Consider the following 247,500-nt stretch of genomic DNA (forward strand, 5'->3'; position numbering starts at 1 on the left):
TGACACACTGACTGACTGACACACTGACACACTGACACACTGACTGACTGACACACTGACTGACTGACTGACACACTGACACACTGACACACTGACTGACTGACACACTGACTGACTGACACACTGACTGACTGACACACTGACTGACTGACACACTGACACACTGACACACTGACACACTGACACACTGACACACTGACTGACTGACACACTGACACACTGACTGACACACTGACACACTGACTGACTGACTGACACACTGACTGACTGACACACTGACTGACACACTGACACACTGACTGACTGACACACTGACACACTGACACACTGACTGACTGACACACTGACTGACTGACACACTGACTGACACACTGACACACTGACACACTGACACACTGACTGACTGACACACTGACTGACACACTGACTGACACACTGACTGACTGACACACTGACTCACACTGACTGACACACTGACACACTGACACACACTGACACACTGACACACTGACTGACTGACACACTGACACACTGACACACTGACTGACACACTGACTGACTGACACACTGACACACTGACACACTGACACACTGACTGACTGACACACTGACACACTGACACACTGACACACACTGACACACTGACACACTGACTGACACACTGACACACTGACACACTGACTGACACTGACACACTGACACACTGACTGACACACTGACTGACTGACACACTGACACACTGACTGACACACTGACTGACACACTGACTGACTGACACTGACTGACTGACACACTGACACACTGACTGACTGACACACTGACACACTGACACACTGACACACTGACTGACTGACACACTGACACACTGACACACTGACACACTGACACACTGACTGACTGACACACTGACACACTGACACACTGACACACTGACTGACACACTGACTGACACACTCACTGACACACTGACTGACTGACACACTGACTGACTGACACACTGACTGACTGACACACTGACTGACTGACACACTGACTGACTGACACACTGACTGACTGACACACTGACTGACTGTGACTCGCGACGGGTTTCAACAATTGAGTAAATACGGCCAAATGCCCTCAATCTAACAGTGGATTGTCCCGTAGACCTATTTGCATTGGTTGATTACTGTTTCTGCAGATTGCCTGTCTGTCTTTGCGTTATTACTTCAATGCCTGCAGGGAAAGAGAAGACATCTTTAATTGTTAATGAAAAACCTAAGACACTAACCTTTAATGTCCATTCACTGACTAGAGACACACTGACTGACTGACACACTGACTATTCAGTCAGGTTGACTGACCACACTGACCTGACACACTTAATCATTTAACACTTATCATTTAATTAAATTAATTATTTCTCAAACCCTTTTCTGGTTATTATGACCCATGTGAACTTGAATGTAAATGCGAGTGGCTCAGGTCATGATCAGATCGAGATCTTCATTCCATTTCTTTCTTATTTTCCTTCAAAATAATATGAATCCATCATCCTCCTCAAATATTAAGTCACCAGCCGCCACTGATGGAGTCTTCACCCCCTCGCCCACTATATCTATTCACCCCTGGTCTTGTAATTCCAGTTGCTCTCTAATATCAATATCTTTAATGATTAAAGAATTGAATACCTTGTGCTGATAGCCTTTAATTTGACCCATAATTAGGTAGTTAGCCTCGCCTGTATATAGCCTCTCTATCGTTATTTTACTGCTTTCCCTTTAATTATTTGTTACTTTTATTTCTTATTTTTTAGGTATTTTTCTTAACTCAATTGTTGGTTATGGGCTTGTACAGTAAGTAAGCATTTTACTGTAAGGTCTACACCTGTTGTATTCGGTGCATGTGACAAATACGATTTGATTTGATTTGCTGTGGAATTGTTAGATTACTTGTCAGATTTGACTGCACTGTTGGAACTAGAACCACAAGCATTTCGCTACACTCGCAATAGCATCTGCTAACCATGTGTATGTGACCAATAAAATTAGATTTGATTTGATAATGCTTCACCAACAGATAATGGCTAACATGTCAACCATTAGCTAAACATAGCCAACCAGCAGCAATCTCAATATGTAGCGGAATCGGATATTCAGTCGATTCATTTTTTATCAGCACATACCAGTATGATCTTGTTAAGTAGACAAAGATGCACAACAAAGCAAATTGTGGGAAGGGAGTTTTGCTGACTGGAGGGGAAGCTAATTTTCTCAAATCGAAACCTTCACTGGCATCCGACTGAGGCTGAGGCTGAAAGAGATGTTATATTGCTTTTCTCCTCAAATGATATTTTCCTCAGAGATGGAAACCAAGTACTATTGAAAGAATTATGACTCTACATGACATGGGCCTATCAACGTGAGCTTGTACAATGTGTGTTTACTTCTGAATTAGCAATGATGGTTAACATATATGTAGATTAACACAGACTACATTACAGTAGCCTAACCATCTGGAAGGGACAAAATAAAGTATTGCAAAGTGTCTATTGAGAACAACCTTGTGAACAAGTTTCAGTTCAGGGGGATAGCATGGAGACACACAGCTGCACAACATTCCACGAGTATCCCCCTTCTGATGTTAAGCGTTTGCTTCTGCAACCAAACGTGCTAGCTAGATTGTAGTTTGATTGTGCAAAACATTTTCTCCCATGTCTGTCCCACAACAACACATATTAAGGAAATGCAGGCAACGTCCTCTGTATTCGGTTCCCAGTGTTCATCTGTTGTTATTTCTTTCCCACAGGATTCCCACAGAGGCAGTGTGAAAGACTTTGTCAACTTCAATGCCAAGCAGGATGCTGAGCTCCTGCACAAGGCCATGAAAGGCATAGGTGAGTTAGATGCACTTAATGTTATAAATATAACAATACGTGCAATTTAGCAGACCCCTTTTTAAAGTGATTTTACAGTATAGTGAGGGCATACATTTTAGTATGTGGCCTCAGTGGCAATTGAACTCAATAAACCTGCCGTTTCTAGCGCCACACTCGTACCAACTGAGCCACATATGACCAGATGTAAACTCTACCAGAGAAACTGCAAAATATGTAATTACACTGTAATGAACTAGTAACAAGCAGAATTTACGGAGTTTTTACTTCTTAATTCCGTTTTTTTTTTTTTTTGGGGGGGGTTAGAAAAACTGCATTAGCTTGGTGTGCAGGCATGTACTATATCTACCTGTACTTAAATATCTCATGCAAGACTTTATTCCCCTGCAATTCTCCGGGATAATGCCACTGTAATGGCATGTTTTTATGGAACTTCTTCCTCTATTCATCTTAAGCGAGGGTTGCTAATCTATATTCTAGAGCTTCAAAGGCAGTGTTCACCTCCAACATGATACGGGAGAGAAAAAACAAATATATATTTCGGATTCCTTTTGCCTATTTGACCTTTGAACTTCGTTTCTCTCTGTAATGACCTGGAATTCATCACAGCAGTACATAAACCAACTGTTCCAGTGTTGTGGTGCATTTGATGGCCTTAAGCCAAAAGACACATCGTTCTACAGAGGAAGTAAAGGGGAAGACGATCATAAAATGGAGACATATATCTTAGAATTATAGGTTGATTTATCATTGAATCTAATAATCAATCTGAACTCTGTGCTTTGAACCAGATTACATTATAAACTGGGACCTGCTTTATGGCATAGTTAAGTACGGATAACGAATCTATTTCAACGTTGCCCAAGAAATGCTGTGGCTTTGTCTAAGCCCTGGCATTAATTGTTTTGCTGTACTTCAATGTTTTACCGCAGAGGTATTGATGCCTTTTAAAGGTATTGGTATTGATTGTTTGTGCATTAGTCCATTTAACTCGTTATTTCCCTGGTGAGAATAGGTGTATATGTTGATCTACTGCTTATTAAAGGGGAGTTCATCCTCCAGATGCGATTACACGGTGCCAATCTAATTGAGATCTGTAGATTTTCTTGAATTCATATAACGTGGTCCGAGCCACATTGAGTTTGACCAAGTTTGACACAGAACACCATGTTGCTGCCATTTAAACCACACTCTATTTATAGAATACGGACTCAGCTCGACATTAGACCACTTTTGGGGCATGGAAATAACTGACAAACGTACATTTTTGGGTGAATCATCCCTTTATCGTTGAAAACACAGACTTCATTTCCTTACTTGGTGCGCTACACCAATATAATGGACAATGTGGTAACTTACAAGAGATATTCCATACTGTTAAGGGTGGCCTTGTTTTAATGAGTTCTGCAATTAATTATCAAGACACGTTCTCATGTCACTGATTTAAGATCAATTACTGTATGTTTGCCATCATGTTTGACAGGCACTGATGAGGGCACCATTCTCATGCTCCTGACATCGCGCAGCAACAATCAACGGCAGGAAATCAAGGCGGCGTACAAGAAGGCCCACGGAAAGGTGAGACAGGAAGCCGATGACAGGCGACACGTATCGTCTGATTGATGCCTACAGATCATGTCACCAACACTGTTGTGACGTTGTCACCAACCTCACCATTAATCAGCCAAGACAAGCTGGTCTACTCGGGGGTTACCTAATGGGAAAACAATTAGATGTGCTCATATTACACCCTTACAACAAAAAACACATGTCAAATTTGCATTTTCACATATGAAATCACATTTCCACATGTGAAATAGTTGTTTTCACATATGGAGCTTAAATATTTTCACATGTATTACATTTGCAGTTAACATCACTGCCAAATTTGCAGTTGTGCATGTTTAAAAACGTTCACATGTGAAAACACATTTGCTGTTTCACATGTAAAAAAATAAATAAAATAAAAAATTTTTTTTTTTTTTTTTTTTTTTTGGGGGGGGTTAATGGATCACGTTCAAATGGCGACACAGTTCTGCTGTCTGAAGGTCACTGCCTGATTAAAGGGGAAGTCCTTAGTTGCTCCATCCATTTTTGGACTTCTAAATGAATTATATGAACCCATTGATTCTTGAAGAATATAACGTATAAATGCCTCATAAGCTTAGTTCAACTGTCGTACCGTCTCAGAACCCAAAATATAAGCTTGTTTTGCTCCAATGTTTGTAAACAAAGCCTAAAAACATGGCTAAAACTATAATTTTGATGTCATGGATGGCCAGTCCTTACACCCATAGCGTGGTCTGGATTTGAGAGTAATTGCATTTCTCCAGCCCCATCCCTCAGCTTTTTTACTGAAACTGTGGTGGTGATTAATAGTGTAATATAGTAATAGTTTTGTTATATGATCCAATCCTCTCAGTGTGTTATTTTTTGCCATTAATATCATTTTCGTTGTATTTTAAACAAAAATAACGGTATCGAAAGCAAAACATGAACCCACAAATATTGATAGCAAAACAAAATATTGCAAGGAAATCATTTTGAAATGCAAGGAAAAAATGTATTGTAAAATGGATGCTAAAAAAAATTTTGAAAGTAAAAAATATACATGATAACGTGATTAAATAAAACACCTCCCTCTTTCCTGCAATTTTTTCTATCTTTGGTTACCATGGCCTTTGCTTTCGCTGCTAGTTGCAAGTTTTAGCACAATTTTTTTCCAGCAACATAGCACCCTGTATCCCACTGCTGGTTTGCCTCTGAAGCTTAGCAGGGCCGGTCCTGGTCGGTCACTGAATGGAAGACCAGATGTAGCTGGAAATGGTGAGACATAAACGTGAAAAAACACACAAGTGAAACTTCAAACGTTTCCTGAGAACCACACCCAGTGCCTTCGGAAAGTATTCAGACCCCTTGACTTTGTCCACATTTTACTAGATTACAGCCTTAATCTAAAATTGATTTAAAAAATGTTTTTCCCTCATCAATCTACACACAATACCCCATAATGACAAAGCAAAAATTGGTTTGGTGATTTTTTTTGGTGTGTAAATGTATCAATAAAAAAAACGAAATTATCACATTTACATACCAGTCAAAAGTTTAGACACAAAAGTTTGGACACTTTTCTTTATTTAGACTATTTTCTACATTGTAGAATAATAGTGAAGACATCAAAACTATCAAAGAATACACATGAAATCATGTAGTAACCAAAAAGGTGTTAAACAAATCATAATATACTTTAATATTTGAGATTCTTCAAAGTAGCTACCCGTTGCCTTGATGACAGCTTTGTGCACTCTTGGCATTCTCTCAACCAGCTTTGCAACATTTGTTTTTTTTAATTGTACGTGACATTTTTTCACATGTTTTGTGTTGACACGTATCTGAAAACCACATTTTAAAGTGTTTTTTTTTTCACATTATTTTTTTCATGTTTTTTTTGTAAGGACAGTTACAGTACACTATATGTTCTAATGTTACTAAAAAGGAGTAGAGTATTCCATCCACACACTGCCAAAATTCTTTACTGTTACTGTCAGATTTGGGTTTTTATTAGTATAGGCAGGTTGGCGTGACTGTATAGCAATTGCAGCTAGCAACCCCTGGCAGCTAGCAGCCCAGGGGCTCCAAGAGGTTTTTGACTTATCTGTGACGAATATCATCTGTCCAATGCCTACAATATACAGTTGGCCCTCATGAGGGTTCTGAAGTATTATACACCCACGCATGCCATAAGTTTCTCTACCTGCTACCCACCCACCACTCACAATCTCTCTTTCCCCACACCTCCATCCTCCCCCTCTTCTTTTTCCTTTCCAATCTCCCTTTCATGTTGTTCTTCATTCATTTCATCTCTCTCTCTCTCTCTCGCTCTCTCTCTCTCCTTCTCTCTCTTTCCCTCTCTCTCTCCTTCTCTCTCTTTCCCTCTCTCTCTCCTTCTCTCTCTTTCCCTCTCTCTCTCCTTCTCTCTTTCCCTCTTTCTCTCTCTTTCCCTCTCTCTCTCTCCTTCTCTCCCTCTCTCTCTCGCTCTCTCTCTCTCTTCTCTCTCTTTCCCTCTCTCTCCTTCTCTCTCTTTCCCTCTCTCTCTCCTTCTCTCTCTTTCCCTCTCTCTCTCTCCTTCTCTCTCTTTCCCTCTCTCTCTCTCCTTCTCTCCCTCCCTCTCTCCCTCCCCCCTGCCTGTTCAGATCATTACAAAAAGAAAATATGCCAAAATCTATGATAAACAGCTAATAAAAATAAATTCCCGACATACACTTCTGTGAGTAATGTGTTGAAGTGGCCGATGCCTTATCATAAGAGGAAAGCCAATAATATATTTAGTTAACAGGGTCCCTGATAACTCTCTCTCTCTCTTAGGGTTGACTCAACTGATGTATTTTAGAGTCAACACTAATAACTTGAGCTCTCTCTCATAAGCCACACGTTAGCTTACAATTCTGTGGGCACAAGTTCTCAAAACATCTGTTAATCATTCAAATGTATTGATTGACTTAAGGACTTCTGCTCTTTTATTCAAATACTTTCCTATTACTTAAAGAAAATCCAAAGCAAACGCTTCCTTCATTGTCAAAGTTATCAGAATAGTTAATTATTTAAATGTATTGATCGAGATAATGATTTTTTCTCCTTTGTTCAAAGTGCATTTTTTCCCTCAGGATCTTGTGAATAATTCAAATGTACCGATTGAGTAAGCAATTGTGGCTCTATTTGTTCGGATATTTCTAAATAAAAAGAGAAGTCTAACGGAAAACCCTTCTGTTGTCTAAGTTATCTTAATATTGTCTTCATTTTTCTACAGGACCTTGTGAGTGCTTTAAAGTCGGAGCTTGGAGGCTTGTTCGAGACACTCGTTGTGGCGTTGATGACGCCTCCCATTTCCTATGACGCCTCTCAACTCCACAAAGCACTCAAGGTAAAGTACAGCAATGTATAGTCTATGTTTGGTTATGGATCCAAGAATAAGTCATATATTGTGTAGTCAAACATGCAATATACAGTTGAAGTCGGAAGTTTACATACACTTATGTTGGAGTCATTAAAACTCGTTTTCAACCACTCCACAAATTTCTTGTTAACAATCTATAGTTTTGGCAAGTCGGTTAGGTAGGACGTCTACTTTGTCCATGACACAAGTCATTTTTCCAACAATTGTTTACAGACAGATTATTTCACTTATAATTCACTGTATCACAATTCCAGTGGGTCAGAGGTTTACATACACTAAGTTGACTGTGCCTTTAAACAGCTTGAAAAATTCCCAAAAATTATGTCATGGCTTTAGAAGCTTCTGATAGACTAATTTACATCATTTGAGTCAATTGGAGGTGCACCTGTGAATGTATTTCAAAGCCTACCTTCAAACTCAGTGCCTCTGCTTGACATCATGGGAAAATCAAAAGAAATTAGCCAAGACCTCAGAAAGAAAATTGTAGACCTCCACAAGTCTGGTTCATTCTTGGGAGCAATTTCCAAACATATAAAGGTACCATGTTCATCAGTACAAACAATAGAACGCAAGTTTAAACACCATGGGACGACGCAGCCGTCACACCGCTCAGGAAGAAGACACGTTCTGTCTCCTGGAGTTGAACGTATTTTGGTGCGAAAAGTGCAAATCAATACCAGAACAACAGCACAGTAAAACGACCTTGTGAAGATGCTGGAGGAAACAGGTACAAAAGTATCTATATCCACAGTAAAACGAGTCCTATATCGACATAATCTGAAAGGCATCTCAGCAAATAAGATGCCACTGCTCCAAAACCGCCATAAAGAAAAACAGAAACTACCTGCCCTCCAGGACACCTACACCACCCGATGTTACAGGAAGGCCATAAAGATCATCAAGGACAACAACCACCCGAGCCACTGCCTGTTCACCCCGCTATCATCCAGAAGGCGAGGTCAGTACAGGTGCATCAAAGCTGGGACCGAGAGACTGAAAAACAGCTTCTATCTCAAGGCCATCAGACTGTTAAACAGCCACCACTAACATTGAGTGGCTGCTGCCAACACACTGACACTGACTCAACTCCAGCCACTTTAATAATGGGAATTGATGGGAAATGATGTAAATATATCACTAGCCACGTTAAACAATGCTACCTTATATAATGTTACTTACCCTACATTATTCATCTCATATGCACACGTATATACTGTACTCTATATCATCGACTGCATCCTTATGTAATACATGTATCACTAGCCACTTTAACTATGCCACTTTGTTTACATACTCATCTCATATGTATATACTGTACTCGATACCATCTACTGTATCTTGCCTATGCTGCTCTGTACCATCACTCATTCATATATCCTTATGTACATATTCCTTATCCCCTTACACTGTGTATAAGACAGTAGTTTTGGAATTGTTAGTTAGATTACTTGTTGGTTATTACTGCACTGTCGGAACTAGAAGCACAAGCATTTTGCTACACTCGCATTAACATCTGCTAACCATGTGTATGTGACAAATAAAATTTGATTTGATATGAGGTAAGGGAAAAACACAGAAATGAATGATTCATGTATCATGTATGTTTGTGGTCCTCTCGCAGCTACATAGGGGCTGGTTTTGTAAGGTCACTATCCTTCTTTGTTCATTCTGGCTCACATATTCTATGATGATATTACCCTCCTGTTGCTTGCCTTACACGTTCCTGGTTAACTCACTGTTTCTCATATTAGTGGTGGCTGTGATGGCTCAGTTGATTGGAGCATGGCCAATCAGAGATGTGGGTTTGAATCTTGCATGGAGACTGTGTAGGTGATACGGAAATCACAAAATTTCCCCACTGGTGCTGGGTCAGAAAATACTGATTGCTTTAAAAAACAAAACAGACACACAGACACACACACACACACACACACACACACACACACACACACACACACACACACACACACACCACTGAACATAAATGTGAACGCAACGTGCAACAATTTCAAAGATTTTACCGAGTTGCCATTCATATATGGAATCAGTCAGTTGAAATGAATTCATTAGGCCCTAATCTATGGATTTCACACGACTGAGAATAAAGATGTGAGTATTTTGGTCACAGATACCTTAAAAAACAGGTCGGCACGTGGATCAGAAAACCAGTCAGTATCTGATGTGACCACCATTTGCCTCATGCAGCGTGACACACCTCCTTCGCATAGAGTTGATCAGGCTGTTGATTTTGGCCTGTGGGAATGTTGTCCCACTCCTCTTCAATGGTCGTGTGAAGTTGCTGGATATTGGCGGGAAATGAAACACACTGTCGTACACGTCGGTCTGGAGCGTCCTGAACTATGAGTATCTGAGTATGCAGGCCATGGAAGATCTGGGACATTTTCAGCATCCAGGAATTGTGTACAGATACTTGCAACATGGTGCCATGCGTTATCATGCTGAAATATGAGGTGACGGTAGCAGATGAATGGCACGACAGTGGGGCTCAGTATCTCTGTGCATTCAAATTGACATAGAAAAGAATATCAGCAAACCGCTCACCCACACGATGTCATCAGGGATGTTTTTCAGTGGCAGGGACTGGGAGACTAGTCAGGAGCAAAGTACAGAGAGATCCTTGATGAAAACCTGTCCCGCCCGGAGTGCTCAGGACCTCAGACTGGGGCGAAGGTACACCTTCCAACAGGACAACGACCCTAAGCACACAGCCAAAATAATGCAGGAGTGACTTCGGGACAAGTCTCTTGAGCGGCCCAGCCAGAGCCTGGACTTGAACCCAATCGAACATCTCTGGAGAGACCTGAAAGTAGCTGTGCAGCAATGCTCCCCATCCAACCTGACTGAGATTGAGAGGAACTGCAGAGTATAATGTAAGAAAGTCCCCAAATACAGATGTACCAAGCTTGTAGCATCATACCCAAGAAGACTCAAGGCTGTAATTGCTACCAAAGGTGCTTCAACAAAGTACTGAGTAAAGGGTTTGAATACTTATGTAAAAATTTTAAATTCTAATAAATCTGCTTTTGCTTTGTCATAATGGGGTAGATTGATGAGGAGAAAACAAACGATTTAATACATTTTAGAATAAAGCTGTAACGTAACAAAATGTGAAAAAAGTCAAGGAGTCTGAATAATTTACATATGCACTGTACATACTTTGCCTTCAGAAAGTATTCACACCCCTTGACTTATTCCACATTTTGTTGTGTTACAGCCTGAATTCAAAATGGATTAAATAAAGAATTTTCCTCACCCATCTACCCATGGTACCCAATGATGACACATTGAAAACATGTTTTTAGACTCTCTTTTTTTCTCCAAATGTATTTATTGAAAATGAAATACAGAAGTATCTCATTTACATAAGTATTCACACCCTTGAGTCAGTACTTTGTAGTGGAATCTTTGGCAACGATTACAGCTTTTGAGTCTGGATTAGTCTCTAAGAGCTTTCCATACCTTGATTGTGCAAAAAAATGTAATCGTGCACTTAAAAAAAAAAAAAACATGTCCACATGTACTGAATTCAATAAAAGCGCTTGCTAGCTGGTTGTTACATAATGGTCAGCCAGTTATTGAGGTTTGAGTGACATTTTCTGACGGCCTCTGACTGCTCTTCCCCAGGGAGCGGGGACTGATGACGACGTGCTAATTGAGATCCTAGCGTCCAGGACCTGCGCCCAGATCAAAGACGTCGTCAAAGTCTACAAGAAAGGTGAGCGGTTGAATGTCTCATGACACATTCATAACATATTTCATTCTTCACCTGCTAGAGACAGGTGAGAGGCTCCACAAGGAAAACAGGTAGCACTTAAGCGGATGGTATAAATAGGCGCTCAATAAATCGCCTTTATGAGTGTCGCGGTATCATCCATAAAAACATCCGTAACCATGTTTAGTCAACAGTGGAGAGAAGTTGGGTCGAACACAATCCACGTGATGTTTTCACGGTCCAACAAATAAAGTGACACATTCCACATTTTACAACCATCTGCATAACCTTGATACCGTAATGTTTCTGCTTTCAAATGCTGGATCTGTGCTTTTCCAAAAATGGGAAAAATTGGCTAAAGCTAAAGCAGAGACAGATTGTCTCCCAGAATGCAATACCGGCCACTGGTCGTCCACATATTGTGGAACCTTGCTTTCAATCTGAATGTCCGTCTCTTCCAATCATTCTTATTCTAGAATTTGTTTATGACTAGCTTTTCATGTTTACAACTGTGCACTCTCCTCAAACAATAGCATGGTATTCTTTCACTGTAATAGCTACTGTAAATTGGACAGTGCAGTTCGATTCACAAGAATTTAAACTTTCTGCCCATATCAGATATGTCTATGTTCTAGGAAATGTTCTTGATACTTACAACCTCATGCTAATCGCATTAGCCTACGTTAGCTCAACCGTCCCGCAGGGGACCCACCAATCCTGAAGAGGTTTTAAACGGTACTAGCTAATTTACCAACATTTCTGAAAATGGATATATAATGTTTTGGAATGAAACTCTTTACATTAATTGTAAATGGATGCAAAATAATTGTTTTCAGTAAAACATCATTTATGATATTGCAATTCAATAAAATTCCTCCTCCCTCTTTCCTTCAATTTTCCCTCTCTTGGGTTACCCTGGCATTTTGTTTTCACTGTCTTTTTCCCAGTTGCAAGTTTTGGCAGGTTCATTCCAGCAACATTGCACCCTGCATCCCACTGCTGGTTTGCCTTTTTCCTCACGTGATTTTGTTCATGTTATTTTTTTCGTAAGGGTGCTGCCTTGCCAACTCCTATGGTTATTATCACACCATTGTCACAGCACAAACTGTTCTGGAACCAAGCTACTGGCACAATAGGCCAAGGAAAAGAGCCACACTGGCCATCTAAGTTGAACACTGGAGAAGCCTGATCCATATGTTACCCTTCTAATCAAATCCCCCTGGCGGAGACCTTTGGCTAAACAGAGCACGACCAACCGGAGTCGATTTCTGCCATTGGCGACTATTGTCAGAGATAAGTGTAAGCAATCTTCTGCCCTTCCCTTCTCTCTCTTCTCATCTATCTCAGAGTGCGGTGGCAAACTGGAGAAAGATATCACTGGTGACACCTCGGGCCACTTCCAAAAGCTTCTAGTGATCCTTCTGCAGGTAAACAAAGGGGGGAAGGAGGGATGACACAAAGGGAGGAGAGAGATATTTCCTTCTAATAATGAGAGTGCTTTGGTGATGCCATTATAAAGTCATGAGTGGTTAAATTGAGGTGGGCATAGAGTGAGGAAGGAGGAGGGAGTGACGCATACTGTATCTCATTGTCTGGTAACCTAACCCATCAGGTCGCCAGGTTGGGCGACACTCAGCGAAATTAGGTGACGAAAGGGTAGACATGGCTCTTCTCCCATGATGCACTGACCTTCTGCCTTTGTTCTTTCTTCCCCTTCGCTCCTCTGTTTTTCCCCCGTTGTTGTAGGGGAGCAGAGACGAAGGGGTGGATGAAGACAGGATTGAGAACGACGCGAAGGTAACGTAACCCTATGGGTGGGTGGGTGCTCGCTAAGTGATATGCTATAGCGCAAGACATAATGACATTTTGTCTTCAGCGCTCAAATGTTAACATGCTTAGGATATGCCTTCAAACTACTACCATAGGCCTAAAGGACAAAGCAAGCTTCAAGGCAGTATCACAGTGCTCTCGGATAAATGATCGACATGAAACATGTATTTAGGACATTTGCTAACTGGAAAGGACATTTCTGTCCTCAAAGCTATTATTGTTTTTGTAGGTTTTGAGTTTCCATACTTGGATCAGTATTGTAGGCTACGGTACATTTAGTAATTACACATGCATGTATAATATAGGTCCCCTGAAGGTTATTTTGGCCTTTTGTCATCCACTCCATTGACCATGGCCTTATAATATTCAGTGACATCCAGTGACCAGTATATGTTTCAGGAACTGTTTGCTGCTGGCGAGGGGAAGGTTGGCACAGATGTGGAGAAATTCATCAACATCCTGGGCAACAGGAGCCATGAACACCTTCGCCTAGGTGTGTTTGTGTGTGTGTGTGTGTGTGTGTGTGTGTGTGTGTGTGTGTGTGTGTGTGTTTAAAATGCCTCCCAAGTGCAAGCTTTAACTTTTAGTGCTTGCTCTTTAATCAGCTCTGGGATTCTGGATGTTTTATTTCCACGGTGTAAATTAGTGATTACGGCCATTTTGTTCAATCATAAAAACAGAATAGCATTCTGCACTTTTATTGTAACATCAAATAACATCACATTCTCATTTGTATTTTTGTATTTTTGATTGTAAGTGTTTGACGCCTACAAGAAGCTGGCTGGCAGTGATATCGAGGACAGCATTGAGGGTGAGACTACTGGAAACCTGGAGAACTTAATGCTGGCTGTTGGTAAGACTTTACAATGATGATAAGCAAGACACAGTAAGGTAATTTTTTTTTTTAAATAAAAGAAGATAAATATACAAAAGTGAAATATAACACACTTAAAGAATGGGATTTCTCTATTGCATTTTGATAAATCAAACCTAAAAAAAACAGTCACTTACGTACTCTACATATTGCATGCATGCATTATAATGAAACATTAATAAAACATTTGGGAATGCCATCTTCCTTTTCCATAGTGAAGTGTGCTAAGAGTGTCCCAGCCTACTTTGCGGAGTCTCTCAATGGGTCTATGAGGGTATGCTCTTTTGTGTTTGTTATCAATCATTCCGTGGACGATTTGCGAGAAAGTTTGAATTGACATCGCATATCTCCAAAAGTAATTCAGTAGTTTAGGTTTAGGCATTTGTAATTGTGATTGTCTATTGTTTATTGTTAGCGTGCTGGCACTGATGACCAGACTCTGATGAGAATCATGGTGTCCAGGAGTGAGACAGACATGCTGGACATCAGAGCCTGCTTTAAGAAGATGTATGGGGCCTCGCTCTACAACACCATTCAGGTACAGGGGCAAATCTCTCCTCTATCCATTCTGGTACAAAAGGCTAGTCTCGCATTTATTTATTCAGGTACAATGGGCTATTCTCTCCTCTAACCATTCTGGTACAAAAGGCTAGTCTCCCTTATAACTATTCAGGTCCAATGAGCTAACCATTCCAGTACGGTGGACTAGTCTCTCCTCTAACCAGGTACAATGCACTAGTCTCACCTTCATCCCAGAGGACTAACCCTAACATTCTACCTCTATACCCAGCTACCACCTCTCCAGTGCCACTAGATTCATGAGATACATTTTTGCCACACACCAATACACTGTGATGTCACCTGAGTAACAGGTCCCGTTATTCCATCTGCCCCGGCCACAGGATCCCAATATAATGTTGGCTACTGTGACAAACTGTTGCTCTCGTGCGTATCCTCCTAGGTCTTTAGCTCATCCGGATCTGGATAGGAAGAATACAGCCCCTGGTTTCAGCCCCATTCACATGGGAGATGTCAGGCACCACAGAGGGCGTACTAGACTGGTGTAATTCCAAATGGATAGGACCAGTACCAGCCACCTCCTGTCATGTGTCCTTAATTCCAAACTCGCAATCTACAGCCTACATCATCCATTTATGACACTGTCAACTCTGTCAGTATTCTCAACACATGACTCAAAGTGACATGCTCTCTGGCCTTGGTAATGATGAGCAGCCTTCCTTGCTCTGACCTGCGTCAGGTTGACAAAGTGCATAATGACAGTCCCCTCATTTGTTCAACTGATGTACAACCCATTTGACGCAACATCCAACGGATGTTGTTTCCACAACCGATGTGAAGATGCTGCACAATGGTTTTGCAGACTAACTCTCTGTTGTATGACAAAGCTGTCTGTCGAATGTGTTGTACATGAGTTGCACTAACTGAGTATTCGTGCCTATGTAAAACCCATAGGCTGCTCGTCTGTCTGATAGTACTGAATGTACCTTAAATGCCAGTTTGTGTTTATTTGTTTACTCATTCACAGGACGACACCGCTGGGGACTACGGAAAGGCCCTGCTCTACCTTTGTGGAGGAAATGACTGAGGCGCTTTTTGATGATGTGCAACGATGTTGCTCTATGATGATGCGTTATGGAGCGGCAACGGGCTACACTTGATACTCTCTGCCAATTACAATTAATTAACACTTGACTTTATTGGCTTCTGTTCGACGATTGGCTTGAGATACCACTTCACTGTATTGGCTATGTGTCTTGATTGCCCACATTCAACACATATTGAACTCAACAGTGTGTGCCCTGTTTTTTCTTATATTGTTCAAATAATCAGCCCATTCTTTGACACTAAGGCTGCGTTTACACAGGCAGCCCAATTCTGATCTTTTTACAATAATTGGTATTTTGATCCAATCAGATCAGATGTTTTGTGAATAATTGGGCAAAAGATCAGAATTGTGATGCCTATGTAAACACAGCCTAATTGTCATGTCAACCAAACTATGCTTTGTTTTGTCGAACAATTTCAGGGAATAATGAGAATAATATTGCTATAACTTTGAAGTTCTCTTCTTTATTGTTACTTAAATCAACATGCTATCTTACTCTATAGTATGTTTCTATGGGAGTTATATATACAGATGTAGGATCTTAATTTGATCACTCTTTTGTTGCCGAGAATTTTCCTGCACGGCAGGAAATACAAACTTGCCGGGTATTCGAGGTTTCAAAAGGTTTCTAAACTTTGTAATTTCCATTTTAAAATGTCAACCTTGATTTGTCCTATCAAAAAACATGTATCAACCCCTACATTAATTATAATACACACATGAATGAACATTTCTGTTGCTGCAGGATTATTTTCTTGCTGTAGCAAACTGACTCAAATTAAGATCCTACATCTGTACAACGCTGCTGTTCAATTATTAAAAGGATAATGTCTACTATGATGTTTCACTCATGAATTACATATGAAGTGGTGAATTGCAACAGGAGTGTCAATAAGTAATGATATGCAATTGTCTATGCATGAACACTTGGGCAGATATGCAAGATATCAATCGCCTCTAAAGCCTTGTTCACGCTGCAGGCCTTAATGTTTAAATCAGTTTTGTTTCTCAAATCCGTTTTGGAATACTGACTGTCCAAACAGCAAGTTACCAGTGACCAAATCTGATTTATGTGTGTTCAGACAGAAGTCATTTGCTAAAATGGCTACCCTAGATGTCATAATAATGACTGGTGTGTGCACTGTGGTGTAGGCTGATTGGTGGTGGTGCTCTGGTTCCTATCACTCAGAAGTTATGTAGCAAGCTAAGGCCACAACAATGCCCGCCATGGACGTTTCCCAGTTGCTTTGAATGTTCAAAATCATAGTGTAAGAACACTTTTAAAGCCTCAAAGGGCAAGACGATCCAACTTTCAAAACAACTACTGTGGCGAGCCAAATATGACTGAACTAGCTAGCTAGGAAGCTGTTAGTTTTCTAGCACATTCACTCATTTATTTGTAAACAATTAACAAGCTAGTTAGCTCCCTCATGTTCTTGTCAAAACTGTCAACATAGCTAGCAAGCAACAAAATAAGCCAATAACAGTCTAAAAAGCACTTGAGGGCAAATAAACCAGATTTGACCGCTCAGACGCAGGGCCATGAATCAGATTTATTGTACCAGTACCAGTTTAACATTTTCTACATTGTAGAATAAAAGTGAAGACATCAAAACTAACACGTATTGAATCATGTAGTAAACAAATAAGTGTTAAACAGAATCTTCAAATAGCCACCCTTTGCCTTGATGACAGCTTTGCACACTCTTGGCATTCACTCAACCAGCTTCACCTGGAATGCTTTTCCAACAGTCTTGAAGGAATTCCCACAAATGCTGAGCACTTGTTGGCTGCTTTTCCTTCATTCTGCTGTCCGACTCATCCCAAACCATCTCATTTTGTTTGAGGTCGGGGATTATGGACGCCAGGTCATCTGATGCAGCACTCCATCACTCTTGGTAAAATAGCCATTACACAGCCTGTAGGTGTGTAAGGGGCATTGTCCTGTTGAAAACCAAATGATAGTCCCACTAAGCACAAACCAGATGGAATGGCGTATCGCTGCAAAATGCTGTGGTAGCCATTCTGGTTAAGTGTGCCTTGAATTCTAAATAAATCACAGACAGTGTCACCAGTAAAGCACCCCCACACCATAACACCTCCTCCTCCATGCTCTACGGTGGGAAATACACATGCAGAGATCCTCCCACATCATGTCTCACAATGACACAGCAGTTGACAATGACACAATGACACAGCAAAAATCTCCAATTTGGACTCGAGACCAAAGGACAAATTTCCACCGGTCTAATGTCCATGGCTCGTGTTTCTTGGCGCAAGCAAGTCTCTTCTTCTCATTGGTGTCCTTTAGTAGTGGTTTCTTTGCAGCAATTTAACCATGAAGGCCTGATTCACGCAGTCTCCTCTGAACAGTTGATGTTGAGATGTGTCTGTTACTTGAACTCTGTGAAGCATTTATTTGAGCTGCTATCTGAGGTGTAGTTAACTCTAATGAACTTATCCTCTGCAGCTGAGGTAACTCTGGGTCTTTCCTTTCCTGTGGCAGTCCTCATGAGAGCCAGTTTCATCATAGCGCTTGATGGTTTTTGCGACTGCACTTGAAGAAACTTTCAAAGTTCTTGGTCTTTACCAAATATGGCTATCTTCTGTATACCCCGCCTACCTTGTCACAACACAACTGATTGGCTAAAACACGTTAAGAAGGAAAGAAATTCCACAAATGAACTTTTAAGAAGGCACACCTGTTAATTGAAATGCATTCCCGGTGACTACCTCATGAAGCTGGTTGAGAGAATGCCAAGAGTGTGCAAAGCTGTCATCAAGGCAAAGGGTTACTATTTGAAAAATCTCAAATCTCAAATATATTTTGATTTGTTGAGCACTTTTTTGGTTACTACATGATTCCATTGTTTTTTCATAGTTTTGATGTCCCCACTATTATTCTACAATGTAGAAAATAGTAACAATATTTCAATGAGTAACGCTTCAGCGATACAGATTGAATAGAGTCCTAAAATGAACACTGTATATCTCCATGACATGGTAACACATAACGTCATCTGATAGACTGACGAGTCCTTAGTTCACAAGTCGTGAAAATGTTTGAGTCTTTGGTGATATCAACATTCTGCCACTAGATGGCAGAAACGCACAAAGCTTACTGTAGCTCCTTATTTTTTTACCATAGTAGTTGTGTTGTAACATGTCGCCTTCTCTAGATAGGTCCTCTATAGGCTAAAAACGATATTATTCTATGCATGTGCAGGTTGTTCTCAGATACTAACCAAACAGATAGACACACACCCAAAACCTAGAATGAGTAGCAAAAGAAAGACTCGTGTTTTGAGGATTTGGTTGTCATTAAACACGGGTGTGAATTCATGGTGGGTGAATTCAAAAACAAGGGACTTTAGTTTTTAGTGCACTTCAAAAGGAATGATGAGCAGGTGAATGTTTGGACCATAATGACACAGTAATAGCCCCAGGTCTAGCCTAGAGAATCAACTATTACATAACAAATGGTTGCCAGACACTTTCATATTATGACACTAAATCATTCACTGGTTCAAGCTGTGAAAATCTTTTCATGTTTTGGCAGGCTTTTACTGCAAGGTTCCCATCTCGCGGATAGTTTTGAGTAATTGTTGTCGTAGCCTCTGCAACTGATTTGTGACTGACTGGCCAATCGAGATTGGGTGATCGCTGTCCCCTTTTCTTACACTGTTATTACGTAGAAGAGTGATTAGGGTCAGTGGTCCTAGCAGTGGCTCTCTTTAGGGGAATTCGATGACAGGTAAAGTGTCAGAATGGGGAAAGGTTGGCCTGATTTGAGAAGTCTACAAGTGTGGACTATGACCATGGTGGATGGATTATGACCACTGAGGAATTCATGGGCAATCACAGGGGTGGTCAATCCTGGTCCTGGGCGGCCACGTGGTGTGCATGTTTTTGTTCCAGACATGCATTAATACATTTGATTATTTAAAAAAAACACATTATTAACGGATCACAAATGGAGCGTTCAAGACGTCACCACATACCCTGCAACTGATAGCTTCTCTAACACATTGGATTGTACTCTACCCTACCTTCACGTAAACACATTGGATTGTACTCTACCCTACCTTCACGTAAACACATTGGATTGTACTCTACCCTACCTTCACGTAAACACATTGGATTGTACTCTACCCTACCTTCACGTAAACACATTGAGGAAATGTGCAGTCTCACTTTACACCTCACACACAAACAATGAATTGTTTGTAGACTGTAAAACATTCCTGGCCCCAGCCCTAAACCTCTTTATTAACCAATCAGCCCCACCTGGCTTTGTAGACTGTAACCTGGCCCACCCTAAACACTTTACAATCAGCCCCCTGGCTGACACACACACACACACACACACACACACACACACACACACACACACACACACACACACACACACACACACACACACACACACACACACACACACACACACACACACACACACACACACACACACACACACACACACACACACACACACACACACACACACACACACACACACACACACACACACACACACACACGCCATGCTTCAAATCTCCTGCTTGGGTGTGTTTTCTTTACGTGTGAGGATGATCAAGGCTTTGTTTTTTTAGCCAATCAGGGGCCAGGGGAAATCAGGCCACCTCTGTCCACACACAGGAACAGTACAACTGGGCTCCACCCACCAACCGGCACAGCAGGAAGTGGACATGTCCTGGCGAGGTGGACATCACGTGAAATTTTGGCAGGCGTGTGGGCAGTGTTCCCAAATTCCAAGGTGTGGGTATTGGGAAAGGGAGGGAAAGAAAGCCTTTCTTAATCTCATGCTGGTAAAAGGTCATGTGGCAGTGGTTCAATGTTTCTGTGGTAGTTCTATATGAAACAAACTGTATGGAAATATGAACTGTGTATGCAGTATAATACTCTTTGAGGATATTCCAGACGCTATTTGGGTATAATCAATTCATCTTAAAGGGAAAGAGTAGTCCGACACGAACACCGAGGGGTGTAGAAGAATGGAGTGGCTGTGAAAGTGTCTGTTGTGCAATGGCGGCATGCATTGACAAGCGAATAATATCGGCCTTTTCATGTTATCAGTTACGAGAGGAATGTTGGTATCTTATCTTCCCATGAATACAGTAGCAAGCGTTGGCCGTTCCTCCCAACAGAACACACCGATGTGGACCCACCTGTAAAGCTTTACCTGTAGAGATGTATCTCTACGACTGAATCTCTAATCCGTGCTTTTAGAACAGCCTGTCAAGACATCGTTTCGATGACCATCACCTACAGCACAATGCACAGAATCAAAGTGGTGCCCGACCGAGACAGCAGACACTGTCAACATTAACTGGGACAAGAGTTGGGTGGGGCAGCCATATATAGAGATGTATTGTATGTATTTATGTATAGCCTATGGCTCTGGTGGTCAGAGCAGGCATGTGAGGTTCTTACTGTAGATCAAAGGCATGAGTAATGATTCATATACAGTACATATCTATAGAGGTGAAAGGGATGTTAATGAATGATTAGGTTAAGCCATGAATGAAGTTAATGTCTACTTAACTTGTGTACTGTGAAACAGGTGGCATAGAGACACTGTACGGGAGGGGAGGTACGATATTTTGCGGTCCCACCATGTCTCAACGACGTTCTGTTCCTTTCGGAAGAGAACATCGTTGTTCACTGGCCGCTATTGACTTTCTCGATGCATTATGGGGCTGTGCAAGAATGACAAAAACGCTAACGTTGACTCCTAATGAACGTAATTGTTCGGGACTGTCATAAATGCGAGGTGAAATAGAATTGAAATAAATAAGTAAAGTAAATAGAGCCAAAAAATAAGGTGAACAGCACTGTGCTTCCACAGAGTTTGCGTTTATCCAATGAAGACTTATTTAGGAGTCCAGTGCTGGTTTGATTGATTGATACACAATGTTTACATTTGAGTAATTTAGCAGACGCTCTTATCCAAAGAGATTTACAGTAGTAGAGTGCATACATTTTAACGTGTTTAAAACCTCTTGTCTGGAGGGTTGTTGGAATATACCCTATGTGCTGCCTACTGCCATTGTGCCCTTGAGCAAGGCACTTTAACCCTCAAACTGTTCCAGGGGCCACTGCTCTGCAGGTGACCCTGTGTTGCTCCCAAACTGTTATGTGTTTGTGTGTGTGGGGGGGTGTTGGGTTTTGGGCACAGAGACATCAGAGGGAAGGATTTCCGTGCAAATGTCAAACGGATAAAGATCTATTCAATTACTATCTGTATTCATAGTGAGGGCGTATCCTCAAGGATCTGACTTACATTAGATGTGCCAGCTGTGACTAAACTACTAAGGGAACGTGCTTCCTGTGTCCTGTCATGCCTCCTAGTCACTTGTTAGTGAAAGCATCACAGCACAATGCAATCCTGCATATAAAATCCAATTCACTTCAACATCCTCCTCCATCTCTCTATAAAGCATTGAAAGGTCAAACAAACTTTACAAGACCAGACGATGTTCAAAGGCACTTCGGTGCCTGGGTGATATTCAACTACATTCCTGGGATATCTTATTTTTCTTATCTGATTTCAGCTGTCATGATAAAAATATATATTTATATAATCCTGAAAAGGAAACCTTGTCTCATCGTAAAACAACTTCATTTGTTTTGGTTAAACGCTATTAACCTAAAGGTGGTTTCAAAGGAAATACTAACACTTATTTCATTTACTATCAAGATGTACGAATCATATTGCAAATTGTACAGTGATAAAGGAATCACACCTGAAGAATCTCTTTGAAGTGAAATATAGACTTGGGTATATTTTATTATAAAAAATTCCTTTCAATAGGTATTTTCCTTGTGTTTGAAAACATGTGGCACCCACCTTCTGCTATTAAACAAAATTCTAATCGAATCAAATGTTAATTGTCACATGTGCAACAGGTGTAGACCTTACAGTGAAATGCTTACTTACAAGCCCTTAAACAACAATGCAGTTAACAAAAAATAAAAAAAATAACAATGTATAAGAAATAAAAGTAACAAATAATTAAAGAGCAACAGTAAAATAACAATAGCGAGACTATATACAGGGGGTACCAGAACAGAGTCAATGTGCGGGGGCATCGGTTATTCGAGGTAATTGAGGTAATATGTACATGTAGGTAGAGTTATTAAAGTGACTATGCATAGATAATAACAGAGAGTAGCAGCAGTGTGAAAGAGGGGGGCGGGGGGGGAGTGCAAATTGTATGGGTAGCCATTTGATTAGATTTTCAGGAGTCTTATGGCTTGGTGGTAGAAGCTGTTTAGAAGCCTCTTGGACCTAGACTTGGCGATCTGGTACCATTTGCCGTGCGGTAGCAGAGAGAACAGTCTATGACTAGGGTGGCTGGAGTCTTTGACAATTTTTAGGGCCTTCCTCTGACACTGCCTGGTATAGAGGTCCTGGATGGCAGGAAGCTTGGCACCAGTGATGTACTCGGCCGTATGCACTACCCTCTGTTGTGCCTTGTGGTCGGAGCCCGAGCAGTTGCCATACCAGGCAGGGATTCAACCAGCCTTTCAAAGCACTTCATGGCTAAAGATGTGAGTGGGGCGGCAGGGTAGCCTAGTGGTTAGAGAGTTGGACTAGTAACCGGAAGGTTGCAAGTTCAAATCCCAGAGCTGACAAGGTACACATCTGTTGTTCTGCCCCTGAACAGGTAATTAACCCAGTAGTCCGTCATCGAAAATAAGAATTTGTTCTTAACTGACTTGCCTGGTTAAATAAAAGGTAAAATCTTAAAGTGCTATGGGTTGGTGGTCATTTAGGCAGGTTACCTTAATGTTCTTGGGAACAGGACTACTATGGTGGTGTGCTTGAAACATGTTGGTATTACAGACTCAGACAGTGAGAGGTTTAAAATGTCAGTGAAGACACTTGGTCACCGCATTCTCTGAGTACACATCCTAGTAATCTGTCAGACCTTGTGAATGTTGACCTGTTTAAAGGTCTTATTCACATCGGCTGCGGAGAGCGTGATCATACAGTCGTTCGGAACAGCTGATGTTCTCATGCATGTTTCAGTGTTACTTGTCTTGAAACAAGCATAGAAGTGATTTAGCTTGTCTGGTAGGCTCGTGTCACTGGGCAGCTTTCGGATGTGCTTCTCTTTGTAGTCTGTAATAGTTTGCAAGCCCTACCACATCTGACGAGCGTCGGAGCCGGTGTAGTACGATTCAATCTTAGTCCTGTATTGACGCTTTGCCTATTTGATGGTTCGTCGGAGGGCACAGAGGGATTGTCCTTGAAAGCGGCAGCTCTACCCTTTAGCTCAGTGCGGCTGTTGCCTGTAATCCATGGCTTCTGGTTGGGGTATGTACGTACAGTCACTGTAGGGACGATGTCATCGATGCACTTATTGATGAAGCCTGTGACTGATGTTGTGTACTTCTAAATGCCATCGGAAGAATCCCAGAACATATTCCAGTCTGTGCTAGCAAAACAGTCCTGTAGCTTAGCATCTGCTTCATCTGACCACTTTGTTATTGACCGTGTCACTGGTGCTTCCTGCTTTAGTTTTTGCTTGTAAGCAGGAATCAGGAGGATATAATTATTGTCAGATTTGCCAAATGGAGGGTGAGGGAGAGATTTGTATGCATCTCTGTGTGGAGTAAAGGTGTTATCAAGTTTTTTCCCTCTGGTTGCACATTTAACATGCTGGTAGAAATTTGGTTCAAATTGATTTAAGTTTCCCTGCATTAAAGTCCCCGGCCACTAGGAGCACCACTTTTGGATGAGCATTTTCCTGTTTGCTTATACATCTCATTGAGTTAGTGCCAGAATTGGTCTGTGGTGGTATGTAGATAGCTACGAAAAATACTGACAACTCTCTAGGTAGATGGTGTGGTCTACAGCTTATCATGAGATACTCTACCTCAGGCGAACAAAACCTCGAGACTTCGTTAGATATCGTGCACCAGCTGTGGTTTACAAATATACATAGACCAGAGGTTGCTGTTCTATCCTGCCGATACAGTGTATAACCCGCCAGCTCCATGTTATTCATGTCGTTGTTCAGCCATGACTCGGTAAAACATAAGATATTAGCATTTTTAATGTCCCTTTGGTTGTTTAATCTTGCTCGTAAGTCATCAACAGATGGCAGTGGGGGTTTACTCGCTCGCCCACGAAGTCTCAGAAGGCAGCCCGACCTCCGCCCCCCTATTCTCTGTCTTCTCTTCACGCAAGTGACCGGGATCTGGTGATAAATGGTAGGTATTGGTGTTTATTTTAACAAGTAATTAGGTCATGGTGTTTATTTGATTTCTAGGTAAATACCAGATTATAGATAACTGTAAAACAACAAATAACACAGCTGTGTCCTTGACTGGCCTGTATGATGAAGTAATAAGGCCCAAGGGGGTATGGTACAGTGCATTTGGAAAGTATTTAGACCCCTTCCCTTTTTCCACTTTTTTGTTATGTTACAGCCTTGTTCTAAAATGTCTTAAGTAAAACATTTTCCCCATCAATATACGCACAATACCCCATAATGACATCACAATACCCCATAATGACATCACAATACCCCATAATGACATCACAATACCCCATAATGACATCACAATACCCCATAATGACATCACAATACCCCATAATGACAAAGTGAAAACAGGTTTTGAAATGTTTTTGCAAAAACCTGAAATACCTTAATTACAAAAGTATTCAGACCCTTTGCTATGAGACTTGAAATTGAGCTCAGGTGCATCCTGTTTCCATTGATCATCCTTGAGATGTTTCTACAACTTGATTTGAGTCCACATGTGGTAAATTCAATTGATTGGACATGATTTGGAAAGGCACACACCTGTCTATACACACACCAGTTAACAGTGCATGTCGGAGCAAAAACCAATCCATGAGGTCTTAGGAATTGTCCGTAGAGCTCCGAGACAGGATTGTGGCGAGGCACAGATCAGGGGAATGGTACCAGAAAATGTCTGCAGCGTTGAAAGTCCCCAAGAACACAGTGTCCTCCATCATTCTTAAATGGAAGAAGTTTGGAACCACCAAGACTCTTCCTAGAGCTAGCCACCCGGCCAAACTGAGCAGTCAGAGGAGAAGGGCCTTGGTCAGGGAGGTGACCCGAGTACCCGATGGTCACTCTGATAGAGCTACAGAGTTCCTCTGTGGAGACGCGAGAACCTTCCAGAAGGACAACCCTTTCTGCAGCACTCCACCAATCAGGCCTTTATGGTAGAGTAGCTAGACAGAAGCCACTCCTCAGTAAAAGGCACATGACAGCCCGCTTGGAATTTGCCAAAGGCACCTAAATGACTCTCAGACCATGAAAAACAAGATTCTTTGGTCTGATGAAACCAAGATTGAACCTGGCCTGAATGCCAAGCGTCACCTCTGGAGGAAACCTGGCACCATCCCTACGGTGAAGCATGGTGGTGGCAGCATCATGCTGTGAGGATGTTTTTCAGCGGCATGGACTGGGAGACTTGGCCGGATCGAGGGAAAGATGAATGAAGGGTTCTGAATACTTTCCGAATGCACTGTGTATGGCTAATATACTATGGCTAAGGGCTGTTTTTAAGCACGATGCAATGCAGAGTGCCTGGATACAACATACAGTATGACGGCCATATGATGGCCATATACCACAAACCCCCGAGATGCCTTATTGCTATTATATACTGGTTACCAACATAATTAGCATTCGTGTAAAGTACTTAAGTAAAAATACTTTAAAATACTACTTAAGTAGTTTTTGGGGTATCTATACATTACTATTTATATTTTTTATTACTTTTACTTTTACTTCACTACATTCTCCCTTACACCCAACAGTACTCGTTACATTTTCAATGCTTAGCAGGAGAGGAAAATTGTCTAATTCACACACGTCCCTGGTCATCCCTACTCCCTCTGATCTGACGGACTCACTAAACACATGCTTCGTTTGTAAATTATGTCTGGGTGTTGGAGCATGCCCCTGGCTATCCGTACATTTTTTTTTAAACCACAAAAAGGTGCCATCTGGTTTGCTTAAAATAAGGAATTTGAAAGGATTTATGCTTTTACTTTTTTTTATACTTAAGTATATTTAAAACTAAATACTTTTACACTTTTACTCAAGTAGGATTTTACTGGGTGACTTTAACTTTTACTTGAGTCATTTTTTATTAAGGTATCTTTACTTTTACTGTAGTATGACAATTGGATACTTTTTCCACTACTGGTAATTAGAGCAGTAAAAATAAATACTTTGTCATACCTGTGGTTTTCAGCCAATCAGCATTTAGGGCTCGAACCACCCAGTTTATAATTAGCCTTATCCTCCTCGTGCTCCTACACTTACAGTATCCTTACTTTTTAAATCCTCTTCAGATTGCATTGCAGTACATTTTAGGCATGATCACAAGAACAAATACCCCCAACCTATTCCATATTTGACACATGTCACATGTTGTCATATGATCTCATCCTATAATTCATTGTTTTGCCCCCAATGACGTTATTCCAAGAAACCTGTTTGAACCAAATCTAGACTAGTTTAAAAAAAAAGTGGGACCAATTTCCACTGAACATGACATTTTTCCCAGTGGCAAGTATGAAACATTCAGTTCTGATAGTTCAGTCGGCACGTTGAGTCATGATGCCACAGTTACTCGGAATAAAGACAGCCTAAAGACAACCAGAAGGGCCACTCTCCACCGTCTGGTCTGATGCATGTTGAGAATTAGCTGTACGTCCTGATTGAGTTCTGTTTATTGCTCCTTCAGGTGCTGTATAGTAGTATCACCTGGAGTGACTGGTGTGTTGCTAGATAGATAAAGGCTTGGCGTTTTCCTATCTTCATGTTTCCAGGTGTCCCTCTAACATTCTTTAAAAAAAAGTTTTGGGTGGGTCAAACATGAATAATCTACGTTGGTAATCGTTGACGGGGCACTACATTCTGAAATCACATCATTCACATCCAAAATGTATTATTTGAATGCAGGAATCAGCAATTTCCTAAAGAAGGTACACTTGTTCTGAAGTACAGTTCAAGCTCAGGTCAGCCTTTAAGTTAAGTGAATAAACAACCATCTATAAGGACTATTACAAGAGTAGCGAAATAGATAATAACTAACTTATTATAAGTATGTATGGCCTAAGGCCTATGTCCTACATGGCTTTGACAAGTTGCAATAGTTAACATAGAGCTGCACCAGTAAAGAACACCTTGTGTTGAGGGGGACAGGGGTGGAAATTCAATCCAACAAGCTATCTACAATCCAACAAGCTATCTACAATCCAACAAGGTCAAAGCAATGTACAACAATGCATGTTAATGTACAACCGAAACAAACCTTTCGGGGGTTATTCAAGCGGAAGATATCCAACTCCAATCAGGGGTGCACTAAAACATTTTTAGTATGACAGATTCATTTAACTACTGGATGTGAAATACATATGGAGCTTCCTTCAACGCGATATAGAGCTATAGAGCTGTATAAACGTGTTTTATTGCAGTGGCATCAGAACTGTAGTACAGTATGCCCATAAACTAATTGGTGGGCATACTGTTTTAGAGGATGGCCACACTGTCAGCAATGACTGAGAGCATGTACTATAAAAGCATTGTAGAGCTTTCAGACCAAGCCACATTAAAGGTCAGTTAACGTTGATAATCAGGCATATTTCTATACGACATGACTTAGATCTTGGAGCCAAGTATAATATTCCCAGTTATCAGCCTTGGCAACAGTTACCCATGTGGCAACACCATGCCCTAAACCACTGCAAGAAATACCAATATCTATAACAATGCGAATAAATCAAGTGATACTAGTCTTTTATTCAGAGCTCATTCCAGAGACGAACTACTGTATTAGAATGTTCTACAATGGGCTTCTGGTCCTACTATTGGTAAAGTTGACCACGTTTCTGTCCTCTTACTGTCCTTATTTATTATCTGGATGTTGCTTTTTCTGGCTTATCCATGGTTTTTCTTTCCACACACGGACACCATTTACACCGACTCTTTTGGGGATCAAATCAACACCAATTTCACTCTGCGTACATCTGCATACATTTGCTGGATCATTTCCATGTTTGCACAATAGTGTACCATTCCTCTCCCATCTAATGAGCCCAACATGCTGGGAGAGGAAATGTGCTCAAATCTCTGAATCACTGATTGTCTACTCAAGCCTCCTGTCCCAGACATGCCCATTAAAAGTTGGTTGAAGATTGACAAAAGTTTTACAGTATGTTTAAATAAAAAATTGATTTCACCTTTATTTAACCAGATGGGCCATTTGAGAACATATTCTTGTTTACAACTGCGACCTGGCCAAGATGAAGCAAAGCAGTGCGACACAGACAACAACACAGAGTTACACATGGGATTAACAAACGTACAGTCAATAACACAATAGAAAACTCTACATACAGTGTGTGCAAATGAGGTAAGATAAGGGGGGTAATTACAGTACTAAGGCACCATCTGTAAGATGACGTGCTGTCACCGGTCATTTAAACAAGGTATGTTTATTATGTCGACCTCGCAGACCTTGCATCCATAGCATCATCTAGGAATTTGAGAGTGGCTATATTTCCCCTGTTTCCATTCCTCAGCTTACCATCATCTGGAGGGCTAATTTGAACCAAATAAAAAAGATAAGTATTCGATACACACGTATTGTATTTTTCTTAACCTTTATTTAACTAGGCAAGTCAGTTAAGAACAAATTCTTATTTACAATGACGGCCTACCCCGGCCAAACCCGGATGACGCTGGGTCAAATGTGCGCCGACTCCCAATCATGTGATACAGCCATATACACATGTATTATATACTCATGTATTATATACTCATGTATTATATACTAATGTAATATATACTCATGTAATATATACTCATGTAATATATACTCATGTATTATATACTCATGTAATATATACTCATGTATTATATACTCATGTATGATATACTCATGTATGATATACTCATGTATTATATACTCATGTATTATATACTCATGTATTATATACTCATGTATTATATACTCATGTATTATATACTCATGTATGATATACTCATGTATTATATACTCATGTATTATATACTCATGTATTATATACTCATGTATTATATACTCATGTAATATATACTCATGTATTATATACTCATGTATTATATACTCATGTATTATATACTCATGTATGATATACTCATGTATTATATACTCATGTATTATATACTCATGTATTATATACTCATGTATTATATACTCATGTAATATATACTCATGTATGATATACTCATGTATGATATACTCATGTATTATATACTCATGTATTATATACTCATGTATTATATACTCATGTAATATATACTCATGTATGATATACTCATGTATTATATACTCATGTATTATATACTCATGTATTATATACTCATGTATTATATACTCATGTAATATATACTCATGTATTATATACTCATGTATTATATACTCATGTATGATATACTCATGTATTATATACTCATGTATTATATACTCATGTATTATATACTCATGTATTATATACTCATGTATTATATACTCATGTATTATATACACATGTATTATATACACATGTATTATATACACATGTATTATATACTCATGCATTATATACAGTTGAAGTCGGAAGTTTATATACACCTCAGCCAAATACATTTAAAATCCGTTTTTCACAAATCCTGACATTTAATCGTAGTAAGAATTCCCTGTCTTAGCTCAGCTAGGATCACCACTTTATTATAAGAATGTGAAATGTCAGAAAAACAGTAGAGAGAATGATTTATTTCAGTTTTTATTTCTTTCATTACATTCCCAGTGGGTCAGAAGTTTACGTACACTCAATTAGTATTTGGTAGCATTGCCTTTAAATTGTTTAATTTGGGTCAAACGTTTCGGGTAGCCTTCCACAAACTTCCCACAATAAATTGGGTGAATTTTGGCTCATTCCTCCTGACAGAGCTGGTGTAACTGAGTCAGGTTTGTAAGCCTCCTTGCTCGCACAAGCTTTTTCAGTCTTTCATGTTCTATAGGATTGAGGTCAGGGCTTTGTGATGGCCACTCCAATACCTTGACTTTGTTGTCCTTAAGTCATTTTGCCACAACTTTGAAAGTATGCTTGGGGTCATTGTCCATTTGGAAGACCCATTTGCAACCAAGCTTTCACTTCCTGACTGATATCTTGAGATGTTGCGTCAATATGTCCACATAATTTTCCTTCCTAATGTTGCCATCTATTTTGTGAGGTGCACTAGTCCCATCTGCAGCAAAGCACCCCCACAACATGATGCTGTCACCCCCGTGCTTCACGGTTGGGATGGTGTTCTTCGACTTGCAAGTCTCCCCCTTTTTCCTCCAAACATAACGATGGTCATTATGGCCAAACAGTTCTATTTTTGTTTCATCAGACCAGAGGACATTTCTCCAAAAAGAACGATATTTGTCCCCATGTGCAGTTGCAAACCGTAGTCTGGCTTTTTTAAGGCGGTTTTGGAGCAGTGGCTTCTTCCTTGCTGAGTGGCCTTTCAGGTAATGTCGATATAGGACTCGTTTTACTGTGGATATAGATACAGTGAGGGGAAAAATTATTTGATCCCTGCTGATTTTGTACGTTTGCCCACTGACAAAGAAATGATCAGTCTATAATTTTAATGGTAGGCTTATTTGAACAGGGACAGAATAACAACAAAAAAATCCAGAAAAACGCATGTCAAAAATGTTATTAATTGATTTGCATTTAATGAGGGAAATAAGTCTTTGACCCCTCTGCAAAACATGACTTAGTACTTGGTGGCAAAACCCTTGTTGGCAATCACAGAGGTCAGACGTTTCTTGTAGTTGGCCACCAGGTTTGCCCACATCTCAGGAGGGATTTTGTCCCACTCCTCTTTGCAGATCTTCTCCAAGTCATTAAGGTTTCGAGGCTGACGTTTGGCAACTTGAACCTTCAGCTCCCTCCACATATTTTCTATGGGATTAAGATCTGGAGACTGGCTAGGCCACTCCAGGATCTTAATATTTTTCTTCTTGAGCCACTCCTTTGTTGACTTGGCCATGTGTTTTGGGTCATTGTCATGCTGGAATACCCATCCACGAACCATTTTCAATGACCTGGCTGAGTGAAGGAGGTTCTCACCCAAGATTTTACGGTACATGGCCCCGTCCATCGTCCCTTTGATGCGGTGAAGTTGTCCTGTCCCCTAAGCAGAAAAACACCCCCAAAGCATAATGTTTCCACCTCCATGTTTGACAGTGGGGATGGTGTTCTTGGGTTCATAGGCAGCATTCCTCCTCCTCCAAACACGGCGAGTTGAGTTGATGCCAAAGAGCTCCATTTTGGCCGTATCTGACCACAACACTTTCACCAAGTTGTCCTCTGAATCATTCAGATGTTCATTGGCAAACTTCAGACAGGCATGTATATGTGCTTTCTTGAGCAGGGGGACCTTGCGGGCGCTGCAGGATTTCAGTCCTTCACGGCGTAGTGTGTTACCAATTGTTTTCTTGGTGACTATGGTCCCATATGCCTTGAGATCATTGACAAGATCCTCCTATGTAGTTCTGGGCTGATTCCTCACCGTTCTCATGATCATTGCAACTCCATGAGGTGAGATCTTACATGGAGCCCCAGGCCGAGGGAGATTGACAGTTCTTTTGTGTTTCTTCCATTTGCGAATAATCGCAGCAACTGTTGTCACCTTCTCACCAAGCTGCATGGCGATGGTCTTGTAGCTCATTCCAGCCTTGTGTAGCTCTACAATCGTCTCCCTGACATCCTTGGAGAGCGCTTTGGTCTTGTCCATGGTGGAGAGTTTGGAATCTGATTGATTGCTTCTGAGGACAGGTGTCTTTTATACAGGTAACAACCTGAGATTAGGAACACTCCCTTTAAGAGTGTGCTCCTAATCTCAGCTCGTTACCTGTATAAAAGACACCTGGGAGCCAGAAATCTTTCTGATTGAGAGGGGTCAAATACTTCATTTGGCAAATCAATTTATAACATTTTTGACATGCGTTTTTCTGGATTTTTTTGTTGTTATTCTGTCTCTCACTGTTCAAATAAACCCACCATTAAAATTATAGACGATCATTTCTATGTCAGTGGGCAAACGTACAAAATCAGCAGGGGATCAAATACTTTCCCCCTCACTGTACTTTTGTACCTGTTTCCTCCAGCATCTTCACAAGGTCATTTGCTGTTGTTCTGGGATTGGCTTGTGCTTTTTGTACCAAATTACGTTCATCTCTAGGAGACAGAACGTGTCTCCTTCCTGAGCGATATGACGGCTGTGTGGTCCCATGGTGTTTATACTTGCGTACTATTGTTTGTACAGATGAACGTGGTGCCTTCAGGCGTTTGGAAATTGATCTCAAGGATGAACCAGACTTGTGGGAGTCAACTTCTTTTTCTGAGGTCTTGGCTGATTTCTTTTGATTTTCCCATGATGTCAAGCAAAGAGGCACTGAGTTCGAAGGTAGGCCTTGAAATACATCCACAGGTACACCTCCAATTGACTCAAATTATACCAATTAGCCTATCAGAAGCTTCTAAAGCCATTACATCATTTTCTGGAATTTTCCATGCTGTTTAAGTCAATTTAGTGTATGTAAACTTCTGACCCACTGGAATTGTGATTTACAGTGAATTATAAGTGAAATAATCTGTCTGTAAACAATTTTTGGAAAAATTACTTGTGTCATGGACAAAGTAGATGTCCTGACCGACTTGCCAAAACTATAGTTTGTTAACAAGAAATTTGTGGAGTGATTGAAAAACGAGTTTTAATGACTCCAACCTAAGTGTATGTAAACTTCTGACTTCAACATGAAGTACTCTGTATTCTGTTTATTTTTCCTAGATTCACATTGACGCCTTTTCTATGTTCCTCTTTTCACTTTGCCACCTTTTCTATGTTCCTCTTTTCACTTTGCCACCATTCTATGTTCCTCTTTTCACTTTGCCACCTTTTCTATATTCCTTGATTCACTTTGGCGCCTTTTCTATGTTCTTAGATTCACTTTGGCGCCTTTTCTATATTCCTTGATTCACTTTGGCGCCTTTTCTATGTTCTTAGATTCACTTTGGCGCCTTTTCTATGTTCTTAGATTCACTTTGGCGCCTTTTCTATGTTCTTAGATTCACTTTGGCGCCTTTTCTATATTCCTTGATTCACTTTGGCGTTCTTAGATTCACTTTTCTTTCTATGTTCTTAGATTCACTTTGGCGCCATTTCTATGTTCTTAGATTCCCTTTGGCGCCATTTCTATGTTCTTAGATTCACTTTGGCGCCATTTCTATGTTCTTAGATTCCCTTTGGCGCCTTTTCTATGTTCTTAGATTCCCTTTGGCGCCTTTTCTATGTTCTTAGATTCACTTTGGTGCCTTTTCTATGCTCCTGGATTCACTTTGGTGCATTTTCTAAGTATTTCCAGGGAGCATGATGATGGATTGTCAAGTGCTGGTGTTGGTCGTGTAGGTGCTTGTCTGAAGTGGGTGGTGGTGTGTGGGAGCACCTGTAGTGAAAGAAAAGTCTTAGAGAGAGGGGAAAGAGTGCAACACAGGCTTTTTAATCATTACATAAGTGACATCACCTTTGTGTGAAGTTGAGGAACACATGTTCTACAGTATGATGACTCCTAAAGATATCTCTGCTTCACTAGTATGTTTTGACAAACATTTCAAAACAATTAAGTTCATCAGTAAACTATTTTAAATGAACCACCCACATATTTTTATCACGTCTTTTCTTGTTTGGAAACCTCAGTATTTGGGTGACCATTATGACAAGCAGGGTCAGCTGTCAATGTCTTATTAATACAGGTGACATTTTACATATGATTTCTTGCTTATATAAAAGTCAAGTTCCAAAGATATCCAAAACCATATTGCAAGTGTGGTGCATTTGCCCTCTAGCCCCATAAAACACAAATACGGTAATTTGCATACCCAAAACATTGGTCATACCATTACTTTTTGGGTCACCATGGGTGGAAACCCGGCTTTGAAATCATATTAATACTTTGAGTGTTTTCTTTAGTCTGCCTGGAGTGCTAGGTGGGTGAGGTTTGCACTTTTGGGACTTTTCTATTGCTTCCATTGCAGCTGGCAAACTCAATCAAGCATAGCAAAATTATAAGATATTATTGTCTTGTTTTGCACACCTTGTACAAAATAATAACATGCAGTACTACAGGATATTTCTTAATGTAGCTCTTTATTAGCTAGCTATAACTGGCATGTTCACGTATCGCCAACCAGGATCAAACTGCCCATGACCTAACCATTTGGGTGGTCTTAACCAATCATAGCCCAGTATGATATGGCGGTAAAATGCATCCAATTACAATTCAGTATGTTTACACATGAATATTACAATTATTTCAAATAGTATTTTAACCCTAGTCAAGGTGGGTGATGCCTTGTCAGAAGTTTATCACGTGGCAGTGACCCTTTGACCTCCAATCCATAGATCAGTCAAAAATAACAGCTGGCCAGTAACAAGAAGGCAGGAAAAGCCCAGTAGCTGAAAAATTACTAGCCCAAAGGCCGGCAGATGGCGATATTGAGTCGTTTTATCTTACCATCCAAGCGAATTGTATGCGGCTGGCAAAACACTCGTACCTAAAACATTCTCCATTCAGGCTGCAAAGGCTTCAAATGATTCCCTAACTTTAATGGCGAGATGGCACATTTTGGGGGGGAAAATATGCGTGCTTGCTTTACGCAACACCATTTTCCACTATCATGCTAGAGTGGCTAAATGCTAATCTGAGATGTTGCATATTGCGTTCAGCCAATCAGGTTGCAGCAGTCTGTTGTTCACCCCTGGCTAAAAGGGGGCGCAACATCAGGAGGTAGCATTCCTAGGCAATAGCCACTCTGGTGTGGTAGTGGAAAATGGTGTTTCATAAAGAAAGTATGCATATTCCCCCCCTTTTTTCCTCCTTCTCACCATTAAATACATTTAAGGAGGTAATGGAAGCCTCTGCAGCCTGAATGGAGAATGTTTTATGCACAAACCGGTCCACGGGGGATACGAATGTATTACTGGCTGCGTGCAAAAGCATTTGGACGGTAAAATGAAACGACTCAATCTGCTGGCATTTGGGCTAGAAAATGACATGTTTGTAACTGGCTTTGTCAATAGACCTACTTCGTTAATTTAGGGCTCTGTTTGAACAGATCTGCTTAAGCAAACATCCGCATAGTGGTTGTTTTGGCAGTGTTGGAGTGGAACTGCATTAGAGAGCTGTCAAATCCACAAGCGGTTCCAGGCATTATATCTAAAGCGGAGATTGCAATCGGCATGAAGAAAAATCCCATGCAGCCTTGTTCACAAGTTTGACCACTGGAATGTGAGATGTAATCTACACCTCCATTAGTCGTATAGAAATCCTAAACGTCATTATTATAGTCTTATAGAAATTTGAGCATAGACTACACTTTTGTCGTTTTGAACATCTAATGACAATGATCAAGGGTAGATGCTCACGGATTCGATAGCTCCAACGCAGATACACCTCCAACACTCTAACACCGGCGATCACCGGTTAACGCTTGATCTGATTCAATCTAGGCCTTAATGCACCTATGGGTCTCTGAAAATATCTGAAAATCCTAGGAATGCAAGAACCTCACTGTGTAACGCGAATAAAAATACCCAGAATGATGATCCATGAAAAGCTTTTGGACCAAGACTAAAGAACCACCATAGAGTCAATTATCTCATCAATGAAGAGGGTTGGGGTTAATTTAATTCAAATTGCCCTGAGTGCAAAAGAAGGATTGAAATCCAATTATTGGAGGGAAAAATGTATCAAAAGTATATTCCCTTGATTGCCTGATAGCAATAGTTTTATAGTTATAGCAAAAATATCCATTAGCTATCAAGCAGTCAGGTCATTTTACAGACATCGTGATTGTGTATTGTTGTAGTGATCTACATGAAAGGCGTAGCTAAACGTCACAGACGAGTGTTCTAAACGTCACAGACGAGTGTTCTAAACGTCACAGACGAGTGTTCTAAACGTCACAGACGAGTGTTTAGAACATATGAATTGCATTTCGCCTTGGAAGAAGCCAATGAAAAGTCAGTCGTCAGTGCCAAGGAATGCAGCATCAATCTTCTAAATGATCCCTAAAACTGACTTGGTATAATTACAGTGTGTAATTACCCAACATGCTCAAACTCCTAATATTTTGGCAAATGCAGTGGAGTACGCCCAGGAGGGTCGTGTGTGTGCGCGCATGCATGTATTCTCGTGCGTGCATGAGTGAGTCCATGCAAGGTGGTACGGAATAACACTCTTGACTGCCAAGTAGTAGTAAATCATACAATCATTTTTAGTCATTAGAAAATAATGAGGAATGGGTATAAAGCTAACACATCATTGACAAGTATAATATATAAGTATACAAGTATAATAGCCTAACTTCAATCCACCCTCCCAGGTTACAGAGCTGCAGAAATGCTTCAACTACAAGGGCATATGAAGAGAAGAGTTGAGTACATAGAAAACATATTTATTAAGTACTGTGGCTTTACAATGAATACAACACATGGTAAAAAAGGAAAATTGGTATGGGTGGTATGAGACAATCAATCTTGAAACTCAATCAGTCTTGATATTTTAAATAAAATGATCCATCACAATCCATCAAAATGCACACATCTCCGAGGAGTAACACGTGTCAATTTTGTTTATGACTAAATCAATGGGGAGAGAGGAAATTTAAATACATTTATACTCTCAGCAATCATCATTCTGGACCATGGAAAAAAAGAAAGTACACAAACTCGACCAGGAAGCCGCGCAATATTCTTCCGCCAGTCTCTTTTGATCAACTGCGCAAGATTTGGCACCGAATGAAGAGGCAGAGAGAGAGGAACGCGGCTGAATTGTAGTCATCGGAAGTGTAACAACATCTCTGGGTGTGTAGTTAAGTTTGAAATGCGCGTCCTTGGGAGCTTTTCTGCACATACCTGCTTTAATCAAAGCCGTTGAGTCAAAGCATAAATTCTTATTTTTCTTTAGAGCGCGCGCAATCTGTTTCCAATAGGCTTTGGTGTTGGACACGTACCCAGGGCAAGTGGCTGGTTTGGCCACATATTCGCAGTCGAAACTTGTTTGCCCTTTTTTACAGTTCACGCTAAGCACAAAGGCATCGTCACCTGTCGCAACCCAAGTGCATTGCGTCTTGTTTTTGGCGGAGAATTTGCCCTTGAACACATTTCCTTTGGGGCTGCTGTTTTTCTTATCTGGAGATTGGACGGGTGGCTTTGGTTGCTCTCCGTCCTTTGGTCCCTGGTTTTCTTTCTTCTTCATCCCCCTTTTTTTGGATCCTTGACAGTTAGTCACCATAAACTGCTGAGATATGCAGGCAATAACCAGCATGACGGTTAGGTTGGTAAGAAGTGTCATATCCCGCTAAAATATCTGCAAAATGATGGCATAGTTGTGTATGTTAGTACAGTACAATTACCTCCCATTCAAAATAATTGCTACTGTAGCCTATCACAACACAGCAGCATGCAGATGAGATTTATGGAGGTCAATGGCGCATCATATTTAACAACATAAGTGGTTATTTTATTCAGCTCACCTGTGGATTTGGGGAAATGGAAATGGTTCAATCCCGTTGTGACACCTCCGGAACGAGCACGTGGCATTTATAGAGCACGGACACACCCACCACCACTCCCTTATTCCACCAACGTGGAACATAGGCTAAAGCGCACTGTTTGAGTTCATCTGGTGGTATCTGGGTTTATCTGTTGGTGTCTTGTCAGAAGTCGTTGTCCTTAATTTGGACTACACAGTCTATTGTCACTTATAACAAGTGAAAGCGTGCATACTGAAAATACACAATTGATTACCCCTAAAAAAACATTCAGGGACTTTTCTCTACACATGTTATAGTGTGCGTACTCCGGCCTAGTAAAAGTGCAATGAGTAACGCATTGACCGCAGCAGTCATTGAAAAAATAATATTTGAAAGAAGATACAACAGCGTCACTTACTGGGGAAAAGTGACACTGCATCTCAAAAAGGGTATTATTGAACACAAATGTAAACATGAATGTTTCCAATATTGTTCATTTGGACTTTTCCCTGCTGGTATTTAAAAAAATGGGGAGAGACAGGCTTTAAACCTAAAGCAAGCCAGTAAGGAACACAGACACACCAACAAGAATTAAGAACACACTTTATTCATTATATACAGACATTCATACATTGATTATGACATTTCTGTACAATGAAACAGTGGGAGAGTTTGCAGAATATGCCACTACTATGTGAATGACACAAAAACCTTGTCATGTCTTTCCCCAACACAGCATATTCAATATGTGGTTTATGGTAATACAAACATACACATAAACAAACATACAAAAAATGGCAAAACCAACGGTGTATCTGCCTTAGGAGAGTACATTATAGGGTACCATAGGTTTGTCGAAATGTGTAGAGTGCTTTCTGACACAAAAACCATGGTACTCATTTTTGACAAAATGAGTACCGTGTGAAAGACGATGGATTTAATGATCTGTCCATACCCGATCCACACATTCAGGTATGGATGCGTTCAGTTGTTATTGTGACCCTTGGAATTACAATTTCACCAAACATTTTGGATTGGTATTGGTCTCAATGGAACATTCACAACTCATGGTAAAATGGCTGGCAGGAAAGATGTTTGATTGACAGAAATGTCAGCACGATCATTCCCATGGAGAGGGTGTTCAAACTCTCTTCTGTGACATTTATTAGCAAAGTCCTCATTTGGAAAACCACTCTGAGCACCTCTTTAGTCAGACCTTTGAAATCATCTTCACGGGGGAATCTAAATCTGGGAAACAGAAAGCAAAGTGAACACAGTGAATAGGTTGACATTTTCTACTCAGTAAAACACGGACTAGACTTTGAGCTGAACATGAAATCATATTGGTCGTATTTTTATAGAACTTAAAGTCAAATGACTTGAAGAGACATACAACTGCTCAAGTTGTCGTCATGATATATTACACAATGGCTACAATTCAGAAAATATCAGCAGCCAACTTATTTCAACTGACCTTCATTATTAGTTCTGAAACCAACCAATGACATAGGAACAGATGCCTTGAAGTGACTGCCAACAATACTCTTGTGCAATCTTTTTGGCATTGCCCTTGACAGTGGGCTTGGTTGGTTTTGGAGTGGTTGGTTTGGGTGTCAGAAGCTTCTTCAGTACTGCTGTCTTGTTCACTGCTGGTTTTGCTCCTGCTGGTTTTGCTCCTGCTGGTTTTGCAGCTGCTGGTCTTGCCTGCTCTGGTTTTGCCTGCACAGGTCTGGATTGCACTGGCTTTGTAGGCGCTGGTCTTGCTTCTGGTTTTGCTGGCTCAGGTCTTACCTGCTCTGGTCTTGGCTGCTCAGGCTTGGTTGCGGCTGGCTTGGCCTGCTTGACGATCGGTGCCTTGGGAGTCTCTGGTTTCGCCTGGGTTGGCTCCTGGGCTTTCTCCGGCTTTTGGGGGGTGGCTGCTGATGCTGCCTCTGGCGTGGAGGAAGCGGAGTACAACATCTGGGCGTCTTCCGGCGCCCTCTTGCACATCTGAGGCTTGATAGCCTTGGGTGCCTGGCAGGCGTTCTGGAGTTTCCTCAGGTCCCACATGATCTGGGTGAAATAATGGCGAGGGTTGTTGTTGTAGGCACGGCACATCTGGGGCTTGCCCGTGTACTCGCACCAGTAGGTTCTCTCGGCACCCTGGCACGATATCCTCAGCTTGGTGACATCTCCCTGGCCGGTTACGCTCATGGTGCACAAGTCCTTTGCCTTGTTGTTGAACTGGATGGGGTCCTCCCAGACACCCTTCCTGTTCTCTGCAGTAGCAGTGGCGGCAGCACCACCACCATTGCCTGCCCTCGTGTTGCCATTGCCGTTCTCGTTCTGACCCTCCACTGCCCAGAGGCAGCAGGCGAGGAGCAGCAGTGCGCTAGCCCAAGTCCACATGGTTATGCCAGATGATTAAGTGTGAGAGAGAGAGTGAAAGTGGGACTGAAGAAGCTGAGGGTCCCCCCTGCTATTTATGGGCTCAGCATACAAAGAGGGCATTCAGGTGAAAAAATCCTGGGTTACAAGAGCCATCCTGAAGAGGGGAGGAGTGTAGTGCAATGTGACTATAATTTATGGCTATCTGGAGACTGTCAATGAAAGCCAGGACCACATGCGAAACCAATTGGGAGGGAGGCGAAGGGAATAGTCAAAGAACATTGATGCCCTCAAGTTTAACCAGGTGTTATATAATCGCCCATACTAGTATAGTATATCAGTGTTTCATTGACAAATATGTCAAGCACAACTTTGTGGATTTTATCGCTTTAAAAAATTCCAGACTGCCATTCATTTTGAGAAGCTTGGCACACGGATGCCAACATAAGATTTCTGTAATGGTTCACCATGTCACTTACATTTTCTTCTCAGTTTTACACACCGTTGGTATGTGTGGTAAGTACATTTCAACTCAATACCACAAAGTGTCTTAAAATGCTATTCTATAAGGACATGTTGAACAGTTCAAGGTTCACGGCTGTTTTAAAGTTAGATGTTTACAACCATACAGCACAGCCTATAATTTCCTTCCAAACATAAACACAATCAAATCTGAAACAGAAGTGTGGAGAAACCTGAGGATAGAAATCAGAGAAGAACAAGAATAACCCATAATAGAGTTGCTGACTCGAGACAAAGGCATGTAATAGTATGTAACAGCGAGTGTGTGTGTGTCTGTGCGATAGAAAGGGGGGTAGCAGCACATGCCTCTTGCAACTTTATTTTCCTAGCAATCAATCATAACGGGGGAGAAAGGGCTCCTTGTGAGTGACGCAGGATCTGTAATGTAAACTTCCGGAGCAGGTTCGCTTCGCTTTGTAGAATCAGGAATTGCACTCCGTGGCCGCAAGCCAAACGAAGGGCCGGGCATTTCTTCCCCTCTCTCTCTCCCGGTGCATGTTAGTGGCTACACAGAGTTTGCAGGGAGTACAAAGAGCTGCAAAGGTGGTGAACCAAAATATATCACTGCAGACAGCCTGAGGAACGATGAGCTTAGGTTAAGAATCAAAATACAATTACCTAGGATTTGAAATAAAATCAGCTTCACTCTCTCTGAAGTTTAAACTCATTACTCAATCTTCTTCTTTAGCCAGTTGTACATTTAGGGTGAGGGAGAAGTGGTCACGTGCAGGTCAGAAAATGTCTCTGGGCTGCACAGATGTGGGTGTGAGTGCCAAATGACTGTGGAAACCTCAAGTCCTAGCCCATAGCAAAATATAATAATCTCGTATCCAAAACAGCGGGTACAAAATGGGGTACGGCATGTTCTATGTCCGACAACGGCAACGGCAACATTATATAAGACTATGTGGCTTTGAGGTAATAGCTAACACATGTGTAAGCCCACTGTCTCATGTCAAATGTTCCTGGTCATGTGCCGATAATAACTGACACAAAACAAGGGACCTGGTGTCCAAAATAGCGACCCCCCCTTGCCCTTGAAAACTTGGGTAACGATTGGTTTCTCCACTGGTTTCTCCACTGGTTTCTCTACTGGTTTCTCCACTGGTTTCTCCATTGGTTTCTCCACTGGTTTCTCCAGCGGTCACTGAGACACACCTCTTAACGGGAACATCAATCAAAAAGCTTTGTGTACAAGAATGCAACTGAAAGTTGATTCACATTTCTACACTTTCAAAACAAACCCCCCCATTACAAGGACACACATTTCCAATGATCACCGTCAGTGCTCCCCCCCCCCACACTATCCAGTGCCACCATTACAGTTCTACCCTGAAAACAACCAGGAAACATTGCACCCACTATCTAACCAGATGGTGCATATAAAACGTCTGTCATTAGATCTCAGTAAAATAGCGTGTTATGTGATTAATCATACGCTTGTTAAGGTAAGCAGTCGGCAGGCATGTACTTAAGTAGTAATGGTTGATTGGGAAGTGGCGTTTCTTTCCGAGACTCAACGGGCAAGATCAGTTATACCAATAAGATGTCCTCGCGCCACTCGTCAACAAGCCTCTATTGGATTGGATTCATGCTATTTGATTGACAGCACATGGTAGTTAAGCAGGCTAATGTCCCCATCTTTGTGAGGCAGACAGTAGGGAAGAAGGAATGTGTAAACAAGTGAGAACAGATGGGCTATGTTATTGGGGGGGGGGGTGGCACATTTTTACAGTATGTTAACGTTGTTCAGCATAGTCCACACGGGTGTCATAAATCACTTTAAGCAATACATCTCTTATATACAAATGACTATTCAATACATTCCCCCTTCCATAGTTCCATAGGTACCAAAAGCTACTGTGGGATTAACAACAACAAAAAAGACTGAAACAATATATTATGCATAACTGTTATACAACTAAAGACCTGAGACCTACAGTAAAAATAGGATTTGGCTTCAAATAGCAGTTCTCCAATTTAAAGTTTGACCACTACAATAGCCCCGGGAAAATATCTTTATTAACGCACCGTGTTAGTATACGCAACAGGATACTTTGCATTTACTGTTAATCAATTAATCAACTAAGGAATGTTTTAGTCTCTTGACATTTCTGTCCAGGTTCATGTGATATTCTACCTGTTATACACTGATATGAGATACAGTATTTCCTCATATCCAACAAGATGGTGGACACCAGTCAAAATGCTGTGGTAAAACAGGTCTAAAAGGCAACCGTCTGGAGTTGGCCTCAATCCTGTTTGTTTCACGTGATACGTCTCAAACGGCTCTCCTCATCAGTTAGTAAAACATCATCGCAAAGACCCCTCAAATATGAGCAGTAATGGCAATGCTCTAGTAGCAGCTCTACATGACATTTCAAAGGATCTTTTCATTCACTGTTTAGACAACGCGAAAGAAGTACAAAAGATTTGAGAGTACACAGCCATGTAATTGTCGTTGTGTCCTCAATTTGAACTCAGCCTCGGCTCTGATATTGTGGCCAGACTAATGTAAACACACTAGACAGCTGTGTGAGAGGTGAAGGATGAAGGTCGACCGACACTGGCTCAGATGTATGGCTTCCTTATAGTCCCCCCCGGGGAAGATCAAAGAAAGGGTTGATGACAGCACCTTCTGTAGTGTCCGAGGGGGGGGGGGGTCCTATTGGACAGCGGATATCCAGAACAGGCTATGACTGGTCATTAGGATCTTGTCAGTAAAAAGATCCGTGCAGACAGAGGAAGAGAGGACCGGCTGAACACACACAAAATACATCAGGTAAGGACCTCTTTTTGAAGCTTTGTCTTGTCCAAGGGGTGGGAAATGGATGGTGTCCTAAACATAGATGAAATGCAATTTAACACCGCATTCAACATCTGAGTAATAATGCATTGATGTAAAATAGTCTAAGTGGAAAGCCAACAGATAGCATATGAAGTGGTATATTTCTATGCTAAAAATGTATCATAGAAAATAGGAATAGTATCTACAAATATAGTGGAAACTTACAATCTAGTGTTTCAGTTCCAGTTTCCGATGGCACTGTAGAAAAGAAGACACTGCGTCAGAGAACATTGACATTTAATTGCATCAGATTTGATTAGACATTTCAGAAGCTTATTGCTTTTTCCATTGTGAGACTCAGGGGGGAAATGAAAGCAATGAAATGTGAGTTTTGAAACGAGAGAAGGAAGACTTTCATCTTAAACTGTATAAGTCATTAGGAATGGCAAACACGCACAGCGGGCCTCGTCTATTGCACATTTATAGAGCAGTTACACGTGGTTAGACACAGATACCATCGAGCCATTTACGGTTTATTAGTGATTCCAAAAACAGCAATCCTCCCCGTTGAAGACTTTCTGCAAAGCCAGTGAAGCAGACATGCGAGTGCTAAAAACAAGCTGTTGAAAAAGGGTGAATTGGGGGGGATACATTAGGAAATATGGTGTCAAGCAAAGGAGGAGACGAGAGAGAAAAGACTGTCGAACATCTGGAGGCTTTTCAGTGTGGCAACGGCATGCAGACAAACAGCAGGAGAAGATGGCATGGAAATTGCATGAGGAGAGAACAAAGGGGGGGGGGGGAGACGACGCTGATGAGGCGGCGGGAGAGATGTCGTCCGCGTATTCAGTGGTTCTCAGTACCTTTCTGGAGTCGGTCAAAAAGCCTGGGCCTCTCTCACCAGTCAATATGCCTGGGGGGAGCGGAAGCCCGTGGGAACCTAGTCATAGTGTCATAGGCAAGGATGCTAGTGGCACAGGGGTACAGGAAAGGGGGACAACATCAATGCCAGGAAAAGGGAACATTCGAGGGTCAACCATTTTGTTAGTCCTGTCTCTTGCTTTCAGATCTTGCACTTGAAGGGAGCAGCAGGCTTTCCCCAAAACACAGAGAGCAGAACCACTCCATCGACACTCGCTGAGGGCTTGAGGCCAACAAGGGATGGTATGATGCCAGGGTGAATGTATGCAGTAAATTTGCCTGTGTGTAATCATACACGTGTTGCATATGCACTGAACTGAGGGAATAATATCCACTCTATCCAAACTGATTTTATATTGACTTTTAGAGGGAAGTAGAGAGTGAAACCATGGTCATGGTGAATTGATGATGATACTGGGTAGATTGTAATAAAAGACAAGCCATAGGTGATAGTCTCCGCATGTGTTTTATTGTCACGTTCCCCTGTCTGTCATTCTGCGGTGATGCTCTCTGTGTTTGGTTCACATTGCTTGGCCGTCCAAATGTACATTTCAATGAAAAACATGCAGTTAGAGGTCGTTAGAAGTTCGTCACATGAGCAGTTGTCTCAGTAGCACCACACCAAAGCAGACATGCTTGCCTCTCTTTTTGCCTCTCTCGGAGCAAAAGGATCACGTGTACATTCACAGCAGTTTGCCCAATTCTAAAGAAGAGGAGACATGCAAGGAGTTTCATTTCACTTGATCAAGTCATTGTGCACAGAGCATGCAGTGGGTTAGTAATGCTCCAAAGATCTTATGTAACCCAAAACCAAAACACACAAGCAGTAAACAGTGGACTAGCTGGCTTGTTTGCGACCTCCCAATGCTGGAGCAGCAACCAGTGTAGCATCCAGTGGAAAGATCAGCTGACCTCCAGACGTGTCTGAGGAGCTAGCCAGCCCCTTGGGCATGCACTGTGTCCCAGCCACCTTATTTAACCACCCCACTGAGTGACTGACTGCCCCCTAGCCAACATGCCGCCCCTGCCCCAATCCCTCCCTGAAACAGGCCATGCAAATAGATTTTTTTCGCCCGTCGGGCTGCTTTATATTTTGTTTACCTTGTCATTACAGGGTTTTTGGATACCTTTGTAAATGCTCAATATGATAACCATTATTACCAATTTCCATACTGAAACAAAACATTGCATACCAAAAAAACATGATGAAAAGATATGACGTGAGAGACAGGGCATGCTATCAACCCTCGGCAATAAAAGTTTCTCTCTAAGTAGGAAAACTTGGGGAAATGCTAAGCGTCTATTCTAAACGTAAACAAACGTATGGTTCTATATAGAAAGTCTAGAATGCATAAACCACAGTACTTTATCTTACACCTTAACTTACAAAGACAAAAGGTGGGCTTGTAAGAATCAAATCAAAGTGTATTAGTCGCATACACAGTTTAGCAGATGTTATAGCATCGTCCGGGTTTGGTCGGGGTAGGCCATCACTGTAAATAACAATTTGTTCTTAACTGACTAGTTAGGTTAAATACTTGTTTTTTTGTGTGTTTTTTTTTTTAAATAGCGGGTGCAGTGAAATGCTTGGGTTACTAACTCCTAACGGTGCAGTAAAACAAGTACACAAATAATCAAATACTAAAAACAAGAAATCAGAGCCCTTAATGATCAACAAGGGGCACTTTTTCAAGATTGCACGCAAAGGAAAGCCAAAACGATACACCGACGGATGCATTTCAAAGCTAAAAATGTTAAACACCAAGAACCAGCACCAAGAAATCAGCAATTCAATCTATGTACAAAATCCACAGAAAAGCGCAGATGTACGGATGAGTTCTACTGGAAAGGAGAAAGGAAAAGGTAAAATGGGTCAAATGTATCTTACGTTTTCATGGGAATTGTCTCAATGCTACAAAGATAGAAAAAAGAACAACAACAAAAATTTATGAAACGCTCGGCAATAGAAATGCACCAAAAGGTTTTTGGGCACTGATCAGATTACGTCGATACACGTCTTTGATCAAGACACTTGGTGACTTGTCTATCGCATTCATTCACTACTGTAAGTGCATGGGAGAGGTGAGGGCTACTGAAGGATGCATAAAACAATATGAATAGTACTTAATACGCCGCTTTTTTCAATTTTCTTCATAAAGTGCAAAGTGCTTGACGGAGGGAAATGAAATGAAAAGTAAGGATGGAAGAAGATGGAAATAGTAGGAATGGTTATCACAAAGTAAAATGCCAAGTCCCAGAAACAGAGGAACTGAAAAGAGAGAGAGAAAGAGAATTAAGTAGAAAGAGTTAAGATACTGTTGCTTACAACTAGTTACTACTGCAAATGAACTGCAATAGACAGAGGGGAAGGCAGAGATAGGGGAAGGAAAGTAAGGCAAGACAGAATAAGGGGCTGGACCAGAGACAGGAACGAGGCAATTCTATGACCTCCTACTGAACTTGTCTGTTGTGGATTGAGTCAAATTGTGTTAATTACCACTTTGTAATCCTGGCACATGAGAACTAATCAGACTCAGACCCAATTTCAGTCTTGTTAATGCATATCATAGGTTCTAATAAGGAAGTGTTCCCCAAGATGACTTTCCAGTCTCAAATCAATTTAACCAAATAGGCATGGGGAAAGAGCTAGGTGGGGTGGACCAATTGTAGGGGAAACTCTGTAAGAGGGATCACCATACATCAAACTAATCACTGGGTTGCACTACCAATTCACAGTAGGGGGCGTCCAAACCTCAGCTATAGTTCACTTAAGAGGATGATCAAAGGGTTCTTCCCGATATGTGACCGACTGGTTCAATTCGGTCTTATGTAGCAACATTTGCAATGTTTTTAAATTATTTTTTTATTACAATGGATAAAAGTAGAGTCTCAGAGCTAGAAAATGGTATATCATACACTACAATTGAGGAACACTGGGAAAGTAATTCTGCTTTGAAAGTTGATAAATTTGTAACCACACTTTTGAGAAAATGGCCAGTTGGTAAACCAACTGGAGAGCTCTTCTTTGTCTACACCCATTCAGCATCCTTCGCACCCTCTTAAGCCTTAGCTCCACCCATCTCCTTAAGGATTCAAATGTAAGGTCATGTGCTAAACAGAGTGAGTACGACGGTACTGTACTAAACAACCAAAGACATCAAGACTAAAGGCTGGTTTATACTACGTCTAGCGACATGTCTGTAGACAGTTGTTGCAGTGACATCATGAACATGCTATTGTCGTCTGACATCAAACTTGTTGTCGTTATGAAAAAGTATAAACACTAAAACAGGCTGCATGACATCAGCAACTTGGTGGTCCAAAATAGCATAATTGGTGTATTTTAACACCAATAAACCCACCCGTTTAAAAAGGAATTTAGTTTATGTCAATCGAGCAAACCAGGTAACTAAAAGCTACTTTCTAAACAATGTTTTGGCTCGTTTCTAGCTTGTTAGCTAGCTAGCTAATGTTAAGTTAGCTGGCTAACGAGTTCAAATAATGACAATATCATATAGCTGACAACGTCTTAATTTGAGCTAATTTGTATTCATTACTACAGAAAAATAAACTCACAACAAGATCATTATTTACAAGTTAATGGCCAGCTAATTACAGAAAATAACTTACGGTTGTGAGTGTGACGAAATAAAAGCAGGCCATTCTACCGGAGAATTTAAGAACTTACACACTGTCTCGTTGGCCTAACGTTATATCCTAATTTGACTTTGGTGCAGGTCATTTCGTCCTTCACATTACCGTCTCTGGTAAACACAAACTAGATCAAATATAATCAAAGTTTATTTGTCACATTTACAGAAGGTGTAAAAGGTACAGTGAAATGGTTACTTGCATAGTGGAGCCTTATGTTTAGACATTTAGCTAGCTAGCTAAACAGTTAACCATAATCCTAACTTATAACATTATTACCCTGCATGAATCTGCAGGTAGCTAAAGCTAACCAACTAATTTTGACGTTCACTAACTAGACAGGTGTTTCTCATTGCAATCAAACGCCAGAATTTTCTCCATCGCCTTAGATGCTTCCACCGGACATTCCACTGACTTCAAAACTCGGTCCTCCAGAAAGTGGAGAGCATTAGCAACACTTTTGCAGTTCTTCGTGATATCTTTCATAATAGCCGTGTTAGAAAGGATTACCTACACATACTGAGCAGCTCATGTTATAGACAGACGCTTGTTACATGGCAGACCAATCCAAACTCATTTCTCGGCATGTCCTGCCCAACCATTATGTCAGCCAATCATGGCTAGCTGGAAGGTTCCTGCCTTTTTCCGTGGCTAAACAAACTAGGCACGTAATTCAACAATTTTATTCGTATTTACAGATGCACACACGTTTGTTATTAAGGCACATGAAAGTTCACATGTTCCAGAAGGCATTTCTGCCAAAAAAATGCATTTAGATTTTTAAAAATCTGTTTACGTTCAAATGCCTCTCCTGTGAAGTAGTGACATGCGACATACTGTATGTGACGACATAGTATTTAAAGTAACTGTTCAGTGTTCATAGATTTCTATGAAAGATGACCTATAATTAATTCCAATATGAGTTAAATAGTTTTCCTTCCAAAAAATGGTAATTAAGTATGTTAAAAAGCATATATGGGCACACACCAACATCAGAATGGTGTGGGCATATACGTCATTAAAATACTCATGCGAGTAGACTGCTGATTGGCCAGCTCAGCCAATGAGCCAACATGACATCATGCTCTATGAGGAAATAACAAGCATTTTTTAAAGATATAAGATATGTTTAAGATATAAGTTTGAGGTGGGTTTTTTATTGTGTTTTTTTCCCCTACAATTTATGCTTTGGCCACAAATAATAGTATAGGACGAGTCAACAACATCTGGGTATGAGTTAACAGAATATGGACTTTTAAAAGTGAGATTTTCACTGGACAGTTTAAGATTAGAGATACTCACTCATCGTAAACATCCTCTGTGTCCATTCTACGGTAGAACTTTGCCAGTTTTACTGACAGGATGATGCTAGGAAGGAGGAATAGGGCACAGCAGCCTAGGCCAAACCAGAATGTGTTCTGAGAGACAGGGAAAACGGAGAGAATGCAGTATCAGTCAAAAGCAGTCTTTGGTATACTTTCTCTTGATCATCATTTTTTAAATACATGATATATATGTATATATAAAAAACATTTTTTACATGATAAATATATTTATGGTTTTATGACAGATAGCCATGGAACATAATATATCATTTAATATCTCATTACTGGGAAGACTATCAACACTGGAGCCTGAGGTATAGCACCATAAACTGGCTACGCTTCTCTGCACTGTCAACTGTGTATATTTATCTTTCATAGAGGACTTTCCATCAAGTTGGACACAAAGTTCCGCACAGTATGTGTACCTGTTTGTGACTGTGCATGTTTTTGCAGAGGGGCCAGCACAGTTTACCCAACTCTAAAGGTGGAAAACACTGAGTCATAAAGTCTACATGAAGCAGAGTATGTGAGCGGAGCGGAACTGGAGCTTTGACTGGAGAGTGGAGCGAAATTCCCAAATGCCTTATCGCCTGCTCCATTTTCGCTCCAGTAGCATTCCAGTAGCACTGACTTCACGAGCTCAGGGCGTGCCCGGCCCAGCATGCATTTGTCGTCTACTTGTGTGCTGCTCTAGCCCCTTGCTTTAGCTACTGTCATGGAGTTCGCTAACTATTTTCATGAAAAAATTTAGAAACACACAGGTGCTAAATCAAGGTGACTTATAAAGATGAGGACCAAGAGAGGGAGCGTGGCGATCCAGTGTCCACAACTAAAGAACAATTGTGGAATCTGAAACGACACGTAATCCCATAAGCCTACTACATGCACATGCTAAAAGAAAGGAATGAGGTGGGTAGATAACTAAATGTGTCATTGTAGCAAAGTACTTATAAACCAAAAATCTGATCTCCTAAACGTTTAGTTCATTTTCATTATATTATCTATTTTATTTATTTTTATTTCACCTTTATTTAACCAGGTAGGCAAGTTGAGAACAAGTTCTCATTTACAATTGCGACCTGTCCAAGATAAAGCAAAGCAGTTCGACACATACAACGACACAGAGTTACACATGGAGTAAAACAAACATACAGTCAATAATACAGTATAAACAAGTCTATATACGATGTGAGCAAATGAGGTGAGATAAGATCTAGACAATAGACAAATAAGCCTGGCATAATCACACGTTCAGCTTTCAGTTTTGACTGGGTTATTTTGCCTAAAAAACCTTTAGGCTTACTGTACCCATGTAAAAAAAAGAAAAAGAAACATCTCTGCCCAGCCTGGCAAGAGTGGCCAAAAGTGTGTTTAGCATCCCCAGTGGCTCTGCAAGTGTGGCGAGGATATTTTTCACTGCTGGCCGGCTCTCCAGGCACCATCGCATGAGCCTTAAGCCACAGACTGACCAAACTCGTGTTTCTAAAAATGGATTCAAAGGCATTTTTTTGTCTAATTTGCATTTAATTATAAGTAAGTCACAGCCTATATGCGCAATTTACAGACTATAACCAACTGTCACGGATCCCTCCGGAACTTTCATTACGCACACCTGTCCACTATTCCCACTGATTAGTACTTGTATAAGTGTGCCCTTTGGTTTCTATTGGACTGTCCATTATTGTTACAATGTCTGTTGGTGCGTGTGAGTACCTGTGCTGTGTGTTTTGGGCTTTCGTCCCGTAGTGATAATCATTGTGCGGCATGTGTTATTTATTCAAGGTACTCCTTGCTCTTTTTTGGGGGGTTTCTACCCTGTGCTTGGTATAGTGTTTGTTTTGTCTTCGTCCCCGTGCCTTTACACGGCACGCCATATTTTGGGTACAATTTTGTAAAAACTATTACGCATTCCTGTGTCTGTCTCCCGAATCATTTATACCAGCGTGACACCAGCCTACTCTGTCACACTCGCAAATGCTTCACAATGTATTTCTTTGTAGGCTGTATAAAATACTCTAAATAATTCATTTTCATCCCTTCTTAGGCTTCCTGTCTGGCTCCTGACCTATTAAGAGTGTGTATATGCTGTTTAATATGACATGTAGTCTACTTGAAATTATGTTTGCTTCTTTACATTCACCTTAAATACTTTTCATTAAAATACTTATGGTTTGGTTTCAATACTTAAAAAACAATTGGTAGGTCCAGGTAGTAAAAAAATAAATAGATAGGTGTTGGTTAAATTGTTTGATTTTAATGAACGGAGCGAATTTTGAGCGGCTGTTTTCTTCCCTGTGAGCACCGGGCAGTTTTTAGCAGAGCGTTAGGAAAGCACATGGAGGGATGAGTGCGATTTCTAACCACTCAACTCTGCTCAAATGATCTGAGATGAAGTCATCATAGCCATGACATAACAGCCCCACGGTCCGTTTAAAAGAATGAACACTGTCATGATTTCATTTGGCTCTGCTCCAATCACACTGATAGTCAAAGTGTCACAGCTTTTCTCTTGTCACCATGTTAGGTAAGTAGTTCCATTCCTCCATCCCTGCCAGACACACTGTGCTGTTGACCTTTCTCTACTGTATCAACTTTTAGTGTGGAAACCCTGTTGTGTGTAGCTACTGTACAGAGGAAAGACTAGAGGCGCTATTGGAGCACTTACAGGCTCTTTCCTGTGTTGCTGTACCTTTGCTCTGTTGCTCCGGGACACTAGTAAAATGACCCATTGAGCTTTAACAAGCGCTTTGGTCCGTACGGTGAGTCCAGAAACATCCTGTTGGCAGCTGGAACCTATGTGGACTCTAAGTGGTGGTGGAGGGGGGGCTATTTGTTCAATTTCATAGAGATGCTTCCTGCTATTGGGACCGTGTTGGTAACAAAGCCCCATGCAGACTGGACACATGGGCAGATGTCGAGATTACGTAAGGCTGGCTGTCATTTCCTTCTAGTCTCTTCGTCTCTCTCTCTCTCTCATTCTCGACTGTTCGTCTTTGCAGCACTCTGTAGGGTTCCTCACTGTGCACTGCCAGGTCTAACTGCCTCTCACTGATCATGTGCTGGATTCCAGGGCCTGACTTGTACAGTGGGGCAAAAAAGTATTTAGTCAGCCACCAATTGTGCAAGTCCTCCCACTTAAAAAGATGAGAGAGGCCTGTAATTTTCATCATAGGTACACTTCAACTATGACAGACAAAATGAGATATTTTTTTCTCTAGAAAATCACATTGTAGAATTTTTTATGAATTTATTTGCAAATTATGGTGGAAAATAAGTATTTGGTCACCTACAAACAAGCAAGATTTCTGGCTCTCACAGACCTGTAACTTCTTCTTTAAGAGGCTCCTCTGTCCTCCACTCGTTACCTGTATTAATGGCACCTGTTTGAACTTGTTATCAGTATAAAAGACACCTGTCCACAACCTCAAACAGTCACACTCCAAATTCCACTATGGCCAAGACCAAAGAGCTGTCAAAGGACACCAGATACAAAATTGCGGACCTGCACCAGGCTGGGAAGACTGAATCTGCAATAGGTAAGCAGCTTGGTTTGAAGAAATCAACTATGGGAGCAATTAGTAGGAAATGGAAGACATACAAGACCACTGATAATCTCCCTCGATCTGGGGCTCCACGCAAGATCTCACCCCGTGGGGTCAAAATGATCACAAGAACGGTGAGCAAAAATCCCAGAACCACACGGGGGGATCTAGTGAATGACCTGCAGAGAGCTGGGACCAAAGTAACAAAGCCTACCATCAGTAACACACTACGCCGCCAGGGACTCAAATCCTACAGTGCCAGACGTGTCCCCCTGCTTAAGCCAGTACATGTCCAGGCCCGTCTGAAGTTAGCTAGAGAGCATTTGGATGATCCAGAAGAAGATTGGGAGAATGTCATATGGTCAGATGAAACCAAAATAGAACTTTTTGGTAAAAACTCAACTCGTCGTGTTTGGAGGACAAAGAATGCTGAGTTGCATCCAAAGAACACCATACCTACTGTAAAGCATGGGGGTGGAGACATCATGCTTTGGGGCTGTTTTTCTGCAAAGGGACCAGGACGACTGATCCGTGTAAAGGAAAGAATGAATGGGGCCATGTATCGTGAGATTTTGAGTGAAAACCTCCTTCCATCAGCAAAGGCATTGAAGATGAAACGTGGCTGGGTCTTTCAGCATGACAATGATCCCAAACACACCACCCGGGCAACAAAGGAGTGGCTTCGTAAGAAGCATTTCAAGGTCCTGGAGTGGCCTAGCCTGTCTCCAGATCTCAACCCCATAGAAAATCTTTGGAGGGAGTTGAAAGTCCGTGTTGCCCAGCAACCGCCCCAAAACATCACTGCTCTAGAGGAGATCTGCATGGAGGAATGGGCCAAAATACCAGCAACAGTGTGTGAAAACCTTGAAGACTTACAGAAATGTTTGACCTCTGTCATTGCCAACAAAGGGTATATAACAAAGTATTGAGATACACTTTTGTTATTGACCAAATACTTATTTTCCACCATAATTTGCAAATAAATTCATAAAAAAATCCTACAATGTGATTTTCTGGATTTTTTTTCTAATTTTGTCTGTCATAGTTGAAGTGTACCCATGATGAAAATTACAGGCCTCTCTCATCTTTTTAAGTGGGAGAACTTTCACAATTGGTGGCTGACTAAATACTTTTTTGCCCCACTGTATGTTCTAAATCAGGCGAGGTTGGGGGTGATTATGTGTGATTGGGTGGGATTGATGGGGTGATTGGGGGGGGTGAGAGGGCCTCATTTGTCTGATGGAGCTCTGTTGAGGGTCACGGAACCCCCCTTACCTCCCAAACCCCTAAACTCCCTACCCCCACCCATCTCCACTACAGACCATTCACCTTACACACACATAGTCCCCTGTATCTCGCCTGAGCCTTCATTATATCATGCCATTAGCGTCTGCTAAAACCTGGGGCCCTCAGAAAGAACCCGCCTTGTCTTCTGGGCCTGGCGGGCTAAGGGGTTTTGGAGGAGAACACTGAGGGAGCTGTGTGGACCCATGCCAGTAGAATGTACCGTGTGTGTGCCCCTACACATCACATATTTTAGCAGAGCGCAGCACATGGCTGTGTGAACATACTGTACCGGTACAAAGACAATGTGAACCCTCTCAAGAGACCAACCTCCAACCCCCTCACCCCTTTCAAGTTAGGCCCTGCATGCCTTCCTGTCTGCACCCCAACGGCCCAACAGACGTTTCAGGCATGTTTTAAAAGGATCCCTTATATTGCGTTTTTAGTTACCAATGAGTCAACCAAGAAGCTGCAGGCTACGATCTCCACTGTGTCCACGATGTTGCTGAAGGGTTTGCAAGCCGCTACCTCCATGGTCAGCTGGGTAAACCATGCAAACAAAGAGCATATGTTAGAGTTATACCATTGGCAAACAATTATGAAAGTTGCCAGTTGGAATGTCTGGAAAATGAAGGGACGTTATAGCTTTACACTTGGACAATTCACGATTGATGACCAAGTTGATTGAAAACAAGTCAGCAGCACTGTCACTATTGGCACAATTCAATTAAGTTGTGAGAAGCATTCTGTTCAAACAGTAAGACTGTAATTTACGACAAGAGATTTCTGCTTTATCTAATTTCCTTCTTATGCTACAGGGGGGAAAACCAAGGCATTAACAAACTGTTGGAACACAAATACTTACAGAAGTCCTGACCCACTCTATGTATTGCCTGAAATAACCAACAATGGTTTGCTTGTACTTTTCCGTTTCCTAATGGAGAGAGGAATAACATGTTAGCTACTGAGTTTTACTGTAGCATCGAAATGTAAACAATTACTGGGAAGCCATAGTAATCACCTGGTTGACGACTTGTGTGGCATTCTGGGAGATGAGATACTGCGCTGCTTCGATGGTCGCCAGTACATCGGCGACTTTGTTCTGGACAGAACAGAGGGAAAATAATGCTCAAGAAGCTTTCATAAGAGTCTATGGAGCTGCTCCGGAGTCTTTGTTCCGCGTTTATGGATGTACTACGAATGCTTGATGTTGATTGAGTCAGCGTGACCTGTTGGGGTACATGGTTCGTAGGAGGCCCACTTACCGGCAGGTCTGAGGCCGTCCTCTCCAGTAGTCTGATGCTCTGGTTCAGCATACTCTTTAAAAGGGGAAATGCACAACACATGTTAACACCCCAGAGGTTTAAAGGTCAGGGTTTAGAGACATACTCCAACAACGCCATTTCATGTGGATTTTGGTCTTGAGAAATATGCTGCAAAATATGTCAAAACCCCAATTAAAGTGCTTTCGCATGAATTCGTAATACATTTTCTTCAATACTATTTGAACACGTGAAGACCACTCGTGATGACTGATACTGTACGTGCAACACGTAAAAAAAGTGACAAACTCCATGCTGGTCCCAGTATACAGTACATACATGGTCATTAGTCAGCACATGCACCAGACTACTGACGAATAATTACAGGATTAACAATTACACAGACTAATCTACATATCATGAATGATTTATTTTTTACAAGGCATGTAACGGACCCAATCTTGCTCATGCAAAATCAATCATGTCATACAAGTCTGAATCAGCATGCTGTACTAAATATCCTGACCTGAAAGAGAATGAAAGTTCATGGTAATGGTCAGGGCATGCCATGGAAAAGCCCCTTGGATTCGAGGTACAAGGAGCATGGACAACTCACACTAGTGGTGGGCACCAATATCAATTATTCGACATGACATCAATAATTTGATAGGATATCGATATGAGCAAGGCATGTCATCACCCTGAACAGTACAAGACGAACACAGGTCCGTTGTGGAGACACATGCTTACCCTCGCTCTAACATATTTCTTGGAAGCCATTAGTTGAAGTAAAAAGAGTTCAAAGGGAAATATTCAAATAAAAAGATAAGACAGACCTCTAAAACTCAGCCTTTCTTGGCAACAAGATTGCAGTTCGTGGAATTACTTTGAAGTACACTGACTATTAATGGGTATATTACCATATTCGGGGAAAAGCACATTATATGTGGCCTACAGTGATGTCGTGTAAGTATATGTTGTTGGGTCCTTTTAACATATGCCTTTGAACTTATTAAAGAGTAAAATACTTGTGTGAGGTGGAGCAAAATATATGATTGATTTGCCCATGTGAATGTAACAGTCAACTACTTCAATATTCTAGCGTTGAGTGTCTTTCAGGGTTCTCATGTCCTGACTGCACAAACATTGATACCTGGGTCAAATACATATGTCAGATGTGCTGCACTTGGTTTGGCTTGCCCGGTACAATGCAAACAATGGAATAGTCCCAAAAGAGCAAACCATTTAATACGTACTCCCAAAAGCGTACAAATAAATCGAGCGCACCGCGCACATTTTCAACTATTTGAAAGTATCTGACCTACTGGTTTGATCTGGGTCTGATTCTTTTTTCCTAAAAGGGTAGATAGAGCATGACTACGGGCCATGGCCATTTCTGCCAGTTTATTGAAGCCGAGCACTGATGGGCCCAGACATGGATGTTAATCTAAAAAAAATAATGATTGAAGATAGATTGTTGATTACCATGGCCTGCTCCATAGGGACGACCTGCTGACTGTGGATCTGCCGGAGACTGTTGGCGTGGCCCTTTAGAGAGGTCTGGAGGGGCCCCTTGGGCTGTGGACACACATACAGACAGAGGTTCAGAGTAGACACACATAAACACATACAAAGAGGTAATAATAATAGTATCCAAAAGGTCACCATTGTTCAGCACCCCTGGACATTGTGCCTTGCTCAATGGCACAGCAACAGATTTTTCACCTTGTTGGCTCCAGGATTTGAGCCAGTGACTTTTCGGATACTATCCCAATGCTCTAACCTCGAGGCTACCACACACACACAGTTTGGACACACCTACTCTTTCAAGGGTTTTTCTTTATTTTTATTAGACATCAAATAACACATATGGAATCATGAAGTAACCAAAAAAAGTGTTAAATAAATCAAAATATATTTTATATATTTGAGATTCTTCAAAGTAGCCACCCCTTGTCTTGATGACAGCTTTACTCACTCTTGGCATTCTCACATCTCAACATCAACTTATCAGAGGAGACTGTGTGAATCAGGCCTTCATGGTCGAATTGCTACAAATAAACCACTACTAAAGGACACCAATAATAAGAAGAGACTTGCTTGGGCCAAGAAACACAAGCAATGGACATTAGACCGGTGGAAATCAGTCTTTTGGTCAGATGAGTCCAAATAGTTTTTGACATTTTCATAAAAAAAAAAAACATACAACATACTTGCAGTGAAGCCGCTCAACAACGACATCACACTAGTCATCTAACAGACTCCCATCCAGAGCGACACACAGAAGTAACCAGGGTCAACGCCCTGCTCAAGAGCACGTCGACAGATCTCTCACAAGGTCAAAAACAGGGACCCGAACCAGCGATCCACCAGCCACCGGCCCAAGCTTCCAATCACCAGGCCACCAGCCCTCCAAGACCCCCCCCCCCACAGTTCCCCAAGAGCTGCCCCTCAACCATCCGAAACCCCCATAGAAAATAAACAATAGTAATCCCGCCCCAGACACCCCCCTCCATGCACCAAAATGAACAAAAGAGAAAAAATATAAAGACAAGGGAAAACAGAAAACGACAACGACAAAAGCCACGAAGGACAACAAAAATCCTAACAGCAAGGCCAACTGAATATGTTAGAGTGCGTGTATGGCACTATTTACGGCTGTGTCCGTGTATGTGCACATGTGTGCATTTGAATGAGAGTGTGTGTATATGCATGTGTACAAACACTTGCACGGCATCAACCTCAGGCAAACAGGCATTAACTGTAACAACACTGCCCCTCAGTGTCATTCAACGTTTTATTTTGACTCCACTCCCACTTGTCTCCAATTCCACATCCCAACCCTCAGTTTCCCTCAGCCCATCCCACCAACCTCAACCCTCTTCGGATTTCTACGCACCACATATCTTTCAACTATGCCGTGATGTTTAACATACAATTTGTATCTATCTAATCGAATAGAATCCACAGATTGCAAGTTGAAGATAAATACTTTTACTAAGAGTATTAGGATATTAGTAATTGACTGACCCGGGTCTCATTTTCAGCTAATCCTGAACCTGAGACCAGAAACAAGCTACCTGAGGGCAATACCAAAATAAATGGTCTATTGATTCTGTATCATCACAACAACATCTGCAGAGATTTGATGATTGTATGCCCCAAATATTCAACATTTTGTTGGCGGTAAGAATTCAATGTAATAATTTTCGCTGACAAGCACAAAGTCTTGAATCTTTTTTACCCCTTTTTCATGGTATCCAATTGGTAGTTACAGTCTTGTCTCATCGCTACAACTCCCGTACGGACTCGGGAGAGGCAAAGGTCGAGAGCTGTGTGTCCTCAAACACAACATAGCCACACTGCTTCTTGACACAATGCCCTCTTAACCCAGAAGCCAGCCGCACCAATGTGTTGGAGGAAACACTGTACACCTGGCAGGCGTGTCAGCGTGCACTGCGCCTGGCCCGCCACAGGAGTCGCTAGTGCGCAATGGGACAAGGCCATCCCTGCCAGCCAAACCCTCCTCTAACCCGGACGACATTGGGCCAATTGTGCGCCGCCCAGTGGGTCTGCCGGTCTCCTCCGGTTGAGACAGAGCCTGGACTCTAACCCAGAATCTCTAGTGGCATTGCTAGCACTGCGATGCAGTTCCTTAGACCACTGCGCCACCCGGGAGGCCCTGAAGTCTTGAGTCTTGCATCGTTTTATATATCAACTCATACACCCTGTGTCATGGAATCGGTTCATCAAAAAAACTATTTTGCAATCTGTATGGCACCGCTGTCAACATCCTGGTCCTCAAATGAAACTGGTATACTTTCCTATTTATGCTATTTTTATTCCCCCACCAGTTCTGATCCTTTATATTGGGCAGACAGATCAGTTGCCTACCTCCTCCCTCTTCGACCCACCTCCTCCATTTTTGGGGTATTGCTGTATTCAATTGTTTAGTATTCTTGGATTGAGCAGACCTTCCCATATGAATCTGATAACTCCATGAAATACATAACTCTACCATTCTAATTTACAATATAATTGAAAAACAAAATGCCCTTTTCAAACATCTTTCCCATAACTACAGGTGTTTTATCCACCAGCACATTTGAGTTCAGCCATAATATTTGTTCTATCTTTTCAGGGGGATGAAATTGTAGCCAGATCTGCAATGCTTGTTTGAAAAAGAGAGATACTTTGAAAATAGTGTCATTTTCGATTAATTGAAAATGAGACATGGCAATCTACACAAAAGCAAAAAGGCAATTTTTAAACAATAGATGAGCTTTTCTTAGTAATCTACTTGAGAACCATTTAGGGTTCAAGTAAAACTTGAATAAGTGAAGCTTTTAGAGATATGACTAGGGCAATTTTTCCATAAATAGACAGGTATTTACCTCTCTGTGGTTGCAGGATCTTGTCTATTTTTACAAGTTTTCTATTGAAATTCATTGTGGAGAGCTCATTTATATATTTTGTGATATAAATACCAAGAATGTCTACTTCACCGTCAGCCCATTTTACAGGTAAACTACAAGATAATGTTAAAGTTCTATTTTTTAAAGATCCAATATGCAATATTGTACACTTATCATAAATAGGTTTTAGTCCAGAGAGTCCAGAAAAGTTTAGATCTTCAATGAGACATTGCAGGGATCTAGCTTGCAGACTTAATATAAAACTTGAGACATCGGCGTACATTGACACCTTTGTTTTTAAGCTTAAACCTTGGATTTTTAATCCACTAATGTTGTTACTTGATCTGAATTTAATAGCTAGCATTTCAATGGCCATAACGAATAGATATGGTGACATCGGACACCCTGTTTACCTCCTCTTGCTAATTCAAAACTCTCTGAGAAGTAGCTGCTATGTACTGTTTTACACTGGGGTTGCTACACATTACTTTTACCCATTTTATAAGATAATCACCGAAATTGAAAACAAATCTAGGCATTTATGAATAAAATCCAGTCTTACTTATTCAAAGGCCTTTCAAAAATCCGCTATAAATACCAGGCCTGGCTTCTTAAGTGTTTCATGATCCATTATTACTAGTAGTTGTCGTATATTATCTCCAATGTATCGTCCATGTAAAAAACCTGTCTGATCAGGATGAACAATACCTGGTAAAACCTTTTTAATTATGAGTGCTATGCATTTCGCTTGTATTTTTACATCAAAACATTGAAGTGAAAGAGGCCTCCAGTTTTTAAGATAGACTAGATCTTTATATTTACCATCTGGGTCTTGTTTTAATAATAGTGAAATCAGACCATCCTGCTGAGTACCTGACAGACTATAATTTCTATAGGAGTAGTTCAAACAAGCTAACAATGGAGCTTTGAGTATATCAAAAAAGGCTTGATATACCTCTACCAGGTAAGCCATCAAGCCCTGGGGGCTTTCCAGTTTGGAGGATTTAATTGCCTCAAAAAGTTATTCCTCTGTAATTTGTACTTTGCACTGAGCTTTCTATACATTTGTTAATTTTCATTTTTCATTTTTTTTTGAAAGAATTCCTAACAGTAATTGTCATTCAGTGGGTGAGGATAAGACGGAAAAGACAGGTAAGACGGAAAAACATCTGTTTAAAATATTTAGCTTCCTCTTTTAAAATGTGTTCCTGTGTTGGAGATTCTGGAAGAATTTGATGCATTGATCTCCATATTCCATCTAGTTTGCTTAATTTTTGTAATAGATTACATTAGATCATTCTTGAATAAGTTCCTCCAGTTCTTTTTGTTTTCCACTAACTTATTTTGTATCTAACTGTATTAGTTTATGCATTTCCCTTGTTAGTCTTGTTTCATTAGTCAGAAACTGCTTAGAAACAGAGTAGGTGAACGGATGATCTCAACATGTGTGGTTCCCACCGTGAAGCATGGAGGAGGAGGTGAGATGGTGTGGGGGTGATTTGCTGGTGTCACTGTCAGTGATTTATTTCAAATTCAAGGCACACTTAACCAGCAAGGCAACAACAGCATTCTGCAGCGATACGCCATTCCATCTGGTTTGCGCTTAGGGGGACTATAATTTTTTTTTCAACAGGACAATGACCCAACACACCTCCAGGCTGTGTAAAGGCTATTTTACCAAGAAGAAGAGTGATGGAGTGCTGCATCAGATTACCTGGCCTCCACAATCACCTGACCTCAACCCAATTGAGACGGTTTGGGATGAGTTTGACTGCAGAGTGAAGGAAAAGCAGCCAAGAAGTGCTCAGCATATGTGGTAACTCCTTCAAGACTGTTGGAAAAGCATTCCAGGTGAAGCTGGTTGAGAGAATTCCAAGAGTGTGCAAAGCTGTCATCAAGGGAAAGGGTGGCTACTTTGAAGAATCTAAAATCTAAAATATATTTTGATTTAACACTTTTTTTGGTTAGTACATGATTCCATGTGTGTTATTTCAGTTTTGATGTCTAATAAAAATAAAGAAAAACCCTTGAATGAGTAGGTGTGTCCAAACCTTTGACTGGTACTGTATATAAACTCACAGGTTCCGATGAACAAACACATACGCACACACACGCTCACACACAGATGTTGTCATTCAAATACCCTTTTGTAAACTAGTCCTACATACATACATACATACATACATACATTCATGTACATATAGATTTATAAATATTTAGAGCAATCTGCGCAAAACTCTACGATACACAGACCTACTTAGTATAAGAGACTGCCTTAAATCAATGAATGTAATGCGGCATAAAAACGACATAGTGAACCCACAGAATTACATACAGAATCAAATAATTTATAGGATCTCTATGGGTGAACCAGTCTCAGTGTCCAGCGAGTGTGTGTCTTTTATGCCAACAGGAAAAACGAGTACCAGAATAGATGGGCACCAAATGAATACTAGGGGGCACAGGCATAAGCACATACCACCCCACAGAACACCACTTTAAACTAGCTCCATTGCCACATGGCAGGCGTAGGAGGACCCAGAGTTGGACTCAGCAACATTTTGGGCCATGAATGGGGAGCTTGTGTGAGCCTCAAACCCCCGCCCCCCAAAGGCAAGGCAGAACATTAAAAAGTGCTTCCACAGACTGCTTCAGTGTGCGTGTGTGTTTGTCGACAGCAAACCGCCGGCGAGGCTGTGCAGTTGATAAAGACACATAGAGCTTTCACAGTTTTAGATCTGAACTTCCATTCCATTTGATCCCGGTCTTGGATCGTGGTGTAAAATGCAACTGTAAAATGCAAGTGCCTTGCAACTGGTACACTGAGAAAACATTGTGTGGATGGTTGGAGCCGTGTTGATTTGGGGGGTTGTTGTATGTTCCTCTCACCATAAGGTCTGTCTGTGCCTCGAGCTCATTGGCGTACGACAGCAAGTCCACCTGAGTCACCCCTTTGTTAACCTGCAAATGAACAGACATAGGATAATAATGCAGTATGACGCTGTTATTTTGCATTATAACACTTGCCATAAACATGTATGACCCCCCTTAAAATGTATTCTCATCTTACAATTGCATAATATAGAGTCAGTTGTGCAACATAGAGATGCATAACATGTTACAAGCCTTATAACAACACACTATAAAGGCTCATTCACGCTTATAACAAGTCATAAAGCATTATAGCTGTCGGTTTTAAGTAAAGAGTTACACATGCTGCAGTAGGAGGCCATAAAACGACCGTGTTTCTCCTGAATTCAACAGATTATTCAACAGATTCTGATAGAGAAGACATATACTGAACAAAAATAGAAATGCAAAGTGTTGGTCCCATGTTTCATAAAAGGCCACTCTAAAATGTACAGTTTTTGTCACGTAACACATTGCCACAGATGTGTCAAGTTTTGAGGGAGCATGCAGACTGCAGGAATGTCCACCAGAGCTGTTGTCAGGGAATTTGGTTTATTCCTTTACCATAAGCTGCCTCCAACATAATTTTAGAAAATTTTGCAGTACGTCCAACCAGCTTCACAACCACAGAATACGTGTATGGTGTCGTGTGGGCGAGCGGTTTGCTGATGTCAATATTGTAAACAGAGTGCCCCAAGGTGGCGGTGGGGTTATGGTATAGGCAGGCAGAAGCTACAGACAGCGAACACAATTATATTTTATCGATAGCAATTTTAATGCACAGAGATACCGTGACGAGATCCTGAGGCACATTGTCGTGCCATTCATCCACTGCCATCACCTCATGTTTCAGAATGATAATGCACGGCCCAATGTCACAAGGATCTGAACACAATTCCTAGAAGCTGAAAATGTCCCAGTTCATCCATGGCATAGATACTCACTAGTCATGTCACCCATCAAGTATGTTTGGGATGCACTGGATGGACGTGTACGACTGCGTGTTCCAGTTCCCGCCAATATCCAGCAACTTTGCACAGCCATTGAAGAGGAGTGGGACAACATTCCACGGGCCACAATCAACAGCCTGATCAACTCTATGCAAAGGAGACGTGTCGCACTGCAAGAGGTAAATGGTGGTCACACCAGACACTGACTGGTTTTCTGATCCACACCCTTACCTTTTTTTATCTATGTCCCACAGATGCACATCTGTATTCCCAGTCATGTGAAATTCATAGATTAGGGCCAAATAAATGTATTTCAATCAACTGATTTCCTTACATGAACTGTAACTCAGTAAAATTGTTGAAAATGTTGCATTGTTGCATTTATATTTTTGTTCGGTATAAATAGTCTGAGGTATAAGGGTGGAAAACTGCCAAGTCTATAGTTTATGGAACACTGATTTTGGCAAGAGTAGCTATAAACTATGCAATCTCTAGAGATACATCAGTAATTCCACAATATTCATTTAGCAGTGGAGCACAGCCGCTGTGAAATCGTTGCCTTCACCGCAAAATAAATGCAAGAATGATTACCTAGCTTGTAATTCTGGAAATGTAGCCAACTCTATTAACAGATGTCAAGCTGTATGCCCAAGCAAGACCCCAGGAAGACCTCAGGAAGACCCCAGCTGCTGCCCGCTCCCTGGTAAAAGATCCTACATCTGTACGCGCATATGTAATGTCTTGGCCCTCATTCGGTACTGTACAGCCAGGAAGGGATGTCTGTAGTATGTTACATGAAGTCAATGGAGCAGTTACACATTCTAAACACAGAGGCAGATAGTAAGCGAGTACATCAGACTTTTTAACCATCTTGCTGGTCGATCCTCGCAATTCAATCACACTCTTTGCATGTGTGTTACTTAAACCTGTTAGATATCACCGTAATCAAAGTCAGGGGTGTACTACAGAACAAAATCCTGTCATTCTCATCTTATCTCAAAAGTAAAAGACGGGATAAATCCTGGGTTTTTCCATTACAGAAGCAAAATCCTACATCCCATTCTGTTATCCCGTCATAAATGTACGTCCTAAAATGAGATAAGACGTGATTTGACAGTTATGGATGTTTCTGGAACACCTACCGCGGTTACTAGTTAATAAATTCCAATAAAGTTCTTCGCCAAGATAAGTCACTACTGTAGGATGCGTTTAAGCAGGTTAGCATCTGAAATGATACCTGTCTTTTTGTTGAGTTGTGTTTTGTACGAGTACGCTAGTGTGCCCCTTGAAGGTACAGTGCCCTCAAAGTATTCAGACCACTTGACTTTTTCCACATTTTGTTACATTACAGCCTTATCCTAAAATGGATGAAGTACAAAAAAAATCTTCAGCAATCTACCCCATAATGAAGAAGTGAAAACAGGTTTTTAGAAATACCTTATTTACATAGGTATTCAGACCTTTTGCTATGAGACTTGAAAATGAGCTCATGTGCATCTGTTTCCATTGATCATCCTTGAGATGTTTCTACAACTTGATTGGAGTCCACCTGTGGTAAATTCAATTGATTGAACATGATTTAGAGGCACACACCTGTTTATATAAGGTCCCACATTTGACAGTGCATGTCAGAGCAGCGGCCTCCATCATTCTTAAATGGAAGAAGTTTGTAACCACCAAGACTCTTCCTAGAGCTGGCCGCCTGGTCAAACTGAGCAAATGGGCGAGAGGGGCCTTGGTCAGGGAGGTGACCAAGAACCTGATGGTCACTCTGACAGAGCTATAGAGTTCCTCTGTGGAGATAGGAGAATGTTCCAGAAGGACAACCATCTCTGCAGCACTCCCAACAATCAGGCCTTTATGGTAGAGTGGCCAAACAGAAGCCACTCCTCAGTAAAAGGGACATGACAGCCCACTTGGAGTTTGCCAAAAGGCACCTGAAGACTCTCAGACCATGAGAAACAAGATTATCTGGTCTGATGAAACCAAGATTAAACTCTTTGGCCTGAATGCCTACGGTGAAGCATGGTGGTGGTAGCATCATGCTGCAGGGATGTTTTTCAGCAGCAGGGACTGGGAGACTAGTCAGTATCAAGGGAAAGATGAATGGAGGAAAGTACAGAGAGATCCTTGATGAAAACCTGCTCCAGAGCACTCAGGACCTCAGACTGGGGGCGAAGATTCAACTTCCAACAGGACAACAACCCTAAGCACACAGCCAAGACAACACAGGTGTGGCTTCGGGACAGGTCTCTGAATGTCCTTGAGTGGCCCAGCCAGAGGCCGGACCTGAACCCGATCTAACATCTCTGGAGAGACCTAAAAATAGCTGTGCAGCAACGCTCCCCATCCAACCTGACAGAGCTTGAGAGGATCTGCAGAATGTGCCAAGCTTGTAGCGTCATTTCCCAAGAAGACTCGAGACTTCAACAAAGTACTGAGTAAAGGGTCTGAATACATATGTAAATGTGATATTTACATTTTTTAGGAGAGGAAGCCAAAGTAGACTATTATTTATTTATCCTTATTTTACCAGGTACGTTGACTGAGAACATAATATATTTTACAGCAACGACCTGGGGAAGAGTAACAGGAGGAGGAGAGGGGTGAGCCAATTAGAAGCTGGGGATGATTAGGTGGCCATGATGGTATGAAGGCCAGATTAGGAATTTAGCCAGGACACGATAAGTGCCATGGGATCTTTAGTGACCACAGAGAGAGTTAGGACACCCATTTAACGTCCCATCCCGAAAGACGGCACCTTACACAGGGCAACGTCCCCTTCACTGCCCTGGGGCATTGGGATGTCCTTAGACCAGAGGGAAGAGTGCCCCCTCCTTGGCCCTCCAACACCACTCACTATTAAGGCGAAAGAAAGGACACCATACTTTTGACATAAAGGAGAGAAGAAAAGTGGAGGAAGCCACATTAAACTATAGAAATGAATGCTAGGAGACCAGGGGAGAAAGTCATTTTGGATTGAGATGCCCCCTCAATGCCAGTATAATACCTCCTCTAGATAGGCTGCGTAGTTGATCCTGTCGACGCCCGTCTCAGAGAAGCCAATGAGGTTCTGCTTCCCCTCAGACTCCAGCAGAACGATAACTCTCAGGTCAATCTTCACATCGTTAAACATCTTCCCCACCTCCTTGGTGTACTGGAAACAGGGAGGGAGAACAGTCCGTTTACAAAAAGGATAAAAAATAGCTATGAATGCAGTATGTATTGGCTGTTATGAAGCAGGAGCAAGTCGGTTTGTTTACGCCATAGAAATAGACCATAGAAATAGACCATAGAAATGGAATAGAAATAGACTTCAATGGTCAAGACCACTATTTCAGAGACAAGCCTAGAACAAACTTGTTTACACGTTAGACCAGCCAGTGTTACACAAACCCCTTTGTTTTTGATTTGTGTGTGTTGGGGGAAAGGACTCTGTTACCCTGGCAACATAAACTTTACATTAAGCCCCATTCAAATTCTTAATTCGCAGAGGGTCCTCCTATGCAACCCCATTCATTGATACAGAGTACAGATTAGGACGGCCTGTTTTCGTTTCATTTTGTATCATTGGACCAAAAAATACAGTGAGGAGTTTTTTTTAAGCCTCAAGCGACACAAATCTTCAGCAGCAAAGTACCTCATTAAAAACCAGAGGCTGTAGCATTCAAATAGAAAATATGACAATACATTATCATTATATTTGAATGTGCTCCATGTAAAAATTGGCAGGTGAAATCAGTATAAAAAAAATACAGGAAAATGAACATAGGAAGAACTGTAAATACAGCCAATTTGTGTAATGTACTGTAACTTAGGCTACACTAGCCAGCTCAGCTCTATTGCTAGTCCGTACAATAACAGAAGCAAGATGATCTTGCCAGCTGGCTGACTAATACAGAATGGTCCGGTTGGTTGACACTAGATAGGACTGGCATCACGTCAAGGAAGTCCCAATGATACAAGCTGAGGTAATGGTGAAGGAATCCTAACGCTACAGATCACTAGCCTGCTCTTTGTTTTGGCAAGGATAACACCATTTAGCTAATGTTAATGAATCACCATTAGAAAATAGAGAGTGTTAGCCTGTTTGTAATCGCCTGGGTCTGCTGCACACCGCAAGACTGTGTTTGCCTGCTGAGCTAAAACCTAGGCATTGGATTCACTCAACGAGCTGACATGACTCTTCAGGCCTCAGTGTTTTCAGTTGGACTATTACGTTGGTTACATTGTACCCGGCAAGCTAAAACAAGCGCAAGTATTAGAAAGTACTCGGTATGTAAGCCCAGGTCGGACTAGGTGTGAGTTTGACTTTCATGCACAGGTATGCAGAATGCAGTACAGTGAGTGCACACTGCATGTGAATACTGACCAGGCTAGAGTTTAGGAAGGGTGTGACATTGAAGACTTTGTCCAGGCGCATGGCAGAGTAAATACCTCTGTTCTCCTTGCAATTACTGAGAGAGGAGAACAAGAGAGGGAGAAAAGAGAGAGAGAGAATTCATCATCGTCACATGTCCATTCATACATTTTTTTTTGGTTAGCTTGCACTCTCGGCCGCCATCCGGTGAATACATTTGGAACCTCATACACTCTCCTTAACTCCGTATTGCTGCCTTCCAGTCATTTTACAAGCAGTGTACTCACAAGTCACTCATAGAGAGCTTTTCCAAAGCAATAAAATCAAGTCAGCATGGCCAACGTTTCCCATTTGTACACATTCAAGGGTGCAAGGGTAAAGTAAGAGTAAAGGAATTCCTATGGTCACTGTCTGTACACACTGTCTCATGGGTCACTTTTTGACTGGGCAGGAGTAGCTGAGGCAACTAAACTATATTTAAGCAAATATAGTATAGTAGTATATAGTATAGAACAAGGCAGTTAACCCACTGTTCCTAATCCGTCATTGAAAATAAGAATTAGTTCTTAACTGACTTGCCTCAAATAAATATTATCCCATGGCTTTCAGCCAATCAGCAACTAGGGCTCGAACAACCCTGTTTCTAATAGGGAATACAACGTGATGGTCTTACAACACAGATTTGCTGCCTGTTCTAATCGAGAGATGATGAAAGTTGATGAAATCTAGGCCGGAAAGAAACCTCAAGCATTAAATCCCTCTCCCTAGTTTCAATCTTTTAAATAATTTACTAAGCAATGTCAGAGAGAATGTGAGGAGACTCCTGTGACATTTATTTGAGTCAAAAAATACCACAAAACAGAAATAGCTAGTGTTATCATCTAGTTCTATTCATAAGTAATCAATATACAGTGCCTTGCAAAAGTATTCGGCCCCCTTGAACTTTGCGACCTTTTGACACATTTCAGGCTTCAAACATAAAGATATAAAACTGTATTTTTTTGTGAAGAATCAACAACAAGTGGGACACAATCATGAAGTGGAACGACATTTATTGGATATTTCAAACTTTTTTAACAAATCAAAAACTGAAAAATTGGGCGTGCAAAATTATTCAGCCCCTTTACTTTCAGTGCAGCAAACTCTCTCCAGAAGTTCAGTGAGGATCTCTGAATGATCCAATGTTGACCTAAATGACTAATGATGATAAATACAATCCACCCGTGTGTAATCAAGTCTCCGTATAAATGCACCTGCACTGTGATAGTCTCAGAGGTCCGTTAAAAGCGCAGAGAGCATCATGAAGAACAAGGAACACACCAGGCAGGTCCGAGATACTGTTGTGAAGAAGTTTAAAGCCGGATTTGGATACAAAAAGATTTCCCAAGCTTTAAACATCCCAAGGAGCACTGTGCAAGCGATAATATTGAAATGGAAGGAGTATCAGACCACTGCAAATCTACCAAGACCTGGCCGTCCCTCTAAACTTTCAGCTCATACAAGGAGAAGACTGATCAGAGATGCAGCCAAGAGGCCCATGATCACTCTGGATGAACTGCAGAGCTCTACAGCTGAGGTGGGAGACTCTGTCCATAGGACAACAATCAGTCGTATATTGCACAAATCTGGCCTTTATGGAAGAGTGGCAAGAAGAAAGCCATTTCTTAAAGATATCCATAAAAAGTGTTGTTTAAAGTTTGCCACAAGCCACCTGGGAGACACACCAAACATGTTGAAGAAGGTGCTCTGGTCAGATGAAACCAAAATTGAACTTTTTGGCAACAATGCAAAACGTTATGTTTGGCGTAAAAGCAACACAGCTCATCACCCTGAACACACCATCCCCACTGTCAAACATGGTGGTGGCAGCATCATGGTTTGGGCCTGCTTTTCTTCAGCAGGCACAGGGAAGATGGTTAAAATTGATGGGAAGATGGATGGAGCCAAATACAGGACCATTCTGGAAGAAAACCTGATGGAGGCTGCAAAAGACCTGAGACTGGGACGGAGATTTGTCTTCCAACAAGACAATGATCCAAAACATAAAGCAAAATCTACAATGGAATAGTTCAAAAATAAACATATCCAGGTGTTAGAATGGCCAAGTCAAAGTCCAGACCTGAATCCAATCGAGAATCTGTGGAAAGAACTGAAAACTGCTGTTCACAAATGCTCTCCATCCAACCTCACTGAGCTCGAGCTGTTTTGCAAGGAGGAATGGGAAAAAATTTCAGTCTCTCGATGTGCAAAACTGATAGAGACATACCCCAAGCGACTTACAGCTGTAATCGCAGCAAAAGGTGGCGCTACAAAGTATTAACTTAAGGGGGCTGAATAATTTTGCACGCCCAATTTTTCAGTTTTTGATTTGTTAAAAAAGTTTGAAATATCCAATAAATGTCGTTCCACTTCATGATTGTGTCCCACTTGTTGTTGATTCTTCACAAAAAAATACAGTTTTATATCTTTATGTTTGAAGCCTGAAATGTGGCAAAAGGTCGCAAAGTTCAAGGGGCCGAATACTTTCGCAAGGCACTGTAGTTCTCCAGCAGGTCTATGTAAAACATAAACCATCACTAGAACACACACAGATGAATCCCCAGCAGGAAGTGGTACATACATACATCCTGTAAAGTATTACCTGTAGAGACTCTCCACTGTGAGATCCAGGTCTGAGTCGTTGTACATGTACCCTGGGATGAAGTTCCTCCACTCAGGATTCACCAGGTGAGGAGTGTCCAAAACCTGGGACACAAATGACTAGTAAGACCATCATTCAGTTTCTCGACCATTATTATACAGCAAGACCATTTACAATACCTAGACAGTCTCACATTAAGAGTTACCACATCATAACTTGCCTTGAAGAGCTGCTTGGTGTGGAAGGGCTCGCAGACCAGCTTCTCCAAGTTGCCCCCGACCAGAAAGGTGGCGGTCACCACTCCCATCAGTATCCAGGAGAAGAGGAAGCTGAAGCCCACACCGCTGTGGAGAGACACGCATAGACAGATAGACAGACAGATGCCCAGCCAACCAGTCAGTCACCCAGAGAGACAGCCTGTCAGCTGGCCAGAATTTGTCATACATTTTTTATTTTACCAGGTAAGTTGACTGAGAACACATTCTCATTTACAGCAACGACCTGGGGAATAGTTACAGGGGAGAGGAGGGGGGGGGGTGGATGAATGAGCCAATTGTACAGCCTGCCAGCCTACTACTCACGCCATAAGCAGGGTGCCGCCGGTGTTGGAGACACAGCCCCGTGTGGTGGGGGAGGCGTGCTTGTCATAGCCTATGGTGCCACACAGTATGGCCAGGAAGTTGAAAGCAAGGATGAGAACCACCATGCAGCACAGGCCAATACAGCAAATCCACCTGTAGAGGAACCCTGGAGTCAGTACACCATGACGAGTAACGATGGATAATAACGATGGAGCTACAGACTACGTTCGCCGGGTAGAGGTCTGGGTAGAGGTCTGCACGGGACTGATTCCTTCATCCCGCTCCAGAAGCTTTTCACATGGCTCCCTCAGCTCTTCATACCGCACCTGCCGGCTCCCGCTAACTTCTTGTCCGACTCCCATCTGCTCCCACAAGAACTGGTCCCGAGCCTGACCGTAGTCCCGCAATGTTATTGTGGGTGTATGAGATGCTGCTAGCTTTGCAGCCCCCGGTCTCAGCAATTTTGCCACCTTAAGCCAGATCAAAATGCAAAAATAGCCTAATAAATAGGTTAAATTACCAGAGATTCACACCAGGCCAATTATATTACACTATTGGTATTATTGGGTATATCAGCCAATAGGCTAGACCTACAGTAGTTTGAAAGAAAGCAGAGTTGGGGTTGAAATTAGAATAGGAGCGCACTAGACTTAAGCTAAGTTTTGCATAACTTTTAGGAGCGGCACGATCTGCAGACAGAATAAAATAAATGTGTTATCAATGTTGATTTCCAGTCAATGTCGGAGCATAAACTATAGCCTATCCTATTTAGGAAGGTGATTCCCTTGGAACGACAACTGTCCCGTGGTCCGTATTTCTCCGCCCATGCAGCCTACAGGCTATTTACTGAGGCCACACGTTGGGTATACACGCAGTTGATCTCGCACACACAACAAAAGAGAGGAGGGGTAGGCTATTGAACTTGAAGCAACAAAAATGTAGCTATTCATTTGTGAATATTTTGCGACAAATAGTTGCTCTTAATAGGCTACAATAGATACAGATTTGCAGGCATAGACAAATAAATGTGTTATCAACAGGGTATTTACTTCCAGTCAATGTCGGAGCTGGAGCCTACCACTGGGAAGTACATTTCTCCGCACACGCAGCCAACTTCATCGATACCACACATAAGGCACATTTGATCTCGCACGCCCAACAAAAGAGAGGCGAGGTAGGCTGAACTTGAAGCAGCAACAAAAATGCTCTCCATCCCAAGTAGTCTGTCTGACCGTCTGCTCCCGTCCGCGGCATGAAAAATGCATGGCGGCATCACAACGCTTTCTGTCGCGGCCTGTAGGTTCCATGGGCACCCAGCGGCAACGAAGCCCCCCATCTCAGGGCTCAATCAAATGTAATGGGTGTAATAAGCACAGCTGGTCAAAGAGGGCAACATCAGGAGGCCATGTATGCGTGGGCACGTCCAGGGTATACTTAAAAGATAACTGACTGAACAAACTCCTGATTCATTATTACATTATGTCACAGTGACCTCTGCTGCTTGGAATGATGAAATAACTCCCGACGATGTTCAGTTAAAAACAGAAATGTATTTGTTCTAAAACTCTGAGCACATCGTGGGCCCCGGTCAAAAGTAGTACACTGTACGTTTGGGACGCCCGGTTTGTGAAGCGAGGCCCAGTTCCCGATTGTACCTGTAGAAGTCGATCTGGTCGATCTCGGGGTAGGAGTCTTCTATCTTGGAGTGTGTGTGACTAATGAAGTTGGTGAAGTTGGCCATAGTGCTGTGTACAGGGAACACCTTGGAGAAGCTGCTGATGTTGGTGCCGATGATGTCCAACATGCCCCGGGCTCCTGGGAGAGAGGGAGGGAGAGGCATTGGTGAATTAATGGAGTAATACAACCTTATATTTTGGGGTACTGGGGTAAGACAATAGGTCTTATTGGGCTTTACCTCCAATGAGTATTCATACCATACATGATTTGACTGATTTGTTAATGCAAAGTTGAACACTCAAAATGATATAACCCTTCATATAGTTTCTTCTGAAACTTTGTTTAGGAGCATTTACATGAGGTTAAAGAGAGATGCCACTCACCCTCGAATACGTTCCTCATCTGGTCACTCACCATGCCTGGAGTGTCATTGAATGAGGAGTAGCCCTGTTTGGAGGAGAAAGTACAGGTGTGGGATCTTAATTTGATGACCCTGTTGTTGCAAGAAAAATGCAAACTTGTAGTGTATTTGAGGTTTAAAAGGGGTTTCTAAAGTTTGTAATTTCCACTTTAAAATGTTAGACTTGACTCGCACTAACTAAAAATGTATCAACCCCCAACAAAAATGTAAATTCATTATAATCCACACAATACTTCACATTTCCTGTTGCTGCAGGATTCTTTTCCTGCTGTGAGAAACTGGTCATTAAGATTCCACATCCATAGAAAGGCACGTCTGCGACAGTATCACAAATATACATTTTTCAAATGTCACAACTTCCAATTTTAACCTAAAGCTTTTGCAACATTTCTAGACTCACCTTTTGAATGATATTGCCGAGGTCCGTTTTCATCAATTGATTCACACTTTCCAGCTGATTGTTCATATCAGGTAACTGCAGCACATCACACACAACACACACTTACAACGTGATTTTCCTCAGGCAGCGCAGCACACACAATGCGCAAAAACACATTTTAAATAGACCAGATGGCAAATAGTATATTGCTATATAAATCAAAATATTACTGTATGACTATTATTATCATCTTCAATAAAGCGGGCCAGCATACCCGGGTGAAGTTGGCGCTGACGTGGAGCTGTGCCAGGGAGCTACGGATGGAGAGGCAGAGCTGGGCGGTGGTGGCGTCCGAGTCCTCGTCATTGCAGCCCGGGTCGTTGAGGGTTCTATTGAGGCTGAAGCGCACCAGGCTCAGGTTGAAGTGGAGCTTCCCTGTCGCCTCCTGGAGAACCTCCAGAGACATACTCACGTTCTCCAGGGCGTCTTTGGTCTCCCGCATGGCTTGGGATGGGGACGGGGTAGGATGGAGAGGTGGTAAGTGTGTGTGAGAGTGCATTATAGAGACACACACAAATGTACAAGGCATAGTCACAAAAACACTCAATGTATGCACACGCAAGTACATACACACAAACCAAATACACACACACATGCACAGTCATACCCTAGCCGTGATAATACACACACACAAAAACACACACATTCACACAGGGGCAGCAATTAGAATTGAACAGCTGAACAATAGTTGCAGGTTCAATCCACTGTTGGAGCAAGATTGGAACTTGGAAGGCCATAAACTTAATATATTCATATCGAGTCATAATTAAGATGGCACGCAAGGTAAGTTTGTACAGTTCCAAATACAGTGGAAAGAAAAAGTGTGTGACCCCTTTGGAAATACCTGGATTTCTGCATAAATTGGTCATAACATTTGATCTGATCTTCATCTAAGTCACAACAATAGACAAACACAGTCTTATTAAACTAATAATACACAAACAATTATAGGTTTTCATGTCTTTATTGAACACACCATGTAAACATTCACAGTGCAGGGTGGGAAAAGTATGTGAACCATTGGATTTAATAACTGGTTGATCCTCCTTTGGCAGAAATAACCTCAAACCAAACGTTTTCTGTAGTTGCAGATCAGACCTGCACAACGGTCAGGAGGAATTTTGGACCTTTACAAAATTGTTTCAGCTTGGCAATATTCTTGGGATGTCTGGTTTGAACCGCTCTCTTGAGATCATGCCACAGCATCTCAATCGGGTTGAGGTCAGGACTCTGACTGGCCCCTCCAGAAGGCGTCTTTTCTTCTGTTGAAGCCATTCTGTTGTTGATTTACTTCTGTGTTTTGGGTCGTTGTCCTGTTTGCATCACTCAACTTCTGTTGAGCTTCAATTGGCGGACAGATAGCCTTACATTCTCCTGCAAAATGTCTTGAAAAACTTGGGAATTCATTTTTCCGTCGATGATAGCAAGCTGTCCAGGCCTTGAGGCAGCAAAGCAGCCCTAAACCATGATGCTCCCTCCACCATACTTTACAGTGTGGGTGAGGTTTTGATGTTGGTGTACTGTGCCTTCATTTCTCCACACATAGTGTTGTGTGATCCTTCCAAACAACTCAACTGTAGTTTCATCTGTCCACAGAATAGTTTGCCAGTAGCGCTGTGGAACATCCAGGTGCACTTTTGCAAACTTCAGACGTGCAGCAATGGTTTTTTTGGACAGCAGTGGCTTCTTCCATGGTGTCCTCCCATGAACACAATTCTTGTTTAGTGTTTTACGTGTCGTAAATTCATCAATAGAGATGTCAGCATGTTCCAGAGATTGCTGTAAATCTTTAGCTGACACTAGGATTTTTCTTAACCTCATTGAGCGTTCTACACTGTGCTCTTGCAGTCATCTTTGCAGGATGGCCACTCCTAGGGAGAGTAGCAACAGTGCTGAACTTTCTCCATTTGTAGACAATTTGTCTTACCGTGGACTGATGAACATCAAGGCTTTTAGAGATACTTTTGTAACCCTTTCCAGTTTTATGCAAGTCTACATTTCTTCTGAGATATCTTTTGTTCAAGGCATGGTTCACATCAGGCAATGCTTCTTGTGAATAGCAAACTCACATTTTGTGAGTGTTTTTTATAGGGCTCTAAACAACATCTCCAATCTCGTCTCATTGATTGGACTCCAGGATAGCTGACTCCTGACTCCAATTAGCTTTTGGAGAAGTCATTAGCCAATGGGTTCACATACTTTTCCCAACTTACACTGTGAATGTTTAAATTGATATATATTCAATAAGAAAAATACAATAATGTGTGTGTTATTAGTTTAAGCACACTATGTTTGTCTATTGTTCTGACTTAGATGAAGATCAGATCAAATTTGATGACCAATTTATGCAGAAATCCAGGTAATTCCACACTTTTTCTTGGCACTGTATATTGTAGACACACAAGGATGCCTCGTGATTTAGCCTGGTCCCAGATCTGTTTGTGCTGTCTTGCCATCTCCTATGGCCATTGTCATACCAATGGTACAAACTGATCTTGGACCAGGCTACAATTGGCTCAAGAGCCAGGAATACCACAAGGGGACCAATCACAAGAGTGACACCAGGGTGAAGTCTCAAGGTTACAAGGTCAGGGTTTATTTACTGTTACCTTTAATGGCCCTCTCCACTTTGACTTTATGACAAAAAAGTAAAAAGGAAAGAAAAGGATGTCTACTTAAGCGATTAAAGTCGTAGTACGCCATGTTACGAGCTAAGTAACAAGATCTTTCTATAAGAACTACAATACTACTCTATATTGTTTATATACAGTGCATTCGGAAAGTATTCAGACCCCTTGATTTTTTCTTTTACAGCCTTATTCTAAAATGGATTTTTAAAAATCTCCTCATCAATCTAAACACAATACCCCGTCAAGATGAAACGAAAACAGGTTTTCAGAAACTTTTGCAAATGTATTAAAAATAAAAACCAGAAATACCTTATTTTACACAAGTATTCAGACCCTTTGCTATGAGACTCGAAATTGAACTCAGGTGCATCCTGTTTCCATTGATCATCTTTGAGATGTTTCTACAACTTGAATGGAGTCCACCTGTGGTAAATTCAATTGATTGCACATGATTTGGAAAGGCACACACCTGTTTATATAAGGTCCCACAGTTGACAGTGCATGGCAGAGCAAAAACCACAGATCTGGGGAAGGGTACCAAAACATTTAAGCAGCATTGAAGGTCCCCAAGAACACAGTGTCCTCCATCATTCTTAAATGGAAGAAGTCTGGGTCTGAATACTTATGTAAATGTGATAATTCCATTTTTTAAAATTTGTAATACATTTAAAAATTAAAACGCTGTTTTTGCTTTGTCATTATTGTTTGTCATATTGTGTGTAGATTGATGAGGGGGAAAAAACAAATGAATCCATTTTAGAATAGGGCTGTGACATAACAAAATGTGGAAAACGTCAAGGGGTCTGCATACAAACCGAATGAACTGTATACATACACTGAGTGTACAAAACCTTAGGAACACCTTTCTAAAATTGAGTTGCACCCCCTTTTGCCCTCAGAACAGCCTCAGTTCGTCAGGGCATTGTACTCTAAAATGTGTCGAAAGCGTTCCACAGGGATGCTGGATTTCTTGATAATAACAGCTTCATCTCAATTCTAGTCAGGTTTTAGAGCCAAGCATAGTACAATAACTGTGGTAACTAAACTAAACACTGTTGACCATGCCCTGCTGTTGTATAAACTTAAAGAAGGTTGGTTTAAATGTTGAAGCATTGGATTGGTACTGACAGAACACAGTGTGTAGCACAGCCAGGTTATGAAATCGGAGTTTCGAAAGGATTACGAAATGAGTTGCCCAGGGCTCAATTTTTGGTCCGATCCTTTTTACGGTGTATATAAATTATATAGGGAAGACTGTTGACTGCATTGATAACTTGACCAAGAAACGGAAGTTGAAATTAGATTTTTATTTTAGGAACAAATCTTGCTCTTCAATGTCAGGCAGAAAGGATCTTGTTCAAAGCATTTTCATATTGGTGCTGGATTATGGTGATATTGTCTCTATGCAGGCCTCAGCAAGTACCTTAAAAACTCTGGACACTGTGTATCATGGTGCTTTAAAATGTATCACAAATGCTAGATCACTCACCCATCACTGTGAATTGCATGCTATGGTGCAATGGACCATTCTCTCCACCAGGAGGCTAAAGCCCTGGTATACCTTCGTACACAAAGCATTGATGGGACAACTCCCTTTGTATCTCTGTTCCTTACTGACCAGATCAGTCACTCGATACAGTCTTTGTACACAGTCGCTGCTGTTCTTGTCTGTTCCTAAGGCTAGAACTGAGATGAGGAAGCCTTATTTTTCCCATAATGCCCCTTCATCCTGGCGCATGCTTCAAAAGATATTCAAGTTAAGGAGTTAGTGTCCTTGCCTGTTTTAAGACTCTGATCGACGCAACTTGTTTTTGATAGTTGCAGTTATTTTGAATCTTCTACCGTATCTGCAACTTGTGACACTTTGTCTTCTGTGTGTATTTGTATTTTTTTGTAATATTTTATGTACATGCTGCTATTTCCCTGTTTGGCTTTCTTGCATGTCTCCCTCGCAAAATATATATTTTTAACCTCATTGGTTCTTACCTGGTTAAATAAAGGTTAAGTAATAAATAAATAAAATCATGTTTTGTACACTCAGGGTATTCTTAAAAGATCCTCATAACTTACTTGTGTCCAATTTGAGGACAGCATTGTCAGTGTGGTAGAGAATAAAAACAATGACAGCATCGGTCTGAAAGAGGAAATTATATCATAAGTACAGGACATACCACCAGCCATACGGAGCGCTCCGTCCATTGCAGGACAGACCTCTTTCCCCAATTCCTCATGAATCTTCCCTCCAAGCAGAGGACCCACATCTGAGGATGGGGAAATAGCATCATTATGTATTCGGGCTAGGGTCAATTCCATTTGAATTCAGGACGTAAATAGATGTTAAAATTCCAATTTCTCTCACAGAAAAGCAATGGAGAAGAATTGGAATTGCAGTTGACATCCTCAATCGACAGAATTGAAATGAAATTGGACCACAACTGTTATGTATCTGCTTAACGTTCAATATGCTGTTAACTTGATATGGCCATAAGATTAAAGAGTTTTGTGCAGTAGACTGAACAGAGACAATATGGAGACGTGGCCTCAGGCGCTGTACTTACTATCCAAGTCAGAAATGACTTTGTTCTTGGCAGTGGCGTATTGTGCTATTAGATAATCAACTTGCTGTGAAAAGAAGAGCAGAATAAAGTCACAGAAATTGAGACACGTGAGTCTGTTTTTTTGTTGTCTGAGATTGTGTTACTCTGTCAGTTTCTCTCTATCTCACACATCCCCACGCACCTATTACTGTATGTACGCACGCACCCCTTTGAGAAGCATACCATATACATTTAATCTAACCATCTCTTACATTCTCGACTTAGCCTTGTGTGTGTGCACACCTACAGAAATACTGTCATTGCAGCTATGGTAAAAAAAAAGCTGTACCGTTGGCGTCTCGTTGGTAAAACTCTGCAGGTCCCTCAGGTTGCTACTGACCAATCTCCTCATGCCTTTGAGCTGTGAGCTCAGGTTCTGGTTAGCTGCATACGCACACAGTACTCCAGCCCTGCGGACAAAACAAGAAATACAACCACAGAGAACATTAAAAGAGATATAGGCTAGCACACACCAAAATATGAGCATTTTAAATATTGTAATCAAGATATTCTAAGCTTTATGGCTGCAATTACATCTAGAATCGGCTTCCTATTTCGCAACAAAGCCTCCTTCATTCATGCTGCCAAACATACCCTCGTAAAACTGACTATCCTACCGATCCTTGACTTCGGCGATGTCACTTACAAAATAGCCTCCAACACTCTACTCAGTAAACTGGATGTAGTCTATCACAGTGCCATCTGTTTTGTCACCAAAGCCCCATGTACTACCCACCACTGTGACCTGTATGCCCTCGTTGGCTGGCCTCGCTACATATTCGTCGCCAAACCCACTGGCTCCAGGTCATCTATAAGTCTATGCTAGGTAATGCCCCGCCTTATCTCAGCTCACTGGTCACCACAGCAACACCCACCTGTAGCACGTGCTCCAGCGGGTATATTTCACTGGTCACCCCCAAAGCCAACACTTACTTTGGCCGCCTTTCCTTCCAGTTCTCTGCTGCCAATGACAGGAACGAATTGCAAAAATCATTGAAGCTGGAGTTACATCTCCCTCACTAACTTTAAGCATCAGCTGTCAGAGCAGCTTACCGATCACTGTACCCGTACACAGCCAATCTGTAAATAGCCCACCCAACTACCTCATCCCCATATTGTTATTTATCCTCTTGTTCTTTTTGCACCCCAGTATCTCTACTTGCACATCATCATCTGCACTCCAGTGTTAATGCTAAATTGTAATTTTTTCGCCTATCTATGGCCTATTCGCCTATCCTATTTATTTCCTTACCTCCCTACTCTTCTACATTTGCACACACTGTACATAGATATTTATATTGTGTTATTGACAGTACGTTTGTTTATGTGTAACTCTGTGTTGTTGTTTTTGTCATACTGCTTTGCTTTATCTTGGCCAGGTTGCAGTTGTAAAAGAGAACTTGTTCTCAACTGGCCTACCTGGTTAAATAAAGGTTAAATATATATATATATTTTAAAAAAATTACACAGGCAGCCCAATTCTGTTATTTCCCACTAATTGGTCTTATGACCCAACAGATCAGCTCTTTTTCCAAAAATTGGGCAAAAGATCAGAATTGGGTTGCCAGTGTAAATGCAGTCTTTATATGCTTATGATTTTGTTGAAAGGCAATTCATGTCAAACTTTTGTTCACTCCTTCTGTCTATACAGTTATGAATCCTGTACAGACCTCTAATCAGTTTACAAATACCACAAATAATCATTGGAGTTGAAACATACTTTGAACTAGGGCATGGAGCCAGCTAACGACTGTACATGATGTCCTGTCATCTATTGCCTTTATTGCTTCACATTATTTTGATTGTTTGTACGTGTTGTATTGTATGCACCACTCCACACAGAAGTTTGGGGGTGGGGGGCAATTAAGTTGTTTGAATTTGAATGTCCATCTCTCCTTGGCCACATAGCCAACCATTATGACATCACCTGCTTCAGAAAGCTTTGTTCGCCGTGGAAACCATCAATAACATTCTAAAATCCACAACATTCTAGAAACAGAATCAACATTCCCCCCATAAACACTTTCACCTTCTGAGAAGACAGGTCGTTTTGAGACAATCTGTGTACCTTTTTATTGCTAAAATGTCGCTGCATCTGTATAATGATGGCTACGAGTCTGACTCCAACTATCAGCCTGACCAGGGCTACGATTCAGGCTTTGAATCTGAATTGGAGTCAGAAGACCCATTAGAAGAGTCCAGAGAAGTGGGCCTCTTCATCGAGCCCACACCCTCCTCATCCTCAGATCAAGATCAGGTCCCTGAAGTCCCAGTGGCCAGGACCCATGCCCAGAGGGCTGAGGTGGACCAGGCAGTGGCCCTGGCCACGGCCCCTGTGGACCCGGAGGTCATGGTGGGCGAGCACAATGAGATTCTCCAGAGCTCAGGCCCTGAGATCACCAGAGCACCTATCTGTCTCATACTTGCCCCTCAGGTGGTTCCATCGTGGGTCACCTGGTTTAGAAGCAGAGAGGCAGAACCAGAAAGCACTCACTCAGACAGTTCTTTGAGCAACGGCGAGTAGAAAATTCCAAATTTATTAGTAAAACATCATCACATAGAACGTTTTTGAAGACAAATGCTGTCTTTTAAGTGTGACCGATTGTGTGTATTGTCTTTCATTCCATAGATTATAATGGTTTAGACGTGAAGCGCCAAGAGTCTCCCGTAAGAGATCCGGAGGACCAGAGGGTCCCGCTCACCAAGAGAATGAGAGGATCAGAGGACTCTGACAGTTTCCTGATCCCTAGGTTGCCACCATGGGTCACCTTCAAGAGGACCAGGGAGTCCGGCCCTTCTAGCAGCCCAGGCTGTTTCCAACTAGAAGGCTCATCATGGAAGAAATGGAAGAGGTAGTCTATCTTTTGATCTCTTTATTGTTTTATCTTGTGTTTTTTAAATTTTTTATATAGACAGTACCAGTCAGATGTTTGGACACACATACTCATTCAAGGGTTTTTCTTCATTGTTCTATATGTTCTACATTGTAGAATAATATTGAAGACATCGAAACTATGAAATGACACATGGAATCATGTAGTAACCAAGAAAGTGTTCAACAAATGAAAATATATTTCTCATTTTAGATTCTTCAAAGTAGCCACACTTTGCCTTGGTGACAGCTTTGCACAAGAAACCCTCGAATGAGTAGGTGTGTCCACTTTTGACTGGTACTGTATATATATATTTTTTTGTGTCTTAGGGAGACTTGAAAGGCACTTAAAATCAAATGTATTATTAGGTCAGTTGAGGAGAGTGACATTGCCATTGTCCCAAATGTGACAAGGCCCAAGTATAGGAGAACATGGGAATCAAACCTTTGTCCAGGACGTTCTGAGTCCGTGGGAACCAATCGGAAGAGACAGAGGGTCTGATGAGGACACTGACTCAACTCAACTGATGTCAACCAATCTCAACTGACCTTTAATTGCATTTTGTATCAGTTATAAAATAAATGTACTGTCTTTTTTTCTATATTAATAGAAAATAGTTTTAGATCTGCGATCTGATTTGTCCTTATCGGTCTTATGATTACTTAAGATTTGAAAACATATATAAACACCATGTAAAGTGTCAGTCCCATGTTTCAAGACCTGAAATAAAAAATCCCAGAAATGTTCCATATGCAGAAAACGCTTATTTTTCTTCAATTCTGTGCAAAAATGTGTTTACATCCCTGTTAGGGAGCATTTCTCCTTTGCCAAGATTATCCATCCACCTGACAGGTGTGGCATATCAAGAAGCTGATTAAACAACATGATCGTAACACAGGTACACCTTGTGCTGGGGACAATAAAAGGCCACTCTAAAATGTGCAGTTTTTTCACAGCCATTGAAGAGGAGTGGGCCAACATTCCACAGACCACAATCAACAGCCTGATAACGTCGATGCGAAGGAGATGTGTCGCGCTGCATGAGGCAAATGGTGGTCACACCAGATAGATACTGACTGGTTTTCTGATCCACACCCCAACCTTTTCTTTTAAGGTATCTGTGACCAACAGATTCCCAGACATTTGTATTCCCAGTCATATGACATCCATAGATTAGGGCCTAATACATTTATTTAAATTGACTTATTTCCTTATATGAACTCAGTAAAATCTTTGAAATTGTTGCATGTTGCGTTTATATTTCTGTACAGTGTGAATAACACCAAATTGTACCTAATACAATTCTCTTCATATTTTAGCTGTTCTCGCCATAATATGGAATGCGTTCCAGGTGACGACAATCTGCCCATCTCTGCCCATTCACGAAAATGGTTCGCTCCTACAGACAAATCATATTCAAACCAGATCAAGCTTTATTTATACGGCACATTTCAGACTTGGAATGCAAGGCAATGTGCTTTACAGAAAAAAAAACAAAAAAAACAATGAAAATAAAAGCTGAAATATTTACTACACAACAAACACAAAATCAAAAAACTAAAGAATGACAAAACGGAACAACTAAAAAGCACTCTAAGGAAAAGCAAAGCTAAAAATGTGTTTTAAGATGAACATTTTAAATATGTCCAGTTTCAGCTGGGGGCATAATAACTAAAGGCTGCCTCTCCATGCCTCTTGGTCCTAGGCTTTGGGACAGTTAAAAGGCCAGTGCCAGAGGACCTGAGTGAGTCACCTGGCCGTGGCTTGCTATATAAAGCAGGCAGACAAGCATCAAGGCATTCAGTTACTGTTTGATTCAATGTTAGAATGGGCAAAACCAGTGACCTAAACGACTTTGAATGTGGTATGATCGTCGGTGCCAGGTGCACCGGTTCCAGTATCTCAGAAACGGCCGTCCTCATGGTCTTTTCACACATGACATTCTCATTGTTTACCGAGAATGGTGCGACAAACAAAAAACATAGTCAGCGGCAGTCCTGTGGGCAAAAACAGCTCGTTGACAAGAGGTCGAATAAGAATGGTAACAGGCAAATAACGGCAACAGTGGTATGCAGAACGGCATCTCGGAACGCACAACTCGTCGGTCCTTGTCACGGATGGTCTATTGCAACTCCTATCAGCCAAAACAAGAAGAAGCGGCCCCAGTGGGCACGCGATCACCAACACTGGACAATTGAGGAGTGGAAAAACATTGCCTGGTGCAACGAATCTCGGGTCCTGTTGCGTCCTGCTGACGGCAGAGTCAGGATTTGGCGAAAGCAAAACAGGCAAAAGCAAAACAGGCAAACTGCCTGGTGGTGGTGGTGTAATGGTGTAGGGAATGTTTTCCTGGCACAAGTTAGGTCCCTTGATATCAATTGAGCAACATTTCCATGACCTGAAGAATTCAGGCTGTTCTGGAGGAACTAGATGGGTGTACCTAATAAATAAACATTTTCAGATAATTGACAAAAATACTTAATGGAATCATTGTATAAGCACAGCAATAACATATAAATGCCAGCAGGTGGCAGTACAAGTCCTTACAGCAAAACCACGACCTGTTCCACCATCATTATAGGAATAGTGTACAGGGCCTAAAATTGAATACAGACTAACTGACCAACATAATCTGTTTATAATCCCCCCTCCTCTGGGAAAGTTAACTAATTTAAAATGAAAAATACACACTGAAATGGTTGAAGGTGATATGCTGTGGCTCACTCAACTGAAATGATTTGAGATCTAGGCTTTACACTCTGTCATGTAACCTTTCAGGCAGTAAACATACTGTAAAGTACATGCTAAACACGTTACTGCATGTTGTGAATAGCTTATACATCTAAAAGAGTCACTTCCGTACTTAAAATAGTCCATACTGTGGCTCTGTGTGTTGTGCTTCTAGTGTTAATTAGCTCCAGGAACATCAACGGGAACCTTGTCCATATATTAAGTCCTAATTTCCATGATTCCTTCTATCCCTCCTGAATACTAACCCTAGTTTCTAAAATGGTCAGAGTTTGATGAATACTAACCCTAGTTTCTAATATGGTCCGAGTTGCTAAATAATAACCTTATTTTCTAAAAACAGTCCGAGTTGCTAGGTCAGGGGTTCCCAAACTTTTTTGGCCCACGACCCCATTATGATATTAGAAAATGATTGCGACGTGAAAAAAAAGACCATTTTAATTTCCCAAAAATGTTTTACCCCTTTTTTTGATCATGTCTCATCGCTGCAACTCCCAACGGGCTCGGGAGGCGAAGGTCTAGTCATGCGTCCTCTGTTAAACATGACCGCCTTACTGCAAATTATTCTGACATAATGTCTCTTCTCTCACCACCACTAATGAGATAGGTGTGCTTGATGCATGGCGTGTCAGAGCTTCCCAAAGTCATGGGGTGTGGTTGACAGTGCGCACCTCATCTCTACTGTCACATCCAACCTGGGTCGATATTTGGTTTTAATGCCGATGAGAGCACTGAATCCAGCATCCTACAGATAGGAGCTGGCAAAGGGTAGCCTACCATGAGTTTTATGGTGCTTTCACGGAAACGGAAACATGGCTTACTCGAGACACACTATCGGAATCGGTACAGCCAGCTGGTTTCTTCACGATTCGCGCAGACAGAAACAAGCATCTTTCTGGTAAAGAAGAAGGGCGGGGGTGTAAGCCTTATGATTAACGAGACGTGGTGTGATCATAACAACATACAGGAACTCTATAGAAGTCCTTCTGTTCACCTGACTTAGAATTCCTCACAATCAAATGCCGACCGCATTATCTACCTAGAGAAATCTCTTCGATTATAATCCCAGCCGCATATATCCCCCCCAAGCAGACACATCGATGGACCTGAACGAACTTCATTTGACTCTATGTAAACTGGAAACCACATATCCTGAGGCTGCATTCATTGTAGCTGGGGATTTTAACAAGGCTAATCTGAAAACAAGGCTCCCTAAAGTCTATCAGCATATCGATTGCGCAACCAGGGCTGGCAAAAACCCTAGATCATTGTTATTCTAACTTCCGCGACGCATATAAGGCCCTCCCCAACCCTCCTTTCAGAAAAGCTGACCACGACTCCATTTTGTTGCTTCCAGCCTATAGACAGAAACTAAAACAGGAAGCTCCCGCGCTCAGGTCTGTTCAACGCTGGTCTGACCAATCGGATTCCACGCTTCAAGATTGCTTCGATCACGTGGACTGGGAGATGTTCCGCATTGCGGCAAACAACAACATTGATGAATACGCTGATTAGGTGAGTGGGTTTCTTAGCAAGTGCATCGTTGATGTTGTACCCACAGCGTCTATTAAAACATTCCCAAACCAGAAACCGTGGATTGATGGCAGCATTCGCGCAAAACTGAAAGCGCGAACCACTGCTTTTAATCAGGGCAAGATGACCGGAAACATGACCGAATACAAACAGTGTAGCTATTCCCTCTGCAAGGCAATCAAACAAGCTAAGCGTCAGTATAGAGACAAAGTAGAGTCACAATTCAACAGCTCAGACACGAGAGGTATGTGGCAGGGTCTACAGTCAATCACGGACTATAAAAGGAAAACCAGCCCCGTCGCGGACCAGGATGTCTTGCTCCCAGACAGACTAAACAACTTCTTTGCCCGCTTTGAGGACAATACAGTGCCATGACACGGCCTGCTACCAAAACCTGTGGGCTCTCCTTCGCTGCAGCCGATGTGAGCAAAACATTTAAATGTGTCAACCCTCGCAAGGCTGCAGGCCCAGGCGACATCCCCAGCCGCGTCCTCAGAGCATGCGCAGACCAGCTGGCTGGTGTGTTTACGGACATATTCAATCAATCCTTATCCCAGTCTGCTGCCCCCACATGCTTCAAGAGCGCCACCATGGTTCCTGTTCCCAAGACAGCTAAGGTAACTGAGCTAAATGACTACCGCCCCGTAGCACTCACTTCCGTCATCATGAAGTGCTTTGAGAGACAAGTCAAGGACCATATCACTTCCACCCTACCTGACACCCTAGACCCACTATAATTTGCTTAGGTCCACAGACGACACAATCACAATCACACTGCACACTGCCCTAACCTATCTGTACAAGAGGAATACCTATGTGAGAATGCTGTTCATCGAGTACAACTCAGCATTTAACACCATAGTACCCTCCAAACTCGTCATCAAGCTCGAGACCCTGGGTTTCAACCCCGCCCTGTGCAACTGGGTCCTGGACTTCCTGACGGGCCGCCCCCAGGTGGTGAGGGTAGGTAACAACATCTCCACCCCGCTGATTGCTCCACACTGGGGCTCCACACTGGGGCCCCACAAGGGTGTGTTCTCAGTCCTCTCCTATACTCCCTGTTCACCCATGACTGCGTGGCTGTGCACGCCTCCAACTCAATCATCAAGTTTGCAGACGACACTACAGTAGTAGGCTTGATTACCAACAACGACGAGACGGCCTACAGGGAGGAGGTGAGGGCCCTCGGAGTGTGGTGTCAGGAAAATAACCTCACACTCAACATCAACAAAACTAAGGAGATGATCGTGGACTTCAGGAAACAGCAGAGGGAGCACCCCTCTATCCACATCGATGGGACAGTAGTGGAGAGGGTAGTAAGTTTTAAGTTCCTCGGCGTACACATCATGGACAAACTGAAATGGTCCAACCACACAGACAGCGTTGTGAAGAAGGTGCAGCAGTGCTTCTTCAACCTCAGGAGGCTGAAGAAATTCGACTTGCCACCAAAAACACTCACAAACGTTTACAGATGCACAATCGAGAGCATCCAGTCGGGCTGTATCACCGCCAGGTACGGCAACTGCTCCGCACACAACCGCAAGGCTCTCCAGAGGGTAGTGAGGTCTGCACAACGCATCACTGGGGGCAAACTACCTGCCCTCCAGGACACCTACACCACCCGATGTCACAGGAAGGCCAAAAAGATCATTAAGGACAACAACCACCTGAGCCACTGCCTGTTCACCCCGCTATCATCCAGAAGGCGAGGTCAGTACAGGTGCATCAAAGCAGGGACCGAGAGACTGAAACACAGCTTCTATCTCAAGGCCATCAGACTGTTTAACGGCCCTCACTAACATACTGACTCAACTCCAGCCATTTTAATAATGGAAAAATTGATGTAATAAATGTATCACTAGCCACTTTAAACAATGCCACTTTTATATGTTTACATACCCTACATTACTCATCTCATATGTATATACTGTACTCTATACCATCTACTGCATCTTGCCTATGCCGTTCTATACCATCACTCATTCATATATATTTATATGTGCATATTCTTATTCATTCCTTTACACTTGTGTGTATATAAGGTAATTGTTGTGAAATAGTTAGGTTAGATTACTCGTTGGATATTACTGTATTGCGGAACTAGAAGCACAAGCATTTCGCTACACTCGCATTAACACCTGCTAACCATGTGTATATGACAAATACAATTGGATTTGATTTGATTTCAAGACAACTGGGAACTCTGAAAAATATGAGGTCAAATCATGACATCAAGCCTCCCGGATGGCGCAGTGGTCTAAGGCACTGCATCGCAGCGCTAGCTGTGCTACCAGAGACTCTGGGTTCGAGCCCAGGCTCTGTCGCAGCTGGCCGTGACCGGGAGGTCCATGGGACGACGCACAATTGGCCCAGCGTTGTCTGGGTTAGGGAGGGTTTGGCCGGTAGGGAAATCCTTGTCTCATCGCGCACTAGCGACACCTGTCGTGGGCCGGGCGCAGTGCATGCTGACCAGGTTGCTAGGTGTACGGTGTTTCCTCCGACACATTGGTGCGGCTGGCTTCCAAGTTGGATGCTTGCTGTGTTAAGAAGCAGTGCGGCTTGGTTGTGTTGTGTTTCAGAGGATGCATGGCTCTCGACCTTCATCTCTCCCGAGTCCATATGGGAGTTGTAGCAATGAGACAAGACAGTAACTACTAACAATTGGATACCATGAAGTTGGGGGTAAAAATATATATATATTTTTAATTCATGACGTCAGTGATCTTCAGGTTGGAATGTCAGAGCTCTAGAAAGAGGCCAGTTCCTGAGTTTGAATTCCGAGTTTAACGACCATTCAAAACAATTTTTCTCAGTTGGAGCTTGTTTCGCGAGTTTCCAGTTGTCTTGAACACACTTAAGTCAGGAGTCAGAGATTTCCGAGTTCCCATTTAGGAGTTCCCAGTTGTTTTGAACGCAACATTAATGCTCAGAGGGCGACGGCAGGGTATTCCCTTTGAGTCAGTGTTACGGATGTGAAACGGCTAGCTTAGTTAGCGGTGGTGCACGCTAAATAGCGTTTCAATCGGGGACGTCACTTGCTCTGAGACCTTGAAGTAGTGGTTCCCCTTGCTCTGCAAGGGCCACGGCTTTTGTGGAGTGATGGGTAACGATGCTTCGAGGGTGACTGTTGTTGATGTGTGCAGAGGGTCCCTGGTTCGCGCCCGGGTATGGGCGAGGGGACGGTCTAAAGTTATACTGTTACATTGATGCTGTTGACCCGGATCACTGGTTGCTGTGGAAAAGGAGGAGGTCAAAAGGGGGGTGAGTGTAACGGATGTGAAACGGCTAGCTAGTTAGCGGTGGTGCGCGCTAAATAGCGTTTCAATCGGTGACGTCACTTGCTCTGAGACCTTGAAGTAGTGGTTCCCCTTGCTCTGCAAGGGCCACGGCTTTTGTGGAGCGATGGGTAACGATGCTTCGAGGGTGACTGTTGTTGATGTGTGCAGAGGGTCCCTGGTTCGCGCCCGGGTATGGGCGAGTGGACGGTCTGAAGTTATACTGTTACATCAGGAACCAAAACCCCTCCATAGTGACCCCCCTCCATAGTGAATGTGTTGTCTGTAGCATTAGGTCACATGACAGCTCGATCAGCTGTTCGATTTCACTTACCGGCATGTCATCTGAGTCAGGATCACAGTCAAACGGATTGGGAAGTAGGTCCCAACGTGCTCTTCCAAGCATTGGAGGTGAGCAGTCATCACTCGTGTGGGACACTTACTGATGCTGTTCTGTTTTTTTTTTTTTTACATCCATAGTGAATGACAACAGTTCCTCTCTCAATGCGAAAAATCTTTCCAACACTCCCCCTCGATAACCACCAAGCCTTGGTGTGAAATAGAACAATGTGATGATCAGATCTCATTTCTCCACATAGTTTAGTGAACAGGTGTGCGCAGTGGATGTGGTTTGATGTAGTTTACAATCAAAGTTACCTGCTGCAGTGTATCTCCGAGTTCTGTGCTCAGCTCTTTTCCTGCCATTTGCTCTCGGCGGAAACAATGCCTCTATATGGCAGAGGGAGACACATTCATAACTAGAGTGAAGAGGCTTTGCCCGGCATCCCACCAACGACGGAGCCTCATCTGTGCAAAAGCCCACCATTCAATCCCATACGGAATCTGTTTTTCGCCAATATAGCCCCGCTGCACACTGAACATCCCTAAGACGTTTCATGCTTGGGAATCATGAGACAGAACAACGTGGCAACACGAATAGCATCTCCTGACATCTATAGTGAACAACAGTCAATGCATGGGGCATCTCAGCCCTCACAGCTAACGTCCATTTGGAGAGTTTTCTGAGTCGATCAGTCAGAGTTCCCTCTTGAGGCTAGCAATAGCATAAATTCTTTGTTTAACAGTGTTACCTGACAAAGATATTGATGTGAGTTCCTGTGCCTCTGCCTCCCCACACACTGTATTCATCATGTCAGTTTGAGGCCGGTAATATCAACGTCTCTGCAATAGTGTGTGGTTTTATAGAGTAGCGAGCCTACCCATTCACTGTGTGAATGTTTCACGTGCAACTGAGACAGAATTTCTATATTTATTTTCAGGATTTTGGAAATTATCCCGTGACCCCATTTTCATATCAGGCGACCCCACGGGGGGTCGCAACCCCTAGTTTGGGAACCCCCCTGCTTGGTACGGTAGTGAGAGAGGGGCTTATAAGTAAAGGATTTGAGAAAAGACTGTGGAAGTGTCTATGGAGGTTGAGGTACGCAACCAGCAGCATGTGCTTTTGGGCAAAATGTTAACATTGGTTATGTCCCAAATGGCACTCTATTCCCTATATACTGTAGTGCAAAGTACTGCACTGTATAGAGAATAGGGTGCATTTGGGATGCCTGGTCAAAGTGCAGCACACAAACAATATTGTACTGCATATGTCATCTATAGAAATATGAAATGTTTTTAAATAATTAGCAAGCAGCTAAATAAAGAGATAGGATGACTCACTGTAAGAATGAGTCAGAATGTCTGTTTTCCTATGGGTTTTGAATGTTTTGATCAGTTGAGATGGAGTGTGTGCATTTGCAGTGTGTGCTTTATGTCTGTGTTAGGAAAATGAGGTAAATTATTATTAGCATGCATTCCGATCTATTTTGAGTCACTCATGAGTCATTCATCCCAGATGTGTGTGTCTGTGTGTGCGGGGAGAGTGGGGGAGTACTATGTACTGTACAGTGTGTTTGTGTGTGTGTGCATGTTTCTTCTGTGTGTGTGTGTGTGTGTGTGTGTGTGTGTGTGTGTATGAACAGTGTCAGCCTCGCAGGGGCATCATGGAGGTAAAGGAGAGACATGACCTGGGTAGGTGAATATAATGAGCGTTGTCATTCATGCTCACTCCATCACTCTTCCGCTTATGCTAACGGAATGTTAGCCCTAATGCTTGAGTGTTTACCACCGCTGAGAGATACCCAGCTGTCTCTCTGCTCGGTCTCTCTCAGGCTGCTGTTCATTCACACCGCATCCCTGGGACTGGAGCTGGTCTCACAGTGTGTGAGAATGCTCTGTGTGTGTGTGTGCTCAGTGTGTGCTCATCATGCATTGAAATGATGAATCATCATGTGTATGTCATTGGCAGCTGTATCAGAAAGTGTGCAGCCCTAACTGAGAGAGATTGCCCGTTTGCGTGTGGTATGTGTGCCAAGTCCTGAGGTTTTTGTTGCTGATGCTCATATAGATACAAGCTCTTGGGAGAGCAAAATGGAAATCATTATGGTGGCTATTGGCTAACATGTAGGTTGCATGGACATGATGCTACTAAAGCTAGGCAGTAGGCATTGAGGCAGGCGGATCAAGGGAGATTCAAAATGGCTGCCAGACGACAAAGGCCTTTTGTGCAGCTGACTCCCTCTCCCTCATTCTCTCACTTTAATGTCCCTTCTCCCATCATTTTCTCTCTCTCTTTCGGTCCCTAACCCATTCATTCTTTCATTCTAATTATCATTCTCTCTCTCCCTCTGTGTCAGCATTGTCCAGCAAGGTCAGCGGAATCTCCACCGAACAAAGGGGCTTGGAAGATGGCAGGAACTGTGGAAGAGAAGGGACCCTGATCTAGTGACTACATTCTGACCTGAAACCGTAGCTCTCACCAGAGCAGGGAGACTGTCAACAGACTACAGCGTGTGCGACCCAATTCAACGAATCAACAAAACAAAATGTTTCAGTCGGGAGGAGAAAAACAGCGACTCGTCTTGCGATAGTTAGCTGTATAGCAACTTGACGAAATACCACCGTATGAAATGAATGCCTACAAGAGCAACAAAGTCAACGAGACGTGATAACATAACTCGATAACAAGTCATCATAACTGTGAACACAGTGTAGCGCAAACTGTTGGCCTGTAGCAAATCATATAGGCCAGTACGGCAGTGTAGCATTACACGGTCTAGTGGCTCCATGGCTTTGCTTGGGCTAACAATGGCCTGTATTCAGCTGTGTTGTGCTAGGACAGGACAGTGCTTTCCCAGTCCTCCTCTCTTTCACTCTCTCCAGTCTCTAGAGAGCCCCGTTTCTGTTTTCTATGAATGACAGGGGTGGTCAACACTCTATTCAGGGCATGCAGGACTATAACAGCCCTGCTCCAACACACATGATTCAGCCAAACAAGACACGAAAGATACTCACACGAGTGGCTGATCAACAGAATCAGGTGTGTTGGAGCAGAGCTGGAGCAAAAGAAAAGCCTACCCAGGAGCTTTTACAGAAGGAGCGTTGGCCATTGCTACTCTAGATGTACAACTTCCTAACAGGAACTGACGCACAGTCTCACAATCCGGTCTGCAAGATGCAGCATGGAGTAAGATGTTGCCTTTCGCATTTTGCTCAAAGGTAGAGTGCCCACTAATTATCGGCCTTTAAATAACAGCTGGGTAACACAACACAAGCTAGATTGAAATCAACAGGACTTGGTTATGTTGATGAAGTGATGCCTGGTGTTTTGAAGCCGGAGCACACGTATAATAAATGGACACTGAAGTACTTTTACGTCACATTCACTGATATGATCTTTAGTCCAAAAGGGTCAAGCAAAAGCAAAAGGGGTTTAGCACCATGCTTTGTGTGAAGACTGAACAATGCCATGAGTGTATGGTCTAAAATTAGGTGTAAAATGTAAGGTAAATGGATGCTTCTGGTTAAGATACACGTGAAGCCTACATACCACAGAACTGTGCTTAGCACTTAGGCTCAGGAAGGAAAATGACTGCCGTCGTCTTTCAAACCATTTAACATATAGGATTGTTTTCATCTGGCGTTAAGGCGGAGCTTTTGTCAAACTCATTTCAACTTGCAAAAGCTCTGCTATTTTCCAACTCTGGCGCCAGGATTGGTCCTTTACCTGTCTTATATTAGCTCACTTGCGCTGAGGAGAGGGGTGGAAATATTGGAGGTGTGTACTGTGTCCCTAAGACTCACCAAATGAGGGCCTTAGCGGTAACGCAATAGATTATGGCATTGATTTGGCCAGCGGAGGCACACAGTAGCCTAATCAGTAGCCTATAACCAATGCTTGATTAAAATAACAGGAGCAGCAAAGCAGTCAAAATAAACTCAGCAAAAAAAGAAACATCCCTTTTTCAGGACCCTGTCATTCAAAGATAATTCGTAAAAATCCAAAAACTTCACAGATCTTCATGTTAAAGGGTTTAAACACCGTTTCCCATGCTTGTTCAATGCACCATGAACAATTCATGAACACGCAACTGTGGAACGGTCGTAAAGACACTAACAGCTTACAGACGGTAGGCAACTAAGGTCACAGTTATGAAAACTTAGGACATTAAAGAGGCCTTTCTGCGTCTGTCTCCCGATCCTTCATGCCAACGTGACACCCCCCGAACCTATAACGCTACCGCCAACGCTAAGATTTACCATCGCGTTAGGTTTGTTAAAATAGAGCCCATAATCTCATTATTCATGATCTTTTCAAGAAAAGACAGCGTACACCATACAATACCACTTAAAAAGTGGAACTATACTTCAAGAGCGCAGCAAACCTTGTGAATGACACAGTATGTCACTACTCTTACTAAAGACAACTATTTAGGCAGCAACCACACACACGCACACACGCACACACACACACACACACACACACACACACAATAAAAACTATATAAAAAAACATTTACAAAACATTCATCCATTTATTCTCAGGATATAACTTAGGAAGGATTCTTCCATTTTTCAAATCACAGATGGTCACACTCAAAATCTGAATTTAGCTCAGCAACATCTCCCATGAAGAATGAACCAGTGAATACATAATTCAGTGTTACGCTGACTAAAAGGGCTTTGGCATTGCGAGACACTAACACACGACTTAGCCCCCCAGGGTCCTGTCATGTAAGGACACAGTGTCAGTTCCGAGCACCTAACACAAAGTACACAGTAACATAGCCCTTCCCCTCCGAGTTAGCTGTACGTTGGAGGACAACAGGTCTTTTTGTGTTTGTGTATGTGGGTGTGTGTGTGCAGCGCACCTGCAGGAAACGGCACAGTCCTTCCCCTCCAAGCACCCTGGGTAGTCATACTGTATGTATGTAGACAACAGGCGTTTCAGACCTTGATTTGTTGCCTTAGACTGCAAGACTGACAACAATGCTAGCGTCATTGACTCCAAGCCAAGTAACCATGGTGGTTGGCTGCTCAGGGTTGTATAAACTACTCAGGGTTTGCCATATCAACTCCAGTCCTAATTAAGAACCCAATATTGCATATTGGCACCATCATAACCATACCTTGATAGATTTGTCATAAGCACCTATGGTCCCCTTGTAATGTCTTACTCTCATAGTGAAAAAGGACGTTACATGGAACCCAAACAGGCAATTTAGCTAGCTAGCTTGCACTTGCTCTTAGTGAAAATGTGTTTGGAGTCACCTTTTGTGTAGCTAATAGGATACGTTAAGAGTTAATGTGGTGAGGTCAAAATAATGAAACAAAACCCAAATCTATTAACTTAAAAATGTTGCTTACTTCTCCTTGCCATTATCATTCACCTGATGATAAGACAACATACTGTACATTTGTTTATTTCTATATGCTATGGTATGATGGGGTCCTTAGCCATCTAACCAACGCTCAAGACTATTCTATTGCTGTGATTTCAGGGTCCCTTAGATTCTCTCTCTCCAGTGAGAAGTCCCTCCAAGCTGCCACTGGACACAAATATCCCCAGTCAAGCGGAGGACTGGCATCACTGTGATGTTGCCTATGGTCATTCACTGGGCCAGCCAGTGCCCAGTATAGCTGCACGCAACTACACACACACACACACACACACACACACACACACACACACACACACACACACACACACAGGCAGGCATGCAGGTTTGTAAACATAATACATTAAAGTCAGGAAATTCCTAACACGTGTTTGTGTGTGCATGCATGCATATGTGTGTGTGTGTGTGTGTGTATGTATGTGTGTGTGTGGTGTGGTGTCTTGTCTGTGTGCAATAATGTGTGTGTAACACATTCATGTCAGGGAATTCCTGCCACATGTTTGTTTGTGCATTTGCATGAATGTGTCCATTCACATGTGTGAGTGTGTGTGCCGGTGGCTGTGTGTGCGTGACATAGCTTTTCTCTTTCCTAACCAGAAAGATAACGCTGTTCCCCCTGGCCACATAAAGGGCTGAACAGGACCACTGTATGCTCCAAACTGTAACATGTAGGGGACAGAAGCAGAGCTGCTATCCGTCCACAAAGATAAGTTACATAAAGGAATGAAAGACGTCTTTATCTACCACACAAATGCTTCTATTTCAACCTAGGAGATCCACCAAGAGCTCATGTCACAGTCTTGGTTGCAAAACAAACAGGAAACAAATCCGTATTTTCTAAATAATATCGCAATATCACTTTCATCTAGGACCATCCCCGATTTAAAAAAATCTTGGTCGACAGAGAGTCTTCCTGTTTAAACTTAATTTTCCACATGTGCTTTAAGCACACTGTTTGAAGAAATAATTAAGACACACAAATAACTCAAGAATGAGCCCAATAATCACACTGTGTTAAAAATAAATGACAGCGAGTACCTGTGTGACTGGCGCACATTGTCTCGCTCTCCTCCCTACTGCAGCGAAAAGGCCCCACAGCACAGCAAGTGTTTATTGCGTATGTCCGTGCTGAAGCTTGCAACATAATTTCAGCCATTAAGTTTCTTACTTGTTTCGGAAAAACATTTCCTAATCCATTGACCCTTGCTCTCTTTACGTGAAACATGTAAGCATTGCATGCACTTGACCAGTAGGGCCTGACCTATCACAGGGCCTATCATAATCACGTTAATAAATTGGGGGAGGGGTGGTAGGGTTGGAGGGTAATAAAGGAAATATATATATTTTTTAAATTAATAAATAAATAAAACATTTGTTTATAACAAATTCCAAACACAGTAATGTCGACAGTAAAACAGATGCGGAGGATATGAAAGATAAACTCGAAACGGGCGAATATTTACTGGTTGCTCAGGAGGGAAAGTGGAAGTCAGATTTGTGGAAGACCTTTGACTTAGTTGTGGAAACTACTGGAGATCCAGAAAACGGAGGGTATAGGAGCAAGCGTTGCGTGAATATTGTGTGCCAAACAGTTGCTGTTAGATTACAATATTTTTTCTGACCATTTGGAACAGTGTAAACACCACTAAATAAATAAGTGTAACAGAGTGTGTTTTATATAAAGCCTTTATTACAGAAGACTAAAAACAGTTGAATGCATTCGTGAATTGCGGTTTATTTATTGTTTAGGCTAATTATTCAAAGCTCCATTTGTTATTTAATTAAAAGTAAAATGCGTGATTGCATTTCAAAGCAGGAATGTATCATGTGCTGTGTGATGGCATGAACAAATGAATGATTGATACAGTAGCCTAAATATAGGCCTTAGTGAATTACGGTAGACTAAACAGGACACGCTCTTACGCCAAAGCTTAATGGTGGTTATACAAGATTACTATACAAAGCCTACAAATGATATTGACATGACGTATTATTATAATGATGATCATAACAATAACTCTAATAATAACAATAGGAAGGAGATCTAGAAAAATGCAGCAAGAGCTCCGTGTATATTATATGTATATAATGTCATACTGTATAATGTCATACATATATGTGACAAACAGGTGCTGTTAGATTACAATATGATTTTTCTGCCTGTATACAGTCAACAACAATAAATAAATCAGAAGTAATACCCCTCTGTTTGAACAAAAAACCAAACAATCGTAAAGCCTTTATTACAGCATGGCAAAGATGAAAAACAGCCAAATCTGTGAAATTGTTTCATCCGACATTTGCCCATCGCATGAGGCTTGGTGGTCACAGAATGAGCAGGCTATTAAACAAACACTCAAACAGGCAACAGAAGCAAGATCTGTCTTATTTCTGTAGACATATGTGGATGGTTTACAAAGCCAGGCACATTTAACAGTTAGGCTATTGATTATAGACCTAATTAAGTTTCAGTTTGCCCCATCAATTTTCAAAGACAATTAGGCTAAGCCCTATTTGCACAGGACTAGAATTACTAGAGAACGTTGGTTATGTAATTATGACCCCAGAACGTCCGTTATTCCAGAGGACGATTCGGACGATCCAACCTTCCCCCTGTAATTCTTTTTTTTTTCTTCAAATAAATTTACAGAAATAACAGATAATACTTATTTTCCACCATAATTTGCAAATAAATTCATTAAAAATCATACAATGTGATTTTCTGGATTATTTTGCACATTTTGTCTGTCATAGTTGAAGTGTACCTATGATGAAAATGACAGGCCTCTCTCATCTTTTTAAGTGGGAGAACTTGCACAATTGGTGGCTGACTAAATGCTTTTTTGCCCCACTGTATTCCAGTTTTTAATTTGTAATACATTTGCAAAAATGTATAAAAACCTGTTTTGCTTTGTCATTATGGGGTATTGTGTGTAGATTGATGAAGAAAACATGTATTTAATCCATTTCAGAATAAGGCTGTAACGTACCAAAATGTGGAAAAGTCAAGGGGTCTGAATACTTTCTGAATGCTCTGTATGTAGACCCTTCATATTTAGGTTATGAGCAGCACTTCGTTACATTTTTCTCTAATCAGTTATTCCACGAGACTAGCATTATCAGAGGACGTTGGAGTTTGCCAAAAAAACATCATTCTGGCTGGAATTCTTACTCTCCTGCCATGTTCAAATGACTGACATGGCAGATTCAGACTGGACAAAAATTACAGATGTGCTGTTTTGTGCTTGTGCACATAATTACATTACCTGACCACCCAGTAAAAAGTAATCCTGTCCGAATAGGGCTTAAGGCAAGGGCTGTTTCCTCATCTTTGCTGCTGCTGCCTCCGCTGCATTGTTCTCAATCCCAATATGCCGGTTCATTTTGCTTTTATGCACACAGCAACATAGGGAAAGGCACCAATTCTACGGCGCACCGAAGATTATGTTTCAGAACCGCGGACAGCGACCGTATCCAACTCGGGAGAAAGCACATTTGTTATAAAATTATATTTGATTTATTAGTGTTGCACCATTATTTTTTACATAATATAACCATATACAATTTCAGTAACACATGTCTCAGAGTGATGGACTGTGCCCTCGGCAATGGATCAGTCCACTGAGACGAATCAGACAGGTGTCTTGTGTGCCATGAAAAAATAATGATTGCGACTGCTCGGCAAAATAAATCTCAGTCAACCAAACAATCAGTCGACTAAATGGAGTCAGCCCTACTATCATCTATAATGTTCAGCCCTTTTTCTCCATTCCCTCAACTTAAGATTGTAGACGAGTGAACATTAAGCAACGGCGCTTTTTAAAAACCCGAAAAATTGGTCAGGGCGTGACTGCCTCATTACTGAATTTACCCTGAGAAAGTTCAATAGTTCAACAGCTAATGATGCTACAGTAATCATTATTTACACCATAATACGCTTTCATGAACAGGGGTAATAATATCTCTCCTCAGTCACCTGTGATGACCTGTCTGGGGCTCATCTTTTCGGGGGGCCTGATATTATTAGCTTGGGCTTTGATGACTCAGAATCTGCACTAAGATGTAAGATGGGCCCTCCCCTGTCTGTCTGTGGGACGGTCGATCTGTCTCCCCCGTCAGTCAGTCGGTCTGTGTTGTCTGTCTGTGTGGTCTGTCTGTCTGTGTGCTCGCTTGCCAGTTTGTACTGTCCGTCCGTCAGTCCATCTGCCGTCCGTCTGTCCGTCCCTCCGCCTGTCTCTGTCGTGCCTATCTGTATCTTGTTAAAGCAGATGCTTTGCTCGCAGAGCTACAGTACAGCGGTGGCACCCTTTCATATCGCTCTCAAATGACAACAAGGCACAACGGCAGGAGTTTAGTGCCTTGGCAACAGCTTATGGGGAGCTCACTGTTGGCTGAGAGAGGTGGCTGTGGAGGGATATAATCATCTGACAATAATGATGTGCAGGGAGAGGTAGTGTGTGTAAGAGCCATACAGTACTCATATACAGGTTAAGGACTGTATGGCTCTATACTGTAGTGTGTGCTTATGTTAAGAAGCAAAAACAATCCATCTCATATGTTTTATAACTGAAAATGTATCAAATATGTGAGTGGGCAATACATCACATTATATTAAGGTCAGCTCAGCCAAAATGCCATAAATTGTATATTCCTTGTGAACAAGAGAGTGTGGAAGACAAGTACCAGCAGGTGAGGTGATAATAATGTAATACCTGGAAGATTAAAAGGTTGATTTGAAGGTTTCATCTGATACAGTAACACATGTAGAGTATACAAAGTAGAAGCCAAAACAATACAGCCCCCAAGTCTACTGATTGAAGAATACCATGGATATTCCTTTAAATCCTACAACTCTCTGAAGTCATTTCTGATTCCTTTGTGACAGATTTAACTTAATACTCAACCCAATATCAAAAGAATCTACTAAAAATAGCCATGCGCAAGATGAGTCCCTGTGGTGTGTGTGTGTGTTGAGGTGTGTGAGAGAGTGTGAAAGTGTGTGTGTCTATGTGTTTGTATGTAGGCATGTGCCCGAGTTTGTGTGCGTGCAAATGTGTTATGCGTGTCTATGTGTGAGTCTGCGCCTGTGAGTGCGCCTATGAGTGCGTCTGTGTGTTCAGCTCACCATGGCGTGTAACACCACACTGACAGTGTTCTGTGCACCCGGAGAAAGCAGGGCAGTGATGAGAATTTGTTTCAACACATTAATTGGGTCACGTCGTTAATTATTAATCAAGCACATCTTACGTTGTTAAAGACATAAGGCAGAACGGGGCCCCCAATACATCATACAGTGCCTTCAGAAAGCACTCATACCCCTAGACTTTTCCCATATTTTGATGTTACAAACTGGGATTCAAATGTAGTTCATTGTCATTTTTTGATCAACGATCAACATAAAATACTCTGTAATGTCAAAGTGGAAGAAAAAAAATAAAAAATAAAAATAATATATATATATATACATATATATATATATATATATATATATATATATCTTGATTACATAAGTATTCAACCCCTGAGTCAATACATATTAGAATCGCATTTGGCAGGGATTACAGTTTTGAGTCTTTCAGGGTAAGTCTCTAAGAGCTTTGCACACGTGGATTGTACAATATTTGCACATTATTCTTTTTTAAATTCTTCAAACTGTGAAGTTGGTTGTTGATCATTGCTAGACAGCCATTTTCATGTCTTGCCATAGATTTTCAAACCGATTTAAGTCAAAGCTGTAACTAGGCCACTCAGGAACATTCAATAGGCGCTTTCACACTGCGCCGTAGCCCTGGGCTAAGGGAGATTTTAGCCTGGGGCTAAGCGACTGTTCACACTTGCACGTTGTAAAGTGGGCTCGCACCAACTTTAGCCCAGGGCTAGCTGGCCCTGCTCCGGAGCTTTGCAGGGTTAGCCCCAGAAACACGGTGCCAAAATAGCCCGTGTGAAACGGATTCAAGAACAACGCCTAGAATGCTTACTGTCCAATCACAAGAGTGGCACTTTCATGCTCGTGATGCCTGTAATGCGTTCTGCACGTTATTTTGACAAGTACATTTATACTATTTAAGCCAAAAAATACTTTAATCCATGCTAAAACATTGGTTGCTATGCCTAAAAAATGGTTGCTATGCAGGCTGGCTAACCTCCTCTCACTTAGCCAACTAAAGCTACAAACTCTACAGCTGGAAGGGCAGCACATGCTACATTTCCCTCTGTTTTCAATGCTTTTCTATTGACAGGTAATTGCATATATCCATGCTAATAATATTGCTGCGTGATTTCCCCGGGATCTGAAAAGTAGATGTATCGATCGTTTGCATGCATTTGCAGTACAGGGGTGAGATCGAATTTCAAAAGTTAAACACTGTTCCTGATTGTCGGAACAGGCAGACACAGCAAGGTTTACACAAACCATCAACCACTGTGTTGGAAATCAAATGCTGGGCTAGAAGCAAGAGGAAATAATGTGTTAATAAATGTTGTATTGCTTCGAACATTGGTCGTGTGTCAGCGGTAGAATGTTGGTCGCATGTTGTGTTTGTCCGCGTTATCCAAGGAATTTGGAATACAAGAATCTCTAGCCCAGGGCTAAAGCACAGACCAGGGTTAACACATGCTTGTATGAACACAGGCTAAGCTAGCACAGGGACAGTCTATCTAGCCTGGAGCTAAGATAGCCCAGGACAAAAACGATGCCAGTGTGAAAAGGCCTAATGTAGTCTTGGTAAGCAACTCCAGTGTATATTTGGCCTTGTGTTATTAGGTTATTGTCCTGCAGTAATGGGAATTTGTCTCCCAGTGTCTGTTGGAAAGCAGACTGAACCAGGTTTTCCGCTAGGATTTTGCCTGTGCTTAGAACTATTCTGTTTCTTTCAATTCCACCAAAAAACATATTCATAACATGATGCAGCCACCACCGTGCTTGAAAATATATTGAGTGGTACTCAGTGATGTGTTGGATTTGCCCCAAACAGAACACTTTGTAGTCAGGACATGAAGTTCATTTATTTGCCCCATTCTTTGCCTGTTTTACTTTAGTGCCTTAACGCAAACAGGATGCACGTTTTGGAATATTTCCATTCTGCACAGGCTTCCTTCTTTTCACTCTGTCATTTAGGTTAGTATTGTGGATTAACTGCAATGTTGTTGATCCATTCTAAATGTTCTCCTATCACAGCCATTAAACTCTGTATCTGTTTTAAGGTCACCATTGGCCTCAAGGTGAAATCCCTGAGCGGTTTCCTTCCTCTCTGGCAAATGAGTAAGGAAGGACACCTGTATCTTTGGTAGTGACTTTGTGTATTGAAACACTGTCCAAAGTGTAATTAATAACATCACCATGCTCAAAGGGATATTCAATGTCTGTTTTTTGTGTTTTTTTTTTACCCATCTACCAATCGGTGCCCTTCTTTGCGAGGCATTGGAAAATCTCCCTGGTCTTTGTGGTTGAACCTGTGTTTGAAATTCACTGCTCGACAGAGGGACCTTACAGATCACTGTATGTGTGGGGGTACAGAGATGAGGTAGTCATTCACACAGAGTTTATGTAACTTCTGTGACATGTTAAGCACAGTTTTACGCGTTAACTTATTTAGGCTTGGCATAACATTAGGGGTAGAATACGTATTGACTCGAGACATTTCAGCGTTCCATTTTTAATTCATTTGTAAGTATTCCGAAAAATATAATTCCACTTCGACATTATGGGATATTGTGTGTAACACAACAAAAATGTGGAAAAAGTCAAGGGGTGTGAATACTTTCTGAAGGCACTGTATATTTGTACACCTTTTCTGTATCTCATGTTAATATTTCTAGACAGGGACAGAAATAACATACTTGGGACCACTACATTGGCAAATACTAGTTTGCAACTTGGTTCAGTAGTACTGGGCAAACTAAATGGTCTAGAAATAGACTGGTCTGGAAATTGACCCCAGTGGATCACATCATGGGGCCCATTACGAGACAAGGGAACCTCTACTTACTTGTCGACAGCAAATCATCATTATCATCATCAACCATACAGGTCTAGTATGTCGTGCTACTGATTATTCTCCTGTGGTCCAAACATAATCGGTAGTCTCCATCCATTTCTTTTGAAGAACTGTACTTATTTGTTTTTTAGTCTCTTGCATCATTCGGAGAATAAATGCATTCATTCAAAAACATTAGGAAAGTCACGTGGTGGCGGGGACTGACATTGGAAGCGACACGATTCCAACATTTACAAAGCGATTAAGAATGTATGGTGACTGTGCTGCTCTATTTCAAGCCTGAGCTAAATGTGAAATGGATGGGAGAGTACACAGAGGACAAGCTGTCTCATCTTCCCTATCCTCTAGCATCTTTACCTCGACTGCAGTCAGTGCACCTGTCTGTCTGGTCGGATGTGTGACCTTAGACGAGACATTCAGCTCACTGTCCCTTCAAATGGTTTATATCTAAACGTGTTTGTTTTTCCGAGGGGTTCTGAACCAGTCGAACCTCGTACCAGTAACACAACTAAAGTCAAATAGGACCTACCTTACAAAACACGATTTCATACTACACCAGCTTTTCTAAGACGTCTTTGGCATACCAACCTACACTAAGTGTAGAAAACATTAAGAACACATTCCGCGTTGCCCTCAGAACACCCTCAATTTGTCAGGGGCACGGACTCCACAAGGAGTCGAAGTCGAAAGCGTTCCACAGGGATGCTGGCCCATGTTGACTCCAATGCTTCCCATAGTTGTGTCAAATTGGCTGGATGTCCTTCGGGTGGTGGACCATTCTTAATACACATGGGAAACTGTTGAGAGTGAAAAACCCAGCAGTGTTGCAGTTCTTGACCCAAACCGGTGCGCCTGGCACCTACTACCATACCCCGTTCAAAGGCACTTAAAGCTTTTGTCTTGCCCATTCACCCTCTGAATCATGGCGCCGGAGAAAGGTGGCTGAAGTAATACGTGCTCCTAACTAGGGCTGGGCGATATGGCCTAAAAGTCATATCTAAATATTTTTCAGTGGTTTGGATGATTCACAAAATATATCTCGATTTCTTGTTTTTCGTCTAAACAAATTAAAAAAGGCCAAGACATAATTCAAAGATTTAAAAAAATATACCTCAAGGCCTATTTGTGCAAAACAAATGAGCAACACACACCTACACGTCTATTCTATTGTTTGGGAATGTTTGACCACTAGCTGTTTGAATATGTAATTCATGTAATCATTTTGATTGAAAATGTATTAATTGAGTTAATTTGTTGTTATAATTAAAACAGCCTGTGGTTATTTGCTATTGGATTGGCAGAATGACAACTACTAACACATTAGCCTACAGCTGGCCTGAACACAACCTTTTTGAATGCACTTTAATTATCCAATGTCACATTTACCGATGGCGAGGTCAAGCCTGTGCCCAAAGCACTGCAGGCAGGTCCAGTTGTTCAAGCGCAATGCTTGTATCATGCTGCTCCTGCTGTCAGTTGTCATGCACACCTGTCGGTCTTCGATCATCTTCCACGATGCCAGAGAGTCTGAGACCCTGGGCTATTTCTTCACCCGTATGATCATTGGAGAAGTAAGATGTCTGGAGGCAGACATTTAGCAATTTCCAGTTTTCAGTAATGTAGTGGACTGTCAAACTTTGGTATGGCTCTGGTATGGCTGTGGTGGAAAAATAAGAAATAAGTGTTTTTTGTTCGTTTTTTTGCATTGTTTGTAACTTTAAAAAATATATATTTTGTACATAATGTTGCTGCTACTGTCTCTTATGACCAAAAATAACTTATAGACATCAGAACAGCGATTACTCAACACAAACTGGCAGAAGCTTTTTTCTCCTTTAACGAATCCGACGAGCCCGGCGTGAAGGGCATACTGCTTCCCCGGGACAAGGCCCAAATCCCTATCATTTGCGTGAAAAGAAGAGAAGATGGAGAAAAATAATAGGAAATCGAATAAACCCCCACTGTATTCATTGGAAAATAAAATCCATGACCTACGAGAAAGATTAAACTTCCAACGGGTCATTAAAAACTATAAAATCTTATGCTTCATGGAGTTGTGGCTGAACGACGACATTATCAACATACAGCTGGCTGGTTATATGCTGTATCGGCAGGATAGAACAGCGGCGTCTGGTAAGACAAGGGGCGGCGGACTATGTATATTTGTAAACAACAGCTGGTGCACGATATCTAAGGAAGTCTCAAGGTTTTGCTTGCCTGAGGTAGAGTATCTCATGATAAGCTGTACACCACACTACCTACCTAGAGGTAGGTTTTCATCTGTATTTTTCATAGCTGTCTACATACCACCACAGACAGATTGCTAACACTAAGAAAACACTCAATGAGCTGTATTCCGCCATAAGCAAACAGGAAAACGCTCATCCAGATGCAGCGCTCCTAGAGGCCAGGGACAAACGTCAATACAGGACTAAGATTGAATGGTACTACACCGGCTCCGAAGCTCATCGGATGTGGCAGGGCTTGCAAACCTACAAAGGGAAGCACAGCTGAAAGCTGCTCAGTGACATGAGCCACCAGACGAGCTAAACTACATCTATGCTCGCTTTGAGGCAAATAACACTGAAACATGCAGGAGAGCACCAGCTGTTCTGGACGACTGTGTGATCACGCTCTCCGCAGCCGATGTGAGTAAGACCTTTTAAACATGTCAACATTTACCAGGCCGCAGGGCCAGACGGATTACCAGGACGTGTCAAGCGTGCATGCGTTGACCAATTGGCAAGTGTCTTCACTGATATTATCAACCTCTCCCTGTCCAATTCTGTAATAGCAACATGTTTTAAGCAGACCACCATAGTCCCTGTGCCCAAGAACACCAAGGTAACTTGCCTAAATAACTTCTGAGCTGTAGCACTCACGTCTGTAGCCATGAAGTTCTTTGAAAGGCTGGTCATGGCTCACATCAACATCATCATCCCAGAAACCCTAGACCCAGTCCAATTTGCATACCGTCGTAACAGATCCACAGATGATTCAACCTCTATTGCACTCCACACTGCCCTTTCCCACCTGGACAAAAGGAACACCTATGTGAGAATGCTATTCATTGACTACAGCTCAGCGTTCAACACCATAGTGTCCTCAAAGCTCATCAATAAGCGAAGGACCCTGGGACTAAACACCTCCCTCTGCAACAGCATCCTGGACTTCCTGACGGGCCACCCCCAGGTGGTAAGGGTAGGTAACAACACATCCGCCATGCTGATCCTCAACACAGGAGCCCCTCAGGGGTGTGTGCTCAGTCCCCTCCTGTACTCCCTGTTCACTCAAGACTGTATGGCCAGGCACGACTCCAACACCATCATTAAGTTTTCCGATGACACAACAGTGGTAGGCCTGATCACCGACAACGACAAGACAGCCTATAGGGAGGAGGTCAGAGACCTGGTCGTGTGGTGCCAGGACAACAACCTCTCCCTCAACGTGACCAAGACAAAGGAGATGATTGTGGACTACAGGAAAAGGACGACCGAGCACGCCAACATTCTCATCGACGGGGCTGTAGTGGAGCAGGTTGAGAGCTTCAAGTTCCTTGGTGTCCACATCCCCAAGAAAAAAACATGGGGACATTAAAGACAGTCGTGAAGAGGGCACAACAAAACCTATTCTCCCTCAGGAAACTGAAAAGTTTTGGCATGGGGCCTCAGATCCTCAAAAGGTTCTACAACAGCACCATCGAGAGCATCATGACAGGTTGCATCACTGCCTGGTATGGCAACTGCTCGGCTTCCGACAGACGGTAGTGCGTACGGCCTAGTACATCACTGGGGCCAAGCTTCCTGCCATTCAGGACCTCTATACCAGGCGGTGTCAGAGGAAGGCCCTAAAAATTGTCAAAGACTCCAGCCACCCAAGTCATAGACTGTTCTCTCTGCTCCCGCATGGCAAGAGGTACCGGAGCACCACGTCTAGGTCCAAGAGGCTTCTAAACAGCTACTACCCCCAAGCCATAACACTCCTGAACATCTAATCAAATAGCTATCCCACCCCCACCCCCCAACACACACACACATACACACACACACTCTTTTATGCCGCTGCTACGCCGCTGCTACGCCGCTCCTACTCTCTGTTATTATCTATGCATAGTCACTTTAATAACTCTACCTACATATTACATATTACCTCAATTACCTCTGTACCAGTACCCCCCTGTATATAGCCTCTCTATTGTTATTTTACTGCTGCTCTTTAACTATTTGTTACTTTTATTTCTTATTCTTATTCATATTTTTTAAACTGCATTGTTGGTTAGGGTCTTGTAAGTAAGCATTTCCCTTTAAGGTCTACCTACACCTGTTGTATTCGGCCCATGTGACTAATACAATTCGATTTGATTTGATTTGAACTGCACACATACACAACCTTTGTCTCATTTGTCTCAAGGCTTAAAAATCCTTCTTTAACCTGTCTCCTCCCCTTCATCTACAGTGATTGAAGTGGATTTAACAAGTGACATCAATAAGGGATCACAGCTCTCACTGGGATTCACCTGTTCAGTCACTGTCATGGAAGGAGCAGGTGTTCTTAATGTTTTGTACGCCACACCTGAAAGCCTTAAAGGCCTACACCGTCAAATAAGCATTCACATTCAATCAAACAGTTCTTGGAAATAATGTAAAATACACCACCCCTGTCCTTTTTATGCCTCATCCTCTCTCTCCCTTTCTAGTAATATTCCTGCAAGCCTTACTTACACAAATCAAAACTCTTCTTGGAAATACCAACCCCTGTCCTCACTGTAAAACATCCCTCAGCTCGAGAGGCAGTCTCCTCCTTCCTGTGCCCAGTGTAATCGCTTCATTAGAATCGGTGAGGAGTCTTTGTCTGGAGGCCGGGGAGATTAAATAAGGGCTCTAGGTGGTTTTTCTCTCTCAGACACTTGTCTCTGGGCAGCTAGGATTCCACTCTGGAATTTCTAATAATGCCGCACTCTCTCTCTCCAATAAAGCCGTAAAGTCAAGAACATCAAACAGAGAAATGAAGCCTGGTGAATCCTCTCTCCTCCACCGTAGAGCCAGAGGCAAGCCACAGATACTGTCTGTATTGTTTCCATATTTGGCTATTTCTACTGCCTAGGCAATAATGTGCTGTAAGTACATTTGGCCATTTGTTTCTCACAATCACCACTGGATATCTAATGTTCTGAGGTTTTTAAGGTGATGCCAGCCACTAGGTGATGTGCTATGTTCGTAAAAGCTTGTGAGGGAGAACACTGAAGCAGGAACAGCAAAAATGAAGTCAAAAGACTGTTGAGAATGAGTAAAAATGTATAATATATATCTCCATGTAAAATGTCAAACTCTACCTTGCCTATAAATGTAATAGTGGGCCTTTTGAGGAAGATTTCCAGGTGGCCTCTTGATGTAAACTGAGATTGTAAGCCATGATTAATATAAGCCATGATTCATGTGTGGTATTATAGTGTTACATTTACAGCACTGAGGTAGACCAGGTGGCCTCAAACCTTCTAGAGCAGCCTTCAAAGTTACCCAGTGTTTACCCTAGATTATAATCCAGACGAGGCACAAAAGACCCCCTAAAACAACACCCAGGGCCTGTTGAAATAACATTTTCAATTTAAACCCATTGAAGTCAAATACTTTTAAAGCAGAATAGAACTAAGTGAACCCTCCTCGACCTATAAAAAGGCAGGGGAAACACTTTTGAGTTGACCGCCACCAGTGGCGCATGGAATGAAGATATCAACGCATATGGACTCACGTGATGACGAGCGAGGTGGCGAAGAGCAGTGTGGTGAGCAGGCCCCGTTGGCAGTCTGCGTTCTTCCGCTGGCGCTGGTGCATCTCGCCACCACAGTTGTCGCAGCAGCGGCACAGGCAGAAGAAGAGGCCGACCAGGGGCAGCAGGACCATGAAGAGCAGGCCGAGCACAGCACACACCACGAAACCTGTCTCATAGTAGATGGCCTGGAGAAAAAAGGAGGAGTGGAGGGGGAGAGAGGGGGATGCGGGGAGAGGGGGAAGGAGAGAGAGGGAGTGAGGAGAGGGGTAGAAGTAGAGAGGGAGGAGTAGATGAGTCTAGAATGATGATGAGAGGCCACAGTTGGCATTGACAACACTTTACATGAATGCTAAGAGGAATTTTAAAAAAAAATCTATGTTATTAAACACAGTACATAGTACTCTATAGCCATGTTTGACAGTTTTTGCAATTTGGCCACAAAGCTGGACAACAGCGCCGGCTGTGGAGATGTTATCCTCAAAATCAATCCCAAATGTGTGACGTGTCAAGCCAGTGGACACAGCACAGTGATGCCATTTGACATCATTTCTGCGTCAGTGTGATTTTTATTCTATTACATTCTATGCAGCAAACATGCAAATGATAGCAGGAATAATGCCATACACAATGTCAAATCAACAGAAACATAAATTGAATTACATTTAGCATCAAAACAGCTTTAAATAAGGGCAGATCAACACAAAGGACACACTTTGAATCAAAAATAAAATGGAGACAGAAATCTTTAGTTCAATAGGTACAATTTGTCTAAGGAATTTGGGACAAATTCTAGTGAAGGGGGAAGTAAGAATTAGTGCTATTAATGATACTTCAGAAGTAGAAATGCTTCTTCAGTTAGCTTGGGGTGGGGTAGCTAGGTGAGATGGGGTAGGGGTAATGACCATATGTGACCTGATTCATGAAACTAGGCTTATGTCGCAAGTCACGATTTCACAGGAGAGCCGTTTGAACAGAAAACATATTTTTTTATTAAAATGCGTTTTTTGGGGGCAGAAATGCCTTCTAGAACATGTGAACTTTCATGTGCCTTAATAACAAACTTGTATGCCATCTGTAAATATGAATAAAATGGTTAAATTACGAGCCTTGTTGGTTAAGTCAGAGAAAAAGGGGGGGGCCTTCCTACTAGCCATGATTGGCTGAGATAATGAGTGGGCTGGAGTTCGGATTGGTCTGCCATATTGAAGGCTTCTGTCTATTTGTGCTCGTCAGTCTGTGTTGGTAATCCTGTCAAACGCGGCTTCTTTAAAATTGTATTGTGTAGTGGAGCTGCATAAGTGTTGCTCTCCACTTTCTGGAGGATCAAGTTTTGAAATCAGTGGAATTGGAGTATGATAGCTAAAGAGACGGAGAAAATACCTGTCTCCGGATTACATCTTCAAACTAAGGGCAACTGTGGTATGGCATTCCTGACATGGAGACGCGTCCATCATGCATGATGATATATACAGTTAAGATAGTCTAGCGTTAGCTAGCTACATTTTCCGATATTTCACGTCTAATTTTGACAGAAAGTGGTTTCATTTCAAGCTAAAGTGTATTGTTAGCTAGCTAGCTAACATTAGCTGGCTGGCTCCCTAGCTGACATTACTATTTGTTTCCCAAGGTCGTTTGTTTTTCTAGTTAGAGCCTAATGTTAGCTAGCTAACATTGGACCTGGTTGGTTAGCTCCCAGCACTGTGGTATTGTTGGCACTTTGTTCATTGTTGTTTAACTAGCTAACGTTAGCTGGCTGGCTCATTAGCTAACGTTACATGATGTGTGGGATCTTAAACATTGTTTACCTAGCTAGGTTCATTGTTTACCTAGCCAGCTAGCTATATGTCTTAAGATAAAGTGTACTGTCAGCTGACTGGCTACCTAGCGGACATTATTATTCCTTTCCCAGAGCTGGTTGCTTTTCTAGTTAGAGCCTAATGTTAGGCATTGTTGACACTTTTTTCATTGTTGTTTAACTAGCTAACGTTAGCTGGCTGGTTCGTTAGCTAAAGTTACATGACGTGTGTACAACATCCGTTGAATATGGCCGGTGTCAGTAAACGTCTGCAAAAAAGCGTAATGAAATTGTTGCCAGCAGAGCTGGTTAGGCTGTTTTCATGTTATCCATAGGTAAACAAATCATTGGCCAGAGCATCAAGTGTGCACTCCGAGAGCGAAAAGAGATGGGTGGGGCTAAAGCTTAAGAGGGTGTGAACGATGCTGAATGGGTGTAGACAAAGAAGAGTTCTTCACTAGATACCAAAACATTCAAAGGCGATTTTCTCAAAAGTGAGTTTACAATTTGATCAACTGTCATAGCATAATTATTTGCCCATTGTTCCTCAAATGCAGTGTATGATATACAATGTTGTAGCCCTGAGTCTCTACTTTTATCCAATGTAAAAAACACCATTTCATGTTTTGCTACATGAGACCGGTGGGGAGTCACACATAGGCTTGAACACATGGGGCCGAACTTGAGAGCACTCAAATGATCCTGTTGGTTATCGTGAACACTGTCTCCCATCTCCCCTTGTTATGTAAGGCTGCCGTCCCACTGATCTCCTCCTATGTCAACTGAAGTAAGTGAGGGCTTTGAAAATTGGAAAAATCAATAGGGATCTGTAATTCTTGCACCGTATGTAACTTGTCACAATGATGTTCAATGGGCTGCTTCGTTATGAAAGGATCAAAGGGGTCGCTATCAAAACGTCTGAATGACTTGGGCTCTTCTCGTGGCTTTCCCTACTGATTCTCTCTAATCTTCATATTTTTAAAGGGCAACTGCACTTCCTGATTTGGCCTCGTTTTAGATTTGGTTTATTACGAAATGCTAGCGGCCGACACTGAAATCAAACGCGAGTTGGTCTTGGGGTGTGGTTTGCTGTGGGTGTCTCTTGTGTGTGTTCGCGGGTGGGAAGTGTTAGCCAGATTATTCTGCCAATTAGCTTCAACTAGGCGACTGTGGCAAAGTTGGTTTGACTTTGGATAGCCTATCTCCCTCCGGGGCTTGTTAGGGACAATCAATAAATGACACAATGTAAATTAGACAATATTTTCATGTAGCACAACTTTTAGTTTTCTCATTAAACGCTTTCAATATTTGTTCCCGTATACGGGTTGAAAATGGCAAATTTGGACACTAATAAGCATCTAAATTGGAACATAGTGGCTGTACAGTAACATGCTAAACATGACATTAGAGCTCTGGCTATGCGCTTCTCAGTGCTGTATGGGTTTTGACTGACAGACGTTCAGAACCTGAGCACTGTGCGCGACAAGAAGTCCCCCCCCATCCCTCCCGATAATTTGTGCAATTTAAGCAAATGTTTTGTTGTCTGAGTGAGGGAAATCCTGTAAATGAAGATGACTCAATGGACTGTACTTTGAAAGATGAGAAGCTGAGGATTATAATAAATACCACTTTGATGTCATACAAGTATGCCAAACACTTCATATGACCAAATCATAAAACTCACGTCATATACAGTGTCAACGTTTATGATCATTATGTTGAATGCACAGTTACAAGATGACATGGTGTCATACCCTGGGTTGTTCTGAACAGAATGAGCCTGTTCGTTTATTGTGAAGAAAGTTTGCCGTGGCACACACACCTGAATGCACAAATATTAATTTCCACAAAGTTTGCTGCTTCAGTGTCTTTAGATATGTTTGTCAGATGTTACTATGGAATACTGAAGTATAATTACGAGCATTTCATAAGTGTCAAAGGCTTTTATTGACAATTACATGAAGTTGATGCAAAGAGTCAATATTTGCAGTGTTGACCCTTCTTTTTCAAGACCTCTGCAATCCGCCCTGGTATGCTGTCAATTAACTTCTGGGCCAAATCCTGACTGATGGCAGCCCATTCTTGCATAATCAATGCTTGGAGTTTCTGGGGTTTTGTTTGTCCACCTGCCTCTTGAGGTTTGACCACAAGTTCTCAATGGGATTAAGTTCTGGGGAGTTTCCTGGACATGGACCCAAAATATCAATGTTTTGTTACCCAAGCCACTTAGTTACCACTTTTGCCTTATGGCAAGGTGCTCCATCATGCTGGAAAAGGCATTGTTCGTCACCAAACTGTTTCTGGATGGTTGGGAGAAGTTGCTCTCGGAGGATGTGTTGGTCCCAATCTTTATTCATGGCTGTGTTCTTAGGCAAAATTGTGAGTGAGCCCACTCCCTTGGCTGAGAAGCAACCCCACACATGAATGGTCTCAGGATGCTTTACTGTTGGCATGCCACAGGACTGATGATAGCGCTCACCTTGTCTTCTCCGGACAAGCTTTTTTCTGGATGCCCCAAACAATCGGAAAGACTTTACCCCAGCCCTCAGCAGTCCAATCCCTGTACCTTTTGCAGAATATCAGTCTGTCCCTGATGTTTTTCCTAGAGAGAAGTGGCTTCTTTGCTGCCCTTCTTGACACCAGGCCATCCTCCAAAAGTATTTGCCTCACTGTGCGTGCAGATGCACTCACACCTGCCTGCTGCCATTCCTGAGCAAGCTCTGTACTGGTGGTGCCGCGATCCCGCAGCTGAATCAAGTTTAGGAGATGGTCCTGGCGCTTGCTGGACTTTCTTGGGCACCCTGAAGCCTTCTTCACAACAATTGAACTGCTCTCCTTGACGTTCTTGATGATCCGATAAATGGTTGATTTAGGTGCAATCTTATCCTTGCCTGTGAAGCCCTTTTTGTGCAAAGCAATGATGACGGCACGTGTTTCCTTGCAGATAACCCCATGGATGGCAGAGGAAGAACAATGATTCCAAGCACCACCCTCCTTTTGAAGCTTCCAGTCTGTTATTCGAAACTCAATCAGCATGACAGACTGATCTCCAGCCTTGTCCTCGTCAACACTCACACCTGTGTTAACGAGAGAATCACTGACATTATGTCAGCTGGTCCTTTTGTGACAGAGCTGAAATGCAGTGGAAATGTTTTTTGGGGGGATTCAGTTCATTTGCATGGCAAAGAGGGACTTTGCAATTAATTGCAATTCATCTGATCACTCTTCATAACATTCTAGAGTATATGCAAATTGCCATCATACAAACTGAGGCAGCAGACTTTGTGAAAATTAATATTTGTGTCATTCTCAAATCTTTTGGCCACGACTGTACTCACCTTCGGTCTAATCATTTTCCCATGATCTCCAAACTGTTCCATTTCAATTGCTACCATGTTTATGCATATTTTTTTGATATTTCTTCTGCAAATTCGCCACGTGGTTTTACACCGGATTTGAAAATGGAGTTACGAGAAAAAAAATAAGCAATTGCACTTGTTTCATAGAACCGGTGTTGCATCAGTAACCTCCATTAGCCACTAGATGCGGTTATAATGAACAGATTGGTTTCTGTTTTCTCCCTACAAATGTGTGTCTATTCTTTGAACGGTTTAAGCAACAAAGAAATATTACGACCCCGTCACTGAAAGATAATCTCAGCAACACGCGTGTGTCTTCTGTTTCCCTCGAGCCGAACAGGACTCATTAGAACAGAGTGGACAAGACCAGGCACGAAATCAGACTGGTGGGAAAAGAACACTCAATTATGATGTTTTTATCTACACAGAATATAATAACAAATTATTGCCTGACGATCTTTTGACATTCCCAATACCTTTCTGATGCTTTTCAGTCACTTCAAACCAGACTTCCTTCAGATTGAAATTCTGTCAAAAGTACTGTCAGACTGATTTGTAATAGACTGTCATAGCCCCAATTTTAAAAAAGTAAACATTCGGCTTTGATTACATCCTTCTTTTTTTTTTACATGGTGGATCGCAAATTTGAAAAAAAATCTAAATGGGTCGCTGATCCGAAAAGGTCGGGGTGCCCCTGGGTGAACATATTGTCCCATGTACATTGTGTAATTTACCGATGGACTCTAACTAGCCTCATAGGGATATCCAAAGTCAACCCAAATTGACCACGAGCATTACGATTGGGTCGCGTGTAACTGCACCCTGAATTGATAATGACTTGTGTGCTGCCATATGTGGGCATGTGGTCAGGGTTAAAACAAACACAACCTTCATTTACACTGTGATACAGTAACGGCCACAAGTTTCACAAAATTCCAAAATGATCCTAATTGCACTTTGTCGTCAATTTTGACAGTAGAATAAATGTTTTTCTGACTCATATCGAATGCCACACGGGCTCAAATCTAGTTGGAATTTTTCCACCTCCTCTCCTTTCCTCTCCTGCTAATTTGGGGACCGTTTCTAAATCTCCAGCTGCTCAGTTAATCCAACTTTCAAAGCCACTATTTGGCTGAGTAAGGCTCATTGGGTGTCAGTCAGGTAGATCCTGGAGGCTATGGATAAAGAAAAACCCTGTCTTACCTAAAGCCCCCTTCGCCTTGGCTTCTTTTTCTCCACATTATCAGACGTGGTAAATCTCAGAGCTGGAGGGAATGTGTGACTTTCACTATAATGAACGAAGTCTGACCAGCCCTGACGGTTTGGCCTCATTATTTGCCCATGGACGGTTTCGTTTGTCTTTGTTGAGGGTTCTGCACATCCACTACAGTCGCGTTTAGATGGATCTTTCTGTCAAATGCTTCCCACAGCTGTTTGAACTGGGTGGCAACTGGCAAGGGCACTTTGTGTAACTCAACGCTATGTGATCTGATTCATTCTCAAGGTTAAGATCCCAGGTGGGCCGTCCGCTACTCGCTTGCTACTGGCATTTGTCCAATTAGAGATGAAAACACACACACACACAGCCATTCTCTCAGTGCATAACGAGAGAAAAAGGGACTTTGACAAATGTTCTCACCAGAATAACTGTCCGATTGCGAGAGAGTGTATCACAGGATGGTAATGGTAGCAGTAAACTGTCATCTCTGTCCAATCCTCACCAACAACCCTTTACATGGTTAAAACGGCGCTCTAAAGACTGCCCTTGACATAATGGTAAGAGATATGATGATAAGCATCACCTAACCTCTCCAGTCTCCAGCAGGTACGCCTACCGCATGGGAATGTGATATATGAGGGTCTTTATGGACTAGTACTGTACGGAATATGGGGTGGGGGGGGCTCCAGTGTCTTAGGAATTAACTGGAGTTCTGGCCACATCAGCACATGTATGGCTCAAGTGAGGCTCGGCATGGCAATGGTTTGACTGGCTGTCTTGGAGAGAAGAGGGGAAAACACACTGCAGAGGATTCAGGAAACTACACGGCCTGACTGAATGGTTGCCATCGAAATCCCTGGTCCGAAACAAATCTGACCCTTTAGGAAATTGCTCATACACAGATATGAATTGTGCCTGTTATTGTACGACTGGCATGATCATATTAATATGGTATAGTACAAACCCATATGAACCCATTGGGTATACAGTGACTGTCATATAACTTTGAATGGATTTCCAATGATGACCATAACCACAAGTAGTTTCCAAGACCCCCAGCCCAGCTGGCAAAATGTGCCATGGGAAGTGCCAAGTAATGACATCATTTTCTCATTGAAATCGTTTTTTTTTTTGTGGGGGGGGTTCGGGTTGAAGAGATGCCAGATAAACACAGCACAATCAGTGAAAGAGGTATTTTTCCCAGTATGCTAAAAAGACGGGGAAACAAAATGTCATTTTGCCACGAGTGTACAACCTGACGTTATCATTGCGAAGTCTGACATCATTGCAAGCAGTTTTGCCCGCTGGGTCAGTTCAACAGATGTGATGGCAGGGAGAGCTACAGGGATGCTAGATGGGTGAGGGGTAGGGTGGTGATGGACATGGACCAGACAGGTGAATGAAGGTAAAGGAAGCTAGGTGGTGTGCAGACTTTACCTGGAGCGTCAGAACAATGTTCTCTGGCTGAGGGTTGCCAAGTCAGATGAAGAAGGCATGCAGAAGACAAAGCCAACGCAGAGTCAAAGAAAGAGCAAAGCCATACAAACCAAATAATTAAGCAGAAAATCAAACTTAAAATTGACATGCATATCCAGACATTTTCACACAGACAGAGAGCATCTATAGGCTCTAATAAATTGAACACTCCATCTTTGAAGTCGTTTCAACGTTTTGGCATGCCATTGACTGGGGGCTTCAAAACAGTTTAATCCCGATTAATTAATAAATCATTGAAGTTCTGTCTGGAAACTTTCTAACACTTTTCTTCTGAAGATTCGGGAGAAACCTAGATCTTCAAAGAAATGAGTTGTTAATTAAAGCTATTTATTAGACAAAAACACAACTAATTTCTCCCTCTGTTTGTTTTCATACACAGTGCCAGAGGCAATTACTGTTTTTCCAGTGTACTAACACAAAGGACGGCCATACCTTGGCTTCCACAAGCAATTAACACATTGCTTTAGAACAGAAAGGGCGGTGCCAATTTCGCAACATCTGAAATATGCGTCATTTCCGTATCATCAGAAAAACTGTGACACTAATAAGAATGTGAAATCATAAAAACGTGTGAACAACCACAGGCAACCATCAAACATAGAGTGTGTGCACAAACACACACTTACCTTCTGATACTCCGACTGAATGGCTCCAAATTTATCCTTGGCGACTTTGATGACGAGATCTGAAACAACATGGAGGAAACAGACACAGCGTGAAGCCCCCTTGTCACAGCTCAGCAAAGTCATAGTTGGTTGCGCCACATCATGTTCCCCCAATAAGTACAGTACAGAAACGTTTACAACACAACCCCTCGAGGACCACCTTTACCCTTTAAATTGTACAGTAGTAAATCATATACCATATCCATAGTGGTTCAGTCAAAGAGATACAAAATAATAGTGTTCTATTTAATTATGTGTGTTCAGCAAAGCTATCCACTGATCTAGAAAACAAAAGGCTATTGCATCTTCACTAGCCGTGGATGAAACCTTATAGTAACTGCAGAACTGTAGACATCCACTTTTACTATGGACATGTTGAAGTAAAAATGTATTGTGCAGGTCAAATCTAAACACATAACAAAGCTATAAAGAAACATTTTTAAAACATACGAAAGCTGTTCAGATTTTGAAGCAAAAAAATCCAAAAGAACCCTTCAGTTCAATGTGAGGACAACATAGCCACTGATGTTATTTTGTTAGGAGTCAAACTGACATGAGGCCGAAAGCAAAGTCATGAAGTGAAAGGGTCAAGCACCACGCTTTCGTGAGGTGAAAGGGTCAAGCACCACACGTTCATGAAGTGAAAGGGTCAAGCACCACGCTTTCATGAAGTGAAAGGGTCAAGCACCTCGCTTTCATGAAGTGAAAGGGTCAAGCACCACGCTTTCATGAAGTGAAAGGGTCAAGCACCTTTCATGAAGTGAAAGGGTCAAGCACCTCGCTTTCATGAAGTGAAAGGGTCAAGCACCTCGCTTTCGTGAAGTGAAAGGGTCAAGCACCACGCTTTCATGAAGTGAAAGGGTCAAGCACCACGCTTTCATGAAGTGAAAGGGTCAAGCACCACGCTTTCATGAAGTGAAAGGGTCAAGCACCGTTTGCGCGGACGTCATATTACTGAGACACACTGCTGAGGACAAAAATACTGCGACAACATTCTCCAAGATTGCCTCTCCTCCAACCCACTCGATGCCCTCTCTATGTGGCATATTGGGGGCATGAGCTTGATAGAGCATGGAGTGGGGTACTCTTCCCACAGCTATTTGACCTGCAGCGGGGTTGTTCATTTCTCACAAATGATGACAGCGTAGAGCAATGCTTCTCAGAGGCTTAAAGCACCCTGGAATGAGATGGGAAAAGAAAGACAAGGGGCTTTCCTTTGCTGCAATGCAGGTTTTTTTTTATCACAGGCAGAAATAGACAAAAAATGCTAATAAAGACACGCTAAGGAGGGAGGGAATCGTTGACAGGCACTTTTTTTTTTTTTGCAAAGATGGGCCATCTATTATTCAAAGGATGGGCTGTGTTTTAAGAGGAGGAGGTCGCTTCGGGCTTCTCTTTCACCCAATTATTCTTGCTTTTATGAAGATCTGAGTGGCAAACTAACACGGGTTCCATGGAAAACCTACTTATTTTAAGTAGGTATTTTAACCTGCGTGTCATGAATGTGTCTGGTGGGATAGACAGAGCCGGTTTGGTCAGCCTGTTACAGATACCTTCTGTGCAATCACATTAGCTAGCTACCTACAGTACATATCAGGGTAGAGGGGCTGACCTGCATAGCAAGCAGCAGCAGCTTAAAAGTAGTAATCATATGGGGGGGGAAATTATGTAAAGTCTTTAGAAGCTTCTGAGAGGCTAATTGACTTTGAGTCAATTGGAGGTGTACCTGTGGATGTATTTCAAGGCCTACCATCAAACTCAGTGCCTCTTTGCTTGACATCATAGGAACATCAAAAGAAATCAGCCAAGGCCTCAGAAGAAAAATTGAAGACCTCCACAAGTCTGGTCCATCCTTGGGAGCAATTTCCAAACACCTGAAGGTAGCACGTTCATCTGAACAAACAATAGTACACAAGTATAAACACCATGGGACCACACAGCTGTCATACCGCTCAGGAAGGAGACGCGTTCTGTCTCCTAGAGATGAATGTACTTTGGTGCAAATCAATCCCAGAACAACAGACAAGGACCTTGTGAAGATGCTGGAGGAAACAGGGACAAAGGTATCTATATCCACAGTAAAACGAGTCTTATGTCGACGTAACCTGAAAGGCCGCTCAGCAAGGAAGAAGCCACTGCCCCAAAACCGCCATAAAAAAGCCAGACTACGGTTTGCAACTGCACATGGGGACAAAGATCGTTCTTTTTGGAGAAATGTCCTCTGGTCTGATGAAACAAAAATAAAACTGTTTGGCCTTAATGACCATCGTTATGTTTGGAGGAAAAAGGGGGAGACTTGCAAGCCGAGGAACACCATCCCAACCGTAAGGCATGGGGGTGTCAGCATCATGTTGTGGGGGTGCTTTGCTGCAGGAGGGACTGGTGCACTTCACAAAATAAATGGCATCATGAGGCAGGACAATTATGTGGATATATTGAAGCAACATCTCAAGACATCAGTCAGGAAGTTCAAGCTTGGTCGCAAATGGGTCTTCCAAATGGACAATGACCCCAAGCATACTTCCAAAATTGTGGCAAAATGGCTTAAGGACAACAAAGTCAAGGTATTGGAGTGGCCATCACAAAGCCCTGACCTAAATTCTATAGAAAATTTGTGGGCAGAACTGAAAAAGCGTGTGCGAGCAAGGAGGCCTACAAACCTCACTCAGTTACACCAGCTCTGTCAGGAGGAATGGGCCAAAATTCACCCAACTTATTGTGGGAAGCTTGTGGAAGGTTACCCTAAATGTTTGACCCAAGTTAAACAATTTAAAGGCAATGCTACCAAATACTAATTGTGTGTATGTAAACTTCTGACCCACTGGGAATGTGATGAAAGAAATAAAAGATGAAATAAATCATTCTCTCTACTATTATTCAGACATTTCACATTCTTAAAATAAAGTGGTGATCCTAACTGACCTAAAACGGGGAATTCTTACTCGGACTAAATGTCAGGAATTGTGAAAAACTGAGTTTAAATTAATTTGGCTAAAGTGTATGTAAACTTCAGACTTCAACTGTACATGATGAGATTATTATGGATAAGGGCAAGATTATTTGTATTTTTCAAATGGCAGCCGAATATTGATCATCATGTCACCAGAATAAGACCCTCAATATTTATTGTAAAGGAACATCAAGCCAATCACAGTGCACTTTCACCACCTTGTGCTTTCCTGAGTCATTGAGTGACTCCAAGTTTACTTCGATATAACGGTTATTATATAAATATTTGCGCGTAAAGGTGTTTCCACTGCCTTATCTGGCATAATTAATTTTACAGACAAAAATATCCCACCATGTCGAACGGACAAATTGTCTGTCAGCATTTATTAATTTATAATGGCATTTCATGTTTCCATCAGCCCGGTCATGCATCAGGTAATTCATCTGCATTAAATGGTTGGATGGTTAACCTGGGTATTGATCAATACGTAAAGGGCCATTTAAGGGCCGCCCGAGTAGCGCAGTGGTCTAAGACACTCGATCCCAAGCTGAGTCGCAGCGACCGGTTGACCCATGAGGCGGCGCACAATTGGCCCAGCGTCGGGATGGATGGTCGGGATGTCCTTGTCACATCGTAAGCTAGCGACTCCTTGTGGCGGGCCTGGCGCATGCATGCTGACTTGGGTAGCCAGTTGTACGGCGTTTCCTCCGACACATTGGTGCGGCAGGCGTTAACTGTCATAACAGTTAACGCCTGTCAATCCAAATGAACGCTGCCATTATCTGCCACACGGGTTGCTACTAGCTTACCTACAGTCGACATGATTTGACTGAAAATCTGAGTCAGGTGTTACTATTATCCCTGTGCTTCACTGAACCTCATGCTGTGTGGAGAAGAGGAGGCAAGCAATGAACAAAGGTGAGATTACTATTATGTTCACCCAATTAATTCCAATTAGCATGTGTACACCCATGTCAGCTGCCGTGCTGCTAGCTGATATGCTAATGGGATTAGCCCGAGGAGACTCTCTCACGCTAATGGGGAGAAACTGGCCTGCGCCCTTTACCTCACTAACAGTGTTGTTAAGCGAATGAGACACAGGGCCATCTGTCCCAACTATGTGACAGTTCCTAATTTATTTCCTGTTTCACTTTGTGTGATGGACAATAGCCTCTTTTGGCAATCCACACAGAGACAGGCAGTTATTGGAGGGCCTTGTTTGAGATTCTCTTGTCTTAATTTTGAGCTAATAACATTGTACTGGTCTGCTCTGTACTTAATACTGAGTTGGAGTTCAATTTTAGGATGTAAACTCTTGTGTAACAATAGTTGTTTATCTGGTCAGTCAAAGATGGCGGGTGGGTGAGAGTGAGAGAGAGACTTCACTTCAAAGCCGGAAAGCCTCACGACATAGGTAACACAATCTGCAGCTAGTGTTGACATTGGTAGTGACAACCTCAAACTGACCACTCAGAAGTGATACAGTCTGCCCTGACCTCCCACTGAACCCAAAAAGAGTTAGACGTTTTGTAAACACAAAAATGTAAGCTCACAACACATAGTACCACAGCTGTTTGAAAAGCTTACATTTACATTGGAATTGTTATGTCTGGTTAAATATCCCAAAGCAACATCGTTATTTAAAAAAAAAAATACAATAATTAGGCATAATCAGGTTTTATTTTATTCATGCTTATAATAAACCAAAGCAAAAATTATAGTTGAAATATAGGACAGCAATATGTTCAGCAAATGTTAGTGTCAGTTTTCCAAAGTTAGAGATCTAGGAGATAACTCACTACCTACCTGAACTCTATAATATGTCATCAAGCATTACAATAAACATGCATAGATGCACTGATGAGGTATGCAGTAGCCTGTGCAGTAAAAGTATGCTGTTTCGAGCTTGTCGGCAAGCTAGTTTACTGACCTAAAATGCTGCTCATGTGTCAGTACCTGCACTCACCATAATCTGACTCATGACGACATCAAATTGTGCCCAACTTATTGTGACAACAATTATCAAGACTGAAATGTAGACGCCATGCAGTCCTAACATTCAGGGTAAAGCATAGACAGGAGGGGAGGAGATCCAGTGGGTTTTGGGGTCAGGGGGATATAGTGATATTAGGGCTTTAGAAACAGACACTCAATGGAGGTCAGGCGTTTGCTGTGCTATCACCCTCCTATTCTGCCAGCCCTAAACCCAGCTGACATGGTATGAATATGGTGCATGAATTCCCATTCCTCGGGCGGATGTAAACAGTCCCTTAGGCCCAGTGGTAAACAAAAGAGCTGTGTCTCTTACTGTGTGACTCCAAGAGGTAGTAGAGCAAGGGGAGGGGGGTTCAATTACATAGTTGCATAATAAGACCGGTAGAACTCCATGCCAGTGGGAGACTAGATACTGTAACAGTACGGTAGGGTTCCCCATCCGCTACTTCTGTACTAGCCTGGGCAGCCACTAGTGGGCTTTATGGATGGATCTCCACTATAGTCTGGGCTTGATCCACACAAGTCCCCCGGCGAACGGTTCGTACATAAAACATTCTCCATTCAGGCTGGATTTCATGGCAAGAAGGCACCAACAAAAAAACAAGGAAAATATGGCTACTTTCATTGTGAAACACCATTTTCCAACACCATGCTAGTGTGGCTAATGCCTAGGAATGTTAGCCTTCTTGCCATTAAATCTAGTTAGGGAGAAAATCGAAGCCTTTTCCAGCCTGAGTGGAGAATGTTTTATGTAAGACCCGGGTCACCAGGGGACACGAGTGTATTACCGGCTGTGCACATCAAGCCCAGACGACAGTGGAGATCCATAAAGCGGCTGCCCAGGCTACTTCTCTGCCGGCTAAACTCGGAACTCCATGTACTTCTGATTCATCTGATGGCTGACACCTACTCTGGGTCTGATATCACCTGACTCGAGACAGGGGTTGCTCCTTTTGATTTCAAAAGATCTGAAGGAATATAATAAATCAGTGATGGGAAAACACAGCAATGCAGGTCTCTTTTGAGAGTGAGATGATACCCGACCCTATGGTATTAACTTAATTGTGTAAGCCCAAGCAATGTTTTTTACACAAACAAATGTTCTGAAATCTCATCCGAACACTCAGGCGTGTTTCACAGTTTGTTCCACGTACTGGAAAACTTCCTTTGCTGTCTCCCAGAGGACTTAAGACTCCTTTGATGTGACAAGGCGGAGGAGGTATTTGGACAACCTGTTGTGTCTTTGAGATGGATGGGATCCCCTGTGGGTATCGACCTCACTATTTTCAGAGGCGAAGGAAAATGTTTTATGGAGGCATAGATTAGAAGCACTTGTACAAAGGAAAACATTCCAGTGAATTACTCGCCTGATGACTAACCTTTCCTTCGACCTGAGGACTAGGCATCTAGGAGAGGTTTATGAACGTGTAGGTCTGATAAGTGAATGAGTGAGTGTATGTGAGTGCGCTTGTGTATCGGGAGGCACTAATGACGAGCAGCTCTGGAAGGAGAGTGAGAGAGAGAGATGGACGTGGATGGGATCCAAGCTCGGGCTCAGTGAATAGAATCGTCTAATCCTCCTCCATCAATGGCAGCGCAGCTCACATTTGCCTTCTGATTAGGTTTCCCACCCACGCCACTTCTCTCCGTCGCCGTAACTCTATCTGTGGTAGCGTGGGGGAGCCAGCTAGCATCTCACCACCTCCGAGCCTGAGTGGTGGATTTTACCGCAGCAGCATCTATATTCTCTATATCAGCCTTTGAGTGGAGATAAAGAAGAAAGAAGAAAAACCTTGCTTGATAAATATTTCATTGGAGTTTTCCCAGAGGTAGCCCATTTTGCTTAGGACGGGTGTGCAGCATCAACTGATTAGATAGATACCCACTGGGCACAGAAGTCAGTTCAAAGTCTAGTTTTGATTTACATTTGGTTGTCAACTAACGTGAATTCAACATAAAATAAATAAACAAATTCGCCATGTCATTGGACTTAGGTTAAAAGTAAATGCCTTTACTTTGATGGCTTTTTGCAATTCCAATTAGTTTCCACGTTGATTCAACGTCACTACATAGATTTTGGGGTTTAAATGACATGGAAACAATGTTGATTCAACCAGTTTTGCCCAGTAGGTAGGCTCTAACGAACAAAGAGCTCCTATAGGCTTCTACTGCATCCATATCTTTGCCTGTATTAAACAGGATATCCTGCCTGCAGCACACCCTGCAAGAATGTAGCAAGTGGGCAACTTCAGGGGTTGAGTTAACTGGGCTAATTCAAGTTCAGGTTTATTACTTTTCCTAAGAGGAAAAGAGGAAACAGAACTGATGTATGGGTGAGATTTTCATACACTGCCCATCATTGACAGATTTATATGGAAGTACTTCCATATATACTTTGATAACAGGCTACCTTCAGACGAGTCTTGTGAGGCATGTGGGCGTCCTAGTGCAAAACAACCGACATGTAGGCCTATGTGTTTGTGAGAGTCTCACCTTTCGATGGTGGGTGAAATTAGTGTGTAGCCCAAACTGTTTGGACAGATTGGAGGTTGTCAGATTGGCGGTTCCGACTTCAGACAAGTACCATGGCACTTGTGGGGATCGTAGAGCAAAACGGAAAACACAATCTTGTCCGTAACAGTCTCATCTTTCCATAAAGGGGTTATATTAGTTTGTAGTTGGATGCTACAGACATTTTCTTGGGATGTCTCCTTGTCTGACAAACACCGCTGTAGCTCTGCCACCTTCTACCACAGATGAGGAAGGTCAACATTGGCAGATTTTTTTATTTTAAATGTAACCTTCATTGAACAAGACAAGAACAAATTCTTATTTACAATGACGGGCTACCCCTGCCAAACCGGGACGACGCTGGGCCAATTGTGCGCCACCCTATGGGACCCTATGGGATCCCAATCACAGCCGGATGTGATGCAGCCTGGACTCGAGCCAGGTACTGCAGTGACGACTCTTGCGCTGAGATGCAGTGCCTTAGACCACTGCACCACTCTCGGGAGCCCGATGGATGCAGGGGATTGAGACGCAGCCCATCCCAAAATGGTATCGTTTGCTTAAACAGAAATATTTGTATATTATGCTAATTAGATGTCCATGGGGGCACGAACATTGAATCTAGGGATTAACGAGATACTGTCCTATGCAGGGGTGGGTAACTCCAGTCCTCCAGAGCCTGATTGGTCTCACACTTTTCTCCATCCCTAGCAAACACAGCTGATTAATCAAATTGCATTCTAAACTGAAGATCCTGATTAGGTGATTATTGGAGTCAGGTGTGTTAGCTGGGGTTGGGGCAAAAGGATTGGAATTGCCCACCCCTGGTCTAATGGTACCAATAGAGGATGACGACGCCATCTAAACTATAATCATAACTTTAAAAAAATATATATACATACCAGATAGGTGCAGTGAAATGCATTGTTTTACAGGGTCAGCTATAGTACTACGGCACCCCTGGAGCAAATTAGGGTTAAGTGCCTTTCTCAAGGACAGATTTTTCAACTTGACGGCTCGGTTAATCAAACCAGCAACCTTTCGATTTCTTGCCCAATGCTCCAACCACTACGCAACCTCCCACCCTACATCTCTCCAAACACCCACAGTGTGATGCTAATCCTCAGTCTTAGCCTCCTGGGTGTCCATGTAAAACAGTCTTAGCCCCCTGGGTGTCCATGTAAAACAGTCTTAGCCCCCTGGGTGTCCATGTAAAACAGTATAAGCCCCATGGGTGTCCATGTAAAACAGTCTTAGCCCCCTGGGTGTCCATGCAAAACATTCTTAGCCCCCTGGGTGTCCATGCACAGCACTTTAATTTATTTGAGTGAACGTCTAAGCCCACGCACTGGGACACACAATACATGTACCCAGTTCAGTGGCGCATCTCTGAAGATGATCTGAATCTGAGCCTGGGTTGGTGATGCACAAAGAATGACCTAAACGCTCATTCATAATCAGTCTTTCTCATTTAAATGAACTGCAATAACCATGGGGAGTGTCCACAAAATGGACTCTGAATATCACCCAACTGTGAACCATAAGGTGAGTGAACCTTGTAATTATGCACTTTGGGATGCAAGGCACTGGATCGACACAGTATTATCTTTATCATCATGATGACTGCTGTAGGACATTTTGAGGGATTTACCTATAGCAGTAGTTTTTATGACATTGAAATCCTTGGGCGGGCCATTGTATGTTTGTTTTTTTTCGGGATGGAAAAGCGCTTTCAATGTACACTTAAACGACTAAAACCAGATATAGAGTATGTACAAAAGATAATGAACCTTTATCTTTTTTAATAACATGATCTTTGAGAACTAACATTCACCGAAATAAAAGCTAGGCAAGGCAGTCAGGGAGAATTGAAAATTCCAAAAACAATGAATTTAGATTTTGCTATTATGTTTGAGCAAAATAACACAGCATTAGCCATGGCAAAATGCAAAGAATTGCAGGAAATGTGCTTTAAAACTGCAACATTTCTCTCAGCTGCATGGGGAAATGTGTATAATTGCAGGGAATTGGGGGCCAAGATGGGGGCCTCTAAAATATTATCTTAAATTCAACCAAGCTGACGGGCAGACCGCACCCCCATCACACCCCTTCCATGCCCCCTGCCACACCTACCACCTAAGCCCCTTTAAGATCCAGAAGAAACCCTGTATAGTCTAAATTATAACGAGGAGAGTAGCAAAAATGAAAGTGAAACACATGGTAGTCTGTGGTAGTATCTGCAGTCCAGAATGTTATACGATTCCTATTCAACCTAGTATTAGTGCAGCATGCCATATTTTTTTTTTTTTACAACTATGCAACCATTTCGGGTTTTGGCCACCGAAATGAGGAGATAATCCAAAATCTGTTATTCTGTAGCCGCTCAACTGAGCAGAGTATAACGGAAGAGGCAGGAGGCAGACACAGATATAAAGAAAATGCATCGCTTCATCAATGTCTCAGAGAAGCGTACCCAGGTAAAGTGTGAGAGAGAGGGAGAGAAAGAGAGAGAGACATATTGTGTGTCTGTTTGGAAGAGAGAGGCAGGGAGAGAAAGAGAGCGAGAGGAAGAGCGAGAGAGAAAGAGACAGTCTGTTAAGTCAAGCCCCATGCACTCATTCTTCCATCACTCACATTTACCCATGAAGGCACTGTGACTGATGAGACCTTGGGTTGGAATGAAAAAATACTAATCAATGGGCAAAAAAAAAAAAGCCAGTCGCACCGTCAAAATACGAATATTACCCCAGCTTAAACCTTCTTGCCCGTATAGGGGGACATCCATATAACAGGCTTACTGGTGGAAACGGTATAAAACGGCATATCTTTGAGATACATTTCCAAGGTATTGTTCAACTCACTCGACCCCTCCCTGCTTGTAAGGCAGAGTAGAATGCAATGTGATTTTCTGGGTCAGGGATGGCATTGACAAACTTCTGCGTTTTCCCGAACAAAGCTACTGTGTCTGTGGAAAAGCAGAGCCTAGTTCAGGGAAGTAAGCACAACCTGACGAATGTTGAATGGGGAACATCTTGGCAGGGACTGTCACAAAATGGGATTTTATTTGAAGTCTGGTGTGACGATGTCACTTCATCTTCCTCTGAGGAAATGGAGATATAGCCGGTGAAATTAAGTATTATTGACATAGCGAAATGTGGTAACTAATAGATGGGTTAGCGAAAAACTTCGCAAAAACAGTGAACAAGCTTCAAAGGTGCAGAAGGCCATGTGTTGTTGTGATTCTGGAATGCTATATAGCTAGCAACAATGGCAAGAAGCTGCCATGTTGGGAATCATGGGTGGCTCGTTCGAGCTAATTTGATCTTGTTCTTGATACCATGCCTTGTTTTGAGTTGTTTTGACTGACATCTATGATAATATGACAAAAAATTCACTAGCTTCCTAACCAACAACTGAAACAATGCATTTCAGAGACGGTGCTCATTTGGCAAATGTATTTATGTTTTCAATAAACATTGGAGAAGAATGTTGTCACCAATCTTAGCCAATTGCCCTAATGTTGAGCACTTGTCCATTTTGTTGCTTAACAACAAACCCCATCTATTAGGCATTAATGAAATAATACATAAAAGGCTATATACAGTATTACATGTTTTTAATTAGCCTACAACATAAACATTTATAAACGCATAGGTTATCCTGCAGTAGTAAATACTGATTGTTTATGCGGTGGTTATGAACTATGAATTCCATTCGTTTTTCCAACAGGACAATGATCCAAAAGACACCTCCAGGATGTACAAGGGCTATTCGACCACAAAGGAGAGTGATGGAGTGCTGCATCAGATGACCTGACTTCCAAATGATAGTCTCACTAAGCGCAAACCAGATGGGATGGCGTATCGCTGCAGAATGCTGTGGAAGCCATGCTGGTTAAGTGTGCATTGAATTCTAAAGAAATCACTGACAGTGTCACCAGCAACGCACCCCCACACCATCACACCTCCTCCTCCATGCTTCACGGTGGGAACCACAGATGCAGAGATCATCTGTTCACCTACTCTGCGTCTAACAAAGACACAGCGGTTGAACCAAAAATCTCAAATTTGGACTAATCAGACCAAAGGACAGATTTCCATTGGTCTAATGTCCATGGCTTGTGTTTCTTGGCCCAAACAAGTCTCTTCTTCTTATTGGTGTCCTTTAGTAGTGTTTTCTATGCAGCAATTCGACCATGATGGCCTGATTCACGCAGTCTCCTCCGAACAGTTGATGTTGAGATGTGTCCGTTACTTGAACTCTGTGAAGCACTTATTTGGGCTGCAATTTCTGAGGCTGGTAACTTTAATGAACTTATCCTCTGCAGCAGAGGTAACTCTGGGTCTTCCTTTCCTGTGGTGGTCCTTATGAGAGCCAGTTTCATCATAGCACCTGAAGAAACTTTCAAAGCTCTTGACATTGTCTGGATTGACTGACATTCATGTCTTTGTATTATTATTATTTTTTTGTGGGTAGATCAGCTTTAATATTGCAGATAGATTGTAGCTTCCATCAATGTAATTGTCTGCATAATTTCCAATCCCCCATATATTTTTGGTGTATTTATATATATTTATATATACTGTATATACATACCCTTAATATATATACAGTGCCTTGCGAAAGTATTCGGCCCACTTGAACTTTGCGACCTTTTGCCACATTTCAGGCTTCAAACATAAAGATATAAAACTGTATTTTTTTGTGAAGAATCAACAACAAGTGGGACACAATCATGAAGTGGAACGACATTTATTGGATATTTCAAAGTTTTTTAACAAATCAAAAACTGAAAAATTGGGCGTGCAAAATTATTGTATATATATATATATACACACACACACACACACATCTTTAAAATATATTTTCCTTTATCATTCCCCGCAAACCCTACCACCCCTCCCCTAATTGGAGTAAACAAATAAACAATAACACTTAGGCTTTTACTTCTAGCTTATCAAATCAAATCAATTGTTTTTAGTCACATGCGTCGGATCTTACAGTGAAATGCTTACTTACTTGCAAGACCCTAACCAACAATGCAGTTTAAAAAATATGAATAAGAATAAGAAATAAAAGGAACAAGTAGTTAAAGAGCAGCAGTAAAATAACAATAGCGAGACTACATACAGGGGGTACCAGTACAGAGTCAATGCGCGGGGGCACCGGTTAGTCGAGGTAATGGAGGTAATATGTACATGTAGGTAGAGTTATTAAAGTGACTATGTATAGATAATAACAATGAGTAGCAGCGGCGTAAAAGAGGGGTTGGGGGTGTGGGCAATGCAAATAGTCTGGGAAGCCATTTGATTAGATGTTCAGGAGTCTTATGGCTTGGGGGTAGAAGCTGTTTAGAAGCCTCTTGGACCCAGACTTGGCGCTCCGGTACCGCTTGCCATGTGGTAGCAGAGAGAACAGTCTATGACTAGGGTGGCTGGAGTCCTTGACAATTTTTAGGTCATTCCTCTGACACCGCCTGGTATAGAGATCCTGGATGGCAGGAAGCTTGGCCCCAGTGATGTACTGGGCCGTGCGCACTACCCTCTGTAAGTGCCTTGCAGTCAGAGGCCGAGCAGTTGCCATGCCAGGTAGTGTTGCAACCAGTCAGGATGCTCTAGATGGTGCTGCTGTAGAAACTTTTGAGGATCTGAGGACCCATGCTACATTTTTTCAGTCTCCTGAGGGGGAATAGGTTTTGTCGTGCCCTCTTCACGACTGTCTTGGTGTGCTTGGACCATGTTAGTTTGTTGGTGATGTGGACACCAAGGAACTTGAAGCTCTCAACCTGCTTCACTACAGCCCAGTCGATGAGAATGGGGGCGTGCTCAGCCTACATTTCCTGAAGACCACAATCATCTCCTTTGTCTTGATCATGTTGAGGAAAAGGTTGTTGTCCTGGCACCACACCATTTTTCTAGGCGCACTGGTGCTCCTAAATTTAAATTCCCAGTCGCAGCTAAATATTTAGGCGCATATGCGAACAAAATGGTCACACTGTAAAGCCCTCATAGATCCAGTCGCTAGGGAGAACAGAATTCATCTTGACAAACAGAGCCAACGGGTCTGTCTGAGGAAGAGAGCGAGATGGAGAGAAAGTCTTGTCTTTCAGGACGTGCATCACAGGAGGTTGGCGGCACCTTAATTGGGGAGGACGGACCTGTGGTAATGGCTGGAGTGAAGTAAGTGGAATCAAATATTTGATGCCATTCTATTTGCTCTGTTCCAGCCATTATTGTGAGGCGTCCTTCCCTCAGCAGATTCCAAGATGGCATAGCAGTTCAGACGTCTTTTGTCCTCGTCTTGTCGTGTCCCGTATATATATATATTTACAACTTTTTTCACATACCTTTTTATATATATTTTTTAATTTTCCAGAAACTCATCTTCAAAACACTCTCCTGCAACCCGCCTCACCAATTTATATTTATTTAAAAAAGTATTATTTACCTCAAATCTGTAATCCTCCAAGAAGCTAGCCAGAAACTAGCCAGAAGCTAGCCAGGAGCTAGCCAGAAGCTAGCCAGAAGCTAATCCAGAAGCTAATCAGAAGCTAATCAGAAGCTAGCTTCAGAAGTTAGCTTCTTTACTGGCTAATCGTTAGTATTCAGCTAACCACGGATTGTGGTCATCAGCTATCCTTTAGCTTGAAAATCTATTGCCAGTTTTGTACGGCGCAGCGCGGCTCGGAACGGAATATACCGAACCAATTTTTCTCTCCATGTCCCTGGATTTCAACCGCTAACTCTGGACATTCATACCTGGATCTCACAGCTAGCTAGCTGCTATCCGTGTGACTATCGGCTTTCGTCGATTCCGGAGCAAACATCAATTATTCCGGAGCTAGCCAGCTGAAGAGTTCCATCAATCACTCCTGGGCTACAATCACCTATCCGGACCCATTTTACTGCCTACGCGGAGCCCCACCGGGCCTTCACAACTGGACTGCCGACGTTATCTACCCGAAGGAGTTATCCGGCTGGATCCTCCGTCGCGACGTTACCTGAACGCCCATCTACGGCCCGCTAACCGTTAGCTGTCTTATCGGCTGCTATCTGAATAGACAATCTGACAATTTATTTATTTATTTTTATTATTATTATATATTTTTTTTCTTCTTCTTCTTCTTGGGCCTCTATAACTATATCTATTGTTTTTTTGTTGTACAGTGTGATTTGGATTAATCCCCTCTACTACACGGAACCCCACTAATCTACTGACGGAATGCAAGAGGTGGCTAATAACAGACCTCCATCCTATGCTAGCTTGCTACCGATGGCCTGGCTAGCTGTCTAAATCGCCGTGAGCCCCTACCAACCTCTCTACTCACTTGATCCTTTTGATCACTCGACTAAGCATGCCTCTCCTTAATGTCAATATGCCTTGTCCATTGCTGTTCTGGTTAGTGTTTATTGGCTTATTTCACTGTAGAGCCTCTAGTCCTGCTCACTATACCTTATCCAATCTATTAGTTCCACCACCCACACATGCAATGACATCTCCTGGTTTCAATGATGTTTCTAGAGATAATATCTCTCTCTTCATCACTCAATACCTAGGTTTACCTCCACTGTATTCACATCCTACCATACCTTTGTCTGTACATTATACCTTGATGCTATTTTATCGCCCCCAGAAACCTCCTTTTACTCTCTGTTCCAGACGTTCTAGACGACCAATTCTTATTGCTTTTAGCCGTACCCTTATTCTACTCCTCCTCTGTTCCTCTGGCGATATAAAGGTGAATCCAGGCCCTGCAGTGCCTAGCTCCACTCCTATTCCCCAGGCACTCTCTTTTGACGACTTCTGTAACCATAATAGCCTTGGTTTCATGCATGTTAACATTAGAAGCCTCCTCCCTAAGTTTGTTCTATTCACTGCTTTAGCACACTCTGCCAACCCGGATGTTCTAGCTGTGTCTGAATCCTGGCTTAGGAAGACCACCAAAAATTCTGAAATTTTAATCCCAAACTACAACATTTTCAGACAAGATAGAACTGCCAAAGGGGGCGGTGTTGCAATCTACTGCAAAGATAGCCTGCAGAGTTCTGTCCTACTATCCAGGTCTGTCCCCAAACAATTTGAACTTCTACTTTTAAAAATCAACCTCTCTAAAAACAAGTCTCTCACTGTTGCCGCCTGCTATAGACCACCCTCTGCCCCCAGCTGTGCTCTGGACACCATATGTGAACTGATTGCCCCCCATCTATCTTCAGAGCTCGTGCTGCTAGGCGACCTAAACTGGAACATGCTTAACACCCCAGCCTTCCTACAATCTAAACTTGATGCCCTCAATCTCACACAAATTATCAATGAACCTACCAGGTACCTCCCCAAAGCCTTAAACACGGGCACCCTCATAGATATCATCCTAACCAACTTGCCCTCTAAATACACCTCTGCTGTCTTCAACCAAGATCTCAGCGATCACGGTCTCATTGCCTGCATCCGTAATGGGTCAGCGGTCAAACGACCTACACTCATCACTGTCAAACGCTCTCTGAAACACTTCAGCGAGCAGGCCTTTCTAATCGACCTGGCCGGGGTATCCTGAAAGGATATTGATCTCATCCCATCAGTAGAGGTTGCCTGGATATTTTTTTTAATGCCTTCCTAACCATCTTAAATAAACATGCCCCATTCAAGAAATTTAGAACCAGGAACAGATATAGCCCTTGGTTCTCCCCAGACCTGACTGCCCTTAAAACCAACACAAAAACATCCTATGGTGCTCTGTATTAGCATCGAACAGCCCCCGTGATATGCAGCTGTTCAGGGAAGCTAGAAACCATTATACACAGGCAGTTAGAAAAGCCAAGGCTAGCTTTTTCAAGCAGAAATTTGCTTCCTGCAACACTAACTCAAAAAGGTTCTGGGACACTGTAAAGTCCATGGAGAATAAGAACACCTCCTCCCAGCTGCCCACTGCACTGAAGATAGGAAACACTGTCACCACTGATAAATCCACCATAATTGAGAATTTCAATAAGCATTTTTCTACGGCTGGCCATGCTTTCCACCTGGCTACTCCTACCCCGGTCAACAGCACTGCACCCCCCACAGCAACTCGCCCAAGCCTTCCCCATTTCTCCTTCTCCCAAATCCGTTCAGCTGATGTTCTGAAAGAGCTGCAAAATCTGGACCCCTACAAATCAGCCGGGCTAGACAATCTGGACCCTTTCTTTCAAAAATTATCTGCCGAAATTGTTACCACCCCTATTACTAGCCTGTTCAACCTCTCTTTCGTGTCGTCTGAGATTCCCAAAGATTGGAAAGCAGCTGCGGTCATCCCCCTCTTCAAAGGGGGGGACACTCTTGACTCAAACTGCTACAGACCTATATCTATCCTACCATGCCTTTCTAAGGTCTTCGAAAGCCAAGTCAACAAACAGATTACCGACCATTTCGAATCTCACCATACCTTCTCTGCTATGCAATCTGGTTTCAGAGCTGGTCATGGGTGCACATCAGCCACGCTCAAGGTCCGAAACGATATCTTAACCGCCATCGAAACATTACCGAACAAGAAACATTACTGTGCAGCCGTATTCATTGATCTGGCCATGGCTTTCGACTCTGTCAATCACCACATCCTCATCGGCAGACTCGACAGCCTTGGTTTCTCAAATGATTGCCTCGCCTGGTTCACCAACTACTTCTCTGATAGAGTTCAGTGTGTCAAATCGGAGGGTCTGCTGTCCGGACCTCTGGCAGTCTCTATGGGGGTGCCACAGGGTTCAATTCTTGGACCGACTCTCTTCTCTGTATACATCAATGAGGTCGCTCTTGCTGCTGGTGAGTCTCTGATCCACCTCTACGCAGACGACACCATTCTGTATACTTCCGGCCCTTCTTTGGACACTGTGTTAACAACCCTCCAGGCAAGCTTCAATGCCATACAACTCTCCTTCCGTGGCCTCCAATTGCTCTTAAATACAAGTAAAACTAAATGCATGCTCTTCAACCGATCGCTACCTGCACCTGCCCGCCTGTCCAACATCACTACTCTGGACGGCTCTGACTTAGAATACGTGGACAATTACAAATACTTAGGTGTCTGGTTAGACTGTAAACTCTCCTTCCAGACCCATATCAAACATCTCCAATCCAAAGTTAAATCTAGAATTGGCTTCCTATTTCGCAACAAAGCATCCTTTACTCATGCTGACAAACATACCCTTGTAAAACTGACCATCATACCAATCCTCGACTTTGGCGATGTCATTTACAAAATAGCCTCCAATACCCTACTCAACAAATTGGATGCAGTCTATCACAGTGCAATCCGTTTTGTCACCAAAGCCCCATATACTACCCACCATTGCGACCTGTACGCTCTCGTTGGCTGGCCCTCGCTTCATTCTCGTCGCCAAACCCACTGGCTCCATGTCATCTACAAGACTCTGCTAGGTAAAGTCCCCCCTTATCTCAGCTCGCTGGTCACCATAGCATCTCCCACCTGTAGCACACGCTCCAGCAGGTATATCTCTCTAGTCACCCCCAAAACCAATTCTTTCTTTGGCCGCCTCTCCTTCCAGTTCTCTGCTGCCAATGACTGGAACGAACTACAAAAATCTCTGAAACTGGAAACACTTATCTCCCTCACTAGCTTTAAGCACCAACTGTCAGAGCAGCTCACAGATTACTGCACCTGTACATAGCCCACCTATAATTTAGCCCAAACAACTACCTCTTTCCCTTCTGTATTTTATTTATTTATTTATTTTGCTCCTTTGCACCCCATTATTTTTATTTCTACTTTGCACATTCTTCCATTGCAAATCTACCATTCCAGGGTTTTACTTGCTATATTGTACTTACTTTTTTTGCCTTTACCTCCCTTATCTCACCTCATTTGCTCACATCGTATATAGACTTGTTTATACTGTATTATTGACTGTATGTTTGTTTTACTCCATGTGTAACTCTGTGTCGTTGTATGTGTCGAACTGCTTTGCTTTATCTTGGCCAGGTCGCAATTGTAAATGAGAACTTGTTCTCAACTTGCCTACCTGGTTAAATAAAGGTGAAATTTAAAAAATTAAAAATAAAAGCAGCCTTCACTGACGTGCATCCATAGTGGAGTGCTAATAAAAAGGGTATTAAGTGGTTTATAAGGTAATAACCGACTGGAAGAAACTTACGCACATATTTCAATTAGAAAGCTGGGAGACAAGGCAAATTAGTTTAAGATGAAGCTATATTTCAATTGCTGTTTTTATTAGACGGATACAAGTGTGGGATCTTAATTTGAGCCCGTTTTCTACAGCAGAAAAATGATCCTGCAGCAACGGGAAATGTGCATTATTATGTGGATTATGTGGGTTTATACATTTTTCGTTAGTGCAAATCAAGTCTGAGTTTCCAAAGTGGACAAACTTTAGAAGCCTTTTTAAAACTCAAATACACTCCACGTTTGCATTTCCTGTTGTAACAGTGGATCAGGAGCGCATATGTGAAGCTGCAAGCAAACAGAGATGTTAGCGAGGCAGTTGAGGCTCTTGTGTGAAGCTGAAGGCAAACAGAGGTCTTGTCAAGGCAGCTGAGGCTCTTGTGTGAAGCTGCAAGCAAACCGAGGTCATATCGAGGCAGCTGCAGGCAAACAGAGGTCTTACCGAGGCAGCTGAGGCTCTTGTGTGAAGCTGCAGGCAAACAGAGGTCTTATTGTGGCAGCTGAGGTTTTTGTGTGAAGCTGCAGGCAAACAGAGGTCTTATTGTGGCAGCTGAGGATCTTGTGTGAAGCTGCAAGCAAACAGAGGTCTTATCGAGGCAGCTGAGGCTCTTGTGTGAAGCTGCAGGCAAACAGAGGTCTTATCGAGGCAGCTGAGGCTCTTGTGTGAAGCTGCAGGCAAACAGAGGTCTTATCGAGGCAGCTGAGGCTCTTGTGTGAAGCTGCAAGCAAACAGAGGTCTTATCGAGGCAGCTGAGGCTCTTGTGTGAAGCTGCAGGCAAACAGAGGTCTTATCGAGGCAGCTGAGGCTCTTTTGTGAAGCTGCAGGCAAACAGAGGTCTTATCGAGGCAGCTGAGGTTTTTGTGTGAAGCTGCAGGCAAACAGAGGTCTTATTGTGGCAGCTGAGGATCTTGTGTGAAGCTGCAAGCAAACAGAGGTCTTAGAGGCAGCTGAGGCTCTTGTGTGAAGCTGCAGGCAAACAGAGGTCTTAGCTGAGGCTCTTGTGTGAAGCTGCAGGCAAACAGAGGTCTTATCGAGGCAGCTGAGGCTCTTGTGTGAAGCTGCAAGCAAACAGAGGTCTTATCGAGGCAGCTGAGGCTCTTGTGTGAAGCTGCAGGCAAACAGAGGTCTTATCGAGGCAGCTGAGGCTCTTTTGTGAAGCTGCAGGCAAACAGAGGTGTTATAGAGGCAGCTGAAGCTCTTGGCTGCATCTGCCAAGTCCACACTAATACTGTCTCAACTAATGCTGTCCATGTGCCAACACAGAGTATTACTCAGGCATACAAACACAAACACGTAGGCATGGTTAAGCATACACACGTACAGTGCGTACAGTATGAAAGCACATCAGAGAGAACTCAAAGAGATAGGAAACATGGACGAGTTGAGAAAAACACACAAATACAGACAAATACAGACAAACAGACAGACAGGCAAGCACGTATACACTGTAAGATGTTAGAATGAATGCAGAGGCCATAAAGTTACTAGTTGGCAAGACTGAAAGCAAGGCACATACACATTTTTTTCACCATGCAGATGCATTCATGCATACGGTATCTAAAGCAGGGGTTCTCAAACGTTTTGGGGCTGAGGACGCCTTTTGTGATAGCAAATTCAGTAGGGACCCCCTCATAATCAGAACAGAACTTGAGTGAGATAAAAAAAAAAATATAGCATACAAGGAGTTTTACTATGACTTCGGCAGGGCATGGACAGGGGAACCAAGTCCCGGGCCCTGGGAAGGAACATTTTAAAAGGCCTGTCTCTTGTCATCGGAGAGAAAATGAGGCCGTTTCCAGCTAATTTCCTGTCATTCAAAAAAGAAATCCATGACACAGAGAGAAAAATGTGCAGTTTTAAAGCTTAAGTTAGAGTGCATTTATTTATTTTAAATATCGAAATTAAAAAATGATAATTGGTGGACTAAGAGCCATGTTTAGTTTAACCTGTTGTTGTTAGTCATTTTCCTTAAATACATTTTTCTTAAACACAAGAGGGACATATTTCTTCCACATAGCTCATCAAATGGCTCGTCTTGTTGGGGCTTTGGCGATAAAGACAATGTTTTCCTTCGTGTTTTTCTCCTCGTTGATTTGAGTCTTTTCCCCCCGAGGCAGCATCATAGACATCATTTCCACTTGTTTACATCCTTATTAAGAATAATCATTATTATTCCCTGTGGCGGGCGGAAAGAAGAGTAACAGGCCACATAGAACAGAGCTCGGAAAAGGGGAATGGTTTCAGTCTCGTTTTCGTTTTGGGGTTATGGCCTCCTGATTGATGCCTCTTTGTTTGCTGCATGATTCACTCAAAGCACTTAAGTAAAAACCCAAGGGAGAGAAATTGTCATGGAGAACTGGATGAAATGACCATAAAATGTGTCAAACTAGCATGAGCTCATTGTTACACTACATGACCACACGTTGTTCTGTAGAGATTGGAACCACATCCAAGTGTTAGGCACAGTACAGTACAATGGTTTAGGCCTAGGTCTACTGCAAGGTGTGGAGCAATCACACATTCCAAGTTTAGCCGAGTTTTCAGGATTTTCACACATTCTTCTTAATCCCCCCCAGGACAAAAACTGTTGTATCTTACACATTTCACAAATAGGGATTTGGGAAGGTGGGAAACCTTCACTCCCAGTGGCTAACTGGTAGTTTATATAAAACACACTTGAGAACTGTGGTTAGCCCAACTGCAAATTGGCTCACACAAAAGAGTTAAAGTGGAAAGGTCATCTGAATCAGTATCCCACTAATTATATATATAATAATATATTATTTTTTTCTGGGGGGGATCTCCATTAGCTCTTGCGAAAGCAGCAGCTACACTTCCTGGGGCCCACACAAAACATGAATTATGACATAATGCAGAACATTAATAGACAAGAACAGCTCAAGGACAGCTAGGCTAACGGTTGTAAAGCAGTGGGTGGCTGAGGATTGGCTATGCACGTCAGAGGTGCAGGTAGACACAATCCCTGATTAACATCAGTTTGCAGGAGCTAAACCAGTGTCACGGCGACAATGAAGGACAGACAACTCTAACTACAGAGGGTGGGTGCCTATTGATCAGAGAAGGAAACCTAAATCCACCCCACATACTGTCAATAAAACAGATGGAGCTGTGTCATCATGTGTTGTTCGCTATCGGGAGCACGGGTCTTAAACATGCGGCACATGGGCAATTTTCAGTCCGCCAGCTGATTTAAAGTGGACCCTACTTGTGGTCCCCTCAGTAGGCTAACCTTTTTGATTATTTGACATTCTATGTTGGGGAATAACTACTCACATGCAAAGAGGCACTGCACTCAGTGTCTGTGTGAAAATGTAATTGAAGGATAATTAGGGTGCGCCCTAAACCAATTAGCATTAGCATTGGTTTTCGAGAGATAATTGATATATCCCTGACACCAACCAATCCCAGTCCTCAAGAGCTAAATTACACACTCTTAACCTCACTTCTTCATTGTGACACAGACCATCAGTGGTACATTTAACTGAGGGCCCCCTGTCTCTTAAACGTAGTAAGGCTAAAAGGATACTCTGAAGTAGCACTGAAGCTGATGCCACGCAGAGTGGGTCGTCCGAGTAGTCATCTCAGGCGTTGGCAGGTTGACCCTTACTGCAGCACATCTGCAATTACAACTCACCATGTCCCCAGTGCCAGCTCCCAGAGGGCACGGCTGCGCCCGCCAATGAAGCTGAACTAAAGGATAGAGAGGATGCATGACTTGCCGTCCATTCACCAGGACAGTGGCTTGCTCGCCTGCTCAGCTTCCCAGGGCTGACCCATATATGACGTGCCCGAGCGAGACATGGCCGCAACCGCCGCTTCATGATGTGGCAGCGCTCTCTCTATTTGTCTCTCCCACGCGCTCTCTCTTTTTCATTCTTTCTCCCTCTCCGTTTCTTCGCTGCTTCTCTTGATCTTTATATTGTTCTCCCTCTTTTCTCTCTAATGGACGCCATGTTTGTCTTCCTGTTTGGATCTTTGACTGTTTCGTTTCCTATCGCTATGTGGATTTCCTGCTTTTCACCCTCTGTTTTCTCTGTGGTTCTCTCTCTGTCTTTTCATCACAGTCCCTTCTTTCTTTGGCAGATTGAACCTATGCCGATTGAAGCGACGTTGGTGGCATTGTGCGAATAGCATTACCTGAAAGATTCAAAGTCCCAGGACATCTTAATGCCATATGTCGTATCATATGTTCCATCCTCGCTCTGCCAATACGCCAGCCTAGTGTTTGGTAAGGCGAGCTTCAATTAATGAGACACAGCGCTTGCCTCTTGGATCAGAATTACCGGTAATACCTTATGTCCTTTAATCAATTTGTGGCACCCCGTTGAAGAGCACATACAGATTTGCCGGCATACTTAACGATCATTCACTTTACAGAGGGAAAAAAACGGGCAATTAGGAGTCTTTCAGCACTCTGAACTTTCAGAATTCTTTGTCTTGCGGCTCGGGTGAAATCCCATCCAAAGCTATGTGAAGGAAAGTAGCTCCACTAAAATTAAGCATTTCATTCAGCAGTAGTGATTTGGCTGCCATCCCCGTGGCGGAATCAAGTTCCTGCAGGGTTCTTTATTACTGCACTGACGTGGAACACCATGCAAAGGTATTTTTCTGGGGGGGGGGGTTTGCAAATGCAACCATCACAAAAGGGGGGGCATGAGCTCATATGACAGAATTAATCTTGGATTCTCTAGCGTCGGCTTAAAGTCGAGGAGAAATTCATGTGTAGGCCTAGTTAGTTATAAACTGCACGGAAGAGAAGAGCTCTGACTTCAAACTGATTTGAAAAGAGCCGTCTCAACAAGTTGTGTCTGCAAAAAGGAGTGGATTTTGTTTCCAGCGTTATTTCGGAACGTGAGGAGGAAATTCACTCAACCTTCATCTGTAATCTTTAAGAGCGTTATTTCATTTGAATGGGAGGAGTGACGGAGAGTTGATTTCAGGCAATATTGTAGCTCATGCATATCAAATGTTGGCAGACTGTGCACATGAATCTATTCTATATTGCTGCTGGCCTCAAGACAGTGCGACATAGTTAAGCTATAAAACATTGTGGTGAGAGAAACGACAGCCTGGCAGAACAGGATTAACGGTTATAGGTTAGCCTACATCCTCAATTCTTCATCGGATAATGCTTTATCCCAACGGACACAAATGACACAATATCATTACATAAAATGGCATAAATGGTACACTCGTATAAATTAACAGAAAGGAATCACTTGCTTCAAATAATCAAAACAGTACTGTGGTAGCTATGGTGATGGGGAAACCAAAGATAAGAGCAAAGGTAGGGGTTTTGGCATTTGCTTTGTGTAGTAGGAACAAAATATGGTATATTCAGAAAGTATTCAGACCCCTTCACTTTTTCCACATTTTGTTATGTTACAGCCTTATTCTAAAATAGATTAAATACAAATATGTACTCATCAATCTACACACATTACCTCTTAATGACAATACGAAATTTTTGCAAATGTATAAAAAAACAAAACAGAAATAGCTTACTTACATAAGTATTCAGACCCTTTGCAATGAGACTTGAAATTGAGCTCAGGTGCATCCTGTGTCCATTGATCATCCTTGAGATGTTTCTACAAGCTTGATTGGAGTCCATCTGTGGTCAATTAAATTGATTGGACATGATTTGGAAAGGCCCACACATATCTATATAAGGTCCCACAGTTGACAGTACATGTCAGTGCAAAAACGAATTGTCGGTAGAGCTCAGAGACAAGATTGTGTCGAGGCACAGATCTTGGGAAGGGTTCCAAAACATTTCTGCAGCATTGAAGGTCCCCAAGAACACAGTGGCCTACATCATTCTTAAATGGAAGAAGTTTGGAACCACCAAGACTCTTCCTACAGCTGACTTCCCGGCCAAACTAAGCAATCGGGGAAGAAGGGCCTTGGTCAGGGAGGTGAGCAAGAACCCGATGGTCACTCTGACAGAACTCCATAGTTTCTCTGTGGAGATAGGAAAACCTTCCAGAAGGACAACCATCTCTGCAGCACTCCACCAATCAGGCCTTATAGTAGAGTGGCCAGACGGAATCCACTCCTCAGTAAAAGGCACAAGATAGCCTGCTTGGAGTTTGCCAAAAGGCACCTAAAGACTCTCAGACCATGAGAAACAAGATTCTCTGGTCTGATGAAACCAAGATTCAACTCTTTGGTCTGAATGCCAACCGTCACATCTGGAGGAAACCTGGCACACTCCATACAGTGAAGCATAGTGGTGGCAGCATCATACTTCGGGGATGTTTTTCATTGGCAGGGACTGGAGACTAGTCAGGATTGAGGGAAAGATGAACGAAGCAAAGTACAGAGCGATCCTTGATTAAAAAAAACCTGCTGCAGAGTGCTCAGGACCTCGGACAGTGTCGAAGGACCTGATAACGGCGGCGACGAATAGGGCTGCCGTGCTTCGAGCGCTTAGGACATTTTTTGTGTTACATACAGCCGGGAAGAACTTTTGGATACCAGAGTGGCGGTAACTAGAAGCATTTCGCTACACCTGCAATAACATCTGCTAAGCACATGTACGTATGTGACAAATACAATGTCATTTAATTTAATTTGAGGTTCACCATCCAACAGGACAACAATCCTAAGCACACAGCCAAGACAACACAGGAGTGGCTTCGGGACGAGTCTCTGAATGTCTTTGAGTGGCCCAGCCAGAGCCTGGACTTGAACCTAATCGAGCATCACTGGAGAGATCTGAAAATAGCTGTGCAGCAACACTCCCCATCCAACCTGACAGAGCTTGAGAGGATATGCAGAGAAGGATGGGAGAAACTCCCAAATACAGGTGTGTCAAGCTTGTAGCATCATACCAAAGAAGACTCGAGGCTGTAATCGCTGCCAAAGCTGCTTCAACAAAGTACTGAGTAAAAGGTCTGAATACTTATGTAAATGTAATATTTACGTTGTTTTTTTTATACATTTGAAAAAATTATGAAAAACATTTTTTTGCTTTGTCATTGTGGGGTATTGTGTGTAGATGGATGAGGGGGGGTTGGTGAAATACATTTTAGAATAAGGCTGTAACATAACAAAATGTGGATAAGTCAAGGATACTTTCCAAATGCATTGTGGGTCCTGCTTGGCTATTATTGATGGTCTGCGACCCCATTTGCAATGTCCAATGCATCATTACAAATAAATGCCATCTGTGCTGTAACACACATAAAGCAAGTAGCTCATGAAAACAAAATGATCACTAATACCTCAATAAAAGTAGAATGAATGTAACGGGCCACCATTTAGGATAGCTCTTCTGTTTGTGCTATATCCAGAGCCCCCTTAGTATTGAGTTGCCCTTAAATATATCACACAAAGCAGTATGGTCCAGACAAGGTAGTCACAAATCAACTTCATAAGATTTTTTTCCTAGGCCACCCGAAAGGAAACAAATAACTCCAAGCACCTGTCCCAGCCATTGTTGGTGTGTGAGTGACTAATTTCCATGCCTCACACTAGTCTATTTTATATCATTTTGTTATCATTACATTCTTGAGGTTATTTCATCTTTTGGTTTGGCAGTAGGTTATATCAGGATTGCGGTAAAAACTGTGTTATTTTGATATCAACCATGAACAGAGTGAGTGGGCCATAGTTAGCCTAGTCACAACTGTTGCTACACAATGGAGTAGCAAACACTAAACAACCCATAATGATAGGCTCTGAACGACAGAATAATGTTGATGTATTTGTGCTCACTGCTTATATTACATGGTATGCCATTTGAGCCCAATGTACACAATGTCCAGCTAGCTACTCTTTGTCGTACTCTTTGTCAGTCCATTTCAAGACGTTAGCCTATAGCCTACCTCATATGGGCTAAAAGTACATTAAGTCTATAAACAAAGCCTAAATAATTGAAAACATACGAAGGAAATGACTCAATATGGTGCAGGCGAATGCATAGGCCGACTTAGCTATGTGACAGAGTGGCACTTTGCCACAGGCGTTCAGCTGGCATTATGTTAGGCAAGTAAGACCATGCCCATGGCTGTCTTGGAGCATTACCACACTACGGGCACCGCAGTCACTACAGTGACATGACTGTGTGTGACAGGCGCTGATACACACCAGGGAAACTGTGTCATACATCCAGCCCACTCACATTTTCACGTCCTGTTACAGTAACAGTGCGGCTGAGCTCTAGACACAGATATGCTTACATGTCATCGGGTTGATAAGCAAGTGATAGGTGTTCTGATTGCATCCCACTCACAAGGAGTGACCAACCAATTGAAATGGACAGGATGTCATGCTCATTTCACTGTGCACAACAGCGGGAATTTGATGTGCAGTACTCAGGGAGTATATCGCAATTTCAGACCCACAATGCAATGCAACTGGAATAGGGTCTGTGTTCAGTCAGGGAACAAACCGTGATAGACAATGACACATACTCGTATGTATGGATGAGTCATAGGCTCATATTTATAGCTTACTGTATACCTTTTTTATTAAACAGTGTGTTATAAAAAACTGTTTGTACACTTTTAGTTTAGAGTACATAGCAGGGGCATTCAGACACAGCCATGTCGTCCTGAGAGGACCCAGCAGAGCTAAGGAGGGAGACCATTGTGATTAGAAGTGACCCCAGATTAATGCCCACTGCTGATGCCATCTGCGACAAGCTGACCAATCCCTGCCCCATCATCCCACTGCCTTTCACATCCACAAAAACATAGGCATAAACATAATTCATATCATGATGGACATTTCAGACACAGCACATAACTGACATTTCAGACACAGCACATAACTGACATTTCAGACACAGTGCCACTGCAGAAACATGACATAGGCCTTCTATAGTGTGGCGTATCATGGCTAGGGTCTACTAAAATGTAACACGTTCTCCCTTCATGTGTTAATCAAAGAATCCATCGTGTCCATGAAAACAATGTATTTTAGTACTAGATACACTCAATACTGGGATTGAAAGGAGCTGCGTCTCTCAGCGAAGCACCTGCGGCACAGTGGAAATATGAGTTGCTAAAACCGCAAAAACGCTGCAGTTGCCTCCAAAACTCTGTCTCAGTTCACCCTTTATTTCAAATGAGCGCATGCAGACATACAATGCCTTCAGAAAGTATTCACACCCCTCTAAAAACACAATTTGACATTATGGGTTATTGTGTGTAGATCGGTGACACAAAATCTCAATTGAATCCATTTTAAATTCAGGCTGTAACACAACAACATGTGGGGAAAGTCAAGGGGTGTGAATACTTTCTGAATTGACTGTATGAATTGACTGTATGCAAAATTAGGGAAATTAAAATACATTGCCTGCCGGTGTGTGTGTGTGTGTGTGTGTCTCCCTGGCAACTGTTACCTAGCCTTAACTAATTCCTGTTCCCTCGCCGAATTGCTGTGTCCAGTCCACGGAGTCAATATTACACCTGTCATAGCTACGTCTGGGAGAGGGGATATCGAACATACTTTTCGAATTGTGCCGTTAATGAGAAAACCTTCTATTTGAAACCGAGCACTTTCCGACCAGGATTCGCATGGCTTCAGGTAGCATAATCCCCCTAGTCTCATACCAACAGACTCGGAATGACAGTAGAAACGGCATAAGAAGACCTCATTCACATCTTGTCTTAAGTTTTAGAGTGACTTATGTTACAGAACAGTTCTACTAAAATAGGTCAAACGGTTTGAAATGACAGCAAACGGAGGCACCTATAAGGATGACAGAAACTTGACAACATGAATGAGACATTTGCTGTACAGGTTCTGTTGCTGTGTGATTATGTGTGGGTGATGTGCACGGGTATGGCCATATGTGTCAGATAGCACTATGGTTGCATGAGTGGGTGGAAGTGACAGACAAGTTGACAAATGTTGCTAGATTGCTAATAACAGCTCTTACGGGTTGGTGGGTAGTGGAGGAAAGGTGTTATTAACAACAGAATGGTGACATATCGCAGTTCAGCTGTGTGATGTAGGCTACTCCTGTAAATCATAACGAAATGATGGATGTTATGGACATAAGCATTATTGTCCATTACAGTGCTCACGGCACCGGTTTGTGATGATGTAACCAAGAGGAAACACTGTGCCATAGACATGATGGTTTAATCTAATGTGCTGGGGACGAGAACACCCTCTAACCACCTCTGCCAGTGTAAGAAGTGTCATTACTTAGGTGTGGTGAGCTCCATCCCAACCACTGTGTAGAATGGCCAGTTTCCGAGTGCGTACATGTAAGTCGGAATATCTTTAAGGATAAGAAGCAGTATTGAGAAGACAGAATATAAACAGAGCTTGACCAGTCTTGATTTGCCGGCTCTGGGAGGTCAAAGATCTTTACACACGCTAATAGCCTCCAACACAGTGTCTATTGTCCTCGGGTGTGTTCGTGCATTCAATCTGGAATGCCAGAGTGCATTCAGAGCATTTTGCTCTCGGAGAGTTCAGAGCACACACAAGATGCTCTGGCCGAGGAGTAGGGTTGATCCTAGCGTTCTGACCTAACAACAGTAGTCCGAAGCTAGCAGGCTAATGTTGGCTAGCTTGCTAGCTATTTCAGACACAAATGAGAGAACAACTCACTCTGACCATTTTACTCGCCCTAGCAGAGCTAGTTAGGTTGTTTTTATGTTATCCAGAGCGTTGGTGAACATAACTGTGCATCTGGCAACAATTTAATTACGATTTTCTTTTGCCAACGTTTACTGACACCGGCCACATTCAATGGGTTTTGAGCGTTCGTAAATCCGTCAGTTATTCTGCACTGTGGCACACTCAGACGCTAGTGCTCTGGAATCGGAGTAGATAGCCAGACCAAATGTACCAGCTACGTCTATCGACAGTTGTCGCAGTGACATCATGAACATTATATTGAAATAGTTACTTGCATAGTGGAGTCTTTTGTTAAGAAATGTAGCTAGCTAGCTAAACAATGAACCATAATCCCAACTCATAACGTTACTACCCTGCATGAATCTGCAGGTAGCTAAACAACAAGGTTCAATGTTAGCTAGCTAGATAACATTAGGCTATAACTAGCAATGCAAATGGCTCTGAGATACAAATAATATTACTACACAGATCCTACACATAACGTTAGCTAGCGAGCCAGCCAACTAATGTTAGCTAGATAGCTAACAGTACACTTTAACTTGAAATGAAAACGACTTTCTGACTAAATTAGAAATGTGTTATATCTGAAAATGAAGCTAGCTTGACTATATTACCCGTATACATGGATGGACGCTTCTCCCTCTCTGTCACGGATGCCATGGTTGCCCTTAGTTTGAAGATGTAATCCAGAGACAGGTGTTTTATACAATAGCCTTCTGTGTGTTCTCTTTTCGACACCCTCTGCATATTTGCAATCAAGCGGCAGAATTTTCTACATCTCCTTAGGTATCGTGCTCTAACTCCACTGGGCATTCAACTGATTTCAAAACTCTGTCCTCCAGAAAGTGGAGAGCAACACCTTTTCTGCTCTACTACGTGATATCTTTCAAAAAAGTTGCGTTAGAAAGGATTACCTACATGTTATAGACAGAAGCGTGCTACAAGGCAGACCAATCCGAACTCATCTCTTGGCATTGCTTGCCCATTATCTCAGCCTGGGAAGGTCCCCAACTAGTTTCAAACCAACTAGGCTCGTAATTTAACAATGTTATTCGTATTGCAGATGGCATACAAGTTGGTTATTATTAAGGCACATGAAAGTTCACATGTTCCAGAAGGCATTTCTGCCAAAAAAATGCATTTTGATAAAAATAAAAGTGTATGTCCAAATGGCTCTCCTGTGAAGTAGAGACGTGCGCCTGGTTTCACCTAGATCTTGAAGGTGAGTGGTCTCATAAAGACATGGACTGGCTGTAACATAATTCTATATCTTACAATTTTCTCATGGATTTTGATGCATGTAACCACTGCTAATACACCACACACTGACGCCTCAGGTGCAGCTGCAAACCGGTATTGGACTGAAAGAGCGGCATAAGTCGTCAGACACCCCGGACAGAGCAAAGGACATCTAAAAGCAAAAGGCAGCATCGCCAGAGACAAGTTAGTTTATAAATGTAAACCAATCCATACATTTTGAAGTGCAGTACTGAATTTTGAAAAGTTGAGACTTGTTCCACAGCTTTTAGTGTGTGTACTTTTTTGGCTTTTAATTTTTTAAATATTATCATTCCAGAGTTGGAGACCATTTGTTAATTAGGCAGAATAACTTATTGTCGCCTGTAATTTCACAGGCTCCGGCCAGTCGGTCAAAATAACTCTCTGCTGAAGAGAAGCAGTGATTTGCAGGTGCAACTGGAGACATGATGTCTGATGTGGAGACAGACCCAGGGGAACCCAACACATTTTTAATAACCTCCCCTGAGTTTGAGGACCTGATTGTGTCAGCAGACCGGAAAAGGGCCAAGCATGCTTATGGGGAGAAAAGGCGCCGTCAGAACTAAAAACCGGAGCCAGCATGCACATCCAGCGCAGACCTACCCAGAACAAATGATTGTGCAATCCACCACAGACAGCCTGAACAATACCTTGGTGTACACATCCCTAAGGAATTAACATGGTCCACACACCCACACAGTTGTGAAGAGGGCACGACAGCACCTCTTCCCCCGCAGGAAGCTGAAAAGATTTGGCATGGGTCAGAAATTGTCAGACTCCAGACACCCAAGCCATAAACTGCTCTCTCTACTACTGCAAGGCAAGCGGTGCCAGTGCACCAAGTCTGGAACCAACAGGACCCTGAACAGCTTCTACCACCAAGCCATAATACTACTAAACAAGACTGCTAAATAGCTAATCAAATGGCTACACGGACAACCTGCATTGACCCTTTTTTGCTCTAACTCTCTTGTACTGACTCTATGCACACACACAGGACACAACACACCTTCACTCACCACATATGCTGCTGCTACTGTCTATTCTCTATCCTCAGTCATTTTGCCCCTATATGTACATAGCTACCTCAATTACCTCGTAACCCTGCACATCGACTTGGTACTGGTACTCCCTGTATACAGCCATGTTATTTTGGACTTGTTATTGTTCGTTATTCACTGTGTATTTACTCCTTATGTCACTTACATTTTATAACTCTGCATTGTTGTAAAAGGACCTGTATGTAAACATGTCACTGTTAGTCTACACCTGTTTGTGCATCATCTCCCACACATCTATAGTTTGGAAGGGGATCAGCAAGTATGTATTTTTTTTTCCACTGTGAGCTTGGATTATTTTCAGACCAATTTGTGTAAATAGCCCTTGGTAAATGTTGGGTCTTTTAAGAAGGACTGGCCTCACCTGTCTTCCCTGACTATTTAAGTCTTAGTGCATCATATATAGTTTGGAAAGGGATCAACTCTTACAAGAGCAACAAGTACATTTTTGGATTCAATAAGTAGCTGTTGGTATTGTCTTGCTAGGGCAATTGAATTTAAGTGCTGTCTTTTACCTAGTAGTCTATAAGATGTCTGATTGCTCAGTACGTGTGACTGCAGTTGTGGACTTGGATAAGTTATAGGCCTACTTGTGTAACAGTCTTGCTCATTTGTAGGCGTGTTGTATTGTAGGGAGTGTTTTCTTCAGCTCTGCCAGGCAATCAGCATTCAGTGCTGGGAGGTGTGTCTTCACCTCTACTAGGCATTTAGTGCTAGTACTAACAGCGTCTGTATTGTTAATTTTTCGGTGTTGTTGCCGAAACAAAGACAATCTGCCGAGTTGTTCGAGGAAGGCTCCCACCACACTCTCACTTGAGTATCTTACCTAGTTCTTTTCTGATGATCTCATTTTGCTCTTTTGCAAGTTTGTGTGTTTCATCTCAGTTTGCTCCTGGCTGTAACCCTTCCTAATTTAGTGTACCCTGCGCGCACAACCCGTGTGGAATTCCTAGTCTCTGGTAGCATTTGGAACTCATCTGAGCCTTTTGAGTTCATCTCAGCCCATGTTGCTCTTCAGTCCCTTGACTTCTTGGCCGTGGCGGCAACATGGTTTTCCCCAGAGAACACTGCTGCTCCAGCTGCTCTCTCGTCATCTGACTATGTGTTCTCTCATAGTCCGAGAGCATCTGGTGGTCGGGATGGTGGCACAGGGCTAGGGCTGGGTGATATGGCCAAAATTTTATATCACAGTATTTTTTATTTTTTTTAATGGACGGTAATGATGGTATTTGACATTATTTTTTGTTTTTGAATACTAAAAGTTCTACATTGGCTTTATGAGTAGTGAGTGATCCTAGGGTGGCAACACATACATTCTAAGTGATTTCAATGAGTCTTTCTCCAATCTGATTGTTTTATTTGTTTTATACTGTTCAATTCAACTAATTTTAGCACTTTTATAATTTCTGCATTTCCTGCACTCAATCGAAGTGGTGGAAAAAGTACCCAATTGTCATACTTGAGTAAAAGTAAAGATATGTTAATAGAAAATGACTCAAGTAAAAGTGACAGTCACCCAGTAAAATACTACTTGAGTAAAAGTCTAAAAGTCTCATTCCAGATTAAATCCTGCAGCTAGTGATGCCCAGCCACCCAACAACCTGCCCACTCGATCCCATCCCCTCCTCCAGACCACTCTCCCCTTGTGTCACAGAGACTCTATGCTCTACCAAAGCTGGACTCTCTCCTCTGTTCTCATTGACACTCAATTACTCTTCTCCTTCCCCCTCCTGGCACTGAGGTGGCGACAAGCATCTCTGCGTGACTGGCAGACATCTCAGCTCGGATGTCGGCCCACCACCTCAAGCTCCACCTCGCACCATCTACATCCCAACCAGAGCACTTCGTTCCACCACCTCTGGTCTCTTGGCCCGCCGACCCCTGCGGGAAGGCAGCTCCCACTCAGCCCAGTCAAAACTCTTCTCTGTCCAGGCTGGGCGATATGGCCAAAATATCATATCACAGTATTTTTCAAAAATGTGACTTATGACGTATCTTATGTTTTTTTAATAATAAAAGTTCTAAATGTGCTTTGAGTAGTGCGTGACCCTACGGTGGCAACACATGCATTTCAATGGGTCTTGGGTCAATGGGTCTTTCTCCATTCTGATTGTTTTTATGTTCGATGAAACTTCAAACTAAAATAATTTCCCGCATTTCCATCAATTTCTGCATTTCCTGCACTCATTTGAGATCATTTACACACTGCCATGTAGGGCTGCACGATTTGAACAAAAAACATGGCCCTATTTTTTTAACAAATGTTGCAATTGCAATTTGACTTGTGATTTAGATCAATACACTTGGGTGAACTGTTGGAATCATGGAAATCTAGTATTTATTCATAGTTCGAATATAAATAATAGTGGGCACTTTGAATACAGTGTTTGACATGACAACGAATTAAAATTCCAGGGAGTTATTGTGACAGGGTACGAACCAAAGTCATGGCCAGTTTTTCCTAGGGGACCCTATAATCTTTGGCTACATTAAATGTTTCTTCATGTAGCAAACATATTCATGCTTTGCTAATTCCTCTTTGATTTAGCAGATACTGTTGAACGATCAACATGCTGATTTAGGCTTACACCTGCACTGATATCAGGCTATATTAGCTAGCTACATTTGCTCTGACTCAGTACATGTATTAGCTAGCTAGCTAGCCAGCTAACTAGCGATTAGCATTAACGGGTAACACGATTTAGCTAAAACATGCTAAGAAAAGACAAACTAGCTGATTTCAGATGTAAGATACAAACTAATAGTGTAATTATAGAATGCTAGTGTATTTATATTAAGAAGTGGAAACAACATCGTCATCAACATCGTTGCATGCGCTGCATTGACCATGCAGACTGAACGCAAGTGTCTTGTGGTCAAGCAACAACAAATGCGCTCCTTGAGTGACAGGGGATGGGGCTAGGTCTGTGTGAAAAGCAGCATGGAGAGAGGAAAGGGGGATACCTAGTCAGTTGTATATCTGAAATGTATCTTCCTCATTTAACCCAACCCCTCTGAATCAGAGAGCTGCTTTAAATCGGGATGACTCAAGTAGCGGTGTAAACTATAAAAATCGACGTTACAACACGGCATATCACATTTAACAAACCAACCATTCAAATAAAACCCAAACCGGTCCATACATCAATACCATGACTCTTCCGCCCCCCGTCCCCGTCACTGACTTTGCTGATAAATAATTTGTTGGGGGGAAATGTACATGATACGATTGTGATGTGTTGTTGTCTCGCCTAGCTATTTTAAGATGAATGCACTAATTGTAAGTCGCTCTGCATGAGAGCGTCTTTGAAATTACAATAATATTAAAATGTATAAGACGCGAAGTATTTGACCAAATACTTTTCACAGCTGCTTCTCAACTTTTTTTGCAACTCCAACTCACCCATCGTTACATACTGTGTACACACACACAGAACAATACCATGTTGTTTTCACAATGCTTTATAACTTTTAAAATATATATAAATGTCTTGATATTGTGTATTTTATACTATGAATGTGTGTTGATTGCACTGTTAGAGCTGGCCATTTTTTTGTTTTGTTATTTCATTACTTCTTTTTTGGCAGGGGGTTTGGGAATATTGTTTTGTTTATTTATGCATAATGTTGTACACTTTACATATTTTTTTACTTCATTAGATGTTGTATTTTATAATTTGCTTGACTTTTGAACACGTGTTCTTTTTGGGGTTGGGGGGCAATGCAGTGCAAATGTATATGAATAGTTTATTTATTTAACTGATTTCATGACTTATTTTTTGGGCAATGGTGAGGTGTGAGTGACAGGATAACTTAATGGCATGTATCAGGCTGGACACATTGGCAGTCAGGATCTCTAGTATCCACCGAGTGCTGTTAACATCCCATGGTTCCTCTTATCCCACTGTCGGTGGAAAAACTAGCTTTTGTGTGTTCAGAGATAAAACACTTACGTTCTTCCGACTGGCATGGAAGTGGCTAGATTACTCAGAGGTGTAAGGATAATTAGAAGTCTGAATTAGGGATTTTGGTGCAGTGCACCTACCTGTAGTTCTGTTGCCTCCCACCTGAACTAATTATTTGGCCTCTATTGGTTTCAAATGGGATATTTTGGGAGTTTACAGCCCTGATTGTTGGTTTGGGGGCCGTGGTGCACCAATAAATGAATCTAGGGGAACAGGTATATCATACATTTTATATGAATGCATTAAGAAATCAGAAATCAAGATGAATTTTTCTTTGAAAATTGTCCACTGCCACACTATGCATGATGATTTACGGTACTCACAACAGTGTTATGGGGAAGCATTAGGGGCTGGTACAGCCTGTCCCTTCCAATCAAAATAGGCCTGACAGATCACTGGATTATCATGCTAAATCTCCATGTGTGCATTTTTATGTCCCAGTTAATTGGCAGACATGTGACTGTACAGCTGAGGCTATCTGGTTTCAATTAAGCATAGGATTAATTTGAAATAATAATGAAACCCCCTACAGTAATATGGATGGATGTCTAAAATATATTGCCTAATAGTAATAATAATTGTCTAATAATGGTCATATAATTAATTTCGGTGTTCATTTTTTATTTTTTTTGCATTCATGGAACATTTTTAAGACACTGTCCAGAAGAATTCCTATAGACAGTTCATACAATACAAACCCCACTACCTCTAACATGGGATTTCAACTTTACCTATAGATGTGTAATAGAACCCAACAATGATATCCAATGAACAAATTGAACATCCATTGTGTAAGTGAGTTTGAGCCATATATCAACGAATGCCTCTGACAACCCTTGAAACTAAAAGCACAGCAACATATGGCATTCCAGATTATGGGATTACCTAGTTAAATCTGTGACACAGGGAGACACTCCTAATCTCCAGATTTACTAAATGATTATGAACACTGAGATGGGGTAGTATTGTCTACCAACCCCCTCAATTCAAGTGACCACACAATACTTACTTTAAAGACACCTTATTTGAGTTATATGGAAAGTTAGGCCTAATTGCATTAAATTGGACCAACGGTCCACCGTCCAACCCATTCCATCCCCATTGGGTCTTGGCATTTTTTCGTGAATTGTGTGCCCAGACTATTTAGTGACCAGTGACCACATGATGCAAAGTCAGTAAGGGTCGGTTTAATTGTAATTCTGTTGACACCGGCAGGCAGCACACTGTAGGCAAAATAACTCTTAAAGCACAACAAGAATGTAGAACTATGATGCAAATAAACACAATTTTACGCATTGGATGGGCATGTTTTGCGTAAACCTGTGTGACATATTCACAGCTGCCAAATAAAAGATAAAGCCCTTCCTGCGCTGATTTGAACATATCTGCACGCATGTGTCATAGCAAATAACGTATCTTGCCATAGGCAAACTTTGTAAACGACAATGACGGCGCTGACGCTAAACGAGGACGAAGTGCCTCACTGTGCGGCACTTATAATGAGTTGAAGCTAGATGGCTTTTTACCTACGGTGTATTCTTATGGAATGTTATTGGACAGCATCAATGGGCATCAAAACAACATTGCACTTACCTTCCGGGAACGGGTTGGGCTGCACGACGTATAGGAAAGCGTGCACCATGTGGAACAGTAACCCTATTACTCCAGGTTCGTAATAGGCGAGGGTTTGGTAAACTCCCTGAGGCACATAGCCAAAATCCAACTTTCCCGACGGTGGCAGACTTCGGCGCTCTGGTTCCGTTTCTTCTTGCTGGAGTTCACCAGACGTTAATAGTCCCCAAAAGAGGAGAAGAAGACCGGTTTTCCACATCGTCCCAAGACACTGTCAAGCTCAATGTACAGGGGTTAAAATAGGCTACAACGAGGGAGATGGTACAAAAATGTCGCTACGTCCGTATCTCTACTAAAATGTGGAAATAAAAGGGAAGGGTTGAGCAGTGGGACTGCAGGTTTTAAGTCCTGCTGTCCGGGGAAGGATTCGTGATTATCATCGTTCCCACGGTCAGTGGCTCCTCATATGGACGCAAACCGGGTGTTTCTTTTCTCCGGTCCTCCAACCGCTCAGTTCCTCAGAGATGATATCAGACCGACTGTCAAATTGGCTGGAGCATCTGTGCAGTGTGCTAGAGGAACGGGAAGGTTTGGATGGCTGCGCGAGAGAATGCGTGCGCATTCACTCTACTGGCTGTGGGAGGCTCGGGCAGGGGCGGACTGGGACAATAATTCGGCCTTGGCATTTCATCCACACTAGCCCATATCATTGCGCATGCCGCCAAACCCAGTGACTGGCGAGTGATGCTCCTTCTCATCTTTTTTAACCAATTCATGTTTAAAACAAATACAATATGTAAAAACACCACTGGGTTGTTCCACCTCAAAAAGCACAAGAAAGAGGATTTTGACACCCACCATCTCAGATTGTTCTGAAATCGTTTATGTTGTTAGTAGCAGATACAATTAGCATTCCTGAAACATTATTTTGTTGAAATATAATTTTATCTCTAAGAAATGAAACTAGTTGATTGCACAAAAATTGGCAGTTTTAGTTGATATGATTGAGATAATATTCAATAAATATAGTACCCATCACCCACGTAGGCTTGGGCGGTATCAAGATGTTTATATTGTTGTGAAAGGGCCTAGTCAATATTTCTTGTTGACCTCCCCAGTCCCCAGACAAGACTCCGGTAACACTGAAACAAGAAAAGATAAGAAGAAGTGGAAGAAGAGGCCTCAACCACAAGCATCTGCGGCAGGACCAAGTCAAAGGAAGAGAAGAAATGACGGGTGTGGGTGGACCGTATGCAGATGTTCCTCTGCCGGAGGGCGGAGGTTCATCGTATATGGCGACACCCCTGTCAGAGTTGGTAGAGTTGCTTGATCGCACGTGGGCCATTAAGCAGATGAAACCACAGATTGTTGTCACCTTCGAAGGAACCAATGTGTTACCAATGGCAAAATTGAATATTCATACATGTAAAATCACTAATAAAAAAAACACTCTTCCGTGTTTTCTATCAGGAATTTGAGCATTACATTAAGACCATTCTACATTCTTCTAAAAAAGAAAGCTGTGAAAACAATTAATACCTGAGAACCTCTTAAGGATCTATGGGATTGGGGTCCCTATACCGGAACAGTTGTTACTAATGTGCGCTATTGTGACTAGAATGACATTGTAAGTAACAGCAAACTTCCCAGGACATAGACATGTTTTATATGGGCAGAAATTCTTGTTAATCTAACTGCACTGTCCAATTTACAGTAGCTATTACAGTGAAAAAACACCATGCTATTTGAGAAGAGTACACAACAACAAAAACTTTTATCACGGCAACTAAAATGATACATTCACCTCTGAAAGGAAAATAATATACTTACATTCAGTAATCTCTATATATATTGCTACCTGTCCCAGACCTGCTGTTTTCAACTCTCTAGAGACAGCAGGAGCGGTAGAGATACTCTTAATGATCGGCTATGAAAAGCCAACTGACATTTTCTCCTGAGGTGCTGACTTGCTGCACCCTCGACAACTACTGTGATTATTATTATTTGACCATGCTGGTAATTTATGAACTTTTGAACATCTTGGCCATGTTCTGTTATAATCTCCACCCGGCACAGCCAGAAGAGGACTGGCCACCCCTCATAGCCTGGTTCCTCTCTAGATTTCTTCCTAGGTTTTGGCCTTTCTAGGGAGTTTTTCCTAGCCACCGTGCTTCTACACCTGCATTGCTTGCTGTTTGGGGTTTTAGGCTGGGTTTCTGTACAGCACTTTGAGATATCAGCTAATGTACGAAGGGCTATATAAATACATTTGATTTGATATGAAGTCGGAAGTTTACATACACCTTAGCCAAACTAATTTAAACTCAGTATTTCACAATTCCTGACATTTAATCCTTGTAAAAAGTCCCTGTCTTAGGTCAGTTAGGATCACCACTTTATTTTAAGAACGTGAAATGTCAGAATAATAGTAGAGAGTAGGATTTATTTCAACTTTCATTTCTTTTATCACATTCCCAGTGGGTCAGAAGTTTACATACACTCAATTAGGATTTGGTAGCATTGCCTTTAAATTGTTTAACTTGGGTGAAACGTTTCGGGTAGCCTTCCACAAGCTCCCCACAATGAGATGGGTAAATTTTGTCCCATTCCTCCTGACAGAGCTGGTGTAACTGAGTCAAGTCTGTAGGCCTCGTGCTCGCTCATGCTTATTCAGTTCTGCCCACAAATTTTCAATAGGATTGGGGTCAAGGCTTTGTGATGGTCACTCCAATACCTTGACTTTGTTGTCCTTAAGCCATTTTGCCACAACTTTGGAAGTATGCTTGGGGTCATTGTCCATTTGGAAGACCCATTTGCGACCAAGCTTTAACTTCCTGACTGGTGTCTTGAGATGTTGCTTCAATAAATCCACATAATTGTACCTCCTCATGATGCCATCTATTTTGTGAATTGCACCAGTCCCTCCTTCAGCAAAGCACCCCCACAACATGATGCTGCCACCATGGTGTTCTTCGGCTTGCAAGCATCCCCCTTTTTCCTCCAAACAAAACGATCGTCATTATGGCCAAACAGTTCTACTTTTGTTTCATCAGACCAGAGGACATTTCTCCAAAAAGTATGATCTTTGTCCCCATGTGCAGTTGCAAACCGTAGTCTAGTTTTTTTATGGCGGTTTTGGAGCAATTGCTTCTCCTTGCTGACCGGACTTTAAGGTGATGTCGATATAGGACTCGTTTTACTGCGGATATAGATCCTTTTGTACTCGTTTCCTCCAGCATCTTCACAAGGTCCTTGTCTGTTGTTCTGGGATTGATTTGCACTTTTCGCACCAAAGTACGTTCATGTCTAGGAGAGCAGAACGTGTCTCCTTCCTGAGCGGTATGACGGCTGTGTGGTCTCATGGTGTTTATACTTGCGTGCTATTGTTTGTACAGATGAACGTGGTAACTTCATGCGTTTGGAAATTGCTCCCAGGGATGAACCAGACTTGTGGAGGTCTACAATTTGTTTTCTGAAGTCTTGGCTGGTTTCTTTGGATTTTCCCGTGATGTCAAGCAAAGAGGCACTGAGTTTGAAGGTAGGCCTCGAAATACATCCACAGGTACACCTCCAATTGACTCAAATTATGTCAATTAGCCTATCAGAAGCTTCTAAAGCCATAACATAATTTTCTGGAATTTTCCAAACTGTTTAAAGGCACAGTCAACTTTGTGTATGTAAACTTCTGACCCACTTGAATTGTGATACAGGGAAATAATCTTTGTGTAAGTGTAACGGATGTAAAACGGCTAGCTAGTCAGCGGTGGTGCGTGCTAAATAGCGTTTCAATCGGTGACGTCACTTGCTCTGAGACCTTGAAGTAGTGGTTCCCCTTGCTCTGCAAGGGCCACGACTTTTGTGGAGCGATGGGTAATGATGCTTCGTGGGTGACTGTTGTTGATGTGTGCAGAGGGTCCCTGTTTTGCGCCCGTGTATGGGCGAGGGGACGGTCTAAAGTTATACTGTTACATAAACAATTGTTGGAAAAATGACTTGTGTCATGCACAAAGTAGAGGTCCTAACCGACTTGCAAAAATTATAGTTTGTTAACATGAAATTTTTTGAGTGGTTGAAAAACAAGTTTTAATGACTCCAACATGTGTATGTAAACTTCCGACTTCAACTGTATATATATATATATAATAAAATAATAAAAATAGAACCGATGTGCTACCTGACTCTGTCTGAACATCACATGTAAAGGAGACAATGTGTTACCTGACTCTGTCTGAACATCACATGTAAAGGAGGCAATGTGTTACCTGACTGTCTAAACATCACATGTAAAGGAGGCAATGTGTTACCTGGCTGTCTGAACATCACATGTAAATGAGACAATGTGTTACCTGACTCTGTCTGAACATCACATGTAAAGGAGGCAATGTGTTACCTGACTGTCTGAACATCACATGTAAAGGAGACAATGTGTTACCTGACTCTGTCTAAACATCACATGTAAAGGAGGCAATGTGTTACCTGACTCTGTCTAAACATCACATGTAAAGGAGACAATGTGCTATGGAACAATGTGTTTGCTGAAATGTCATGTATAAAGGGGAGGATTTCTTGTGTGTCTGTAGTCAAAGGAGGCATTGGCTTGGGCAGTTAAGGGGTATTAAAACCCCATGTAAAAGATAGGGAAAGCGGAGCGGAGATTCTGGGCGAAGACAGATCAGGAGCTGAATGATGTATTAGAAGTTAAAAGACTTGGGGTAAGAACAGAACTTGATTGTTATTGTTAGAAGTTTTTACATTATAATTGCTATATTTAAAAAACAATAAATCCATCAGTTGTGAAACCGTGGAACCAGAAGAGAAGTGTTACTTGTTTTCATTAACTTGTTCAATTATTTGTTGAATAAAGTGCTGAAGAAGAAGAGAAGCATTGTAACAACTACAAGCTTGGTAGGTTCACTCTTAGGTGTCCGCGGCCAGACTATATTGTGGGCTCGAACCACAGGGGAGCTCAAGGGTAGTTGTGTAAAAGACACACAAAAGGAGCACTGGGTATTTATAGTTTGACTTTACCCAGACGAAGTGTTCGAACCCCTGATTTCAACTAAGAATTCCTTTCAAGATATTAGTCTTAGCTGAAACCCTATACCCGGGACTTAGCGAGTGTGAGTCACCCGTGAGGGTGTTGTCCTGTCAACTAGAAAGGGAGGACCAGCCGCTAGCAGGAGTATCTGAGACTATGCCGCTCTTATAAAAACAGTATAACCCCGTGGTTGAACATATCCTGCATGAAAGGTGAGATACACTACACTGCCAAAAGCATGTGGACACCTGCTCATTGAACATCTCATTCCAAAATCATGAGCATTAATATGGAGTTGGTCCCCCCTTTGCTGCTATAACAGCCTCCACTCTTCTGGGGAGGCTTTCCACTAGATGTTGGAACACTGCTGCGGGGACTTATTTCCATTCAGCTACAAGAGCATTAGTGAGATCAGAAACTGATGTTGGACGATTAGGCCTGGCTCACAGTCGGCATTCAATTCATCCCAAAGGTGTTCGATGGGGTTGAGGTCAGGGCTCTGTGCAGGCCAGTCAAGTTCTTCCACACCAATATCGACAAACCATTTCTGTATGGAACTCGCTTTGTGCACAGGGGTATTGTCATGCTACAACAGGAAAGGACCTTCCCCAAACTGTTGCAACAAAGTTGGAAGCACAGAATCGTCTAGAATGTCATTGTAGGCTGTAGCGTTCAGATTTCCCTTCACCCAAACCATTATTCCTCTTCCATCAAACTTTACAGTTGGCACAATGTATTCGGACAGGTAGCGTTCTCCTGGCACCCGCCAAACCCCGATTTGTCTGTCGGACTGCCAGATGGTGAAGCGTGATTCATCACTCCAGAGAACGCGTTTCCATTACTCCAGAGTCCAATGGCGATGGGCTTTACACCACTCCAGCCGACACTTGGCATTGCTCATGGTGATCTTAGGCTTGTGTGCGGCAGCTCGACCTTGGAAACCCATTACATGAAGCTTCCAACAAACAGTTATTGTGCTGACATTGCTTTCAGAGGCAGTTTGGAACTCGAGTGTTGCAACCGAGGACAGACGATTTTTACACGGTACGCGCTTCAGCACTTGGCGGTCCAGTTCTATGAGCTTGTCTGGTCTACTACTTCGTGGCTGAGCCATTGCTGCTCCTAGACGTTTCCACATTTCCACTTCACAATAACAGCACAGTTGACCGCGGCAGCTCTAGCAGGGCAGAAATTTGAGGTACTGACTTGTTGGAAAGGTGGCATCTTATGACGGTGCCACATTGAAAGTCAATGAGCTTTTCTGTAAGGCCCTTCAACTGCCAATGTTTGTCTATGGAGATTGCATCTTGTCAGCAACAGGTGTGACTGAAATAGCTGAATCCACTTATTTGAAGGGGAGTCCACATACTGTTGGCCATGTAGTGTAACACGTAGTAAGAGCTGACCCACGTTAAAATAGTGCAGAGCTGACTATAAATAAATATTGGATTGCTCATTGGTGTTGTACACAAAAATAGCCCCGCTGACGCGTAGCATACTGCATCACAAATGACCTGTGAAGTGTTAACAGTAGGAAGGAGTGAGCTAACCTCTGTGGCAAGCAAGAGATGGACCAAGAGGGGAGCCTGGGGTCAAAAGACAGGGAGGCCCCCTCACCAGCAAAGAGGCTCATACCGCGGGATAATCCAGGCCTACCGGCGCACGGTGGTAGTTGACCCACACTGTGTGGTCAAGAGAAGATCCACAGGTAAGAATACCTGGGCAGTAGTGAAGGCGGCCATACTTGTCACTTCGACATTCTTGATGCCCAAGGTGGGGCCCTAAATAGTTAAAAATCTATAGAGGAACCTAAAGTAACTGGTTAACAGATTTAAAGGCAAAGCGCTACACTAGAAGGGGCCCTGTGAAAAACAGTAAAACTCTGATAAGGGTCTTAACTAATTAAATCCAATTAGGGACAACTGGTCTATAACCCTAGATTGGTAAATGGTTACGTTTTATGACCTAAAGTAACTGTGCAGGATAGCCATGGTGGATACACCCGGTAGCAGATAAAGCAACTTAAAGTAACTAGTGAAGAAAAGGCCTTTTAATTTTGGATAAGATATAAGTCAAAGGAATCCAAATGGTTCAAACGAAGGCTCAGCAATACCAGTGACCCTAATACCTGTCCTAGACGTGTGGGATCATTTGCCAGAAAAAGAAAGAGGGATGTTAATGAGGGGAGAAATTAACTGTAAAAAATGGGTTACGGTAATGGTAGAGCTGAAAGGAGGACAATTCTACTGGAATCAGTTTATAAGGCAGCATAGACTGATACTGACCAGAGCCCCTCTCTCCGGTGTAGTGGCAGAAGCAACACTGGAGAATTGGGTGGCCTGGCAAAAAAAAATGTAAGAAGAAAGGAGGGAAATTTAGGGAAAATGGACAGATGGCTGGTGGCGTTTGGTAAGTATGACCCCACCTTGATTGTACGGACATGTGAGTATGTGGATCCAGAGAACGTCATGAACATCACACCCCCAATAGTAACACAAGCAGTCCATAAATTCAGCTTACACTATGAGAAGGGAGTGCCTAGCGCAGTGTGTGGGTATAGTAACTTAAGAAGGTAGAAATGGTGAATGAGGGGCCCTGGGGAAGCGACGGGGGGAGAGGGGCAAGCAGTAATGCAGTGTCCCCTATAACGTCAACACCTATGGTGTCCTCAGAAACGGAATGGCACGCTATTTACAGCTGCTTGAGAAGTGGGATAGACAGGACCAGTTACCTGAAGGGAGAGGTTCAGGGCCATAGTACCTAGACCTGGCACCACAGGTGCACCACACCCAGTGTGTCACATAGGCCCACCCACTGTGGATCAGGCCCAGCCAATCAGTTTTTCCCCACTAAAGGGCTTTATTACAGACAGAAATACTCTTCAGTTTCACCAGCTGTCCGGGTGGAGGTCATGGGCTGGCGTGGTTACACGTGGTCTGTGGTTTTCAGTCCGTACTGCCAAATTCACCAAAACAACGTGGGTGGCAGCTTATGGCAGAGAAATGAATATTCAATTCTCTGGCAACAACTCTGGTGGAGATTGCACGCTCCCTCAAAACTTGAGACATGTGGCATTGTGTTGTGTCACAAAATTGCACATTTTAGAGTGGACTTTTATTGTCCCTAGCACAAGGTGCACCTGTGTAATGATAAGGCTGTTTAATCATCTTCTTGATATGCCACACCTGTTAGGTGGATGGATTATCTTGGCAAAGGATAAATTCTCACTAACAGGGATGTGAACAAATTTGTGTACAACATTTGAAAAAAATAAGCTTTTTGTGCATATAGAACATTTCTGGGATCTTTTATTTCAGCTCATGAAACATGCTGCGTTTATATTTTTGCTAAGTATATGTTCTTAGGACAGAACAGCTCATTGTTACCCCTCCTAGATCATGGGTGGATAAGATGGATGAGGGAACACGTGAGACACAGTTCACTTATGGGGATTATGGAAATTTTGCCAACCAGCCCTCCACTAAGCGCTTAATATTAGCTCAGGGCCTCATTCTCCCTCTCAAAACGTCTTTAATGGAAGTAGCGCATGATGTCATGTTGCAGCAATGTAGGAGAAAGATAAAAAATAATGAAAGTTGAAACTAGAAACTGAAAAGAAGAGTTAGAAGAATCAGATGGAGATGACTCTAGCTCTGAGATGTTAAACAGCAACAGCACCTGGGCTCCCAGTGCTTCCTCAAGAGGAAGTGCTGGCAGTTTTGATCTGAACTCTAACAGATTGCTAAAGGAAGCTGGGTTATGCAAACACAGGCGGTACCCATGACAGCCTTGCTTCAGTCTGATGAACAAATAATATATAGACAGTGTTGCCTAAAAGAGAGACGACATATAGACTTCTTGGCTAGAGATAAACATTTACTAGACACTTATGGCTTTTGTGGGTAACTTCAGACAGCTGAAGTATCAGCAATACTGGAAGGACTATTGAAAGCTAAAGACAAACACATACAAAACGTGAGGATAATAACTGATAGTGACTATTGCCATAGAGCCCTAAAAGAAGACTTAGGGATATGGGAACAAAATTGCTATGAAGGAGCCAAGAGAAAGCAGTTTGCGAACCAGGTGTATAGGCTAAGATAGCTGAGTTGCTAATGGACCTGCAACATTAAATAATACACCAGAAAGATCATGTGAAGTAAGGAAAGTACTGGCAAGGAAATGAGGAAGTGGACGCTATTGCTCAGATGAGGAGTATATTAGCGGTAGGGGTAGCGTGGGGCCGGGAAAATACTTCTGATGGGCAAATGGTTACTGAGGAAGCCACTGTTGAGCTGATATCTGGTGTCCCTGTGGGTTTAAGACACCAAGGGATCAAATGAACTAAGGAAAAGCTGAAAGCAATGGGATATACAGTGAAAAGTAAAACATTGGCTAATACAGTGAAAGACCGTGCAATATGTCAAAAGTATAACCTTGGTAAAACAGGAAAACAGCAACCTGGTCTTACCATAAAAAGGGTATGATGGGACCGTTGCCAGTGAAAGGCCAGAAGGTAGAGGATTATGCATGTGCTCTTGCTGACTCCTGTACATGCAATCGTGAGGCCAATAAGAAAAGCTACTGGCAGGGAAACAAGCATTGGCCACCTTACAATTATGGTGCCAACATTTAGGAATAACTAGGGAATTAAGAACGACAATGGTTCCCGTTTTAAAAAGAAATTGAGGAATTTGGGATAGTAGGACTTCTCTCCCCAGTAAACAATCGAACGGCCTAGTAGAGAGGTCTATTACACTTGTAAAAAATTGGAATAGCGAAAAATCTGAATGATGACCACGGGAGTAACAAAATTAGGATAGTTTATAAACAATGGGAACCAAGATAATAGAAATACGCCTGCATACTAACTAAATGGGTGGCTATTTGAGACTCCAGAAATAGGCAGGAAAGGTACCGTTGGGGATACCACACTGTCCTCTCTCCATAGGGCAAGAAGTGTAGATTAAGACATAGGAAAGGGACACAGGTGGCAGACCTATTCAATGAAAATACGACCAAAAGGATAAGGTAATACAAGTCCTAGACGCTAACACGGAATACAGTGCGTAGATCAATTAAAAAACCCATTGTGATTAGCTAATAACCTAGTATCGGAAAAGTGGGCTAAATCAGCACTCCAAGGCAGACCCTATGACCGAACCTAGAGCTCAAGTAGCATTTCCTCTGTTGGTGGAGGTAACGAATGTGAAGGGCCTAGTGCTTATAAGAAGGGGACACACCCACATATGGCTCAGAAGACCCTTAGCGCTACTAGAGCTTGCGAAGGACGGCATGACTAGCAAGGTGTCTGAAGGTCTGAAGTGGCTGTAGACTGCAAGTGTGCCACCTACCCCGGGACGCCATTGCCAGTAGTCTGGAAGGGTCCAGGGAAGGAAAGGCCAGGAAGGATACCGGACGGAAACTATGCCCTGATAAGATGGATAGTAGTTAACCTACTCCCTAGACTGAAAATAGCAGAGGAGTCGGAAAATAAGGGTAATAAAGTAATGATGCCCACTGACTGTACCTGTAAGTGGGATGGTGCCCAGTTGTTTAATAAGTGTGAAAAATGCAGAGAGGGTGACCATTAGAGCTAGGAGGGGGACTAACGCAATTCAGGGTCACTTGATGATCTCAGGGACCCGGAAGCACCTCCTGGAGGGAGCAGCCGGACAATTGTTTGAAATAACTATTAAGGTGTGGTGCCACGCAAAGGTGTTTTTTTTCATTCTTTATGCAGGTAGCACCAGGATTTACAGAGCCAGAAAGACCCGAAAATGAAACCACCTAAAGTAAGCGGTAAGAAGGGCAAACAAAGGGTCCCAAAGTAGGAGGCCAGAGATACTGCGAAAAGGGTGAGTATGGACGATGGAGAAGGAGGAAGAGCTGGGCGTGGTGGGGAGTCTTCCAGGAAGCGTTCGTTCTTCTTTAGACTCCCTAACATTCTCAGACGATGAACCTCTCCTTCAGCAGGGCCGTCCGACAAAGTGTAAATACTGTCACCATGGGAGTATGGGCATGCTGTTTCTAGTACTGATGGAGGTGACTCTGTACTTGATTGGGGAGCCAGGCTGGGAACGAATGCATGATAGAGTAGGGATAAAGACAACAGAAAGATTAAACCAGACTGACTACATTCCACTGTTTGAGACCCATGCCCTCCCGATGATATGTGAAAGGGGGGCTGGGAATGAACTCCATTAAAAGGGGTTCGCTATTCAGGAACTGGAATTTCAGCAGAAATGGGAAAATATTTTGAGGGAAGTAGGGAAAGAGTTGGACAGTGGACAGTTGACGGTTGACTGTCACCTAAATGATGAGGTTGGTTACTGGGTTTTGGATTTGAACTGAGACTGTGAATACTTATACTGGGTCACAGTGCACTGGGCTAGAAGATAAAGCCGTACAAGTGAACTGGACTAAAAAGGAGGGAGAACAACCAAGGCTGTACTCAGATTGGTGTGCTCAGTATTTCAAAGGGGACCCGGACACTCCTTTATGGGAAAGGGAGTGTGTAGAAAACAGTGAATCAAGGGCTGGAGGAGTGTAAGGCTAACATACCCTGTGGTAGCTCAAATCTGACATACCTCAGAACAGAGAAGTTGGTTAATGCAAAAGGGACCCAGAGCGAACCTCTTGAAGGAAAATCACGAGGCCGTAGACAGACTAAGGTAGACCCAGTCCTTTATCCGTACCGAAGAAAGGACCGTAGGTGGATGGACAACCTTGCCCCTCATGGGGGGGTGGCCCCAATAACTGTAACCATTTATCCTATGGGTGGGGGGTAATTGGCCAGGCTGTCACAGTATAATGAGGGTAGGGATAGAGAGTGAGATTAATAAGACTCTACCCTGGGTGTGGAAAATACCTGTTACCTTATACCTACTCCCCCATAGAAGAATGTGAGAAAGTGAAAGAGGAGACGTGGGTTCCTAGCCAGCCTAGTCCTGGGGACTTGAAAGGGGGTTAACAAAACACATTTTAGGGAGCTGGATATGCGTGTGAGTAAGACAATTGCAGAGGTGCTGGAGGGAAGGGACTTCCCCGTAGATTCATTTAGAAGGAATTCATCAGGAACTCCTAGATGCCCAATATGTGAAACAAGACCAATGGAAGAGGGATACTGGTTCTATAATTTCACAGGGCTTCAGCGGTCAGGTACTGTTAAAAAAGTGATTTAAGGTCTTACACACAGGTCTTCACTACGGATAGGGGTAGAGTAGGGTGGGGATTACAAACTACAGAAGTGTTGAAATAATTATGTGAAACCATGTTTGGATCATTTAGACAGGTGAAAAAATGACTGGACTAGCTACCAATACCTCGCTACGGGCCCGTTTCCATGGTTAACATCTAAGACATTATAAGAGGTGGTTATAGAACGGGCCAGAGGGAGCCTGGATCGTTTTGGGTTAAGCAAAGACTAGATGGGAGCAATTGAAAGATAAGAAATGAGTTAGAATAGTAACTGGGCAGGTGTCTTGTAGGAGTTATGTAAGTGGGGGAATTATGGGACATGCTTTTTCCTCAGGAATGGTCGTTTGAATGGCTTAATAATGTTTATTGGGTAATTAGGGAAACAAATAGGAAATTAAACATCCAGCCATGCACGTAGAGAATCCGCTCTGGTGCGGATATAGAGTTCATGAATGGCGGAGAGATTTGTGCAATGGAAAAGTGCAGAAAGGATTAGATTGGGTTGGGAGTAACAATATGTACTGTATACCAACACTACGTGTAGGAAGCAGTGCAGGAATGGCTCCAGTCTGGGGATCCTGACTGTACTATCCCAGAGTTATGGGAGCAATCAGCAGTGGAGGGAGATAGAGAGGTAGTGGAGACGGTTGTGGGAGGAGTAACAGTACGTTGGGACTCGTTGAAGGATATGCTGTGGGAATGGGCTGGAGTGTTTTTAACAATAGTGGGTGCACTGGCTGGAAGGCTACTATTGTTGATGATAGGAAAGTGCTGTGTGAGTGCAGCAATAAACAGGATGTGCGCCCGGAAATAAGATTAAGTGAAGCTGCTTAGAGAGGTTAAAAAAGTAGCAGAGAATGAAGAGGGAGAAGGCGTATACTGATTGCCATTCTTTTGCATTCAAAACAACCATCTTTTATATAAGGAGTAGGAGAAATTGTGTGTAGAAATTGTGCACCTTTAAATAAAGGGGGGTGATGAGTTGTTTAGAACGCGAAGAGGGTAATTTATAGATCAGGGTGATATAATCATAGAACTTCCAAACCCACTTTAATACGAACATGGATGATGTTCTATGGAACTGTGTTCTCAGAAGCCCGCCGGATGGCAAGAAAACCTTGGTGTCCTACCCAGACAGACTGAATCCATCCCATTGTCACCAATGCCCAAAATAGGTAGAGGGGGGTTAGGATTGCAGTGATCCTGGGAGGAATTGTGGCTGCGTGCTGGCAATGTTATGAAGGGAAACGTGACTACAGAGCACTAGGCAGAGCAAGTACTCCAGGATGCATGGTAAAAAGGGCCTAAAGCTGACAGTGACTGGAATAAACGGGGAAGACATGTTTTAAGGGCAAATATTGAATGGTGGTGTGAGGATATAAAATGGTGGGAGGATATAAAACGAAGACCACACAGGTTGCAGAAAAGAAAAAGCCGACACCAATGCAGAAAGGGTGTGGGGAAATTGGTGGAAGGCACTGATTATTCAAACTACATGGGGAAAGTACGGAATATACAATGCATTCGTAAAGTATTCAGACCCCTTAACTTTTTCCACATTTTTGATCCGTTACAGCCTTATTCTAAAACTGATTAAATGTTTTTTTCCCCCTCATGAATATACACACAGTACCCCATAATGACGAAGCAAAAACAGATTTTTCGAAATTGTAGAAAATGTATATTATACATAACTATTCAGACCCTTTACTCAGTACTTTGTTGAAGCACCTTTGGCAGAGATTACAGCCTTGAATGTTCGTGGTTATGACGCTACAAGCTTTGCACACCTGTATTTGGGGAGTTTCTCCAATTCTTCTGTGCTGATCCTCTCAAGCTCTGTCAGTTTGGATGGGGAGCATCGCTGCACAGCTATTTTCAGGTCTCTCCAGAGATGTTTGATCGGGTTCAAGTCTGGGCTCTGTCTGGGCCACTCAAGGACATTCAGAGACTTGTCCCGAAGCCACTCCTGTGCTGTCTTGGCTGTGTGCTTAGGGTCATTGTCCTATTTTAAGGTGAACCTTTGCCCCCCCGTCTCTGAGGTCCTAAGCACTCTGGAACAGGTTTTCATCAAGGATCTCTCTGTACTATGCTCCCGTTCATCTTTCCCTTGATCCTGATTAGTCTCCCAGTCCCTTTCTCTGAAAAACATCCCAAATCAAATCAAATTTTATTGGTCACATACACGTGTTTAGCAGATGTTATTGCGGGTGTAGCGAAATGCTTGTGCTTCTAGTTCCGACAGTGCAGCAAGGGTAGCCTAATGGTTAGCAAGGTTAGCAAGGGTAGCCTAGTGGTTAGAGCGTTGGACTAGTAAACCAAAAGGTTGCAAGTTAAAATCCCTGAGCTGACAAGGTACAAATCTGTCATTCTGCCCCTGAACAGGCAATTAACCCACTGTTCCTAGGCCATCATTGAAAATAAGAATTTGTTCTTAACTGACTTGCCTAGTTAAATAAAGGTAAAATGTAACAAAAATCTAACAATTTCACAACAAATACCTAATACACATTCTTCACCAGAACGCTAGAATGGACGGCTGTGTACACAATGTGACTGTTTTTTCTTTTGTAGTTCGTGATTGTCTGTAGACCCTTCCACATACGTCTTGTGTCTGAGCCGTTGATTTGCGACTCCACTTTGTCTCTATACTGACAGTTTTCCTGTTTGATTGCCTTGTGGAGGGAATGACTACTCTGTTTGTATTCTTCCATATTACCAGTCACCTTTCCATGGTTAAATGCGGTGGTTCGCCCTTTCAATATTGTGCGACTGCTGCCATCTATTCTCGGTTTCTGGTTAGGGTAGATTTTAATAGTCACAGTGGGTACAACATCTCCTATACACTTCTTGAAAACTCAGTAACCGTTACAGTATATACATCGATATTATTCTCTGAAGCTAACCAGAACATATTTCCAGTCTGCGTGATCAAAACAATCTTGAAGCGTGGATTCCGATTGGTCAGACCAGCATTGAATAGTCCTTAGCACGGGTACGTCCTGTTTGAGGTTCTGCCTATTGGAAGGGAGGAGCAAAATGGAGTTGCCGTCAGATTTGCCGAAAGGAGGGCAGCGAAGGGCATTGTATGCATCCCGGAAGTTGGAATAACAATGGTTGAGTGTTTTTCCAGCGTGAGTACTACAGTCAATATGCTGATGATAGAATTTAGGTAGCCTTTTCCTCAAATTTGCCTTGTTAAAGTCCCCAGCTACAATAAATGCAGCCTCAGGATATATGGTTTCCAGTTTGCATAAAGTCCAGTGAAGTTCCTTGAGGGCAGTCGTGGTATCGGCTTGAGGGGGGATATACACAGCTGTGACAATAACCGAAGATACTTATTTTGGGAGATAATATGGTCGGCATTTGATTGTGAGGTGTTTTAGGTCGGTTGAACAAAAGGTCTTCAGTGCCTGTATGTTATTACAGTTACACCATGAGAATCCAGATGGCTGGACCGACTCCGACAGTATATCCCGAGTGAGCCATGTTTCCGTGAAACGGAGTATGTTACAATCCCTAATGTCTCTTTGGAAAGAAACCATTGCCCTTGATCTCATCAACTTTGTTATCCAGGGATTGAACATTAGCAAGTAATATACTCGGAAGAGGTATGTGGTGTGCGCACCTCCTACGTCTGACCAGAAGACCACTTCGAATCCCTCTTCTCCGCCAGCGTTGTTTTGGGTCGGCCTCTGTAATCAGTTCAGTTGCCCTGGGTGGTGTGAACAAAGGATCCGCTTTGGGAAAGTTGTATTCCTGGTCGTATTGCTGGTAGTGCTGGTGAGTTTCCGCCATTCTGTTATCCAATAGTTCTGGCCGGCTGTATGTGATAACACAATCAATTTTATGGTCTAACAATATAAGAAATAATACATAAAAAAACAAAATACTGCAAAGTTTCCTAAGAACTAGAAGCGAGGCAGCCCTCTCTGTCAGCTCCATTTTGTAGAGTGTCAGTGTAATGCTGCCACCAACATGCTTCACCGTAGTGTTGATTCCAGGTTTCCTCCAGACGTGGCCCTTGGCATTTAGGCCAAAGAGTTCAATCTTGGTTTCGTCAGACCAGAGAATCTTGTTTCTCATGGTCAGAGTCCTTTAGGTTCCTTTTAGCAAACTCCAAGCGGGCTATCATGTGCCTTTTACTTAGGAGTGGCTTCTATCTGGCCACTCTACCATAAAGACCTGATTGGTGGAGTGCTGCAGAGATGATTGTCCTTCTGGAAGGTTCTACCATTTCCACAGAGAAACTCTGGAGCACTATCAGAGTGACCATCGGGTTCTTGGTCACCTCCCTGACAAGGCCCTTCTCCCCCGATTGCTCAAATTGGCCCTCTTTCTGGGACTCCCCAGATTAGATAAGATGAGAGCACCCCAAAACAAGACCAAGCCTGGCCTGCTGAGGAGTGACGGACTTCATCCTAGCTGGAGGGGTGCTCTCAACTTACCTATGAACATAGACAGGGCTGTAACTCTTCTAGCTCCACAATGAGATAGGGTGCAGGCCAGGCAGCCACTAGCACAGTCAGTGTAGTCGGCTCAGCTATCCCCATTGAGACCGTGTTTGTCCCTCGATCTAGGTTGAGCAAAACAAAACATGGCAGTGTTTGCCTTAGCAATCTCACTGGAATAAAGATCTCCCCCATTCCTGTCATTATTGAAAGAGATTGTGATATCTCACATCTCAAAATAGGGCTACTTAATGTTAGATCCCTCACTTCCAAGGCAGTTATAGTCAATGAACTAATCACTGATCATAATCAGTCTAAGCTTGATGACCTCAATCTCACACAAATTATCAATGAACCTACCAGGTACAACCCCAAATCTGTAAACATGGGCACCCTCATAGATATCATCCTAACCAACCTGCCCTCCAAATATACCTTCAACCAGGATCTCAGCAATCACTGCCTCATTGCCTGCGTCCGTAATGGGTCTGCGGTCAAACGACCACTCCTCATCATTGTCAAACGCTCCCTAAAACACTTCAGCGAGCAGGCTTTTCTAATCACCTGGCCCGGGTATCCTGGAAGGATTTTGACCTCATCCCGTCAGTAGAAGATGCCTGGTTATTCTTTAAAAGTGCGTTCCTCACCATCTTAAATAAGCATGCCCCATTCAAAAAATGTAGAACCAGGAACAGATATAGCCCTTGGTTCACTCCAGACCTGACTGCCCTTGACCAGCACAAAAACATCCTGTGGCGTACTGCAATCAAATGAGCATTGAATAGCCCCCACGATATGCAACTTTTCAGGGAAGTTAGGAACCAATATACACAGGCAGTTAGGAAAGCAAAGGCTAGCTTTTTCAAACAGAAATTTGCATCCTGTAGCACAAACTCCAAAAAGTTCTGGAACACAAGTTCATGGAGAATAAGTGCACCCCCTCCCAGCTGCCCACTGCACTGAGGCTAGGAAACACTGTCACCACCGATAAATCCACTATAATTGAGAATTTCAATAAGCATTTTTCTATGGCTTGCCATGTTTTCCACCTGGCTACCCCTACCCCGGTCAACAGCCCTGCACCCCCCCCACAGCAACTTGCCCAAGCCTCCCCATTTTTCCTTCACCCAAATCCAGATAGCTGATGTTCTGAAAGAACCGCAAAATCTGGACCCCTACAAATCAGCCGGTCTAGACAATCTGGACCCTCTCTTTCTAAAATGATCCACCAAAATTGTTTAAACCCCTACTACTGGCTTGTTCAACCTTTATTTTGTATCGTCTGAGATTTCAAAGATTGGAAAGCTGCCGCGGTCATCCCCCTCTTCAAAGGGAGAGACACTTTAAACCCAAACTGCTACAGACCTATATCTATCCTACCCTGCCTTTCTAAGGTCTTCGAAAGCCAAGTTAACAAACAGATTACCGAACATTTCGAATTCCACTGTACCTTCTCCACTATGCAATCTGTTTTTTGAGCTGGTCATGGGTGCACCTCAGCCAAGCTCAAGGTCCTAAACGATATCATAACCACCATCGATAAGAGACAATACTGTGCAGCTGTATTCATCGACCTTTCAACTCTGTCAATCACCACATTCTTATCGGCAGACCCAACAGCCTTGGTTTCTTAAATGACTGCCTCGCCTGGTTCACCAACTACTTCTCAGACAGAGTTCAGTGTGTCAAATCGGAGGGCCTGTTGTCCGGACCTCTGGCTGTCTCTATGGGGGTGCTGCAGGATTCAATCCTCGGGCCGACTCTCTTCTCTGTATACATCAAGGATGTCATTCTTGCTGCTGGTGATTCTCTGATCCACCTTTACGCAGACAACACCATTCTGTATACTTCTGGACCTTCACACTGTGTTAACTTCTTGGATATAGGGGGCGCTCTTTTAATTTATGGATAAAAAAACGTGCCCGTTTTAGGCGCAATATTTTGTCACGAAAAGATGCTCGACTATGCATATAATTGGCATCTTTGGAAAGAAAACACTCTAATGTTTCCAAAACGGCAAAGATATTATCTGTGAGTGCCACAGAACTCATGCTACAGGCGAAACCAAGATGAAACTTCAACCAGGAAATGGGCAGAATTTTTGAGGCTCTGTTTTCCATTGTCTCCTTATATGGCTGTGAATGCGCCGGGAATGAGCCTGCCCTTTCTATCGTTTCTCCAAGGTGTCTGCAGCATTGTGACATATTTGTAGGCATATCATTGGAAGATTGGCCATAAGAGACTACATTTACCAGGGGTCCGCCCGGTGTCCTTTGTCTAAATTGGTGCGTAATCTACAAGCTGCACGCAGTCATCCAGTGATTGAGAGGAGAGAGGAGGCTTTCAACGAACGATATATCATGAAGAGATATGTGAAAAACACCTTGAGGATTGATTCTAAACAACGTTTACCATGTTTCAGTCAATATTTTGGAGTTAATTTGGAAAAAAGTTCGGCGTTTTGATGACTGATTTTTCGGGTTTTTTGGTAGCCAAACGTGACGCACCAAACGGAGCGATTTCTCCTAAACAAATAATCTTTCAGGAAAAACTGAGCATTTGCTATCTAACTGAGAGTCTCCTCATTGAAAACATCTGAAGTTCTTCAAAGGTAAATTATTTTATTTGAATGATTTTCTGGTTTTTGTGAAAATGTTGCCTGCTGATGCTAACGCTAAATGCTACGCTAGCTGCGCTAGCTGTTACACAAATGCTTGTTTTGCTATGGTTGAGAAGCATATTTTGAAAATCTGAGATGACAGTGTTGTTAACAAAAGGCTAAGCTTGAGAGCTAGCATATTAATTTCATTTCATTTGCGATTTTCATGAATAGTTAACGTTGCGTTATGGTAATGAGCTTGAGGCTGTATTCACGATCCCGGATCCGGGATAGCTAGAATTAAGAGGTCTAACCTCCAGACGAGCTTCAATGCCATACAACTCTCCTTCCGTGGCCTCCAACTGCTCCTAAATGCAAGTAAAACTAAATGCGTGCTCTTCAACTGATCGCTGCCCACATCCGCCCTCCTGTCCAGCATCACTACTCTGGACGGTTCTGACTTAGAATATGTGGACAACTACAAATACCTAGGTATCTGGTTAGACTGTAAACTCTCCTTCCAGACTCACATCTCCAATAACAAAATTAAATCTAGAATTGGCTTCCTATTTCGTAACAAAGCATCCTTCACTCATGCTGCCAAACATACCCTCATAAAACTGACTATCCTATTGATTCTCGACTTCGGCAATGTCATTTACAAAATAGCCCTCAACACTCTACTCAGAAAATTGGATGCAGTTTCACAGTGTCATCCGTTATGTCACCAAAGCCCCATATACTACCCACCACTGCGACCTGTATGCTCTCGTTGGCTGGCCCTCGCTTCATATTCGTCGCCAAACCCACTGGCTCCAGGTCATCTATAAGTCTTTGCTAGGTAAAGCCCTGCCTTATGTCAGCTCACTGGTCACCATAGCAGGGCCCACCCATAGCATGCGCTCCAGCAGGTATATTTCACTGGTCACCCCCAAAGCCAGTTCCTCGTTCGGCCACCTTTCCTTCCAGTTCTCTGCTGCCAAATACTGGAACGAACTGCAAATATCACTGAAGCTGGAGACTCATGTCTCCCTCACTAGCTTTAAGCACCAGCTGTCAGAACAGCTCACAGATCACTGCACATAGCTTATCTGTAAATAGCCCATCCAACTACCTCATCCCCATACTATTTATTTTATTTTGCTCCTTTGCACCCCAGTATCTCTACTTGCACACACATCTTCTTCACATCTATCCCTCCAGTGTATAATTGTTATATTTGCAATGTATTCGCCACTATGGCCTATTTATTGCCTTATCCTACCTCAACTGAGGAACTAAATCTTACTTTGCGTAATACCCTAGATGCAATTGCACCACTAATAACAAAAAACGTTCTTAAGAAATTAGCTCCCTGGTATACAGAAAATACCCGAGCCCTGAATCAAGCTTCCAGAAAATTGGAACGAAATGGCGCCCCACCATACTGGAAGGCTTCCAACTAGCTTGGAAAGACAATGCCGCGCAAGACCCCTCACTGCTGCTCGATCATCCTATTTTTCTAACTTATTTGAGGAGAATAAGAACAATCCAAAATGTATTTTTGATACTGTCAAAAAGCTAACTAAAAAGCAGCATTCCCCAACAGAGGATGGCTTTCACTTCAGCAGTGATAAGTTCATAAACCTCTGACGAAAAGATATTGATCATTAGAGAGCAAATTTGAATCTGCATATTTCTCCAAAGCTCAGTTGTACTGAGTCTGCACAACACTGCCAGGACCTAGGATCAAGGGAGACACTCAAGTTTTTTAATCCTATATCTCTTGACACATTGATGAAAATAGTCATGGCCTCTAAACCTTCAAGCTGCATACCGGACCCTATTCCAACTAAACTACTGAAAGTGCTGCTTTCTGTGCTTGGCCCTCCTATGTTGAACACAATAAATAGCTCCCTATCCACCGGATGTGTACCAAACTCACTAAAAGTGGCAGTAATGAAGCCTGTCTTGAAAAAGCCAAACCTTGACCCAGAAATATAAAAATCTATCAGCCTTTATCGAATCTCCCCTTCCTCTGAAAACATTTTGAAAAAGCTGTAGCACAGCAACTCACTGCCTTTCTAAAGACAAACAATGTATAATACATGCTCCATTCTGGTTTTAGACACCATCATAGCACTGAGACTGCACTCGTGAAGGTGGTCAATAATGGCATCAGACCAAGGCTCTGCATCTGTCCTCGTGCTCCTAGACATTAGTGCTGCTATTGACATCATCAACGACCACATTCTTTTGGAGGAATTGGAAACCCAAATTGGTCTACACGGACAAGTTCTGGCCTGGTTTAGATCTTATCTGTCGGAAAGATATCAGTTTGTCTCTGTGGTTGGTTTGTCCTCTGACAAATCAATTGTAAGTTTCAGTCTTCCTCAAGGTTCCATTTTAGGACCCCTATTGTTTTCACTATACATTTTACCTCTTAGTGATGTCATTCGGAAACATAATGTTAACTTTCACTGCTATGCAGACGACACACAGCTGTACATTTCGATGAAACACGGTGAAGCCCCAAAATTACCCTCCCTGGAAGCCTGTGTTTCAGACATAAGGAAGTGGATGGCGGCACATTTTCTACTTTTAAACTCGGACAAAACAGAGATGCTAGTTCTAGGTCCCAAGAAACAAAGAGATCTTCTGTTGGATCTGACAATTAATCTTCATGGTTGTACAGTCGTCTCAAATAAATCTGTGAAAGACCTCGGCGTTACTATGGACCCTGAACTCTCTTTTGACGAACTTATCAAGAATATTTAAAGGAGAGCTTTTTTCCATCATCGTAACATTGCAAAAATAAGAAACTTTCTGTCCAATAACGATGCAGAAAAATTAATCCATGCTTTGTCACTTCTAGATTAGACTACTGCAATGCTCTACTTTCCGGCTACCCGGATAAAGCACTAAATAAACTTCAGTTATTGCTAAACACGGCTGCTAGAATCTTCACTAGAACCAAACAATTTGATCATATTACTCCAGTGCTAGCCTCTCTACACTGGCTTCCTGTTAAGGCTAGGGCTGATTTCAAGGTTTTACTGCAAAGCATTACATGGGCATGCTCCTACCTATCTCTCCCATTTGGTCCTGCTGTACATACCTACACGTACGCTACGGTCACAAGACGCAGGCCTCCTTATTGTCCCTAGAATTTCTAAGCAAACAGCTGGAGGCAGGGCTTTCTCCTACATAGCTCCATTGTTATGGAATGGTCTGCCTATCCATGTGAGAGATGCAGATTCAGTCTCAACCTTGAAGTCTTTATTGAAGACTCATCTCTTCAGTAGGTCAGTAGGGTGTAGTCTGGCCCAGGGGGGTGAAGGTGAATGGAAAGGCACTGGAGCAACAAACCGCCCTTGCTGCCTGGCCGGTTCCCCTTTCTTCACTGGGATTCCCTTTTACGGGGGCTGAGTCACTGGCTTACCGGTGCGTCAATTGAGTGGGTTGAGTCACTGACGTGATCTTTCTGTCTGGGTTGGTGCCCCAGACAGGGGGGATCTTCATGGGCTCTACTCAGCCTTGTCTCAGGGTAGTAAGCTGGTGGTTTGAAGATATCCCTCTAGTGGAGTGGAGGCTGTGCTTTGGCAAAGTGGGTGGGGTTATTTCCTGCCTGGTTGGCCCTGTCCTGGGGTATCGTCGGGCCCCCCGACACAATTCCAATGGGAAGCAGTCCTCATGAGGTTAGGAGGAAGGAGGATACACTGGAAGATTATCATTGAAAAGATGGAACATGAAAATAGGCAGAGATGTCATGCCCATAGGGGGAACAGGGACAGGTTCCCCCTGAGATTTCTCCTGTTTACATACAAAGTAGTGAAGTCATCAAAACTACAAAATAACACATATGGAATCATGTGGTAACCAAACAACTGTAAAACAAATCAAAATCTAGCCACCCTTTGCACACAAGTTTGCACACTCTTCACTATTATTCTACAGTTTAGAAAATAGTCAAAATAAAGAAAAACCCTTGAATGAGTAGCTGTGTCCAAACTTTTGACTGGTACTGTATATATTAAATATTTTTGTTGTTCTTTCTCTGTAATACTACTAGCCACCTAGCAATTTGAAGTTGCCCAAACTCCCAACCGCATAACTACCAAGTAGCCATTTCAGGCTATCAATGAAGTTAGAGTGGCTAGCTTGTTTTACCATCTTAGATGGCATGCCTGCTGGCAAGGTTGGTAGACTTGAGAAAAGTAAGCAATTACTAAATTTACTGAATAAGACTCACATTCCTTTCAATCTTTTACCCATATTTTTTGCAGAGATGCAGATTTAGCGTCTTAAAAATGTAGTGTCTTAAAAAAAAGAATAACTACCAGTCAGATACAGACAACTCAAGAGGTACGCTTAGATATGCAGAAAAGTAAACATATCTTTTTTTACATAGATTTAATCATAACAATTATGGCTCTAGATTGCAGTAAAAAAAGCTGTTTCAGGTATATGAAAAATTATCCAATTTACGGATAGGGAGCCTATCCCCCCTCAGGACCACCCTCCAGCCATTCTCATGTTACATACTTTGTGCCCCCTCAGATTTTTGGGGTGCATGATTTTCCTGAATATAGGCCTATAATTAGTTTTGAGATGTACAGTAGCCTGCCATACTGCTGTGGCACACTAAAATGAGCTCTCTCCCGTTCCTTTAGTCAGTTACCCTTCTCAGAACAGTTTATTGCACCAATAAAATGACTACATTAAGATAAAACTGAATCGAGTATGCTTTTTTGACTGTGCAGCCTACTAAGGTGTCCACTTTCAGATAAACAGATGCCAAACTGTCTTGAACCCCCCCAACACAGGTGTTCAATGTCCTCCCGAACTCTGACCCTGCCCCCCACCTCCAGAGGGTAGACACAAGATACTTTGGGACCACAACCTCTGCTGATCTCGAAGCACCCAGCATTGCCATGCACAATACGGTCCTTGTTGATTTCCAAGAATGTGGCGGGCCAGGGCCCCTCTGGACAGGTTTCATGTGGGAAGGCCTTTCATCAGGGCTACAGAACGCCTTCCTTCAGCGCATTCACAACACATTAGATCCGCACTGAGGGAGGCAAACCAGATCAGGTGAATGGAAAAACCCTTTGAATAGGGATATGAGTTCTATTTTAAATGTGGTCCCAGAGTAGCCAAACACCAAGGGGTCAATGTTGAGCAACTACAGTGAATGTTTTCGCTTCACTGGTTCACATCAGGTAAATGTGGAGATTTTGTCAGCGCTTTCCTTTGCTGCATTATGATCTGTCGATGGAAAAAAAGAAAAATGCACAAAATGCCATGCTTATTAAATGGGATTATGTACAGTAGCTGGTTTCCTCCTAGGTGTTTGAGGGAGACCCTGCCAGAAGACTCCCATTGGGATGAGAAACAGTTCAGCCTTTGATCAGATACATGTACGTTCATCCTTTCAAGTTGTTTTAGACAACATTTCCATGCATCTTTATTCACCACGACTTAGCCTATGTTTCTTCACAATTATGCCTCATAAAGACATCAACACATAGTTCTACATTCAATCAAAAACCACAAGGTGTGCTAGAGGTCTTCACGGTTCCACCTGACCCGGAATACACCCAATATTTTCCCTGGGGTCCTGCATAGCCTATCGCCTATTTATTTTACGCTAATAAGGTGAATTTATTGACTTATAGAAGACATAGGTCTTTGTATGTTGGCTATTAGTTAACCAGGAGAGCAACTTGGCTGATAAACCACATTTTTTTGTCACTCGGGTCTGGTCTAGATCCTGACCCACTAGGGTATGGGTCAGGTCTAGTTGTCGTTGCGTCCATTTGAGTTTGGGTCTGATTGTTCTCGGTTCTGGATCAAACTTTTTGGACACAAAAATACTGTGTGTGTGTGAACAAAAACGTAAGGAATATGTTATGTTAATTTACATATACTGAACAAAAATATAAACACAACATGTAAAGTGTTGGTCCCATGTTTCATAAGCTGAAATAAAAGATCCCAGAAATGTACCATTTGCACAAAAATCTTATTTCTCTCAAATGTTTGGTACAAATTTGTTTACATCCCTGTTAGTGAGCATTTCTCCTTTGTCAAGATAATTCATCCACCTGACAGGTGTGGCATGTGAAGAAACTGATTAAACAGCATGATCATTACTCAGGTGCACCTTGTGCTGTGGACAATAAAAGGCCAATCTAAAATGTGCAGTTTTGTCAAAACACAATGCCACAGATGTTTCACGTTTTGAGGGAGCGTGCAATTGGCATGCTGACTGCAGGAATGTCAACCAGAGCAGTTGGCAGAGAATTACATGTTCATTTCTCTACCATAACCTGCCTCCTACGCTGTTTTACAGAATTTGGCAGTATACTAACTGGCCTCACAACTGCAGATCACGTGTAACCACAACAACCCATGACCTCCACATCCAGCTTCTTCACCATCCAGCCTGTCCGTAATGAAGCCCTTTTGTGGGGAAAACTAATTCTGATTGGCTGGGCCTGGCTCCCATGTGGGTGGGTATGCCCTCCCAGGCGGCCCACCCGTAGCTGCGCCCCTGCCAAATCATGTCAAATCCATAGATTAGGGCCTAATGAATTTATTTAAAACAGACTTATTTCCTTATATGAACTGTATATGAACTGTAACTTGTTGAAATTGTTAATATATGGTTAGGGTAGGAGTTAAGTGAACATTAGTTGTTAAAACACAACCCGTAGAGTGAGCCTGTACATTTAATGCTTCGTGTCACTGGACAGGCTCCAGCCAGAATACTTCTAACAGGGAACGGCTTCATGGAAGCCTGAGAGAGGAGAGAGCTAGGGCCGGCTCAGCCTGCGAGGTAAGACGCTTAGCCCTCTAAGACGTGCTTGGCTGGGGGTGGATTTTACACGACCTGAGTCATCGCCCCATCTGTAGAAGGTGAGGTCAACCATGGTGCGAGTGTGACCGTCAGATTACCTCAACTGTAAAATAACATCAACTCTACAAGGGTCTCCCCATGTTCATTCATCAATGGTAAGATCATTATTCCAATGGTGAGGGCGGGGGAAGGGGTGGGCTGGCTGGTGACAGAGAAGGGGGGAAGGGGTGGGCTGGCTGGTGACAGAGAAGGGGGGAGGGGGCTGGCTGGTGACAGAGAAGGGGGACGGAACGGGCTGGCTGGTGACAGAGAAGGGGGGAAGGGGTGGGCTGGCTGGTGAGAGAGAAGGGGGGCTGGCTGGTGACAGAGAAGGGGGAAGGGGTGGGCTGGCTGGTGACAGAGAAGGGGGGACGGGGTGGGCTGGCTGGTGACAGAGAAGGGGGGACGGGGTGGGCTGGCTGGTGACAGAGAAGGGGGGACGGGGTGGGCTGGCTGGTGAGAGAGAAGGGGGAAGGGGTGGGCTGGCTGGTGAGAGAGAAGGGGGGAAGGGGTGGGCTGGCTGGTGAGAGAGAAGGGGGGGGAAGGGGTGGGCTGGCTGGTGATAGAGAAGGGGGACGGGGTGGGCTGGCTGGTGAGAGAGAAGGGGGAAGGGGTGGGCTGGCTGGCTGGTGACAGAGCAGGGGGAAGGGGTGGGCTGGCTGGTGACAGAGAAGGGGGAAGATAGCTGGCTGGTGACAGAGAAGGGGGAAGGGGTGGGCTGGCTGGTGAGAGAGAAGGGGTGGGCTGGCTGGTGACAGAGAAGTGGGGGGAAGGGGTGGGCTGGCTGGTGACAGAGAAGTGGGGGAAGGGGTGGGCTGGCTGGTGACAGAGAAGGGGGAAGGGGTGGGCTGGCTGGTGACAGAGAAGGGGGAACGGGGTGGGCTGGCTGGTGAGAGAGAAGGGGGGAAGGGGTGGGCTGGCTGGTGACAGAGAAGGGGGAAGGGGTGGGCTGGCTGGTGACAGAGAAGGGGGGAAGGGGTGGGCTGGCTGGTGACAGAGAAGGGGGGGAAGGGGTGTGCTGGCTGGTGAGAGAGAAGGGGGGAAGGGGTGTGCTGGCTGGTGAGAGAGAGGGGAAGGGATGGGCTGGCTGGTGAGAGAGAAGGGGGGAAGGGGTGGGCTGGCTGGTGATAGAGAAGGGGGGACGGGGTGGGCTGGCCGGTGACAGAGAAGGGGGGAAGGGGTGGGCTGGCTGGTGAGAGAGAAGGGGGGAAGGGGTGGGCTGGCTGGTGGCAGAGAAGGGGGGAAGGGGGGCTGGCTGGTGACAGAGAAGGGGGGAAGGGGTGGGCTGGCTGGTGACAGAAGGGGATGGAGGTGCAGGAGGGAGTGGAGGGGCTTCGCTCGGACCAGGGAGCACCTGAGGAGACAAATGACCGAGAGATTCCCCTCTCACTCGGTTCTTGTTGGATATTGACACCACAATTGCAAAATAACTTTCATTTATTTGTCATCATTATCATCATCCCAAAAAGAGGGCCATTTCATATCACGGTGAAGTTATGAACCAAACAGATGAGATTAAGTGGACAGCTTTCCATCAAGGCTTGCATAAGAACACTACAAAAAGTGACCCTTGGAGAGAGTTCAGTGGAAGTTCCATGCGCAAAAATACTATAAAATATTACAACTGGCAGCTCCAAAAATAGATCCTTATTACAATAGTAATTAAAACATTGCATGAGCGTCAAATGAAGAGAAATAGCTCCAAACCCTGTCATCTGTAGCATATTTCATTAAGACAATACGATAACGTTTCATCAGCGTAAACTAGGGATTCTTGCCATCATAAAATGCTAGTATGAACTTTTCCCAAAGGCAATATGTATTATGAGTAATACATGCGGTAATGGCAAACAAATAACCATCAAATATTATTTTAAGTCAAACTGAATGAGATTAAAAAATCTGTAAAAGAAAGCCCTCTAAAAACAAATCTCACTTCTGTGGAGATGTTCTTTACACTACCAAATGGAGCTCATACCAGTAGTGATATTTTATACCGCAAAATTCCAATAAACTGGGTAAAGCTTTTTGATGAGCAAATAGCTAATCAGTCGTTTTTATCCAATATGTCCAAATAAAACGGTAGAACATTGACAGATAACTTTGTTCCTCTTTTGCTGTGTATCTGAGAAGAGGCACCAATGTCTCGTGTTCACACACACACACACACACACACACACACACACACACACACACACGTGTATCTAGCATCCTGGATGACTGACATGGGGTGCTGTAACTGAAGCCATCGTGCAGCCATCTTGGTACTCCTCCTCCATTGTAAAATAGATTTTAGAAGCTATAGAAATGTATTAATGTCTACATTCGGGTTTTTTTAACACATTTATTCTATTAGACATCTTAACGCATACTTGTATTATACTATTAAAACATTGATTTTTACTACTAAATGTAATTGTCCCCACTATAACAACAAAACACTTATATACATGTTATTTTGTCCTTGAAACATTTCATTGTAATACTGGGGAGTGCCAATATGGCCGACCGGTGGCTTCAAAGCTTCTCAATGGCCAATACATAGCATCAGCAATCCAGGGTTTATATACATCATTGGTACAGACAACTAGGTTGCCATGAAAACAACAATTCCTCTGGCAGTCTTCGGTTGCTCAACCAACTGTAGTTCACTTTGTCGAGCCCCAAACCCAGCAGGCGAAAAACAGCAAGTCAACCTAAATTAAACAGCCTGTCCCAGAGTCCACAATAACTTACTGTATGTCTAACTTAATAAATATACTCTGCTTCCGCTGGATTTTGCTAAGAGAGCAGAAGTGCTGAGGTGAGTCTTGCTCACCGCCTCACCGGGGGTTGGGGGGGGTCAAAGGTCAATGGAAGGGCTCAGAGGGGTCAATCAATGCGGTTCCCGCATATCGTGAAGCGGTCTACGTCCAGCAGGTCCTTTTTAGGGGTCCTGTGCTTGAGCTCTGTGCCCTCCGTCCCATCCCCCTCCTTCTGCTCGGGAGTGGCAGGGGGCGAGGGGGTGAGGGTGTCAGGGTCCGGTTCTGGGCTGGTGGAGGGTCTGGTTGGGGTGGTGGTGAGGGAAGTGGCGGGAGGGGCCACAGTCTCTGCCTGTGGGGTGGGGACGACAGTGGGGGTAGGCTGGGTGGTGACAGAGGAGGAGGGGGGGATGGAGGTGCAGGAAGGAGTGGATGGAGACCGCTCAGACCACGGATCCCCTGACAGATCACCTGATGAGGCAAATGAGACAGAGAGAGAAGTAGATTTAACCCAAACAAACAATACTAATTTGAGAAAAGTTAGCAACACTAACGGTAAGTAACACTCACACATAGATGGTAAGCAACGAATCATCATAAACTTCCTTTTTGATTAGATTTGACTTCAGAGTGACCAAGTAAACTGGAAAACCAACATTGACTTCTAGGAATAAAAACGTACCTACTGTATATCGAAGGGTCAAAAAGACAAATCTACAGTAATACAAGTTGACTCCTCAAGTCCACCCATCATGGCCTTAAAATGCCAGTATGCAGTATAAATGGCGTTACATTACACAAGTTAGATCAGGCAAATAGAATAATTCATACCCTTCGATATATATCCTCCAAACACCAGCTTCTCAGGCATTACCACTTTTATACAACGGGTTACCAACATATTCAAATAATGATCGACATATTTTCATTAAAAACGTTGATTCATTTATTTATACTATTTCATCCTTCCACAAGATATAGTCCCGACACAAATCTAGGGTTGCAAGAGACGCGACCCAGTCGTTCAGTCTTTTTGTTCTATATCTATGGACGCAACCCAGTCGTTCAGTCTTTTTGTATCTATTGCATCTACCAGTCGTTCAGTCTTTTTGTATCTACTGCATCTACCAGTCGCGACCCAGTCGTTCAGTCTTTTTGTTCTGTATCTATGGATGCGACCCAGTCGTTCAGTCTTTTTGTTCTGTATCCAGTGGACGCGACCCAGTCGTTCAGTCTTTTTCTGTTCTGTATCTTTTTGTATCTATTGGATCTACCCAGTCGTTCAGTCTTTTTGTTCTGTATCTATGGACGCGACCCAGTCGTTCAGTCTTTTTGTTCTGTATCTATGGACGCGACCCAGTCGTTCAGTCTTTTGTTCTGTATCTATGGACGCGACCCAGTCGTTCAGTCTTTTTGTTCTGTATCTATGGACGCGACCCCGTCGTTCAGTCTTTTTGTTCTGTATCTATGGACGCGACCCCGTCAGTTCTGTATCTATGTCTTTTCTTTTTGTTCTGTATCTATGGACGCGACCCAGTCGTTCAGTCTTTTTGTTCTGTATCTATGGACGCGACCCCGTCGTTCAGTCTTTTTGTTCTGTATCTATGGACGCGACCCAGTCGTTCAGTCTTTTTGTTCTGTATCTATGGACGCGACCCAGTCGTTCAGTCTTTTTGTTCTGTATCTATGGACGCGACCCCGTCGTTCAGTCTTTTTGTTCTGTATCTATGGACGCGACCCAGTCGTTCAGTCTTTTTGTTCTGTATCTATGGACGCGACCCAGTCGTTCAGTCTTTTTGTTCTGTATCTATGGACGCGACCCCGTCGTTCAGTCTTTTTGTTCTGTATCTATGGACGCGACCCAGTCGTTCAGTCTTTTTGTTCTGTATCTATGGACGCGACCCAGTCGTTCAGTCTTTTTGTTCTGTATCTATGGACGCGACCCCGTCGTTCAGTCTTTTTGTTCTGTATCTATGGACGCGACCCAGTCGTTCAGTCTTTTTGTTCTGTATCTATGGACGCGACCCCGTCGTTCAGTCTTTTTGTTCTGTATCTATGGACGCGACCCAGTCGTTCAGTCTTTTTGTTCTGTATCTATGGACGCGACCCAGTCGTTCAGTCTTTTTGTTCTGTATCTATGGACGCGACCCCGTCGTTCAGTCTTTTTGTTCTGTATCTATGGACGCGACCCAGTCGTTCAGTCTTTTTGTATCTACTGCATCTACCAGTCGCGACCCAGTCTACTGTATGGACGCGACCCAGTCGTTCAGTCTTTTTGTATCTACTGCATCTACCAGTCGCGACCCAGTCTACTGTATGGACGCGACCCAGTCGTTCAGTCTTTTTGTATCTACTGCATCTACCAGTCGCGACCCCGTCTACTGTATGGACGCGACCCAGTCGTTCGTTCTAAATGTTCCATTGCCATACTGACTGGAAACATTCAGATCCCTTGCATGCTAGCTAGCCAACTACAGCTAATTTACAGTCAAGTGTAAAAGTGCCAAAAAGTGCCGAATTTGCATTTGTTTAAGCTCTTTTCTAGTGACATTTATTTGGATACATCCATAACAATGATCTAATGAGGCGCCATTTCGCCTGGCATAGAAAATGTGTTCTCGTCAGGACACTGTTGTTCAGAGGAGCTAACCAACAACACAGCAAACACAATCCCTTCAAACTGAAGCTGGAAAGACAGCGTTGCAAAAGTCAGAGAGACAGACAGTAAAGGTTTATACAAATCTCCACTGTTGAAAACAAAACGCTAGTCTAAAAGAAACGGGAGATAATGTCTAGATGCTTTTTATAGTGGAGATCACGTTGAGAACTTCCCTGCCTGGGCTGATGAGACAGTGGATTGCGCGGTCAGATGGAACATAGTAAATAGATTTAGCCGGTGGTAACTTGTGGAATAGACAACCAGCTGGAATGCGCTTTTAACCAAATCAGCATTCAGGATTAGACCCACCCGTTGTGTAAACTCAAATAAAGTTGAGTGAAGTAGAAGAGGCATATCAGCACATGGGTTACTACTCTATGGAGAAAGCCATTTGCCTAAGGCGCCGACATGCTTCACTTGCATATAAAAAGAGTGTGTTGCAAATTAGACTTTACCAGGCGAGCAGCAAATCGTGTGTGTATTCCCCAGACTGCATGAAATAAATGTGTGTTCCTCTAAAGGCAACAACACATGAGCATGGGATACAGCAGGCCTACTTTAGAAAATGCATTGTGGTACTGAACCAGTGGTATAACCATGTAATTAGACCATGAGAAACAAGATTCTCTGGTCTGATGAAACCAGGACTCAACTCTTTGGCCTGAATGCCAACCGTCACATCTGGAGAAAACCTGGCACCATCCCTGACGCATGGTTGTGGCAGCATCCTGCTGTGGGGGTGTTTTTCAGCGGCAGGGACTAGAAGACTAGTTAGGATCGAGGCAAAGATGAACGGAGCAAAGTACAGAGAGATCCTTGATGAAAACCTGCTTCAGAACACTCAGGACCTCAGACAGGGGCAAAGGTTCACCTTCCAACAGGACAAGTCTCTGAATGTCCTTGAGAGGCCCAGCCAGATCCCAGACTTGAACCTGATCAAACATCTCTAGAGAGCTGTAGCAACGCTCCCCATCCAACCTGACAGAGCTCGAGAGGATCTGCAGAGAGAATGGGAGAAACTCCCCAAATACAGGTGTGCCAAGCTTGTAGCGTCATACCCAAGAAGACTCAAGGATGTAATCGCTGCCAAACGCGATTCAACAAAGTACTGAGTAAAAGGTCTGAATACTTTTGTAAATGTGATTTCTGTTTTTTTATTTGAAATAAAATAGCAAACATTTCCAAACCTATTTTTGCTTTGTCATTATGGGGTATTGTGTGTGTAGACTGATGATGGGAGAAAAAAAAAAAAATCAAATTTTAGAATAAGGCTGGCTGTAACTTTATAAAATGTGGAAAAAGTCAAGGGGTCTGAAAACTTTCCATAGGCACTTTAAACATATGGCACCTCCAATTAGAACCAAATCGTTATGAAGAACGAGGCAAAGTAGTCTTAATATAGTAAGGAATCCATTGGAATCAGGGGGCTAAAATTTCGCAAGGGAGGTATTCAATAGGCACCAAACAGAATGAAACAGACTAAAACAGGGTGTGACTACCTGAACTCGTCCAATAAGAGAAGCTCATATTCATTTTCCGAGGCAAAACGGTTTGCTACGGCGTGCACTAATGAATGCAGCCCAGAAGAGACAGCTGGGTTGGGTCCAGTACAGTTTCAGATGGGCTAATGAAGAATAGCAACGCAAGCATTCCGTGACTTTCTGACCCCACATGATATGCATTGGCACTTCAACATACTATGCTACTGATTATTTTGCCTGAAAACTGTGGTGCTGTAAAAATACAGGAGTGAGAACAGCTTTGACGTGACGTCACTTGTCGCGCTAATGCTCTCAGCGGGCTCGTCTGCCATGCTGGAGAAAAAACACTGAAGCTCTACACACACACACACACGACTGACAATTTATCTCGGTCATGCGCATCCTAGCAGCAGTTTCAGTTTTGAATTTCAGTGGCCGTTTCGATGTGGATGAAGGAGAGGTGCGTGCGCGTGTGGCGATGCGGGAGGTCAATTACCCGAGTGGGAAATACACATCTGCTTGCTTGAGGCTGGGTTTGGCAAGCTGGGATTGCTAAGAAGAATGAGTAATTGAGTGTCTTATTGAGGCTGGGTAGGCTGTATGTGACTGACTGGGTTCTAATCTGGGTCCTCTTCATGCCTTAAGATTGCGTTAGCCCGCTGAGCGAAAGGCTCAGGGAGGTAACACAAGTCTTCATGGTTTCATGCAAGGTTTTTACCTGTTCCCTAGTCATTATTATAAATGAGAAGATGTTCCCTCACCTGGTAAAATGAAGGTAAATGAATATAAATACTAGGGTATTGTCTGTCACTGGGTACCTGAGGGGGCAGTACACCTGGATGTCTTGCTGGTTTGACTGGGCGTCATCCCGGGGACGGCTGTGGGGGGCTTCTCAAACAGCTTGTCCTCCATGTTGGCTCTCTTCACGTACACACACGACTTCCCCAGCAGCACAATACTGTTAAGCACTTTCAGGGTCACCATTCTACACAGGGAAAATACAAGTAATGATATCCAAGGTGAAAGTGAGAAGAGAAGCAGACTACAGTATAGTCATGTGTCGTTCAGTTCATGGACAGAAAACAGCTCCAGGAACGCAATAGAGCTTCTGCATATCTAAAGCTTATGATGCATTTGAAATACGATCGAGAGAGACAGCCACATCTAGGTCTGTGGACCAAATGCCTCCCCGTCCCCCTCCCCCGAGGGCTTTTGGAAGCCGGACTGTGGTCTTTTCACAGATACCAGGGTCTGTTGTGAATACAGCTATTAAAAAATGATAAAAAGGGGGTGGGTGGGGGGGGGTCACTGGAGATGACAACGTTGTATTCCACCTCAGGCTAACTGCTCAGTGGTTTATACCCACAGGGTGTAAAAAAAGAAGAAGAAAAGATGGAGGAGGGTGAAGAGAAAAAAAAAGCCCCAACTAAGCCTAAGCAGAGGGCTAACGTGAAGACCCATGCTAAAGTAACTCAGTGGGAACAGACCGGCATGGACATCAGAGGCGCTCCATTTAAATACGCATAGGATATCGCGTGAATGCTATGCTCGCAAACAACGCTAGCCGTATTGCGGGACTGACGCATTCGGATTTGTCTCTGAAACTCGTGGAAGGGGTGCTATGTAATTGCAAATCATCGAACATGACAAAGAATAAGAACTGGATTGGAGTCTTACCCCATGTAAAAGAGGAACACACAGGAGTAGGACAGGGCTCCCTGTACATTCACTGAACTCATCACCACTCGGATTAGCTGTCAATTACAAAATCGAAAAAGCTTCAGCAGAAACACTGTCGCACGTTACAGTTCATCAGAAATAAAAATCAAGACAACAAAATGTAGTTATGTCAACTACATGGTCGTGCAACTAATAAACAACGTTATACAAGACGGAACTGTTTAGTTGATTGACGTCAATAAAAAAACGCAATCAAAAGCATATAATTAGTGCCCACTTAAAACACACTGCCCATCTACATATCATGGAAGGGGAACCACTGCATTGGACTGGTGTACAAGGCTGATCTTACCAGGACTGCAAGAGGAAGAGGAATGAAGCCCATTCTCCTGGCTACGGAATCGCTGTAGTCTGTGCAGGCCTGCCCATTGACAAAAACAAGCCTCAACCACACATCAACTACAGCAGCGAGAAAAAAAACCCCAACATTGATTGAAACTGTAGGGACAGTGGAGCTGGATGCCTAATCACTGTGTTCGAGAGATGCTACGTACGTTTTTCTGCCGACAGCTGACGAGATCGAAGGCCAGGCTGGCTCTGTATTCACTGTATACCTGCGGATACAAAAACAGCCATGTTATCATCACAGAGACGAACAGAACACCTAGTTCATTATTATAATGTATCACTACGGTTGTTTGATATGAAGCTTGTAAACCATCTGCCATGGCTCTGCAGAAAACCACAGATACCATAAAGACTGGACCACAAGTGAGTATGACCGACTGGATTTGAAGACCGTGTTAGCCGGCTGAGCTAAAGCCTAGGCAGTTTTCAGGTCTCAGCGAAGGTTACTTGTCAAGTGAGAGAGAGAACGGTTCACCAAACCTACCGCCATTACACTCCTCCCCCCTATGACCAACCGCTCCTCACGGAATAAACAGCACCAATGTATCCCGACTGAATTCAAACCCACATCTCCTATGCGCCACAAGACTGTGTGAGCCCTTCGATCTAAAGCCTTCAGGTCTTAGGCAAGGTTTCTCGCCACACAAGAGCTGGGAATGGGTCATGACTGACGGTGGGATAGCTAGTTGTTGTGGCTGAGGATGACGACGTTGCTAGCCCAGTAGCCCAGTTGGGGCATAATGTGATGTGTTGTGATTTTAGAAAGAGGGCAGAGGGGAGCGGAGGGACTCGTGGGACGCTACAGTGTGGGAGGCAATGTGGGAGGCAGTGTGGGAGGCAACTCAAACAAAAGTGCCACACTGTACATAAAAACAGGGCCAACCATGGTGTAATCCTTCAAACATGAACGAAGCAGACCCTCTCCAGTGAACATACATTTCACAGTCACACACCCAGAGGGAAATGTGTTGTTTTCTTAATCAATTTATTCAGTAGATGAATTGAAATTCTTATTCAAGACTTTAAAAAGCGCAATGTATTCCTAATGGGGATTGTTTTATTTGCGAACTGTGAACTTCAATTAATTCCTTGAAGTGGGTGAATTCAAAATGGGATTGACCTCAAAATACACCGCTCCCTCTTGGTGTGTGACTGTGTGCGAAATGAAAGGTTCTCAGTTCATTTATCGGCAACTCATCAAATCACTAGTTATCATCCGTGTGATCCTTACATCTGCCGTGATCTCGTTGAACTTGGTGATGAAGGCGTGTTTGATGACGTCCACTGCGATCTCGGAGGCGATCACCATGAAGACATCAGGTAACAACACCCAGAGATGATCTGGAGACAAGACAACTGACTTGTGAAGTGAATTTCTAAAATCTACCCCATTCCTTCTTTACCTAACCGAATGTCTGGTCTTTCTTTTTAATTGACTCCAATTGTACATTTAATGATTTCTTGGTTTAATCATATATTGTTTTAGGCTTAGTACAATAAGTTAAACAGTGGTGGATTCGACTCGAACACAAGATAAAATACAATCTTCATATCCATGCGGTGCAAGTCTGCCCAAAATGGTTTCGGATGAGGTCTAAGTTATGCCATAAGGCTCAGACCCGGTCAGAGTACGACATTAGCATCATCACCATTACTGACATTCCAAATCTGTCAGGGCCAGCTGACTGTATTAAGAGAGCTGTCATATAGGACAGAGGTGATGAGAGTAAGGCTGCGCTATCATCACCACAATGTCTTATCCACTAGGGGTTGAATGGAACAGCTTTAAAAAAGGTCACCAAGGATCAGGGTGATTACTTTTTCAAAAGGCAGCAGTAGCAGCAAACTGTGGGCCTCCTGAGAAGCACAGCGGTCTAAGGCACTGCATCGCAGTGCTAGAGGCGTCACTACAGACCCGGGTTCGCTCACGGGCTGTATCACGACCGGCTGTGATCGGGGGTTCCCATAGGGAGGCTGACACAATTAGCCCAGTGTAATCCGGGTTAGGGAAGGGTTTGGCCGGTGGGGGGCTTTAATTGGTTCATCGCGCTCTAGCGGCTCCTTGTGGCAGGTCGGGTGCCTGCAGGCTTTAGTCAGGCGAACAGTGTTTCCTCCAACACGTCGACCTTCGCCTCCTAAGACCGTTGGGGAGTTGCAGCGATGAGACAAGATCAAAATTGGGGAGAAAACCACCCCCCCCACAACTAAATCACCCGTCACCCTGTGAACACAATAAAATGGATCCAAGAACTCCCTTTGCATGTTGGTTACCTGGGCTCCATGAGAACTGCTCCATGTTCCTGAGGCAGACGATGAGAAGGAGTACGTAACTGGTGAACCGTTCCTTGATATCTAAAATGCAAATAAACATATTCGTAACCAGCTAATACTTAGAATCATGTACCAACATAACTACGTAATATCGACAAAAAAGGGCAGTCATTTGTTCCATGTACTTTCAAAGCTACATACATCATTTGGCATAAATATCCTATTCGTCGGAATCCTGTGTGGTTTGGAAGTAAGTGTAACTTTGCTAAACAGACTGGATCTTCAAAGACGCAAGCAAATTGCAGGAGGGGGGAAATAGGAAGTGATTAAAGCTTATTTTCGGGTCCTTGCATTCCTGCAGAATGACAGCAACAAAGATGAAAACATGCAGCCTGCAGGCACAAAGAGGAAGAGTTCAGAATGCATTTAAATCTATGGCGCATTTCTTTCGTGTTATCAAAGCTGAATAAACAGCTCCGATTGCCCCTTCAAAAAGGACGAGAGAGAGAGAGAGAGAAGGCTTAACCCATCGCATAGAAAATGACTGTCTAACATGTAGAGCGTTTTGAATCAGAGAAATGGTGTTAAAAATAAATGTCCATATCACAATTTAAAATGTACAGTGTTAATGCCTATGGCAGTAACTTACCACTGTTGGACATCTGAAAGAGGTTGTTCTTCTCAAACTTCTTGAACACACTTCCTTTGATCTCCACAAACTGTACATGCAGGAAATACAGGAAAATATATTTGAGTGTCCTCTACATTTTACGATTACGTGTGTGTGTGTGTGTGTGTGTGTGTGTGTGTGTGTGTGAGTGTGTGCACACTCACGTTGTTGGACATCATGATGGTGAGCAGGGACTTATTGTGGGAGTTGAAAGCCACGTTGAGCGTTGACGCCTGGACCATGATGAGGATGGCATGCAGGACTGGAGACAGAGGCTCAGGGAAAAACACTGAACATGGAGACAACAGCATCCGCTGCAGTAAAGGGCTGGGTGTTTGAGTGAGAGCGTGTGTGGACTCACATTACTGACACATCATCAAAAAAACAACAACACGAACAACACAAAGTGACGCCTGTAAGGTGATGGAAGTTGAGGTGTCACAAATTCCTACAGTAGAGTTCTTCCTGTGTGCATTTCCTAGTTCTCCATGAAGGATACAGACGTAGAATACAGCCATGAGGAAGTGGGGGATGACCCCTATGCTGTCTCTCTTCCTCTCTTTGGGCTCTGTGGCCGTCCAGTAGAGAGCGTCAAGGATGTCCTGGCCAAACGACGAGAACAGCCGGTCGGCTACCTAAACAGGGACGGTAAGTAGTTCAAGTCAAGTTCAGCATGGGTTAATGATGTGACCTGCGACCTCGTAAGTGATACAACGGGTGGTAGACTATGACAGATTACCAGCGCTTGACTGTGTGTCACTACTCAAATCAAATTTTATGTCACATGTGTCGAATGCAACCGGTGTTGTGGGACATCTTGAAGGGACTGATAAATGGTGAAATGCTTACTTACATGCCCTCAACCAACAGTGCAGTTCAAGAAATAAGTTAAGAAACAAGTTAAGAAAATAATTGACTAAATAAAATAAAAGTAAAAATAAACACATAATTAAATAACAATAACGAGAATGTATGAAGGGGGTACCGGTACTGAGTAAATGTGCGGGGTACAGGTTAGTCAAGGTAATTTGTACATGTAGGTAGGGGTAAAGTGACTATGCATAGATGATAAAGAGTGAGTAGCAGCAGTGTAAAAACAAAGGGGGGGGGTCAATGTAAATAGTCATTCTGTCAAGGAGCATTTTGGACCTAGACTTGGCGCTCCAGTTCCGCTTGCCGTGCGGTAGCAGAGAGAACAGTCTTGACTAACGTGACTTGAGTCTATGACAACAAAAAAATTGTATGGTTTATATCGGCACACCCTTAGTGGAGTTACCAACAACCGGATATATCCGATTCAGGGATACAGCTAATTCAACCTAGCGTCCTCTCCCGCTGAAAGCAGGAACTCCACTCAGGCGTCTTTTTACGCCAGCTACAACTCATTTTCCCCCTAATAACATATCACCTGCTCCATTTCAGATAAAACAGGGTATCCCGAGGCCCTAATCAAATACTTCATCCAACAACAATAGATTTTCATTGACATAGGCCTTCCCCGCTGACCTAACGCGACTGGATCAGTGGAAGCTATATAGAGGGGAACCTTTAGATCACATTCCTACAACAGCTCTGAATCCAACCCATTGTACCTCCAGCATGTTGTAGATGATGTAGAGTTTGATGACGGACTGTCCCCGGATCAGGTGGTACATCATGCTGTAGTCCACGTAGTGCATCATGGAGTAGCACAGCACCATTATCAGTCCCTTCAAGATGTCACACACCTGGGCCGGCTGCAGCAGGCGCGAGCCACTGGCAGAACACACACACACACACGTTACAAATAGAACCTTGACATACATCTGCATGTACACACACACAGCCAAGTCATACATCTGCATGTACTGTATGCATGTACACTACCGGTCAAACGTTTTAGAACACCTACTCATTCAAGGGTTTTTCTTTATTTTTTTACTATTTTCTACATTGTAGAATAATAGTGAAGACATCGAAACGATGAAATAACACATATGGAATCATGTAGTAACCAAAAACAAGTGTTACATCATAATACATGTTATATTTGAGATTCTTCAAATAGCCACCCGTTGCCTTGATGACAGCTTTACACACTCTGGGCATTCTCTCAACTAGCTTCACCTGGAATGATTTACCAGCAGTCGTGAAGGCGCTCCCACAAATTCTCAGCACTTGTTGGCTGCTTTTCCTTAAGTCTGTGGGACGACTCAACCCAAACAATCCCAATTGGGTTGAGGTCGGGTGACTGTGGAGGCCAGATCATCTGATGCAGCACTCCATCGCTCTCCTTCTTGGTCAAATAGCCCTTACACAGCCTGGAGGTGTGTTGGGTCATCGTTCTGTTGAAAAACAAATGATCGTCCCACTAAGAGTAAACCAGATGGGATGGTGTATCACTGCAGAATGCTGTGGATGCCATGCTGGTTAAAATAAATTAAATCAGACCGTGTCACCAGCAGAGCACCCCCACACCATCTCCTCCATGCTTTCCGATGGGAAATACACATGCGGAGATCATCCGTTCACCCACACCACGTCTCACAAAAGACACAGTGGATGGAGCTACATATCTCCATTTTGGACTCCAGAGCAAAAGGACATATTTCCACCGGTCTAATGTTCATTGCTCGTGTTTCTTTGCCCAAGCAATTTTCTTCACACAAAATAAATTGTAGACCTCCACAAGTCTGGGAGCAATTTCCAAATGCCTGAAGGCACCACGTTCATCTGTACAAACAATAGTACGCAAGTATAAACACCATGGGACCACGCAGCGGTCATACCGCTCAGGAAGGAGACCTATTCCGTCCCCTAGAGATGAATGTACTTTGGTACAAAAAGTGCAAATCAATCCCAGAACAACAGCAAAGGACCTTGTGAAGATTCTGGAGGAAACAGGTACAAAAGTATCCATATCCACACTAAAACGAGTCCTATATCGACATAATCTGAAAGGCCGCTCAGAAAGGAAGAAGCCACTGCTCCAAAACCGCCATAAAAAAGCCAGACTACGGTTTGCAACTGCACATGGGGACAAAGATCATACTTTTTGGGGAAATGTCCTCTGGTCTGATGAAACAAAAATAGAACTGTTTGGCCATAATGACCATCATCATGTTTGGAGGAAAAAAGGGGAGGCTTGCAAGCCAAAGAACACCATCCCAACCGTGAAGCACGGGGGTGGCAACATCATGTTGTGGGGGTGCTTTGCTGCAGGAGGAACTGGTGAACTTCACAAAATAGATGGCATCATGTGGTAGGAAAATTATGTGGATATATTGAAGCAACATCTCAAGACATCAGTCAGGAAAATGGCTTAAGGACAATGCCAAGAGTGTGCAATGCTGCATGAAGGCAAAGGGTAGCTATTTGAAGAATCTCAAATCTAAACATTTTGATTTGCTAAAAACTTTTTTGGTTACTGCATGATTCTGTATGTGTTATTTCATAGTTATGTCTTCACTATTATTCTACAATGCAGAAAATAGTACAAATAAAGAAAATCCTGGAATGAGTAGATGTTCTAAAACTTTTGACCGCTAATGTACACACACACACGCCATACATGCACACAGCCTAGTCATACATTTGCATGTACACACACACCCTAGGCACATATCTGCATGTACACACACACACACACAGCCTAGTCATACATTTGCATGTACACACACACACACACACACACACAGCCTAGTCACATATCTGCATGTACACATACACAGCCTAGTCACATATCTGCATGTACACACACACACACACACACACACACACAGCCTAGTCACATATCTGCATGTACACACACACACACACACACACACACACAGCCTAGTCACATATCTGCATGTACACATACACACACACACAGCCTAGTCACATATCTGCATGTACACATACACACACACACAGCCTAGTCACATATCTGCATGTACACACACACACACACACACACACACACAGCCTAGTCACATATCTGCATGTACACACACAGCCTAGTCACATATCTGCATGTACACACACACACACACACACACACAGCCTAGTCACATATCTGCATGTACACACACACAGCCCAGTCACACATCTGCATGTACACACACACACAGCCTAGTCACACATCTGCATGTACACACACACACACAGCCTGTCACACATCTGCATGTACACACACACACAGCCTAGTCATACATTTGCATGTACACACACACACACACACACACACACACACACACACACACACACACACACACACAGCCTAGTCACATATCTGCATGTACACATACACAGCCTAGTCACATATCTGCATGTACACACACACAGCCTAGTCACATATCTGCATGTACACACACACACACAGCCTAGTCACATATCTGCATGTACACACACACACACAGCCTAGTCACATATCTGCATGTACACATACACACACACACAGCCTAGTCACATATCTGCATGTACACACACACACACACACACACACACACAGCCTAGTCACATATCTGCATGTACACACACACAGCCCAGTCACACATCTGCATGTACACACACACACAGCCTAGTCACACATCTGCATGTACACACACACACAGCCTAGTCACACATCTGCATGTACACACACACACACACACACAGCCTAGTCACATATCTGCATGTACACACACACAGCCCAGTCACACATCTGCATGTACACACACACACAGCCTAGTCACACATCTGCATGTACACACACACACACAGCCTAGTCACACATCTGCATGTACACACACACACAGCCTAGTCATACATTTGCATGTACACACACACACACACACACACACACACACACACACAGCCTAGTCACATATCTGCATGTACACATACACAGCCTAGTCACATATCTGCATGTACACACACACAGCCTAGTCACATATCTGCATGTACACACACACAGCCTAGTCACATATCTGCATGTACACACACACACACAGCCTAGTCACATATCTGCATGTACACATACACACACACACAGCCTAGTCACATATCTGCATGTACACACACACACACACACACACACACACAGCCTAGTCACATATCTGCATGTACACACACACAGCCCAGTCACACATCTGCATGTACACACACACACAGCCTAGTCACACATCTGCATGTACACACACACACAGCCTAGTCACACATCTGCATGTACACACACACATATCTGCATGTACACACACACACACACACACACACACACACACACACACACACACACACAGCCTAGTCACATATCTGCATGTACACATACACAGCCTAGTCACATATCTGCATGTACACACACACAGCCTAGTCACATATCTGCATGTACACACACACAGCCTAGTCACATATCTGCATGTACACACACACACACAGCCTAGTCACATATCTGCATGTACACATACACACACACACAGCCTAGTCACATATCTGCATGTACACACACACACACACACACACACACACACACACACAGCCTAGTCACATATCTGCATGTACACACACAGCCTAGTCACATATCTGCATGTACACACACACACAGCCTAGTCACATATCTGCATGTACACACACGCAGCCTAGTCACATATCTGCATGTACACACACACACACACACACACAGCCTAGTCACACATCTGCATGTACACACACACAGCCTAGTCACACATCTGCATGTACACACACACACACACACACGGCCTAGTCACACATCTGCATGTACACACACACACACACACACAGCCTAGTCACACATCTGCATGTACACACACACACACAGCCTAGTCACACATCTGCATGTAAACACACAGCCTAGACACACAGCCTAGTCACACATCTGCATGTACACAGCCTAGTCACACATCTGCATGTACACACACAGCCTAGACACACAGCCTAGTCACACATCTGCATGTACACACACAGCCTAGTCACACATCTGCATGTACACACACAGCCTAGACACACAGCCTAGTCACACATCTGCATGTACACACACACACACACACACACACACAGCCTAGTCACACATCTGCATGTACACACACACACAGCCTAGTCACACATCTGCATGTACACACACACACAGCCTAGTCACACATCTGCATGTACACACACACACACACACACAGCCTAGTCACACATCTGCATGTACACACACACACACACACACAGCCTAGTCACACATCTGCATGTACACACACACACACACACAGCCTAGTCACACATCTGCATGTACACACACACACACAGCCTAGTCACACATCTGCATGTACACACACACACACACACAGCCTAGTCACACATCTGCATGTACACACACACACACACACAGCCTAGTCACACATCTGCATGTACACACACACACACACACACACACAGCCTAGTCACACATCTGCATGTACACACACACACACAGCCTAGTCACACATCTGCATGTACACACACACACACACACACAGCCTAGTCACACATCTGCATGTACACACACACACACACACACACACACACAGCCTAGTCACACATCTGCATGTACACACACACACACAGCCTAGTCACACATCTGCATGTACACACACACACACACACACAGCCTAGTCACACATCTGCATGTACACACACACACACACAGCCTAGTCACACATCTGCATGTACACACACACACACACACAGCCTAGGCACACATCTGCATGTACACACACACACACAGCCTAGTCACACATCTGCATGTACACACACACACACAGCCTAGTCACACATCTGCATGTACACACACACACAGCCTAGTCACACATCTGCATGTACACACACACACAGCCTAGTCACACATCTGCATGTACACACACACAGCCTAGTCACACATCTGCATGTACACACACACACAGCCTAGTCACACATCTGCATGTACACACACACACAGCCTAGTCACACATCTGCATGTACACACACACACAGCCTAGTCACACATCTGCATGTACACACACACACAGCCTAGTCACACATCTGCATGTACACACACACACAGCCTAGTCACACATCTGCATGTACACACACACACAGCCTAGTCACACATCTGCATGTACACACACACACAGCCTAGTCACACATCTGCATGTACACACACACACAACCTAGTCACACATCTGCATGTACACACACACACACAGCCTAGTCACACATCTGCATGTACACACACACACAGCCTAGTCACACATCTGCATGTACACACACACACACACACACACACACAGCCTAGTCACACATCTGCATGTACACACACACACACAGCCTAGTCACACATCTGCATGTACACACTGTGACGGCCCTGAATTATTCTGAACCGTCTCAGTGCAGCTCCTTCCAATAGGGCGCTTTCCCTTTAATTCCCAATTAAATAGCCAGCATCAGCTGCGCAAAAGTGGGGTTGTGATGGAGACGTGAATGAGGACGTGTTCAACCCTCAGTGCCGATGCTTCTCTATTCCGTTTGTTTTGTTGCCGTTAAACGTGTGTTTTGTAGCCTAAGAGAGTTTACCCAGGATCGGATCCACTCTTTGCGTCCGTGGACTACACCTCTCCGTTCTTCGTGGCCTTTCTCCGCTGGAGATCTATTGGCGGATTGGATTGTCTGACTGACCGACTGACTACCACCTTTTTGTATACGGTATTTCATTTGTTTTGATGTGATGTATACTGTGATTTATGTAGTTAGTTGTAGTTGAGGACTTAGTAAGAGTCGATACGCTTTAAAGTTCTGTGGTAAAATAATTGTTATATTGATTGTATGTTTAATACTGGGTTTACGCTACACGGAATGAACGGACAAACATTGCATGACAAAAGTCACTTGAGTTCACTGAACTCCTTTACCGGGCTGGACTCTTTTTAGGCCCGAGGTACAGGACATTTCTGGAGGAACCAGAAATCATTGTGATATTGTTTTATGTGTGTAATCATTGTTGTTGCTAATACAACCCACGCAAAAGAATATAGTTGTTTTTGAAGTTCTTTCCAATGTTTTAAGGGTTTATTTCCATCCTGACTTTTACATAAGTCCTTTGTATTGGTATAGACTTGACGGACCAGATGGGACTCATTCCCACCCAAACTAAAAGGAGAAACCAATGTTTTCTCTGGTAGGCACAACCTACCTGGCACCCCTATAAATAATAACCTCAAGTCAAAACCGTTACAACACACACACACACACACAGCCTAGTCACACATCTGCATGTACACACACAGCCTAGTCACACATCTGCATGCACACACACACACAGCCTAGTCACACATCTGCATGTACACACACACACACACACACACACACACACACACACACAGCCTAGTCACACATCTGCATGTACACACACACACACACACACAGCCTAGTCACACATCTGCATGTACACACACAGCCTAGTCACACATCTGCATGTACACACACACAGCCTAGTCACATATCTGCATGTACACACACACACAGCCTAGTCACATATCTGCATGTACACACACACACAGCCTAGTCACATATCTGCATGTACACACACACACAGCCTACAGCATGTACACACACACACAGCCTAGTCACATATCTGCATGTACACGCACACACAGCCTAGTCATACATCTGCATGTACACACACACAGCCTAGTCATACATCTGCATGTACACACACACAGCCTAGTCATACATCTGTACAACACACACAGAGCCTACTGTACGCATGTACACGTACACAGAGCCTAGTCATACATATGTACGCATGTACACACACACACACAGAGCCTAGTCATACATATGTACGCATGTACACACACACACAGAGCCTAGTCATACATATGTACGCATGTACACACACACACACAATCCAATCACATTAGTGTGCCACAATTTAGTAGGCCTAGTGCTTTTGATAACACTGTTATACGACACAGTGAACACAGTGAACATTGGGATCTTGGTTGGCTGTAAGCTTCATGCACTATTAGGCTATAAGGTCAATGTCAGGACAGGAGTCATGTGTGCCGTGTCGAAGTGGTTTAATACCCACAGTGGTTGTCAAGGCACCAGTAGAATGACTGTCCAGGTCTTTTGAGCATCCGGGATTATTTGCTATTGGCTGATGTTAATGCAGCTCGTAATAAACATTATAAATATAAACTTTTGTGAACTCTGGTTGATCGGGGTTGGTTGGAGCATCGAACACATTCAACCGATGATGATTTTTTTTTTTGGGGGGGTGAATTAGCTAACCAAATCTGTTACATTTACACATATGTAATGTTAGCCACACGGGGCGGCCTAGTGGTTAGAGAGTTGGGCTAGTAATCGAAAAGTTGAAAGTTCGAATCCCCGAGCTGACAAGGTACAAATCTGTCGTTCTGCCCCTGAACAAGGCAGTTAACCCACTGTTCCTAGGCCGTCATTGAAAATAAGAATTTGTTCTGAACTGACTTGCCTAGTTAAATAAAAAAGGTAAAATAAATAAATACACCAATAGGAGAATTGAAAGTTAAAAATGGCACGCCAGCATGAGAGCATGCTAGGGGAAGACTGACAAATCCATAGGGCTATTGAGTCTCTGTTGGGGAGTAGAAGGTCAAGACATGGAGTTATTATGTGAAAGGCTACTAAATAGGCTGATCTACCGTACATCTAAGCCAGTATAACTACTGCATACTAGTACCTTAATCCTTTGCATGCCCACCACTTCACTACGTATTACTCAAACTAAGGCCAGATTTCAAATCGATTGCAGACGGTGGATTTCTGGATAGTGCGTGTTTGATTCGTACAGCAGCCTGTCCCGAATGGATGGAGCTGACTTTGCGATATTCAAGAATCCACTATCAACAATAGATTGAATAACGACATAAAACCCCACAAATAAGACTATCCATCAACACCCTCACCTTAGTGAACTTAAAGAAGAAGTTGCCAAAAAAGCTTCCTAAAAGAGAGAGGGAAATATATATATATATATATATAAAAATATATATTTTAAAATCACCTTTTAAGATTTCTCAATGCCTGCGGTAAGACTCAGAATAACCATTCACAAGGTGATTGGCAGAGGAGGTGCCAAACATCTCAATAGCTCAGTCGGTCTGTCGGGAGGTTATTTTGGGAAGGTGGCAGTGACGCTGGGGTGCGAGAGAGGGGCTTGAATTCAGAAAGTGCAAATTAGAATGCTTAATCTGGTGTCTCATCTACTTCCCAAATTGTGTGCAGTGAGCATTGAAGTATGAAGGGAAGCAAACAACATCAGCGTCATAATCTTCATTATCATAAAAGTTATGGCAAGATGGACTTAGGGTCACTGTTGATTTTTGATAAATACTGGGGGCCTGGAAGATCTTTCTTTCACTTATTCAATCATTTAGAGATCCGTGATAACCTCAAAGAGAGGAAGAAGGAAGCATATGCTATATTATATGCCAATTCATACTGGGGCAAAAACAAGAAGAATTCACTGCTGGTGCTCTAGCACCCTCTACTGGCCGCACTCAGACACAGCACTTTGGCACATTCTAGTGGACCTTTGCAGAGGAGTGACCAGTGAATGACCCATAACATGACACTGCTTAGGCTATTAAAGTCAAATGCACGATGAGAGAGAGTGTACTCTCTGTCCTGCCCGTGTATGTTAGTGAATGCCAGGCCCTGTGTAACCCTGTTCCCCTGGCACCAGCAATCACCATGAATCTGATAGCCCCCTAGCTGACTAACTGCAGCTCAGGCCAACAACAGAGGTGTGTGTGTGTGTGTGTATAAAGGTCAGTCATGCTTCGCTGCCATGCAGACAGACACAAAAAGGGCATGCTGCATCATCAAACGGCTCACAAAGGCCACAGCAATCAGCGCTGAGCTGTGCTGTGTGAGAGGAACAGTTTTTCAGGACAAAGTACTGGGATACGCGTTATCAGCGGAGGTGTGGAGTTTTTGCTAAGCCTCTCCTGGGGCATCTCAGATCTGAAAGATTGACTGTGCCGACAGTTGTTTGTCAGTGAAGACATCGTTTTATCTATCACCTTTGGCCTAACACCACTTCCAAAAAAATGACAGGGTAAGGTCAAAACACCAACAACAGAAAAATGACACTCAAAGATATAGGAGTGGACTTGGCAAATGACCTTTGCAATTCATACTCATTTTCTGTATAGGGTGGATGAGGTACATTGAAATGTTTTCAAGCTAAGGAATTCAAAATAGCACATCTTGTACTCTGGAGTGTCATTTGAGGTGTGGTCAAACATTACTTATCAGTAAAAAAAATAAAAAATAATAATGTTTACCTAGAAAATACCTCAGTAGAGCTAGTAACCAGTCACAGTGCCTGATTACAGCTTCTGTGTTCCTCAAAGTAGTGGGAGAACTGCACATTGTTGGTGTGTTGTAATTTGATGTTAAAAGCATTTCAACAAGACTGGAGCTTTGATATACCGTGGGAAATCAGTCTTGAAGAAACCATGTCCACTATGTATATGAGCTAGAGGTCGACCGATTAATCGGAATGGCCGATTTCATTTTCATAACAATCGGAAATTGGTATTTTTGGGTGCCGATTTTGCAGATTTAAAAAAAAAATGTTTACACCTTTATTTAACTAAGCAAGTCAGTTAAGAACACATTCTTATTTTCAATGAGGGCCTAGGAACGAGGCAGAACGACAGATTTTTATCTTGTCAGCTCGGGGGATTCAATCTTGCAACCTTACAGTTAACTAGTCCAACGCACTAACCACCTGCCTCACGAGGAGCCTGCCTGTTATGCGAATGCAGTAAGCCAAGGTAAGTTGCTAGCTAGCATTAAACTTATCTTATAAAAAACAATCAATCAATGACTGTCGTTGCTCCAATGTGTACTTAACCACAAACATCAATGCCTTTCTTAAAATCAATACACAAGTATAATATTTTTTAAACCTGCATATTTACCTAAAAGAAATCCAGGTTAGCAGGCAATATTAACCAGGTGAAATTATGTCACTTCTCTTGCGTTCATTGCACGCAGTCAGGGTATTTGCAACAGTTTGGGCCGCCTGGCTCTTTGCGAACTAAGTTGCCAGAATTTTACGTAATTATGACATAAAATTGAAGGTTGTGCAATGTAACAGGAATATTTAGACTCATGGATGCCACCCGTTAGATACAATACGGAACGGAATAAACGTTTTGTTGGAGCTGATTTTTGTTGGAGCTGGTAAAATCCGGAAACTAAGGCTCGTATTTCTGTGTGTTTATTATAGTTCAGTCTATGATTTGCTATTTGATAGAGCAGTCTGACTAAGGGGTGGTAGGCAGCAGCAGGCTCGTAATAGTCAAAGGTATATGGTTTAGAGAGAAATAGTCAACGCGTTATAATTCCTGTAATGACTTGCGGCTGAACTTGAAAGGTGTTCCTTCGTTATTTTACCGTTCATGTCTTCCATAGAGAATATCTTGATCGTCTTCAAATAAGGTCTGTGTTTCGTGCAGGCTTAAACCGCCTCGGCGTTTTGATACCCGTGTAAATCTCACTAGGATAAGGTAACATTTGTCAAAATATTTTCATAAATCCACTCTACAAAAAAAATGATCTTCGCTTATATTTAGCCAATATTGATTCGAATTACCTTGTCCTATGGATATCTACACAGTTATAAGATTGGCAAGGTGGTGTTACACGAAACACAGACCTTATTTTAAGTGAATCTAAAAATATCCTATGCAAGAAATGAATTAAGGAACCGCTTTTCAGATTTTGCTAGGTGTCATGGGAATTATGACTCGCACTTTGGTAGTCAAGTCTTACCATGTCCATTATTAAAATAGGATTTCCTGCATATAGAAAGTACAGTTGTTTACAACATTCATCACAGGTAACTTAAACTATTTTTATTCAAACAGTTGAGAGTATTTGTCTCCTAAGCAGACTCTTCAGTATCATTGTCACTTCAGAGCTGTGTGTGTGTTTTACAGATGGCAGAGAAAAGCAGAGCACCAGTGTGGGAATATTACATGGAATTGGCACCAGGGAAAGCAAGGTGTCGTGGCGAGCACAGCCCTGTTTGTGAACACTAAAATGGCGCCTCAGTGGCTTTAGCATGGAGCATGAAGTATACAGCACAAAGCTGCATATCAGGACAAACAAGATGGAGAACCTACATGTAATATAAATGATAAAGCTGTGGCAGACGTGAGACTAGCGTACCTGCTCCGATTGCAGTAGGGGCATACGTTTGCCCTGCAGGGAAAGAAGGCAAGGGAAGAGAGGGACCTTGGTACAGACCAGTCACAGGCACACCGAGTGATTACAATACTCACTGTAAAGTATACATAAACCTATCTTACGTATGTATCCGTCTTCTAAAAGGGACAAATTCTAACTAGACACACTACATGCAAATCTCACCTGATATCAGGGTGTGATTTACATTCAAGTCTGAGTGACACAAGCAAAGTTAGGATTATGCCCCAAGTGCAATTCACTTGGGGAACTAGGTCTATTTTCTGGGAAAGCTAGGTGAGATATACCCATCTATATTGCCCTGTATACCCATCTATTCACGGCATTTCTATATGCAACGTTCAGTACGGAGCACCCAGTGAAACGTGACCCAGAGTGTGTGTGTGTGTGTGTGGGGGGGGGGCTCACCCGAGGCTGCAGCAGGGCAGGGTGACGAGGTGTAGCAGGGCCAGCAGCACCCGGAGGGGAAGCAGCGTGAACACGTAGAGGAAGGCATCCAGACACAGGAAGAAGCCAAAGATCATCAGCTGTAGGGTAAGAACACAACACAACACACACAGGTAAAACATGGCTGCTTGATCACACCTACAGATAGAGCCAGTGTCTGCGTGTGTGACTACGTAGGCGATGTGTACGTTTAGAGCGTCAAGGGTTCGTGTCTCTCCATCTCTACAGAACGGCATGTTTTTGTTTTGACAGGTCAAGCCATATGCTACACCGAACAAAAATATAAAAACGCAACATGCAACAATTTCAATGATTTTACTGAGTTACAGTTCATATAAGGAAATCAGTCCATTTAAATAATTCAATTAGACCCTAATCTAGGGATTTCACATGACTGGAAATACAGACATGCATCCGTTGGTCACAGATACCTTTAAAAGAAAAGGTAGGGGTGTGGATCAGAAAACCAGTCAGTATCTGGTGTGACCACCATTTGCCTCATGCAGCGCGACACATCTCCTTCGCATAAAGTTGATCAGGCTGTTGATATAGGCCTGTGGAATGTTGTCCCATTCTTTTTCAATGGCTGTGCGAAGTTGCTGGATATTGGCAGGGACTGGAAAACACAGTCATACGTCGATCCAGAGCATCCCACACCTGCTCAATGGGTGACATGTCTGGTGAGTATGCAGGCCATTGAAGATCTGGGACATTTTCAATATCATGCTGAAATATGATGCGGCGGATGAATGGCACAACAATGGGCTTCAGAATCTCGTCAGGGTATCTGTGCATTCAAATTGACTTAGATAAAAATGTAATTGTGTTCGTTGTGTGTAGTTCATGCCTGCCCATACCATAACCCCACCGCCACTAGGGGGCACTCTGTTTAAAGCGTTGACAACAGCAAAACGCTTGCCCGCACATCGCCATATATGGGGTCTGTCATCTGCCCAGTGCAGTTTAAACCAGGATACATCTGTGAAGAGCACACTTCTCCAACGTGCCAGTGGCCATCGAAGGTGAGCATTTTGCCCACTGAAGTCAGTTACGATCCCGAACTGCAGTCGGGCCAAGACCCTGGTGAGGATGACGAGCACGCAGGTGAGCTTCTCTGAGACGGTTTCTGACAGTTTGCACAGAAATTCTTCAGTTGTGCAAACCCACAAACATCAGCTGTCCAGGTGACAATCCCGCAGGTGAAGAAGCCGGATGTGGAGGTCCTGGGCTGGCGTTGTTACATGTGGTCTGCAGTTGTGAGGCCGGTTGGACGTACTGCCAAATTCGCTAAAATTGGTGGACAATTCTGCAGTCAGCATGCCAATGCACACTCCGTCAAAACCTTGCGTTGTGTTACAAAACTGCACATTTAGAGTGGCCTTTAATTGTCCCCAGCACAAGGTGCACCTGTGTAATGATCATGCTGTTTAATCATCTTCTTGATATGCCACACCAGTCAGGTGGATGTATAATCTTGGCAAAGGCAAAATGCTCACTACAGGGATGTAAACAAATGTATCATCTTTGACCTTCTGTTACTTTCTCACTCATCATTATTCACGATTCATTCAGGATTATATGTAATCACGGTACAGTAGCCTCCACATTAATGTAGAAGTGTTTTGAAAAATATATTCTTATTTACAATAAAAGCACTCCAAAATGACACAATACATTATTTACCTGACAAAATGACTACAGACCCATAGCATTCACGTCTGTAGCCATGAAGTGCTTTGAAAGGCTGGTCATGGCTCACATCAACACCATTATCCCAGAAACCCTAGACCTACTCCAATTTGCATACCGCCCTAACAGATCCACAGATGATGCAATCTCTATTACACTCCACACTGCCCTTTCCCACCTGGACAAAAGGAACACATATGTGAGAATGCTATTCATTGACTACAGCTCAGCGGTCAACACCATAGTGCCCTCAAAGGTCATCAATAAGCTAAGGACCCTAGGACTAAACATCTCCCTCTGCAACTGGATCCTGGACTTTCTGACGGGCCGCCCCCAGGTGGGTAGGTAACAACACATCAGCCACGCTGATCCTCAACATAGGGGACCCTCAGGGGTGCATGCTCAGTCCCCTCCTGTACTCCCTGTTCACTCATGACTGCACGGCCAGGCACGACTCCAACACCACAATTAAGTTTGCTGATGACAACAGTGGTAGGCCGGATTACCGACAACGATGAGACAGCCTATAGGGAGGTCAGAGACCTGGCCGTGTGGTGCCAGGACAACCTCTCCCTCAACGTGATCAAGACAAAAGAGATGATTGTGGATACAGGAAAAGGAGGACCGTGCACCCCATTCTCATCAACGGGGCTGTAGTGGAGCAGGTAGGGAGCTCCTCGCCATCCACAAAAATTTTTTTATTATTATTTATTAATAATACATTTAATAACTCTACTTACATGTGCAGTTAAAGTCAGAAATTTTCATACACATGTTGGAGTCATTAAAACATGTTTTTCAACCACTCCACAAATTTCTTGTTTAACAAACTATAGTTTGGGCAAGTTGGATAGGACATCTACTTTGTGCATGACATAAGTCATTTTTCCAACAATTGTTTAAAGACAGATTATTTCACTGTATCACAATTCCAGTGGGTCAGAAGTTTACATACACAAAGTTGACTGTGCCTTTAAACAGCTTGGAAAATTCCAGAAAAAGATGACATGGTTTTAGAAGCTTCTGATAGGCTAATTGACATGATTTGAGTCAATTGGAGGTTTACCTGTGGACGTATTTCAAGGCCTACCATCAAACTCAGTGTCTCTTTGCTTGACATCATTGGAAAATCAAAAGAAATCAGCCAAGACCTCAGAAAGAAAATTGTAGACCTCCACAAGTCTGGTTCATCCTTGGGAGCAATTTTCAAACGCCTGAAGGTACCACGTTCATCTGTACAAACAATAGTACAGAAGTATAAACACCATGAGACCACGCAGGCGTCATACCGCTCAGGAAGGCAACGCATTCTGTCTCCTAGAGATGAATGTACTTTGGTGCGAAAAGTGCAAATCAATCCCAGAACAGCAGCAAAGGACCTTGTGAAGATGCTGGAGGAAACCGGTACAAATGTATCTAGATCTACTGTAAAACGAGTCCTATATCGACATAATCTGAAAGGCCGCTCAGCAAGGAAGAAGCCACTGCTCCAAAACCGCCATAGAAAAGCCAGACTTCAGTTTGCAACTGCACATGGGGACAAAGATCGTTCTTTTTGGAGAAATGTCCTCTGGTCTGATGAAACAAAAATAGAACCGTTTGGCCATAATGACCATCATGTTCAGAGGAAAAAGGGGGAGGCTTGCAAGCCGAAGAACACCACCAAAACCGTGAAGCATGGGGATGGCAGCATCATGTTGTGGGGGTGCTTTGCTGCAGGAGGACCTGGTGCACTTCACAAAATAGATGGCTTCATGAGGCAGGAAAATTATGTGAATATATTGAAGCAACATCTCCAAGACATCAGTCAGGAAGTTAAAGCTTGGTCGCAAATGGGTCTTCCAAATGGACAATGACCCCAAGCATACTTCCAAAGTTGTGGCAAAATGGCTTAAGGACAACAAAGTCAAGGTATTGGAGTGTCCATCACAAAGCCCTGACCTCAATCCTATAGAACATTTGTGGACAGAACTGAAAAAGCGTGTGCGAGCAAGGAGGCCTACAAACCTGACTCAGTTACACCAGCTCTGTCAGGAGGAATGGGCCAAAATTCACCCAACATATTGTGGGAAGCTTGTGGAAGGCTCCCCGAAACATTTGACCCAAGTTAAACAATTTCAAGGCAATGCTACCAAATACTAACTGAGTGTAAACTTCTGACCCACTGGGAATGTGATGAAAGAAATAAAAGCTGAAATAAATCATTCTCTCTAGTATTATTCTGACATTTCACATTCTTAAAATAAAGTGGTGATCCTCTCTTACCTAAGTCGGTTAATTTTTATGAGGATTAAATGTCAGGAATTGTGAAAAACTGAGTTTAAATGTAAACTTCCGACTTCTTCAACTGTACATATTACCTCAATTACCTCGACTAACCGGTGCCCCCCACACATTGACTCTGTACCGGTACCCCCCTGTATATAGCCTCTCTATTGTTATTTTACTGCTGCTCTTTAACTACTTGTTACTTTTACTTCTTATTCATATTTTTAAACTGCATTGTTGGTTAGGGGTTTGTAAGTAAGCATTTCACTGTCTACACCGGTCATATTTGGCGCATGTGACTAATAACATTATTTGATTCTACTGGGAACAAAATAATCTGAAACAAGAACAAAACAAACTGGGAAGGTATCCAACATGTTTGTAGAGTCACAAGCTCGATGTATTCTTTGTTTGCTGGGAATATGGGACTGAATACTAAACTTTTGACTACTTTATTGATACGAATTCAATATATTTTGTATTACTTTCTCTGAGCAATTGTATTAGTATAAAATCATTTACCAATTTTTCTTGCATACAATGTAGCTCAGTATTTGAATGATTTATTTTAGGCAGCCATTATTGCTTATCTTTATCAAGGCCAAGGGTGTCAATAATTTCAGACCCCACTGTACCTTCTCAAAAGGCAAATACCATATCATCTCATGATGAGAGGGAGGGAAGTGCGCGAGCTCCAGTGTGTCCTGCGTTAGCCTCACAAACACCAGCAGTAAGGGGGTTGCAACACTTCCTGTTTCCCACCAGGAAGTAGGTAGTGGTAGTTGGGTTGGCTAACAGAGTCACAAGTCATCCTTTCATTGGCCTGTCCCTGGCTGTGGGAACTTCAGCAACTCCAGGCAGAGCTTCTAGAGCCAGAAGGTCACAATGCTCCATTTACACACATTCCTCACTTCCCAAAGACTTGGAATGATATAGCTAACCAATGAGGGTTAGAATGGGACATGGGCTAGGTGACGACTGATCTTCACTGACGTCCACTGTCTCAATGTGAATGTCTGTAGGGAGCACTCTTGCCAGAGGGCAAAATAAAAAATGAAAAATTGCAAATGATGTGATGGTTGAGGTCCATTTGATATCCATATTAACAGTAGTCCCAGAATAGTACCTCAAGGCACATACAAGGGTGGTATCGATGTTTGAGGAGACTGAGATATAGGTGAATCAGACTGCCTCTTTCTGGGATCAGACTCTAGTGCAGAAGTTTATTATTCCCAGATGAGTTTAGGGGAATGTTTGTTTATATTCTCAATGGAATTTGTTACAACATCACCATCTAGTGGTTGTAGAGAGACACTAAATCAGCCATATTACGGCTATGACAGCCTACTGAAAAACATTGTGTTGCAGTAGGCAATACATCATAGAAGTGATGTGGCAAGTAGCCTTGTAGTTTTTGAATTGTGTAGACCTACACACTATACTTTGTAGATCAATACAAATGACCAAGTTGTGTCAACTGTATAACAAATGCTATGTGAACAGCAATACAAAAATAGAATAACTTACTTTCACTGCTCTTGGAAACACCAGATGTACCAGGACATTATCAAGGGCAACGCTAAACAAACACTGCTCAACTGACCTTTGGTTATATCTCTGGGTCTCTGTTTTGTGTGCGAGTGTGTGTGCGCGCGTGCATATTGGTGCCTGAGCAACGGAGGAAACAGAAGCCGCTGCATCACCACTTTCAAAATAGGGGTGCAAACATATGTTTCTGCACACCCACTTTATTACCAGAATATTATAAAAATCCATTGGGTAATTTGTCGTTTTCAATGATTAATATTGTTTCGAGCAGGTCTGTATTAAACTAGATATGTCCATTTTATATATGATATAATAATTATATCAAAAAAGATAACTGGTTTTGACCTTGCTTTACTCCTGCGCACACCGTTTTCAGTGCACTTAAAAGAGCACTAGTTGCACCACTGAGGTTTAAAAAAAGCAACTGCAAAATAAAAGAGTTTCTCTATTTTGTTGTGCCGTTACATTTGTATCGTTGTTTCATGTTCCGAAGGTGTTGGTCCAATGGTGCTGTTCCATATCATTTGAGCTGCGTGCACCATGAGCAAATTCATTGTATTATCTCACTTTGCCTGTTAAAACCATTATGAGCACATTCATGTCTGATTAGGCTTTGTTGTAGCGCAGACTGACTCGGGGTAACCTTCCATTGCCCTACCTAAGGTTGCACCTTAGCAGAAAACTGCATGTCCGGTAGCTCGTGGGCTGTTAATGAGTTGCTCACAAGTAGATAGTGAGAAATAATCAGTATGCCTAATAATTTAACGCCATTCTGCATTTTTGTCATCTGTATCCCAACTTAAAACACATTGTTCAAAAGGTTTTCATTCAGTTAGAAAAGGAACAGTCCTGGCTGAGCCACATATGCAAGCGCACCATGGCGCTTCACAGTTACAATGGAGCCAAGCTGTGTCTGTATGCGCCTATGAACCAAAGGAAAAAGCACAGGATATTTATATTTCCGTAAAACAGCTCTGCTTGCGGGCCCAGTTCCACGAGGGGGTAAAATGGGGCTCAGTTGAAACTCGTGCCTCTTCAGTTTTATGCCCCTGAAGTTAAAACTATCGAGTGACAGGTTGGCGCAAAAATCGGTATCTCTGCGGCGCTGTACCAGCTCCATGGACATGTGTGTAGGGGGACTATGGAAAGCCACTGGGTGGTTAGGTACGAGACCTTTGGGGTTCCATGAAAATAAACTTTGCTCATCTGTGGTGGGCTATGTGAATAACGTGGAAGGCTACGTGAATAACGTGGAAGGCTACGTGAATAACCTGATACGCCTCCGCCTGTAATATTTGATTTATAAAGGACAGGTCAAGTTTACAGTTGAAGGGGCTTCACTCAACTCTGCCTTTACGCCCCACCACTGCAGAGTTGAGTTAGCTTCATAGCTAGCTATAAAAGCATTCGTGTTATTAGCCTATTTAAACTCTCTTACCAGCTAATCTGCCACTGCCAATACTTATGTAAATGTGATATCAGTTTATTTTGTATACATTTTTAAAAAACAAACATTTAAAACACGTTTTTGCTTTGTCATTATGGGGTATTGTGTGTAGGTTGATGAGGAAAATAACTATTTGATAAATTTTAGAGTAAGGCTTTAACATAATAAAATGTGGAGGAAAAAAAAAAATCAAGGGGTCTGAATGCTTTCCGAATGCACTGTAGATCCAGGTTGGCTAGACCTGAAATACAAAGTTAGCTGGCTACTCACTTGTGCTTGAGACATTGTTTATGAGACCTGTTTTCAATTTCTATAACGCCTGCTACAAGAAGTTGGTCATTAACTTGAGGACGTGTATTGTGCATGGTTCTGGTTAAATTTGCTCTTTGCAATGGAGATTGTGCCAACCTGCCACTTCTTGATCAAAAGCACTCAATGACCTTGACATTTGAACTGATAATGTTTGTGGTATATACGCAGAATTCAATAGAATTCCAATGTAAGAACCCAAATTACGCCCCTGGGTACAGCTGGATATCGGTATGTTTCATCATAGAAATAGATAACCATAGAAATAGAAAGTAGGCTTCCTTGGTAGCCTATTGCTTTTCGTGGTAGTAAAATGGAACTGCACGTATTGGAAACGTGTTTATGGTAGGACGGCATTGCTTAATTGATTACATGGTTGGGTTGAACTTGATCCACAGAAGTGTATTGTGCCATATCGCAACGTGTTGCTGAACTCTTTAGCTGCATGATTTTTCTGTTTGATGCTGGCTTATAGGCCTATTTCTTTGGCAAGACAGCTGTGCATGGCTTCAGCTCACTCTAGTAGGCAGTTTTTGTTGGTTTGTTATTTGCTTTCGCCTTTATTGCGTTTGTTTACTGTTAATGTAACGAGCCTAAATATAGATTGTGTCATGCCTTTGTCGATCTGATATTTTATTTCTAGGCCTATAGTAGCCCCTACTGCTGTTCTGTTCTGTTCACATTCATTTGTTCGCATTCGCAGTTGTGTCAGTATTCTAAGCCAAACTGTAATTCAGTACTTTTGTTTTGCATGAATAACTAGGCAATTACTTTCTGCATTCAGTGTGAATTATTTTGTTAAGACATCTGCCTGCATTCACATAGGCTTTTTGTAATAGGTGAATTACCCTATATACCTTGTAGCTTATATTCATTGCTTCAGTGTGTAGGGCGCAGTCCATCGTGCGGGTACAGCGCAGCGGAGATGGGCTCCATATTTCGCACCTTACCTACCAATTCAAAAGCACTCAGTGGTCTTTGCATTTTAACTTTGTTTATTGCGGTAGTGTGATACAACTCCCTTAGTTACACAATGAGATAGCCAGCCTGACAGCTTAGTGGAGTCTGCCACTAACACAGTCAGTGTAGTCAGCTCAGCTATCCCCATTGATCTGTGTCTGTGCCTCAATCTAGGTTGGGCAAAACTAAACATGGCAGTGTTCGCTTTACCAATCTCACTGAAATAAAGACCTCCTCCATTCCTGTCATGATTGAAAGAAAATAGGGCTACTTAATGTTAGACCCCTCACTTCCAAGGCAGTTATAGTCAATGAACTAATCACTGATCATAATCTTGATGTGATTGGCATGACTGAAACATGGCTTAAGCCTGATGAATTTACTGTGTTAAATGAGGCCTCTCCTCCTGGTTACACTGGTGACCATATCCCCGCGCATCCCGCAAAGGCGGAGGTGTTGCTAACATTTACGATAGCAAGTTTCAATTGACAAAAAAACTACTGTGTTTTCGTCTTTTGAGCTACTAGTCATGAAATCTATGCAAGCTACTCAATCACTTTTTATAGCTAATGTTTACAGGCCTCCTGGGCAGTATACAGCATTCCTCACCGAGGAATGTTTGGTGATTTTAATATTCACTTGGAAAAGTCCACAGACCCACTCCAAAAGGCTTTTGGAGCCATCATCGACTCACTGAGTTTTGTCTAACATGTCTCCGGACTCACCGTCTCAGTCATACTCTGGACCTAGTTTTGTCCCATGGAATAAATATTGTGGCTCTTAATGTTTTTCCTCATAATCCTGGACTTTTGGACCACCATTTTATTACGTTTGCAATCGCAACAAATCATTTGCTCAGACCCCAACCAACGATCATCAAAAGCCGTGCTATAAATTCTCGGACAACCCAAAGATTCCGAGATGCCCTTTCAGACACCCTCCACCTACCCTAGACGCAATCGGCACCCCTAAAAACAAAACAAAAACATTTGTCATAAGAAACTAGCTCCTTGGTAAACAGGAAATACCCGAGCCCTGAAGCAAGCTTCCAGAAAATTGGAACGGAAATGGTGCTACACCGAACTGGAAGTCTTCCGACTAGCTCGGAAAGACAGTACCGTACAGTATCGAAGAGCCCTCACTGCTGCTCGATCATCCTATTTTTCCAACTTAATTGAGGAAAATGAGAAAAATCCAAAATGTATTTTTTATACTGTAGCAAAACTAACTAAAAAGCAGCATTCCCCAAGAGAAGATGGCTTTCACTTCAGCAGTGATACATTTATGGAATTCATGAACGAAAAGATGGTGATCATTAGAAAGCAAATTACGGACTCCTCTTTAAATCTGAGTATTTCTATAAAAGCTCAGTTGTCCTGAGTCTGCACAACACTGCCAGGACCTAGGATCAAGGGAGACACTCAAGTTTTTTAATCCTATATCTCTTGACACATTGATGAAAATAGTCATGGCCTCTAAACCTTCAAGCTGCATACCGGACCCTATTCCAACTAAACTACTGAAAGAGCTGCTTCCTGTGCTTGGCCCGCCTATGTTGAACATAATAAACGGCTCCCTGTCCACCGGATGTGTACCAAACGCACTAAAAGTGGCAGTAATAAAGCCTCTCTTGAAAAAGCCAACCCTTGACCTAGAAATATAAAAAACTAAAATCGGCCTATCCTGAATCTTCCATTCCTCTCAAAACATTTTGAAAAAGCTGTTGTGCAGCAACTCACTGCCTTTCTGAAGACAAACAATGTATACAAAACGCTTCAGTCTGGGTTTAGACCCCATCATAGCACTGAGACTACACCTGTGAAGGTGGTAAATGACCTTTCAATGGCATCAGACCGAGACTCTGCATCTGTCCTCGTGCTCCTAGACCTTAGTGCTGCTTTTGATACCATCGATAACCACATTATTTTGGAGAGATTGGAAACCCAAATTGGTCTACACGGACAAGTTCTGGCCTGGGTTAGATCTTTTCTGTCGGAAAGATATCAGTTTGTCTCTGTAGATGGTTTGTCCTCTTGACAAGTCAACTGTAAATTTCGGTGTTCTTCAAGGCTCCGTTTTAGGACCACTATTGTTTTCACTATATATTTGACCTCTTAGTGATGTCATTCGGAAACATAATGTTAACTTTCACTGCTATGCAGAAGACACACAGCTGTACATTTCGATGAAACATGGTGAAGCCCCAAAATTGCCCTCCCTGGAAGCCTGTGTTTCAGACATAAGGAAGTGAATGGCGGCAAATGTTCTACTTTTAAACTCGGACAAAACAGAGATGCTAGTTCTAGGTACCAAGAAACAAACAACTTCTGTTGAATCTGATAATTAATCTTGATGGTTATACAGTCATCTCAAATAAAACTGAAGGACCTCGGCGTTACTATGGACCCTGATCTCTCTTTTGACGAACATATCAAGACTGTTTCAAGGACAGTGTGAAGGTGAACGGAAAGGCACTAGAGCAACGAACCGCCCTTGCCATCTCTGCCTGGCTGGTTCTACTCTCTCCACTGGGATTCTCTGCCTCAAACCCTATTACGGGGGCTGAGTCACTGGCTAACTGGTGCTCTTCCATACGTCCCTAGGAGGGGTGTGTCACTTGAGTGGCTTGAGTCACTGATGTGATCAACCTGTCTGGGTTGGCGCCCCCCTTGGGTTCGTGCCATGGGGTAGATCTTCATGGGCTGTACTCGGCCTTGTCTCAGGATAATAAGTTGGTGCTTGAAGATATCCCTCTAGTGGTGTGGGGGGCTAGCTTTGGCAAAGTGGGTGGGTTATAGTCTGCCTGTTTGGCCCTGTCTGGGGGGTTTCGTCAGACGGGGCCACAGTGTCTCCCGACCCCTCCAGTCTCAGCCTCCAGTATTTATTCTGCAATAGTTTGTGTCGGGGGCTAGGGTCAGTCTGTTATATCTGGAGTATTTCTGTGTGAATTTAAGTCTCTCGCTCTCTCTCTCTCAGGACCTGATTCCCTGCGACCATGCCTCAGGACTACCTGGCCCGATGACTTGCTGTCCCCTGTCCACCTGGTCGTGCTGCTGCTCCAGTTTCAACTGTTCTGTCTGCGGCTATGGAACCCTGACCCGTTTACCGGACGTGCTACCTTGTCCCAGACCTGCTGTTTTCAATTCTCTAGAGACAGCAGGTGCGGTAGAGATACTCTGAATGATCGGCTATGAAAAGCCAACTGACATTTACTCCTGAGGTGCTGACCTGTTGCACCCTCTACAACCACTGTGATGATTATTAACCCTACTGGTTATCTCTGAACATCTGTTATAATCTCCACCCCTCATAGCCTGGTTCCTCTCTAGGTTTCTTCCTAGGTTCCGGCCTAGCCACCATGTTTCTACACCTGCATTTCTTGCCGTTTGGGGTTTTAGGCTGGGTTTCTGTATAGCACTTTGTGACATCGGCTGATGTAGGAAGGGCTTTATAAATACATTTGATTGATATAAGCAGAACTCAATATAATTCAGATGCAAAATTGTTCCCCCTCACAGATTTCAACTGCCCCCTTAGTCACTTTATCCTGGCGCCGGTTCTGGTCTGGTTGGCTTGGTAATTAATATTGACCGAATTAGTCATTTATACCCTCTTTGCATCAAATATGCATGCTGCTGAGACAAGTTCAATTGTAAACATTAATGGTTACAGTGCGTCAAACAACGGTGTGAAAAAAAGTCAAGGGGGTCTCTACTAGACGTCGACCGATTATGATTTTTCAACGCCGATACCGATTATTGGAGGACCAAAAAAGCCGATACCAATTAATCAGACGATTTTTATTTATTTATTTGTAATAATGACAATTACAACAATATTGAATGAACACTTATTTTAACCTAATATAATACATCAATAAAATCGATTTAGTCTCAAATAAATAATGAAACATGTTCAATTTGGTTTAAATAATGCAAAAACAAAGTGTTGGAGAAGTAAAAGTGCAATATGTACCATGTAAGAAAGCAAATGTTTAAGTTCCTTGCTCAGAACATGAGAACATATGAAAACTGGTGGTTCCTTTTAACATGAGTCTTCAATATTCCCAGGTAAGAAGTTTTAGGTTGTAGTTATTATAGGACTATTTCACTCTATACCATGTATGTTCTTGACTATTGTATGTTCTTATAGGCACTTTAGTATTGTCAGTGTAACAGTACAGCTTCCGTACCTCTCCTCGCTCCTCCCTGGGCTCGAACCAGGAACACAATGACAACATGTAATGTTTACGCGCCTGCTTCTGCCTACCACCGCTCAGTCAGATACTTGTATGCTCAGTCAGATTATATGCAACGCAGGACACGCTAGATAATATCTAGTAATATCATCAACCATGTGTAGTTAACTAGTGATTATGATTGTGCCATGGGGGTTACTCACTTACTCCAAGGTGGCATAGCAGTTCAGACGTCTTTTGTCCTCGTCGTGTCCTGTATATATATAACTTTTTTCACATACATTTTATTTTTATTTTCCATCAACTCATCTTCAAAACACTCTCCTGCAACCCGCCTCACCAATTTATATTTATAAAAAAGTATTATTTACCTCAAATCTGTAATCCTCCAAGAAGCTAGCCAGAAACTCCAAGAAGCTAGCCTGAAACTAGCCAGAAGCTAATCCAGAAGCTAATCAGAAGCTAGTTCAGAAGCTAGTTAGCTTCTTTACTGGCAAATCGTTAGTATTCAGCTAACCACGGTTTGTGGTCATCAGCTATCCTTTAGCTCGAAAATCTATCGCCAGTTCTGTACGGCGCAGCGCGGCTCGGAACGGAACATACCGGACCAATTTTTCTCTCCATGTCCCTGGATTTCGACTGCTCTCTGGACATTCATACCCGGATCTTACAGCTAGCTAGATGCTATCCGTGTGACTATCGGCCTTCGTCGATTCCGGAGCAAACATCAATTATTCCGGAGCTAGCCAGCTCCGTCAATCACTCCTGAGTTCCATCAATCACTCCTGGGCCGCAGTCACCCTACCGGACCCGTTTTACTGCCTACGCGGAGCCCCACCGGGCCTTCACAACTGGACTGCTGACGTTATCTACCCGAAGGAGATCCGGCTGGCTCCTCCGTCGCGACGTTACCTGAACGCCCATCTGCGGCCTGCTAACCGTTAGCTGTCTTACCGGCTGCTATCTGAATAGACAATCGGACAATTTATTTATTTTTATTATTATTATTATTATTATTATTATTATTATTATGTTTTCTTCTTGGGCCTCTATAACTATATCTATTGTTTTTATTTTTGTTGTTGTTCTGTGATTTGGATTAATCCCCTCTACCACACGGAACCCCACTAATCTACTGACGGAACGCAAGAGGTGGCTAACAACAGACCTCCATCCTATGCTAGCTTGCTACCGATGGCCTGGCTAGCTGTCTAAATCGCCGTGACCCCCAACCAACCTCTCCACTCACTGGACCCTTTTGATCACTCGACTAAGCATGCCTCTCCTTAATGTCAATATGTCTTGTCCATTGCTGTTCTGGTTAGTGTTTATTGGCTTATTTCACTGTAGAGCCTCTAGTCCTGCTCACTATACCTTATCCAACCTATTAGTTCCACCACCCACACATGCAATGACATCTCCTGGTTTCAATGATGTTTCTAGAGACAATATCTCTCTCTTCATCACTCAATACCTAGGTTTACCTCCACTGTATTCACATACTACCATACCTTTGTCTGTACATTATACCTTGATGCTATTTTACCGCCCCCAGAAACCTCCTTTTAATCTATGTTCCAGACGTTCTAGACGACCAATTCTCATAGCTTTTAGCCGTACCCTTATTCTACTCCTCCTATGTTCCTCTGGCGATGTAGAGGTGAATCCAGGCCCTGCAGTGCCTAGCTCCACTCCTATTCCCCAGGCGCTCTCTTTTGACGACTTCTGTAACCGTAATAGCCTTGGTTTCATGCATGTTAACATTAGAAGCCTCCTCCCTAAGTTTGTTCTATTCACTGCTTTAGCACACTCTGCCAACCCGGATGTTCTAGCTGTGTCTGAATCCTGGCTTAGGAAGACCACCAAAAATTCCGACATTTTAATTCCAAACTACTACATTTTCAGACAAGATAGAACTGCCAAAGGGGGCGGTGTTGCAATCTACTGCAAAGATAGCCTGCAGAGTTCTGTCCTACTATCCAGGTCTGTACCCAAACAATTTGAACTTCTACTTTTAAAAATCCACCTCTCTAAAAACAAGTCTCTCACCGTTGCCGCCTGCTATAGACCACCCTCTGCCCCCAGCTGTGCTCTGGACACCATATATGAACGGATTGCCCCCCATCTATCTTCAGAGTTCGTGCTGCTAGGCGACCTAAACTGGAACATGCTTAACACCCCAGCCATCCTACAATCTAAACTTGATGCCCTCAATCTCACACAAATTATCAATGAACCTACCAGGTACCTCCCCAATGCCTTAAACACGGGCACACTCAGATATCATCCTAACCAACTTCCCCTCTAAATACACCTCTGCTGTCTTCAACCAAGATCTCAGCGATCACTGCCTCATTGCCTGCATCTGTAATGGGTCAGCGGTCAAACGACCTCCACGCATCACTGTAAAACGCTCCCTGAAACACTTCTGCGAGCAGGCCTTTCTAATCGACCTGGCCGGGGTATCCTGGAAGGATATTGATCTCATCCCGTCAGTAGAGGATGCCTGGATATTTTTTTTAAATGCCTTCCTAACCATCTTAAATAAACATGCCCCATTCAAGAAATTTAGAACCAGGAACAGATATAGCCCTTGGTTCTCCCCAGACCTGACTGCCCTTAACCAACACAAAAACATCCTATGGCGTTCTGCATTAGCATCGAACAGCCCCTGTGATATGCAGCTGTTCAGGGAAGCTAGAAACCATTATACACAGGCAGTTAGAAAAGCCAAGGCTAGCTTTTTCAAGCAGAAATTTGCTTCCTGCAACACTAACTAAAAAAAGTTCTGGGACACTGTAAAGTCCATGGAGAATAAGAACACCTCCTCCCAGCTGCCCACTGCACTGAAGATAGGAAACACTGTCACCACTGATAAATCCACCATAATTGAGAATTTCAATAAGCATTTTTCTACGGCTGGCCATGCTTTCCACCTGGCTACTCCTACCCCGGTCAACAGCACTGCACCCCAACAGCAACTCACCCAAGCCTTCCCCATTTCTCCTTCTCCCAAATCCATTCAGCTGATGTTCTGAAAGAGCTGCAAAATCTGGACCCCTACAAATCAGCCGGGCTAGACAATCTGGACCCTTTCTTTCTAAAATTATCTGCCGAAATTGTTGCCACCCCTATTACTAGCCTGTTCAACCTCTCTTTCGTGTCGTCTGAGATTCCCAAAGATTGGAAAGCAGCTGCGGTCATCCCCCTCTTCAAAGGGGGACACTCTTGACCCAAACTGCTACAGACCTATATCTATCCTACCGTGCCTTTCTAAGGTCTTCGAAAGCCAAGTCAACAAACAGATTACCAACCATTTCGAATCTCACCATACCTTCTCTGCTATGCAATCTGGTTTCAGAGCTGGTCATGGGTGCACCTCAGCCACGCTCAAGGTCCTAAACGATATCTTAACCGCCATCGATAAGAAACATTACTGTGCAGCCGTATTCATTGATCTGGCCAAGGCTTTCGACTCTGTCAATCACCACATCCTCATCGGCAGACTCGACAGCCTTGGTTTCTCAAATGATTGCCTCGCCTGGTTCACCAACTACTTCTCTGATAGAGTTCAGTGTGTCAAATCGGAGGGTCTGCTGTCCGGACCTCTGGCAGTCTCTATGGGGGTGCCACAGGGTTCAATTCTTGGACCGACTCTCTTCTCTGTATACATCAATGAGGTTGATCTTGCTGCTGGTGAGTCTCTGATCCACCTCTACGCAGACAACACCATTCTGTATACTTCCGGCCCTTCTTTGGACACTGTGTTAACAACCCTCCAGGCAAGCTTCAATGCCATACAACTCTCCTTCCGTGGCCTCCAATTGCTCTTAAATACAAGTAAAACTAAATGCATGCTCTTCAACCGATCGCTACCTGCTCCTACCCGCCTGTCCAACATCACTACTCTGGACGGCTCTGACTTAGAATACGTGGACAACTACAAATATTTAGGTGTCTGGTTAGACTGTAAACTCTCCTTCCAGACCCATATCAAACATCTCCAATCCAAAGTTAAATCTAGAATTGGCTTCCTATTTCACAACAAAGCATCCTTCACTCATGCTGCCAAACATACCCTTGTAAAACTGACCATCCTACCAATCCTCGACTTTGGCGATGTCATTTACAAAATAGCCTCCAATACCCTACTCAACAAATTGGATGCAGTCTATCACAGTGCAATCTGTTTTGTCACCAAAGCCCCATATACTACCCACCATTGCGACCTGTATGCTCTCGTTGGCTGGCCCTCGCTTCATACTCGTCGCCAAACCCACTGGCTCCATGTCATCTACAAGACCCTGCTAGGTAAAGTCCCCCTTATCTCAGCTCGGCTGGTCACCATAGCATCTCCCACCTGTAGCACACGCTCCAGCAGGTATATCTCTCTAGTCACCCCCAAAACCAATTCTTTCTTTGGCCGCCTCTCCTTCCAGTTCTCTGCTGCCAATGACTGGAACGAACTACAAAAATCTCTGAAACTGGAAACACTTATCTCCCTCACTAGCTTTAAGCACCAACTGTCAGAGCAGCTCACAGATTACTGCACCTGTACATAGCCCACCTATAATTTAGCCCAAACAACTACCTCTTTCCCAACTGTATTTAATTTTAATTAATTTATTTATTTTGCTCCTTTGCACCCCATTATTTTTATTTCTACTTTGCACATTCTTCCATTGCAAAACTACCATTCCAGTGTTTTACTTGCTATATTGTATTTACTTTGCCACCATGGCCTTTTTTTGCCTTTACCTCCCTTCTCACCTCATTTGCTCACATTGTGTATAGACTTGTTTATACTGTGTTATTGACTGTATGTTTGTTTTACTCCATGTGTAACTCTGTGTCGTTGTATCTGTCGAACTGCTTTGCTTTATCTTGGCCAGGTCGCAATTGTAAATGAGAACTTGTTCTCAACTTGCCTACCTGGTTAAATAAAGGTAAAATAAATAAAAATAAAATAAAAAATTGATTGATTGTTTTTTTATAAGATAAGTTTAATACTTGCTAGCAACTTACCTTGGCTTACTGCATTCGCGAAACAGGCAGTCAGTCTCCTTGTGGAGTACACAAGGACTAGATAACTGTAAGGTTGCAAGATTGGAACCCCCGAGCTGACAAGCTTGAAAATCTGGCGTTCTGCCCCTGAACAAGGCAGTTAACCCACCGTTCCTAGGCCGTCATTGAAAATAAGAACATGTCCTTAACTGACTTGCCTAGTTAAATAAAGAGTAAATAAAAGTTGTAAAAAAAATAAAAATAGGTAAAATCGGTGTCCAAAAATACAGATTTCCGATTGTTATGAAAACGGCCCTAATTAATCGGCCATTCTGATTAATCGGTTGACCTCTAGACTGTACTGTACCTACCTTTTCCAGTTCTCTGGGAATGCGCATGCATGTGTACACTCGCTCTCTGCGCTCGGTGTATTTTGCTTCGTTGTGCTCCAGGAAGTAGCCCCGGGTCAGCTCAGCACACATGAAGCGAGCCAGCGACGGATCTGGAATAACATTATGACAACACTTAGCGCTGTGTTACAACAGGGCTATTGTCGCTCCAGTTTACATTACTGTATTTTGGTAAGACAGCTGTGTGTACGCATGGTTATCAACATAATGGCCAAAATACACAGTACCAGTCAAAAGTTTGGACACACCTACTCATTCAAGGGTTTTTCTTTATTTGTACAATTTTCTACATTGTCGCATAATAGTGAAGACATCAACACTATGAAATAACACATGTGGAATCATGTAGTAACCTAAATATATTTTAGATTCTTCAAAAGTAGCCACCCTTTGCCTTGATGACAGCTTTGCACTCTTGGCCTTCCTCAACCAGCTTCACCTGGAATGCTATTCCAACAGTCTTGAAGGAGTTCCCACATATGCTGAGCACTTGTTGGCTGCTTTTCCTTCACTCTGCAGTCCAACTCATCTCAATTGGGTTGAGGTCGGGTGATTGTGGAGGCCAGGTCACCTGATGCGGCACTCCATCACTCTCCTTCTTGGTCAAATAGCCCTTACACAGCCTGGAGGTGTGTTTTGGGTCATTGTCCTGTTGAAAAACAAATGATAGTCCCACTATGAAAAAACCAGATGGCATGGCGTATCGCTGCAGAATGTTGTGGTAGCCATGCTGGTTAAGTCCGCCTTGAATTCTAAATAAATCAGTGTCACCAGAAAAGGACCCCCACACTATCACACCTCCTCCTCCGTGCTTCATGGTGGAAACCACACATGCGGAGATCATCCAATCACATACTCTGTGTCTGACAAAAACGTGGAGGTTGGAACCAAATATCTCAAATTTGGACTTCAGACCAAAGGACAGATTCCCACTGGTCTATTGTCCATTGCTCGTGTTTCTTGGCCCATGCAAGTCTCTTCTTATTCGTGTCCTTTAGTAGTGGTTTATTTGATTCACGCAGTCTCGTCTTAACAGTTGATGTTGAGATGTCTCTGTTACTTGAACTCTGTGAAGCATTTATTTCTGAGACTGGTAACTCGAATGAACTTATCCTCTGCAGCAGAGGTAACTCTGGGTCTTCCTTTCCTGTAGCGGTCCTCATGAGAGACAGTTTCATCATAGCGCTTGATGGTTTTTGCGACTGTGCTTAAAAGAAACTTTCAAAGTTCGGATTGACTGACCTTCATGTCTTAAAGTAATGATGGACTGTCTTTTCTCTTTGCTTATTTTGGCTGTTCTTGCCATAATATGGACTTGGTCGGTCTTTTACTAAATTGGGCTATCTTTTGTATACCACCCTTACCTTGTCGCAACACAACTGATTGGCTCAAATGCATTAAGAAGGAAATACATTCCACAAATTAACTTTAACAAGGCACACATGTTTATTGAATGCATTCCAGGTTACTACCTCAAGAAGCTGGTTGAGAGAATGCCAAGAGTGTGCAAAGCTGATTTTGATTTGTTTAACACTTTTTTGCTTACTATATGCTTTCATATGTTATTTCATAGTTTTGATATCTTCACTATTATTCTACAATGCAGAAAATAGTAAAAAATAAAGATTCATCCTGGAATGAGTAGGTGTGTCCAAAATTGACTGGTACTGTGTGTCAACTGTGGGAAGCTCGACACAAAAAACAAAATATGTTCTAAAAAAATAAGCATAATGTAGCCAAATCAGTATTCATATAAGAACAGAGCCAACTGAATTAAAATGCCACTTTAGCCTTAATGCTTATCTAACATACTTGCTAAGGCTTTCGGTATGAGGAAAACTGAGCTACAGTGGCAGTATCATGAATTACCATTCCACTTAGGAAGTTATGAAGTAAAGTACACAACCTACTGATATGCTGCACTTTTAAATAACAGCATAATTTATCAATAATTCGAAACTGTTCAAAGGTGCTGAGGACTTTACCCCGAAATCAACGTACTGTCTTGAAATATTTTCTAGTCGGTTGGAAATCAAAATTTTGTTATATATATATATATATATATATATAAAAATATGTTTGACAGGTTCTCACAATTCCCAACATAAATAACTGTCTATTTTGATTGTTAGGAAAAGTCATCATCGCACTCTTCTTTGACACACATTGGCATGACAGGTAACGTTAGCATTAACATTAACAGTGTTAAGCAAATAGCGTAGCTAACTAATGCTACTGTTGCCCCCTCCAAGTAGGCTAGACGTCTCTTGCCTTGGCTAGGTGCAGTTCGTGACATCACGTGTCCGCAAATGACCGGGAATTAAAACGTGGAAGGAATTAGACACATGTAAAATATATTATCGCATACTACTAATACAAAAGGTGAGAATTTATTATTATTATTATTATTATTATTATTATTATTATTTTTACAAACAACTCCCATGACAACACGGTTAAAACTGACAGCTCGCAAATCCAATGACATTAAAACTGACAGCTCGAAAATCCAATGACATGCTTTGGTTGGTTGTGCGTTCAGTCGGGACAGCCCCAATGACTGTGGGCCAGCCCAAAGATAGCTAAATAATAGAACAATTGTTGAGCTTCTATGACATGTGTTTTACAATGATTTTCATGCGATCGTCAGCCTAAAAGGCATTATTTTTAGACATATAGAGAGGTTGGTTTATCAGATAAAATTATCCTTAAAGACACCGTTTAAACCTGCGCGCGAGCCAGGGACACCCACCTGAGTTATCACGTTCACGTTGCTCCCGTCGGACAGCATTTATATCGTAAAAGCCCAATGTTTCCGCCAGATCTGTAGTTTTACCGATTTCCCCCGACCTTGGTATATCATCCCATGGCCGTTTCTCCTTCTTCTTGTCCTTATTTTCGGTTTCTTTTTCAGCTGACGGCACAGTCCCCAACAAGTCCGCCATCTTCAATTTGGAGCCGCGTTGATAGCAACGTTCATGGACCAACCATAGAGATAGATAGAAGACTCAACTTTATACATGTGCCTTTAAAGCGTTTGTGACAGCATGGGCAGCGCCATTGAGGCTACAACCCATATTGATCCCCACCAAATCAGCGAGTTGACTACTTTACTACTTTAAAATGGTGGAAGCCCTCAATGGCGCTGCCAATGCAATAATAGCCCTTTGGCCACTAGAGGTCTCTATCCTTCTCTATGGGACCAACACAACTGTCATCATATTGTCGCCAAGGAGTTGATACCTAAAATAAACATACACTACATACACTGCTCATAAGAGCCTCCACTCTTCTGGGAAGGCTATCCACTAGATGTTGGAACATTGATGCAGGGACTTCCGTTCAGCCACAAGAGCATTAGTGATGTTGGGCGAATAGGCCCGGCTCATAGTTGGCGTTCCAATTCACCCCAAAGGTGTTCAATGGAGTTAAGGTCAGTGCTCTATGCAGGCCAGTCAAGTTCTTTAACACCGATCTCGATAAACCATTTCTCCATGGACCTTGCTTTGTGCACAGGGTCATTGTCATGCTGAAACAGGAAAGGGCCTTCCCCAAACGGTTGTCACAACGTTTGAAGCACAGAATCATCTAGAATGTGATTGTATGCTATAGCGTTAAGATTTCCCTTCACTGGATCTAAGGGGCTTAGCCGGAACCATGAAAAACTGCCCCAGATCATTATTCCTCCTCCACCAAACTTTCCAGTTGGCACTATGTATTCAGGCAGGTAGCGTTCTCCTGGCATCTGCCAAAACCAGAGTCGTCCTGCCAGATGGTGTGCGTGATTCATCACTCCAGAGAACGCCTTTCCACTGCTCCAGAGTCCAATGGCAGCGAGCTTTACAACACTCCAGCCGACACTTGGCATTGCTTGTGTGCAGCTGCTCGGCCATGAAAACCCATTTCATGAAGCTCCCGACGAACGTTGCTTGCAGAGGCAGAAGTTGGTAGTGAGTGTTGCAAACGAGGACAGACGATTTTTACGCGCTACGCACTTCAGCACTTGGCGGTCTCGTTCTGTCAGCTTGTGTGGCCTACCACTTTGCGGCTGAGCCGTTGTTGCCCCTAGACATTTTCACTTCACAATAACAGCACTTACAGTTGCCCGGGGCAACTCTAGCAGGGCAGAAATTTGACTTCTTGGAAAGGTGGCATCCTATGACGGTGCCACGTTGAAAGTCACTGAGCTCTTCAGTAAGGCCATTCTGCTGCTAATGTTTGTCTATGGAGATTGCATGGCTGTGTGCTCAATTTTATACACTTGTCATCAATGGGTGTGGCTGAAATAGCCAAATCCACTAATTTGAAGGGTGTATCAATGTTGATGAAACAAACATTATCAACACCGATTGTTGACACAACAATCCACAACAGATATGTATGTACACAAGGTATGGGATTTATATTTCATCTGACATCAATTAAATGTCTTGCCTTAGCCAAAAGACTTATCACATAATCATAGACTTTTGCAAAGAAATAAGGTGATCATTTCAATCAAATGTCAATTAATTCCATCCCAATATCCCATCAATGTGAATAATAATAATGTGAATAATACATCAAATATTTGGATGTAATTCATCTAATTGGATATTCAGATGTCCTTTCAATACTGCAAGATGATGTCAAAGATCCATTCAAATATTTCACACTTGATATCCTGCTGCTGCTTCCCTGCCTTTAGTAGCCTGATGCCTGAATGATTCATTGCTGACTTAAAATCCTGTTCAAAGAGAAACAATTGGATCTATACATCTTAAACGCGCAATTGGTCTATTGATGAACCTGTTGACCCCCTGACCCTAAATAACGCTTCATATTGATCAAGAAACTAAGAAGTGGTGGCTGACATTAGCCAATTTGTCATATTGGGAATACATAAGCACACAGCACAGTTATGCTGTAGTAACATCATTTCAAATTGGCTATCTATTGCTAGACAAGAGGACAGACAGACTAGAATAAAGGTATAGGAAAACAGATTGAGAAACAGACATGCAAGGGCAGTTAATGCACAGTAATCCATACACAATGTCTGCAATAACCCAATCGGACCAATCTGTAAGCACAGTTTATTGGCACACATAATGGCAAAGCATATATACCAGACATCAGATATGACACAAAACATCTCTGCGATATAATGTACAAATTGTGCAGAGTTCTAATAATACCAGGTTCAAACAACATCAGAAATGTGTTAGCTTCCTTACAAATGCACAAATAAATACACAAAAGATCTTATAATAAAGACATCCGCAGTTGTCTTCTTGCCATTTTAAAACAAAATCCAACATGAGAGGAATTTAAGGAAGAATAGTCAATTAAAGAACAACTGGTAACACAAAAACAGGGGTTTTAAAACTGCAATTCTGTAGGGCCTTGAGTATGCTGTTATTTTTTCTGGATTTGCGGCTAATAATGAATGTATTTTTTAATCTCTACAATGAATAAATTGAGGACATTTTCAAATGTTAACCATTTTAAACATTTCTTAAACATTATAGTTTAATATCTGATCTGTGCACTAATTAATTGACCGGATATAAACATGTCAAAATGATCAATGAGCTTCTTATAGCTGCAAAAATCTGCCGGACAAGACAACAGAATCCGAAAGGCCCCATAGAAATGTGAAACTAATGCAAATAAAAAAAGATAGTGCGAGACAGCTGCCATGTACAAAATGGTTTCAAAATGGTGGCTAATCTTAAATGAATAAAGTTGTGTCACACCTCTATTTGCAGAGCTACAAACCTTGTAACAGTGTTCCCAAATGGATGAACCCTCTCTCACCAAAAAATGGCTGACCAACTCAAAAAGGTACATATATCAAACAAAAAAAGTAAAATCATGCAGGAAAAAGATTTAAAGGCCCATTGCAGTCAAAAATGTGATGTGCCTGTGATGTATATATATTTTCACACTATGAGGTTGGAATAATACTGTGAAATTGACAATATTATGATGTTGCCCTTTTAGTGTAAAAGCTGTTAAAAATTCTTGCTTGCGGAATTGCTTTTTGCTAAGAGGCTAATTTTGTTTCTTTTGACATTTTAATTTAAAACAATCACCATGAGGTACTTAATTGTTACCCAGAAATTATTTGATATTGAGATGAAAACAACTGCATTAGAACTTTAATATCAGTTTGGAATAGGTCAGTCATTAAAGGGAAAGAACAAAGACAAATTCCAAAATAAGAAAAAAAAAACAGTAATGCATTGGTGTATGTCAGCAAAGTTTACATACTGATTGGCAACGTACAAATCTGATTGCAAAGTATTTTGGGGAGAAGCAAAAGAACACCAATAGACTACAAACACGATCGAACAGGTTTGCGGTGAAATAACAATCGGCGACGACTGCTGTAATTCTGGAAAGGAAATCCTGGAACACGAGTATCCCACTTCAAGTTGTCCATAGTGGTGAAACAGAGTCACTTTCCTTTTAATTGGAAATCGGAAAAAACAACAACAACAACAACGTAAACAAACCAACAGCCAAATTAATTTCCAATAAAGATGCAAATGCTCAAGACGACGACGTCTCGGCCGTGGTGGATGCAGTTTGGTGGCTGAGTAAAACCTCGCCGGTTCGTTCTCATTGAGGCTGATGCTCTTAAAAGAGACATTTTGTTTTAGATGTTTTGTTTTGACTTCTACTGTCAACTGTCCCAGAGGGGTCGCAACCTGCAGGTCAAAGGTCAAAAGGGCAACACCCACAGAATCCCATCACAGTTAAAGCTCAAGGACTGAGAAGGTGTCCATGAAGGAGAATTCAGATGAAGACACTGGCCTTGTGTCATTCCCAGAGCAATCCCAACTTCCCTAACACTGGGAATTCCCACCAAATCCAAACAAAGCAATTCTAGGAAAAATGGGAAAAAAGAAAACCCAGTATTGTTTTATGTCATCATTGCAATGCATACAACCTGTATGCATTTAGATGGAAAAGTGGTCTTTATTGTATGGATATTGCTGTGCAATGTCAGTCAGTTCTCTGTCTCAGTCTCTCTTCAGGATGTTACAGTGAAGTCGGAGAAGAATTGTTCTGGTATTTGGTGGAGATGATTGACCATGATGAGTGATAGTGACACCGTTGACCATGACGTGGAAACATTTTCCAACGGGGTTAAATTCAGTACGATTTGAGGTTTTGGAGGGCGCTGCCCTAGTGGGCCAAATAGGTACAGTTTTTTAAATAGATATTTTCCCTCTGTGTTTTACTGTGAGGGCAACATGGTGTCATTAGAAACTGTCCAAAATAGTGACATTTAACCATTGGAGTTAAATGTCACCCAATTGTACATATGAGAGTTGGGGCACTGACTGTGCTCTTGGTATCCTTGGTCTCTGTGTGTTTTACTGTGACGACTGCGGCGCTGTGCTCTCGGCCTTGCTGTCCTGGCTGTTGGGCGGCTTGCTGCCCCATGGGCTGTTATTGCCGAGCGCGGGCGAGCCGTTGAAGTCATCCTCGTCGTCCAATCCGTTGGTGGCATCGTACTGCGTGTTCTCCAGACGCGTGATTAGACGCTCGTCCTCGTCCCCGAACTCCCCACCCATCAGGGTGGGCTCGCCCACCACCATTACGTCCTGGAAGACAAATGAGAGAGGTCAAAGGTTAATGTCAGGTTAAAGGTCAGACATTTTAAGATACACATTGTTGCATGTGTGAGACGTATTGAATTCTGAGAGATGATATGTGATACATAGAATTTATTATATATTGATTATACTATATTGATCATGTACATTTTATGGTGTGATCTGCATGTTATACTAACTCTAAATCTTTGTCACAAATCATGTCGATAACTACATGAAATGTACAGGTAACTGCCAAAATAAAGGAAACACCAACATAAAGTGTCTTAATAAGGCTTTGGGCCACCATGAGCCAGAACAGCTTCAATGCACCTTGGCATAGATTCTACAAATGTCTGGAACTCTAAATCAAATCAAATTGTATTGGTCACATACACATGGTTAGCAGATTTGAATGCGAGTGTAGCGAAATACTTGTGCTACTAGTTCTGACAGTGCAGTAATATCTAACAAGTAATCCAACAATTCCCCAACAACTGTATAATACACACAAATCTAAAGGGGTGAATGAGAATATGTACATCTAAGTATATGGATGAGCGATGGCCGAGCGGCATTGGTAAGGTGCAAAAGATGGTATGAAATACAGAAATACGGAAGTTTACATACACCTTAGCCAAATACATTTGAAATCAGTTTTTCCCAATTGCTGACATTTAATCCTTGTAAAAAGAGTTAGGATCACCACTTTTAGGATCACCACTTTATTTAAGACAGTTAGGATCACCACTTTATTTTAAGAATGTGAAATGTCAGAATAATAGTAGAGAGAATGATTTATTTCAGCTTTTATTTCTTTCATCACATTCCCAGTCGGTCAGAAGTTTACATAAACTCAATTAGTATTTGGTAGCATTGCCTTGAAATGGTTTAACTTGGGTCAAACATTTCGGGTAGCCTTCCACAACCTTCCTACAATACGTTTTGTGAATTTTGGCACATTCCTCCTGACAGAGCTTGTGTAACTGAATCAAGTTTGTGGGCCTCCTTGCTCGCACACGCTTTTTCAGTTCTGCCCACAAATTTTCTGTAGGATTGAGGACAGGGCTTTGTGATGGCCACTCCAATACCTTGACTTTGTTAAGCCATATTGCCACAACTTTGGAAGTATGCTTGGGGTCATGGTCCATTTGGAAGACCCATTTGCGACCAAGCTTTAACTTCCTGACTGATGTCTTGAGATGTTGCTTCAATATATCCACGTAATTTTCCATCCACATGATGCCATCTATTTTGTGAAGCGCACCAGTCCCTCCTGCAGCAAAGCACCCCTACAACATGATGCTGTCACCCCCGTGCTTCACGGATGGGATGGTGTTCTTCGGCAAGCATCCCCCGTTTTCCTCCAAACATAACGATGGTCATTATGGACAAACAGTTCTATTTTGTTTCAGCAGACCAGAGTACATTTCTCCAAAAAGTACAATCTTTGTCCCCATGTGCAGTTGCAAAACGTAGTCTGGCTTTTCAATGGCGGTTTTGGAGCAGTGGCTTCTTCCTTGCTGACCGGCCTTTCAGGTTATGTCGATATAGGACTCGTTTTACTGTGGATATCGATACTTTTGTGCCTGTTTCCTCCAGCATCTTCACAAGGTCCTTTGCTGGTGTTCTGGGATTGATTTTCACTTTTCGCACCAAAGTACGTTCATCTCTAGGAGACAGAACACGTCTCCTTCCTGAGTGGTATGACAGCTGCATGGTCCCATGGTGTTTATACTTGCATACTATTGTTAGTAGAGATGAATGTGGTACCTTCAGGCATTTGGAAATTGGTCCCAAGAATGAACTGGACTTGTGGAGGTCTACAATTGTCTTTCTGAGGTAACACCTCCAATTGACTCAAATTATGTCAATTAGCCTATCAGAAGCTTCTAAAGCCATAACATAATTTTCTGGAATTTTCCAAGCTGTTTAAAGGCACAGTCAACTTTGTGTATGTAAACTTCTGACCCACTGGAATTGTGATACAGTGAATTATAAGTTAAATAATCTGTCTGTAAACAATTGTTGGAAAAATTGTGTCATGCACAACCGACTAGTAGATGTCCTAACTGACTTGCCAAAACTATAGTTTTTTTACAAGAAATTTGTGGAGTGGTTGAGTGGTTGAAAAACAAGTTTTAATGACTCCAACCTAAGTGTATGTAAACTTCCGACTTCAACTGTACATGTGATATGAGTAATGTAAGATATGTTAACGTTATTAAAGTGGCATTATTTAAAGTGGCATTGTTTAAAGTGACTAGTGATCCATTTATTAAAGTGGACAATTATTGGGTCTCAATGTAGGCAGCAGACTCTCTGAGTTAGTGATTGATGTTGAGCAGTGTGATGGCCTTGAGATAGAAGCTGTTTTTCAATCTCTCGGTCCCAGCTTTGATGCACCTGTACTGGCCTCGCCTTCTGGATGGTAGCGGTGTGAACAGGCAGTGGCTCGGGTGGTTGTTGTTCTTGGTGATCTGTTTGGCCTTCCTGTGACATCGGGTGCTGTAGGTGTCATGGAGGGCAGATAGTTTGCCCCCGGTGATGCGTTGTGCACCACCCTCTGGAGAGCCTTGCGGTTGAGGAGTTGCCATACCAGGCTGTGATGCAGCCCGACAGGATGCTCTCGATTGTGCATCTGTAAAAGTTTGTCAGGGTTTTGTTGCGCCTTCACCACACTGTCTGTGTGGGTGGACCATTTCAGTTGGTCTGTGATGTGTACGCCGAGGAACTTAACACTTTCCACCTTCTCCACTGCTGTCCCTTCAATGTGGATAGGGGGTGCTCTCTCTGCTGTTTCCTGAAGTCCACGATCATCTTCTTTGTTTTGTTGACGTTGAGTGAGAGGTTGTTTTCCTGACACCACACTCCGACTGCCCTCACCTCCTCCCTGTAGGCTGTCTTGCCATTGTTTGTAATCAAGCCCACGACTGTTGTGTCATCTGCAAACTTTGATGATTGTGTTTGAGGCGTGCATGGCCACGCACCCTTGTTGGGCCCCAGTGTTGAGGGTCAGCGAAGTGGAGATGTTGTTTCCTACATTCACTGCCTGGGGACGGCCTGTCAGAAAGTCCAGGACACAATTGCACATGACGGGGCTGAGACCCAGGGCCTCCAGCTTGATGATGAGCTTGGAGGGTACTATGGTGTTGAATGCTGAGCTGTAGTCAATGAACAGCATTCTTACATAGGTATTCTTTTTGTCCAGATGGGGATGGGGAAGTGTGCAGTGTGATGGCGATTGTGTCATCAGTGGAGCTGCTGGGGCAGTATGCAAACTGAAGTGGGTCTAGGGTGGCCGGTAAGGTGATATGATCCTTGACTAGTCTCTCAAAGCACTTCATGATGACAGAAGTGAGTGCTCTTGGGTACAGGAACAATGGTGGCCATCTTGAAGCATGTGGGGACAACAGACTGGTATAGGGAGTGATTGAATATGTCCGTAAACACACCAGCCAGCTGGTCTGCTCATGTCCTTGTTAGCGAGCTGTGACGGTGGCACTGTATTATCCTCAAAGCGGGCAAAGAGTCTGGAAGCGTGACGTGGCTGGTTTTCTTTTTGTAGTCTGTGATTTCCTGTAAAACCTGCCACATATGTCTCGTGTCTGAGCCTTTGAATTACGACTGCCCCTGTACCGGCATTTTGCTTGTTTGATTGCCTTGCGGAGAGAATAACTATAATAACTATAACTATTATATTCAGACATATTTCCAGACCTCTTTCCATGGTTTAATGCGGTGGTTCGTGCTTTCAGTTTTGCATGAATGCCTCCATCCATCCACGGTTTCTGGTTAATGTCGGTTTTAGTCACAGTGGGTACAACATCTCCAATGCGTTTTTTTAAAACTCACTCACCGTGACAGCGTATAGGTCGATGGAACATATCCCGAGACGGTAGAAGCAAGATGGCGTCATGGTCGGATTTGCCGAAGGAGGGCGGGGGAGTTCTTTGTTTGCATCACGGAAGTAGTGGTGGTCGAGAGTATTACCCCTGCGCATAGTGAAATCAATATGCTGATAGAATTTAGGTAGCTTTGTTCTCAAATTTGCTTTTTTTTAAATTCCCCAGCTACAATAAATGTATCCTCAGGATATAGGATTTCCAATTTACATAGAGTCTAGTGAAGTTCCTTGAGGGCCGTCTTGGTGTCTGCTTGAAGGGGAATGTACACAGCTGTGACTATAACTGACGAGAATTGTCTTGGTAGGTAAAATGGCCAGCATTTGATTGTAAGGAATTCTAGTTCGGGTGAGCAGAAGGACTTGAGTTACTGTATGTTGTTATGATTACACCATGAGTCGTTAATCATAAAGCATACACCCACGCCCTTCCTCTTCCCAGAGAGGTGTTTATCTCTGTCGGCGCGATTCATGGAGAAGCCCGATGGCTGAACCGATGGCTGAATTGTGGGCTGTTGTTTTGGGTCGGCTACTGGGATTAGATCCATTGTCCTGGGTGGTGGTCTGAAGAGAGGATCCGCTTCGGGAAAGTCGTATTCATGGTCGTAATGTTGGTAAGTTGATGTTGTTCTTATATACAATATTTCTTCCTGGCTGTATGTAATAAGACTTAAGATTTCCTGGGGTAGCAATGTAAGAAATAATACATTAAAAAAACAAAATACTGCATAGTTTCCTAAGAACCCTCTCTGTCAGTGCCATTTTGCATCTTCTATTGGGGGGATGCAACATCCTTCTTCCACAAGAAATTTCATTATTTGTTGTTTTGTTGATGTTGCTGGAAAACGCTGTCTTAGGCGAGACTCCAGAATCTCCCATAAGTGTTCAATTGGGTCGAGATCTGGTGACTGAGACAGCCATGGCATATGGTTTACATCATTTTCATGCTCATCAAACCATTCAGTGACCATTTCGTTCCTGTGGATGGGAACATTGTCATCCTATTGGGGCATAGCCATGGTAGCCAAAATAATGGCCTGCCCAGAGTTTTTATACATGATCCTAAGCATGATGGGATGTTAGTCACTTAAAGGTGCACTATGCAGAAATCGCTCAGGGATTTGCTTAAAATTCTAATAGATTGACGAATTTCTGTTTATGTGACAAAACAAGCAAGTAATAGTGTAGAACGAATCAGTGTACCATCTAAACCACTGTGAAACATCTTGTCCATAACCAAAATTATTGTATTTTCAGCTGTTGAAGCTGATGTACAATACCGAAAGTAAAAGACGCAAAAACAAAACTTAAAAACGGGAAGCATAGAAATAGTGCACATAGAAGAGATCCACCGCTTCTTAGACATGCTTTCAATGAGAATGACAGACCTATAACTCACATTTCTATGTGAATTTGGTCAGGTGGCCCACAAAAGTTACATATTGCTGCTTTAAGGCTTTCTGTGTTCCTGCTTGTTGCTGAATAATTTGTGTCTCTATGCATGATATTCCACCCCAAGCAATTAAGGGTCAAAAGGGCCCTAAAATGGTCAAAAGCTAAAACACTAGAGGACATTGAGACTCATCAAGACTAGTAGCCTACACAAGTAGCCTACCCCTGAGCTTCTAATTCTAACCCAGAATGGAGGTGTGGGTTCAGATCTTACTTTTGACACCATATGTTGGTAAGGCGACACGACACCATTCTATTATAGCTACAAGACATTGTTTACTAAGGCTGTGATTCAATTCATTGCGCAGCGCGCTAGACAGCTGGCCATGCAGATTTTAAAGGCATTTTCCCCCACGTTAGCGGAGGTCGCATTTACGGTTAACGCTGCAGATGTCAGCTCAATTGGAAGTTATCTTTAAATGTAAAGTGCTACAACACAACGCTGATCAGATTGAATCCCAACCTAGGATAAAACCTGTATAGAGCATTATGCTACAACCCATAAGCTGCCCATCACAGTCTTCTGTGGCAAGGGAGTCCTCTGTCCATTTCTATGACAACTACTCATGAGCTTCCAACCCGTCTAATTTATAAGCTGGTGTGCTTCAACTGCTGATGATGTGTGTGTGTTGCTTCACCAAAGGGGTAAAGCCCGGAGCATTACCCCTTGGCTGTGTGTTTTGACACAACCCCCTGCCACTCCTGCAATAACAGTTGGTGCATGGGGGGAATTTTCAGGAGTGTGTGTATGGCTGGTGTGTATGGCGAAGCACCGTGAAACCGGTGAACCCGCATGTACAGGGTCGACCCCGCTCTGAGCACTCTGTACAAATGAAACCCCCTCCCACTGATGAAGTGGAATATCCTCCCCTTCCCGCCCCTCACAGACCAATCAATAGTAATCATGTAGGACATATTTCAAGGAGATGACCCCTTGTGTTGAGGTCACAGATGAAAACATAGGGAGTTGTATTCTTTGGATGATTCTTTATTTGCACTGTGAAGGAATTGGGTGATGCTAACTCTCTATTTTGATATGTACAGGTCTAAAAATAAGTAACAGTATTTAGGAGATGCAATTCAGTACAAGCAATATTAGATTATTGATTACCGGTAGTTTTAAATATGTGATCAAATGGACTATGTTAGGACGGTGTTGGCTGTTCTATGAAGGCTGAGTTGTACATCTCGTCTCCCCTGGTCTGCTAAAGCTTCTTTCTCCTCAGCAGCCCACAACCTCCCGCTGCATCTCGGAAGGCAGCCGCACAGTTAAATGGAGCACATGCTTCACTGCCCATGTGTGTCGACGCGGCGTGGCATGGGAGCTCTCGCTCCCCTCCTCTGATGCGCACGCACACACACAAACACCGACACACACATACATAACTGCACCAAAGAGGCTCCGTAAGGGGTGGGGGGGTAGATTGTTTATCCGAGACGCAACACAAGCCTCTTTTCAAAAACTTCTCTCAAAACCCCCCTAGCGACCGCCACTACGCCTTAAATCGTGCTAATTAATTTAGGTGAGCTTTTTGACTAAATTACAATATCCACACAGATTTTTTTCATTTGTATAGCTAATTAAGTCATTAGCTCAAAACATGCTGATTGCCAACAAGCCTTGAATTCACCATCTGTTCCTGTGAAGTTGGCTGTCAACCTACCTCTGCCCCCCCCCCCCCACCCACCAATGACAACAGCTGGTAGTCAGACTGGGATTGGGGGAGTGTTAATTGTGATCTAATTAATAACGTTTTATATACTCATCTCATTACTTTTTGTCTTTAGCTGGCCCTGAATGGAGCAATGGGCTGTTAAGACAGCTAAGAATGCTCATTGTCTGATTATCAGTTACTTTATTAGCATCTTTTTTGAGGGATCAGACCCCCTTGGCCCCCTACTCCTTCTGTGTTTGCACGTCTGAAGGAACTGGACAGGTGTAAGCAATATGGTGGATGCTCCCCTATGCCCATTGAAGGGCAGGACCTTCAGCATAAGCCTATCTAGTCCCTTAACTACGGGATCGGTGTCCCCCCCCCCCCTCCCACGGGACAGTTAAGCTAACGTAGGCTAATGTGATTAGCATGAGGTTGTTAGTAACAAGAACATTTCCCAGGACATAGATATATCTGATATGGGCAGAAAGCTTAAATTATTGTTAATCGAACTGCACTGTCCAATTTACAGTAGCTATTACAGTGAAATAATACCATGCTATTGTTTGAGGAGAGTGCACAGTTTAGAACTTGAAAATGTATTAATAAACCAATTAGGCATATTTGGGCAGTCTTGATACAACGTTTTGAATAGTAATGCAATGGTTCATTGAATCAGTCTAAAACGTTACACATGCACTGATGCCATCTAGTGGCCAAAATTGAAATTGCACCTAACCTGGAAGAGTACATTGTGACCTTTCTCTTGCATTTCAAAGATGATGAAAAAATATATTTTACCAGATCTAATGTGTTATATTCTCCTACATTAATTTCACATTTCTAAACACTTCAAAGTGTTTCCTTCAAATGGTATCAAGAATATGCATGTCATTGCTCCAGGTACCTGAGCTACAGGCAGTTAGATTTGGGTATGTCATTTTATGTGTTTTTTTTTTTTTAAAGGGTTCGATCCTTAAGAGGTTTTTAAGATCTGCAAACACAGAATGCGTAGGTAAGGGCTCAGGATTATTTTCAGGGGTATATTCCTTGAGGTGAAATGTTCAGAGAGATGCATATAGCAATTCATCAAATGAAGCTAACACACAATCATATCTGTTCTACGCAATCCATTTCTACCTGAATGTTCTAAAAGAATCCACCAGCAAACACATAGTAGCACTCTGCATGGTTTTCAATGTCATTTCAGCCTAGCAACCAGTAGAGGTCACTGTTGAACAACACAACAACCCCCTCCCCCTCACTTCCCCATGCCCCCACCCCATTCACCCCCTCCCTCCCTTTCCTCGCCAGGGTCCACTTCTTATTGTCATTGGGCTCACGTAGGGCCTGTGCTCAGCCAACGAACGAACAACTTCTCAGACAAAGCTAGCTGGCGTGCAACATATGTAACCAGCATGTTTCCGCCGCTGCTCTTAAAGACGCGTGTCAACGTTAGCCATAGGAAGTGTGTGTTTCAGGATTGGGGAGTAGGGAGAGAGGGGGGTGGAGGGGGTATACAGATATGTGATCATGAGAGATGGCGCTGAGCCAAACAGCAATCCACTGAGAAAACAATTGTGTGTGTGGGTGCGCATGTTTGTGTATGTGTGGTTGTCTGATTGATTGAGTAAGAGATAGAAGGGGGAGGGGGGCGTGAAAGAGAGTGAGAGGGAGTTAGTTGGAGAAGGTGTGTGTCTGTGTGTGTGTGTGAAAGAGCGGAAGAAGAAGAGAGAGAGAGTGCGAGGCAGATCCAGAAGGAGCAAGAGGGAGGGCGAGCTTGAGTTGGAGAGGGTGTGTGTCTATGTGTGTGTGTGTGTGAGAGAGAGAGAAAATATATACATGGAGAAAGAAAGAGAAAGAGAGAAAGAGAGAGAAAAAAGAGAGATGCACCGTGGATTTCAAAGAATGACCTGCAAAGCACCGTGTGGAACAACCCAACCCAAAACAAAGAGAGTTCACAGTTCCCCAGTCTCCCTGCCCCCCTCCCTCCTAAAAACACCCCCAGCCAGAGGGACCACAGTACTAAACGGTCAGTATGACTCCTTACAGTCCGTACATGCTGTACGTCTAGCAAACCCAGTGAGTGATAATGAGAGAGTACTATAGCCTGTGCAAACAACTGAAGCGCAATAGCACTTTATCCCCCAGAGCGATGTGAAGCGTGAGGTGCAACACTCAGTGGTTTAAGTAGGTGTTTAACCTCAAACTGTGTCGAGTGGCCCCGTTCTATTGCCATGTCGAGGAAGCAAATGCGGGATAGACCAGAGCCATGGCGCGCCGGGTTGATAACGCCATCCCCCAGAGCAGAGGGTGTAAACGAAGCAACAAAGATACTTCTCGAATTCCAGATGAATACTTCAGTAAACATATTATGGCGGTAGATTGATAGTCCTATAAATGAATTGTTCCGTTCCATTTACATGTCTTCCTGCCTGTGCATCTGTAGTAGTTGTGCAGAAGGGTTTGTATGTGGTGTATAGGGGTGTAAGAGAGGGCCAAACCGGTAGAGCTGATGCTTACAGGTACCTGACTGGAGAGGCTGAAGTTGCTGGCAGGGCTTCTCTTCTTACTGTTGGCATTGCCCACGCTGCTGTTGGCGCTGCTGGCAGAGTTCTTCCTTTTCCTCCTCTTCGTCGTTGTCTGTCTCGTTGGCTCAGCTTTGGCACGACCAGCAAAGGAAACAAGAGCCATGGCGGACAACATAATGCATATACCAAGGTAGGAGTAACGCATAAAGAACACACAACGTATACACACGTGTGTATGGAGACATGCACACACACCTATGCAAGCATCCACAGACAGACAGACAGACAGACATACATACTCAGACACACACACACACACACACACAATACGCACAATACTCAACAACTCAAAAATGATCCATGCTTTGTTAACATCCGAGATGAAATCAAAAGGTGTTAACCTCTCCCAAGACATGCACCAATAAGAAAGAACCCCTGTCATATTTGCATAATTGCTCAACAGTAGACCGTGCCGCTTGACTTAACGTGAATGCCGTAATGACCTTGGTGTTGTACAGTTCTCGATAGCCTCTCCATCGTTAAGATGACTCTACTGGGATCGATAACATCGCCTTTTATCCTACTGTATCTACAGTATATCTGTAGTCGTACAGGCTTCTGTAGCCATTTCTATCTTTTGTTTTGCTGTGATTTGCCTTTGTGAGTCAGATTGTATGTCTGTGTGCATCGCCACACGGAGTAGTGATGCACAGTGTGGTGTTTAAGCAAACCATTTCCAAGTGATGTAGAACGAAACACGACAGTCATCAAATTTCGTCTTCGCGCTCGGCACCGGTGTTGAGCAGTCATGACGAAAACACAAAGTACATGACAATGTATTTCATGGCATTCCGTTCAGAGATAATCGAATGCAGCTCCCCTAGACTACTTCGATCTCTATTGAAAACTATACGAAGACAGAAAAGGTACCTTTTTTGTGATTTGTGGGGAATATTTCCGTTTTGAAGTTCTGTGGGTGTCCAGCTAAAACCGGAGCCAAAATTAGTTTTGTTTTATTGAAGTGATGAATTATTTTCTGTAATTAAATGCCAGACAGAGAGAGAGAGAAAGAGAGAAATGAAAACAGAGAGAATGAAGGAGAAAAAAAAGTACATTCCCTGCAACAAAGATATTGCCTAAACATTATTACTGTAGAAGACTTGCAATTATGAAAAGTCGTTTTTTTTATGAGCTAGACATTTAATGAATAAATTAATAAAAGATGCAATTAAAAAGCATGTATGTCCTTGATCATTCATCTTGTGTAAAGTATTGAAAATAGGTGAAGTAGAGATCTTAACAGTACTTATATCTCCAAAATATTGTTTCTGAAAAACATCATTTATTGATACATTTATTTAGCCATTTTCACCAAGTGTTTGTAAGATAATGTTATTCCTCTCAATCTCATTAATATATATATATATCATCTGTGCTCTTCAAAAAGATGTCTGAAAATGAAATACATTTCTAGAGGTTCTTATACTAATCACACCAAGGGAGATACTTTAGTATTCAAAAGCAAACCAGCAACACACACTGAGTGGACAAAACATGAAGAACACCTGCTCTTTCCATTACATAAACTGACCAGGTGAATCCAGGTCACTTATTAAATTCACTTCAATCAGTGTAGATGAAGACAGGTTAAAGATGGGGTTTTAAGCCTTGAGACAGTTAAGACATGGATTGTGTGAATGGGCAAGACAAAAATATTTAAGTGCCTTTGAACGGGGTATGGCAGTAAGTGCCAGGAGCACCGATTTGCGCCAAGAACTGCAATGCTACTGGGTTTTTCAGGCTCAACAGTTTCCCGTGTGTTAACCATCCAAAGGACACCCAACCAACTTGAAACAACTGTGGGAAGCATTGGAGTCAACATGGGCCAGCATCCCTGTGGAATGCTTTGGACACCTTGTAGAGTCCATGTTATTCCTCTGAATCAATATTAGGAAGGTGTTCTTAATGTTTTGTATGCTTAGTGAATCATTTATCTGAGTAGATAACATAACTGGGGAGCATACACACATTTTTTAAATAAAAAATATAATGTCTGCAACTACAACCAAATCAAATTCTCTATTACTACTACATTTGAATGTTTATGGTTGTCACGAGAAACTATCAAAATTACCAATTATTACCAATTCCCATCCACTACTTTGACAAGCCTGGGTACAGGAACATGAAATCCTTTTCTGGCATCACAACTGTTTACCTTTATGTTGAACAAAAAACGCACTAAAACTCAAATCCATTTCCACAAAAAAATACTTATCAGCGCATAAATGCATCTGTGCTTCCTTCCTCGCTAAAACAGAACCATTTTCCTGGTCCGAGAAGAATTGGAGGAAAGATGAAAAACTTGACTAATGAGGAAACTACAATTACAGTAGACCGGCATAGTTCAGTTTGGTTTTGTTTAAAAACACAGCTGGACGGACGAGCTGTAGTGGCACACGAATAACGTATGACCAGCAAAACTGATCCAAGATCTGTTTCAAATGACAAAAGCTACCATTTTAATAACCTGGCTGTACAACCAATACAATGTGAAGTATAAAGTCCACTAGTCTGGAAACCAGCAATGAGTCAAGGCAACATGTAACACATACAGTGCCTTCGGGAAGTATTCAGACCCATTGCCCTTTTACACATTTTGTTACATTACAGCCTTACAAAATATATTTAAAATATTAAAATATATTTTTTTAAATCCCCAGCAATCTACACACAATGCTCCATAATGACAAAGCAAAAGCAAGTTTTGCAAATTTATTAAAAATAAAAAAACAGAAATAACTTATTTACGTAAGTATTCAGACCCTTTGCTATGACACTCTAAATTGAGCTCAGGTGCATCCTGTTTCCATTGATCATCCCTGAGATGTTTCTACAACTTGATTTTACTCCACCTGTGGTAAATTCAAATGATTGGAAATTATTTGGAAAGACACACACCTGTCCATGTAAGGTCCCACAGTTGACAGTGCATGTCAGAGCAAAAACCAAGCCATGAGGTCGAAGACAGGAGCTCTGAGACAGGATTGCGTCGAGGCACAGATCTGAGGAAGGGTACTAAAAAATGTCTGCAGCATTGAAGGTCCCCAAGAACACAGTGGCCTCTATCATTCTTAAATGGAAGGAGTTTGGAACCACCAAGACTCTTCCTAGAGCTGGCCTCCTGGCCAAACTGAGCAATCGGGGGAGAAGGTCCTTGGTCAGGGAGGTGACAGAGAACCCGATGGAGACTCTGACAGAGCTCTAGAGTTCCTGTGTGGAGATTCCAGAAGAACCACCATCTCTGCAGCACTCCACCAATCAGGCTTTTATGGTAGAGTGGCCAGACGGAAGCCACCCCTCAGTAAAAGGCACATGACAGCCCATTTGGAGTTTGCCAAAAGGCACCTAATGACTCGCAGTCCATGAGAAACAAGTTTTCTGGTCTGATGAAACCAAGATTGAACTCTTTGGCCTGAATGCCAAGCGTCAGGTCTGGAAGAAACCTGGCACCATCCCTACGTGGTCACAGCATCATGCTGCGGGGATGTTCTTCAGCGGCAGGGACTGGAAGACTAGTTAGGATCGAGGCATAGATGAACGGAGCCAAGTACAGAGAGATCCTTGATGAAAACCTGCTCCAGAGAGCTCGGGACCTCAGACTGGGGCGAAGGTTCACCTTCCAACAGGACAGCAACCCTAAGTACACAGCCGAGACAATGCAGGAGTGGCTTTGGGACAAGTCTCTGAATGTCCTTGAGAGGCCCAGCCAGAGCCTGAACACCATTGAACATCTCTGGAGAGACTTGAAAATAGCTGTGCAGCAACGCTCCCCATCCAACCTCACAGCGCTTGAGAGGATCTGCAGAGAAGAAATGGAGAAACTCCCCAAATACAGGTCTACTTACTTGTAGCGTCATACTTGTAGCGTCATACTCAAGAAGACTCGAGGCTGTAATCACTGCCAAAGGTGCTTCAACACAGTATTGAGTAAAGGGTCTAAATATTTATGTAAATGTGATATTACATTTTTTTCTCCATTTTTAAATTGATAAATTAGCAAAAAAATTCTAAAAACGTATTTTTGCTTAGTCGTTATGGGGTATTGTGTGTATATTGATGAAGAAAAAAAACGATTGAATCAATTTTACAATAAGCTACGTAACCTAACAAAATGTGGAAAAATTCAAGTTGTCTGAATCCGTTCCGAAGGCTTCTGGATCCCCAAACTGCTATCAGCTCCTATACAGTTGATATGTTTGGCATCTTAAATTTTTTTTTCACTGATCCCTAACACCATACAACATGCAATTGAACAAAGGTTTATCCCCTTGTGCGCAATTAGACAATGACAGTTCAACGTCTCCTTTTTCAAAGAGTCTACGATTCTACGCTCAATGACAGTGAAAACGATTTTTTTGATTTTTATAAAAGTACAAATTCAAACCTCTGGGGAGCTATCAAGCGAGGGAGTTGGATCTTGTAGTTTGATTACACCAGCCACCCTTAATTAAAGTTCAGAAGCCTCGCACACATTACACAGATCTGAGTCAAAGGGTTTCTACTGGTGTTGCTTTTTAAAGATGTCTTGTCATGCCCTGGCGAACATTGCAGTAATTTGCAGGCCTCAAATATGTCCAAAACACCTGCTCATTTCTACTCCAGCTTTAACACTGTACAGCCAATTTAAGCCAACTATTTTTCAAGAACCACCCTTCAAACGATCAATCATAATACCTTGAAATGTCTGGTTACAGTCTATTCAAATAGGAATTGTCTGTCTCAGGAATTGCTGATAAATTTCCCGATTCCTGACAGGGAGAAGACATTTTAAGCACACACAATATATAATAGATATTTACCTTCTCTGTTCTTCAACATGCTCTCATTAGAAATGAGACAATCCAACCATTGTCATTATGTCACCTCAGCTCTCCTATTACTTATAAGTCACTATAACAACATTGTCTGCGTCCCATAGGTCTCTGGTGAAAAGTAGTGCACTGTAAAGAGAATATGGTGCCATTTGGGACACTGCCATTGACAGCTGCAGACAAGTGTGTTTGGTGATTAAGGCAGTACAAACGTTACCTGGCGGGGCCACCATTCTCTGCCACTTCTGGAACAGGCATGTCTTCAGACAGTCCCTAGGGCTGAGGTTGTAGGTCTTGTGCCTAGACATGAGCTCCTGCATGGGCTCCAGGATGACACACAGCTGCAGATGGAGAACAAGAACACACACGCGCGCAAATGTTAGATTCAGAAGTATTAAAACGCACACACAACATGTTTTCCATGTTGGTTAAAATGGATCTTTAAATCACTATGTGAGCTTTGCTCCAAAGGGTATCACCTATACATGCTGAATCTGAAAC

General features: G+C 42.8%; 6 protein-coding genes across 22 annotated transcripts in view; 1 reads left to right on the top strand and 5 right to left on the bottom strand.

Annotated features, from left to right (window-relative positions):
• The window catches only part of LOC112255708 (annexin A5-like), a 27,694-nt gene extending 10,964 nt beyond the window's left edge, over positions 1-16,730 (top strand). Inside the window, exons 3-13 of the mRNA XM_042326292.1 lie at positions 2,788-2,875; positions 4,359-4,453; positions 7,683-7,796; positions 11,475-11,565; positions 12,910-12,989; positions 13,309-13,359; positions 13,792-13,885; positions 14,150-14,245; positions 14,482-14,540; positions 14,682-14,804; positions 15,813-16,730. Coding sequence (XP_042182226.1) covers positions 2,788-2,875; positions 4,359-4,453; positions 7,683-7,796; positions 11,475-11,565; positions 12,910-12,989; positions 13,309-13,359; positions 13,792-13,885; positions 14,150-14,245; positions 14,482-14,540; positions 14,682-14,804; positions 15,813-15,872 — 951 coding nt within the window. The 3' untranslated portion in view covers positions 15,873-16,730. The remainder of the gene's footprint in view (positions 1-2,787; positions 2,876-4,358; positions 4,454-7,682; positions 7,797-11,474; positions 11,566-12,909; positions 12,990-13,308; positions 13,360-13,791; positions 13,886-14,149; positions 14,246-14,481; positions 14,541-14,681; positions 14,805-15,812) is intronic.
• Positions 16,731-37,433: 20,703 nt separating this feature from the next.
• Positions 37,434-38,690, bottom strand: LOC112256352 (fibroblast growth factor-binding protein 1). The gene is made up of 2 exons (XM_024429539.2): positions 38,530-38,690; positions 37,434-38,363 (listed from the first exon to the last, which is right to left on the bottom strand). Exon 2 carries the CDS (start codon positions 38,346-38,348, stop codon positions 37,677-37,679), a length of 672 nt encoding a protein of 223 aa, XP_024285307.1. The 5' UTR covers positions 38,349-38,363; positions 38,530-38,690; the 3' UTR covers positions 37,434-37,676.
• A 425-nt stretch (positions 38,691-39,115) lies between these two features.
• On the bottom strand, positions 39,116-41,174 carry LOC112256351 (fibroblast growth factor-binding protein 2-like). The gene is made up of 2 exons (XM_024429538.2): positions 40,004-41,174; positions 39,116-39,777 (listed from the first exon to the last, which is right to left on the bottom strand). The coding sequence occupies exon 1, from the start codon at positions 40,915-40,917 to the stop codon at positions 40,012-40,014; it is 906 nt and encodes a 301-aa protein (XP_024285306.1). The 5' UTR covers positions 40,918-41,174; the 3' UTR covers positions 39,116-39,777; positions 40,004-40,011.
• Positions 41,175-41,310: 136 nt separating this feature from the next.
• LOC112256350 (prominin-1-A) lies at positions 41,311-156,023 on the bottom strand. 11 transcript variants are annotated; one of them, XM_042325612.1, is made up of 28 exons: positions 155,434-156,022; positions 118,245-118,303; positions 117,559-117,585; positions 109,728-109,933; positions 80,102-80,222; positions 79,774-79,837; positions 79,387-79,476; positions 77,195-77,218; positions 74,800-75,029; positions 74,547-74,621; positions 74,109-74,172; positions 73,704-73,863; positions 72,049-72,201; positions 71,688-71,811; positions 71,468-71,571; positions 68,839-68,923; positions 67,477-67,623; positions 63,496-63,567; positions 57,677-57,769; positions 56,195-56,248; positions 55,951-56,031; positions 55,795-55,863; positions 55,380-55,469; positions 50,081-50,196; positions 47,016-47,039; positions 45,070-45,173; positions 44,432-44,464; positions 41,311-44,257 (listed from the first exon to the last, which is right to left on the bottom strand). In XM_042325612.1, exons 1-26 carry the CDS (start codon positions 155,669-155,671, stop codon positions 45,104-45,106), a joined length of 2,640 nt encoding a protein of 879 aa, XP_042181546.1. In that variant the 5' UTR covers positions 155,672-156,022; the 3' UTR covers positions 41,311-44,257; positions 44,432-44,464; positions 45,070-45,103. The 11 variants fall into 11 exon arrangements, with proteins under 11 accessions (XP_042181546.1, XP_042181548.1, XP_042181549.1 ...); XM_042325614.1 differs by lacking the exon at positions 47,016-47,039; XM_042325615.1 differs by lacking the exons at positions 77,195-77,218; positions 117,559-117,585.
• Positions 156,024-182,985: 26,962 nt separating this feature from the next.
• On the bottom strand, positions 182,986-228,068 carry LOC112256349 (transmembrane anterior posterior transformation protein 1 homolog). Of its 2 annotated transcripts, XM_042325619.1 has the most exons (15): positions 227,747-228,068; positions 224,956-225,086; positions 207,123-207,241; positions 206,679-206,711; positions 195,083-195,245; positions 193,990-194,125; positions 193,655-193,752; positions 193,470-193,539; positions 192,821-192,901; positions 191,781-191,890; positions 190,696-190,755; positions 190,494-190,562; positions 190,139-190,215; positions 189,280-189,446; positions 182,986-184,792 (listed from the first exon to the last, which is right to left on the bottom strand). In XM_042325619.1, exons 1-15 carry the CDS (start codon positions 227,937-227,939, stop codon positions 184,452-184,454), a joined length of 1,848 nt encoding a protein of 615 aa, XP_042181553.1. In that variant the 5' UTR covers positions 227,940-228,068; the 3' UTR covers positions 182,986-184,451. The 2 variants fall into 2 exon arrangements, with proteins under 2 accessions (XP_042181553.1, XP_024285295.1); XM_024429527.2 differs by lacking the exon at positions 206,679-206,711 and having other exon boundaries at positions 182,987-184,792; positions 227,747-228,065.
• Positions 228,069-230,052: 1,984 nt separating this feature from the next.
• LOC112255707 (LIM domain-binding protein 2) overlaps positions 230,053-247,500 on the bottom strand; it is an 82,872-nt gene continuing 65,424 nt past the window's right edge. The window contains exons 6-9 of one of the 6 annotated variants that reach the window (XM_042325623.1): positions 247,217-247,340; positions 243,056-243,109; positions 242,124-242,254; positions 230,053-232,592 (exon numbers count right to left, since the gene is read on the bottom strand). In XM_042325623.1, coding sequence (XP_042181557.1) covers positions 232,362-232,592; positions 242,124-242,254; positions 243,056-243,109; positions 247,217-247,340 — 540 coding nt within the window. In that variant the 3' untranslated portion in view covers positions 230,053-232,361. Of the gene's footprint in view, positions 232,593-242,117; positions 242,267-243,055; positions 243,110-247,216; positions 247,341-247,500 lie in introns of all 6 variants that reach the window. The other 5 variants (XM_042325622.1, XM_042325621.1, XM_042325620.1 and 2 more) reach the window with 5 other exon arrangements.

Source organism: Oncorhynchus tshawytscha, linkage group LG08 (assembly GCF_018296145.1).
Source record: "Oncorhynchus tshawytscha isolate Ot180627B linkage group LG08, Otsh_v2.0, whole genome shotgun sequence".
Classification (NCBI taxonomy): Eukaryota; Metazoa; Chordata; class Actinopteri; order Salmoniformes; family Salmonidae; genus Oncorhynchus; species Oncorhynchus tshawytscha.

Bases quoted from the DNA above. Each gene is read 5' to 3' on its own strand.
- LOC112256349 (XM_042325619.1), bottom strand. From the start codon at position 227,939: ATGGCGGACTTGTTGGGGACTGTGCCGTCAGCTGAAAAAGAAACCGAA. The intron at 206,712-207,122 runs GTGAGCCCCCCC...CTTTCCCTGCAG, and splicing joins CTGCCCTGCTGCAGCCTCGG to GGCAAACGTATGCCCCTACT. The intron at 189,447-190,138 runs GTAAGACTCCAA...TTCCCTGTGTAG, and splicing joins GTGTTCCTCTTTTACATGGG to AATGGTGACCCTGAAAGTGC.
- LOC112256352 (XM_024429539.2), bottom strand. From the start codon at position 38,348: ATGACACTTCTTACCAACCTAACCGTCATGCTGGTTATTGCCTGCATA.
- LOC112256350 (XM_042325609.1), bottom strand. From the start codon at position 155,671: ATGTGGAAAACCGGTCTTCTTCTCCTCTTTTGGGGACTATTAACGTCT. The intron at 71,572-71,687 runs GCAAGTTATGAT...TTTGTGTCCCAG, and splicing joins ACACCAAGCAGCTCTTCAAG to GTTTTGGACACTCCTCACCT. The intron at 55,470-55,794 runs GTAAGTATTTGT...TGGTTTACCCAG, and splicing joins TAGAGTGGGTCAGGACTTCT to CTGACCATGGAGGTAGCGGC.
- LOC112256351 (XM_024429538.2), bottom strand. From the start codon at position 40,917: ATGTGGACTTGGGCTAGCGCACTGCTGCTCCTCGCCTGCTGCCTCTGG.